The sequence below is a fragment of the Rhynchophorus ferrugineus genome, unplaced genomic scaffold (genome assembly GCF_030347505.1).
Source record: "Rhynchophorus ferrugineus isolate W39M unplaced genomic scaffold, kcgeb_rfMv2 rfM4, whole genome shotgun sequence".
In the NCBI taxonomy this organism is placed as follows: Eukaryota; Metazoa; Arthropoda; class Insecta; order Coleoptera; family Curculionidae; genus Rhynchophorus; species Rhynchophorus ferrugineus.
Genome location: NW_027472583.1, coordinates 24,584,495 through 24,872,852, shown reverse-complemented (window position 1 = coordinate 24,872,852; position 288,358 = coordinate 24,584,495). Strand labels below are relative to the sequence as shown.

The 288,358-nt window shown below is 31.5% G+C and overlaps 13 protein-coding genes and 2 long non-coding RNA genes across 43 annotated transcripts in view; 8 read left to right on the top strand and 7 right to left on the bottom strand.

Moving 5' to 3' along the window:
• Positions 1-36,051, top strand: part of LOC143195704 (salivary peroxidase/catechol oxidase) — a 63,962-nt gene extending 27,911 nt beyond the window's left edge. The window contains exons 1-15 of one of the 13 annotated variants that reach the window (XM_076403115.1): positions 22,175-22,437; positions 30,297-30,427; positions 32,214-32,383; positions 32,443-32,573; positions 32,635-32,841; positions 32,896-33,104; positions 33,164-33,357; positions 33,419-33,643; positions 33,701-33,869; positions 33,933-34,074; positions 34,135-34,273; positions 34,342-34,509; positions 34,565-34,712; positions 35,503-35,659; positions 35,714-36,051. In XM_076403115.1, coding sequence (XP_076259230.1) covers positions 30,310-30,427; positions 32,214-32,383; positions 32,443-32,573; positions 32,635-32,841; positions 32,896-33,104; positions 33,164-33,357; positions 33,419-33,643; positions 33,701-33,869; positions 33,933-34,074; positions 34,135-34,273; positions 34,342-34,509; positions 34,565-34,712; positions 35,503-35,659; positions 35,714-35,807 — 2,271 coding nt within the window. In that variant the 5' untranslated portion in view covers positions 22,175-22,437; positions 30,297-30,309 and the 3' untranslated portion in view covers positions 35,808-36,051. Of the gene's footprint in view, positions 1-22,174; positions 22,438-27,241; positions 27,419-30,296; positions 30,428-32,213; positions 32,384-32,424; positions 32,574-32,631; positions 32,842-32,895; positions 33,105-33,163; positions 33,358-33,418; positions 33,644-33,700; positions 33,870-33,932; positions 34,075-34,134; positions 34,274-34,341; positions 34,510-34,564; positions 34,713-35,502; positions 35,660-35,713 lie in introns of those variants that run through there. The other 12 variants (XM_076403112.1, XM_076403110.1, XM_076403108.1 and 9 more) reach the window with 12 other exon arrangements.
• LOC143195713 (uncharacterized) lies at positions 22,330-25,223 on the bottom strand. Its single transcript, XR_013005585.1, has 2 exons — positions 24,735-25,223; positions 22,330-24,559 (listed from the first exon to the last, which is right to left on the bottom strand). It is a non-coding gene; the product is annotated as an uncharacterized LOC143195713 (long non-coding RNA).
• Positions 36,052-36,246: 195 nt separating the features above from the next.
• Positions 36,247-61,041, bottom strand: poe (E3 ubiquitin-protein ligase-like protein poe). The gene is made up of 78 exons (XM_076403101.1): positions 60,873-61,041; positions 60,656-60,753; positions 60,148-60,390; positions 58,715-58,899; positions 58,478-58,659; positions 58,215-58,413; positions 58,027-58,152; positions 57,818-57,976; positions 57,565-57,750; positions 57,267-57,507; positions 57,058-57,212; positions 56,823-57,000; positions 56,579-56,763; positions 56,401-56,524; positions 56,116-56,342; positions 55,879-56,040; positions 55,615-55,817; positions 55,394-55,553; positions 55,145-55,342; positions 54,891-55,061; positions 54,669-54,833; positions 53,839-54,158; positions 53,624-53,784; positions 53,322-53,565; positions 53,099-53,252; positions 52,854-53,039; positions 52,641-52,798; positions 52,423-52,590; positions 52,116-52,361; positions 51,908-52,050; positions 51,703-51,855; positions 50,544-50,813; positions 50,228-50,487; positions 50,009-50,164; positions 49,795-49,951; positions 49,507-49,712; positions 49,276-49,453; positions 47,812-47,977; positions 47,613-47,757; positions 47,280-47,558; positions 47,082-47,223; positions 46,862-47,023; positions 46,508-46,805; positions 46,292-46,445; positions 45,624-45,983; positions 45,398-45,566; positions 45,236-45,340; positions 45,022-45,114; positions 44,769-44,959; positions 44,535-44,709; positions 44,267-44,452; positions 43,915-44,137; positions 43,419-43,863; positions 43,042-43,351; positions 42,442-42,989; positions 42,148-42,372; positions 41,781-42,086; positions 41,640-41,732; positions 41,438-41,578; positions 41,209-41,380; positions 40,801-41,151; positions 40,387-40,748; positions 40,067-40,280; positions 39,906-40,016; positions 39,420-39,852; positions 39,185-39,368; positions 38,995-39,128; positions 38,797-38,938; positions 38,611-38,744; positions 38,289-38,534; positions 38,052-38,232; positions 37,894-37,992; positions 37,658-37,835; positions 37,221-37,602; positions 36,997-37,164; positions 36,796-36,943; positions 36,580-36,736; positions 36,247-36,479 (listed from the first exon to the last, which is right to left on the bottom strand). The coding sequence occupies exons 1-78, from the start codon at positions 61,001-61,003 to the stop codon at positions 36,415-36,417; spliced, it is 15,615 nt and encodes a 5,204-aa protein (XP_076259216.1). The 5' UTR covers positions 61,004-61,041; the 3' UTR covers positions 36,247-36,414.
• A 199-nt stretch (positions 61,042-61,240) lies between these two features.
• Positions 61,241-70,531, top strand: Vav (Vav guanine nucleotide exchange factor). 11 transcript variants are annotated; one of them, XM_076403122.1, is made up of 16 exons: positions 61,241-61,399; positions 61,608-61,871; positions 61,930-62,099; positions 62,549-62,614; positions 63,038-63,176; positions 63,711-63,869; positions 63,969-64,169; positions 66,486-66,605; positions 66,660-66,814; positions 66,872-66,998; positions 67,061-67,263; positions 67,319-67,519; positions 67,588-67,767; positions 67,823-67,978; positions 68,032-68,209; positions 69,353-70,531. In XM_076403122.1, the coding sequence occupies exons 2-16, from the start codon at positions 61,638-61,640 to the stop codon at positions 69,407-69,409; spliced, it is 2,346 nt and encodes a 781-aa protein (XP_076259237.1). In that variant the 5' UTR covers positions 61,241-61,399; positions 61,608-61,637; the 3' UTR covers positions 69,410-70,531. The 11 variants fall into 11 exon arrangements, with proteins under 11 accessions (XP_076259237.1, XP_076259235.1, XP_076259236.1 ...); XM_076403120.1 differs by having other exon boundaries at positions 61,242-61,399; positions 68,026-68,209; XM_076403121.1 differs by having other exon boundaries at positions 61,242-61,399; positions 63,708-63,869.
• A 176-nt stretch (positions 70,532-70,707) lies between these two features.
• On the top strand, positions 70,708-73,969 carry Pak3 (p21 (RAC1) activated kinase 3). Its single transcript, XM_076403099.1, has 8 exons — positions 70,708-70,949; positions 71,367-71,703; positions 71,758-72,002; positions 72,060-72,212; positions 72,281-72,417; positions 72,476-72,618; positions 72,672-72,841; positions 73,161-73,969. The coding sequence occupies exons 1-8, from the start codon at positions 70,892-70,894 to the stop codon at positions 73,361-73,363; spliced, it is 1,446 nt and encodes a 481-aa protein (XP_076259214.1). The 5' UTR covers positions 70,708-70,891; the 3' UTR covers positions 73,364-73,969.
• A 641-nt stretch (positions 73,970-74,610) lies between these two features.
• On the bottom strand, positions 74,611-87,206 carry Nrx-IV (neurexin-4). 3 transcript variants are annotated; one of them, XM_076403095.1, is made up of 21 exons: positions 87,053-87,155; positions 86,801-86,908; positions 84,740-84,936; positions 83,985-84,184; positions 82,795-83,140; positions 82,575-82,741; positions 82,341-82,517; positions 82,127-82,288; positions 80,161-80,422; positions 79,950-80,076; positions 79,717-79,891; positions 79,448-79,644; positions 79,145-79,392; positions 78,873-79,092; positions 78,639-78,808; positions 76,867-77,005; positions 76,584-76,782; positions 76,228-76,520; positions 75,923-76,173; positions 75,573-75,710; positions 74,611-75,513 (listed from the first exon to the last, which is right to left on the bottom strand). In XM_076403095.1, exons 4-21 carry the CDS (start codon positions 84,078-84,080, stop codon positions 75,323-75,325), a joined length of 3,558 nt encoding a protein of 1,185 aa, XP_076259210.1. In that variant the 5' UTR covers positions 84,081-84,184; positions 84,740-84,936; positions 86,801-86,908; positions 87,053-87,155; the 3' UTR covers positions 74,611-75,322. The 3 variants fall into 3 exon arrangements, with proteins under 3 accessions (XP_076259210.1, XP_076259209.1, XP_076259208.1); XM_076403094.1 differs by lacking the exon at positions 83,985-84,184 and having other exon boundaries at positions 87,053-87,206; XM_076403093.1 differs by lacking the exon at positions 84,740-84,936 and having other exon boundaries at positions 87,053-87,206.
• A 92-nt stretch (positions 87,207-87,298) lies between these two features.
• Positions 87,299-88,868, bottom strand: LOC143195700 (methionine synthase reductase). The gene is made up of 4 exons (XM_076403100.1): positions 88,747-88,868; positions 88,556-88,687; positions 88,228-88,470; positions 87,299-88,173 (listed from the first exon to the last, which is right to left on the bottom strand). The coding sequence occupies exons 1-4, from the start codon at positions 88,798-88,800 to the stop codon at positions 87,319-87,321; spliced, it is 1,284 nt and encodes a 427-aa protein (XP_076259215.1). The 5' UTR covers positions 88,801-88,868; the 3' UTR covers positions 87,299-87,318.
• On the top strand, positions 88,043-100,216 carry nsl1 (non-specific lethal 1). 4 transcript variants are annotated; one of them, XR_013005582.1, is made up of 12 exons: positions 88,043-91,578; positions 93,400-93,602; positions 93,669-93,835; positions 93,958-94,162; positions 95,195-95,392; positions 95,594-95,820; positions 95,879-96,015; positions 96,725-96,809; positions 96,869-97,213; positions 97,792-97,981; positions 98,187-98,434; positions 98,501-98,685. XR_013005582.1 is itself a non-coding variant. In XM_076403098.1 (12 exons), exons 1-11 carry the CDS (start codon positions 90,347-90,349, stop codon positions 98,425-98,427), a joined length of 3,123 nt encoding a protein of 1,040 aa, XP_076259213.1. In that variant the 5' UTR covers positions 88,043-90,346; the 3' UTR covers positions 98,428-98,434; positions 98,501-100,216. The 4 variants fall into 4 exon arrangements, 2 of the variants coding, with proteins under 2 accessions (XP_076259213.1, XP_076259212.1); XR_013005581.1 differs by having other exon boundaries at positions 98,496-98,685; XM_076403098.1 differs by having other exon boundaries at positions 98,294-98,434; positions 98,501-100,216.
• A 12,722-nt stretch (positions 100,217-112,938) lies between these two features.
• LOC143195695 (aminopeptidase N-like) lies at positions 112,939-133,813 on the top strand. Its single transcript, XM_076403092.1, has 15 exons — positions 112,939-113,510; positions 113,570-113,774; positions 116,042-116,136; positions 116,630-116,834; positions 118,557-118,740; positions 120,625-120,781; positions 123,601-123,685; positions 126,010-126,187; positions 126,247-126,433; positions 127,805-128,085; positions 128,146-128,327; positions 131,265-131,435; positions 133,115-133,267; positions 133,321-133,399; positions 133,457-133,813. The coding sequence occupies exons 1-15, from the start codon at positions 113,075-113,077 to the stop codon at positions 133,715-133,717; spliced, it is 2,859 nt and encodes a 952-aa protein (XP_076259207.1). The 5' UTR covers positions 112,939-113,074; the 3' UTR covers positions 133,718-133,813.
• Positions 133,814-139,729: 5,916 nt separating this feature from the next.
• LOC143196670 (trypsin-1) lies at positions 139,730-145,627 on the top strand. The gene is made up of 4 exons (XM_076404554.1): positions 139,730-139,870; positions 143,210-143,417; positions 143,474-143,640; positions 143,708-145,627. The coding sequence occupies exons 1-4, from the start codon at positions 139,822-139,824 to the stop codon at positions 144,052-144,054; spliced, it is 771 nt and encodes a 256-aa protein (XP_076260669.1). The 5' UTR covers positions 139,730-139,821; the 3' UTR covers positions 144,055-145,627.
• Positions 145,628-148,626: 2,999 nt separating this feature from the next.
• LOC143194951 (trypsin alpha-like) lies at positions 148,627-158,141 on the bottom strand. Its single transcript, XM_076401763.1, has 6 exons — positions 157,990-158,141; positions 155,928-156,123; positions 153,534-153,742; positions 153,405-153,484; positions 151,234-151,312; positions 148,627-148,903 (listed from the first exon to the last, which is right to left on the bottom strand). Exons 1-6 carry the CDS (start codon positions 158,042-158,044, stop codon positions 148,719-148,721), a joined length of 804 nt encoding a protein of 267 aa, XP_076257878.1. The 5' UTR covers positions 158,045-158,141; the 3' UTR covers positions 148,627-148,718.
• A 6,823-nt stretch (positions 158,142-164,964) lies between these two features.
• Positions 164,965-182,586, top strand: LOC143196384 (uncharacterized). 2 transcript variants are annotated; one of them, XM_076404045.1, is made up of 6 exons: positions 164,965-165,146; positions 169,611-169,789; positions 177,441-177,833; positions 181,691-181,906; positions 181,965-182,156; positions 182,213-182,586. In XM_076404045.1, exons 2-6 carry the CDS (start codon positions 169,726-169,728, stop codon positions 182,428-182,430), a joined length of 1,083 nt encoding a protein of 360 aa, XP_076260160.1. In that variant the 5' UTR covers positions 164,965-165,146; positions 169,611-169,725; the 3' UTR covers positions 182,431-182,586. The 2 variants fall into 2 exon arrangements, with proteins under 2 accessions (XP_076260160.1, XP_076260159.1); XM_076404044.1 differs by lacking the exons at positions 164,965-165,146; positions 169,611-169,789 and having other exon boundaries at positions 177,217-177,833.
• A 4,182-nt stretch (positions 182,587-186,768) lies between these two features.
• LOC143195006 (arylalkylamine N-acetyltransferase 1) lies at positions 186,769-188,836 on the bottom strand. Its single transcript, XM_076401840.1, has 5 exons — positions 188,709-188,836; positions 188,471-188,654; positions 187,309-187,505; positions 187,122-187,252; positions 186,769-187,070 (listed from the first exon to the last, which is right to left on the bottom strand). Exons 1-5 carry the CDS (start codon positions 188,817-188,819, stop codon positions 186,857-186,859), a joined length of 837 nt encoding a protein of 278 aa, XP_076257955.1. The 5' UTR covers positions 188,820-188,836; the 3' UTR covers positions 186,769-186,856.
• A 1,605-nt stretch (positions 188,837-190,441) lies between these two features.
• On the bottom strand, positions 190,442-272,252 carry LOC143196383 (uncharacterized). The gene is made up of 18 exons (XM_076404043.1): positions 272,114-272,252; positions 255,094-255,427; positions 243,384-243,554; positions 243,154-243,322; positions 240,797-240,975; positions 240,592-240,735; positions 234,892-235,066; positions 231,023-231,112; positions 230,839-230,968; positions 230,123-230,150; positions 227,738-227,767; positions 201,143-201,308; positions 200,795-201,091; positions 194,709-194,950; positions 194,458-194,608; positions 192,575-192,749; positions 192,361-192,514; positions 190,442-190,732 (listed from the first exon to the last, which is right to left on the bottom strand). Exons 2-18 carry the CDS (start codon positions 255,370-255,372, stop codon positions 190,529-190,531), a joined length of 2,784 nt encoding a protein of 927 aa, XP_076260158.1. The 5' UTR covers positions 255,373-255,427; positions 272,114-272,252; the 3' UTR covers positions 190,442-190,528.
• On the top strand, positions 254,216-254,786 carry LOC143196385 (uncharacterized). The gene is made up of 3 exons (XR_013005736.1): positions 254,216-254,356; positions 254,510-254,599; positions 254,659-254,786. It is a non-coding gene; the product is annotated as an uncharacterized LOC143196385 (long non-coding RNA).
• Positions 272,253-288,358: the final 16,106 nt, after the last annotated feature.

Genomic DNA, 288,358 nt, shown 5'->3' with positions numbered 1-288,358 from the left:
AGAAAAAACTTATGGTACATTTCTCCAAGTCGCTTGTAGGAAAACACTAACTCTACTCAAGGAATAAAACCATTTCTGTTTCTAGCACGACGAACAGTATATCTGCAATGAATTACTAAACAAATATTATGATTAACAAAACCTAATCAAATATTATTCTAACTTTTATTTTTGTCCATCAACTTTTGTTGTCTTTACACTATTTTTATTAGCGTCTTGTCATTGGTGGCCTAATATTCCATTTTGAAATATCTATCTATACACAAATTGAAATAAGAAATCTTTCTTAATTTATTTCATTTTAAAACAATGTCTGGAACTTCTGTTAGACTATTTATGGGTAATCTTTACATTATTGAAATCCTGTTTTCTAACAGTGTATGAAGGGACTGTGTATTTTATGGATATTTTCTAGAGTAACAGTTATCTCTGAAATAGTTGTAGTAAATTATATTTATATTGATAAAATACTCCTTTTTTACATTTCACAAATTTAATCTCGAGTAGATCTAACATATCATGTAGATACTTTTTTCCGGTGAATCCAACATTATATTGTTTTCCTTTTTTAAGAGATTTGTAATCTGTAATTATTATTACTAATGTTTTGAAGAATTTTACAAACATTTGATATCTGGACGATTTTCGTGCGTAGATTCGGCGACTTGTTCCCACGACTTTTTAATTAAAATAAAACAACAAGGAATATACTGTCTGGTATTAAAACGCATTTACAAATTACAACGAGATGAATATTCAGATTTGATATAGGATAGCTGGCGAATTACTAGCTAATCTGATGTTACCATCTGTTCACCAGAATTTTTAAATTTGTTAAAATTGTGCAGATTATGACCTCACACATATTTGTAATAGTACCGGACTTGGAAGAAGACTTGAGAAGAAATTTGAAAGAGAAATATAAAGACGAAGACGTTTTGACTCGGAACTACATGTCATTCACCTTTAAAACTGTAAAAGAACACAAAATTAACAATGTCGTACATCAAAAATCATCATTACAATAAACATTATGTTTTTGAAATAATTAATTTTTTTTTATTTATTCCAACTGGAATTGAATATTCATAGCTGAGGTAGGACAACGTCTGTCCAGTCAACTAGTATAATATAATTCTGTCGCATAAAATATTGATTCAAGTAATTCTTATATTTTGTAGTTGTTACGATTTTAAAATAGTAACTGTAACAATAAAATAATGTGTCGTATTTTATCCAAAAACTGGAAATATTCAGAAAACTACTGCGCAATTTTAGTTACTAATTAATAGTCCACATTACTTTCAGAACAAACCAACAATTAGGATTAATAGCCAATATTAACAATAGTGTGTACCATTTTAATTAGCCCAAAAAATGCAGTAGGTTCTATTGTTTACCATTAATATGCCAACAGATCATTTCTCAGTACAATGACTAATAACTTTTGAATAAATTGGAATGATTTTCACGTGCACAACGTTTCGCTGGTAAAAAGTACATATTGTCATGAACATTTGCAATTTCGATATAATTTTACGTCTCATTTGAATATTAAAATGGGGTTATAGTTTTATTATTTGTTTTATTGTTTTACAAACATTGGCTCATTGTTTATTGATGTAAATTTATTTGTGGTAATTTAACTAATTTTTTATTATCAGAAATTACAATTTATGTTCAAAAGTATATCCTTTTGAATTTTCTTATATATTTTGGAGTCTCGTTTATGACCACTACAGTTTATATAGACTCGACCCACTTATTAATGAAATACGGTCCGTGCTAAACACTCAAACCTTTATCAAGCTGCCCGCGTCGCAGCAACCATCCACCAGGCACTAAGAAAAGGTCGCAAAGCTGGAGCCATCTTTCTAGATGTTTCTAAAGCTTCCGATCAAGTATGGCATAACAGAGCGCAGGTGTGGTACAGGTACGTCTCTGAGCTCGCACTAGTCCAAGTGTTCCAGTCCAAAAAAGTCCGCGCGTTACTTAGTGCTCCATGGTTTATGAAGATCCAGGGTCCCAGGGTCTCTGTCGCTCACAAAACTTCTCTATCCTAAGCTCGAAGCAACATCAGCAAAATACCATTTGGTTCTAGCTGGTTAACCTAAAATAACAAAAAAAAAGGACTGTTGTAGGTAAATGACTTTATTCAGTCTGATTAATGACGTGACTGAGATTGTTAGACGGTTTTAACACATTTATTGACATGTATTGTATTGAGATAAATAGGAGTAAGGTGGCTTCGGCATTAAAGCTATGAAGTAATTTTTAATTATTAGTCCCATAAGTTAGTTTTAAAGCTTTTTTATATTTGAAGCATTATTGTGAAAAATCGGTACAATATATTTTTTAAGCCGCTATATTTTTCCATCTTTCAGACAATTTGCGGATTCCATCTCGAAAGAACGATGCATATTTTGAAGCTATGTATCTACCGATTTTGCAACATGTAGTCGAGCGTTGTCTTTGCTCTTATTCCGACCGTTTTTCATATAATACTCGGTTCAAACTTGTACTGTACTGTCTTTAATTTTTTTTGGCTGTCCAGAAGTCTCTTTGACTTCGGTCTCGTTGTATCAATGGAGCATAGCTTCTATAAGCTTCACACATCAGTGAAAAAATTTCATGGGCGAACAAAATGACACATACTGAAGAGTGAAGCCCGTCAATGAGGTTTTAACATTGAGACGGGTACAAATGTACCCGCAGCGATTAACTACACAGGCACTAACACCATCTGTTGTATATCCTTTAAATTTAATTTATAGACCTGATACTTTTGATTAATTGTCATGGTTATAACATATCTACTTTTAAAATATCTGTTAGTATCTGTTATTTTAAAACGGATTGGTGTATTTCCTGCTAGGCAGCAATTTCATGGCAATACACTTCAAGTGCATTTTCATACATACTTCATACACTTTAGTACATTTCAAGCCTGATCCATCTTTTTATGTTTTTAATATTAGTTCGTCGACCGATTTTAACCATTTTTTTTATAATTTGTACAATAACTCTTCAAGTAGCGAAAATTGAGTTGCATACAGCTTAAGTGGCATGTCATTTCTTCGTTTTACTAATTACTCTAAAACTATATTTTTTCATTCTCGACTACTGTCCGGAAAATTTGGGAAATGTGAGTGACGAGCAAGGTGAATGATTTCACGCAGATATTAAAGAGTTGGAGAAAAGATATCTCAATTATATCAGACTACCCTTGGACGCTCCAGGGACCCTTTCAGACCCTTCCCACAGCGAAAAATATATCCGAGCCTCATTGGAAAAAAGAAAATGTTTTAGTGTATGCAAAGATATGGATTGAAAAATTCCGGGCCTAACGCATTTCAGTTAGAACTAACCTTCGAATGAAACAGGTTAAAATTTCATGATTATTCTACTCATAAGTTTCTGAGTTATTGTGCTAACAGTGACACTATTTTTATTATTTTCAAAACAATGGTTCAAAAACAATTTCGTCTTTTAATTTTACACTGCTTCGTGATGGAAAAAATTACCGTTCGAGCTAAGCAATGGCTTGAAAAGTGTTATAAAGACTCCGCTCCATTAGAAACAACAATAAAACGTTAGATTGCTGACTTCAAACATGGTCGTAGAGACACCGATGATGAAGAACGCAGTGGACGTCCAAATGAGATGGTAACAACAAAAAACATCAAAAAAAATCCACAAAATTGTTTTGAATGATCGAAAAGTGAAGTTGCGCGAGTTAGCTAACATAGTAAAGTTATCAAAAGGACGCGTTTATATTGCATAAGTATTTGATTATGAGTAAGCTCTATTCAATGTGGGTGCCGCGTTTACTCTGCTTGGCTGTTGACTGTTGACCACAAACAAAAATTTGTTAATGATTCTGAGCAGGCATGTTTGGACATGTTTAAACGTAAAAAACCGAAAAAGTCGATATGTGAAAATGGATGAAACATGAGTGCACAGCAACTGGTATCAGAGCTATTTTGACGCAAGAGATAAATGGTTCTACAAAAGTGGTACTGAAATATTAGAGCGGCAGTGGAATGATTGTGTGGCTCTTGATGGAGATTACGTTGATAAATAAAGCCAATTCTGAACAAAAGCAAACGCGTTTTCTTTGTTACGGCCGGGACTTTTCATCCCTGCTAGTAAACGTATAAAAGATATTTTTCATGACTATTCTCTTTTATTTTAATGCATTAACTTAGTTTAACATAGTTACCCAAATTGTCAAGAGACGTCATATGACTTTCATTAAACGGCTCTTGTTTTTTTTTGCAGACCTGTATATTTGAGCCAATGGAACTTATTTATAATTTATGAACCTTCAACAATAAATTTCTATAGACATTCTAGTATAATGTTAATTCTACTATTGCACAACGTCTTTCATCATTTGAGATTATGAAATTTTACCATTACAACCGTCTAAATTGAAATGATGTTTGATAAACTATTATCGTCATTGTGGTCGTTTTCGACATTTTTTACATGATTCTTTGGATGCTTTTCTTGTTAAACTTCTGAGTAACTGTGATAAAAGTATTAATAATTTACTGCTCATTAATGTGTTACTTGTTTCGCAGTAAAATTATTACTTCAGAAAAAGAGTGATATTCACGTGTATAGCTGGTGATAATTTTATAATAATGCAATATGTTCCAGGGAAAGATTGTAATATGAGATTATTGGAATTTGTTTTTTTTTTTTATTTTTTCAAAATTCCTAAGAAGAGAAATAATCTGGAAAGGAGGAGAATTTTTCTGGTTAAATCTAAAATATTTCTGGTAAAATTTAAAATTTTTCTGGTTTTAAGATAAACACATAATTCAGTCTGTAAAACAAGTAGGTAAGAAGCTGAAGCAATTTTCACAAACCTCTTTTAGTATTGTTTGTTGACATTGTACCATTAATTGAACAAAAGGTAGTTTGGGATCCCGAACAAAGTCTGTGTTTCCCCGTGCTAGTAAAAATGTGCGTGGTCTAGTATTGCCGTAATGGAAGACAACGCTTTCATAAATTATGCTCTTTTTTTCTTAAATCTCCTGCTTCACCCGCATTAGTTGTAGCATCATGATGAACAATTTTTTCCAATCCCGTCAAACATCCTTGTTGTTGTCAGTTCCTTGAGCTGTTGGTGAAGCTTCCCTTGGATTCCCCATGACCTTTTTCCCTCATTATCTTCATATGTTATGGGTTTTTCTTCGCTCGTAATCTTGCATTTCAAAAATGGCTCGATTTTATTTTTCATTTCAACAGCGATTTACAAATAAATTGTGTAATTTTTTATTGTTAATTTAAGTGAATTCCAAGTATCGAGCTTCTTTTCTTATCCAGTCTTATACATATGGTGCAAATCTGTTTATAATCGTTATGTTTAGAGATGCCACGAGATGAAATAGGTTAATCTACCGACTTTTTCAGTCATTGGTCGGCCAGGGAGAGGTTCATCTTAAGTATGTAGATTTATGGAGTAAAATGGACATTGACGCTCATCGTCATAAACACTACATAATGTTCGATCAATACAAATTGAATATTGCTTTTTTTGGAAATAAAGAAGCAAATTATTATGAAAATACATTACTTCATTGAATAATTAGTACCAAAGACTAAGACGAAATAGCAAAATAATTATTTTTATTTCTTAAATATTTCCATATTCGACTTCTTCAAAACAATCTTTAAAGGAGCGAAATAGTTGTTGAATTTGAATGTCTGGAAGGCATCTAAAACTGTTCGAACTATTTCAACCCAAAGGAGCTCTACCAGGTGATAAAGCATCAACAAAAATTTGTTGTTTCCTACTTTTATTAATAATACTAAAACATAAATAAAACAATTAAACAAAAATAATGATATCAAATATAGTTTATTTAACATTATTATACATCATATGTTAATATATTATCGAAGGAATTAAACTACATTTAATTATACAGCCATAATAGTTTTTAGCGTAGGGTTGTTTTATTATATTTGCATTTCTACACCACCTGTTAAGCAGAGTTCTGGCCACGTTTTTTATGTAGTGGTATCTCTTGGACATCTAATCCATCTAATTAGCAATTGTATATTCAAGTAATGTATTTTAATTTCATTAGAGAGCAATTTACCTTTTTACGTGTAGTTCTTATTTCCTTCATTTCTGTGTATCCATTTTACGTTTCGCTGTCAAGTCATTTTGATATCACTGTATTTCGTAAACATCATGTTAAAAAATAAACAATATAAAACACAATTAAGCATTCAAAACGATATCTTCAAAACGTTTTCAATTAAATTGTGTTTTGCAAGACATTATTTATTTACATGTTTTATCAATCAATTTGTTGGGATCTTTCCACCCGTGTGCTATGATATGGTCAATTGTCCAATAACTAATAGTTCTTCGAGTTCTAAAAAATATGTTCTAATAAACACTAACTCTGCTCCAGGAATAAAACGATTCCTGTTTTCCAGCTTGAAGAATGATAGATCTGCAAGAAGTTATAAAAAAATAGTATAACTTACATCCCCAATAAATTTTTATTCTAAATTTTACCATCTAAACATTCCATCAACATTAGTTGTATTTATACTCTTTTTATTAGCATCCTGCTATAAGTGACCAAATATTCCATTTTTGAATACGCATGTTTCGTCTAGATACACAAATTAATTATTTTGAAACAATGTCTGGGAATTCCATTAACCATCTTCTGGGGTTGTCTTTACACCATTATTAAAAATTTCAACAACTTGGCATTGGACTATATTGGACAAGGAATTGCCACTATATTCTTTATATTATATCAGTCAATCTATATGTTATATTTCGTACATAATAGCATAGATTACTGAGATAAAAAATAATGTAGTAATACTTTTCAACATTAACAAGCCTTATATTTTTATTATATTAGTAATCCTATTTATAATAACATGTTTATACATCTCTATCATAGAGTAATTAGGAATGTATATTTTAAGATGTTTTCATTGTATTTCACAAATAAGTTATGTAGGATGTTAATATCAACCCGTGTTATGTTTGCATCGTATTCACTCAAATAACATGCATATTATTACATTTTATTTCAAAACCAGAATGGAAATAATATGTTTTTTATTACATTTTACATATGGCATATCACCATTTAAATAGCTAGGTAGTTACTTGTTGAGGTGTTATTGATATTTGAACAAAATATATAATTAACGGTGGAAATAGGTTTTAGTGCATTTTAAAGATAATCTTAAGTACAGTTCTAAGCGAGTGTTTTATGTAGTTGTTTCCCCTGGAGGTCTTATCCACCTAATGAACAATTATATATCCAAGTAATATATTTTACTTTCATTAGAAAGAATACAATTTGATATCACTGTATTTCCTCTTAGTTTGATCTGTCAATACCTGTATACATCTTTATTGATAAAACTAGATTTAATCACTGCATTCTCCTTAATGCATTTGCCATATCTGCAAATAGTTACTATTCTTTCTCTCGTGGCACATTTTGATCAAATGCTATGTATATTCTGAACAATTAGACACATATCTGTGCACATAAATTATTTACACTCTACAACATTTCCTACAGTTATCATATATTAATTTATATTATATATTATTATATTAATTTAGAAATTGGCAGCATTTAATCATATCATATTAAGAAAGGTTCATTCAAGTGAAGAACTAAGCTGTTGATTTCCAATCTGTCTAACCTTTGTTCACAATTCCATCATTTGTCAATTTCTTCTTCAATGTGTCTGATCAAATGTTCATCCAAACCGAAGGCGTTATTAACCATTTCTTTTTCCTAGTATGGAGTACAATATATCTGCAATGAATTATTAATAAATGTTATAACTAATAAAACCTTATAAATTGTTATTTCAACGTTTACCTTTTTCCATCAACTTTTGCTGTCATAACATTATTTTCCTTGCCATATCATCTTGCCATGAGTGACCATTGGGTATATTGGTCCCATTCTGAAATATCCATGTCTCATCTAAATACATAAATTGAAATAATAAGTCTTCCTTCATTTTATTATATGCTTTTAAAAATTGTATTCTTTTAAAAGTATTATCCGAAAGTTCCATTAGACCTCTTCCATACTTTTCAGACTAACAGTTTCCTTTGAAATAATAGTATTAAATTATGTTTGTATTGAAAAACGACTCATTTTTTTATATATTTCATATATTTAATTTCTGATAGAGCTAACATCTCACTGATCTTGATTCGTCACCCGCTTCGTATGAAGACGGTTTTTTTTCATTTATTTTTTGAGATATCTCAGTGACCGTGTCCATACTAATATTCAGTGGAGCTGCAACACGCTAAAAATATTTTCAATAAAGATCGAAGAAAACTAATATTTAACAGTAAAAGTCTTGTGCTTAAAAAGTGCTTATCTCGGGAACTAATTTTACTGGCAAGGGGGGGCCTCCATTATCTCGTTCCTGTTCCAAGTAACTGATTAGACAGGCAATCTGTTCTGTCTGGCTTCGGACTGTTCAATCAGAGTAATAATAAGCAACGATTTGAAATTTATCAAAACAAGCAAATCATTAAAATAACTTTTGCCGGTTTATAACCTCTTTTACTATTTTTTTGAGGAATTTTGCATACGTTTGACAACCGGACGACTTTGGCAAGTTAGTTCAGTTACACGTTCAAACGTATCAAACAGCGTCGTGTCTATTTTTGATTATAATAAAATGGGAAAGAGAATATTGTCTCATTCTAAAACGAATTTAAAAATTGCGGCAGGAGATACATTAAACATCTTGATGACGTATGTACAACACTTATTTGGATACACTATAAATCTGCTCTACTGCCGATATCTCAACAACAACAAAAGAAACAGAATTAGAACATAATAACGACTCATCTACCTAGACCTATAGAAAAAATACAAGCCCAATAATAATTAATTGCGTTAAAAAGACATAAAGCTAATGGCATTCCTCTCGAAGGTAGATTATCGATTGAAAACATCATGTTAGACAAAAAGCTGGTCAGGTTAAAGATATAGATTCATCAGTCAATAATGGTGTTCAACTACCAAAGCCTGTCATCACATAACCAACGAAAAGTAACACGATGATCACGAAATAAAATTGATGCTCGAAGCTATCCAATAAGTTATCCAATCCGATTAAGTTATCTAAATCGCCGTACAAAATGGAAAACGGTTACTAACTCATGAAATTATCGAATTGGAGCGATATGGAACGGCACGAACTTATAAAAAGTGCAGAGTTCTATTATTAAGTTTAGCTTAAGTTAGTCTAATTTTAATTTGAGACATACATACTGATGTATTTATGTATTTGGATTAGTCTTGGTTTCTTGAATTCTAGAATTCTTGAATGTTCTAAGTATAAAACAAAGGTGGTAATAAATTAATTTATAAATTAAGTTTGTATTAAACATATCTAATAAAACACGAACAGTACAACAATATAATAAACAATATATAAAAAATATCAAACAATAAGTCCTAAATAAGACTATGGCTAAAGCCTAAAGACAAACAATTAATTAGAAAAAAATACTTTGACAAAATGTGGAACGTGGACATGGAATGTGGAAAATCATGAGTACTTCAGGTATTGAGCCAAATATTTGTTAAAATTATTTTAAAACAGCATTTAATGCGTATTAGTATATTTCATGCCTAAATATATATACCTAATTTTTATTTTTAATCTACATTATGTAAGAAACATCACGTTAGACAAAAAGCAGAGCAGATTAGACTCAAAATCAAGCATATCTGTACTGGTTAGTCGGAAGATACTATCAACTTGACCTAAAATCAAAAAGATTGGCTTATCAGTCAATCATAAGGCGAATTTGGACTTATGGGGTGCAAATATGGGGTTACACAAAGAAATCAAACCAACTAGTAATCCAACGTACCCAAAACAAAGTTCTACGATTAATTCCCAATGCTTATTGACCTCGAAATCAAATAGATACACGAAGTAATACAATATTTCGCATTAAGACATGAAATAAGGTTGCTAGATCACAGTAACGTGCAAGCTACCGGACAACACACAGGAAATCAGAAAATTGAAGCGAACCAAACCACACAAACTTGTTTAGTGTATAAGTGTATTTTTAACTTTAGCTGAAGTCGTTTTACTATATTAGTTTTATTTTAATTTGGGAAATACATACTGATGTATTAACCACGTACTCGCTTTGCTTGTGTAGTAATAAATTAATTGTAAATTAAGATTGTACTAAGCATATCTAATGTGCAACAACAAACAATATATATTATACGCAAGTTAAAAAATATTAACAATTTCCTCAAAAATTATGAATAAAGATAAATCACCCCCTCTATATAAAAATAGAAACATTTGCCACCTAATGATTTAAAAAAAAGATATACAACTAAAATAAAAGTATATAACTTCTAACGGTGAAATATTTTAGGAGAAATCTACATATCCATTCAATAGAAACATTCTGTGATAAAATTGTCAACCTGCAAGAAAACAAAAGAAAATTTAACAACAGTAAAAGAGCTGAAAAAATTAGTCAAAAGTGATTTCTGAAATTTTCATCTACCCATGAAAAATTGACTATAAATAATAGAAAGAATTGAATAATAGTAAATTCGTTTTAGAATCAGACAATATTTTCCTTCTCATTTTATTCTAGTAAAAAATAAACACAATACTGTCTGATTAGTTCGAACACGTAAACGAATGAGCCTGTCAAAGTCGTCGGGTTGTCACACGTATGCAAAATTCTTGAAAGCGATAGTGATAAAGTGTTATAACTCTAACCTATAAACTATTGTGGCTGTATAATTAACGGTAGTTTTTAGCTGTACTATAATGTTAAAATAAATTATATTTGATAACAGACTTTTTGAGAAATTATTCTATCTAGTTTATCTCTAATAGTGGCCAGTTAGTTCTATTGCTATCTATCAGAGAAATAACTTATCTTCGATGATAATTTTTAGAAAAACTGTTATTATTACTTATGAATAATCATTCTCTGCTTTTGTTATTATCAATTCTGAGCCTCATATTAGATGTTTAGTATTGTAATATATATTTTTTACTAAATGTATTAAAGAAAACTAGGAAATAGTGATCAGTTAGCTGTATTGCTATTAGAAAGACAGCTTATTTTATATTATAATTTTTTAAAAGAACTGTAATTTTTACTCGTGAATAATCAAATAATAAATTAAAGCATGATTCAGTTCTTTTGTATCGTTAGTTTCCGTAAAATGTCTATAGTACGGGGGTTTTGTTTCTATTTGATGGCCACTATGTTGGGTCGTCAATAGAGATATGTTTTAGGTATCTGTCTTCAATGCTTTAACTAATTCTCTGCTTTTGTTATTATCAATTCTGACCCTCATATTAGATGTTTAGTATTGTAATATATATTTTTTACTAAATGTATTAAAGAAAGCTAGGAAATAGTGATCAGTTAGCTGTATTGCTATTAGAAAGACAGCTTATTTTATATTATAATTTTTGAAAAAAACTGTAATTTTTACTCGTGAATAATCAAATAATAAATTAAAGCATGATTCAGTTCTTTTGTATCGTTAGTTTCCGTAAAATGTCTATAGTATGGGGGTTTTGTTTCTATTTGATGGCCACTATGTTGGGTCGTCAATAGAGATATGTTTTAGGTATCTGTCTTCAATGCTTTAACTAATTCTCCGCTTTTGTTATTATCAATTCTGACCCTCATATTAGATGTTTAGTATTGTAATATATATTTTTTACTAAATGTATTAAAGAAAGCTAGGAAACAGTGGTCAGTTAGCTGTATTGCTATTAGAAAGACAGCTTATTTTATATTATAATTTTTGAAAAGAACTGTAATTTTTACTCGTGAATAATCAAATAATAAATTAAAGCATGATTCAGTTCTTTTGTATCGTTAGTTTCCGTAAAATGTCTATAGTATGGGGGTTTTATTTCTATTTGATGGCCACTATGTTGGGTCGTCAATAGAGATATGTTTTAGGTATCTGTCTTCAATGCTTTAACTAATTCTCTGCTTTTGTTATTATCAATTCTGACCCTCATATTAGATGTTTAGTATTGTAATATATATTTTTTACTAAATGTATTAAAGAAAGCTAGGAAATAGTGATCAGTTAGCTGTATTGCTATTAGAAAGACAGCTTATTTTATATTATAATTTTTTAAAAGAACTGTAATTTTTACTCGTGAATAATCAAATAATAAATTAAAGCATGATTCAGTTCTTTTGTATCGTTAGTTTCCGTAAAATGTCTATAGTATGGGGGTTTTGTTTCTATTTGATGGCCACTATGTTGGGTCGTCAATAGAGATATGTTTTAGGTATCTGTCTTCAATGCTTTAACTAATTCTCTGCTTTTGTTATTATCAATTCTGACCCTCATATTAGATGTTTAGTATTGTAATATATATTTTTTACTAAATGTATTAAAGAAAGCTAGGAAACAGTGGTCAGTTAGCTGTATTGCTATTAGAAAGACAGCTTATTTTATATTATAATTTTTGAAAAGAACTGTAATTTTTACTCGTGAATAATCAAATAATAAATTAAAGCATGATTCAGTTCTTTTGTATCGTTATTTTCCGTAAAATGTCTATAGTATGGGGGTTTTGTTTCTATTTGATGGCCACTATGTTGGGTCGTCAATATAGATATGTTTTAGGTATCTGTCTTCAATGCTTTAACTAATTCTCTGCTTTTGATGTTATCAATGTTGACCCTCACATTAGATGTTTTGCATTATAATCTCATCCGTTAATATATATTCTTTAGTAAATGTATTAAAGCTAAGAAATGTCCTTCCTTGTTGTTATGTCTAGATGTACAATAAATTACAGGTTGTTATTGTCTCATAAACTTCCTGGTGAGTTACAATGCTTACTTAAAAACAGCCTTTAGTAAATGTATGTATTTTGTAATGTTTTATGCCTTCACGTATAATTATGGTTGTGCCGTCAAGTGCTTGTCATATGGTTGTTTTTATGATATGACTTCAACTGGCAGATAGAACTATCTGTAAAATATGTTTCAGAAACCATCATTATGTCAATATTTTATTGAACTACAGTGTTTTTAGTATTCTGGCATGACGCTAAAATTCATTAGCAGTACATACGGTGATTTTTAGTTTTTAAGCATCCAATTATTTTGTTATAGAAGTTTTCTAACGCCGGTAGTGAATTATACATTATGCTAATTTGTTCTATTAGTTTATTTATCATCATTTCTTCAAGTTTGCTGATGTTGCGGGCAGGCCCAGTAAGTGCTGGTGTGCACCTTTGGTATATGGATTTTGTCGACCATTTTTTCACATGATATTTCTTGTTGAATTCTTTTATTGGTTCGGCTGCATTCGCCCACAAGGAATGAATGTTTAGTTGCATCAGCTCAAATTATTGTCACAATCTATGATATGGTTTTGAATGATGTTCAAATCAAAAGGGAATTTCTTATTTCAACAAGATAAATGTCGCATTTCTTCCCACGGGTAAATAACTATATTGACTAACCAAAAAATAGCACACTAGAATTCACCACATCTGAGGCAATTTGGAATTTTGGTTTTTGTGATTATTGTTATCTTTTTTTGATTTACGCGAGATTATTGCTGTTGTCACCCGTCTAATGAAGAAGTTTCAAAACCGCATTTACGAAATTTATATATATTTAGAGAGACATCAATATCTTCAAAAATATCTACGAATTACATAGTATTCCAATAACAAACGCATTAATTTATTTTGTATATACTCAGACTCCAAGAGAAGAGTCCAAATGTCCTCGATTGTATGCAGCATACTAATAAAAATGTTATTCTACGCGATATATTGCTTAATGTTGACTTGCTCATATGATATTCGATGAATAATTTATTAAGTTAATCTGTTTATGCGCTCGATTATGTCTACTACATCATTTAAGAATATTATTTATTAGTGTCTTTTTTTTATGTATCTGTATATGTATCATTGTATTTTTTGTGGATGTTAGATAATTCATATTATTAAAGCAACATTGTGATAATAACAAACGGCCTAAAAAACACAAAAAGATTTATTAAACATTTTTTAAAAAACTAAAAGTTTTATCCTGTTAAAAGACCTGGTTTAATATAATACAATGAAATATTTTTAACCAAAAAATGGAACCGACTTCAGAAAATAAATAAGAAAGTCAGTAATGTAGCGACCTTGAGGCATGTTGAATTTTACATCGTCGAATAATGGTCAACAAAGTACCCAGAAATATAATCCCAGATGTTGAACACGGTCGGGGTGCCAGCAGCAACAACTAGAACACGATAACGAATAGCTGGCAACCCCGAGACATTTATCGGGGATGTTATTGAAGGTTATTTCGATCATTCAGTAACCGACCATCGTTTGTTTTAGACGTGCTACCATCGACTGCTCAAGCTTCATCTCCAGGTAACACCACTGCCATCCGTTTTACCTATTTTGCATTTTCTATATATTGTTATCTTGCCAATAAATAACGGCCATGTAACGTAAACACCACTGTTTCATTTAGTTTTACCTCCATTCACCGAGCCATCTAATTTACCCTAAACTAAAAAGTAAAAAATAATCAAACTTAACTATATAATAATCTAACTTAATATTTTTAACACAAAAAAGACGTTTTAAAGTAAAATATGTACATAATAATCCTTATAACTAAATAAAAATAAATAAAAACCTTATTTAAACTATCTACTACACGTTATTTTATATTCTACTATATATACACACAATTTATCTTAATGCCCACTTAAATCTATTTATCTATATACAATATTGTTTTAACTACCACCAACTAATCACTTTGAAGTCGGTGCCGAACCCAAACAGTTATATTAATTTAGATTTGTTTTGTTCGTAATTTAATTTTGTATATATGTCACAAAATTATATTATTATTTTTGTATTGTTTCACCTCAAACTGTTTTCAATAAAAAAACATTCGTTCGGTGACTAACCATTTAGGTCATCTTCTAAGCAGATGTGTAGTTTGGAGAACTATAGAAATTCTATTTTTAAATAATTTTAAAAAGAATTTGTAAAAAGTAAAAGCAATAGAGGAAAATGAAAAAATCAGAAGAAAAAATTAGATTATGTTTTTTATACCAAATATAATTTGTATCTCTAATAACATATTTTTTGTAATATAATATCCTTTTCAAAGGACTTACTGAACTTTACTAGTATGTATTAATCTAGTCATTATTAATAGTAATATTTTATCAAATCAAGTGACTTATATTAATTTGTTAGAGGAGTTCGAGGGCATTTCATTTTCGAAAAAAAGACTGCACGTGAAAGTAATACTGATTATTTTGTTGTTTTTAAAGGTTTCGAATAATATTAAAAATATATTGCATAACAACTTCGTCTTGATTATAATGACTGTCCTTTATTTAGAATCAGTGGAAGTTGTTCATAGATCTCCTTTTAAATTTGTGAATATTTTCAAGTCCATTTGCATTTCGTGCGCCAGCCTTTAGAAATAGCTAGTAGGCTTAATTTCAACTTAACTGTTGGTAAGAGCTTACTGCTTTGTAATTTGTGTACAAATAAGTTGTAAGTTGTTGTCAGATTGTACCTCCGAAACGTTTTTAACGAATATTCTATAATATATAGTTGAGCTTTGTCGTGAGTATTGAGCTGGGCTTCTAACTAATCCCACCAGGTACTAGCTTCTCGTTATAAATATTAAGTGTGGCCGTTGAAGATGGTGCATGATCGGGCTAACCCTACAATTTTCTGCGCGTTTGGTTATCTGATTGGATCAAATATCAAAAAATCAAACCAAAAACTTTGTTTTTAAGTTTATTTATTTTGATTTTTAATCTCGGCGTTTCTAGACATTACATGATATCGTTTGAAATCACTCACTGAGTCACTCCTAAAATTTCAGCGAGCCTTTTGAGTTTGACATAATCCTCGCCCAATAACGCTTCCAACTCAGCGTCTTCAAAGATTACTGACCTCCCATCCTGTTCTTTGGCACCGATGTCAAAATTGCCATGATTATCAACATAAAGGTCAACATAGTTAGACCACAAAGATACTATGTTTGTACTTTAATTGTAATAACATATACTGATTTTTAGCGAGAAATGATAACGCTTTAACTTGAATATAGTTGAGAAAATATAATGATAATATTTTTTTTATTAATCTCTTAGATTTCTAACAATCTGTCCGTGGGCAATAAATATTATTATATGATTTCCGTTATATAATATACAGCCAATTTTTTTAGCTGAACTAAGTGTTTATATCCTGAGAAATCTTGTGAATCTATACATCTGGTTGCTGTGGTTTCACAGAAGTTTGTTGACAATGTTATATGTTGCGTGGATTTATCGATTGCCATTTTCCCATTAATCAAAATGTTTGCCATCATTTTTTACAAATTTCTTTTCATCTTTACTAAATTTCGATACCGTGTAGAAAAAAACGATGATGATTTTATAACGATCCAATCATGGTTCTGTTTTCGTATTTCTTCAGTATTTCGAAACAGTATGCCAGTGAATGTCTGTCTGGTCTGGTCTATGTCTGGTGAGTACAGCACGTGTGGCAAAACTTCGAATTACAACAGTGTATCCTTCACAACTTTTGCAACGTATAACCGGACATTGTCATACAAGAATATGATATTGCCTCTGTTACTCGCTATTGCTGTTTTCTTTTTGTAATAATACATTATTCAATTTGATCAATTGACGTTGGTAGATATCTGCAGTAACACCTTAACTCAGTTTTAATAACTCGTAATACACTACACCTTGCTGATCCTACCATATACACAGCAAGATAAAGTATTAGTATGTTATAAAATGATAAACATATGAATATTCTGCTTTGATGTGGATGGCTCTCCTGGATAAACCCATAACTTTTTGTACTTGAGATTGTTGTAGTTGCTTTTCTATATATATCTCAGGCTTTTGGCAGAGTATGGCATACGGGCTTGCAGGTTAAACTAAAGAAACTTCTCCCTCATCCGGACTATCAGTTACTAAAATCATATCTCACTGATAGGCATTTTATTGTAAATCAAGGCGATGAACATACCGAATTAAATCCCATATATTCAGGAGTTCCGCAAGGTAGTGTACTGGGTCCAGTACTGTATCTTCTGTATACGGCCGATCTGCCAACCACAAAAATAACTACTGCGTCAACATACGCAGACGACACAGCAATCTTGGCATCCCATGAAGATCCAGTCAGACCATCAATAATAAACCTACAAACTCACCTGGATCAAATACAATTATGGTTGAAGACATGGCGCATTAAAGTCAATGAAACAAAATCCACCCATGTAACGATTACCCTGCGCAGCAGAACATGTCCACCAGTGTCCAATCATCGTCAACTCCCCCACGCAGAGCAAGTTAACTATCTTGGTATGCACTTAGATCGACGCCTAACCTGGAAGAAGCACATACTCTCTAAACGAAAACAACTTCGACTGAAATTATATCAAATGTATTGGCTCATCGAGCGCAAATCCAAGTTATCATTAGATAACAAGTTGTTGCTGTATGAGTCTATACTCAAGCCTATTTGGTCATATGGAATCCAACTATGAGGTACCGCTAGCAAATCTAATATATCCAACGGTTCCAAAATAAAGTGATACAACGCGATATTCCTCTAGAACCTATAACGAGTGTAATTCAAGTGTTTGTGTGAAGTACTTCGAAAGAGTGTCAGTACATCCTAATGTACTCGCTAATCAGCTAAATATGCGACGTGATAGTGAAGTGCGTAGACTAAAACGTTTAACACCACCTGATCTGACATATGTAAACTTTAGAATAAGACTAATTAAGATAATATTTTATACAGAAGATCGCTTAATGAAGTGATTTTCTGGATGCCATGTAAATATAATATAGACATAAGAAATACTTATTGCCTATAGGGCAAATTGTGGAATCACAAAGAGAAAAAAAAAAGATTGTTGTAGTAGATGCAAATTTCGTCGCCAGTCAGAATTCGCCACAGAAAATTGTTTTTGAAACATAGATACTTTTTGGCCTATCCAGTAACGAAACCGCGAATTTGAAACAGTTGGAAGTGGCATTTTTATTACCTTTTTGATCTTTCCCTTCGCACATAAACGCCCGGAAACAGCTGATTTATCAACTGCTAAGCTGAAAACTATTTGAGAGTTGAATTTATTATCATCAAACTTTTTTGGTCCTTCAGTCTGCTTTCCATTGATGTTAAAACCGCCACTTCTAAATCGTTGAAGTTAAAACCGACAATTGATATATAATGGAAAAGCTTCACCATGCTTTTTCCAAAGTTCTTGATATGTTTTGGCAGCAGATTTATTCAAATCAAACAACAAAAACTGTATATATTGAATAATTCAATAATACTAAATGGAAAACTATCTTTTTACGTAGATAAATGTCAAAACCATCGAATTTAACAGTTTGGTTAGTTTGGTTACATTGTTATTTCACATTCTCGCCATATTGCTTGTGTATTTATGTTTTTAATACTTAATTATTATGTAACCACTTACCGTTTTTTACAAAGAACTAACAAGGTTTATAGATTGCTAATTTGGAATGATAAATGAATAAACAATTGGAATGTTTCGACAAAAGTTTAAAATAGAAATATATCCACTTTTAAGTCGATACAAACAAATACAGCGTGACAACTCAATGAGATAATTTGTAACCATTGGATGATATGGGTATTTACGGCGGTATATTTTCAACTTGGTCTGACATCAAAAGAAAAAGCTTTGTTTGCTTTTGCATGTTTAATGTGAAATAATCAAGAATGTTATTGCTGTTTTAATTATTTTCATATTCTAATAGGATATTTACATGTATATAATTAGTAATGAATTGGAGAAATTTCTAATTGATCAGCATATGTATACATAATATACAATAAGAAATATACATAGACCTGCAGCAAAATCAGGAAGTTGGCAACTGTGAAGTGACCAGAGAGAAATTGTAAATAAAATAACAGGGTGGATACCAGGGGACTAGTATGAAAAATGATGATGATGAAAAGTATAATCGGATGAAGTGAATCATTTCTTCGAGAGGCTGGCCACAGCAAATTTGTTTTTCTATTTTGATAATAGTCATATTCGTCCGATGCAAATAAATAAATATCAATAGTTTAATTCAAGATTAGCCACATGATGACTAAGATACTTCTGCTATGGGATTAAACCCCTGAACCTCTACTATATATTAGGTATCCAATTGTATTTGTCTAAACAATGATAACCTTCGTATAATCACCTATTAAATATCATGTAGATCTATTAAACTACTGCATTAACAAAATTCTTATTTCTGGTCATTACCGGTAATAAGTTTGTTCAGCACTACATTTAAAATTATTCGCGCCTACTGCTGAAAACACCTCCTTCTGAAATTTGCTGTGACGTTGATTGAAGGTCCTTCCTCCTCCTACTTAGTCTCTTCTTGTACTCATTCTCCTACCCCCGATCGCCATCCCTCTTTCTGTTTCTCCAGTACCTTCTCGACAATATCAGATTTATCTCTCTTCATTTATTCGCTATTTAATTCCCCAAATTCCTCCCCACCTGGATTTTCACTGCTTCCTTTCTTGATAATTCCCTCAATCTGTGCTCTAGAAAAGACCATCCTCCGTCTTTCAAAAGAGCAAAATTTGAAGTACTTTCCCTCTGTCCGAATATATATACCAAAGGCTCCAATTCCAGTACAGGACTTGGTCGTCTTTTTGTCACTGCAAAGGCAAACTTTCCTTTTCAAGCTCGATATGTAAGGAACAGCGAACAGAACTACCAGGCCCTAATATATGTCTCCATCCAACCGCGCAGAAAATGGCCCATCCTCTCTGACTCCTATACCTTACTGGATTACTTCCGTGTACGGAAATACACTCATCCACTAGCCTCTAAGTCCCTAATTCTTCTGCGATTTCTCTTCTGTAAAGTTTATCAGGTTGTCACCCCTGTTGAGAGCCGCACACTCTCAACTCGCTATCAATAATGTATGCATCCACACTGACCTATCTATAATATCATCAAAATATTGTCAAATGGATCTTTACATAGATAGATGGTATAAACTTTTTGGAATTAAAAGTGACTTTTTAAGTTTATTCTAGAGACTAGATTTTTAACTATTATTTTAAAGTCTATTCTAGATACTAGAGACTCTTCCCATGATCACATGATGTCTTCGAACACTCCAGAAAGCTGTGAATTCTGTGGCCCTTCCCCTGTATCTGTCCTTTATTTCTGGAGCAACTACCTACGCCTCTTTTCCACTCAGATAAGATTCGTGCTGAATAACTGCAGAAACGCCCTAGTTAGCGTTAATAATGATTGTTTTTTTTAATGAATCATTCCCTTAACCTATAATAATTACCGTTTTTTCTAATAATGTATTCTTCAACTGTTTTACCCCTAACCCCTTAATCACTCATTTTATCTATAATCCTTATAATTTTCTCTATTTGTCATATACTTTACCTTAATTTATTATATACATTTGCAATATTTAGACATATACACATTTATGTTTGTACATATGGTCACATGTTAAAAAATCTTATTTTTGAATGTAACAGGTCAATTGAAAAGAACCCGTAGACCCGCGACATATAGATGGCGCTACTAGAATTAAATCCATATCTGTTTTAGTTAACCATAACCTTCAAAAGATGCCTGTATAAATTTGACAGCTGTCGGGTCATTAGTGAATTATGGCACTTTGAGTTAAGCAACTTTTGTTATTGTAAAAAAATGGATTAAAAAGAATTCCGCGTGTTGATAAAATATTGCTTTTTGAAGCAAAAACTTGGCTTGATGCCGAGTTTCCGGACACTACCCCAGGAAAATCAACCATTAAGGATTGGTATGCTAAGTTTAGACGTGATGAAATGAGCACCGAAGACGGTGAACGCAGTGGTTGTTACCGCCCAAAAGAGGTTGTTACCGACGAAAACATAAAAAAACCACAAAATGATTTTGAATGGCCCTAAATTGAAATTGAATGAAATAGCAGACACTCTAAAGATATCAACTGAACGTGTACATCATATAATTCACGAATATTTGGATTTGAGAAAACTCTGTGCAAAGTGCGAGCCCACTTTTGACCAACGACGAGTTGATGATTCGAAACAGTATTTGAAGATGATCAAGCGTAATAAACCCGCGTTTTTGCGTCGATATGTGACAATGGATGACGTTCCATGTGGATGGAAACATGGCTCCATCATTTCACTCCGAAGTTCAATCGACAGTCATGGACTGCACTCGATGAACCCGATCCAAAGCGTGGGAACGCAACAGTCGGCTGGTAAGGTTATGGCGTCTGTATTTTGCGATACGCATTGAATAATTTTCACTGACTTCCTTGAAAAAGGAAGAACCATTAACAGCGACTATTACATAGGATCGTTGGAAGGACGAAATCGCCGGAAAACGGCCGCATTTGAAGAAAAACAAAGTGCTGCTTCACCAAGACAATGCACCGTGTCACAAGTCAGTGAAAACGATAGCAAAAATCCATGAATTGAGCTTCGAATTACTTCCTCATCCACCGTATTCTCCAGATCTGGCCCCCAGCGACTATTTCCTGTTATCAGATCTCAAAAGAATACTCGCTGGGAAGAAATTTTCGTCGAATACAGAGGTGATCGCCGAAACTGAGGTCTATTTTGAAGCAAAGGACAAATCGTACTACTAAAATGGTATCGAAAAGTTGGAGGGTCGCTATAATCAGTGTATCACCCTTGAAGGGAATTATGTTAAATAAAAAAAACTAATTTTGCCAAAAAAAATTGTTTTACTATGGTAGGCCGGGGACTTTTCAATTGACCTGTTACAGTGTTGAAAATAGATTAAAAAGAAATTAAAATGATCTCTCAAAATAGTCAAAATAAATTTTGGAAATGTTCAAATGGATTAAACCCCACACACCCACTGATGCGTAAAAATAGTATCTGGAAACAGACAATGTCCTAAACAATACATTTTGTCAATATGATTTCAAATAAAATTCATTGTTTTATTACAAAATCAATTTCAACGCCTAATGATTTATTTCCAGATAAGCGAAAATACATCTGAAAATATAATTAATCAGAAACATATTAGCCCAAACGAATGTTCCAACACTAATCGGATTTTTGTCCACGTGACTTGCGAGCCATAAAACCATATTCCCGGCCGAGACCGTTTCAGTATTTAAGTAATCGTTGCGCTAGTGTGGTTCGAGTTTTTCTAAGAGACAGTGTATCTCTACAGTGCGTATTGAATTATAACATTTTCGTTCATTTGGTGCTTCTTCATATTTCACACGACAGCAGTGTTATTTCACCTTTCTTTCATATTGTTTAACAGTGAGTTTATTAGTTTCTTATACTTAATTTTAATTAAGATAAATTTGTTAGGACGTATTTTTTTTGTTCCTTATATAATCAGTTTATTTTCAATTCAAGAAAAAATTACGATTTTAAATCTGCTAATTTATTAATAGCAACCAATTATTTTTTAAAACCTTATAATTTAAAGCCTCACACACTTATTTTCGGCTATTTTCCAACAGCTGAAATAAATGCTTTAAAATATCAATGATGATTTATTTAATAAAAATACTAAATTTTTACTGGATCTTTTAAATCAATCGAATGGATTTGATTGAAGTTTATAAGTACCTAATTAATTATATCAAACTTATTTAATTTTTTTGGGATAATTGCTGAAATAACCGTGTTTATTTCGGATTCCCTGTATGTATAATATTTTTTCGTTTGCTTGTATTTTTTCTGAGTGATTCTTTTGATACACAAGATGAAGATGCTTTGAGTGCTCTATTTTGTATTATTTAACAGCGAGTTTATAGTTTTGTTTATTTTATTTCAGTTAAATTCGTTAGGACGTAAACCTTTTTTCTTTATATTATCGATTTTATTTCAATTAAAAAACAATAACTATGATATAAAACTAGCAAATTTATCATTTAACAAAAAGCGCAATTTGTGCACGTGACTAACGAGAATTAAAACTATATTTCAGAAAGAGGCCGTTTAGTAGGGGTGTCGGTCACCGAGAAAAATATCAATATTTCGAGATATAGATATTTTAGAAATTATATCGATATTTTTTCGACATTCCTACCGTTTATTATTTAAGTAATCGTTGCGCCAGTGTGGTTCGAGTTTTTCTAAAAGATATAGGGAGATATGTCTGTAAAGTGCGTATTTAATTATTACATTTTCATTCATTTCACCAGTGGTGGCGCCTCTTCATATTTCACACGACAACAGAAAGCTGTTATTTCAAATTTCTTCCGTCTTGTTTAAGAGTGAGGGTATCGTTTATTTTACTTTATTTTAATTAAGATAAATTTGTTAGGAAGTAATTTTATTGTTCCTTCTATAATCGGTTTATTTTCAATTAAAAAAAACTGCCATATAAAATATGCAAATTTTTTAATAGTAACCTATAACTTTTTAAAACTATATCAATTTCTCTAAGTCTCATACACTATATTCACACGCTGTTTTTCAACAGCTGAAACAAATACGTAACGATGACTTATTTAATAAAAATACTAATTTTATTGTATCTTTTAAATCAGTCGAATGGATTTGATTGAAGGTAATAACTATATAATTAATTATATCATACTTATTTGATTTGTTTGCGTTAATTGCTAAAATAATTGTGTTTATTTCTGATTCTGTGTTTATATACAAATTTGTTATTAAAAAGAAATTATATTTCTTTAAACTATATCAATATCATTTTCACACACTGATCTGTTTTTTTTTGACAACAGCTGATATAAATAATGACTTCAATTAATTTAACATTCATTAATAAAGAATTAGATATTTTAAATGACTGGAATGGATTTCATTGAAGTTGATATCTATTTAATTAATTATATCAGTCTTATTTGATTTTGACACCGACTCTAACAAGGGACCATACATTTCATCAAATGAAATTAAAACAGAAAAACCGAAACTTTTGCGAACTAGCATCTGGCCACACTTTAATATTGTTAGCAACAGCAATATGGGCGCAGCAATCCTTAAAGAAATAAAAAAAAATCAAATTTTACCAACAAATATAGATAGGGGAAATATAACAAATAGATGGCGCTACTAGAATTAAATCCATATGTTTTTAGTTAGCCTTAAGCCTCGAAAGATACGTATATAAATTTGATAGCTGTCGGATCATTAGTTTGTGAATTATAGCATTTTGAGTGAAGCAACTTTTGTTATTGTGAAAAAAATGGGTGAAAAGGAATTTCGCGTGTTGATAAAATATTGCTTTTTGAAGGGAAAAAATACAGTTGAAGCAAAAACTTGTCTTAATGCCGAGTTTACGGACACTGTCCCAAGAAAATCAACCATCAAGGATTGGTATGCTAACTTTAAACGTGGTAAAATGAGAACCGAAAACGGTGAACGCAGTGAACGCCCAAAAGAGGTTGTTACCGACGTAAACCTTAAAAAAATCCACAAAATAATTTTGAATAACCGTAAATTGAAATTGTATGAAATAGCAGACACTCTAAGGATATCAACTGAACGTGTACATCATATCATTCACGAATATTTGGGTATGAGAAAGATTTGTGCAAAGTGGATGCCGCGCGAGTTCACTTTTGGCCAAAAACAACGATGAGTTGATGATTCGGAGCCGTGTTTGAAGATGATTAAGCATAATAAACCCGAGTTTTGCGTCGATATGTGACAATGGATGAAATATGGCTCCATCATTTCACTCCGAAGTTCAATCGACAGACATCCGAGTGGACTGCACACGATGAACCCGCTCCAAAGCGTGGGAAAACGCAACAATCGACTGGCAGCACCAAGAACGGCCGCATTTGAAGAAAAAGAAAGTGCTGCTTCACCAAGACAATTCACCTTATCAAAAATCCATGAATTGGGCTTCGAATTGCTTCCTTATCCTCCGTATTCTCCAGATCTGGCCCCCACCGACTATTTCCTGTTCGCTGAATGCTCGCTGGGAAGAAATTTTCGTCGAATGAAGAGGCGATCGCCGAAACTAAGGCCTATTTTGAAGCAAAGGACAAATCGTACTACAAAAATGGTATCGAAAAGTTGGAGGGTCGCTATAATCAGTGTATTCTTGAACCAAAAAAGGGAATTACCATTGAAGGGAATTATGTTGAATAAAAAAACCAATTTTACTAAAAAAAATTGTTTTACTATGGTAGGCCGGGGACTTTTCAATTGTCCTGTTAGATAATGGACTGGTACAAGTTCAGGTTAATATAGAAAGAATAAATCAGTTCAAATGTTACACACAAAACTGTAGACTGTACCCCAATAACAATAGATACATCAGATTACATAGTAAGTTACATCATCGAAACTAGCGATAAAATAAAGAAGAAAAGCTAGAATAATATGGCACAAGACCTGTGGACAAAATAATTTAACTTAAATTCTATTTTAATTTTAAACGGCGATTATTCCAATTATTCGATTAAAATTGATTGAAATGAATGAAGTAGGCAAGACGAACGACGTAAAAACATGAATTATTCCCACATCTGACTAATGTATTTCAACTGAACGATATAATATAATCAACAATGGTGCAACACCTGTTTATTCGTCCGAAATGGCTTCTCCGGTGGCAATTGACAACATTCTCAATCATTTGCGTTTAAAATATTTGTAATAAGATAAGTTTAAATATAAATATTATTAATCACTTATTCAGCTTGCTTCTATTTTAGTACTATGATCATGAAATAGTGGAAAACACCACGATAACACTGCCTTCACATAAAGCATTGATTTTTTTTCAGCAAAAATGTTACTCAGCAATTCACAATCATCCTATCGCCCAGATTTATCTCCGTCCAAACTTCTTACCGGTCCCTAAATCAAAAAAAAAGCCCGATTCGATACATTTAAAAAATTAGCCGAATCCTTTTAATTTCTTGTTTCTAAAGCGTCACTAAATTTTAGACAGCATAGAAAGATAAAGTGAATAAAGATAAATATACTTTAATAACTAATTGACACAAATAAATATATACATGTTGAATATTCGTCTTTATTTAACGATTTAAGTAAATATAATCTAAGGTATAGTTCTTCAAATAGAACAGCCAATGCACATCATAAAATACCTCGAATATACTGCAGAGTGCAGTTTGTAAAAGCATACATTCGTTTTAAGCTTGAAGCTGATTTTCCCTTCTCATTTTACCCTATTTAAAGAGAGACAGAATGCTATCTGATGTGTCAGAACATATAACGAACCTTATTGGATTTGTGTCGGTACAGGTCGACCCTGTTGTCAAATGCCCTCAAAATACTTCAAAACGTTAGTAATAATAATTAGAGCCGGCTTGGTTCGAATCCTGCTGGGGCCTGGTCGTAAATTTATGTTTGTGATTATTTTACTACGGAATGGTTGAAAATTGATTCAAGGTGATACAGTACGTTTTTTGTGTTTTTGGGGCAAAACTTATTGTTTCTAGAAAACCTTTTTATTTACAATGCGGAAGCAGAGGCAATCATAAAAATTGTGAGTTACATAATAATAATACTGTTTCATTTGTCATTTTTTCACTTAAAAAAGCATTTATTGAGAAAAATTAGTACAACATATTTTTTTTAATTAATTACATCTTACATTAAATATCCTTAGTACAATATTAATTTACAAATTAATGTACTACTAATGTTCTTGCTTGTTGTACTTGTCTTAATACACAAGCAAGGCGAGTACGGGATTAATACATCACTATGTATTTACCAAATTAAAATAAAACTGAACTACTTAATCTAAAGTTAAGAATACACTTCACTAAACAAGTTCTTGTGGGTCGGTTCGCTTCAATCTTCTGATTTCCTGCGTGCTGTCCAGTAGCTGTATTACTTCCACGTTGCTGTGATTTAGCGACCTTACTTCGTGTTTTAAGACGAAATCTTGGATCACTTTGTGCATCCATTTGATTTCGAGGTTATCGTGCTTCGTTAGTTACGTAGCGATAAGCATCGGTAATTAGTCGTAGAACTTTGAGTACAACCTATGTCGATCAAAATATTTTTCATCACTTCTTACAACTTTTTCCCACCTTTCTGGCAACATGGCAATACGGCGTCGAAATACCGATGTTGGTTTGGCAACGATCGAATCATTTTAAACAATGTGTTTACCAAACCAAACCTAGATCGATTTGAATAAATGGCAGTCAGAAGGCACAATGTGTGGTGAATATGATGGGTGCTATTTAAGCTGAAACAGTGTATTCTTAAAAACTCTTGCAACGCGTGGCAGAGCGTTATCATATGCAAGAGGATGCCTTTACGTCTGGTACTCGTTATTTTTAGTTTATTTTGCATGAATACATCGTTCAATTGACATCCGTAGATACATTTCGTCTTGCGTAGACATCAGTGTGCATTAAGAGATTCATTTTTAGCAGCTCATAATACAGTACAACTTGACAGATCCCACAATATGCACCGTTTCAATGTCGATGTAGATGACTTTCCTGGACTAACTCATAACTTTTTGCGCTTGGGATTGACGTCGTAGATCTGCTTTTCATCGCCAGTCACAATAAGCCACTTTGTTTTGCCTGGCAAGCAATGAAACGGCGATATTGAAACAGTTCGACAAGACATTTTCAATGAATTCGTGTGTTTACCATTTTTTCCTCCTTTTGGATATTTCTAATCGCAAGTAAACAGTTGATGATTCACCAATTGCTAATATGGCCGAAAGTTCTTTAAGATATTGTGCTAGGTTTTCATCCAATAAGTCTTGCATTTTATCGTCATTGGTCTTATTTTGTTATCAAAGCCCTTTGCTCCTTATACACTTAGTATACATTAGGGTAGGTTGTTTAACAGTTATGTACATTGATACTTAATATTTTCATCAATAGATATCGCTGATGAATATACATGCAAGCACTTAAGATTAATACATACCAGTAATATTATATTTCAACATCTAAATGGCAGCATCAAAAGTATTTATGTGTTGTTGATATATGTCTTTTGCACTGGGTTGGGTTCTTCATAATTCCCATGTAACTTCATATTTTTCATCAGAAACTGCAACCTGTTAATACATCGTCTATTCTTGTCGAACATACGAACTTACAGAACAATCTTTTTAACACACTCTATGAACAATAACACTAACATTGATTTATATATTGATATATATCTATTCATTGATATATATATATATTCAATGATATATATATATATATATATATATATATATATATATATATATATATATTATGCAAATGCAATTTATAATTTTATGCAAATTTACGCACACTAATTTTGTAATTTTTGGTATATTCAGCATTCATATTTTACTTTCTTTACCACCTCTTGAGCTATGATTTGCAAAGGGTACTTTTAACCTGTCTTGGCAATTTTGTTGAAAATTATCTGTCATTCAACACTTTAGCTGTAATTGCCATTTTTTGTGACTAATTTTATTTTAAAAGAATACAATAGCTCTATTGTTTCAAAAATGTTTTTAACTTAATTTATGTTAATAAAACTACAAAACTTAAAAACGTAATTTTATTCCAAAATATATGTTTACTCAAAGTTACAATTTTTGCCTAGAAAATGATAAACAATTCAAAAATGTAGAAAAAAACTAGATGTCTGCTTAATCTCTAGATGCTTCTAATATCTAATAGTACTTACCCGGTATACCGGAAAGTTATTACCGGTTTCTCTAACACATGATCAAACTTCCAAGTTATATATATTATATTTTGTGAAAGTAACACCGTCACAGATTTAGTTATACGTCTGAAAATGTTAAATGTGACCCAAGAAACGATTAGCGACCGATTACGAGCAATGGGGAAAATACAAAAAATGGGAAGATGGAAAAATAGTCTGTGAAATACTGCTTCAAAGATATACGGAGATGTGTCGAATAGTGACGGGTGATGAAAAGTGGATTTATTTTGAAAACCCTAGGCATAAAAATCATGGTTATCACCTGGCCAAGACCAAGTTAGCTCCAAGGCCAAATCGTTTTTGGTGGGTTCTGAGTGGCGTGGTGTATTACGAAATGTTGAAATCTGGCGAAACAGTTGATAGCGACCACTACCGGCAATAAATGATCAATTGAAACCATGCATTGATCGAAAAACTTCTAGACTGGATCCGAAGGCACAGTGAAATTATTTTACAGCACGATAAAACCGGTCAAGGAAGCGTTGATATTACTTGGTTGGAACATATTATCACACTCGCCATACACAGAGGACAGTTTTTTTGGGATGGCATCCATAAATTGCCTTAAAAATAGATAACAATAGAGAATCAAATGGCCAATACTTTAAATAAATATATTTTTCCATTTTCCTGAAAATTATATAGTTTTTTTTTAGAAAAAAAAACGGTAATAACTTTCCAGTACCTCTGGTATATTTCAGCAATTCGGCAAATTGAATAGATGGATTAAGGCGACAACCGATCGGTTTACTCGATATCACTGGTAAAATAAATTTAATTATATTACAAGTTCGATGTATCAAGCGTTGTCATTGTCCTTCGTCAACATTATGCCGTTATTATTTTTAAGAAACAAGTAAAATATGAGGGAAATGTATTAAATATGTTTTTATATTCGATAATTCCTTATAGTCAAGGCTTAGCTGTAGCGTATTTAGGACATTTTCTATAAATAACAGCTATGTGTTCATTTTAAAATATCTTCAATTCTCCTAGAAGGTTTATTTATCGGAAACAATAATAATAACACGTCGTCACTAAGTTAATTGATGTAACAACATTAATTAATAATGTTAAACGATTAGCTAAAAGTAGGCTATGAATGCATAAAGTGTAATTACCGACAAATCTCTTATCAGTTTTTGTTTGTGATAACAAAAACAAAATAATTATTTTTTAGTGTTTATTAGTACTGTGCCTTATTTATTTTGTAATTATAAATTGTCTGAATATTATACTAAATAATGATTTTCCTTTTTTTAAAGGCTTTATAATATGTAATACGTGTTATTCATGTTAATATTTCAATGTTAACGTTTGCTCTTATGTGTATGCAATATCATATACATAGTTTGGTAACAAGAACATGTTTAGATTAGTTAGTGACTTAAAGAGTCGGTTGTTTTTCAGTAAATAAATATGACAAAATTGTCAAAATTATTTCTAAAATTGTTTGTATTTTTTTGCAGATATACGTTAACCATGAAGCCTCAAAGTTTTAAATTGGCAATGCCCTTATTAGGAATGTTGCTTTGGGTTCTGTCCATTCACGCCGGCATTTTTTCCGACGCTAACAGGCAGCGTTTACCCTTTCTCGAAGGTAAGAGACATTGTTATCAGACAGACAGGTACGCTGAGCCGATCGTATTTATTAAAAAATTTCGGTCGTTTTCACTTAAAACTGATGTTCACCGAATTCACAGAATTATTTTGTTGTCAGTATACACGAAAATTACTATTACTACTGACCGCTCAGCTCAGTCTTTCAATGGGAACGCTTTTTCCTTTATTTTTGCCTTCTTTTTTTTCTGTGTGTTCGCTTCACGGGAATCAAAGAACAACTAGCAACGATCACGATTTCGTTATGGTTCTTCTTTGTGTTCTTATATTTACAAGCTTGGTAGGTTTGGTATCGAAACAAAGGTACCAACCAGAAAATTTATTTAGTCCTATTATTGGGATTACTAAAATTCATTTGGCAGAAATAAACCCACAAATAAGTTTTATTTTTCGAATCGTGTTACAAATTAATTCACATAGTAAGTAATTGATTCATCACCATCTATTTTAAAATATATTAGTGCTTCTACCAAAATTTAATTCTCTCATAAAACTTATTTGTGTATCAAATAATATTCAGAACCATTCGTTTTATTATGCTAGCGGCCTACCAAGTAGGAAAAACAAAACATTAACATTTTAATTACACTTATTATCGTTTAATGCGAAACAACGAAATGTATTCGATGAGTTCTACAACCGTTCTCTTTTAGGCTATATAAGAAAAAATAATAGACCATTTTTTAATTGATGATAATATAATTAATCCATCCTAAAATGGATAAAAAAATAATCCTAATACTACCTAATATCGAGGTAAGACGTTTTCTTTGTCAAAGAACAGTACATTTACAGAAAATTAGGTGACACAGCAAGGCACATTTTTATACGCTTGATGACGGGTGTTTCATTTATTACCCCAGATTTAGTTGCTAATTTTAACAAGAATAAATAGAAAAAAAATTCACAAATAGTAATACAATAATAATATATTATAAAACAAAATAAATGAAACATCTTGTTTGTAGGTATACATACAGCTCGTAGAAGGTGTGCTAATTCGATATTTTTTTACTGATGATTTGGTGACTGGAATTGTGTCTTTGCTATTTTTAATATTTCATCCAATAGTTCCATCTACAAAAGTTTCCGAAATAATTTAAGGCTTAAGACTACTCAAAGTAATCCGCTTAGACGTCGTATACTTCTAGTACCATTCCGTTTTAACTTCTTCAAAGTGTTAATATGGCGTTAAGTCGGGACTAAGACTTGTAAGACGAAACAGCATAGTAATATTATTTCGGAAATTTTTAAAATGGGACCTTTATATCTTCGATTCAAAAAATCATAAAATCTTGAAGCTAATGTCAATTAGATACAAAATCCTTTGTAACAAATGTTTGGTTTATTCTTGCAAATTATAACGATCTAAAAATAACAAAGACTATATAAATAACTGATTAGGGTTCGGATGTAAATATTCTGTCTGGTTTGGGATGAAATTTTCGTAGGTAGATTATTTAAAATGTTACTGTTTAATTACAATAAACATATCGCGCATTTTGAATTGCTAATAGATCTATTTTAAGTATACGCAAATAGCTTTGAAAGGCAAATTTTTCATTAAAATGAAATATTTCTAATCATTTAAAAATTCACATACTGCCATAGTTTTTATCATTTTTTTTAATGTTTGTCAATATTTTATTTCATAATGGATCTATTAGCAATCACACCAATACCTCGGTATTGGACGTGTCCTGAACTGTGTGCTGGACCCTTTTTGGCCGGTCGAGATTTGCTTGACTTGCCAAGTCTGTTCGCAGATTTCCGCCATCCTGCTGGTGAAATCATCCACGCTAAGAGAGAAACTAATATGGAAAAACTCCTAGGACGTATTACTCAGAAAGATTTAAATAATACTGTTGATTTCGCTACAAACGTGATAGGATTTATGGAAAGATTAGAGAACAACCTTAGGTGGTCCGATATCAAGGTAATGATGAAATTGAACCAGCCATTAGTTATTTGTAATAGTATGAGTCTGATTTGCAGGTAAATGATGGAACTCCATCTCATGGGATGCTAATTTCATTTGGGCCAGATGAAGAGGCTGTTAAACGTGGAAAAGATGGATTTATTTCTCTACAGGCTGCGAGTCAGTTAGTGAACGAATACTGTAATAGGTATAGTATATTTTGAATTTAAAAAGCTTTAAATCCCTTTGAACAATTAACTTCTTAGCAGAATATTTAAAGAGAATCTAGGGGCGGTAAGCTATAGAGAATGTGCAAAAATATTGTCCCGTTTCAAATTCCATGGTACTGCCCTTGATCAAACCTGTAAGGCACTCAGCAGACCTTGTCAGGATGAAGAATACAATTCGCCATATCGTTCAATAAACGGTAGTTGTAATAACGTAGAAAAGGCACACATCGGAGAATCATTTACTGGGTACATTCACCGAAAACTTATTGATGCAATAAAGTTATACCGTTGAAATTGTAGGTTCGGTAGGTTATTGGATGCGGATTACTCAGACGGCATACAGGCGCAGCGACGATCTGTTACTAAAAGACCATTACCAAATTCGAGAGAAATCGTGAACAAGTTGGTCAAGTATGACGCCGTCCCCTCCAATAAACATACTATGGCTTTGATGCAGTGGTCTCAGTTTATGGAACATGACTTAAGTAGACCGGCAACAGCGGTTGCCAGTGAGTAATAATATTCTCCCAAAATAAAAACAATTGACAAATATTTTGCTCTATTGCAGTTCATACTGACAGTCCTATCGAATGCTGTAGTCGTGATGGTCAAAACCTTTCTCCTAGATATGTTCATCCATTCTGCTTACCAATTTATGTATCTCAGGATAAAAGTTATTCGAAGCAAGGGGTGCATTGTTTGAATTTTGTTAGATCAATCCCGGCTGTGCGATCCGATTGCAGTTTTGGAGCCTCCGATCAGGTTAGCCTTTACCTACTACGATATTTGACCTCGTTACGCGTGTGTTCTAAATTTGCTTCAGGTCAATCAGGCTACTCATTTCCTGGACGGATCCCAAATTTATGGTTCAACCAATAAAAAATTAAAGGAGTTGCGTTCCTTCACGGGTGGAAAACTGGCGACTACCTTCTATGAAGGTCACGAATATTTACCATTATCCACTGATCCTACCCGTGATTGCCAAATTTTTTCTAAAAGTTCAGTGTGTTTTAATAGTGGCGATGCCAGAGTTAATTTTCAACCTCAGGTAAGTAAAGAATTTCAACTATATTATCATCACACAAACATGATTAATATATTTTAGCTTGCTTTGATGCATACGATTTGGTATAGAGAACATAACAGGATTGCAGACGACTTGGCAAAGTTAAATCCCACATGGGACGATGAAACTTTATTTCAAGAAACCAAAAGAATCGTCATCGCCGAAATGCAAAAAATTACTTATTTCGAATGGGTGCCAGCAGTTTTAGGTAATAAAAATAAACATAGCACTACCTCAGACATTTTAACAAAATATTTTATTCATTAAATAGGCAATATTGAACAAACCAGGATTTTATCTCATTCTTATAGTAAATCCACTAAAGCTACAGTATCCAATTCTTTCGCAACAGCAGCTATGAGATCCATAAAATCTCTTTCAGATGGAAAACCAAAATTTTATGACGAAGACAGGTAATGAAAATTAAATCTAATTAAAATAGCGATCAGTTTTAATTCAATTTATTCTTGCAGAAATGCTAACGAATCAATATTTATGAGAAATTATTTTAATAATCCAGCAATTATTAAACAAAATGGTGTCGTTGATGCTTTAATTAGAGGCCTTACGACCCAACCCAGTCAAAAGTTGGATATTTGTTATGCTGAAGATGTAAATATAAATTTAATAAACCATATTTTTCAATTTAGATTATTTGATTTATATTATATATTTTGTAGTTAATAAATAAGCTCTACACTAATGGCCATTATGGATTTGATGTATTGAGTTTTGATATTCAAAGAGGTCGAGATCATGGTCTTCCAAGCTATAATAAATTCAGAGCTTTATGTGGACTAAAAAAAGCGAGAAGTTTTGCAGACCTTAGGGATGTTATGTCATTAGAGGTTTGCTACATATTTACTCAACTGGTGTTAACAACTAAATTTGAAATATTTATAGGACATTGTTGCTTTGTCGAAAGTATATGCTCACCCAGAAGACATAGATTTAATTATAGGTGGACTTCTAGAAAAGCCAAAAAAGAATGCATTGTTTGGGCATACATTTTCGTGTATAGTTGCTGATCAAATGATACGCACTCGAAAAGGTAATATTTTATAAAAATTTTTTTAACATTCCCCATTTAATTTCTGTGACGGATACCAGAGGGGATAGCCCTACAATCTCAGAGTTCTCCCGTGACAAGTATTTTTCTTTAATATCCATCCAGAGAAAGTTTACTATGAGCTAGTGGATTAATCAAAATCCTGAATACAGAAATCACTTTTATTATAACAATGTGTATAAGCATTATCATGAATTAGCTCAAATCTATCATAACCAATAAAGTAACAATTTGCTATTTTGAGAATTCTCTTCAAAAAAGGACTACTATCGCATTAATTAACCTTTCATAACTCTGTTCATGACTAATAAAGGAACATTATTTTTCTCCTTCCAGATTTTGTCCAATGAATATCTCATGCAAATTATTGCAAGAAAAAAGTAGGAGATTCATATAATATTTTGGGCTAAAATCAACTTACATTAACTTGCTTTGTATTTGTAGTTGAATTTTTAATTTCGGAACTATGTGTGCGATTCATAATGACTGAAGTTGTTTAAAATATTACTATATACATCCATCATGCTTTTCATTGCACTTCCTTTATTTTTAATCAGTGTGTGTCTTAATCGGTACACCACCACATCTTTTTATTCTTTTACTACACGTTTTCGTCATGGTATTTTCCCAGTTCAATATTTTTTGACTGTAACCCTTATTATCAAAACATTGTTATTCTACGACAAAATTAGTTAGATACAGTAATGCTTATATTAGATAAAATATTAAAAATAGCATAGTTAAGTTAATATCGATAAATTGTATCTTGTAGGGGATAGATATTTCTACGACAATAAAGATCAACCAAAGCCATTTACAGAAGAACAGATAGGCCAGATTGAAAAAGTCACTTTAGCCAGGATAATGTGCGATAATGGTGATGATATAAAACGCATGCAACCCAAAGTTTTTGAGAGCATTTCTTCCAGGTATTGGTATTCATTAATATTAAATCATCACATATAATATAAATATGGTTACAGCAATGAGTTGATAGACTGTTCGTCAAACAAGATACCTAAGATAGATCTTAGATATTGGTCTAGTCCCATACAACCAGAAACTACACTTGTTTAAAGGTTATTTAATATTTATAAAGACTGATAGGCCTGTTTAATTTATGTACAAAATCATCTCAACATTATGTTAAAAATGATATGATGTAAGATTTGTGAAAACATTGTCACTATGTATCATTAGTTTTTTAATTAGCCACCATATTTAATGTATGGTTCATTTAGTATCTAAATATATTATTTATATATTGACTTCCTTTTGTACTTAACCTACTTTCATTTCAAGTATAGATGTAATGTAAAAATCTTGTGTTTTTTTGTTGATTTATCATAGTCTGCCCAATCAGGTAGAATGTCTGTATGCTGTTGACGGTACTACGTAAATTTATCAGCTTTCATCAAATTTCGTTTTTGCGGACAATCAGCTGCAGCTTCGAAAATATACCTTATCCCGGTTTTATCTAATCCATAACTTATTAATATTGCAAATAAAATGCAAATTTTGATATCATTTTTTTATTAATTAAAATCAAATGTAAGTTAAAATGTATATACTGTAATCATTAAATAATTTAGTTCAACGACATTTTTCGGCTACATATAAATTCAGCAAGCGGAAATATTCGAAACAGCCTCGGAACTCAATCTATGTTCAACCCGTGAAACCTTTATTTGAGGCTAGATAGCACTGAGCTGATATAATTATCAGTATCTTGAATAACATCAAGCAAACCTACAAAAAATATATAGGTATATACAAAAAAAATGAAAGCATAAATACAATAAAATTGATATTTAAACTCTTAGCGGCACCCCGGTATTCTTAAACTTACCGACGACGTCGCAAAATTCTCCAAATGATGTACATGGCAACAATTCGTCAGTATAATAATTTAAGAGTTTTTCGGAATTCTTCATAAGTGCCTCGTCATTGTGGCGAATATAGTCCGCTAGATTGTTGGGCCATTGTTCAAATTCCCCTTCTACATCCTAATTAAGAATAATAAAATTAAAATTAAATTAAACAGTTGCTTGGTTTAAATGAATACCTTAAAGAAGTATTTATATATTCCATCCACCAAACCATAAAATATTAAATACGGCTTGTATACAGTATAATTTTTGACGGATTTATCGCCGAGACCACTACTAGCTCCTCCAGGTTGAACATGGCGTGCTTGGGCAATTGCAATCAATCTAATGAGAATTAAACCCAATATTAACTGATTTACAAATTTATTATCAAGTACCTTGATAAATGAGCTAATCTCTCTTTTTCCCATTCGCCTCTGCTCTTCAAATATAAAGCCATTGCTGCCATATATTGTGGTCCTTCAGATTGGTAAGCTAAATCAGCGGAAATATCGGTAGTAGTATATGAGGTGAGAGTAGAAAATTCCCTCGAATAAACTCTGGTACTACAATTTTAGAATGATAGTTTTGTTTAAAAACCTGCAAAGAGACTATTACTTACGTGTTGATAACATAGAGCCCCACGTGGATCAAGTATGGTACCATATGCATGTTACTCTGTGGTCCTCCACCACCAGTGTCTTCGTGGAAAGATTTTTCATGCGCGAATCTCGATAACAATAATTTGAGGTCGTGAATGGTTGAACTATGGCCTATATCTCTGTGATTGGTACTTTCTTGTAGGTAAGTATTGTGCCTAGCTAGACAACTCGCGAAAGCTGACTCTGGAACTTGCGGTCCCCAAAGGGGTAGCAACCCATTGCATTTAGTGTTAGCATTTTGAAGGGCAGCCGATTCCCACTCGTCTCGGGCTCTGGCTAACCGAACAGCAGACATGTGACAATCAATGTGCACAACGTTAAAATGAGTCACAGTGGAGTAACCTGCAATATACAAAATAATTTTATTATATGGTATATAATGGTACTGTATTCATACCAATAGTTTTACGTTGTTTTGTTTCGAATTCTTCCACGTTGCACCTTTTCGTAAAAGTATATATTCCTAGAACCTTAACAGGTTGATATTTATAACCTTCTCGACATATACAACACACAAGACCAGATTCCTCGCCCAATTCTTCAATTTGTTGTAAAATGGTTGACTTGGCAGTCACCTGAATAAATTAAAATATTCAGTTTAAATATGTAACCAAACAAATTCAAGCTACTCACTTGTCCTTTATCATTTGTTCTCATTCCAAGTTGTCCTAGTTGTTTTTCTCTCATTGCCATAGCCAAGCGTTTCTTTTCAGACCGGGTAAATTCTCTAACCTATTAGAGAATATACAGTATTAAAACTGACATTTATATAAAGAAATATCCATTAGTACCTCTTCAATTTGTTTAGCAACAACGGGATTGGTGCACAAAGCCTCTAATAAATTCTCAGCCAGCGATCCAACATGTTCATCTGAACTAACTTGTTCCAAACGGTGTATAATGGGAATTGTGTCTGCTTTGGATATTTCTAACTGAGTATTCTCGTGACTATACGCTAACCCAGTTAGGAATCTAAGAAGATATAAGAAGTAAGATTATTTAGCAATGAGCAAATTGAATTTGGTTACCTTAAAATGTACTTTAGTGCCGGTTTTGAAATAAAATCTTTTAATTCATCGCTATCGGTACGTAACAAAGTGGGTTTAACACAAGGTGCGTGCATGGTTATATATTCTAAAGCATCCTTAACTATATTTAGAGACAATACATAGTCCTTTACAGTATTTCCTATAGCGTTTTTCTCAATGCTATTAGTTAACATACAAAATAGTTCCAGTTTTTGTTGATCCTCTGTAGTGTGTTCAAAATCATATCTAAAAATGTATACATGTTTATTTAGTGTGTATTTGTTTTTTTTTTCTTGATAGTTAAATTTAAAATATTACCTACCTGTTAAACTCTAAAATGTTCTTGAAATGGTTAAGTAAAATTTCCATTTTATCTTTATTTCCATATACTAAAGCTGCTAAAATTCTCGTCAAATGACTAAGAACTGAAGAGTTATTTTTAACAGATGGGTGGACCTAAATAATCAAAATACATTATACATTGGCAACTCTTTACTTTATTACTTACAGTGAAAGCTAATAGAGACTTGACATATTCAGGTCCACCAAAAGTAATAGACAACTTTTCAAAAGTACTAAATGGTTTACTTGTAGCTTTTGACATTAATGTTTCCATTATGTCTAAAAGCTGTTCTGTTACTGTCGATTGACTAAAATAAATATTGTTAGAGGATTCAATTCCAAACTAGTACAAGATATACTTTACCTAGAATCGGTATCACTTTCAAGACATAATTTTAATATTTTCAAAAATACCTCCATTGCTCTTAATTCCGGATCAATCAAGACCTCCTGGCACTTGTTGACTTTAATACTCAATCGGAATAGTTTTAATAAAACCTGAAAACATATTAATTTTAGAATACAATATACTGAAGTCATGGAGTAGGTTATACCTGAAGTAGAGGTTTTGCCCTCCAAACATTTTGTATAGCTCCTAGTCTTGTTACCATGACTTTTAGCCCTCCACAATCGGCCAGAACGTTGGCCATTTTGTAAACTTCTTCATTATCTACAGCATTTTGACCTTTATTATCAAGTGTTTCTATAAACTCCTCAGTAGCATCACCCAACAAACCACTAAAAAAAAGTTTTTAAAACCCAGATAAAAAATATCATATAGCTATATACCGCATTCTATAAACAACACGCATGGCATCATGATCACCTTCGGCTAGCCATATTTTTTTGTAAACATCCTTTACAGGTAGATCCAAACTCATTATTTTATTATTCACCAATAATTCCATGCCATTATCATCTTCTAATAAGGCTACAAGTTCGCAATCTTGACATATTTTATTTTTAACATCTCTCATCAGTGGGCCAAGACCAGCCTCATTGCTGGAATATGGATTGCCCAACATTCGACCTTGCAAGAAATCTTCTTGTTGTGGATCTTTCTCCAATGTAAGGAAAAATTCGCCAATATCATTTTCCTCAGGATAAATAATAGAACACAGTCTTTCAAAAATAAAGACGGGAGTCAAGATATCCTGAAGACTATATCTTTCAACAGTTTTAATACATACAGACATAAATGCTTTTGTTTCTTCTTCAGTTCCTGCAATTTACACATTACAAATCAATGTAAGCATGGAAAACAATTTGTTTTACCTGTAGTCATTTCTTCTAGCAGCTCCAGGAGTTTTTCTTGGGTCTCATCTATAAGTCTAGTTCTCTGAACAACTAATCTTCTCAGAGATAAATAGCCATTAAGTATCGCTCCTAGAGAAAAAGTGATACAAAAACTCCTTTTTAATACCAATATAACATACCAACAAGTCTAGATTTATATTGCCCTCGGATTGAACTGTCGTCTAAAAATCCAGCCAACAATTCAGTTAATTGATTTAAGGCATAACCTTGAGCTAAATCCGATGTTAAAGTTGTAGCTTCCAAACGATGCAACTGATCAATTTCATGAGTCATTAGATTCGCAAGAACTAATGGAAGTCCTTTTATAGTTAAGTATTGTTTCCAAGGGGTTTCCTATTAATAAAAAAATATGTAGTACAATCCTAGCGATTTTCCTAGCCTCTCATTAATTATCTGCTGTACTTGTTAACTTTCGGAAATGTCGGAATTTTAAACTTACTTGAATAAGGCTTTGATAAAGATTCAAAAATTCGGCGGATGATTCGCCAGCTTCGCTTAGTTTGGATAAGAAACAAGTCAGAAGACTGATAATTTCCTTCTTATTTTCATATGTGGTACACATGGCTTCAATAATACTACAAGCAACAGTTCTCGCTTGTCTGGAACTGGAATTAAATAGAACAGTTTCCATCCAAGAAGTAGCATTCAAGACCAATCCTTTATTTGAGTTTAGTTTCTTCACATGTCTTCTCCATTTTCTCACATATTTTTCAGTTAGATATAAATTATGAATATCCTCTTTAGTTGCTGAGGAAGAAGGACTAGTTGTTTCTGTACGACGTACCAATCGTGTTTTCCAACCTATATTGATAATTTTTTATGAATCATAATTTAAAACAACGTTATAACTTACCTGAGAATGAGTGAATGATATCCTTGTTTAAAAATTTTCGAACTTCAACTGGTGCTTGTAATGAAGTTAGTTTTGCAAGAACAACGTTTTTAGGTGTATTAGATTTATCTTTGGATTTTTTACTACCGGTACTGGCGGTTGGTTGATCTCTAGCGGGATCGGGAATCTTCATGAGACTTTGAATGATTTTCAAACAAGGTAATATAACACTTTCCATTACTATAGGGCTTTTAGCGTCTTCGCAAGCCTTAAGGAACAAAGACATCATGCAACTTAGTTTCAATTCCCAACACTCATCCTCTTTTTGCACCATTGCAGCCAACAAAGCTATTTCATGTCTTATACTGGCTCCTACAATACAGAATTTGATGTTAAGTACTTGACAAAATACAACAAATCCAAGATTACCTAAATCAGTGCTGTTTAAATTGCCATTGAGACAATTTGTAATACGTTTCATTAATAAGTTACACAAGTCCTCAGTTGCTTCTGGATTATCTCTCGTTAGAGTACAAAGTAGTAATCGTACATCTTCTTGGTTACTAACATTACCTTTTCTAAGATTATTCCAAACCAGTTCCTATAATGATTATGAAAAAATTATTGATAAAATATTGATACAATATCAATTACCAACCTGTACCAATCCATATGAACAGAGAGTTTGACGTGTGGTTTTATTCAGGGCTAGTGCTCGTAACAAAGTTAAACAGTGTTCAGTTGCTGCAGTAGCACAACCATAACATTTGTTTGTGACACATGGGGCTTTAGACGAAATCTATAAAATAAAGATATCTTATATACTTTGTGTCTTACAGCTAGCGAAATTTGCTTTATACCTGTAAATCATTAAACACGGATACACTTTCTGATAAATCAGTGTCGTGATGTTTCCTTTCATATGTAACCAATTCTTTTCTAGATGCAAGAACCTGTAAATGTAGCGGTTATTTAAGAACAAATCTAGAAAGCACTCAAACCTTTTGAATGATTTTACTGAGCTCTTCAAATGAAGTCTTGCACTCTGTACAGTATTGTTGTGCCAACATCTGAATAGTTTTATTAACTTTAACTTGGGCCATCTGAACAGTACTAACTGAATTCTGAGTGCTGTTACTAGAATTGGTAGGTTGCTCATCTGGTTTCTTATCACTTATATGTTCAGTTATTTTTAAAACTAGAGATTCTAATGTAGGTTTGTTCGCAATAAGCTGCTTATAGATCCTATCTGCCTTTTCCAACAAAGTGTTGATACTGGACACTGTTTTCTTTCGATCTTCATCATTCTGAAATGAGGCATTATAATTTAGCTAATAGCTTTAAGATTATCAATCCTAATTTATTTACCTCAATTGGTTCCACAGCACAGCAGGGTTTTGCTTGCAATGAAAAATCAAATTTAGCATATTTGCAAAAGCCACAGGCGTGACACAAAAATGGATCTTTTTCGTCATAATTGATGGCTCTACATTTATGACATTGGAATACGTTTTCACCACAATTTGCGCACACCCCCGGATTAGCAGGAACAGATGCGCTACATCTTGGACACTGAAGTGTTTCACTACTTGCCTAAAAATATATTATATTAATGACTTAGATCTAAAAACAGGGATAATATGAAGTTATTGATAAAAGTACCTGCAAATTTTCATAAAAATCGGCATATTCAATCATCAAGTTGCAGGCAACAATTGGTAATGGAAATTCAATTTTCACTTCAGTTTGTCCAGATTGCAATGTAACTTTTTTTGCTTTATGCCAGAGAGCTGGTTTATTTTTAATTTCCACCACTGCCTGTACAGATCTATTATTATAGGAAATATTGATAGTACGAACCATCTTTGTTTTCTTTAGATCTCCGATTCTAACTGTAATCTTACTTATAATGTGACTACTCAGAAGTTTCACAATTTGAGTTGTAGTTGTATATTTAGAATCAACTTTTATCGAAGAAAGTTTTATCGTAGTAAACGGTACTTCCGGATTATTACATACTAAACAAGGTTCCGACTCTAGATAATAGCCATCTAATTCCACAAACTGAGACATGTGAGCATACAAGTTGGCATTAGGATGATGAGCTAGCATCTCGTTCTGTGTACGTAGTACAGATACGGCTTTTTGTACATATTCATCGATTTTCTGTTCACCTTCTTTCTTTTCAGTATATTTTAATGAGAAATATCCTGTAAAATTAGCGATAAATAATAAATCAGACACTCTTTTTAATACTCTTACCAAGTAAATCAACAAATTGTGCTGCTTTTTTACCATAAGCTGGTAATAGTGGCCAAAGATGCCACAAAAGTTCAAGCAATGCCTCCTGCTCTTTAGGTTTGGAATTTTTGTAAATGGCTAATACCAAACCGTGTGCTTGCCAACGAACTGTGGTGGTATTATTTTCTAGGGTAAATGTCTTTATGAACCTGGCAAGCACTTCTCTTGATACCTGCTTGTTGATTTGCTCTACTAGAGCGACACAGTTTGATTCTTCAAATAAGGCTTCCACTGCTGAATCATCAGATTTTTCACGATCTTTTCGGCTTGTCTATAATAAAACAAATATAATATCAAATATATGCTATATAAAATAAATAGCATGTAACTTCACTAACCTTGCTACTACTTTCACTTTTCTTGCTCTGCTGATTTGAATTAATGACTAGAGCACTTGTAAGGAGTTGTAATATGGTAGGAGCAACGCCATCATCCAAAAGAAAGCTAACTCTCAACAAAAAGGGCAAAATATCTTCTGTATGCAGACAAAACTTCTGCCAATTTCCAGTCCTGAACAAAGCAATATCCAAACAGGCCTTCAAATGTTCTACCAATTCTACTAAACTATCATAAGGAAGACTCAAACTATGTTGTAGATCAGTGTTTGTTTGGTATCCCCCTTTTACACAACACTGCCTTACACCTTTTGTGTGAGTGCTAAGAGCGTGCAAATCTCTTAATTGTCTATATTTTTCTTTATTTCCACAAATATACAGTAATAATTTCCTCGCATTTCTTCTAGACGCCGGAGGTAAGGAGGTCATCATGTATTCACACAAATACCTGCAACCAAATTATTAATAACGTGTATGTTGAAAATAATCATAAACGTACTTGTACCACTGGCCATCGAATGTTACGGTGATATTATCACTGTTGTCAGAAAGCCGTTGTACTTGGTAAGGTAATCTCAATATGATTTCCGTGATCAGATGGGGATAATTTGCAAATACATCAGTTGAATTTTCCTTCAAATGATTCTTTAGAAAGAATGGCGTCATGTCGGGTAGAGGATAGTTTAAGTGTGGTTTCAATAAATTACCATTGGAAGAACCTACTAAATAAATCTAGCATTAAATTGTATATTAAATAAAGTAAGCGAATAACAAACAACGAAGAAATTGTGATATAATAAAAATTACTAAGCTTAAAAGATAGTGAAGACACAGTGACATATTTTATTTACCTGCATTGGTATCTTCTTCCGTTTGATTTTTCCAATATTCGGTAAGCAGATTTTGGCATATTTTAAGGCAAAAAGTGATTATGCCAGCTTTTTGGAAATAACTGGCCCCTGTCCTTGCCACATAATTAGATGTTTCAGAACTGCTACCAGATTTGGAGGTCGATTTATTTCTTTGGAGTAAATTTGCTAGAAATAGAGATAATTAATGGCGCCCTGAATTATTGAGAAATGCTCATTTAAAAGCGCTCTAGCATTAAGAGCAACTTACAAATCAACTTCAACAGTAGTAAATGTACTTCTCCTGTTTTACTTCTGGTACATATACTTTGTATGTCTTCTCCCTTAAATTGAAGTTCTTCATTTATTGCGCTTAATAAAGATGCTAGACACACTCTGTCTCTTTCACATGTACCATCTAAATCAGCTGTAAGTTGAGATATAACCTAACGAAAATCAAAATAGATATATAAAGATCACAATTATATAAACATATAATATATACCTGTAGTAATGGTAAAGTTCTAACACCATTGGCATTTTTAAGTCTGGGAAGGTATTCTATCAGCTTTTCAAGTAATTGCAATCTTAGGCTGTGTAATTTAGTACTGTTTTCGTTCTCACACTCCAAATCTTCTTGAACTTGAGCTAAGGTGTCACTACCTTGAGATGGTCTTTGAACAACTCCAGAATTAGCTATGAATCAATAAAGTTTAATTTCTAATATTATCCTTTTTGATATTATTTTTTTTATTAACCTTGAGTTGGAATTCCTGAAGAACTTTCTGCTGTTCTAATAGCAATTCCATCATCGCCATAAGCAGAAGATCTGCCTGATACATTATGCTCGCCTATTAATTAAATATAGGAAGTAATAATATAAAGTTTAACTTAAAATATTCCTTTGAGGTAAGGATCATGGTAGGAATACTGGGGTTGCATGGGACAGGAATGTTATTTATTAACAATTACCTGTAATACTGTCTACACCACTGCCACCACTTTCAGAACCTGCACTGCCGCCTTGTTCGGCAGGAGAAGTGCGTAAAGTTGATCCATCGGTGGCTGCAGTGGATCCTAAATAATAATCCGATTTACCCATGAACCACCTTCATGTACTGTGTATACACCTACCTTCATCATCAGATCCGGCGGCTGATGCTGTTGTATCACTAAAATTTGCCGCTTCTTGTTGGGCTGCAACAGCAGCAACTTGGCCTTGAGCGGCCCCTCTAAGTTGGGCCTGAAGATTTTGTAAAACCTGATGTTGATCGTGCCCTGCGGCGCCACCCATTTCGTGATCCTACAAAATTTAAATTAAAATATTTTCCTGGAGCTATTCTTAGAATATATTGAATACTTGTAAACTAAGAGCAATTGCCAACTCGACAATCGTTTCGTCATCTGCGTCGGCAGGAATATCGAGAAGTGGAGGGAATCCCACTCCACCACCTAATAAAGCTTCCAAAGGATTAATTCCACCTCCTTCTTGGTGAGCACCTTGTTCTAATAGCCCTATCGCTTCCACCATATCGACGTCAAATTGTCCTGTAGGGAGTGCTACCTGCTGACTAGACGGTTCATTATGATTGGTTGCAGATGATGTCGACGGTTGAGTTTGATCGGAAGATGTTGACTTTACCGTCGACGGTTGAGGACTCTCACAGCGTGCGGGTGACGGTATATAAACACGACGGCGCTTTACACGCGGCTTCAAAACCTTAGGAAATAATTATACAATATCTTTAAAATTAAACTTGCAATGCTATAATAGGTACTACTACTAAGTATTTCTTTCGCAATTTTCTAAACATTTAAGTAGATAAGGTCTTTTTTATTCCCAACAATACTAACTTATTTAAAATCTTAATTTTATTTGCTGTATACTTTTAAAATAGTGATCAAAATGAGTAAAAAATGAAATATAAGAATATTTTGTGTATGCATCAATTGTATGCCTTTAGATCTGAATACTTTGTCAATTCATAAAAATAAATATAATTTTTCTCTACTAATCAGGGCACTAACCTTGCACAATGCTTGTTTAGAACTGAATGCGATAACAGGATCCGGACATAATAGTAGTTGTAAATAGAGAGACAAAGTAATATTGCTGTAGTTCTCTGAACTGTGAAAAGCATGTATAATTTCAACCAGAGAATGAATAACTTGTTCGGTATATCTACAAAAGAAAATAACATGTAAGATCTACATGTAAGCTTTCAACATTTAATATTCATATACTTTAATCCTGGTACAACTACAGGAGCTAAAGCGGGTATTTCAGGATTCAGTTTGTGAAGCATCCATAAAACATCCATAAGTTGAATAAGTAAATGTTTGCTTTTTTTGGATTCCATTGTCGCCGCAGTTTCCTTGGACTCCTCGGGATTGTCAAGAGGATCCTCCACAATTATGTCTTGTATAGAAGCGTGACTATCGGCAAACTTTACTAAATTTTGGGGTCTTGATACTGCTATACCCCTGACTATTAAAACTAAACGGTAATAGCTTTCTGCGTCCAAATCTACCGATTCAGCGCCTAAAAATATCCATTAATAAATTTCACATTCCCATATTTCAAATAACTTATTTCACCTTTCTTCTCTGCCATCGCAGTCAAGTCTACTAGAACATGTTCCAATAAGGCCTGATCTTTGTAACTATGGTACTGTTGTTTTGTTGGATGCAAAGTTAGCATCAAGGCTTTAGAATGAACTTGTATCGAAGGTGGTGTTGGAAGTGTTAATAGCTTCGTAGCTATAACAGAAAAATGTGTTTGAATAGACATTGCACTTTCTACTTCTAAAATACCTACCTATCTGTAACGCTGGTGCTTTAAGTTTGGTAAATCTTTCTTCTGAAGAATAAATATATAATGACGCGTCTAAGCTTTTAAATATGTCCATTGCTAATCGCTCTAACTTTGAAAGTGAATGTGTAGAACCAGATTGTTGATCCTAGATTACATGTATTTGAATTATTGATGTAAATTGATTTTCTATTTGGGTATTACCTCATTATTAGTACTAGTTCCTTGATTATTATTAGAACTGCCAGCTGTATTACCTGCTGCTGAAGCTGCATTGTCATCATTATCTTCAGGCCATCCGAATAAATCTTTGGTTTTGCCATAAACTTTTATGCTATCAATCATAGTCATTAGCTCAGGATCTTGACAAGGTCCAAAAACTATGGTTAACTTTTTATCAGCTTGCAAACTTTCTTCTCGAGAGAAAGGCACATCGTACCAGCGACTTCTCGTTACAGAAAATGATATTACTCTTCCAAAGACCTTAAATTAAATAATCTCATTTATGTATTAGACAAATATTATCAACTTTTTTACTTCGACATAAGTTGGGGCTTTTTGTGGATCTTGAGTTCCTACTAATACTCTAATACCACAAATGACCATATTGGGATCATTATTGGTAACTTCTATTTGAAATTGTGGTTTATTGCATACTACGTAAAGGCTATTTGTATTTAATCTAGAAGAAATAATGAATACCTACTGATTACGACAAAAAGTTATATCTTGATACCTGTGTTTAAGCTGAGCCGCATTATATATTTGCAACAAATCATTACCGCCAAATTCAACATCATTCATAGCAGTACAATATTCAAAAAAGTCAACTGGAAAAATAGGTGTACTGGACGTTTTACCAGATTTAAGGGGTTTCTTTTTCTTAGACTTCAATGAGTTACCTAAAATTAATTCAGGCAAATAAAATTGGAAACATTGATACTGAACGAATACTGAACTAATTAACATTAGGTTAGAAATAAGCTAATACTGATTTTGTTGTGTACCTATTTTGAAAACCATGTATGAAAGGGCTGCTGTCAAATTGATAGAATTTGCTGAAATTGATGAACTTTTCCTTTTGACATTTGATATTAGACATTTTTAGGTTATGTTACAATCTTGATTTAGGTTATGTTACAATCTTAGGTTTTATGTGCAACTGTTGAAATGTAAAAATATGGCGAGATTTCCTTATATTTTTGACATCGGTAAGCGAAACAAAAATAGTAATGAATTATATTTTTATGAACGAATTTTCATTGATTACAGTTTATTTACAATCAAGTGGAAAGTGCAAGGCAAACCGTATATATATAAGAACAAATTATACTGAAATATGAATGGAAAACAAAGTGCAGTATTTGAGCTGTTTAATGGTATTATGAATTTTGTACCACCCTTACATTCAGCTACAAGGTAAGATAATATATTTATTACCGACTAAATTTTCATTAACTGCATAGAGAGTGAGATTAAAAATTGAGATATGGGCGGCATGCGGCAGCCATGTTATTTTGGCGGCATGCGGCAGCCATGTTGTTTTGGCGGCATTTGTTTAACCTGTTGCCTGCTATTCAGTTGAGCGATTAAGTAGCACATCCAAACTTTCTTATCAATAAAATGGCAGTACAAAATGTGCCAAATATTCTCCAAAATTTTCTGACTAAATTGAGGACGACAGATCTAGTGAATAATCAATGTTAAGGAAACGCCCGGTCGGCCGAAGATACAGCTTATATCCGTCAGTGTTTACAAACAGTGTTACAATTCATCGCCGTGTCCTAACTCGTCCTTTCTCGAATTTTCCATCGGGACTTAACCAACCCAATATAACATCATTGAATAATAGAACCCAAGATTTCATTCAAATTCAGTCGGATCTGCGCAACAGTCACTGAAAGCTAAATTATTCGGATTTGTTCAACGGTAATAAGCCGCAATGTTTCTTTGAACGATAATACAAAATAGCATACATGAACCTTTTAAATAAAAAGATTTCGTTAACCTGTTCCTATTGAAAAACTCTAACCTATAGACTTTTTTGTAAATTATTTAAAACTTGTATTGTTCTTTTGCTAAAGTTATAGCACGTAATTATAACGTTTTCAGAATAAAATGATATGAAAAAATGATATTCAACAATAAAAATAAAAATTTAGGTTAATTTTTACAATAAGGTTAATATTAATAAACTTACCCATAGGGACAGTTGGTTGTATACTGCCGGACATCCAAAACCCTGTATGTTCCATATTCGCAATAAACATCTTCAAACTTCCATCTTCACATAACAGAATTAGAGTAGTCCTTAATTCACTACCTGAACTATGCCTAATTGCTACCATATCCATAATTTTTGATTTTGCTGGTACCACCTATTTATTAAATTATTATTATTTCATACTTATAGTGAAATTGTTTCTATTACTTTTATTTCTTGGATCATTATAGAGTCGGGTTTAAGCATAAGTACGACCGGTTGATTACTTGATTGCATAGCACAACAGATTAGACCTGGATGATTTGGAATTTCAGTCCACTGGCATAATGGTTGAGGTGTTGGACTTCGAGTGCTATTACTCTTTGAATTGGAACCATTTGTTGGAGCAGTTGTTGGGAGATTTATCGGAAATACTACAAATTAAGCATAAAAATAAATTATCAGATTCATCATGCATAGAAACTGAACAGTAATTTTGTAAATCTAAATTTGTACCTAAAGAGAGACAATTGCTCTTTGGAATAATGGGCGAAATAAAGCTCTTTCCTTGAGCATAACTGTAAAATAGCAACATTAAGGTGTGCGAATAATAAATTGACACACCACCTCCAGCTATTTGTCCATTTAAATCTGTTATATCCAAATGAAATACCTAAAAATAAATTAAATTTAATTATAAAACATGTGCTTCGTCAACAATAATAATTACCTCCAGAGTATTTGTCACATAAAAACTGCCAAATTTGGTGGAGCTATCATCATTAAGAACTTCCGTGTAAATATGACCAGGAGATGACATAAGTAACATGTGATATATACCCTCCTCATACATAAAAGTACAATCACGAATTTTTCCACTTGGGACCTATAATATAGAGTCAAATATTAAAGATGAACAGGAGAATTAAACACTAGAATTATTTAATACCAAAAAATGATATTGAGGATTGGCGGCATCTTGGCTAAGATCGAAGATTTTAACGAAATCAGCTGTAACTAAAGCTAATCGAGTTTGAGAACCGGGTAACCATAAAGCCTTGATAATAAAATTGCCTGTCTCCAATTGCGGATGTAACACTAAGTGATCGGTTACTTGTCCGTTTGAGTTGAACGTCAACACATGGCAATCCTTAAGGCCACAGACGGCCAGAAAGTCTTCATTGCAGAGATTTGATGTCATTGATAGTACTATAATAAAGAATATGTGTTTTAATTTGTTATTGCCCTAGAGAATATTAACTGACCTGTGAAGGGTATAGGCGCAGAACTAAGCCTAGTTAATGTTAATTTTCTCGTAGCTGAATCGGCTTGTTTGAGAAGCGCCGATAACTGCAGCACAGTTATCTTTCCTTTTTCATGGGAAACTGCTAGATGTTGCCTTTTCCCTTGAGTACTGGTCATGCAGCACATTGCTACTCTGCGTATAATATGGGCAGAAAACAGTTGTCTTATAGTTTGACCTTGGTCACCCGCATAAGACATTCTGACATTTTCAAACGCACCTTCCTGAGAACCTTAATATCAAAAAACAAACTTAAGGTTGGAAAAACAGTAATTTTAGATGTTCTACAAAACTATACTATAGGGATTGAAAAGTTTCGTTTATTTAAACAAAAATCGCTACGTTTTGAAAATTGTGGTTTTTATGGCAATGAGAACTTAAGTCAATGCCAGTGTCAAAATTGGTTTGCTTAATTTAATTCGGGAAATTTTGATGTTAAAAATGAACCTCCGGTTTGCCCGGTCAATCATTGAAGTGAGTGAAATTCTTAAAAATATCAAGCTATGGACATAGTTCATTTCGGAACATCGTTACGGAACTAAACATCGACCATGAACCAGTTACATAAAACTGGAAAATAAGCTCTATGCTTTAATTAATTGATAGTGAAAAATTTAACGCACCTATTTTCTATTTATGAATCGCCGGTAAAAAAACAAACAAAATCGGGCCATTTGTGAAACGAATGATTCACGACTATGAAAAGTAAGTCAGGTACAATACGTTGTTGTAGTTAATAATCTTCACAAACGATTGCGAAGTTCCACTGATACAAATGAAAGCTAAGTGATTCGCTGAATTGGAAAGAAACTGTTTATCATGAGCTGATCGAATCTAGCAGTGCTAGACCACATACATCTTTAGTAACTCGGCAAAAATTGAAAAAGGAGGAAGTATGCTTTTGAAGTTTATATGCTCCGTTTGTCTTAATGATGCATCAGTTTTTTTCTGAAAAATCCCAGCAGTTCTACAGTGATGTAATTATGGTTTTACCAGAAAAATGCAAAAGGGCATCGTGTTTGTATAAATGTAAATGTATATTTAAATATATCTATTATTATATATAAAATTCACGAGTCATTATTAAAGTAATAAATGAGGTTTTATAACCAAAATCTTACCTAGTGTTGGTACCATTAAATGATCAGTATGAATGTATTTCTTTTCTGACTTATGTAATTGTTCTAATGCTTTAACACCTCTAACGTGGCATCCTACGGGACTATTCTGATTACAGGTAGCTTCAATTGCGGGTATTAGGCATTGCAAAAATTCTAAAATAAAATTTCATTATTTAGTCAATTCAAATTATTGGATTATTTTTACCTAAAAGTGACGAGCCCATATTATTAGAGCTTAAGTTGTTAAGCAAAAACTCCTTAGACTCTTCAAGTTTTTTCCTTTCACGTTCTCCTCTTTTTTCATCAAACAGAATTTTGTCCATAGGTATTGGAGAACTAGTTCTTCTTCTAAAAAGTTTTTTAAGATTTATAATTATTCTGTTTTTTTTGCGATATTTTCTCAAAACCCATACCTTAATGAACTGGCTAAAACATGTTCTCCATTATCCTCTTTCTTTTGACTGTTGCTGCCACTGTCAGTGTTTGATGTAGGACTTCTTTTGACTAAAGCTTGACATGAACCATCTTCTTTGGCACCACAGTCGCAAAAGAAATTGCCGTATTTGGCGTAACTGATGTCATGGCCTTTATGACAAACTCGAGCGCATATGGAACATACTCCTACGCCATCAAGCATTTTGCAAGTATGACAGTGATACCTAAAAATCGATTAAGTATTATATTGAGTACATTAGAGAAAAAAATACATTTATCCTATACCAATGTTGATTCATGAACTCTTTTTGAGTTACAGTAAATGTACAAAGTTTGTTACACAAGGAATCCTCATCAGAATCTTCTCCACTATCATCATCATCATTAACATCTTCTTGCCAGTCTATCTCAAGATCCAACGGGCTTTCATGCTCCCATTGAGGAGATACAGATCTAGTAAAAAAAAAGCATTATAGAGAATAACAATGTATCTGTATATTTACCTAGGAGGTTGTTCGGTGATAGATAATACAACATCGCTTAAGTAATCTAAAATGCAAGAAGCGGCCTGCAACATGTTGCTATTTCTCAGGGTATCTGGGGAATTTATAATTTTCTCGCTAATATCCTTATTTTGGATATACTTTACACATTGCTCAATCTAAAATATATCAATTATAAATTTAACCGACAAATATCAATAAGATTTCTTTTACCCATTCAGCAACGGCAGGAAATAGGTAGGTATGACCTCTTCCTAATCCTGCATCAGCTAGCATTGTCATAACATCCATAAGCTCAGTAAATCCGACACCTTCCAATGAAGGCCCAAGGATATGACTGCCCAATGGAATTATCGCTTTTAAAATAGTAATTGAGACATTTTCGGCTACATTGCTTGTCTATAATTTATTTTAATTGAATATCATATTTCCTCTATTTTCAAGATAGTTGAACTAACCTGTTTTACTATATAGCTGGTTAAAGCCTTCAAAAGTTGGCTATTTTCTTGTACTAGCGATTTTTTGTCATCGTGAGTTCCCATAGTTACATATAATTCTTTTCCGTCTGCGCTAGAGTTTGCCGATTGTTTTTTAAGATCAAGGACCGGACCGCTAAAGTAATAATAATTATAATATATAATTTAAATACACATAATTTTGATTTGTGATATAGTTACAGACCTTTGTACTTGATCGGTTTCACTCGGACCCAAAATTATTTGTCTCAACCACATTTGAAGTTTTTCACTCTCTACTTCAGCTAATTTACTCATACTTGAACAGAGATAATTTAGACTAGGGTCAGTTGAACTTTTTTCAGCGGCTTGAAACAATTTATTAAAAAAGTGTAATACACGCGTACTATATTGTTGGGACATTCGAGGATTCGAAACAGACATTAAGACCTTTACTAAGTGTTTTTCTCCTAAAAGGGATAATTGGTGTTAATTTAATGTGCTTTCATTTTCATGGTATATACAAACCAGTGAAGAATGTTTCCAAGGCTTGTCTTCCAGAACTTTTTTCAATAATTTTTTCATAGAATTTTAAGCAACAATGTAAAATGTTTTCGTCTACCATAGTTTTCTGATCAGCTGTCATACTAGTATATTGCATCAGAATATTATATGAATGATGCAGTACTCTATAAAATATAATTTTATTTCGGTTTTAAGTTCAACAAAATTATATCTACTACCTGATATAGAAACGCTTTAATCTTTCATCAGTTTCATTATCGCCAATCATCTTGTCTAAAGCTTTAATTGCAGTGTTATAAAGAAATTCTGTGCGTGCATCTGTAGTAACAGACATTAGAACATCTATTGCTTTGTTTTTCGTGTCGGTATTTTCAATTTTAGGAGCGTGTTGTACTATAAACTTGGTCAAGTTTTCCAGAGTACGTTTTAGAGACAAATCAATGCTAAAGGCTGCATTTTTAGAGAGGGACGATAAATGCACGTCTACTATCCTTATGATGTAGCTATCGGAAGGTATGATGTCATTGCAAAATTGAGACTAAAAATATTTTAAATTTGAGATACAATGTTTTAAATATTGTCATCCCTTTATAACACAGTAGCTATAGTGTGATAGATGAAATATTACATGAATGATGAATGAAGAATTAAAGATGAAATTAAAACAAAAGGTCATATAGACAGCAGTAGTACTTGCAGTACATACAAATTAAATTTCCTCTTTAGTAAAGTTATTATATCAAATTATCATCCTGTAGATTTAATGAAAATTGTGGGATGAAATGGCATAGATAGTTCTGGAACTACATGAACAAGATAGAATTAAAAGAAAAAATGTAGTATGCTAAGAATCTTTGTCTTAGTTATAATGTACTTCAATAGTTGTAATATGAGATCTGAATTAGAAAAGTTGCTATAAAATATTTACTAACTGAAATATAGTTTTATTTTTGTATCAGCCCATTTTGGACGAATAATCTAAATAAGATGATCTTAAAAATGTAATAGCTGTGTTATTTGGGATAAATGTATATTTAATGTATATTACATAAAAGGCATCATCCAAGTAACCATTTCTCCAATCATGAACTGTAGAATTAAGATGCGCCGGTAAATATGTTTCTATTTCAGTTGATATTGTATTCAATAAATTGTTGTCGGCAGAACAAATTGCCAGTACATCGTCCATTGGTTCCAAATCTTTAAGCTCTATCTGCAATAGAAATAAACTTATTTTGCACTAAATCGGAAGAAGTACTGATATCTTTACTTTCTCTAGGCTTTCATTCAAATCAACTTCGAGATGGAATAACGACCATTTCACACAATGTAACAGCTCTTGTGTAAGTTTTAGCACATGAGGAAACAGTTCTTGAACACATGAATGTTCTGATGCACTGATGGATGGTGTTTCTCCATCTAAAATATCTTCAAGTGATACCTAAAATATTTTTTACTGATCAGTAGATAAAGGCTATTATTGAAAAATATGCTTTATTACTTTATCAATATATATAAAATTACCTCTAACTTAGCTATTAAACTGTCCAATAACATCAACTGCCACACTGGTGGCATAGCATCTTTTGTTAACATCCCTCTGCCCACGTCAGGTGTTAGACTGATAATGCAAGACTTCGTAATGTTTGCCACATATTCTAAATTATGAACAGCATCTGTTACTGATTTCAAGAGTTTATCAGTATTTTGGGTGAACATGCCCTGAAGTATAAACATTAGATATTCCCCAAATCATTTAAGTTACCATATTACTTGTTTCACTAAACAGTCCTTTAGCCATCTATTAAACGTTTTATGACCTGCTCTTGCACCCCATATTAATGAGTGTAGCATTAAAGAGCCAGGAGGCAACACTTCGCCTGTAGCTAGTCGTTCTAGGTATGGAATTGATGGAGGTAGTAATAGAAGTAACCTAGAATAAATGTACAAAAATTACTAAAGAAAGTCGTATTAAAGAATGGGCGAAACTTTACTTCCAGCAAATTGTGAAACAATATTGTGTAGCACAAAGTCCTAAAATTGACATCTTCGGAATTCCAGAAGAACTTATCCCTTGTGTAATGTTTAATATTTCGATTAAAGCATCAAGAAGCAATGGGTATCTCAATTTATCCGGTGTGCCCAAAATAAAATTACAGGCCAAACCATCTAACTTTGGGGACTCCTGGTTGCTTGTCTAAAATTCATGTTATGCATTAAGTATCTAGTCACTAGTCCTACGTATTTTATTTTTTTACCTCCATAATTGATAACATATAAAACTTAGGTGATGGATGATTCTCATTTGAGAATTTTCTATATGGATCCTCTATATCCCTCCAGAAAGCATCAGGCTTGGGAGAACCAAGGTCTTTGAAATCATTGGCTAAATTGGTAAGACCAAATAGGCTTTTTTGGATCTATTAAAAAGAAATATAGGGATGAGTCATAACTATGTCATTTGGCATTTTTATAAAACTTGATTTGTAGCTAACCTTTTCGAGAAGGGGAAGTGGTACATCGTATAAATGCTTCATGATATAATCAAATAAAAGCAATAAACGTGATAAATTCAGCAATTGGGAATCTTTCAAATTATTACGCGCTACTTCAGAACATCGGAGGACTCCTCCAGCCATTAGTAATACAACAGACTTCTTCTGCATAAGATTCAGAGAGTGAAACAGATACAACAATACTTCGGCGTGCTCAACATTCAAATCTATAACACAAAAATGCATTTTCATTGAAAACTAGACTTATATAATGTTTAAAGTAACCTTCGATTTCCATTTCAGAACCCTGAGGTGCATTTAGTACGTTTTCTATTAAAGTGTTCACTAAACGGTGCCATATACTTATAACAGATGCTTCTTTTTCATTTTGTGACCTTAATAACAGTACCTAAAAAAAGGGGGCGTCAAAGAACAGCGATGACCGTGTATTAGCAAAATATACCTGAGTCAACACAGTTAAAGTTCTTGGGAATACTTGTAAGGGCCACCCATGAGGTGTATCAGCATTCCAAGGAGAAACACCCAAATGATTCAGCAAACAAGCTTGTAGAGGTGTCAAGTTATTGCTCGTTATTAAATTATGAGTAAACTTCATTAAAGAATTTGAAAATTCACCATATGGTTCGCCTAAATCGAATTTTTATAATTATCCTAATGTTCTTTAGTTATAATAATTAAATGCTTACTAAAATCTGATTTGGACCACTCCCTATCCAGATCCCTTATGATTGCCGCTAAAATTATCATTTGTTGTTCGGTTAATCCATTCTTTATGTACCTTCCAATTAGAGTGGACTTAGAACATAGAAAATGTTTATTCATGAATACAAATATGTTGGTAGCTAAAGAAATGTATCCATCAACCTATAACAAGTAATTCTTTTAGTATTAGACGATTAACCACAAGACATCTGAAACTACCTCTCCTTTCTCTGGGACAACCGAACGACCGCGATTGGATTGGTTTGATTTTAAGTCACTGTTGTCAGAAGCTGATGGAGATTTAGCCTCAGATGGTTCAGGTGGCACTAGAGTTTCCTCAAACCACTGACCCAACAAAGGCTCGCTGTCATCATCTAAAATTAAACTTATATTAAATTAAGAAAGCTCAGAAAACTTTGAATATATGCCTTCATCTGTTTCTGAATTTTCGTCACTGCACAGAATCATGTCTTCAAAATATGCAGTTGAATCTGACTGACTAAAGTTGTCTCCTTCAGGAGGTATGAATCTTTTCAGTGAACACGCTTTCCTATAACTTACTATGGACAGGTAGAATAGTAAATGGTTTAATGGAGCAGCACTTAAGACTCTTGCCACTCTTTGTAAAGCCGTGAACTGGCCCATCATGGCAAGAGGAGCAGGTTCAACCTTTTAGTAGAAAAAGTATTAACTTGAATTCGTTTATCTGTTATGGGTTCATCTTACTGTCGCCAAACTTCCAGCAGGGCCAACGCAAACTTCTAGATTCAAATCGTCAAATAATTCCGACAAAAGAGCTAATGCTCTTGTAGCTAACGCAACACTTAATATTCCAAAACTTTGTTGAAATTTTTGCAGTCCTGACCTAGCTGGTCCGCCACTTCCCATTGAACTTCCAACAGCTTCTCTATTCTAGTACCACAAAACACAAAAAATATCAGTTATGCTTGTTTAATTTTACAATCATTATAACATATACTTGACTTTGTTTGCTTGGACTAGGTCTTCCTTTTTCCGTTTGCTCTCGGTCCCTGGATGATGACTTATCGGCAGAAAACCCGCTAGTAGTTTGAGTTAGATGAGTTTGTAATCCCGAAATTAATACCCACGCGCCAGCAAGAATGTAATTTTGGTAGACCTTTAATAACACACGGTAAGCATATATTAATATTAACAATAACGACATACATGACCGCCAGCTCTTGAGGACGTTTTGATAACGCTTCCAATATATGAATACATATTCAATGCCTCTTCAACCAACTTCACCGCATTGGAATCCAAATCCTCCTCTTTCAAGTTTGCAGTCTGCCCCTAAAGTGTATATGTATTTATCAATATATGGTAACATTCCAAAAATGTATTGACAGAATTACCTGTTGACCACCGCATTTTGGAGATACCACACTTGGAGTAGCTAAACAGGCACTAGCAGAAGACTGTGCCATAGCACAGTAAAGTGCTGCCATAGCAAGACTGCACAACTTTTCTAATTTAGTAGGATTTAACGGTTCTAGTACAGGAAGATGTATAGCCGAAATAGCTAGTGTTAATTCTGACACTGTCTGAGGAAGACTATAAGAAATTTAACAAAATTAGTTAAAAGAATAATTGATTCAGGATTACAGTGCGGCCTGACCTGTTTCTGAAAGCTAAAGCTTCTGCGTGGTTTGATGGTATGCTAAAAGGTCTACCTGCTAGTGCTTCTTCGACTTTTAACTTCGATTTTTTTATCGTGGGTAAATTGAGACATAAATCAATAAGAGTATCGCCAGCTTTCAATGATTGAAGATTTTCTGTATTAGTTCTCAGAAACAATCTCTGAAAAATGACGTAATTGTTTGGCGGAAAATTAAAAATAGCTGTAGCAATTTACATGTATCTCTGATATAGGATCGGTTTCACCCGTTTCAGCTAATAACTGTAAACTAATAGCCTGATCAGCTGCGTTGGCGTGCGGTCCCTCCCGAATCGGTAAAGTGAGTCTTTCAAAGATGGCCGCTGATAAGTCAGGACGATTCTTTGAGGACTCTTGTTTAATACTCACATCCTTATCATTTCCTATATATGAAATCATAATACTACATTTTATACCACATACCACATGCATTTCATAAAAAGAGGAAGATCTTTAAACGTATGTAAAATAATTTAATGACACTAATACAAATATAATAAGTATATAAATATAATAATTTTTAATAATTTGATAATATTTAAATTTCTTCCATTTAGTTAGATAATAATAACATTACATTATAAAGTAAGTATGATAGCATGTTAATACAAAAAATGTTCAAATTCTAATTAACAATTGACTGGAATATTGATAAGCATATTATATTAAAAAACATATCAATTGACAGGATACAAATTACAGTGTTTTCGATAAGACCGGGACTATATTGCCTGCCATTTTGTTTTGCGGTGTCTAACCAGTTCTTGTTCTTGTCCAAAAGTTGTGGGCGTTGTGCCCATTTTATAGCAGACAAAATGGCCCAAAGTTAGGGAACATTGAGTGGCCAAAATCCAAATGATCGATTCGGTAGACAATCAGCTAAAGAAACACCTAATCGAGCGAGAACATTGCATTGTTCTTGAAAGTTTACTGGATACTCTATCTTTTGAATCCCCACAACAGCGAGCGCTCCAGAAGTTTGATAACCAATTGATTTCTGACTAAATTTAATTACGTCGGTCGGCGGCATGTAGTTTCAACAAGATGGCGCTATATACTACACAGAGACATTATGGTGGACATTCTGCATGAATGATTTGGCACCCCTTGGTGATATGCAATCATCCTGGTGTGATTTGACCACTTAGATCCAGGCCAACAGTGAAAAGTCGCGGCCGATATTTAAAGAGCTTTCAAATAAAAAATAATTTCATTAATACCCCACACACAGCTTGTTCCATTTCAACACCGACCTGCCTTTATTTAAAAACATATTAGGTAATAAAATTAGGTAAGAAAATGAATATTTTATTAATTAATATTTAACTTATTCACAGGAAAAACATAAAGAAATGTGTACACCAATAATTTTTAACATTAATGACACTTCTTCATATTAAGTCATCTATCTCACAATGATAAATAAAACACTATTACCTTTTGATATCCATCCATGTCAAGAAATTTCAAATCGAGATTTTTAAAAAATATTTATATTCAAACAATGTTATTAAACAAGTTAATTATAAAGATATCCTAATTAAATAATACAGGGGTTTGCATGCTATCAATTCTAAGAATGAATAATTTAATACCTATATAAAAAATTTCACAATATAATGTTGGCTTACCACTATGTGATACATTTGGTTGTTGAGGCAGATTTTCACCTTTCATTGTATCAACTAAACTAGAAACTTCAGTAGTGCTCAATAATCCTGTACCAACACAGAGAACTCTTATAGCATTGAGGTAACGCTCTATAGCAGCACTATCTTGGTATTGTTCACTGCCAGCATTTTGTAATGCATTAAGGAGATATTGTAAAAGAACCCTACATGCTGCACTTGCAGTTACCAGTTGAGTACCAGATACTGTAATAATAAATAATTTTAGTCACTGCCTATATAAATAACTCAACTAATATATAGATGTTGACATTCTGACCCTATTGCAAACATTTGATTTTTCTAACCTAAAATACCTTATTGTTTGTATATATTTTTATACAAAGACGTAGTTGAATAAAATAAAATGCATGAAATTTTGGCATCTACCCACAAATAAAAAGGATCAATCGTCAAAAAGAGTCGATTGATGTCAGTACTTATAGATATAATTTCATAATAAATAACTTACGTTTTGATATACTACTACTTATATAGTCAGCAGCTAATACCGTAAATGTATTATAAAAGTTTTTGTAAGTCTCTTTATGCCTCCAAATTTCAGATTCACTAAAATAAAAGAAAAAAAGGTCAATAATTCCACAAAAAAGAATAAATCCGCTGTCAAAACTAGATAATCTAATTTTAAACATCTACGCACATTAACAGTCGGGAATTAAAACAAATACCTTTTTACAATGGTAGAGCACAGCTCTACGAGCTCTGTTGTGTTAGAACTTTCATAATTAGGAGACAAAAAGGGCTTTAAAACAAGAGACCAATCAACTCCGCCACTGCTCGCTGCCATAACTTCAACCATTTGTAAAGTTTGTGGTAAAATGACAAACGATTTTATCAATGACTATTCCGATATGCTATTTCAATTGAAACTCAATGTTGCCAATGACGTCATATGCTTAAGGGTTGAATACATTACTAAATATAATTTCGTAGTGATTATATTTGCTAATTACTTGTATAGTAATATTTATATTATATTTTATTTTCTTTATAGTAACTGTATGTAATAAAATTTAAAATAAAAATCATGTTTGACATTTGACATTTAATTTGACACAATAATAGGGTAATTTTTTATTCTGTTAAAAAGTGTTTATCGACATGAATTAATAAATGCAAACAGATTATTTTAGTATAATAATGCTCTCTGTTCAAGTTGTCATATCTATTCAAATTATTTAATTGCTTATAAAAAGTATGTAAAACAATATTAGTCCAATTTGTAATTAGCTGTTATTCTAAACCTCATATTATTAGTATATACAACATATATCTATATTTGTGTGCATTACTGATTACTCTGCCTGTAAATTAAAGTGAAATTATTATTTTTTATTTCTTAATGTAATATTAGCATAATAATAAAAGTATACTTAGTTCTTTAGTCATTTTCTAATTTTTAGAGATACATAAATAAGTCCAAACTTTACAGAATGGCGACAGCTTATATATCTGAAATTAATGATGAGTTGTGGAGAGAATGTGCCTCTTGGCTCACCAAATGGGAAATGCTTAGACATGATCACAAAGCAAACTGGCCAGATAGCAAAATTGTGGATCTGGCGAGTATACTTCGGGATGGTGTTCTTTTGTGTAAGTTAGTAAATAAAATTGATCCAGGATGCATTGATATGAAGGATGTTAATTTAAAGCCTACAATGGCTCAAGTAAGTTATCATTACATAGTATGCTTGTTTGTTTGTAAAATATAATTTTTATTTTCAGTTCTTATGCTTACGTAATATAAACTTATTTATAAAAACATGTAATGACAACTTTGGAATCACAGATGTATTTGAAGCTACAATGCTATTTGATCTTACTGATTTTCACAAAGTGTTATGTACATTATCAAAATTGTCTACTTCACCAAAAGCTTTAAGAAGTGGAATACAGTAAGTAATACTAAATGTTATTAACAATGAACATTTTTTAATGAATGTGCATTTTGGTTTTGTAATGTTCAATTAATTTGTTACTTAATTTAATATTCAATACTTGTTTTTTTTTATTTATTAATTGTTAATTTAAGTACTTTCATATTATTTGTAACTTGAATTAATATTTTTGTAGAAAAAATTCTGCTTGAGCAAATGTTGGTATAAATAATGTATCTTATAAAACCTATTTTACATAATTATTAGAGCATTGAGATCTTTGCTAGGATGACTATCAAATAGTATTCTGATATGTTTGATAGAAAGAGATATATTTTTTAGTTTTAGTTGTAATATTGTGAAAAAATGTGTTCCATTATTTAAAATAGATATAAATTTTTAAATATGTTGAGCAGTACTAGAGTTTTGGATGGTTTTAAGGAACAACAATCTTGTTTGTATTGCAGAGGATTTTCAGCACAGAAATTGAAGACAAGAGAGGAAGATGTGATATATCAAAGTCTGAAAACAGTGTAAGTATTTTTTTATATAATATATTGGTGATGATCATGAATAATCATATTTGATCTAATTGAATTCTTTTAAAATTCCTTTAGGTTTATTATATTTAGATGTTAATAGGTTTATTTTAACAGCTTTAACCTGTTAATATCTGATATTATTTTTTCTTAATAAATGCATATCAATTGCCAGTCTGTAATGGTCCACTTTTTAAAAACTTAATTAACAATGTATTAATATTATTTTTAGAAACTCTATATTTTTAATTCAATGCATTAATAGAATACAATAAAATCATTATTTTGATATATGTAGTTTACAAGAAATTCCAATTTGAGTATTTAAAAAGTACTGGTATAGCTATTTATGATTATATAAACTCATTGCGCTTTCTAACATGATGTGCTTCATATATTCATTACTGTATTTAACAGCACACTAACACCTACAAATACAAATGGCAATACCGAAACACAGTGGCAAATGTTTACCATTCCATGTCCTCGAATAGAGAGCAAAGAAGAAATTTATGACGATTTATGTTATGTGACTTTTCAATCAAGTTTGCCAGAGGTTAGACTTTCATTAACATAAAAATATTGTTCTTTTATGTTTTTGGCTAGTAATGATTTGATGCAATTTTCTTTCTTTTGCATATTAATACCTAGACTTTGCGTCACTGAGTCACCAATATAATACTCATATTATTTGTTTCTTTGATATTTCAAAATGTATTTGTTATTTGCTTCAGAAATAAACCAGTTCAGATCAAAATGTGTAAATTTTTAAAATAAAAAATTTCGGTACTGGCCTAATGATTTGCGTCTATTTTATCCGGTAATTATATTTAATTGATGTAAATAGTATGAGTATTATTGATTTAGATTAACGTTTCATTTTAATTTTTGCATGATGTTTTTTTTTGTTTTGCTAGTCAACCAACGACTCATAGAAGCTTAGAAATAATAGACACAGACAGTGGCATTACTCACGAGGAGATTTATCAGGATTTGCTTGTAGTTCGCTCTAATATTGAGGTATTTTTTTCATTTCACGATATCTTCGCGTGTATTTAAACATTGACATACCGCACCTATTTTCCAGCAGCCTCAACCGTTAGAGAAGCGAGATTTCGTTATAAAAGAGTTGTTAGATACCGAAAATAATTACGTTGACGTTTTAAACAAACTGAAATACAGTTTCATGATCCAGCTAGTCAAATATATGAAATCTGAAGATCATAGTACTGTGTTTCATAAAATAAAGGTGAGTCGTATGTTTAATGCAATTTATCAACTGATTATTTAAATAAGTATGAAGTAAGTTGTTTGAATAAGTTCTAAGTAATATTATTTTCTGTTTTAGGAACTCTATGATATACATTCGTCATTTTTATCAGAATTGTTGAAAACAAAAACGAATCCTAATATAAAGATATCTAACGTTTTCCTGCAGTTCCGGGAGAGATTTTTAATTTATGGTAATTACTGTGCAAATCTGACGAAAGCTACAACAGTTTTGCAAGAATTATGCGATCAGGATGAAATATTTAACCAAACGATAATAGTGAGTATATAATAATGGTTTCATGATTATTAAATCATCTTACTTATATCAAACTTACTTATATCTTACATTAAATCATCTTACTTATAAGGATTGGGCTATGCTATATCGATCGAGGTGACGCGACGGGTACCAACTGATGTGTGCCCTGGGTACGCGACAACGCACACCTCTTGTAACATATGACCATTTGTTATTATACAAGAAATTGTATCAGTTTTTTATTCATATTGTGAGTTAGCAATGGTATTTATCTACTTTTCAACCAATATGTTGCTGTTTATGGCACAGGACTTCGAATATTGTTCTCGAAAACTCAACGCTCTTGACGATCGACCACAACTGTTTTAGCTTCAATCAATGTTAGTCTCTCTATCATTCAGATCAGTCTGTATGATTGGGATCTGTCTTTTTTGTAGCTAATAAAACTTGATTGATGATTTCGCCACAGAAGTGTGTGAGGAATTCATTCACCGTTCAATCGACAGACATGTCCACAGCATTGCAATTAATTCCTGGATTTGTCCCTCAACTGTGTGCTGATTGTCAGATCTTAAGATCTTGGGATACATGTTTCTCCCATCTGAACATTGCATTTATAAGACAGAAAGACTGACAAAATAAATGTTCGAAAGAGGCATATTTTAGTCATAATAGTTTTCATATTTCCTTTCTTCTATGTGTACCATATTAAAAAAGCGAAGCTATAGTTCAATTTACGTTACATGTTACAATACAAATATTATTCAAAACTTGCTTGGCAAACAAAAAATCCATAGCAAACCATCTTTTGATGGCATTTTCAACCAATTTCTATTTACTCACTATTCAATTCACTAGTTAAAGCAATTCATTTAATAACTGTTAGTTCGCCTGCAATTTTTTTTTTGTTCATAGAATTACTTTTCTTATTCAAACCATACTCGGCGATTCTAATATAATGAAGCAGTAGATGTATAAAAGTAAGTGAGAGATAAGAATTAACTGCTGGTTATGATATTTTCTTGGTGTCTTGTATTACAGTGTGTTCAAGTTTTAAACTATTCATAATTTGACCGGCTTTTTATTTTTTGTATAAAACCTCCAAATATTATCTGCCTATTCTCTTTTCCGCGCCACAAAATATACCATCGCCGCATCGACTTTTTGTCGGCGAAAAATTTGTCGCCAGTTGATATAAAATGATAAGATTTTTTGTTGCTATTTACTGCAACTGTGCTACTTACTGCATTGTAGGTTCGAGACACACATGACGTTTTATTTCCGCCACGGTTTTTTACTGTTGACGCCGTATTCACAGTGGCGCGAGCAAACGTAAGTAAGAGCAAACGCGGCAATAAATAAACGCCATATGTGTCTCGGGACTTACTTTTTGAATCGCATTGACTTCTAATTTTTCGCCTCCTTTTCAATCAACAACGAAACAACGCAAAAATGCACTTTCTGTTCTCAGTTTTCTGACAACTGTATTGTCCTGTGTGGCGTTTACACGTCAACACATATTTTATTATCCTGTGGAGCGACATACACGCCGTTTTTTTTTTGTCTGGCTATAGGCTACTGTCATCGTTGAAAGATTATATCAGTTTTCTCAGTTTTTTCTATCGATAATTATTCTAGAGGCAGAAATCGTTGCTAGCTAGCTTGCTTAGTATTTCAGTTTTTGCTGACGTTTTCTGATTCTTAATAATAATCCACTTAACAAATATACTGACATGCGTAATGTTTAGATAGTATCCATTCCTTAATGAACCAAAAAATCCTCAATATTTTATTAGATTACATCTACAACAACCGCGATAAAAAAACGGCGGATGTGTCTCCTGCCTTACAGATCCGTTATGTAAATCTCAAGTTTAACTTTTATTGTACAAGAGCATCGTGATCCCAGGCTGTTTCAAAATGGCAACAAAAATCGGAGATCAGAATGATATTTCGGAGAGCCACAAGGAAAAATATTTAAAGCGCAGCTCGTGGTTTATTAAATGCAATACCTGTTTCGGAGAACCCGTTTATCTACTTTTAAAATTAATGCTGGGGCATCTTGTGGTTACGAATATTGTACCGAGTACAAAACTCGAAAGACTTGAAAAGAACACTGCGCATCAATCACTATCAGAATATGTTTCTATTGACATCCCGTATTTTATATAAAAATAAATGTCATTTATGAGAGAATATTTAAATACCTATAAAAACATTCACTACGTACTGGCGCCAAATAATTCGTCATTCAAATCTAAATATATGATTTATTAACAATTATATGAGGTTCTTATATATCTTATTAGTTTACATAGATTTATTTTCTTATAGAAATTTGAAAAAGATGTCAATAATGGTCGTTTTAAATTAAGGGATGTTTTATCAGTTCCAATGCAAAGGATATTAAAGTATCATTTATTGTTGGAAAAGCTTATTGAAAACACCGATATTGTAAGTAGAATCACTTTAGTATAGATAGAAAATTATATTTATAAAAATGTTTAGAACCATGATGAGTATGCTGACTTGAGAAAGGCTAGGGAAGCGATGTTAGATGTTGCTGGATATATTAATGAGGCTGCTAGAGATGTGGAACATTTAAATGTGATCAATAATCTGCAAGAGACCATAGTTGAGTGGGATCATAATCCAGATATGAAGTAGACAGACGGTTTTATTTGATTAATAAATTGGAGTACTAGAAAAAATATTTTTAGGTTATCAGATTATGGAAAACTCATTAAAGATGCTGAACTGAAAATAAAGGCCCATGATGATCAGAAGACCAGGAACAGATATGTCTTCATTTTTGACAAGTCAATATTGATCTGCAAACAATTGAGGGTAATATCATATGCAAATAAAAATTCATAATAGATGGAATTAATGGAGTGTCATAATTTCAGGGTAATCAATTTGCATTCCGAGCAATATTGAATATTGTGGATTATCATGTCGAGGAGCTTCATAATCGCAATATTGTAAATAAAGATACGAGATGGACATACAACTTCCTGTTGGTTAAAAACGGGGCCCAGATGGCCTATACAATATGTGTACGATCGTTAGAGTTAAAAGTGCAAATTATGAAAGCCATAAATGACGCATTGTAAGTTTAATGGGCTATTTACTGATAACATTAAATTCATTCACTTGTGTTTCAGGGATAATATTAAACCTAAGGCGCTCACCCATACCACTCATCATTTTCAACTGAATACCTTTCAAACGCCAGTTCAATGCGGCTTTTGTTGCAAATATTTGAAGGGTTTAATATTTCAAGGTTATTTATGTAATACATGCAAATACTCCGTCCACAAAAATTGCATACAGTTTAGTGGGAAATGTATTGCGACATCTACAAGGTAAATATTTATATGTTTGCAAACCCAGCTGTTTGTTTATTAAACTAAAATAACATTTATACTTTAAGGTTGTTGACTAGTGTACCCAATGGAATAAACGAGAATGATCCATTAAGAGAAAAGTTGTGGTATGTAGGTGAAATGAAACGTGATAACGCTGAAGTGAGATTAAAAAAACGAGAAGATGGAACCTTCTTGGTTAGAATAAGGCCGAACGCAGAGAAGGATGCTTATGCTCTGACTTTAAAGTAAGCATTTATTTGGTTTGTTCTTTTGTTTTGTTTAATAGGTAATAAATTTTAGGACTGATGGATCTGTGAAGCATATGAAGATTTGTTCAAGGATTGAGGGTCAAGGAGACTCAAAGAAATATTATTTGTCCGTATCGAAATTCTTTAGCAGCGTAGAAGAACTAATATTAAATTATCAAACTTGCAGTTTAAAGGAAATTTTCGCCAGGTATTGGATTGTGAGTATATATTTTTCGTTAAGAAATAAAATGGTAGTTTTAGGTTAGGGGAGGATGCGATGCTTCTTTATCCTTATCATCAATTGAAAGCTGTAGTTTTAAGGGATCACAATGCTCAAGATAGGTGCCAGTTAAGTATACAAGAGGGGCAAGTTCTTCATGTAATTGGAAAAGATGGTTATAGGGATGGTTGGTGGAAAGGTCGTACATTGGACAATGAGGTATGATACAATAATAACCAGTTAGTTTTAACCGTTATATATGGAGATTTTGAATAAATTTTCGCTGTTTTTAAGCTGTGTGCCTTTGATAAACGATATATAGGGGTTTATAAGCCAGCTTGAAATTTTATAAATTGTATCATTTAATATTATAATCTAGAATTCTCAAGGTTAAAAAATCAAAATAGTCATCAATGGAAGCACATATTTAAGCAATACTATAAAAATATTTTCTTAACCTAGTGTCAGTCACTTACCCCACTAATCTTGCACTATGCAATAGCAGCATCAAACATTCTGTTTGATCAGGGTAAAACTTCTAATGAACTTTGTTCTAATAGTTCTAATAGGAATATAGAATTAATTTTAATAACAACTAACAACTAAACTAATCTTAAACAAAACAGTTTTTTTTAATGATTACATATTTGTTTCTCTCATAATATGATAAATGAAAACTAAAATTATAAGAAAATCTTGACAGTTAATGTTAAGTTAATATGTTAGGTATGATATTCATTCAATTTCTTGTTGAGCGGATTTGTGAAAGTTTGTAAAAGCAACAATATGGATAAACTCTTGGCACTTGATTTTGTGTGCAAATGATTCCATAGGAATCTGATAACTCTTAAATTGTTGTAGGCCAAATCAGGATATTTTCCTATAAACCACCACCATTTTCATAAAGAGCTAAAAGTTCCCTTCAATAGAAACAGAATCAATCCCGAATCATCACAGATCTTGACAACACTCAAAATTAATTTTCTTATTGTTATTTTCTATAAACTTAAGAAAACGTCACTAACTATTTTACGTACACTTATTTATTTACACATCCAAAATTCTAAGAATCCACTCTTTTATGAAATGAATACCAGTATTTTTAATTCTTTCAATTGGTTTGGCTTTCAGTCAATTAAAGTTGATTAATATATTATACAGCTTTATGACGTTTTAGCTAGTATAGTGTAATTCAAATGTTATCAGAAAAGTCATCAAAGTGTACATTGCCAGCCAGGTAAATGTAATACTCCACCATACGTTTTAAAATATTAAAATTAAACATTTAATTAAACCCCGGCTTAATAAGAACAGCGAGTACTTGTTCAACAACAGGTTAATTTAATTTTTTCTGGATTTTAGGTTGGATATTTCCCAGTTAGTATAATAAGATTGGATGGCGAAGTCAAGTTTGATTAATTCTTGTGTAATGATAAAGGAGATGAATATCAAAATGTTTGGACTGTTTTTTTTTATATTTGATGCAGACTAGTATGTTCCCCAAAGTTGCCACAGCCTACATTAATGGTTTGGAGTTTAAAACAAAAAAAATGCACAATGACAGTATTTATCGACATAAGTGTTCTTTTTTATAATTGTATGACGAAAGTTAGGTTATGATAATTTATGGACGGTGAAGTAACAGGATCTTTTGCTATATGGAAATCGGACCGTATGTGGACGTTAATTATTTTCTTTAATGCGTTTAGAAAGATGTGTAAAGACATGTTACTTTATCAGTGTTGCCAGTTTATGTATATCAATGTGATGTATCCAGTTAATATTAAATTTTATTGCTCATGTACGCGGGCCTAACAAATAAGTTTATTGGTGGGATTCACTTAATACAGCGAACGGTGTCATTGGTGTCTCGATGTTCCCAACATAATAAAAGCAATGTTTAAAAGGCTTTAGTTCCATTATATTTAATATTCTGTTTATATAAACCATCCACTTTGTGGGCAGATAGGAGACACCGGTACAGATAAAAATTGTCGTTAATTTTGAAATGGTGCCATTTTTAGTTTTAAATGTATGTTGATAAAGATGATTTTTAAAAAGTTCCCAAGTTTGTGAGGTTTTGACTAATGTAAAAATATTGTATTTCACCTTTTTTTGTTAACTTCTTTCTTTGCAGATGTTTTGTGGGAATTTTAGTGTATATTTTATAGTAATCTCATTTTATATATTTTTATAGCACTCTTGGAAAATTTTAAAAATATGTTGTTATTATATGTTAGTTTTTAATATATACTTTTACATTTTGTTGTAACATATGTGGATCTGAAAAAAATATATTTGGACTGATATTTTTCGTATAATGAGTGTAAAACCTATCAGGATTTGTTATTGAAATGGTGCCAAATTTATTAATATTTTTCAATAGTGATTTGGCATGGGTCTTAGATAATCAATTTATCACAAATTAGCTGTAAATCTATTTGATGCAGTATTTCAAATTTTTAATAGTTTATTCTCTGCAGTCTAGTAAGATATGTGTAGTCTTTTATTTTTGTGATAAAATACACTTTTATTTAAATATTGCTTGTTTTTTTATTGTTAGATTAGAAGTACATTCTATTTTTTTAAAAACTATTTAGATATATAGTTAATGCTCTACGAGGTTATACAACATATTATACCCCGTAAAATGCTATACAGTTTTCTATTTGCACGCAAACTTATGTCATTGATTAAAAGAGAGAGGACACTTTGTTAAACCAGTTTGACAAATGACATCTAGGGTGTGTGTCATCTTATTCTTTTTCTTGTGATGTATTTTTCTTAGAAAATTTTAAGCAGTAATGTAGTGAAAATATACCGGTTTTTTTGTATATAGTATTTTTAGTTTAAGCCTTTTTTGTGATTAAATTAATACGTGTTATTCAAAAGTGTTTCAAGATGAACTTTTTGTTTAAAAGGAAGAAGGCTAGGGATGAGCCGACTGCTGCAGTAATAGGTGAATACACAATTGTTTAGAGTATACTATCGAAGTTATTTATATCGGATAGTTAAAATATAAATTCCAGGGATGCCTACTGTTATTTATCAGTTATTTTATTTTGTATAAAATTCAATTAAATCAAAAAACAATTTTCAGCAAAAATATTGTGACAAATTTATGTTATCATCTGTATAATTATATTAAAATTAATAGGCCATTAGCAATAAATATAGTAATATAACTAATGATAGAACACGAATAACTCAATATATGTAACATTTTTAAAATCTGTGAAGGAGCAATAGGCTATATTTTTTATCAGTCTTATCTATCATTAACTTGAAAATCTAAATATAAATTATTAATTTTTTATGATTGAATTATTGTATTGATATTGTTACTATTTAAGTGTCAGTTTTTTTTTTGTTATAGGAAATCCAACTAATGTAAATCATGATATCCATGTAATAGTTGATTCAGATGGTCTCCTGAAAGGGTTACCATCATCATGGGTTCGGCAGATTGGTACTCAGATCACCAAAGCTGAACAAAATGAAAATCCAGAGGTTGTGAAAAAAGTTTTACAGTATTACAACTATTCAGTTAAAAAACAAGGAGCACAAGGGCCCGATATTAAACATATATATACTCAAAAAGATATTGATGAAGAGTCCAAAGAGATTGACATGTATCTAAAATCTAAAGATGCCCATAAAAGTAAAGATTCAAACCTCTCAGATGATTCAGATAAATCACTCAATTTTAACAGGTATGTTTTCAAATATTTATGTTATGTGTTATTTAGTATCGAATATATTTGCAGAGCATCATTATCTGATGGTGATCCTAGTGAAACAAATTCAAATAATCTACTTCAATCAAGAGATTTAGCTCAAAGTTTAGATAATTTGACTTTAGAAGCAGATGAAATTGAGTACCGTAGGCCTAGTGTTAAGGAAGAAGATAGAAGATCAAGGATGACAGATGCTGACTATATGGCTGAAATTAGAAAGATTTGTAATCCCGGGAATCCCTTGGACTATTATGAAAAGACGTTAAAAGATTTAGGTAATTTAAGTACTTCATATGGTAGTATTTTTAATTTGATTTATTTAATTCTTATAGGTTCTGGGGCATCTGGAATGGTATTTGCAGCAACAAACAGAAGAACTGGAGAACTAGTGGCTATTAAAGATATAGACATGTCAAAACAGGGCAAAAAGGATCTGTTATTGAGTGAAATTAAAATTATGAAAAATTTTCAACATGGAAACTTGGGTAGGTCAAATACTGCTTATTTTTTATAAAACTAATAATCATATTTAATAATTGATATGGGTTTTTAGTAAATTTTTTGGATGCTTTTGTGGTGGATTATGATCATCTTTGGGTTGTTATGGAACTTCTGGATGGTGGACCATTAACTGATGTTGTTACTGAAACCATAATGAAAGAAGGACAAATAGCTGCAGTTTGTCATGAGGTGTATATTTCAAAATATTAAAATTATGTGTGATCTCATAAATTGTAAATTTTGTAAGGTTTTGCAAGCTATAAGTTATTTACACAACAGAGGAACCATACATAGAGATATTAAATCTGATAATGTTCTGCTTGGAATGGATGGAATTGTAAAAGTTACAGATTTTGGATTCTGTGCAAATGTAACTGGAAATGAACAAAGGTATCAAGTTGACTTTGTAAGTTTGTGTACATTATCTTATTCTGAGATTATAGAGAAACCATGGTCGGTACCCCATATTGGATGGCCCCAGAAGTAGTTACAAGACAAAAGTATGGCAAAAAAGTTGACATTTGGAGTTTGGGTATTATGATCGTTGAAATGCTTGAAGGAGAACCGCCTTATTTAAAAGAACCGCCACTAAGGGCGTTATATCTAATAACAGGTATGTGTTTATTTACATTTAAATTTTATACTGATTCCTTAAAGATTTTTTGTAAGCAATATTTATAACAGTTATTGGAATTTTAAATTTGTTTACCTCATTTTATGGTCAGTTTCATAAACATATTCAGGAATTCCTGAAGTGTTTATAATTTTGGTTGCTTCTGTTGTTAAATGTTAATATAACAATCTTGTAGAGTAATTATTTATTATGTGATAATGGGTGTAATCCCAAACACAAACTTTTTCTGATGATTAATATGTTAGTCACTTCACCCCTCCTGTTTGAATTTCATTAGAGTTTTTATTTTTTGTTATAGCTAATGGCAGGCCCAATATACCGAGATGGAACCAGTGCTCAGAAAAATTGCAAAGTTTTATCGATGCGTGTCTTCAGGTCGATGTAGATAAACGGAGTACCGCCGATGAGCTTTTGTTGCACGAATTTCTAAGGGAAAGAGCCGAACTTCGGACTCTTACACCTTTAATAAGAGCCGCCAAAAAAATATTGCATAAAACTTGAATTTTAACAGTTTTCCTTCCCTATTTTGTGCCTTTTGAGATACATATTAATTGTTGAGTGATTGGGATTATCTGTGCTCCGTGCCATCTTAATCTTACTAGACTAAAAGAGTAAATCTTGTGAATGTTTTTTGTTAATTATTTTATTCAATTTTTTTGATACAGTATATATTTTATGTCAGTTTTTTAAAGACGCATTCGTCTCAAAGACACCCGCATATGTTTCCCACCCTAATACGTTTAGTTGTATCGTACCCTAAATCTTTAATGAGATATTTGCTGAGTGATTGTTTTATCAACGGAACCAAAAAAAAAGTGCTATAGGTACCATTACACTTTAAGTTAGAATAGTGACATCAGAATTAATATTTAGGGACCAAGAATAAAGTTTTTATTATTACTTAATTCAAGACTGAATTAAAAATGTTTTGTATATTTTTACATGATTGCAAATTTTTATGAAAGTATATTTACATGAAAAACACTTGGTGTATTTATAGTGAATTTTACATCTTAATGTTAAAACACAACCTTATATGTTTTATTGTCCATGAAAATGTGCATTATTTTACTCAAAAATTTACATTTAATATAGATCTTATATATACATCTTTTTTTTGTGTACATCAAGATACCTAGTTCAGAGATTCGGATATATAAAGAGAGAAACACTACTTTAATATAATAAGCATTGAAATAAAAGAATGTAAGTTAAATATATTCATTAACAAACTGGTTTCAAATACATTTTACGATAAAATTGTTTTACGGAAATATAATAAATTCGTACTTTATTTGCCATGTCAATAATCAAGTCATACGTGATGAATAACAATTAAAAAACAACGCAATATATCCAAAAACACAACTTAATGTTCAATGACTTAGTTTTTTACCGATTTTTTTTTAAATTACCAACTCTATGTAAAATATCTTGGCCTGACATGATGACTAAGCTCTTAATCATTTTATAATTTTTGGAGTAGCTCAAATGGTTAATCATGGTAGTTTAAATTTGTAATCACGGTTATTTCTAATTGATAGTAAATATTATATTTGCCTCCTGCTTTCATAAATATTTAACGTGCCTTGCATTTTAAGTATTTGCTTTTTTTATTGACGTAGAACATATATATAGAAGATTTTTAATTTCTCTCAGGTGGATCTATACATATTAATCGATTTTTGTAGATGGTAGAAACAATTTTTTCATTTGTTTACTGGTATAATATGAAAAAAAAAACGGTATTTGTTACTGGTATATTTTGTTTTATTTATAAAAAGAGCTGTTTTATAACTAAACTAACTTATAATCAGTGCATTATGTTTAACAGTTTGCCATAGAAAAAAATGCCAAAGGCACTTTTAAGAATTAATTTTTTTGTGTTCTTATACTAACGAAGTATATTAAATCGAAGTGGGCGTTCAACGATTCTGCTTCTAGTGAAAAATGCTTAAATTAAAAACCGTTAATAAACACCGTTTTCTTAAAACGAACATTGGAGAAATTACATTACTTAAGCCACTTTATACAAGTTATTTTCAAAATATAAGTACATACTGTTACTGCGTGCCCACTTCGGCTTTAAAAATACACAATATGAAACTAATAATTCATACATATTACGAAGTAAAAATATACATATAAATTATATACAATCTTAATTTGTAAAGAAGCTCTGGTAAAAAAAATAATTCATACATACTACACAAAATAAAATGGACGGAAAAATAAAATATACTTGTACTCTATAGGCCTTAAAAATAATCTCAAACAAAACTAAATATGCCGGAAATTATCAAAAAGTTTTACCTACTATGACAACAGGCAGAGCAAACTGAAATTAAATTGAAGTGTAATATCAACTGAATTGCACTAAGGATAGCTTTCCCAGAAAAAGTATACAAGTAGTCAAAAATATAAAGGCAGTGTTTAGCCTTGTCTCGTTAGAATGAATTATTAAATAAACCATTCTTTTTTCTTTTGTACATGATGACCTGTGGTACCATGGACAACGGCTTCATCTGGATCTAGAGCTGCGTCAGCTCCTGCATCTTCTTGCGTCAGATATTCGCCCTTGTGTCTATGTAAATACCTCCCGATAATTATGCATAACACAACCAAACAAAGGAAAATAATAGCCAACACGCCTAAAATGATTGAATACATAGTGAACAAATTCTCGAAAATTAAATATTATTAAACATACTTCCTAGAATGGCTGAATCAGTTTGATTGTAAGCTTTTCTCAATTTATCCTCATCCAATATGGGTGGTGGCCTTGTCTCAATAATGTCAGGTGGATGTGTAATTGGTTCTACGCCACAAAAATCTTCATTTAGTGGTTCTGTGGGGAAAATTAATATTTAATTACATGATACTTTAACAATTAATTCTAAATATCTTAGTTAAATACACTGCAAGAAAATATAATAAGTACATTTAAGTTACAGTATTACCATATACAAAATTTTTCTAATACATTTTGCCATAGAAATTACACAAATATACTGACAAATTTTAAACTTTATGCTAAAACTTAAAAATAGAAACACGTACCTCCAAGGACGCGTACGTTGCCAGGGCCTTTTTGTTGGAACAACAATTTCAATGGGTAAATATCGTCGAATTCCACTCTGGAGACACAGCCGATGAATCCCTCACTCATAGATTCATTTTTACCTATGTACATATACTGGATATTGTTAAATTGCGCATCTGCCGATTCTTTGATGTTAAAGTGGAATTCTTTAGGTTCATAGCTATCTACTTTCATAATAAGTGTTGATCCACCATTTTTCCTTGACAGCCTAGTATTTATATAAAGACGTAAAATCAATACGGGCAAATTAAAAATAACTTACGTCAAATCGTGATATTGTCCAAGGCCAAAATGCTTGTCAGGATATATAACTTCTTGTCGTTCGAAACCAAAGTCAAATACTACTCTTAAATGACCTGAATTAGAAACCATAATATTAAGGTATTCCTTGCTGATGTTAGATGTGAATCCTAACAGGAAGCCCTTGGGATTGGTTGTGGTGAATCCGACTCGAATATGTTCAGCTATTGTTGAACGCCAAGACCCATCAAATTCATACTTAACAGCCGAACTGGCTTTCATGTTAACGCCGATTTCATCGGCACAAATAGGACCCTTAAATGAACGAAAAAGCTCTTGTAATTATTTTATAAGAAAAATGATGAATATGAATATTACCTTAAATGCAGTCCATCTACAATCACATATATAGCTGTCATATTTTTCATGGCAGGTTCCATTGTTCAAACATGGACTGCTTTCGCATTTACCAATACATCCTTCAGATACTCCATAAAGTCCTCTACGTGCGTAACTTCTCAAGTCAATATGTTGTCCATTAATCAGGAGAGCTCTCATACATCCAGTAAAACCATCTCTGAAAAAGCAAGTCCTAGTTTTATCAAGTTTTTAAGCGTTAAATATTAATAAAACGACAATGAATTTAATTCAACTGGTATACCGGTAATCTGTAGACGCTCCTATAACCAAATCGGACGTTATATGAATAGCTCTTACTGGACCAGGGGGTTCCCGTACCTCCGCCTTCTGAGATCCATCAACCACAATCATTGCTTCTTTTCTATTTCTTTCTAGTGAAACTAAAACAAAAAATGTACGATTCAACAGTAAATACATTACGTGTAAGACGGTCCGTTAAGTATTTAGCCTCTCCACCCGACGGCGCTAATATCACAAGATAAATTTACTGTAGTGCAGTACATTCTCCTAGACGGCTACTGTCAAAATTTCGGCCGATTCGGACTCCCTTTGTTTTGGCGCGTGTAAGAGCGCTGTGTCAGCGGATTTTAGAAAAATGGAAAGAGAGCAATATCGGTTGGTGGTGATTCGATTCTTGTTTTTGAAAGGGAAATTGCGCAGCGAAATCAAAGCTTGCATGATGTGTATGACGACCATCAAAAATTGGTTTAACGAGTTTCAACGTTCACATATCGGTTTTTGATGAGCCACGCCCAGGTGCTTCGAAAACGGCTACCATGGAGGATAACATGGCGTATGGCATACCGCGGATTGAAGATGCGTGAGATAGCTGAGACAGACATGACAAAAGACCGCGTTTGCTCACTCTGGACAACAAGCGCAGCCGTGTAAGTACTAGTAGGGTTTGTCGCTGTTTAAGCGTAATCCGAAGGAGTTTCACAGGGTTCTGTTTCAAGGAAGAGTCAAAACACTGGACCTCACCCGGCAAACGCGCTCCGAAGAAAGTGAAGACTGTCCTATCGACCAGAAAGGAGAGGGCCATTTTCAGAGGTTCACAAGGTGTGACATCGATTGCCTGGAGAAGGACAAAACAGTCACAGGGTTGTGCTATGCCGAATTTCAGAAAAAACCTCATTTTGCGAAGAAAAAAGTACCCTTCCACCTTGACAACGCACCGGCTCACATTTCCGCACTTGCAATGGCCAAGTTGGTCAAATTAGGCTACAAACTGTAGCCCCATCCACCGATTCTCTAGATTTGGCCCCGTGCGACTTCTTTTTTTGTTTCCTAACTTAAACAAATCAGCCAGCGGGCAGAAATTTCAACGAGAGTTTATCTGCACTGGATCTACAATTTAACTTGGACGTCGAACCACGGTCCTCGACATTAAGCCTACCGACTGGCGAGTGATTAACTTAGAAATCATCCGCGACTTCGTGTATCATGGCGTGCCTGGGATCATTTTCCTTGTCAGATTTTGCACTCTTGCCTAGGACAATCACAAACATAAATTTACGAATATGCCCCAGCAGGACTCGAAACCGCGACTATCGCAACAATAGGAGGACCGTCTTGTTGTCTTTACCACTGCGCCAAACTTAAACCAAAATTTGATGAAATTTTAATTTGTCCTAAATACAACTTTATAAAAATAACTATCGCACTTTGTATCGCTATATATTATAACCCACGCTGCCGTCTGTCTGTTCGCGATAAACCCAAAAAATATTGACTCACATAAAAAGTAAAAGTGTCTAATCTCCTTTTGAGATAGAACAAAACAATATATGGTGGTATAGGTCTATACAGAAAATAATAAAAAATAACGCGGCAAGAATAAATTCAAGCAGCATACTCGACCCTATCATAGCATACTTTCCTAGACAGGAAAAAACATGTATATAGGCATAAAATGCTGCACTGCCACTACCGAAGTTGAGGCGGGTCGCTTACGTATTTACAATCATTTATGTAAATAAAAAAACTTTATTTTTTCATTATATATTAACTAACCTGTATGCCACTGATCGTCGGATAATTTGTAAGATACTTCGGCTGTCACTGCTATGGGTCCAGCGCCTGCTTGATACTGAAATTGTAACTGATTGCCGTTTACGATTGTTAACTTGATATAATCTGTTGGTCCTTTTGCATGAAGAAGCACAGCATTTTCAGTGGCAGTTCTAAACGAATTAACAATAAAGAATACTTAATATAAAATTTATCAATATCAATAAAGCATTTTACCTAAATTCGAAATAAATGTCTCCATTATGACCCATATCATAATTAGGTAAATTAATTGTGGCATCTGAAATGCGGAATGTTACTACGTTCTTAAATAAACTATCTCCTTCACACATCAAAGGGCCCAGAGTGTACCGCCCTTCCTTTTCATCTAGAGCACTACCAGTATCACCGAAACGTAGCTGTTTAACAGGAAGATCTTCTTTTTCAGTTAGCTCACCTAAAACGAAAAATTCAGTAAAAGTTAAGTACTAAGGCTCCTTAATATTCACCTGAATCAACAAGCCAAACTTCAGAGTTTCCATCACAGTTGCACCATTTGGTTGGGTCAACACATGTACCTAATAAACCACATTCACATTTTCTGGATCCTGGCAATCCTCCACCCCAGTAGTCCATTTTCTGGTTTTTCCTCGAAACCCACCAAGAATATGGATTGAATAAGTGTTCCTCAGATGGAGAATTGAATAGCCTTGCATTCTTGCACGTGTATTGTATTTTTTGATTACATGTTGATGATCTGAATTAAATAGTTTATTAACTTAAGCAAATTTAGTGCAATTTGGAAAATCAACCTATTAATGAGAGCTGCTATTTGATCATCATTTGCTTCATATATGATATCCTGTATGAAACTTCCTGGTTCTTGGAATCCATCAACTGTTGTCGTTTCTTCGTTGCTATGATGAAGCACGGTTACGACACGTCCGTCAGAGAGAAACTGGCATGTTACTGGGAATGGTGCTAGAGGTCCACTACCATCTACATCAATCTATTCAATTTGTTAATAACAAATGAAAAGCTTTTATTGGTCTAATTAATAATTTTTTATGTCAATATATACCTTTACTTCAGCTTTTTGACCAACAGCTTGGACATTTTTATAAGCTAGACAGGACAATGGATTTATGGAAGAATGACATACTGCGCCACTGTAGCCAGTCCCCTTACAATCGCAAAAGAATTCTGCTGCATTTTGTTTACATATACCTCCATGTTGGCAAGGGTTTGGATAACATCTACTCAAAATTATACGCAAATAATTAGATGAAATACCTAAAGTATAAAACCTATTACCTATCAGTCATTCGACAGGTATCAAAAATAACTTCGTCATCGCAACAATACTCTTTGCCCTTTTTCCAGTCAGTAGGTAATTTGCTGTTTCCGTCGATACGTATAGTTTTCATACAACCAATAAAACCTGTAATAAATAACATGAAATAAAATTTAAATAACCTTATATATATTGCATAATATATATTACAAATTTTATATATATACATACCAGACATCGGAGTATTGGAATATCCTACATTAATGTTTATACCACCGGCAAATAAGTAAGTTAAACCAGTAACAATTTTCAATAATCTAGTAGTTTTCATTGGCCTGTAGTCAACGCTAAAGGTCAAGTCGTTCGTTTTGATCGTAAGTACTATTACGTGCCATCGGCCATCGTTAAAAGTTTCTTGGTAATTGTCCAACACAATCTTATGAGTGTTAGCTGTTTGTATGTCGATTTTCAGCTTTCCTTGTTCAAGATATACCTAAAATAAGTTTTTATTTCTCTAGAAAAGCGAGTCGTAGAGAGGGTTCCGTGGAATTACCAGTTTCTCGAAATTATTTTTGAGTGTTAAATAATTCTGCTGGTAAGTTCAAAACCTTCTCCTTTGAAATAGCGTAAAATATTTGATGAGTAAGTAGATAATTAACATGAAAGGGCTCTTATTTGTCCTTTGGATTTATACCTTGAGAGTACCCAAGAAAGATTATTTGCAAAAACAAAGCGACACTGATCGATACAGACCATGAAAATAATGGATATGTTTAAGTAAATTACAGTTTTGATAAACTGTAGAGGTAACTGGTATATCTATATTACATGTAATCGTGTGACTACAGGGAAGTGTAAAAGATGTATATAGTACGTGATTGGTTCGTTTTGCGCATGTTTATTACGATAATCTATATCTGGTTATGTTTATTATTTGCTAATTCTATGGTTATGTCTTCATATTTGTTAATTTCATATATATGGTTGTGAAAATTTAATAAAATTCAGAAAAAAAAACAAAACACTGGTTTTTTAGAGCAAGATTAATTTGAAAACGTAACTAAAATTACACTATGGATATAAAAATACCAGGATAGGATCATTTTCAAACCTTACATAGTGTCAGTTATTGTAAAGTACAACTATAACTCAAAGCATCTGAAACAGTTACATGAGACATCATATCAAAAATTAAATCCGAGGGTCAGAAAAACAGCATCCTGCATTATTGCATTTTACGTGCGCCCTCGCAGTAATAAAATGGCGTTTGATTTAAAGAACGTCCTCGGTAAAGCAGTAAATGAGGTCATTTGTGAAAATTGAAAATGAAAAGGACTTACCACCCAGTGAAAATTGTTCAAAAAAGTGTGTGAACAAATGGGTAACCAAGACGCATTCCATTCTCATTCCAGAGGCTAAGTTCTAGCCAAGTTATATGAATATTCAGCAAAGTTAGCTGAATATTTTCCAAATGTAACGAAACAAAGTTAACGAAACCACCATGTTTTGGTAGGGAAAATAAATGAAAAACCATATTTATGGCGAGACAAGTTATCTGCCTTAAACAAATTGTCACCGTAGAAAAGTATAACATTTAATCTAGTTTTATAAAACTTTCTACAGTAAAACAAGTTAAAATTACCAAATAAAAAGAAAATAATCATTCAAATGAAAATTTTGTTCCCAGTTCTCAGCTTACGCTTATATAAAAAAAAATCAGGTCGAAAATAGATTCTATGGTGGGTACTTAATTTGAGCATTCGGCTCGAGCTGATTAGGCGCGTTAGCAGAAAACATGTTGGCGCATCGAATTCGGCTACGTTTTGCCTTTTTTTCATCAACGCTCTGAATCCGCTCAAACCGAATATTCAGATCTGTACTCATCATTAACGTAACTCGCCGTGCAAATGGTACACCGCTGGTAATTCCATCGTACCCATATCGCGTATTCTTTAAATAAAACTGTTTATGTAAAACAAAGTTTTTTCATCCCTACATAAACAATGTTATAAATAACGAACATTAAAACAATTACTAATAAGACAGTGAAACAGTTATTCTTCACTTTAATAGTTAAAGTCAAGAATGAAAGTATGCCACTTTTATTATGTTATATCATTTTCTTGCTCTTTATTTAAATTGGAGTCTAATTATTTGATGAATATAAAAGGGGTTTAGTGTGATACAAGGGACTTACGGCAACATATCCAGAGGATGAAAAAGCATGATACATTAAAAGTCCGTTAATTTCATACGTTCTGAAGGAAAATGAAGTATTCATTGCTGTCATCCCTTCATAACCCTTTAGTTTGGCATGTGCTCGGTTTGTGGTGAAGGTAACCGGAATAATTGGCGGTTCCTTAAACATAAACCTTATAGTAGCTATAAAAATATAGTATATGTTTACTTACAGGACAATTATAAACAGTATTGATTTTTTCATATTTATATGTGTCTCCATACTCATAAGCCTGCTTTAAGTCTTGAATTACATTACTTGAATTTAAGTACAAATTTTCAATACACCCTGTATAATTTTGGACAACAACTAAGCCTTCTTGTATATTTGGAACTCCTCCTACATATAGCTGAAAGTAACATGTTTGGTATGAATTAATGGGCTAATTGGTTTAATAACAAATTACCTCTCTATTTAGATTTAACCGCTGAAAATCCCCTTTGATTCTTTCCTGTACAACAACTCGATCAACTGAGAACAAAATATCTCTACGATTTCTCGAAATAACAACGTCATGCCAGATATTGTCATCCAAAAGGCTTCCTACGCTTAAACTAGTCACCATGTTGGATCCTACGAATGAATCAAATTATTCAAAAGCAATAACAAAATTAGCTATGTCGTACCTAAATCGATATTGAACAGCATTCTGTTTTCCCTTAGTTGTAAAGCAATGTAATCACCCTGGGTTCCTCTACTGTAAAGCAGGACACCGTTAGGTGTAGCTGTTTTGAACCGAAATTTAATTGTTTCTCGTAAGGCAGCTATTGGGTCCCTGAGGAGATCCAGTCTCAGTAAGGCGGTACCGTTGAAGTACATATCTTCGGCAACATATTCACAACCAAATAGTTCGACTCTCATCGATATTCGATCTCTCCAGCGAGAGGGATTTATACGAATCCACTGTGCGATGATGGGTACTTCGAATTCGTTTTTATGCACAGTGTTTCCATCGGTATTACCTCGGAACATCTAGAACAGATGTCGTTTAAATAGTTTTAAAACAAATGTATTAGAAATGTAACTAAAAGAAAAATAACTTGAAAACAAACCTTTGTGTTAAAAGCTGTGCAGGTTATATTTATGTTAATATAGGCTAGTGTTAAGAGATTATTTTTTCAATATAAAAATAACATAATTTCAACCATTTTAAAAATTCATATAAACTATTAATATATTTTAAAATATAAAATTTTTGAATATCACCAAAGTAATTGTTAATTAATGGGAAAAGCAAACTAAGAAGAAAGTTATTTTAAACGTTAGCATGCAAAACCATTATTATTGGAGGTAATAGCAAGGGATGGCTATATTTATATAAAACAAAAATGCATAATCTATTATTCAAAAATTCTTAAAAAATTTGTTTCTAAAAAGTAAATAGTTCATAAATTTGTATACTACTGAGTAACCTATACTTAAATCAATACGTTCTTAATGGTTGTGATTTTTAATTTAACATTTATTATAAAAGAAACTGAAATTTATGGAAGTACTTAAAAAACAAAAAATTAGAGTTACAGGCGGTGAGACCTGTTTGCATTAGTAAGAAATCGTAATACATTGATTTAAAAACACAAATAGTAGACACATTTTAGTTGTAAATATTATATGCAGGTTAATTGTCGACATATGAATTCATTATTCAAATTAAATGGAGACCTGATTATGCTATGAATGCTCGCTCTAAAATGTATACCACCAAAAATTAACAATTTAATTATTTGTTTTGTAATATTTTGATTTGAATATAACCCTATGATATGTTAAAGTAAATGATTACTACAGCACTAAACACCAAAAACATTGACCACACCTCGATTTCACCCTGCGAATCGTGGAAAGCCTTCCATCCCTCGTTCCCATTATCCGAATACTCGACGATGTATTCAGTGACGTATTCGCGGGTCATAAATCTGCCCTGGGTAGCGATCGACCTAATCTCATATTTCCCACCAAGATCGATGATCAGCTTCTCGAAGTAAGTGCTTTCTTTCGGCGTCCACGCTGAACTACCTAGGAAAAAGGGTTAGATGAAAGGAAAGACGAAAATGTTAGTAAACTTTTATAGGAGAAATAGTACTGGTTGTGAGATTAATAACTAACGATTAATGAAGATTCTACGCCCCTATACCTAATCATCTAGCTACTGACATTTTGGCAAAGCTAATATTTACATAATCAACTATCAAAGCAAAAGGTTTGTTTTGCAGTACCAACGTATTATATGATATTTATTAGCATTGTGTATTGTTGATTAAATGAATACAAAAGCTGATAGATATATTTCGCTAATTATCCATATTGCTGAACCATCGTTTATCCAAAGATCACACAAAATATTTTGTTAAATAACAACAACTACTTTTGAAGTCATTAATAACAATGCACAAAACTTTTATATTTTATACCACACCAACTAAAATAAAAATAAGCAACATAGAAAAATATTTCAATCAGTTGTATTTTACAATTATACTCTTAGTAATTTAACAGAATTAAATAATTGTTTTTGTCTTTTGCGACTTTATTGATCCCTCTTATTTTGGTCCAAAATTTTCCTGTACCTACCCTTATGTCACCTGATGAATCTCGATAATAAGCATAATCTAAGCCATTAGTACCATAACTGATTTGGTACTCTGTAACATGTTCGTTGCTGTGAGGCCTGCCCTGGGTCCATATCCTGGTTACATTCATGACCTGACCCAAGTCAATGGTGAGGAATTGTTCTAAATCATTACCTTGGGCACTCCAAGCACTACCACCTTTTTTCAGAATTTGTACATTAATGATATATAAAATCAATATTTTACAATTATAGGAGTATCTTTAGTACTATTAATGAGAAATTTATGAGGAACATTTAATTTATAAGGAACTATATTAATACCACTAATGAATTTCATTATTTCATATTTATTTTAAAGTTGTATTCAGATTGTTAACATATTAATTAATATAAAAAACGAGAACTCAATTAAAACTACATGTCAAAATAGATTTAAGAAATGACGTAATACATTTTGATTACAATGTAGAAATATTTCTAAATAGTTTTTCTATTTCTATATTTATAGAAATGTATAGTACTTCTTAAAGTTTTGGATTATTGACATATACTGTTATATGTTTTTTAAAATAATATTTCAAAAGCCAAATTATTTAAAAACAAATAAAAAATGCTCTATGAATAAAGCACATCTATTCTACTGAAACTGATATCAGCACAGCAGTATTATTAGCACAAATCAATATATCAAGTCATAGAAACTACTAAACATGCAAATATATATCTGAAATAGTTGTAACACAAAAGGCATGCAAACTAAAATTACAGTGACACTACGTGACTGGCACATAGTTAGAACACAAGTAAAAAGAATAGAAGATATATAATCAATTATATAAATCCTATAAATACTAATTTTAATAACTATATAACTAATGACCCAAATTTTGCTTTTTATATTATACTTCTCCAATAACATATATAGATACTACTTGATTCATCGTTTATAAATCTACATTAAACATATTTATTTAGGTTTGTTTTCTTTTTTAAAGTACTCCAAACAGAAGTTTTCATCCATGGACATTAATGGTATTGTAGTTTCCATTAAATTACTAAAAGATATCTCCTCAAAAATAATGTTCCCAACTTTTTTGTTTGTGGCAACTGTAACACAGTGAGAATCTTCAATAAGCATTTCCTGGAAATGCCATTGTTGTAATTTATTTCCTTTTATATATAACACTGTATCGGTCACTACATCCCCTCTTATTAAAGGGCTATTTAATGTAAAACTTATTTCATCCAATTTAATTGTTATTCCTAACCCTATAGCTTTAGTATAACTCTCTTTTAATGCCCATAATCTACAAAATGTATTCAATTGGTTCCCCTCATTTGAATGTGAATAAATTTGTTTCCATTCAATAGCAGAAAAGTTTCTGTTCATTATTCGAAAAAATTCCTTTAGTGGTTTTCCTCCAGTGTACTCAAATTTCATTACATCAACACCCAGGAGCATTTCAATATCTGATTCACCTGCTAAAACAGTAAAATCTCCCTGATGTGATACATTAAATGAAATATTTTCAGATTTAACGAAAGGTCGACCTTTTTCATCTCTTTCAAATACTAAACTATTATATGGTTTAGAACAAGCTTCAGATACAAATTTTCTCATCATTAAACGTCCAATTAATGATGCTTTAAAGTCTTTTTGGAACACAAATTTGCCCAGGCGGATTTTTTCTTCAGCCTGAATGCATGATGTGGCTAACAGTAAGTCTGTATGATTGGGGGTCCATTTGGAAAAATTAAAATACCATCTAGCTCTAGATCTTGACATTTTAACCAAAACTGTAGACACAATTTATTTGAATTTTCGTTAAACTACTTCAGTTTCTCAGTCCAAAAGAACCGATGTTCAGTAAGCAAAACCTAATAAAGAGAAACTGGCTTCAGAGAGGAGTACCTTTAAAAGTAGAAATGTATTTTGTATTGTTTAATGATGATCAATCTTGAAACAATTTAATTTTAAGACTTTTTATTATAAAGTGCTATGTATTTTATCAATGTTGTGACTGTAATGAGATTTATGTTTAACTAATTTTCATAATTACCATACAAAATTGCATTTTGTGGGCCTCTGTCACTCATGGAAGATGTGGCGTCGAGTTTTGAATTGACTAGTAGAGGTGTGTTGCACTCATATTCGTTATAATAAGAACCTATAAGATGTATATTCTTTTTAAGTCCTAATATACCAAATAGTTAAATTATATTTAATACAAATTTCCATAACCTCTAAATGAATATTTGGCGAAGCATACAATATCAAAGACCATCAGTAAATATATAATAAATACACTAACCTTTAACTATAAAAGCAGATATAATAAATAAAAATAAACAAATATTTAACAAAAACATTGCTACATGACACGATAAGAAAACTTGGTATAACTGACAAATACGTTAACTATTGACAAGTTACGCCTAATCGAAGCTACCAACCGATAGCATAATTTTGTTTATGGGTGGAGTAACTTACGGAAATTGCTCGTGATTTGTTGGTTGTCTATAAATTGGATTAATTGCGGGAATATTCAAATAAAAAGTTATTTCAAACATTGATATATTACATCCAACTATCAACAAGGTATTTTTTATCTTTGATTAAGTTTGCTAAAGTTTCTTCTGCTTGTGTTTTATCCATATTTTTATTGTTGATTAAACAATGAATAATAGTTTCTTTAACACTCTTCACAGTAGTTGTTGCATCACCACATACATAGATAGTTGCATCTTTATTTAATAATAAATCAAGAATCTCTTTTCCATGTTCCATAATTCTATACTGAATATAAACTTTTTCACTTGACTCTCTTGAAAATGCACTATATATTTTTTCCAGAGTCCCATCTAGTACATAATTATTTATTTCATCCTTATTCAAAAAATCTCTATTTTCATATCTGCAACCATAAAATAACAATATTTTGCCAATATTTACATTTTTTGATAGTTTCTTGTGCTGCAAAAATGCAAAAAATGGGGCAATTCCTGTTCCTGTGGCTATTAAAATGCTTGGATTTGGTAACACATCAAAACGAAAATCAGAAGATTTTCTGAAATAAAATGGTATTTGTGATTGTTTAATGTTGTTTTCAGTAATTATTTTTTCTAGCCATCCTGTACAAACACCTTTTAGTCCATTTTCATGCTGCAAAACATAAAATATAATTGAAATAACACTTTCATCTAATGGTGATGACGCTATGGAATAATATCGTGGTTGGAGTGGTAGAGAATATTCTAGAATTAATTCAATTGGTGGTATACAAGAGGGAAATGCTTTAAATAAACTTAACAAAGATGTATGAGTAGTTATTAGTTTTAAATATTCTTTAGAACCAGATGGGGAACATATTTTCTCCAATAATTCTTTTTCATTCTTGTCTTTTGTATACTGAATTAATTGCTTTAAAAATAGCTATAAATAAACAAATAAATTAAAACATTATATTAAAATTAAATAATAAATTACCTTTTTAGGTGGAGTTCTAATGTCAATATTATTTATAAATGTGCTATACAATGTTCCTTTTATAGGTATGTGTTTAGGTATTGCTGGATTTTTTTTAGTTGTATTATTTATTATTTTCAGTTCGTAACATTTTAAAGAATCAGCTTGACAATTTAATTTTAATAACAATTCTTTAACTTCATCTTCATTATTTTTAGGAAGAATTGCTATTGTATCACCTGGTAAAAAGTTATAGTTAATGTTCTGAAATATAAAAAATTAGAATAATTTAAAATTTATATTTATAAAAAAATTTAATATAACAATTTATTTGTAAATAATAGATCACCTTTCTAGATATTTTAAGTTGGTATACGGTTTTTACATCTTTTCCTAATGTTAGTAGTTTTCCACTTTCTATTGTTGTTAGAAAGAGCTCACTATTTATGAATGGTTTATTTCTGTAAGTTATGCTGTTTACCTAAAATTACCAATTTTAAATACTGGCGTTTAAATTAAAAATCAGAGAATAGTATTTACAGCCTCCTTATTTTCTAGATTGTTAAAACTTATATTCAAGAAACCAGAACTCATTTTTAAAAAATATGAATTAGAATGAAGACATAACCTATAATTAGTTATAGTGATGATGGAGTAAAGAGATTCGGTGCTACTTAAAGTAAATCGTTTTTGATATGGTTATCAATATTTTAGAAAAACATGCGTTCATGTGTTTCTAAAATTGTGAAATGTTATTGTGAATCATATATATAAATTTATTTCCGTGTTCCTTATTTAAAGTCGTCGTATTTTGAAATTGTGATATATTAGTTTGTAAAAATTACAGGTAATTATTATGTTATTACTGCAGCATTGTAGTCAATAAGATATTAGTTTCTATGTCACATTTATATTTTAAATATATTTCAACATATTCAACATAAAAATCAGTTTTCAGTGAATTAATTGAACAATGGTTTATAATTATGCAGGTTATTAGTCCTTCACTTTAACTTATATATATATATATATATATATATATATATATATATATATATATATATATATATATATATATATATATATGTAATATATTTATATATATGTTATATATTAACTACTAGTTGCAAATTATTGTCAGAAAGCATAACTGCATTCTTTGAGGCTTAAAAACGTTTATTCTAATGCTGGTTATATAATATTTTACTGTATAAATATTGTGTTAATAATATAAAGCTCTGATATTAAATACGTTTCCATTAAATCTCTTTTAAAAAAACCGCTTTTATTTACTTTAATTCAGAATATATCTCAAGATGGCGCTTCGGTTAGAATAAAATATGAAATTTTCAATATTACATTTGAAAATTACTATAATATTTCTATTGATTAAGATTTATTGTGGAATAAAACATCTTTCTAATAAAGTTGGTGTGATAGGTCATTGACAATAAATACTATCCACTGTACTCAATGTATTAAATCAGCGATCACAGCATTTCCTCTACGCAAAGCGTCGCGCGCCGCTCGTTGGCTGAACGTATAAGCAAATGGCGTTGTTCGGATGTTTTTGGGGACGTCGCCATTGTTGTTTAATAAAATACAGGAGAAAAAGTGGTGTAATTATCGTGCTAATATCTATTTGTGAAAACTAAGAATTTATCTTGATAAGTGCAGTTTCTAGTATTCATTGATCGCATACGAAAGTGAAGAATTAGCGGTGTGATAGTGAAAAAAAATGGTGCAATGTTTGTTGTATGCGTACTTGTAATCGGTCCCGCTTACTCGTTTAACGTTTCGTAAGCATCATTTAGACTCGTCACGTGGGAGTGTTCCGTTTAAAATACCTTCAAGTATCGCGGCATCAAAGTGTAAGGAAGTGCCGAAAATCAATTTTGTTGAATTTTCCTTTGGCGCGATGAGTAATGATTTCAGTGACGATGTATAAGTTGTTATGCTTCCGTTATTTAACTTGTATGTTTTTTTCGCGCGTTTTACCGGCAAATTGTAATAACAAATAACTTATGAACTAGGTGTTATTTATGGGATTTGCTGATAACATTTTGATCAAGTATACTTTTTTGAATCTTTTTTTATTGTTTATAACGACATGATAAGTTACGCGCCAAGAACTGAATGAATGGGACTTCGCACGGCCTCGGTGAGGCACTCCGATGCGGAGGTCATGGCCCCCGCTTTAACAGATTCGGTTCAAACTCAAAACTTTAATATAAGCTCAAAAAGTCACTTAGAACCAGCATCCCCTATAAACAGCTTTGAGACCGGCAAGTATTCTCCTACGCTTGCTAAGACGTGCAGTGTTCCAAGTAGCCCCCTAAACACAGATGATTTAAGTATATCTTTAGAAGATCTTGATGCCGACAACTTGGATTCCAAAAGACATTTGTTAGAAGGTTTTTTGGGCAAGGTAAACAGTGCCTCGGACAGTACTTTTTCTCAGAATATGAGTGTTAGCTCGCCACCTATGGGTGACCGAGAAGACAAAATGGGCCTCCAGAAAACAGGGTTAAATATTAGCAACGTAAACAAATCTAAAAACAGCAATGATGTTGATCAGTTATTTAAAAATGCCTTAGAGCCAAATGTAGATGAAATTATGCAGGTTATTAAATCTATTGAGAATAATGAACAACTTAATAATTCTACTGATCTAAATGATGTATTGGATTTAAATATTGATAAGGATTTATTGGATCATGTAGATAATATGATGAATATGTCCATAGATGAAAATCAAGATGATTTGGAAACTGCTCAAAAAATTAAAGAAAATCAGGCAGGTTTACTCTTGGCAGATTTACAAAAGAAACATGCAAGGCTTGAACGTAGATTAAATGTTTTTAGAAGAAAGTGTTACAAGTTGGAATCAAAACTTGTAGGCCAGCATGTTAGTGGTGAAATAGCAGGTGTTTTTGAGCAAGTTTACAGATCAGTTAAAAAATTTAAAGATAACAATGACAATTCTAAATGCATGGGGCCTTTTTCAAGAGACTTTTCTGAAAAGCCAAAACCAATATCTGGAAACTCTGCAAAACTGCTGGTTAAAAAATTAGATATGGCTAGTGTTCTTCAAGCAAGTAATGCTGCCAGACATAAAAATATTACTAAATATTTTGGATCGGGATCTATCGAAACTTCATTGTTTAAACATACGGCTAGTGGACAAGCAAATATTCCTCCATGGAGTCGGGAACATCAACAAGAACTTCAAAAACTTTCTGAACAGTTACATACTCAGCTTGGTTTAATTCAAGATGAGTTGGATTCAGAAGCTACAGAAAGCAGTTCTGGCGGTGAGAGCTGCGATGAGTCACAGGTTTATAATAATCCTCATCAACAATACCTTAGTATGTAAGTAAATATATCCAGTATATTTTATTTATATGTTAAGGCACCTGTTCTGATTAACAATTTTTACATACTGTAGTTTTTTCATTATTTCCTTTTCATCTATTTCAACTATACTTTTATTTATTAATTTTGTGAGAATTTATTTTTAAATAACAGTATGTTATATTGAGATTATAATTTGTTTCTCTTGATTAGAAATATTCTGGTAGTCTTGATGGGACAATATAATAATTTATTTAGACTTTTCTCTTACTTTTTAATTTCCCTTATACATATAATTTATTACATTAGAATATACAAATATCGTTTATTTAAAATATATTTCTTTTTACAATGGTCGATTTGTTTTTTACATGTTTTTGATATTAGTATTGGCTAGAAATTGAAAATTTTTGACGGGACCCTGGTAAATAAAATTTTATTGCATTTGCTGATTTTACTTTTTTGCTGACATTATGCCTACACTAAGAAAAAAATTGTTTAGAATGGAACAATTTTTATGGATTTAGCTGATACATAAGGACCAAGAGATACGCCCAACAATGTTGCGCAATATAAAATGAAATGAGACTCCCTCATAAAAAATGTTATAAGGGTAGTGAAACAGGCGTTTTAATGATGAAAATATTATGAAGTTTAACTGTTCTGAATAATCACATTGATCAAAACACTATTACGGAAATATTAAAAAAGAAATCAGTATTTTAATGTTTCTATAATTGACATTGAATTCATTCTAGTGTAATTCATTTGGCCCCTTGTTATGATAAATACATCAATGTAAAATTAATTGTTTTAAATCCCATATAATATGTTACTGCGAGAATTTAACCATTTTAAGAATACATAAAGATATTCTACATTACTTTCCACATGTTACGTTGAATGTGTGAATTATCCCTAAAATTTAAAAATCAAGTTGTTTGGAAGCTCCGCATTTTTCAAAAGTTTTGCATTATGTCTACAACTTATATTTTTAATTTGGGTTGACTGTTTTCAGGTATCGAAGGTCGACTAGTTTAAAAGTTTTTCAAGGTCTGAAAAATAATTTCCTAATACTGCACTAAAAAAACTTCAAAAATGTGATAACCATTTCCCATTAACTAAGTCTAATAAATTTGAATTTTTTAAATCTGAATCTGTGTAATTTCTTACCCCATCCGTTTCATGTAGTTGATCTTCGTGGTCAATGAAAGTGTTCAGATAATCTTTATTGATTTGTGACCACTAATTCAAATTGATATTATTTAAATACGTGTGAATTGTATAGTGTTATCATAATCATTGTTAATATACATGATAGTTATTAATTAATGTTTGTTTTTCAATATATTTAATACATTTAAAGTTGCGTCAATAACCCAATTTGGGTTTTCGCAGTATATGACTAATGCCGACTTTATTGTTTACTTCTTCCCTGTTATTGAACAAAAATATGGCGTAATTTATAAACATACTAAGTTATAACACATAAGTTAAATAATTAATAAATAATGATACTAAGTACTTTTCTAAACTCCATCCTTAATAATTTCATAAAAATATTATTACGTTACGTTCATTATAGCAGTTATTTTTACACGTCTTACAAAGTTGATTTAAAGTTACACAAATTTAATTTCATAAACAGCGATGCTAATTAGGCATGAAGGTTAATAACTGTTTTGGTTTTGAATATTCTTTTATGAGATGATATATATCTTAATATATTTGTAATAAATGCATTCCGTAATTTCTAGTATTTCTTTTTTGACCTAGTAATGACCTAGTTCATGAATTGGCACAATATTAAGAAAGTCATCTTAATATTTTGGCTTTCAGACAAAAGAGAGCTTTATGGAAATATTCTACTGATCGCGCGGCGATTGCGTCTCGATGGACATGGCTCCAGTCTCAAATATCTGATCTCGAATACAGAATTCGTCAGCATACAGATATCCATAAACAGATCAGAAATGAAAAAGGATCGGTTCAACTTGGAGATGGACAAAGCGGTGCAACGACTGAAACCTATTTGGGAACAGGTACATATACAGTACAGTACAGTAAGGGTGCAAAAATTGATTTTGACTGTTTTAATGAATTTTTAGAGGGTGAGAGTAAAATAGGATCCACAGATAATGTATCGACGGTTAACGGATACTTGGGGCAGTTGCCCGGTGCAGTGGGAATGCGAACGGAAAATGATAAAGAGGATTGTCAGCAGTGTGCCAGGACCCGACCACTGGTTAATTTCAAGAAAAGAAGGTTATTGCAAGTATGTTATAAATTATTAATAAATAAATATTTTCACTGCTTTAACGTTTTCCCTCATTTTTAATTTATGACAGTGTATACGGGCTCTATTTATTGGTTTTGTCATAATTTACAATATTTCAGGTTGCGGGATTACATGCAGTATCAAAGAAAGCGGCCCGTCCTAGCACGGTTCGTTGTAGTTGTGTACCGTCTCAAGAACCTTGTGCTCTCTGTACAGGTAGAATTGATCCAACAAATCCTCGAGATCCACCGGAAACTCTTGGCAAGGCGGAAAAAATTGCCTTGTTGGATCCAGGTTTCCATCCAGTCCTTTCCTTGCCCGAAGGTAATAATAATTTTAATATAATGTAATAATTTTTTCAATGTATTAACTTATAAAACGTGTAGGATTAAAAAACAAAAACTTTTTCTTGGAAAAACAACTATTTAACAGAAAGTATAAATGACGCTACCAGTTCAGTACTATTTTAATGTAAATGGGATCCTTCACGTTACGTCACCAGGCAGCAGACCAATATCTTAGAATATTCAGTGTCGTGTTAATCTCAATATTCCTTCCTGAAGAAATGAAACGGATGTACGTGATCGTTATCCCGTCTGGGCAGACTATTTGTGACGATTGCGTGTACCTTTCGTCCGACAGTTTACCTTTAATGATCTTCTGAATTGCAGTGTTTTTACCAAAGTTTTGGTTTAGCGTTTTGGCATTCCAAGCTTGTGTCAAGAATCCATTGTACTAACGGTGTTTTTCAAAGCATGAATGTTTCCTAATTGTAGTAATTTATGGTTAGGACGCTTTGAGCATCTTTGGTGACCTTACAGCTCGAACTGTGAAACGATTGCCAATCCAACGCCAACATATCTTATTTTCTTGAAAATCTGTTTATATTGGATAAGAAAGTTGATCCTGGTTAATAGAATGAATTCAAAAGAGAACAGCCTGATGTTCTCCTGGAATTCTACCGAGTGCGCCATTTATGAAACGTGTATGCATCCTGTTGTAATATCATATTATATATCTTTATATTCTTGTTTCTTAAAACATCTGATGCATATTCTTACATATTATAGTTCAGAAATATTACATGACAGTATGTTGTCATTTTGGTCGACATTTACTAACATACATTAACTAACTACATTTAAGAAAATATAAATATAACCTAATATACAGTACTATTTTCTTAGGCATATCAACAAAAGGCTCTTTTTAGACTAATAACAATCCACTTGGTCAAATGTTTGTGTTGTCTTTATAATGTAAACATCATGTACCAGACGACACCTTTGAATGAATATTTTCAGTGCGGTATTATTTGCGATATATAAAATTCAAACATGTTTGGTTTTGTTCTAGATTGTTCTGAGACATTACATTTAGAGGCTATTATGAAACATCACGAATGGCAACAAAGAAGTGCTCGTGTGAAGACTATGAAAATTCATAAGCGGGAACAAACGGAACAAAAAGCTCTAGAACATCGGACAAAGAAACTAGAACATCGGAAAAAATATGCTCGTCTAAAATCTAGTACCGTGGCGGCACTTTCTGAAAGTAAGAACCTCGTTGTTTTTTGACTGATTATAATTAGTTGAAAAAATAATTTCTACCGCCTTAACTGGCTTTAAAGTTGGCCCGATTCTTTGGATTGTGCTTTTGCATTGTGTTCTATTTTAAGTTTATTGATGGCGATTTAATAGGATCTATATATAAATAATTTAGAATGAGGCTTTTTTGAATTCTTTTTTATTTCAGAAATAAAAAATAAGTTAAAACGCCGTAAAGTTGGTCGTCCAGCAGGAATTGGTAAGTTTAAAAAGCGACAAAGCCAGTCAACGATAACTTTTAGCCAACATCCAAATTACGATTTGGGAACCGAAGATGTGGATGTGGAGGCGACGGTAGGGTCCAGTTCTGGATCATTTGCTCAGGGACGATCTCAGTTTGATTCGCCCGATGGATCCCCTTTGCTTCAAATGCAGGTAGATTTGTTCATTTTAGATATTTTATTTATAATTTATATATGTCATTTTTTTTCAGCCAATATCAAGTTATAAACAGCATAATCGCAACAGTCGCTCCGATTCATATGACATTGACAATATTGTGATACCCTATAGCGTGGCGGCATCAACACGCGTGGAAAAACTCCAGTATAAGGAAATATTGACTCCAAAGTAAGCAATGAATAATTTCGTTTGGTTACGTCATTATCATTTTGTAATTTTTTAAAAATCTCTAGTACTTAAAATTATTTTATTATATACTTGAAGTTTTCGCCGTTTTTATAATGTTTCTGTTCTTCCTATATTTTGGAATGTCTGCTTAAAAATGTTGCTTAACTAGACCATGTGGAATTGAATTAAATAATCAGATAGAGTAATATTTGGAAAATACCGCGCTAGTTTCATAGCATAAAGCTGTGTGTTTTACAACATGTACGTCTAATTCTTATCATATTACAAAACCACACATCAGGTTGGGAAAAGGTCATTTCCTAATAGATGCCTTTAAAGACACCTATCTCTGGTAATACATATTTATTGAAGCCATACTATAAAGTTTTTGAAAAGTAAAAGTCTGTAGAATATTCATTGGCACACCAAAAGTTCCAGAAAAAAGAAATTCCAGAAAAATGCAGGACAACCTTATCAAAAATTGTGTGGTGTTTAAGATGATCAGTACTTAGGTGGATATTACAAAAACATTAAAAAATTAAATTACATTTTCACCAAATTAATATATTGTTCACAATCAAGTAGTAGTGTAGTTTAGCATTCAAATGATATCTGGAAAAATCGGTGAGAACTTACTCAAGGTTTCCAAATATTGTTTATTTTTGTATAGTGTTTATAAGATATTTATGTTAGATGTTATGCTTTACAGGTGGAGAATTGCTGATATTGAACCGTTATCTAGAAGCGCTGTTAAAAACAACGGCAGCGTATCTGATTTTGGAGAGGATAGTGATGTGAGTGTAGTGCTCTTCTCTGATGACATAATTTTAAAGTTTTATATCGTGTTTTATAGGTTGAAGATCTTAGCGAAGAGGCCGTTGTTGCTCGACATGATCGCAGCGAGATTGATGAGAAAAAACGGTTTTTAAGCTATCTAAAGTTGCCTTCGGGATATGGTAGACCGAGGTCTCACAAGCGACAGGATAGTGTTGCCGAGAGCTCCAGAGCGAATACTCCAGATCCAGTGAGCCCTTATCCAGACGGAGCTAAGTCTTCGGATGGAACATTGCTGTCGTCACCGCCACCCACGCCGGGTATAGGTGTAGTCGTTGACGAATCTCTGCCATCAAATACACGGAAGCGAACTGTATCACAATCGCGCTTGAAAGACGATTTGCATTCAGCTGATTTTGTGGAGGTATTATGAATTAATGTTATATACAGTGTCAATGTGTTGTGATTAAGATTCTTACTATTTTCGTTATAAGAATATCAAGTTGGCGAGATACTGATTTTGATTTTGTGTAAACAAATTCAGTAAAAACTGCTTGTTTTAGTACATATTGTGAAGTTTTCCTGTTTGCATCAACCTAAGTTGACACAAATTATGGGTTATTTTATTTAACAGCTTTAGGATTCTGTATTTTTTGGTTGCTTGTAAAAATATCCTGTCAATGAATAATGTAGAAATTTTGTTCTGGACATTTATATATAGGTTCTCTGGTGAGAATAAATTATCAAATCAGTGTCTAGTCATAATTTGAAGCTTTGCCACATTGTTGTCCAAATGTTATAACAATTGCTTTAGTTTTTGCTTTTTGGCAGATCATAATTTAAATTGGAAACTATAATTGGTTAAATTTTATTCTTTCAAGACATGAATTACTTCACATTGCAAAACTGAAATTACTTATTGCCTAGTTAACATTAACTTGAGGTTTTATACTGTTAATATTTCATATTGTCATAATGTTACAAATATACTATTAATTTCAGCAACTTCCATATGAAAATCGCGCTTTCCCTTTAACGGATGTTGAGTATGATCATATGCTTCATGAAATGCCAGATGCTCATCGAGAAATCAAGACAAATTTTAGAGCCCAGGATACTGGGGAAGATCTTCCGGCTAAAGATAAGTGTGTTGGTGACTCGGCGGATAGCGAGACAACAGAATCAGCTATCGGTGAGCTTAATTAACAGTTTTTATACTTCCATATTATTTCCCAGTTATTTTTTTTATTGTACTTTCTACCCAAAATAATCATTTGATCAATATTGAAGAATGTCAAATATTTTTTGTTTATTAATTATATTTTTTTTTCTTTATATAAGTTTTTGATTATGTTTTTGATATAAATAAATCGCTATAGCTGTGTTTCAATTAACAGTAATACCAAACACTGAGAGTGAGGTTTGCTGTTAATGTTTTGGGTGGATGGTTGTAATGGTTGGATATATTGAAAAATCATTACTTTGACCATACCATCTGTTTAAGGAGACGATTCCATATTGGGAGAGGAAGAGGATGCTCTTATGGATGAAGAAGAAGACGAGGATGAGGAGGATCCTAATGACCCTGAATGGACAGATGCCGAAAAATCTGGTCATAGGGATCGGCATAGGAGATAGACAAAACGTGAGAAGCCACAAAATTTCACTTTAGTTAGAATTTTAATTGAACCATTGTTTTGTTTCAGATTAGAACCCCGTTGATCTTGTACAGACCTTATAAATGAATTAATGGTCGGCTAGGATATAGATTTTTTAAAATTCAGTTAGTTTTGCATACTATTACCTAATAAATATTATCTTTTGTTAATATAAAGAAAACTTTTTGTACTATTTTGATGCCATCAATAAAAGTAACTTAAACCAAAATAAAAAAAATCCAATGAGTGTATACAGTAAATCTTTAGTTTAGTAGTTTTTAATTTTTTAACTAGATATTTAAAAACAATTTGGTATTAAGGTTTCTTAATTGATGGCTTGTCTCGCAGGCAGAATAATTTTGTTTTTTTTTATTTAGCCCTGTTGTAACCACTAAAATCTGTGATCGTTAATTTTGTTTCGAGGTAGTATAGTTTAAAGTCTTAAGTCTTCAGAAGCTGAAATTAGAATCTAAAAATGTCCAAGAAATGTTATTTCTTAAAACCGGAAATTTATGATGTTAGTAATTTCAGCTTGATACTCAACCCTAGTTGTTATTAACGTGTTTTGTTCCAAAAGTTCAATTACAGAAAATATTTTAAAATATTTGTTATCTTTTTGGTTAAATGCGTGTTGATTGTTTATCAGAGTATTTATTGGCATGAACGATCTTTTATCATATACGAGTGATCGTAAATCTTTTGATCCCTTTCCTTGTCTATAGTTCTACATAACTGATTATAAGGTTTGTGCAAAAAAAGGCGAAGGAGTTTTCATTTTCGGCTTTGGTACCCTTTTATTAATAGTTTTGGGTACAGTACAAAAAACATTAAAACCTGTTTTCGTTTTGATTCCAAGCAGAGTTCATCAGAAGAGTTTATCTGAAAAATTGAAATGTCTAACCAATATGTGATACATTATTTTTGGTTGTTCGCTGAATTTTGGTGTCGAATTTCTATACAGATTATTAGTTATTTTAATCATAAATGCTTTTAGTAGACACTCATTCGCAAAACTTTCTTATTTTTAGTAATAAACATATGAATGGAAATCCATAAAATTTACAATTTATTATCGTCATTGTATAAAAATTAAGTAAGTGATTTTGACAAAATTCATGGTAAAGTATAAATATATAGTAACAGATAAAGCAAAGGTGATATTATTTTGCTTCTGGCTTGGTATCTAATTTTTTTATATACGAAGTATATTTTAAAATAGGCATAATATGAATTTAACGTGGGTTTTTGACCAGTTGTCACATTTTGGTTAAAAACAGTACTGTGTAATCGAGAAAATTGGGCGTGATGACCTCAATAACCTAGTTTTAGTGTTGCACAGTTATTATTTTTTAAAGTTTCCCTAGTGTATAAATGACATTTTTCTTTGAAAACTTGTGATTTTGAACAGACCTGAGAATTTATGTTTTTTTTTTAAATTCATTCAAAACCAATTGCGTTGTATTATTTTTTTTATGAAATCTTTACAGATGATGTACTCTTCATAAGAGTTTAATGTGTAATATATAATTGACAAAATGAAAGTTGGTTACTGCTATTCATTTTTGTTCTGTACAAAAATTATTTCAACTATGTTGTGAATATTACAGATTTTACCTGTATAAATAAAGAAAATTTAAAAAGAAAAAGGAAAAACAACATATTTCATAAGATATATTTATTTTCCAAACGCTTATGTAGCCAAAAGATGGTTTATTTATAGTGGTACATTTTTATAAGCAAGTATGATTAATATAACATTATCACAGCAATTTTCTTGTTTTATTTAGAAGATCATCTAACTATATTTAAAAAGAGCTGCTTCCAGTGTTGTTGCTTTTCAACCCAAATCAAATATATATATATATATATATATATATATATATATATATATATATATATATATATATATATATATATATATATATTTGGTAAGGAACTTTTAAAAAACTATTAAGGCTAAGAAATTAATGATATCATTTTGTGGTGGGTAATACAGTATTAGAGAAGCTCCAAAGCACCAACTAATAGTCAAGAGGAATTGCTCCACTTCGCCTTTACAAGAGGGATTGTTCTGATTAACTCCTATTTTTCTCAACATTCAACGATGGTGCGAGGGTTTTACTGTTGGTCAGTCCACTACCACGTTCGTACAATATATGTACAAATAAAATCGGCTGGGGCTATTTACGGAATACAAACACGGACCAAGTGACCGTACAAATTATCAAGATTGCTGGCTAAATATTTAAATGGCAGTCTGAAAAATTATTGTCAGCATTGAAAAGAGCGAAAAGTTGTTTAGGGATTGAGAAAAGGGAATTCCATGAAACTAAGTTTTGTACGAGCGTAAAAGGATTTGTCGAATTCATTCGAGATGTGACGCAGTGTTCACTAATATCACCTTCTTAGTGAACACTGCCTCATCTCGAATGAATTCGGCAAACCTTTTCAAGAGCTTTTACTTCTTTAAGATATTTCATATCGAAATATTGCAATTTAGACTAAAATTTGGCTTTACAAAATCCTTATATTGCAAATTTTGCCTCTATGGCTCCGAGAAAATTAACTCTAACACACACTGTATCGGAGACAGTGTGTGTTAGAGTTAATTAGAGTTAGTTAATCGTTAGAGAGTATCATCTAATATCTGATTGCAGAATGATTGCGGACGATCGGAGTGCTGAGATTCGGAGAAGAATATTCGAAGAACTTGTGGCACTAATTGATTAGATATGAAAGAAATTGACGGATCATTAAATTTGATAATGTTTTTATCAAAATCGAGTATTAATGGCGTAATATACATACATATATATATATATATATATATATATATATATATATTATGGATTTTTATAAGAACATTATCAAATTTGATGATATATATAATTTTTCTGTTCATGTGTACATAATTTAATTCAGACTTTAAACAAGAGTCTAGTAATATGAATCTTTTACAAACATCTTCCATTTTAAAATAATTTTGAAAATAAAAAAGAGAAAATAAAACAATATATCATTATTTATCAATATATAGACATTACAATAACAAACGTATACAAAACCGTAACTACGGGTTAAATAGAATTACGGAAGAACACTTGGCTTCGAATATGATCCCGAATAGATTATTCGTCACATGCACAATCTTCATCGAGAATATCGATAAAATTACAAAATTTGCCATGGATTTTTTAAATACAAAAATCAATCGGTCAGTCTTTGTTACGCATCAGAAAAAGTTTCACTTCCATTATTAAATATGTCACCAGACCAATTTAAAACACTATTAGCTGGGAAAATATCTTAATCGAAATTGTTTGCTTTCTTGCCTCCAAATGACATCATTTCCCCATATTTAAGACGCTGGGCCAAGTTCACTGTCAAATTGGTTCTTCGCTTTCAGTATTTGATGCCGATCCAAAATTTTTGCAAATCTATTGTATGGGTGACGAGGACCACATATTAACATACGCTATCTAAATGACCACGTCGAGCAGATGAAGAGAGATATTGTAGCAACTTTGGGGACGCTTTTACAAAATAAATCAATTGATCCAATTGTTCAATACCGTCTCCAATACATTCCAAAACGACAACTATCTTATCATTAAACCAGTCGAAATACCATAAAGAAAGAATGTAGGAAGATGACTTGCAACCCATTTAAACGTCCATATAAACGTATAGCAGATGATCCAGGGCAATGATCGTTATGATGCTTTGACTTTTTAGAAAGAAGAAGATGGATGTCATTTAAACATTAATCAAAGAAATCCAGAATAATAACATTATCTTATTTTATTTTTTTACAAGTAACTTTTTTTGTACCTTATTTATCTTTCTATTGTTCAGGCGCAGAAAATAAGAAGAAAGTTAATGCGATGAACGTATGCCGTGATGTTGTTGATCCGTGTCATTCAACATAATAACTAGCGTTGGGAACTTTCAATTGAAAACAGTCTATAGTCAAAAAACTAGCGGTTTCGACTGTTTCTTTATTCATTCGTGATGTCAGACGAAGATGTACGAATCCTTTCCTATACAAATTGTGAGAGAGGAAAGGACGGAGATAATTGCATGAATCACTTAATTTTTTTTAGCTTTTATTTTCCAACGGTAGTATAAGCGAGAAGGAGATGTACATATTCCTTCACGTACTAACTTTAAAAAATAAAAGGAAAATAAATAAAAGGAATTACTGAATACGATTAACATGCAATTAATAATTTCATTTTAAAGGAAGAATTACTTTTCTATTTGAATGTTGATCTGTAAAAAGGAATTGTATTTATCTATAGAATGGAATAATACTCAAATGTTTTATCGTATTTTAATATGTTAATTGCTATTTTTAAATAATATATCATAATAAATATAGACAATACAACAGAATTTAAACAATAAAAATCTAAAAACTAAAGATGTACAATAACCATAAACACTAAATAAAAATTTATCATATACCTAATCATAGAAAAAAAAAACTAGTCCATGACAAAATTAAAAATGATGGCACAATAACTAGTATAGCTTTTTTAAATAAAGTAAATGATTTATTTGTTATCGAACGGGAATATTTTTTATCAAAAATCGAGAGAGTAATCGAAATATTACCTATTATTGTTATAAAATCAGTCAAAAGTATTTTACTATGTATAATTCACAATTTTGATCTTTTTACCCTATTACATTAACAACCTTGAATAATATCATTCCAAAATGCTGCTATATTAATATGCAATATATTGTTATTTACAAACAAATTACCAAAAAAATCATAAAACTATATATATTACATATAAATCTATGTAAGTATAAGTTGGGTGCATTTTGTCAAGGTCGCGTCTAGGACGACAGAGCCAGAACGTTAAAAATCAGTCAAATGAAACTAGAAACTAGAACCAAAAGTAGTAACTAAAAGTACACGACTGAAACAGTCGATAGTAAAAGTAATAAAATCAGTCGGGTCGAAAATAGCGATTGAAAACTGTCGACTGAAACAGTCACTAGTAAAAAGTAGTAAAATCAGCTGAACCAAAAATAGCGACTGGAACATTCGATAGTAAAAATTAGTGAATTATTCGATAGTTCCCAATGCTAATAATAACATTCTCCCATGCCGGCAAATTAGTGTTGCCGAAAAAATATCGATAAATTAATTTTTTTTTCAGTCAATATTAAAAAAAATTAAAGTTATTTCTTAAACATACAATTTTGAAGGCTCAGTATTTTTTGGTACTTAGTTTTAAATGAATTTTAAAAATATCGCAATTCATTCAAAAAAAAACACGATATTTCTGTTTTTTTCCGCTATATCGATATATCGATATATTTTTTTAACTATTGAAAAGGATACATCGATATTTTAAAAATATTCGTATATCGAAATATCAATATTTTTCTCGTCGGCCGAGACCCCGACCCAGATCAATATATTGTTTTTTTTTATATATTTTAAAGTCTCCTTTTACCAACTATGGGTTTATCTGGACTGGGCCTAAAGTTTATCGTGGGCTCCAAACCACGGTCCTCAGCATAAAGCCTACCGACTGGCGAGTGATCAACTTTAGAAATCATCCCAGAAGACATACGGTCTTAGCCAGCTTGGTTACTGGCGTGAGTGGGATCATTTTCCTTGTCGGATTTTATACTCTTGCCTAGAAAATTCACAAATTTTAAACAACCACAACATAAATTTACGACCATGCCTCAGGAGGATCGAACTCACGGCTACCGCAACAGTAGGAGGACCGTCCCATCACCTTTACCACTGCGTCACCAAGCCGGCTCAATACGTTGCTGACTGTGTGCGAAAATTGAAAGTCAGCGATTACAGTACTTTAAAGTTAATCAAAAGAAGCTCCGTTCTGATGATTACATAGATTTGCGTGATGCTATACTAGTAGTCCTTCAACTTGACCTAAAATCAAAGACATTGATTTATCAGTCGATCATAAAGTTAATTTGAACCTATGGTGTGTAAATTTGCACAAAAATGGTTGCACTAAAATATCAAACCAATTAGTAATCAACGCTGCTAAAACAATGTTCTCGATTAATTATTAATGCATATCGCTCCGTAACCAATAAAGAGCTGCACGATGACCTCGAAATCAAATGGATTTACGAAGTGATTAATTTTTAAGATACATACTGATGTATTAATCCCGTACTCGCCTTGCTTGTGTATTAATTCAAACATTACAGAATAGTAGTAAGAAATTAATTTGAAAATTAAGATTCTACTAAGTATATCTAATGTAAGACGTAATTAATAAAAAGAGACCACATATATTTGCCAGATTATCAGTTACGTAGATAGAACAACTGATATAGGTAGCGTCGGTATCATAATTATTCTTCCATCATCATATACTGGTACTCCTTCAACTTAATTTACAATCAAGATTTAATTAATATATATATATATATATATATATATATATATATATATATATATATATATATATATATATATATATATATATTAATTAAATCTTAAAAAGTAGTAAATTAAAATTTACTACTTTTTCAAATAGTACTAGCCTGCAAAAGAGACCTGTTAAAATTTCATCATATTCTACTCATAACTTTGTAAGTTATTGTGCTAAGAGTGTCACTACTTTTGTTATTTAAAAAAAATGGATCAAAAACAATTTCGTGTTTTAATTTTACACTGCTTCTGGATGTAAAAAGACCGTTCAAGCGAAGCAATGGCTTGAAAAATGTTATATGGACCCCGCTTCATCAGAAATAACAATAAAAGGTTGGTTTGCTGACTTTAAATGTGGTCGTAGAGACACCGATGAGACAGTGGATGTCCAAATGAGGTGGTAACACCAGAAATAGTCAATATGTTCAACACATCTTTGGATCGTTGGCCATTGTTACTGTCGTGGAAGATAGTTATAGGTGATTTGATATGATATGAAGTTTATCAGGTCGTCTATAATTAACGAAGCTCAAATTATAAAAGTACCCCTTGTATAAAAAAGGCTGAATCATCTGAATTTGATATATCTAAACTTTTTTAGAAGGCCACGGATTAAGCTACGCAACCTTTGACTAAGAACTCTAAGATCAACATAAGATTAAGATAAGCATAAGTACTTTCCGCGTAACAAAAATTGTCGCGTTCTCTAAATAAAATAGTCATAATTACTTTAGGATTTCAATGTTACATTCAAGGAGAAATCAAAAATGTTTTTGTTATTAATACTGGCGTGTTGCTATTGATATTTCCAGCGTAATAATAAAAAACAACTCACGAACTCAACAAGTAATCTCAAGAACTAACACTCATTAACCTTTTTTAAATGGCATTTAACAAAATTAGATTTTCATTAAGTTTAAAAAGTTTGCAGGTTTGGGTTGTGTTTGATTATATTTACATGGAACTCCTTTCCATACCACCTACGAGATAGAGTTCTAGGCCCGTTTGTAATTGCATGCCCTGGACGCCTAATCCACTTAATCAACAATTATATATCCAAGTAATATAACGGGTCAGTTGAAAAGTTCCCAGCCTGCCACATAGATGGCGCTACTGGAATTAAGTCCATATGTATTTTTGTTAGCCCTAAGCCTCAAATGATGCCTGTATAAATTTGACAGCTGTCGGATCATGAGTTTGTGAATTATAGCATTTTGAGTGAAGCAACTTTTGTTATTGTGAAAAAAATGGATAAAAAGGAATTTCGGGTGTTGATAAAATATTGCTTTTTGAAGGGAAAAATGCAGTTGAAGCAAAAATTTGGCCTGATGCCGAGTTTCCGGACACTGCCCCGGGAAAATCAACCATCAAGGATTGGTATGCTAAGTTTCAAGGTAAGTAATTGAAACTGAATGAAATAGCACACTCTTAGACACTCCAAAGATATCAACTATATAACGTGTACATCATATCATTCACGAATATTTGGGTATGAGAAAGCTCTGTGCGAAGTGGGTACCGCGAGAGCTCACTTTTGACCAAAAACAACGACGAGTTGATGATTCGGAGCAGTGTTGGAAGATGATCAAGCGTAATAAACCCGAGTTTTTCAGTCGATATGTGACAATGAAGGGAATTATGTTGATTAAAAAAAAACTATTAAAAACGCGAGTATATATACTTTTTACGCTTAGTTTTAAACATTTAAATTTCAAAGTACAAAGTTTTCACATATTTTTATATCTAAAATAATCAGATATTTGTGTATAATGTTACCGCCGAACTGATGTAACGAAGACCGAAAGTCGTTCAGTACAGTCGTTTAGTTTGCTTTTTAAGCACTAACCATGTCATATGGGAAGCCATAAAAATATTGTAAGGAACTACTTATATGGTGTAGAGGTTAGAGCGTTCAGCTCACACGCGGAGGTCACTGGTCACTGGGTCGATTCCCAGCGCAGGCAAGGACTTTTTGTTGTTGTTCTAGTTTGGTTAGAACATTTGTCAAATCACCTAGTCTAGATAGGACCCTGGGGCCTGAAGCGTTCCTTATTTTCATTAATTGTTTGTTTATTCCTATTTTTCCTTAGATGGGCTGCACCTTTACTTGGCCTACCCATTGTAATAATTAATAAAAAAAACCTGCGTAATTTATTGAGTGAATATCTAACAGTAAAATGAATAACAAAAAAAATTGAACCAACTTGAAAAAAAAAAGAAAAATAAGAAAAAATGAATAATAAGATACTTAGCCGAGCCCAAACAATACAACAATAATTTTGTAACATATACACAAAATTAAATTAGGAACAATACAAATCTAATTTAATATAACTGTTTGGGTTCAAAGTGATGAGTAGGCAGTAGTTAAAATAATATTGCAAATAGATAAATATAGTCTATCCAAAGTTGGTGTGAACATACGTCATCTCAATTTATGCCGTTAAAACGATGCAATGTTGCCGCATCAACCCTGAGTTTTAGTTTATATTGTTTTTAACCTATAAAAAAATTCTAATCTAAATAAAATTATAAAACAAAAATGTTATCAAATATAATTTATTTTAACATTATAATTAATCCATAATTCATAATCTAGTTATATTACAGCCGCAATAGTTTATAGGTTAGTTATAATTTCTTATTACTATTGTTTTCAAGAATTTTGCTCACGTTCAATGTTCACAGCAACAGCAACAGCTAAATTGTGTGTATATAGTACAATATAAAATAAGGTTTTTGTTTATTTTTATTTAGTTATTGCAACGATCATTATGTACATATTTCATTTTAGAACGTTTTTTGTGTTAAAATTCTAAGTTTGATTATTTTTTACTTTTTAGTGAGTTCCTCATTTATTTTTTGAAGTCGGTTCAATTATTTTGTTAAAAATATTTTATCTAATTTATAATTTACATTTATCACGAAACATATTTTTAAGGTCTCTTGGGATTTTTAAAATATAACATGGTGTCAGGATAATCAGACTGATTTATTAGCGTCCTGTCATAGCTATGATCCTTAAAAAGCTATTGTATGACACAACAAATCAATCAAATATATTTCATTAAAGACGTGACAATTAGTTGTTTCAGATGTCACACATCGACGTTATCTTTAATTTGATTTTAAATATCTGTATGTTAAACATTAGATACGTAGTTTAAAAATGAAAGATGAATGAATTATTATTGTTTGCTATAACATTAGTTATTACAAACAAAAATATATAAATCGAATACTTAATTCCATTGATGATTTCTAACGATCTGTAATAGTTTTATCAGGATTTAGCAGTTCATAGAACAATATGCCGCTCGAATTCCAATCAATTTTAGTCAATTATAATGATTCATAGTGTCCAATGGAAGTTGTTTTTTTCTCGTATTTATTTTATTATTTTATTACCTTTTTATTTATTACGTAAGACGATTTTAGTTGTTAGTTTTGAACCTCTCCTCTCTATGTAAGAAAAAATAAAAGTAGGTCGATCCTCTTCTGCTGCTTAATTGCTGCTAGTTTGTTTTTGTTGCGCGTCTTTTTCGTTCTGATTATAAGGGAAAAACTGGCATAGTTAAAACGACTTTATTTACCATAAAACTTAAATCACAATAATTAAACGGGTATAAATGGTTATAGTCGACCACCCTCACACTGTCAAAGTGACACGAACTGTAAACTCCCTTCGCCAGGTATTTATTTTCGTGAAGGCTCGTGAAGACTTGCGTATAGACTGTTTTGAAGAGATGACTGATTTTTTTTGTTCTGGCCTAAAAACCAGGCGGTGGAATGCATGACGCATACCTGGTCGCGGAGACTTGACCTGGAGTGACAAGTTGAACCGGGTTATGTGGGACTGCCTCTGGGCTTACCAATACACTAAACCGAAACCGCCTCACAGTTGACCCCTGTGGATCGCTACTGCTACTGCATTAAATTTAGGGATATGGCATCCGCTGATCGGGCAGCCATTATTGGCACGAGGGCCCGGCGATTCTATTGACTCGCGAACCTGAGTTAACACACAACTGGTTACTGTTGTATGGAGGCAAAAGTTATGCCTGTAGCGATGAATGAGGTTGTTTCAGCCTGGAAAAGGGGGGGGGGAGCTTGGCGGTGACGCGGTGCTAACAGAAGAACTTGAGCTGAGTTGTTGTTTGTGGAATGATTGAGATATGAAGTGCTTGATTTCTGGAGTGTCAGTTTCCCTATGAATTTGATTATTTCTGACAAACCATGGAGCGTTTAATATTCTCCTGAGGAGCTTATTTTGGAAAACTTGAAGCCGTTTAACCTGGTTGGGTGTAACAAACTTGAAGTAGACATTAGATCCGTAGAGGAGTAGGGACCGAATTAATATCTTGTAAAATAAGCATTTGGGAAGAATTAAGATGGGAAGTCTGCTAGAAGGGCAGATCAGAGAAGATAGCAGGTTTGCTATCCCCGAACCTTTTTGGATTGCTTTCTGGATTTGCGAATGCCTACCGAACCGCCGGTCGAAGTGAAGACCTAGGTACGTGGCGTTATCCAGCCATGGAATTATTGCGGTGTCGATCTTAAGTTGCGAGACGCGCAGTGCGTAACGCTTCTTATGGAAAATGATGACTTGGGTTTTCAGGGGGTTGATTTGTATCCTCCAGAATTTGAACCACTTGACCGCATGATCGAGCTGCTTCTGTAAACGTTCATGAACTGTAATTTCGAACCTGGCGGCCGTGAAGTTCGCCAGCGAACGCGACGTCAATGTGCTCTTTTCTCGGCAGATCTGAAATAAGGAGGTTAAATAAGGCCAACGGGGAACCTTGAGGTACACCAGTATCGATTTGTTTACGACTGGAAAGTGCCCTGCTCTTGACTTGGAAAGATCTGTCCGAGAGATAGGACTTGATGAGCGCGGTTAGGTCTTCTGGGAGGTCTAACCGCACGCATTTTGCGATCAATCCGTCGTGCCAGACCTTGTCGAAGGCTTCGGTTAGGTCCAGAAGAACTGCTCCAAGCTTTCTACGTTGGTCAAGAGCATGATGGATGTGTGCGGCCAGACGGGTACCTGATGGACGGATAAGTGGTGAGCCCGAAAGCCGAATTGTTCATCTGGAATGATGTTGTTTTCCTTTGTGAAAGAGGTGAGAGCGTAGAGTATTACCCTCTCGGCAAGCTTCGAAATGGCACTGAGAAGGCTGATAGGCCTGTAATCAGATGGAGATAAGAGACGACAGTAAAAGCCGGGTGGCCAGCGGGCTGTTCATGCATACTAATTTGGAACTACTCGTAGCTTGACAAATTTCATGCGTTGTTTACAGACGAGAATTGTTATGTTTACAAAAGTTTGTTGAGGTGATACAATTATTTATTATTTGAAAGAGTTGCGATGACACGAAAACAAGTATATGTTACAGCGTTCAGGAAAATTTGAAGTAAAACATCAAAATAAAATATACAATATAAATGTAAATCAAATTTGTGAGAATAGTTGTAAAACATTATATTGTAGAGTGTGTGAGATTTGTGTACATAGATATGTCTGTAGGTGGTTAGAGTATACGATTAAGAATACTATATGTGAACATGTGTATTTAGTATATATGCACGAGGAGATAATGGATACTAATTCTTTTGTAGATGCTCTACGGGAAAATGCGGTGATTGAATAGCAAGATATACAGGGAGTAGCAGAAGAAGCAAGTGACGACAATGGATAAATGGAGAATGATCTTGGTAGTAGAATATACAATATGTGTAACCTATTATAGTGTATAAAAGGATTAACATTCTCAAAACGAAATAATTAAGACTACCGAATACAGCACATAGTAATACTTTCCAACAACCAAATGTAGAAACCTAAATATATTTTACCAAAAGCCCAATATATTACCAGATTGTTTTTCAAATTATTAGTTAATCAATCACTATATGAGTTTAGTCTTCTCCTTTTATAAAAATGTGTTAGATATAGATATAATGTCAAAATAATATGTATTTATTCAAAATGTTGTTTTAATATTTAATTTATATTGTGTGTTTGTTTAATTGTGCCTTACTTAGAATACATTTGTTTATTTTGTTATTTTTGTTCCTTTTATTGCAATAAAAATTTGTTATGCGATATATAAATTAAATTTTTCTGCATTATTTATCTGCTCCGGAGAGTTATATAAACCAAAAGAAATAATTAATCACAACGCTTGAAATCTTATATCACATTTTCTGCTAACTACATCTTATAATTACTCTATCCTAAGAATTCATGACATTTTATTTAAACGTCCACTTTTTGGTAATGTTTTGAAATATCTGCAAAATCAAAAAATATAAAGTATACAACTATGATCATTTTTCATTCTTACCTTTACTATAGTCTTCAAACAAATCCTTTTTTCAGGTTATTTAACATAAATATCCCGTTGTACAGTTGTTGTATCTATATAATTGGTGCTACAAAATTAGAATAATTTATTAATAATTCATACCTTCTATATTTATTTACTGTCGTCTCTGTAATACCTTAGACCCCTAAACTAATTTTTATAGGTTTATTTTGATCTTTGTTTTTTAAAGAAGCAATATTTAGGGACGTTTGATTGTACTTACAACTGAACTAGTAATTTTATTTTTGGGTATGTTCGCCTTTTAAAAGTATAATTTTAACGTTGTGCATTTTTGCGATCTTACGTACGAATTAGAGAAGATAAGACATGGTCAACAAATCGTCTTACGTAATAAATGAATGGCCCCCTAACATTTGATAGATTTTATTTATATTAGAATAAGATTCAGTCGGAAATATCGTTTTTCACCATTCAATTAAGTCGTCGCTTTCGCAAAATAAAATTATTTAAAAATGAGTTAAAACTTAAAATGGATGGCGGTAAACGTTTTAGTCTACGCACTTTTTGTTATCACTCACATTTAGCTGCTTACTTAACACTTATTAATAATACTTGTTGTGTGTTTTAGTGAGATATCATCAGCACATGGAATACATGGGTAAGTTCGTGCGGTGTACAACGGCACCAAAGCGTGAAAGACGCTGTCAAGTTAAATTTAAAGGTTTTCTTGAAACTTTACTACAAGTCTACATAACACCAAAGGCCATGAAAAGTATAAAACAATATTCTTATGACAAGTGAAGATTAATCATTTGAAACCCATAATTACAACATAGAGTGAATTGTTTCTTTGCGGTGTGTGAGTCTTTCATTCGTTAATGAAACATTTTAGCTATTGACACATTATTCTGATGTTTTTGAGGTTTTGTGGAATATTGAGGATTTTGGCCAAGACCAATTTAATTTTTGTAGAAATGAAGAAATGAACAAGTCTGAAGTGTTCTTTTTTGTAACGATTATCTACGTTCAAGGTTATATTTTTACATCATTATTTAGATAATTAACGGGCTAACAATTAAAAAGCTTTAAGGTAATCATACTTTTGGCACAATAAAAGTGCTTCAGCTGTTCAATCAGCTGTTTGGTGCAAACTTTTAGAAATACCTGTTTGGAAATTACAAGTTAAGTTGTAACGCCTTGTTATATTTCAGTTGAGTATACATTAATGAGAGTTTGTAATTCCGCATTTTTACAGTCTGAGGAAATTTAAAGAGGTTAGATTAACCATAAGTTCATTCTTTCATTCGAAAATTAAGCACTAAAAGCGAGATATGAAAAAGTAGTAACTAGTTGATTAGCGATATTTAGTGGTAAAAATCATTATCAATGTTAGTTAATTATTTTCTAAAACCCGACCAGAATGGATGCAAGCAACTAACACTATATAACTAAATATAAAAACGCATCAAAATCTCGATATTGTTACTTTTAATCCACCGATATACCTAAAAATCCTGATAAGTATGGTATTTCCAATATTTTTATATTGACAGCATCCTGAAGTTAATCAATCAATTATATTATATTGAAAATCAGTAAACTCAATAGGTAATGTTATTGTCCTTTATGTTAATCCTCATCACTGAATCCGATTTTTAATTCCGATAACGGAAGATTAGATTAGAGGAACGCTGCATTAAACCAAGAGAAATGTTATAAATATAGTTTCACCTTTGTCTATATTTTATATTGTATAATATTTTAGTGTTACATTACTTCGAAAAGTATCTTGGGTCTGTTACAAGAAGTAGTGAAGTAACAAAGATAACATTCTGTGATAATTGTTTTAAAACATATCAATAATGTATTTTAAGTGTCTCTTATTAGTGGTATCATATTTTTTACACGTTGATTCAGTGCCTTTGAAGGCTATTCAAGACGAACCAACTAGTAATAGCTACAGACTGACCAAAAATGTTGGAGAAATAAAATACACACTAACATTAACGTTCCCTGAAGAAACTCTTACGGGAACTGGTGATTCATTTTCGGGAACTGTTTCTATTTCGTTTAAAGTTACTGAAGATATACAAGAGCTAAATTTGCACGTAAACACGGATTACATCGAAATTACCAGTCTGAAGTTTCAAAATTATTTAAATATTGCATATACCGTCGATGATACCACAAATATTCTATCATTGTTAGACCTGGACAAAATTGGAGGCATAAAGAAAGGTTTCACTTACACACTAATTATTGAATATAGTGGAAAAGTTAGTACGTCTGATGCGTATGGTAAGTAAATATTCCGTACGTCGTTATGATTGTAATGGAAATGTGCATTCGATTTTAAGGTATATACAAGAGAAGTTTCAAAAACGCATCGAACCAAACAGAATACGTCATCGCAACGCAATTCGAACCTTATCATGCTCGAAGAGCCTTTCCCTGCTTTGACGAACCTTCATTCAAAGGCACTTTTGATGTCACTTTCAACATACCATCCGACTTGAATTTAAATATATTAATGAATACCCAGGTTTCCTCCACAGAAAATGGGTAAGTATAATGTTTTACCACAACATAATGGTTATGGAATTATGTTGAATAAAAAAAACTAATTTTGCCAAAAAAAGTGTTTTACTATGATAGGCCGGGGACTTTTCAATTGACTTGTTACATATACATCATATAATTAAAAAAAGTGGAGTATTTGCGCTCTTTCTAATAATATTCAAACAAAACTAATCACGAATATTGGGCTTGCCTTTTAGAGGATACATTAAAAATCATCGTGGTCCGGTAGATTGATTATAGTGCGCCAGTGCGCGTGTCCCCACTGTTAAAGATATTTGAATTTTCTCAGTATTGCTTGGGACCTTACGAGTAGGGCTATATCTTATCTATAACCAAACTTCTGATATCGGCATAGTGTTAGTCTTCGAGGCGTAAAATAACTCCGAATTAGTTATTAAAATGTTCATAAGTTTTATATTAAGCTATATATACCATACATATATGTAGAAATGACTATTAAAAAAACAGTAAGAACATGACATTAATTTACGAACCATTTTAGAGGAGGTAAAAAGAAATATATAGCATATTACCAAATTTTTATATTATATTCATTTATATATTTTAAAAGTTGTGAACAACGTGAACCTTAATTATGCCATAAACTATTTACTAAATTACCATATATTTGAATAAACAATACTATAAATGTATTATATATATATATATATATATATATATATATATATATATATATATATATATATATATAAAATTTTATAACAACTTTCTTGAAGATACAGTCCTTTATACTTGTCCCACTACTTACTAATTAATTACAATATGATAAAAGTTGCAATAAAAGTAAAGAAAAATTTTCCAAATAAAGACAAGGTTCATATATTTGATTGAAAAAGGGCTCACCATTTAAAAAACACTACCCTAACTAATTAAATCAAAGACAAAGAATGAATCAAAGTACCTAAAAACGCAATGATGTTAATCTTTTGTGTTTTATTTTAGTATATATACCTTTCAACTATTTTCTGTTATTTCTGGTTTTTTCTTTGGCATATTAGTTTTTCTTATCATCAAATACAGTCCTAGCAAGTATGATTCTTTTCTAAATAGCTACCATTTCAGGATTAATAGTATGTGATATTTTCCAGCACTTACGCAATGCCTATAAACTGGGCGATTAATTAAAATAACGTAACTCTCTTGTTCCCTACTCCTGTACACCCCTAAAATTCATTCGTAAGATAATAATCATTTCGATAGTTTTATGGAAAATACTAGCTTAATAATTACTCCTTATACAGTGGTATATAAGCTTCTTGACTTCTTATTTCTGAGAAATTCTTTAAGCAATACTTTTTCTCATCGTCCTGTGGCTTCCAACTTTCAAAGCCTTACAAATTCTTAAAATATAGATTAGATTAACATCTATATTATAGATCCGACAAAGATTCTGCCTAAATTCAGTATGTATGGATACTAAAATCATTAAATTGGAGACAAAGAGAATGCAGATGATCCTTCTTATTATCGGCTTTAGTTGTGCAGCAAGCTCGTGGTGAAAACTTTCTTTCTCTTGCTACTAAGTATATCATACTACAAACTTGACATATTAATTTACTTTCACTGCAAAATTTAAGTCATTTAATTAATTTATCCTATTTGTAACAACTGAAACTAAACCTACCTTTGACTCTCCATATTTGTAAACCAGTTAAAACGCTGAAACGTTAAACTAAAAGGCCTTCTTTTTAAGTAAAAAGGAATATCGCAATATAATTTTAAAAATGCTATATCAAACACTTTAGTAGTTAAACAAATAAATGCCCAAAATTAAATCAGACCAATACCATTTATTGCCATTTCTTATGAGGAACGCTTAGCTTGCAGCAGCCTGCAGTGTTGCCAAATATAAAGCAAGAACTTGTGTTGTACTAAATAGTAAAAAAACGTATTTAATCTATTATTATTTTTTGTTTTAAGACAACATATAAAAGTTAATGTCAGAAAATCTTGTTAAAAGTATTATTTTTCTAAAATAAAATACATCCATAAAGAAAGTAACCTAGCTGTAAATTTGACAACATCGACTTTTGGCATTTCGGCTTGCGGCAAGTAGATTGCGCTGACGAATATACGGATAGTTCCGAAAGTAGCCGGATCTCCGGACCACGATGATTTTTAATGTATACTGTCTTTTAATTAGAATATGAAAAATATCACAGTTGTAATACTGATGTAGGTCGGTACAACAAAAAATTATAATCATTGCGTCATTCTTAAATTTTCAGCGTAATCAAATTTGAGCCTACCCCAGAGATGTCCTCTTATCTGTTGGCCTTTGTTATATCCAGTTTCACATCCACAAGCGGCGGAAATATCGAAGGTAAGACTCATTTAATAAGTTGAATACATATTAGTTAACCAAAAATAAAAATCGTTCGTTAATTGAAAAATATTTGCAGAACTTGTTGTTGTTGAAGAGAATTGCTTTTTCGGCCTATATTGGCTTTTTATTTGACGCTTGTATGTGCTTTTTTCTCTTTAAAAAGGGTACAATATATATTAATTAAAATATTTTCCATAATTTTTTACACATTTACCGTCATTCTGACAACATGGCAATGCAGTGTTCTAACTATCCAATCACCGTTTTTTTTCACATTTCTTGAGAGTACGTCAGTCAAGAAAAAGTTGTAATCAGATGGCGCTACCTCTGGAGATTATTAAGAAATTGAGATTTATTATTATTATTGAGATTTGAGAAAAATTGAGGCTATCGATGGACAATACTTTGAATAAAATAATATATGAAAAAAATCGAAATCGAATATAAATCGAAATTTTGAGAAAATGTAAAAAAGTTTCTATTTTTTAAGGTTCAAATATACCATATAATGTATGGTCGCGCTCAGGTACTGAATCACATAGAACTTATGCAGTGGAAAAGGGACTGGATATTTTTAAGAAACTGATCGATTACATGGATTACCAATACAGTAACGACATGACCAAAATGGATCAAGTCGCTATCCCCGATTTCAGCGCGGGAGCAATGGAAAATTGGGGTTTAATTATTTACAGGTAATGTCCATAATTTATTTTCATTTAAAAGCTTTTGATTATCAAAATTAAAATATAGTCCTTTCAATAAAACAGCCAATGCACGTCATAGATGAAGTCGAATATACTGCCAAATACAGTTTGGCCTTCGTTTTACCCTGTTCTCATTTTACCCTAGTTAGAAATAGACGTAATGCCGTCAAAACGTGTAACCGAAGCAGTCTATACAATTAGATTTGTGTTTATAACATTTTTGAGAACATTAGTGATACTATTTAGAGGTGATACAACGGAAAATGTTGTAAACCAAAATTCTAAGCTAATGCGGCAACATTACAACGTGCTGACGTCATAAATTTGGATGATGTGCATTGGCTATTTTGTTGGACAGAGTTTATACATAAAACTACACTGCAATCTTGAACTTTTCTTGCACAATTTTTAACGTTCGAACTTTTGGGTAAAATTTTTTGGGTTTCATGCATGTCTTTTCTTATCACGTGTATCCATCTTTGTGGTGGTCCTATTTGCACCGATCCTTTTACCTTTAGGATATATCAATAAATGCCAGTAATTCCACTGCAACTCATTATTTTCGTAAACAGGATTACACTAAAATGCTTTGGGTTTATTATATCATTTGTTATTTGAGGATCACTTGAATGTATCGACCCGTTTTTAAATATGTGTGCGTCTTCGGTAGTGGTTTCTCATTGACTTGGACAGTATTCAAATACTTTTTTCTAGCGAAAAAGACAATCGACGTTGTGCTACGGCTCTGTTTGTTCTAAAAGTGTTTCTTCTCTGACATTACGTCATCCTCATATACACTAATGCCAATAATAATGATGAACATAACGGTGAGAGTGTAAATTCTTAATACCCCACCACATTGAGAGGGAAATTTCTTGAGTTTGAGCCGTTGGGTCTGCTCTTCTGAAGCTTTTTGGGGGACTCAGTGAGTCCAACATCTCTAGATATACTCATACGACATGTAACGGCTTTTGCCTGTTCATCTCTGCGCCCTTGAAAGAGTATTATGGTGGAATGAATATCATCAATTGTCTTGCAATTTCGTTCAAAGTCGACTTATTTGTTATTCATATTAACTATTGACGAATTGGTCTATAATTCTTAATACCTTAATGACACGTCTGCGAGTGAGTTACTAGAATTTACTTTTTTAAATAATTTTACGTAGTTTCGATCTTTTTTTTGATCCCTGTTCTTTTATCTTCTTCTTAATCGTTCTTTTTATAATTTTTCGTAGAGAAGTGGAAATTTCACTAACTTGGGCGATTTGACTTCAGATATTTGTGTCGCTTTCTTCTCTTGTATTAATTTATTAATGAAAAAATTATTGAGGCTAATGGATATTATTTTAAGGTATTTTTGTCTATGGTGTGATGTCATTGGTATAATTGTCACACTGTATTATGTTTCTTAGAAGTTACAGTTATAATAACTACCTATAGTTATAATCAGTATTAGTTAATCAGTTATAATTAGTATTAGTAACCTTTTTCTATATGGATTCTCTTTGAAATACTATCCATTACTGCGCGTGTAGCATTCTGGTTGAAAGCTATTCCAATATTTCAGAGGTATCCGATAATTATAAAGACAAAAAGTTTTTCGGACATTTTGATGTGACTGAAACTGAATTATATATTTTTGTGATATTAATATGTATATTTGGATGTACATAGTATCTATATTTAACTAGCTTATTATTGTTTTCAGTGAAAGAGCCTTACTTTGGAACAGCGAGCAGTCATCACTTCAAGACAAACAGCGTGTAGCAACTACTATCGCTCACGAATTAGCTCATCAATGGTTCGGTAACCTAATTACATGTGATTGGTGGTCAGTTACATTCCTGAATGAAGGATTTGCCACTTATTTTGAATATTTCATCTTAAACGAGGTAAGAAGACAATATAAAATATATATTATACAAATCGAATGAAATAAGTTAGATGATGTTTAAACTCAAAATGTTTAAACTCTTTTCAAATAATGATTATCACTTTATATATAGTTACTGATGTTAAATTACAATGGCATGTTATGTGATTTAGTCTCACGCCTAAGTAATAACACTTTATTATTAAGGTGTTCGTTATTTTAAGCAGGCAAAGTACTAGGCGATAAAACTGGGCTAAGTAAACCTGGGTCTTAAACAGAAATATCGCATTGTGAAAATAGAAATATTTTCTTATGATCAAGAGACTGATTATTCTCTTTGTAAGGCGGTTATGAAAACAAATCGATTAAAATACCAAAACTCACCGATTGGAAGATACGATTACAAACATAACAACTTCAAAGAGAAAAATTTCAGTATCGAAAAGGCGTTAAACAATATTTTTGTATGAAGCCTATTTAGATGGATATATCACAAAGTCACATTTTACTTGTGATATATCGTTGCCATATTATTGCAAAAAAAGCAAACAAATAAATATGAAGCAATAAGGTTACATTTGTTGATGTTTAAACGGTTCAAGAGGAAACTAAACAGTTTTTAAAAAAATACCAAGAGTATTACAACTACACGACAATGGTGGACTTAAGAGGAGTTTAAAGAGACAACTCTTTGAACTGGTATATTTAAGCTATGTTTGAAGGGCACCTGTTGGAGTATATCTATCAAAGGCTATTTAAGTTTAAATTATCATGTGTTTTTAAAATAAAAAAAAATCGTTCAAACCCGACTCTTGGGCCGACGTTTGGTGGACAAATCATCATGTCAATCATCACATGTTCGATAAACAATCAGCTAACCACACGTCAAAAAAATGCCAACTTAGCCGAGAGAACCCGAGCAAATACACATAAGATTTAACTTATCATGAGCTTAAAAACAATGACTATTAACGACGTTTGTATGTTCACTGACCTTTGGAGAGTTTGGAAGATTCGGAATGTTGGCTGAACAATCATCTTTAGCCAGGAGGGGCATTTTTGGATGAATATCCTTCTTAATGTGACAATTATGAGATATGGAGTGATGCTTACACACGAGGCTTACCAGGTGGAAAAACCTAATCTGAAAGAATGTTGAAAGTTTACTTAGAAATAACGTAATCTTTAGTTCAGAAGCACATTTTTATTTAGAATATATATAAACAAGTATTAAGTCCTAAAAAACTAGAAAAGAGACACGAAAGTTTGTTACACAGTCTAATTGTAATTGTTATATCTGCTGGATATAAAAAATTGATTGTTATTTGTTTCACTCCTATTATAGAGTTTATAGAGTTGTTTTAATAGGGGAACATGCTTTATCGGCCCATTTTAAAGTTTCCAAGTATGTTTTCATCGTTTTTCAACATGCGTTCGAGCGTTGTCAGGCTGAATAGTAATATTGTTTGTCTTTGCTCGTATCCTGGCTATTTTCCGCCCAGTGGTTGGCTCAAACACATCAGTTTCAGTCGATAGTGATCGACATTAATAGTTTCATCGAGTAATACCTTCAAATCCCCGTTTTCAAACTTTTTTGGCTGTCCAGAACGTTCTTTGTTCTCGGTGTCAAAATCACCATTTTTAAAAGCAGAATTCACATGTTGAAATTCATTAACGCAGTATTCAATGACCTTAAGCCACCTTTTTTTATAAATTGAATTAAAAAAGTTAAACTCCTCGCAAATGCGATTTACTCGGTATACTTTGACGAAATGACATACTAAAAAGTGAAGGCTTTAAAATTAATTTATATGTTTGATATGTTTAGCTCTTTAGATACATTGCAAAATTAAAATTAAAAGTTGTTACACTGCTCCTTAAAAATAATCTTTAAAATTTTAAGGTGGAAACGGCATGGGAACTGGACAAACAGTTTGTGGTAAGCATCATACAACCAGTGATGGAGCTTGATTCATGGGAGTATTCAAAAGCTTTGCAATCAGAGACGAATACTCAATCAGAAATTAGTGATAAATTTGGTCAAATATCTTATTATAAAGGTAAGTATTTTAAATTAAGACGCCGTATTAAATTTTATAATATTTTGAAAGTGTTTTAACGTTTTTGAGGCTTAATGATAAATAACATTTTGAATTACATTTAATTCACCGTGAATATATTGTTATTTATTATTTGGCATGCACTAGAAATGACATTTTATATAATAATTATTCAAAATTCACTTGTTTAATTTAAAAATACTGTTCATGTCACCATATCGTAACTTATATTGCTCTAAGAATGCTTTGGTTGTCAAAAAGGTTGGGGATAAAAGGTATTATAGGACATGAGTGCAGCTCAAGTGTTTAAATAACTTATGGACAAGTTAAGAATTGGTTCACCATCAGTAGGAAATCTTTGTTATAGCTTAGGCATTTTTTAAACAGAAGGAATATTGCCATTAAATGAAATTACTGAATATTACGATACAAAAAGAAATAATTACAACCACAAGCTTATTATCTAAATTTAGCGGGATCAACAGGGATTAGTTTATTGGGAGATATTAAAATTGAATACAACACACTAATGCCTGTCAACATCAAACGTTGGAAAATAGCTACAACTTATATACAAATATATAAATGATAATAATTAACATATAAATACAAAATAACATATGTTAATTAATTGCTCTTGCAAACCAGGGAAGAGTGAACAAAAGGATAAGTAACATTTGAGAAATACGAAAATGGGTACATTTCAGTCCTTAATCTATAAGTTGATACTCTAAAAATCGACATGGTCGATGAATGATGAACCTCTATTGACTGAAATGTCTTTCCTTGTCCTAATCAATTTTTGTCAATAATATCTATTTAAACAAAAAACTGATACGAACTGATTTGTGGACTCAATATGATTAATTAAAATAAATCTGGCAATATATATAATCAAACACTTCTAAATTATGTCTAAGTTGTCAGTTAATCTATTGTGATTAATCGTATTTTTTAGATAAATCCAAGCTTGATTGTTTTGTATTATTCTAGTAATCTATGTGCGAGTATTGTTTATCACTATCTTTAGATTATGCTTTGTCTAATATATTTGGTTTTTTTTAATACTAAAGGGATATGCAAGATGTATTCCAAAATAAAATATTTTCTATTTATAAAATAATAATGTATACTTGCTACTCCTACAAAAATTATGTACTTTTTATTTTTTTAATTTTATTTTATTGCACTGTTGCTTTAGTTTGATTGATTAGGGGCCATTAATGTATTGCGTAAGACGATTTTGGGGGAGGAGGTCACAAATGTCGTAACATTTCTTACCTAAATATATATTATAAAATTATAAAATAATAATAAATATTAAACAGCCAGCTTGATTGGGTAGTGATGAAGGCTCTAAGAGGATCCTAATAGTGCAGGTTCGAATCCTGACGGGGTATGGCCGTAAACTTGTGTTTGTGATTCAAGAAGGAAAATGAGTGACGTTAGTAAATTGGCTGGGTAAGAATGGATGTTATCAGGGGTTCGGACGATCTCCAAATTGGTCAATCGCCAATGGGTACGTTTAGTGTCTACATTTGGTAAAAAGGAGACTGTAAAATGAAAAAAAAAATTAAACATGAGGTCGCGGCCTATTCTTATATTTTCTTACGTAGGCGAAAGAGAGGGTCAAAACTGCCAAAAATCGTCTTACGCTTATAACTGGTCAATTGAAAAGTCCCCGGCTTACCATAGTAAAACACTTTTTTTGGCAAAATTAGTTTTTTTTATTCAACATAATTCCCTTCAAGGGTGATACACTGATTTTAGCAACTGTCCAACTTTTCGATACTATTTTTGTAGTACGATTATGTCTAAGAAGAGGCCATCACCTATTCATTCGATGAAAATTTCTTCAAAGAAAGCAGGAAAGAGTCGCTATGACCAGATCTGGAGAACTGTGTGTATGAGGAAGCAATTCGAAGCCCAATTCATGGATTTTTTCAATCGGTTTCACTGACTTGTGACAGGGTGATGGGGTGACAATGTCTTGGTGAAACAGCACTTGCTTTTTCTTCAAATGTGACCGTTTTTCGCCGATTTCGTCCTTCAAACGGTTCAATAACGCTATGTAATAGTCGGTGTTGATAGCCCTTCCTTTTTCAAGGAAGTCAATGAAAATTATTCCATGCGCATTCCAAAATACAGACGCCATAACCTTGCCAGCCGACTGTTGCGTTTTCCCGGGTTCGGATTTGTTTTTGCTTCAATTATATTTTTTCCCTTCAAAAAGCAATATTTGACCAACACGCCAAATTCCTTTTTATCCATTTTTTTCACAGTAACAAAAGGTACTTCACTCGAAATGCTATAATTCACAAACTAATGATCCGACAGCTGTCAAATTTATACACGCATATTTTGAGGGTTAGGGCTAACTAAAAAAGTCTAGATTTAATTCTAGTGACGCCATCTATGTGTCAGACCGGGGACTTTTCAATTGGCCTGTTAAATACGTTAAAAGGCACCGTCGATGCAACAAATACACTACAGGAATCTGTACGCAGGATGAACTTTTAATAGAGACTAGAACGGTTAATTTATCGTCAATTAGTGAAATAACATAATCTAGATCTGTTTGTTATAATATCTTAATAAGAGGTTTCGAATTTCAGGGATATTTGTTGCAAAGCGATAATTGTTGCCGTGGAAATTTCATTTTGGATTTACGGTGACTTTTTAAGAAAGTATATTTTCATGCACTACGCTAATGTTGGATGCCCTTATTTTATTTTATAATGTATCTCTTAGGATGCATCATATAGGATTAATTAAAATTATTTTATGTTTCATTAATTCGATTTTAAAAATTATTTCAGGTGGTAGTATAATCAGAATGGTATCACATATTATGGGATTGAGTGATTTTAAAAGCGGTATTCAGTCTTATGTTAATTCTGAAGGGTAAGTGTATATAAGAGCTTCACTTTATGTTAACTCAATAGCTGATACAAGTCATTAACAACTCTAACAATATCGGATTAAAATAAATCAATTTGTTTTAAAGGGATATATTTTATATAACAGGCTTATGTTTAAATCAATTTACGTTTTTTTTTGTATAGTTTTTAGAGCTAATTTTGAATTGAGATATATGTTCAGGTTTTTCAACCAAAGCAACTTTCTTATAGATTTGAAAAACTAATCATTCATATATGAGTCGTTTTGATCGATGACTAATTTGCCTTTTGCTGTTAATAACATACTCCCGGCATTATAAAATTCCTGCCCTTTCAGGGCGAAAAATCGAAACAAATGCTTTTAACTGAACCAACCACTCAGTGTCATAAAAGGTGCCTTTTATGTTGATACTTATTTAATGCCATTATTATTGATTCATTTTGATCGTTTTTGTGGTTATTGACTTTACAGAATCGAATTAATTGACTACGATCTTTTTCACTCATTATTATTGTATGTGATTATGATTCATAAATGGAATCCACTCCTTTAAATACTCCACTCTTAATTTATGTGCAAGTCTTTTGGTATTCAGTGTTATGTAAATAGTTTAAAACTTTGTGATCAATGTTTAATTTGATTAATAAAAATTTCATTAATATTCATTTTAAAATATTGACTGCTCAGGTTCATCAGTTCAGTCATTACTTCATCTTTAACATTGCACTTTCTATGATGAAAGCATTTTCCCATTTTCGCAAGTAAAAAAATCAAGATATGACAAAAATTAATTTCTGGTATCTCCATTTTCAAAGCACAATAACTTTTGGCTGAGTAAACAAATCACACTACCCTTATATATAAAATATAATATGGATTCATTGAATAAATATAACTAAAGACTTGCGACTTTAAAGCTATATATTGGAAAAAGCGAAATATACACTATATACGATATACGTATTAGGATTACTATTTATATATACGTACTATACACCAATATATTTCCGAACATATGTTTTAACAAATTTTCATCATGTTTTTAGTGATAATTTAGTGATAATCAATAATGAAATTGAGTGACATCCGTTACAAATAAATATTGTTAATATTGAATTTAAAATAATATTATTAGTTCTCAACATCATTTTTATGATTATCATGAACAATACTTATTGATATTAGATAGGTGCTTGCTTGTATTCTAATGTTTTTCACTTTACTTACTCATTTATTAAGAAAAAATGGCATAATATATATTAATCAAAATATCGTCCATAATTTTGTACAACTTTTTCCCATCTTTTTGGCAATATGGCCTTGTCTAAAGAACGAAGAACTTTCTATTCGAGTTGTAGCAGTGCAACCTTCCCAATTCTTTCAACGTGTGGGCTAGCATTGTTATGTAATAAGATGATGTTGCATCTGTTACTCGTTACTGCTGGTACTTTTTACAACAATACGTTACTCATTTGGTTTAATTGGCATTGGCAGACATGCCACAGTTGCATGAAATGGTTGCAGTACCAGTTTCATTCGGTTTGAGTAACTTGTAATATACTTCATCTTGCTGATCCCATATCTAGAGAATGACTTTATGGTCATGAATATTCCGCTTCGGTGTCGATATGGATAGCTCTCCTGGACGAACGCGTAACTTTTTTAAATTAGACTTGTTGCAGTAGATTTATTTTTCATTGCCAGTTGCAATATGTTACAGAAAGCTCTTCTTTTTGCCTGACAGGCACTGAAACCATAATGTCGAAAGGGTTCGTAAACTTCAATTAATTTCTTGTGGTATAGCGGTTTTCCTTTGTTTTCAATCTTTTCCATTGCATTTAAAGCTTTAGAAATACTTAACACGTCAATTTCAAATCTGTCTGAAGAATCTTTGAGCTTTTGAGCTGGTTTTTTTGTCCAATAAGTATTGTAATTAATTATCTTTGGATTTTTTATACTCTAATCCGTTATTTGTCACTACCATCAAATTTTTCACTTTTAACTGAATTGAATTGACTCCAAAACTGATAATTGGAATATGGTAAAGCAGCATCACCATAAGTTTCTAAAAGTGTTTGAGCGTGGGGTTCGACGGCAGATTCTTGCAAATTAATCAACAAAGTTAATGAATCTTGAAAATTCTTGTTGCATATAGAATGATTTGGACGTTTGTATACACTGAATGGTTCAATAATACTAAATGGAAGACTGTTATTTTATATTACCGATAAAAGTACATGCATGCACTTAGTAGTTAATTGATGCACTGTTCTTGAGAATGTGTTAAATTCTTGACAGTGTTCATGCTTTTATTACATTTTTGCTAGGCTACAACATTCCACGGCAATACCGTCACAGTTATGGACAATACTCGGTGAAAAAGTTGATACCTCTTATTCCCAATTACCTGGAACCTTTTCGGAGGTCATGCAAAACTGGATAGAGAAACCTGGATATCCTCTGTTGACCGTCACTCTTTCCAACAATGAACTCACTGTAAAACAAGTAAATATATATAGTATTTTAAAACGGCAACTATTTGGTTTTAACTATTTGAATTCCAGCAAAATTTCCATTACGACAACAGCAGTAATGATGCTAAATGGAACGTTCCGATATTTTTGGTGGATTCAACCACGTCGAGCAATCCCTCGACTCAACCACATACATGGTTGAAAACATCCGATACTGATGTCAAAATAACACTGGCGGAGAATGCTGATTGGGTCATATTAAATACTGATCAAGCAGGTAATTATGATTAATTTTTTATTATATGCACCTAACTACACAACACTACACAAGATCAGATGGTTTGATTCTGGTGTGTTGGTATTAGGTTTTTTTCTCTCAATGACAATTATGTATTGAATATAATATTTTTCAAATATCTGCTACGGCTTCTCAAGTGCTAGGGATTCTAACAATTCAATTTCAATTTAATTTGAAATATATATGCGGCTGAATTTGATCAACAGCTTGTGTTTTAAGGGTATTAATTGAATTCGATTTATAGTTGTAGATTTGTGAGTTCGGAGAACTCGACAAGAACTATTGTAGTGAGTTTTGAGTTGTATGATCTTGGTAGCTAAGCATCCGCATCTGCCGGTTCAAAATCTACGCCAAAACTGTAACTTTTTGGGGATGCTTTGCTACCAGGTCTACCCCGTGTGGGGTTGTGTCATTCAACATATTACAATTATGTTTGTTAACATATTCATTTCTATTCCATTTGGCTATTTTTCCTTATTTTATCTTCTCCTGTTCTTGTCTCCAACAAATCTTGTTTCACTTCATCCAAATGTCTGAATCTTGGTCTTAATCAATATTTGCAAACACTTTACCGCTCTGTTGTCTTATTTGTCTTATGTTATCTATTTAATAAAATGTATATTAATATTTGATCTGTCATTCTTATTCTGAACTCAGTTATTTTTGTTAGTATCAGTATGCATCTTAACATTTCTTTCTACTTCTGTAATTATTTTGTGGGTTATTTCTGTCCCTCTGTGCTTGTCTCTATTGACGATTGACGTACAAGACGTTTTCCTCTCTGAATAATCTTGAAGGTTAAACGCTTCGAAACTCAGTGAATGATATGTTACTGTTGCTGTTTATTATTATTGTTATTGTGAGCAGATTTACAAACATATTTTCTTCCAATCTGCCGCATCTTTAGCTGATTATTCATGGAACTGACTGTTTCTATTTTGTCTATCAAATATTGGACAGCTGACTGGACTACCGCGTCTGTTATAAACGTGGTCGTTTTACTGAACTGTGTAACTGGCTACGGTTATTTGAAAGAGAATGAAAGAGCATCAGTAACTGAATAAAAAAACAATAGGGTAAAGATACCCCGTTAAAACGTTCCCGTTTCCCGTCGCGGACTATAAATGATCTCCTGTTCGCACCTAGTAGAGCTCCTGGTAAAGCTTGAAATTGCGCTTGCAATCTTTAAACTCACCTTTTTGCACAATATCGTAATAGTCATGATGGGCACTTAACAGCTTGGTAATGTTAGAGTGAAAGCGTTACCTTTTTTATTTTCTGGTTACTTTTAATTAAGGATTCCTTTAAATTAAATATTACCACTTATATATTCTTTAAATTTAATTTTAGGTTATTATCGCGTATCGTACGATGACGATTTATGGACCAAAATAACCAACGCTTTAACAAAAGACGATTTCGGTGGTATATCCGCTTTGAGTAGATCAGGGCTCGTGGACGATCTATTTAACTTAGCCAGGGCCAAGAAAATACCCTACTCAACTGTGTTCTCGCGCTTGGACTTCTTGAAGAAGGATGTTTCGTATTATTCATGGGTACCGGCTTTCAAGGGTTTTAATTATATCAACCAGAAAGTAGAGGACGGAACTGATTTAAAAGAAGCTCTAAAGGTTTGTTCACATTATCTGTTTGTAGCAAACCTATTTTATTTCAAGGTAATTGTTTTTTAGAATCACATATTGTCTTTGCTGGACGCTTTATATAAAGATTCGCCTTTAAGTCTGAGTGAAGCGAACAGTCATATTAAGGCTTTCACAAAAGTTCTGGCAAGTAGTTGGGCTTGTGGATTAGGCCACGAAGGTTGTTTACAGGAAGCCAACAGTTTATTCAAGGAATATAAAAACAATCAAGTGTAAGTTAATAAAATATTATTACTAGTAGAAAATTGATAGATGATTTGATCACTTCTTTCGACTCGAAATACGCGAGAAGTTGAAGAAAATGATAAATAATATTTTTATTAATATTTATTATACCAACTATTCACTATAAATTAATTTTTAAAAGTGATAAATCATCTGAATATGTGCAAACGCCTAATAAGCTTTTGCAAGTTATAAGTCTGGAATCGGACAATGTGTTTTTTAATATTTTAGTTATACATATGTCAGCTTTACTTTTTTTCGGGGCGAATGCTCAGACGACAATATTACAATAGAAATAAGTAGCTATATATTGTAAATGAAAGTAAATTTTGATATAATATCACGGATGAAGTACAATATTTGACATTGGAATCCAATCGAACATACACGATCAAAGAGTGAAATATTTAATTAGCTCATTTTCTGTTACTATAATACCTTATTTAGTCTTTGTTCCTGTTGACAATTCCAGAAGTTGTGAATTTAATACATATTTTATACATACTAGTAATTGTCATAATAATGTTTGAAATATTTTCAAATGTTCAGCTTGGCTGGAAACCCATTATTCTGTTTAGACAATGAAGAGGCAAAACTGAGGATGAAACAAATGAGACAAAGTGACGAAACAAAGTTATTAAATAATAATGGTAATTGATCAATAATAATCATTAATTTTTTTAATTAATTACATTTTACATTAGGTATGCTTAGTACAATCTTAATTTACAAATTAATTTATTACTACTGTTCTGTTGTACTTGCATTATTATTACACAAGTAATGTGAGGACGGGATTCATACATCAGTCATCATTTCCCAAATTAAAATAAAATAATCCAATTAAGCTAAAGTTAAAAGTAGACTTATACACTAAACAAGTTCGTGTGGTTTGCTTCGCTTCAATCTTCTGATTTCCTGCGCGTTGTCCAGTAGCTGTATTGCTTCCACTTTGCTGTGATTTAGCAACCTTATTTCATGGCTTAAGGCGAAATCTTCGATCACTTCGTGAAGCTCTTCGTTGGTTACGTAGTGATAAGCATTGGCAATAAATCGTAGAACTTTGTTTTGTGTACGTTGGAGTACTAATTGATTTGATGTCTTGGTATAACCTTATGTTTGCACGCTATAGGCCCAAAGTGGTTTTATGATTGAGTGATAAACCAATATCTTTGATTTTAGGTCAAGTTGAAAGTGTCTTCCGATTAACCAGCACAATTGCTTGACTCTGAGTCTAGTTTGCTCTGCTTTTTGTCTAACATGGGGAACTTGTGGGACCTCCAGGAATATGGCAGGGCAGTATTTATTTTCTTCGAATGCCTTTTCAGCAACCGTTGTTACTCTGTGGATTTGGTCGATTGTCAAGTGGTGATGTCGAAATAAAAACTAGAAATCTGGTATTTTTATAATTGGTTTAATACGTTTTAACAGCAGTTTCTCAATTAATTTTGATATCGCAGATAGCAACGAAATAGGCTTGTAAGATCCGGTTTGTTAATCTCTTAATAACCCATGTGAAATATCATAAATTCAAGGAGCCTTTTTAGGATTGAGGTTATTGCCAATTTCTGCGGTAACTTCGTTTTGAGAAATCAGATTTACAGCTACATCGGGCTGGTAAACATAATTTATATCTATTGTAGATTCTATATAATTTTAATTCTCAGTTTGCTAAATGTTCTGCGAATAATTCAGCCTTTTCATAGTTGCATTGGACCTATTCATTTTGATCATTTTTAACAGGCGGTAATAATTCTTTTGAATCTCTGAGTTGCTTTCCATAGCGAGTTATCTTTGTCTCTTTCCAGGATTAATTCACTTACATATTTTATGAAGCAACTCTGTTTATATTCTTTAATCTGTGATTTGTCTGATTATTAATTCTTATTAATTAATTCTACAACATTTATGCTTTTGTGCCGTACTCTTCTAGCTTTTCTAGCTCATATTCTGATTTTTCTCTTGTTGTCGGGGTAATAATATTCATTAATAGGTAATAATCAATAATGGGCGAATTGGACAATGAAGAGAGGCTGAAGAAAAAAGGCAGCACCTAAAATTTTAGGAAAACTGCTTTCATAGCAGTGCAAGGTCAGCACTATATGAACGTGTGAGCACAAAATGAACACCCCAGCAACGGAAAATACTCCAGTAAAAGGGATAGCACTTATGAGAACGAAAGGCACTACCAATTAAATCAAGCTGAAAATAGCTTGTAGCTAAACAACTTAATCCTACAGAAAAACTTGTCAAAGGAAGCATTCTGGAAAAGGATTTAGAATCACACTCAAGTTCGAGAAGGTCCAAAATTAATTAAGCCAACTATGGCCTTGACTTTCAATATGAAAATTGACAAACAACAGTGTATTTGAAAACACAAATGACATTATCATGAATGTACGAGCTGTATGAATACTTATTGTGGAAATATTATAGAAGGCTAATGTGTAACATCTTTTTTCGTAACTATAAAATAACTGAAAATAGACGTTAAAGATATAACATCAGTGTCTTATCGACCAAAACCATTGATAAAACTCAATCATTGGCAACAGTTATTGATATACAAGTAAGACAAGCAAAGAGAATGATAAGAAAGATTATTAGTATATAGAGAGTCATATTCAATGAACACAATGAGAGAAGATGGACAGAACAATTTGAAAAAGTAGAGCATAATATGGACATTTTTTAGAGAGAAAAAGGACCAATAACGAAAGATAGACTAATCAAAAGAATGACAATAAATCTAACATATAATAATATACTTTAATACTATATTTTTAATTCGCGTTATATTGTCGGATGTTTCATTGTTTAATCGATTTTTACTAATTGCATTTTATCAATTAGATTTTGGATATAAATTCTAAATACATTTTATTTTTCTATAACTATATTAACATATAACATTTTTATTTCAGAATAGATCAAGATATTCGTAGTGTCGTGTTTTGTAATGCTCTCAGATACAGTAAAGACAGCACGGACTACGACTTTATGTGGACTGCTTATAACAACGCTAATTCTGCTAATGAGCAATCAACTATATTGACGGCACTAGGCTGTATAACCGACAAAAGCATATTAAAAGAGTAAGTATTATTGATTCCATAGATTGATTAATGAAATAACAAAATATAACTATTGATTATAATTTTAATTAGAATAAAAAGGACTCTTAAATGACTTTTGATTATTGAATTTCTGAATTGAATTTTGATGTTAAAATTTTTATATGTGGTACTCTATAATGGACGCAAAAAATTCTTGAATAAATAAGATAGTTCTGTTTGTGCATCGAACATCGTTTATCCTCGGGAAATGTACCGCAACACTTGACAAAATCGAAAAGAAAAGTAATGTAATTGTTAGATACTGTTCAATATGAAATCGACCTCTTGCATTTGGCCGTGTTTTAACATATTTTCATATTGTACATTTATCCAATAACCAGAATTTAATTAAGTTAATAACAATAAGTTAAGTCAGAATGTTAGTTGACTTCGTTCTTTTTATGTCCTTTAATCTTCAAAGTCAAGCGCTTTAGATGGGTTACCCCTATTTCTTTTAATCTAAATATTCTATTTTGTGTGTTAGGACGTGTGCATGGTCTTTAGTTTTTTTAAACGAAACTGACATCAAAGCTGTTTTAAGTTACTTGCTGTCTTACTACATGTACAGTTCTATTATAACACACATATTTGTTTAAACTAAGTTATATGCAAGAATTGTATCGTATTACGTATCAAGTACTATGATATGATAATGAACGTGATGGTATCTGATAAAGATGTAGTGATTATAATGATGAATGAAAAATAACGAGCTTCTCCAAGTTAATATACTCCTCACTAACATATTCTAACAAGACACATATGCGCGAGCACCTAAATAAGGAAGAAAAATTCTAATTAATTCCTTCCTAATTGATAAGATTAGATCACAAATTAGATTATTGAATTTATAGATCTTGAAATTAACGCACATTTCCTAACATATTTGGGTCAATGTTTTCTTTCTTTTATGCCATAGTTAAAATGAAGGTTTGTTATATTTTACATATCAGTTACATATAATTAACATTATAAAAGACTTTTTTTTGTACACTATGCCTTCCTATTTTTTAAAATAGGCTTCTGAAAGCAGAAAGTGTCAAATTTCAGTTTTGCTACAAAATTTATACCTCGAGCCACCTGGTGGCATATTAAATAACTAAAACACTGTATCGCATGCGCTCATTTAAGATACCCTTCTAAATTTTCAATATTTTGTGGCTTGAATGGAAGGTTCTGCTTAGCAGGCACACAATGTCGAAATGCTGAAGAAGTGTGGAGAAGTATTATTAGAATTTTGCTACACCAGCATCCAAAAACATGTGAAAAAGTTGTATAAAATGATCAAAAATATTTTAGTTGATATATATTCTATCAATCTTTCTCAATAAATAGAAGAAAATTATCAGAGTACTTCAAAATCCCGAATTTGCATCATTTCTGAACCCATTTGTCCTATTCTTTTTGACTGTGTTTGTAATTGTTAACATAAGGTTTGCAAGAAAGGAAATTTTTGAAATCATACGGAAAAGCTAACAATTTTATTTAAAACAACTGAGTTAGCGAGTGGATGTGACAGTAGAGAGTTTTCAAAAATATTGACAAAATTGACAGATCGAAGGCGCTTTTAATAAGCACACTACTTGATTTTTTGGGTCTTTTATATAAACATTTATTTTTGTATCAAATGTTCATTACTGATATCGTTGGTGTTTTAGCTATTTACAGGAAACTATTAAGAACACTGATGAGTCGAGGATCCAGTATCAAGACGTTTTTACCGTGTTTTCGGCGGTCTATAGTGGATCGTTAATTGGTGTTGATGTAGCTTTAGACTTTTTCCGAGACAATTACGATGCCATCGTTGAAAAGTATGAACATCTTAAATTAAACACATCAGAAATTAATTGGTTGATTATTTCAGATACACGCCAGTGAATTATCAAAGTAAATTGTTAAAAGGAATAGCTGAGAAACTAACCACTCAAGAGCAAATTAATAAGGTAAGCATAACGATGGTATCACACAATGTTATATATGCAACGAGACTTTTATTTTAGCTTAATAACATTATATCAACTCACTCGATATATTCCGAAGAATTGAAGGATGCTGCCCAGGAAGCTTTGACGTCAGCTAATTCTAATTTGCAGTGGATTAAAGAGCACGAAACTGATCTGTTGAATTACTATGGTATTAATGATGACGATGACGGAGGTGATAATAATGGGGGAAAACCTAACAATGCTGTTATATCAACCATTAATATGTTTATTCTTTTGCTAACTTCGAGTATTTTGACGTTACAATATGTAATATAAATCTTGTTATATAGGAGTTAATTTATGTCAGATTAATTATTGAGTTTTAAATATTTTGATTATTGGTAATAATAAGCTACTTTGATATAATATAAATGTGTTTTTATTTTATTTGTGTGTGTTTACTTTACTCACTTAAGCAATACTTAGAACAAATATTTAATTTTTTTAAATCTTCCCTAATATATATTTAAATAGTTGAATAATAAACTATAGTCTATCCAAAGTAGCAGTGAACTCACATCATCAAGATGTATAATGTATTGCCTATTGCAGTTTGTACATATTGTTTTATTATTCTAGTTAAAAATATATACAATGACAATGATGTCTTGATTGTTTGACTTATCAGACATACAATGATGTCTGATAAGTAACCGAATGACCCCGCAGAAGTCATTCGATTGTCAAATGTCTGCAAAATTATTCAATACATTAGTATTAAGAGGTTATAAACCGGCAGACGTTGTTTTGGTGTTTTAGTTGTTCCGATAAATTTCAAATTTCTGCTTAATATTTTTGATTATTCTGTCAGAAACAGATTAAGTCTCTAGTGAAGTTTGGATTCATCGAATAGAAAGTATCTACATACCTTAATTTAATTCTTTTCAGGGTTAAATTTATGAAATGTATAAAACGGTAAGTAGTTTCTTAACACAAATATAATATAATATAATTAATTTCGGAGGAAAGTGTTAATTTTGAAAATATCCATAGAAAACTTAGGGATATGCAGCTCTTCGAGGGGTATAAGTCATTACTTTAAATACTGTTAGGAAACATAGGATTTAAATATTATAAAGGTAACCGATGAAGAGGTCCAATGCACCTTTTAATCATTGCCTTTTAAAAAATTTGTGTTTAGACATAGGTATTTCAAAATGGAGCACTAAGCCACCCTTGGCAAGATGTTAACAATAAGAGTGTAAAGAAAACAAAAGTTGATGGTAAAAGGCAAAAATTAGATATATCGTTGTTCATGTCTGAAAGAGGAATTTAACAAAAAGCTTCCAATAAGTGGTCAGCAAAAGCTGTAATTAAGGAGTGTCTTACAAAACAAACCACACCCTTTGGTTTCGGTGAACTGCTTCAGACACACAGAAGAGTTGACAAATGGTGGAATTGTGAACTACTGTTAGATTGAAAGTTAACAATTCAGTTTTTGACTTGAATACTGGCTCCGAGTGAATAAAACTTTCTGGATGTGGGATTATAATTCAATGCTGACGATACCAAAATAAGAGTGGAATTAACTAAAGGTGGGCATATAATTAATATGGGATAACCATAGAAATTCGTATGGTAGAGCGTGAATTGCGTGATTTACGTGCATAGATAAGTGTGTAATTTTTCAGAATATATATGAGCATTTAGTTAAAATGTACGAGAAGAGAATGTAAGCTGTTCTGCAGATATGGCAAATGCATTAGGGAGAATGCAACGATTATTCTAATATTATCTAGATAAATATACATAGCGTGCACAGAAAAAATTAAAGAGAAATACACAGATACTAAAATGATTTGACAAGAAAACACATCAATAAATGAAACAAGAACTAAAAATAAAATGGCTAAATATGTTCTCTAGTGAAAATAAGATATATTACTTGGATATACAATTATTACTTAGGTGGATTAAGCCTCCTGGGTAACTGTAGTTTCAATCCTTCGGTAATCTAAGCATTAGATGTTAAAATAAATTATATTTTATAAAATTTTCGTTTCATTATTTAATTGGTATTAGAATGTTGATATATAAACTAAAATGGGAGCATGTCAACGTTAAATGCGGCAACATTGCAGCGTTTTGTCGTGATATATTGAGATGAAGTGAGTTCACTCCTACTGTCGATAGATTATAGTTAATTATTTGTCGAATGGAGACATACAATTTGAGCAAAATAAGGATATTGTTGAATAAAAGAATAGCCTGATTGTTTGTTATATAGTGGTTAAATAGAGCAGAAGTATATACACGTGCCATTAAGAAATACAAGTGTAATTTCTCTCAATAAATGAAGAGACAGCAAGTGGTCTCTCCATAATAAAGCTGTAACCAAGTTTTGCGCATACGATACACTAGAGAATATTTATAGCTGATAATCATAGAATAAAAAAAACAGATTTTACGAGAAAATAATAATTTGTTAATTAAGTAGTAATTTTATTAGAGAGAGAGAATATATATAGAGAGATTATTATGAGATACAAGCCTCTGAAATGCATTATATGACTGTACTGGGCATTCTTCCGCTCCACAATTATTAAATTTGGATTGGATTTGGGCTTTCCGTGTCGTTCTATACAGCCACTCAGGAAGTTATGTTTCATATTTCATAATTTCATATATATATATATATATATATATATATATATATATATATATATTTATATATTTATTTATTAAATATTATTTAACTTAAGCAGATCTTTTTTATATGACCTTTTAAATAAAATATCTTCTTGATCTAAAGTCTTTAAATCTAGATAATGATCTAGACCTTTAAAATAGTCTGAAGACGTTAAGTTTGAAAGGTTCATCATTTGATGGTATTTGGTATTTACCAGAAAATAAATATGTTGTGTCGGTTATCAAAATGAAAGAGAAAAATGGGTTATGCTATGGGTTGGTCCTGACGAACTACTCACAATGCGGCAAAGAGGAATGTTCAAGGTCATGTTACGGTGTTCCGCATTTGGTGGGATCAGCAAGGTGTGTCCTGTTATCATCTATTGTGACCGAATCAAACAAATACCGTAAAGCGTAACCAATGATTGTTTCAATAGTAATTTCTCTCGGGGCGAGAAATATATTTGGAAACAAAAAGAATCGTGCCGACAGGTTGCGATAAAAGGTGTAGTAAAAACACATTTTTTAAAAATGTTTCATTTTATATATTGTAAAAAATGTAGGCGTACATCAATATAAAATGCTAAGCAACTCAAATTCTCCATTTTCGACATACTGAGTTATAAACAAGCCGACAGAAGATGAACAAAATAATATAAGCACTTGACATACACATAATATTTAATTATTAATAAAGCCGCTATTTTCTTTAATATAGCTGCAATTCTTCATAGAATAGATTCGTAGAGTGTCTGAATACTTTTCAACGAAATATTGTCTCATTCTTGCACCAAAATATCCGCCAATTGCTTCAATGATGTTGGAGATGGAAATTTACTCCTTACCACTTCTTCCAAAAAAATCCTCTCAAAATAGAAGTTCAGTTATGTTGAGGTCGGGCGATTGTGCTGGCCAGTGAAGAAGTTTAATGGTATTCTGATGCTCCGATAACCACGATTCAGTCTCATTGGCTGTGTATATGGGAGCATTATCACCTTAGAATATGCCATTGCTTGGTCATAATAACAACTTCATCATTGAAAATGTCGATATATTCATTCGCAGTGATCTGGCCAGTGATGTGAATGACAGGACCAGCTGAATAGCGGAACCTTCCCTGTACTACACTGTAAGAAGCAGATAGTTCGAATAGTAAGCTTCTTTGGGCTCCCCACAAATAAATCCAACCGTTTGTAGGAAACAATGTAAATGATGATTCATCGGAGCACACTACATTCTTTCAATCATCAAGCATCTAAACTTTATGATTGTTGCACCATTTCTTTTGTAGCTTAGGGTGAGTTTCCGGTTTTGTACTTTCAGCCCTCCCATTCGTGTTAACTTTATGAGGCTCCCGCTGTACTGTTTTAAATAAAACTGTATTACTCAGGTGAGTGATTAGTTCTGTTGTCACTTTTGCCATGGTGTTGTCTGGCCACAATATGTTTAATCGCATTAGATAATTATTATGTTCATCTCTGTGTTAACTAAACCATCCTGCATCGATCTGAATAAATGAGAACCAGGAAGCGCTAGGTCTTGGTAGCTTCTTAGATAGCATCCCAAGCTGCAACAGTGTATTCTTCACAACTATAGCAAGTATGACCGATCAATGTCATGTAAGAGAATGTTTTTGCGCTTGAGATTGTCCTAGTATATCGACTTTTCATTGCCAGTCATAATATGCCATGGATAATAACTTTTATTTGTTTTTCAATAGTACAAAATGTCATCATCTTTATCATCGATTTTTTTTTATTCTCCAGGTAGTATTTTGTGAATTATATTAATATACCAACATTTAAATTGTTGAAAACAATGCCGATAATTGAGAAGCATTACCATACGTTTCTAAAAGTGTTTGATGTGATTTTTTGAGACTAGCTTGTAGGATCATAAAGTGACACACCTTTTTAGGTTTAAGTCAAATGAAATGACATCTGTAGCGTATTCAAATAATTTTGTTTTTACTGGTTGATATTGTGATTTAATCTATTTGTTGAAATTATTTATTTTTAAATTCAAAAAAAGTGTTAGGTATTGTTAATACTATAATATTAGGGTAATTTACATCGTACCATAAAACATAACGATGAACACAATAAATTACATTAAATGTATTCAAAAGTTCAACAAGTAAGGCTTCGATTTTGTATCTCCCATATATAGCTAATATACGGACAGAAGCCACTGCTGTGGGAACAAACGCATTACTAGCATCACAGAACTTTCAAGCATACCTAAATAAAATACAATTATGGCGGAAAATATAGCCAATTAAAGCAAACGAAATAAAATTTACCCATCTAACTTTTACCCAGCATATAGGAACATGCCCACCGGTGGATATAAATAATTGTCAACTCCACCAGATAAAGGATACTAAATGTTTTGGCATGAATTTATCCGATGCCTATTTTGAAAACAGCAAGCAATACTTGCATACATAAAAGATATGATACAAGCACGTCTCAATGTTAACGCATCAACTTTGAATTTTGGTTTATTTTGACTCTAACATGTAACAAAATACTAACGTAAATAAAATAATGAGACAAAAATAATCCTAACTAAATACAATTTATTTCAACATTTTAGTACATCTATTACATATATTATCGGAGCACTTAAACTACAGTTAATTATACAGCCACAATTGTTTGTAGATTAGGATTGTTTCATTATATTTACCTCTTTTCTACAACACCTATGAGGTAGGGTTCTAAGCGCCTTTTTGATGTTATTTTAATTAGAGAGCTTATTTGTACGTTTATACGTTTAATTCCTGTTTCATTCGTTATTGTGGTTAATAAAGTTCTTTAACAGCTGATTTTCAATCCAGAGCAAACACATGTTATTCTTTACTTGTCTATAGTCTATAGTTGTCCTTGGATTTGGAAGAAAATATTAATTTTACGCCAGGAATAAAAGCATTTCTGTTTTCAGCATGAAAAACATTATATCTACAACGAATTAAAAAAATATTAACAAACTAAACTTAATCAATTCTTTCAATCAATTTTTTTTTATCAACTTTTGTTATCTTTACACTCTTGTTCTAGCGTTTTGCCAAGAGTGGCTCATTGTTCCATTTTGAAGTATTCATTTCTCATTTAGATACACAAATTGAAACAATAAATGTTCCATAAATGCTTCTAAAAATTGTATTCTTTTAAAAACATTATTTTTATTATACCTCTTCGTGAGTTATCTTGAAAATAGTATGAAGAAGAATCCTATGTTAGGAACAGTGTATGGACGGATGACTTATAATTTCAAAGAGTTGGAAGTTCCGAAGTTTTTTATAGATACTTCCTAGACTAACAGTTCTCTCTATGATAATTGTATTAAATTGTGTTTATACCAAAGTAAACTACTCACTGTTTTTATTTTTATATATCTAAATAATAATAATAATAAATTTGATCTCGAATAGACATACATCAATATATATATATATATATACATATACTGTATGTATGCCTAATATCCACCTGTAAGAAAGTCACGCAACAAACATTCTGAGCGTCAAGTGATTGGTTGTAAGTGCATTTCCTGCAATAATGCACCGTATGTTACAGTTAAATCGAATACATTAAATCATATTTACAACGCAAATCGTTTTATATAAACGAATAATTCCTCGACGCAAAGGTAACATTAAGATAAAAAGAACAGGACAGACATAATTGTATGTCTGACCTATTATTTGATCTAGTTAGTTCGCGGCTGTCTTTTGTCTCCAACTGATTATGGCATTCAAACAGTTTATAATATTTTGTGCGTTCTATGTTTTGCCATGTAAGTAGGTAACCGGTGTGGTCTCTTCATTTCTAAATATTGGTTTTAATCGTTTGATAATGTCGATTTGGTCTTTAGGTTAATGTTAAATTGGCGTTATGTAAGTTAGTAATTCTCTGGATTTTGGTTGTGGCTATTGATAGTGCATTTTATGTTAAAAACGTATAAATAATGGTAATGTTTGTTTTAGAATAAGATGGTATTTCAAATATTCCTAATAATTTATAATTTTTGAATCATCATATAATACGAACTAATATATAATATATAAATATATAATGGTATAAGTGATAAATGTATGAATAATAAACTAACATTTTACGTAACCAAAAAAGGAAATTAAGAAGTATTTTTCAGTTTTGTTATATTTTTTTCTTTATAATAATTATTAATATATATGTAGAGATTTGATTATGTAATAATATGTGTAATGTTAATTTGATTCATTATTACAACACTGTTTTTTCTCTATTTAATCCCGTTCTTGCTTGATATGACAGAAATAGTAATTTCTTATAGTTCAAGTTGTTTTCCTGTTTGTTATTAAAATTATTTAGTATTAAATCCGATTTTGTTTTTTCATGTTTGGCTTTCATATTTTATGAAAATATAATTAAATTTTTCTTATTTCTATTTTATGAAGTTGATTTAATTTAGTAGTTAAAAATAAAGTGAATTATTCAGTTACTTGAAAGCCTATTTTATTAAATTTTTGCGGTTCTGGATGTATAATTGCTTATTTAGTAAGTTAGATATATTACAGATTTTATACTAGATTAATTTGAAATAATTATTATGAATTGTAATAAGAATTGTGAATAAATTATGATAAGTGTGCCGAGCAATAGGGACAAATTAAAAACAATTCAAAAGGAGAAACGTTTGGTGGGTAGGGCGGTGCAGAAGGACTTCTATTTAAGTATTTTCCAATATTTCTTTGTATCGTCTTACTGTCATAATGGTCGTGAGTTCCAATACTCCTAGGCTATACCTTATTTTTGTTACTGCTTTTACTGGCAATTGTGGATAGCGATCAACTATCTACTATTTGTTTGTTGACAACGGCAACTTAGGCCATTTTTAGACTTTTTAGTTCATAACAATTTGTTTTGTCTTATTCCAAAGCTATTTTTATAGAGAAAAGTTTGTCGATTGAAAAGTGTTCGAAAATATTGAAAATTGAATATCTTACATGTTTCGGTTCTTACATTTAATATTTTGTTAAGAAGAAGGTACGGAAAATTTATATTTTTTAAAAATTTTTTGAACTATCGTGATTTAAAAGTTTAAATATAATTTCTTTATTAAATAAATTATTAAATATTGCCAGCCCGGCGCCAAAATCATCAAAAACCGATTTTAAGTGGCCATTGTCATAAATAAAATATGTTTTGGAGCAATACGTGTCTCTTCATTGAGCTGCTAGGACCATCAATGTGTCATTATTTGTCATTTTATACCAATTGTTGAAAACTTCACAACTTTCTGATTTCTGATTTTGAGCCAGATACACAGTAGCCGCTACCAAAGGCACTAACATCACATTATATATATGTGTAGAGAAGTATGCATGTGTATTGAAATATCTTATGTAACAAACCAATACATTATATTAGGCTCATGTAATTACCAAACTGTTCGAATATATCGTAACAGCCGTTATCCAGCCACTTTAATATTTTAAAAATTACTTTACCAACATATGCTATATACATTTTGCGAGTTTTCAACATATAACAACATATATTAATGTTTTGATATAATTTTGAAACATTTCAGCCTTTATAAATATTGTGAAACATATGCATTGTTTAAAAATAAAATATTTATTTTATGTCGCTAGTTGTGATTGAGTTTGGAATTAATCTCTATAGATGCTACTTTAAAAACATCATTAAGAGGTTTTTATGTCTTTTGAATTTGAGTTGAATTATTTAACTTTTATAAATTAATTAATGAATTTTTTTACGTTTTACTTTTCCGTCTGTAATAAAATAATACAGTTTAGTTTTCTGCAAAGGATGCATTGTTTAGATATGTGTGACTATGGTAACAATAGACAAAACAAATACAAACTGCAGCGTTTGCTACGTTAATTTTGAAAACGCCTTATTTCCGAAAACGCGAAGTATAAATGTAAACAACTGATAAATTTGGTTTTAACATTTCTCTACATAACATAATAGTTTTTCATCTGGCATTATTGAGTTTTTCAATGTACGTAGACGTTAATCATTGAACATTAAAAATTGCATTTCCGACACTCCTTACTTCTGTTCTTCCATTTGATGGAATCTGCTCCGTTATATACTTATTGTCGGTTTTGATTTTTTGACCAGACCAAAACATTTTAAAGGACAATCGATTGTCATATCTTTTGAACAAAAAATCAGCTCAAGCTCTCAAAGGACTTTAGACGGCTTACTAGTTGATTCAATTAATCTGTTTGTAGATGCTGAGTGATGAGAAAGATTCACTTAAGGATGAAACATAGCTTCCACTCGAATTGACTAAAAATGCCATTTTAAACAGTTTTAACGAGGTTTTATTTTATGTAACAAAAAAAGCTTATGTGGCGGGTTGTGATAGACGATGAAAAGTGGGTCTACTACGACAATTCCAAACCGAAGACATATATGGTGGGATCAGTGTGATGTAGTGTATTATGAGCTTCTTGAACATATTGACAACTGTTATTGCAAATATTTTGAACAAATAGAACAGCAACGACAACGTATTATTACAAAACAAACCAGTAATAGTGAGTAACAGGTGCAAATTCATTTCCTTGCATCACAACACTCGGCTATACACTACAAGCGTTGTGGAGAACTGTTTCAGTTCGAATGAGAAGTTTCGTCGCACCCAGCATACTTACCAGACATAACTCCTTCTGCTTATCACTTACTTACATCGATGCAAAAATCAGATACTTGATTAGCTACATGTAATAGCGAGTAACAGACACTAAGTCATCCTTTTGCATGACAATATTTGGCTACGTTTTAAGGGCTGTAAATACTGTGAATGTTGCTACAACACGAATAGGAAATTCTGGTGGGTTGGTACATAATTAAAAAATGTTGAAGAAGTACGAAAATGGATAATTTCATCACTACCAAACCAACAATGTTCTTTGGGCAAGTCATGTTTTCAGAAAGATGAGAAAAAGTTGTAGAAAACGACAAAGTAACAAATGTTCAAAACTCATTCAAGCACCTGATAACATAAGTTCACGTCACCAATTAAAACATTTCTGAGAATCAGTTCTGCCATTAAATTAATCCTAATTGAATTGTTATTTGTTCAATTCCGACAGATAATTTAAGATTATTTCAGGCATTTCGATATCTTTTAAGACCAAAAATCCCATACCAGATGGTCGAATTATTGGAGGACAACGAGCCAACATCAAAGATTACCCGTATCATTTATCCTTATTATTTAGAGGCAACCACATCTGCGGAGCGGCCCTTGTAGATAAGAAATGGGCGATAACAGCTGCTCATTGTGTTCACGGTTTCGAGAAAAGTTTGTTATCAATAAGGTAGGACAATTATGGATAACTGCTGGTAATTCACTCAATGGTTGACATATTTCAAGGGCTGGTACATCCCAGAGGAACTCCGGAGGTGAAGTATACCGAATTAAGTATATGTACGCTCATCCTCGGTATGCTTCCTCTATTGTTGACTTTGACATAGCTCTGTTGGAGCTAGCAGAACCTGTTACAACTGAGCTAGTTAGACCGATTGAGTTACCAAAAGAAGGTAAATATAGTATATTAATTAAATTAATACCCTTGTTTTATGTTGTCTTCGCATTTCTTTCTTAAAGGAAGTCAAGTACCTCATGGAGTACTGGCAACAATCACTGGCTGGGGGAAACAAGGAGAAGATGAAGATGATCTTCAAGTGATGCGTCTACCCACTCTTTCCAGGGAAGCTTGCATGAGGTCTTACGGAGTCTTAACACAACGAATGTTCTGCGCGGGATATCAAGACTCTGGCAAAATGAACTCTTGCCAGGGCGACTCTGGCGGACCATTGGTGATTAATGGAATATTGTACGGGATAGTTTCATGGGGTTATGGATGCGAACGTCCTGGTTATCCCGGTGTCTATTCCAATATACCAGTACTGGGGAGATTCATTCGAAAAGTGGCGAATTTTTCGGAGAAATGAACTTTAAAACTCGTGTATACGTTTTTTTTATTTAACCCGCCTATAATATTATTTAAATTTTTAACACTTCACCTATACTTTGTATCATTATATTTATTTATTTATATTGTTATGATAGCTGCAGGAACAGGTCGTATGTACATTTTCTTATAGGCGAGGTAATTGACATTTTACAGCTATTAATTACCATTCGGTTGCATATACTTATGTCTCAAGGAAATTCGTAATCCTTTTTTTTGTTTACGTGTTGAAGGTTGTTTCATAACAGTACTCCGGATGTTTGTTGAATTTTTTTTAGGAAGGATGTACAAAAACTCAGTAGTGTTGTAAACAATTAGGATGACTAAATTTAGTTCTTAGATAAAGATATTTTGTAAAAATTAATGACTGCATCACGTGTAAAGAATTAATATATGTATAATTTATTTTTATAATTTACTATTGACGTTGATAGTTCAGATTTTTTATTTATAAAAATAACATCAAATTTTACCAGGTATACTAGAAAGTCATTATCAGTTTTTTCGAAAAAAATAACTACACAATTTTCAATAAAATGGAAAAATCTATATATTAAATTCATCGGCCATTTTATTTTATACATCTTGTCCAAATTTCAAGCAATTTATGGGTGCTATTACAAAAAAAAAACGTTTGTCGCCAGAGCAAAACCATTCTTTGAGCCATTTTCTAACTTCTTCAAAATTGGAAAAGTGTTGCTATGCAAGCGTGTGTTCCATTGATGCGAAAAGTTGATAGTCGGACGGGACAAGGTCTGGAAAGTATTTCTGGTGCGATAATATGTTCCTTTCAAGTGCTTTCAACGCTCTCTTGATCGGTTTAGCTTTATGAGACGGCGCGTTATCGGGCTGTAAAATGACCGTGTCTTCAAGCCCATTCTGGGCATTTTTCGATCAATGCATGGTTGAAATTGATTATTTGTTTTCGGTAGTAATCAGTATTAAATTTTTCATCGGATCTCAACAGTTCGTAACACAACATGCCACTCTGGCATCGCCAAATACAGAGCATAGTCTTGCGACCGAAACGATTGGAGTCGGCTTCGCCAAGTGATGCCAAGAAATGATCTCTGAACATACCTTTGAAGCAACATTTGACTAGACTATTTTTCGGTTTAGCATTTGCCTGTCATTTAACTATCTTCCCATCTTGTTGATTTTCCCCGTTATTCGTAATCGGTCGCTAATCGTTTAAAATGTTTCGGTGTATCAGAATGCCTTTTTCTTACATATTGAGGTTTAAGGTTTCAGAGCATGCTCACGAAACTTGTACTAAATACTAAATAGTAGAATATAATGACATATGTATCAAATCATAACATGCATTAACATCATCATAACATAATTAAACCTACCGACATCTGTTAAACAACAATGACTTTCCTGTACATCTGGTATTCAGAAGAATAAGCGCCAATATTCTTTAGAAATTGTTAGGGTTCTTGATTGTATTAGGTTCTTCACGATTTTTAACTCACTCATTCTGTAACTACTTTATTCGCTGAATTTATCTACATTGGTTAAGAAAACCATAAATAAATATTAAAAATAAACCCGTTTGTTTTTTTATTTAAAGTCCATTTTAGATTACTATAGTATCAATTTTGCTAAGCTCTTTTGATGAAAATAAATTGAATTAATATGTTTAAGAATAAAAATATATATGGCCATAATCTGGCCATGTCTTTGACTAAAATTAGTGTTAGGAACAATCGACTGAAATCGACTATCGACTGTTTACTAATTGACTATTTTTACTATCGACTGTTTCAGTGGTTATTTTTGGTTCGACTTTTTTTACTAGTGACTGTTTTCAGTCGACTGATTTCAGTCCCTATTTTCGGTCCGACTGATTTTATTGCTATTTACTATCGACTATTACAGTCGTTTACTTTTAGTTACTATTTTCGGTTCTACTAGTTTATTCGACTGATTGTTAATGTTCTGACCTTGTCGTCCTAGCCGCGACCTTCAAAGTAATGTGCCGAATTTATGCTTATATAGATTAATATGTAATATATGTTTTTTTTCTTTTTTGTAGCCTGCTTGTGTATAACTATATATTGTAAATTAATATAGCACAATTTTGGAACGCTACTAATTTTGGAACGGAAATTATTTGAACGATTGAAAATAGTTAATATAAACTAAAACATTCAGTTAGGAAACTAATAGATTATTGTTATGTTGGAAACAAGTAAATATATGTCAGTGGTCAGTGGCAATAAGAGGCATATGTCGAGTGGTACTTATTAAATTAAAACATTAAACTGGTAACAGTCATTCGTTTACTCAATCAAAAGTTATTATTCTTTAAAAATGGTCGTATCACCTCATGTCCTCATGGAAAAATAAAAAATATAATCTTGGATTCACTGAAAAAAAACTGTCCTCATACAAAGCGGGTGACGAATCAAAATTAGCTTGATTTTAGCTCTATCAGAGATCAAAGATATGGAATGAATAAAAAAAGCGAATAGTTTTTTCATTATAAATATAATTTAATACAATTATTACAGAGAATAATGTTAGTCTGAAAAGTATCAAAGGCGTCTAATGAAACTTACAGACATTGCTTTTAATATGATACATTTTATAAAAACCTTTAATAAAATCAAGGAAGATTTATTTTCAATTTGTGTATTTAGATGAGACATATATATTTCAGAATGGGATAAATATACTCGATGATCACTCATGGCTAGAAGATAATCAAAAATAGTGTCGATAATCAGAAATTGATGGAAAAAGGTAAACGTTGAAATAAAAATTGATTAGGTTTTATTAGTTATAATATTTATTAATAATTCATAGCAGATATATTGCTTTTCATACTAAAAGAAAAAGAAATTAACTTGATTGTTAGATAGAATTCGGAATATGGGATTATGAGTCAAAGCCAACAATTTTCAAGACAGGCTGATGAGAGTGGAAACAACTAAAGGTGAGTATATAACTAAAATACAATAGCTGCAGGAAATCTCCATTAGATCTCCAGAGATTAGACTCTAACTCATAGGTGGCATGGAAGAGTTCAATGTAAATATAATAAAACACCACCCTAATCTACAAATTATTATAACTGTTTAATTAATTGAATTTTTAAATCCTTCGATAATATATGCATTACATCACTACATAGTATAAAACAAAGTCGCCTTTTCTCTCCCTATATCCCTATGTGCGCTTAAATCTTTAAAACTACGCAACGGATTTTGATGCGGTTTTTTTCAATAGATAGAGTGATTCAAGAGGAAGGTTTATATGTATAATACATGCATAATATACTAAGGCAACATTGCTAATTTTAGAGGTTTCTAACGTGATGTCGTAAATTAACCTATTTTTTTAGGATTATTTAGCAATTAGCAAAAACGCTGCCTAACCCTACAAGTTAGATCAAATTAATGTACTACAGTATTGTACACCATAAAAAGGTCTACAAAAAAGTCCCCGATGGTATATGTTTATCTTTTAGGGATAACCCACATTAACCATTTTTATTGTTTACTTTTTACGTGAGAAAATGGCTTATTTACGAAGCTATTTTAAGCAATACGGCATTAATCCTTATCGAATTAAGTACCTTAAACACAGTGTGCAATTAATATAGATCAATATGGTTCCTTACAGCATGTAAATTAAACAAATATTTTCGGAGATATTACAAATTTAAAATTTGCGTTTAAAAATGTGTAATGTAATAAAAATTGTATGAATTTAGATATTCCAAAGATAGCAGGAAATCTTCATACTAAGTATAGGGGAAGAGGAATTGTTTTACTCCAAATTTAATGCGTGCAGGCCAAGGGCAGTAATGAATGAATACTGGATCGATTTTAATCATGTTTTCATTGAGTGACATAGGCATATATATTTTATGCCCGTGCAAAGTCGGAGCGGGCCGCTATGTTTTTATATACAACGTTCATATTTTTTCTGTAGTGTATTTAATTTAGTATCAGCATTGCACCCGTGCGAAGCCGGGGCAGGTCGCTAGTGTACTATAATGTTAAAATAAATTACTTTTGATAATAGGATTTTTGTTTAATTATTTTATTCAGATTAGAATTTTGTTGCATGTCAAAGCCAAAATGAGCTAAAACTAAAAGTTGATACGGCAACATTTTGACGTTTTGACCTCATCAATTCAGATGACGTGAGTTCACTCTTCTATTGAGTATATATAGTCTATAGGTATCTTAGTGCCTAAGGGAGTAATGAAAATCTATAAGTAGAAGAGGAAATGTTATTATTTCTGTGAAAATCGTCTATTTTAAATTTTTTGGTTAGATTCTATCTTTATTTTCTATTTTTATTTCGCATCACTTGTGGACATATACTAATCACTAATCGGATCCACTGTATAATATGTGCATGAGCTAAACGTATAGTATCAAATACTATACAGATATGCTAATTTTATGTCATTCATGTTACTATAAATATTTTGTTAAATCGTGCAAAACAATACCGCGGATGTAGTTTCAAAATGCGGTTTTAAATTATGCCAACCCAATAAAAAATAACTTGTTTGATGAAACGGATACTTTTAATTACAAGGCAATATTATTTATCTAGTATTAAACAGTTTTAAATCAACACCTTCTAGAAACATAATATACAGTATTGAAAATGAGCGGTTTATACATTAGCAACTGATCGAATAAAATTCCTGATTTCGCTGTTGATTAGGTCGGTGTACACGCCCGGGGATCGAGGCCTGCCACATCCGAAACCCCAGGAAACAATGCCCACTTGTTTTCCATCGACGGTGAGAGGTCCTCCCGAATCTCCCTGACAGGAATCTTTACCGCCTTTTACCAAACCTGAAATTGTCGTGTGTCATAATATAAAAAAATCACAAAATATAAAGATATAGAATGGTAATTTAAAGGGGCACACCTGTAGCCATGTTATCATTCTACATCTTCACCACTAGAGGGCTGGTATAAAAGCAAAAACTGGTAGATTTTTCTTATTTTTTATTTTTAAATTTTGTTCTTCTTTGACTTCTGTCTGCTTTGTCTTTGACCAAAAGATAGACATTTGTTGTTACGACGTAATTTTTGTAGCATTCAAGCTAAATATTAATTGTTTAAATGCAAAAAAATATAACAAGAGTGTCGTTTTACAGGATGTGAAGCTTCCAATTAGTATTGGGAACTATCGACTGAAATTAACTATCGACTGTTTAGTAATTGACTATTTTTTACCAGTGACTGTTTCAGTCGCTATCTTCGGTCAGACTGATTTTGTCACTATTTACTATCGACTGTTTCAGTCTTATTTTTGGTTACTATTTTTGGTTCTACTTGTTTTATTCGACCGAATTTTAATGTTCGGGCTCTGTCGTCCTAGACGCGACCTTGACAAAAATGTACCCAATTTATGCTTACATCGATTTATATATAATATATGTAGTTTTATGATTTTTTTGGTAGTCTTGCTTGTAAATAACAATATATTGTATATTGATATTATAGCATTTTGGTACGATATTTTTCAAGATTGTTAATGTAATAGGGTAAAAAGATTAAAATTGGGAATGATAAGTAGTAAAATATTTTGACTGTTTTTATAGCAATAATAGGTAATATTTCGATTACTCTCTCGATCTCGAAGTAATTCTACTACGTTAAAAAATTAAATTATAAATTGCATGTTACGTATTATTATAATAGTATTCAGTAATTATTTTTTTCCTTTTCTTTTTTAAAGTTAGTTCGATAGGGAATTTATACATCTCAGTCTCGCTTATACTACCGTTGGAAAATATAAGCACATATAAAATTAACTGCCCCAAGCAATTATCTTCGTCCTTTCCTCTCTCACAATTTATACAGGAAAGGATTCGTACATCTTCGCCTGACATCACGAATTGAAAAAAAAACAGTCAAACCGTGTATTTGACTGAAAATAGTAACTTAATATAATAATTCATTAATAATATGTGATAATATTTTAGAATAATTACTATTTTCAGTCGGTAGTTTCTTGACTAACGACTGTTTCGACTGTTTTCAGTCGATAGTTCCCAAAGCTAGTTCTAATAAAATTACTTATTTTCCTGCCCTAGCACAGAAGCGGATTTTAAAAGTAAACAACAATAAACCTCAGGGAACCTTTTATAATTTCCTACATCAAGTTTTCGAACAGGAAGGTTTGCCTTTGTATTTCAGACCAATTGATTTTGGATCAAAATGTGAAAGGGCATTATTTAATCATGAGGAAATTCCTAATTGTAATTTTAAAAGTAAGTCTTTCATTAAAATTTACATCGATAACCGAATTGAAATATATAATGTGTGAATATTCACAGAATTTTCCCCTTATCCTATCGAAAAGGAAAACATGTCTAAAAGTTAAACAAGGGAATCAACAGTTGCTCAGTCCATATTAGAATATTCAAAAGGAATTAGAAGAAAATACAAACACAATCTTTTTGTCAAATGTGAATGTTATTTGAAGGTATCAGGATCATATTTTAATTCGTTTGCGTTAGAACTAATCATTACATGTTTTTACTTATTGGAAAAACCAAATTTAACGAAAATTTCACATAATCATCAGCAATGACGCTGTTTTTTTAAAACGATAATTTAATAATATACGACATCTTAAGTAGGCAATCCAATAAGAAAAATAATGCTTGTAATTGCTTGGTTGATAAAAAATAAACAGGTATGTAAAGGGCAAAAATGAAAAATTTTGCATACCTATATATAAAATAGACGCGTATAATTATATATATATATAAAAAAGAAATGATGTTTATGTAATCAAAACTAAAATATGTATATTCCCATATTCAATAAAACTTATATTTTAAAATATATATTGGACAAATTACGCTTTTAGTTTATAATAATTAAACTAAACAGAAAAATAACTATATACAATTAAAACACAAGTTATCATTTGTTAGATGTTAGATAGATTTAGATAATGTTAGATTAGATTTTTGGTGTATTTTTCAAATATTTTATATTTTATTAAAATCCAATTGTTTTATTTTTCCCTGGAATAAATATTCTCGCTTGGTGCGCCCTCATGTGGTTAAAACGATCAAAATTTGACTAAAACTTTATACATCGGAAGATAGCATTCTATGTATCTTTATTTTTTGTAAAAAGTGATATAAATAAAATTGGGTTACCTGCGCATAGCATTCTAGTCGTTATTAGACCACGGAATTTATATATTTTAAGACATTTGGATCTGCTTATAATAGGCACCTAAAAAAGTTAAGAGGTTAGATGGGTTTCATAGTATTAAACTATATTTTATTTTTGACTATAATAATATTCTAAATCTAATAGTTTTAGGTGAGTTGAAGTAAACGTTCTGGATTACCGAGCGGATTTTTGGAAATTCGGGTGCAAATTTCTATCCTTAGATTAGATCCAGCGGCAAACTTTTTTCATATATTCTTTGAAGCGAATATTCACCCAGCGAATATATAACTTTGTCTATAATTAACTTTAATCTTCTGGGTTAAAATTTGCCAAATAAGTTCAATAAATTGTTTGATTTAGTGTTTTTTTGACGCGTAGGTGTGAATGCGAATGAATTTGGCGACCAAACTAAGGAGAGTTGACTTTTGGTTGTATTAACGATCGTTCGCTTAATAGGATAAATAGACGCCGTCAAAATAATGTGGCTGTTATATGACACAACCCTATTTTTGAAGACCCTTTTTTTCTAACAACTTCTGCAATCTCTTTGCAATGTTTCTCAGAAACATTGTTCAAATTCTTTATATAACTTTCAGTGATTCAAAATAAGCTAGTGATTTGTTGCAAATCCCCATGGGCATATAATAATTATTACACTTTCCTATATATTTCTTGAAATTATGGTATGCGCAATATCATATTGCATCCAAAATTATTTTTCTTATTTGCTTCAAGTTTGCAGATTAAACCGATGAAACAAAAGAATGACCATTTGTTTTACATATTTAATTAGACTTGCTGTTGTGAATCATTGTTTTCGATACACGCATTTATTTCTTAGTAGAAATAAAAGTATTTCTTACATTAAAGATATTACTGTATGTTAGGTCGTATAATAAATATAAAATAAAATAGTGGAACCATAACAAATATGCGAATTACCTGACGTGCGAACCGCACTAATGACTAGCGAGAGGCAGAAAATGATAATAGTCATATTGGTATGTGACATTGCATTCGAGAGTGACTGGAAATAAAGTGGATAGACAATGGTACACGACACAATTAAATTTAGCGATTTTGTAGACGCTGTGTTCCTGGAATCCAAGAACGAGCAGCATTCCAACATGGTCCAGAAATAGATAATGGAGCAACAATTCAGGGGAATCGATATCGATAGTTAAAATGACAATCGTTTAGCAATATTGTAAGGTATTAAAATACAGCGGTGAATCTACAGTGTTATGTGTTATGTAACAGGGAAAAAATTGGCGCAAATTATCATATTACTAGATCCATTACGCTCATAGGTTTCTGGAATGGGATAATGTTCTAACTACTTCTTGGCCAAAATAATAGTTGTTTACCAATGACGTCTGGCGCAACGCATATTATGAAGGAGAATTTCATTACATTGCTAACAACTTCAGCTACAAGGAACCGTTTATCACTTACTAGGAGTCCTGTTACTACTAGATCTAGATCTTCGGAAAGCATATATTAATAGACGTTATGCTCACGATCTAACAGGGAAGTGAATTATTATCCAAGAAGTACATACATTTCTTTATTAGAACAACGATTTAGTCTTTTATCTAATTAACATTTTATTGGGTGTAATCTGACAGCCATAATATCGTCAATAGAGGATACATAGCTCACTGAGTCATGTAATAATAAAGCTTTATAGAAATACTTGTTTAAAATAAATGCCTAGAACTGTAACAACTCTTGGCGATTAGTCCGATCAGGTAGACAACCATACATTCATTAACAAGGAACCAGCGGTTGGCAATATACGAAGACTAGTACCATGCGGTCAGAGGGTATAAAAGACCAAAATTACTTCATCTCTGTCTCTTCCCTGATTTCGAAATATATAAATTAAATTCTAACCTTCATACTGCCGTCTCGTGGAGCATATAGAAGTTAATATTAAATAAATGACCGTAAAAATTGTTTCCTTTATCGACCATCTAGTAAACGCTCTTAAAACTACTAATATATTTTCATGTTTCTATTAACAAAATTATTCTTTGGATGGCAGCACATAGTTTTATTTTTATTATATTATGTAATTTTATTTGTATTATGAAAATTATTAATACTGTGGTTTAGTTTTCAAAAAATGTTATGCATTATTTATGATCACCTGGACTGTTTGTAATTCAGTTGGCAAATAGTTTGCGTTTTCTTTTAAAGTGCCCCATCCAGTTGCTGTCGCTGCAGCGCCTAAAATTAACAATTACTACTAAATTCAAAATAAAGTATTGCTATTTACCGTCAGCTGGTTCAACGCTTGATATAGAGATACACTTGATGGAACTATTGTAAGCAAACTGGGGAGAGACCTCCAACACGGAAACATCGTAATCAATGGTATTGCTGTTATATTTGGGATGTTGATGAATTCGTTTCACACGCACTTTTTGCCCTCCGCTGTCTTTGTATGTGGAGCCAGCTCTCAGTTCTGTTTTGCTTGCGTCTAATCTAGTAATAATAAATATTATCAGAGTCGGGAACAACTGTCAGTTATTAATATTTATCGATATTGATTAAAACTGTATTTTCGACATTCATTACATTTCCGGTTTGATTTGCAGAAGTCCGGTGTTTAATGATGAAGGGTATGATGTTCAATCATATCTGAGTTGGCGTATTTGATTTCAATGGTTTAATATCGGTAAATTTAGACATACTCCGATAACAGTACCACACAGAACTCGTGTACGATATAGAAGTAGATGAATCAACAGTTGGAGTATGTCAGCATAGCTTGATAATGATTTAAAAGTCAGGAAAATTTGTCCGCTAATAAAGAAATTTGATTACATATTGTAACGCATGGGCTGAAAAATCCTGCATGTAACAAAGAAAACGTGTTTTTTTTTTCTAAAATTGGCTTTATTGATCAACGTAATCACCATCAAGAACCACACAATCATTCCAGTGCCGCTCTAATATTTGAATACCACTTTTGTAGAGTGATTCTGCCTCAGAATAAGCCTGCCGCCAGCTACTGCCGACTCAGATGACGATCGTTTTGATTCCGGAGTGAAGTGATGGATCCATCTTTCATCCATTATCACATATTTATGCAAAAATTCCGGTTTTATGTTTAAACAAGCCCAAACACTGCTCAGAATCATCAACACGTTAGTGTTTTTGGTCTACAGCGCAAATGCGACAACAATATAAAATAACGGAACAAATATAAAACCAAGACATTATTTTAATATCTTTACGATGTTAGCAAACTCACACAACTTCACTTTTCGATCATTTAAAACGATTTTGTGGATTTTCTTGGTGTTTTCTGGTGTTACAACCTCATTTGGATGTCCACTGCGTTCTGCACCATCGGCGTCTCTACAACCACGTTTGAAGTTAGCGAATCAACGATTTATTGTTGTTTCTGATGGAGCAGAGTCCCTATGTCATTTTTCAAGCCATCGCTTCGCTTGAACGGTATTTTTTTCCATCAAGAAACAGTGTAAAATTAAAATACGAAATTGTTTTTAATATCAAAAGTAGTGTCACTCTTAGCACAATAACTAACAAAATTATGAGTAGAATATCACGAAATTGTAACAGTTTCCTTTTGAAGGTTAATACTAACTAAAAAAATAAGGGTTAGGCCTGGGAACTTTCAGCTCATGTGTTGAATAGCGATGACTATTGAGTTTCTCAGCAAAAACAGTACATAAGGGACTACATAAACTCCACATGTATTACTACATGAGATGGATGAGAGATCCATTAGAGTTCCTTTGCCCGCTAGTCAAAAAGTAAAGTATTCAGTAGTATATTGTAACTGAGGTTTAAAATTGAGTTTACCATGATAATTTCAGTAGAAAATTTTCGAAATCTCAAACACAAAGTATTGCAAGCTGCTAGAAATACATTAAGCTGCGTCATTGCTAAGGTAATTTAAATGTGACATTTAAAAGAGTGAAGCAGTCACTATTGCTATTTTACAGTCAAAAGTCAAACCAAAGAAGGAACATTTTAAATCTTAACATTTTCAAATTGTGCAACTAAGTAATCTTGTTTTTATGCAAATGTTTTATGATTATTAAAATTTATTTTATATGCAAATATTGTTATTTGAAGTTGTTAAATGCAACAATAACTTCACTTTGGAGGCAATCTGACACAACTAAACTAAAACAAATATATAGATCAATTGAGGTTAATTCAATTTCTTTTTCGAACTGAGTCATAAGAAAGCAGCACAAATTTCGGAAAGTAGTTTTGATGACCCAAAAGAAACAACGGATTTTTCAAAGAAATTTAATTATCCTAAATTATAATTTTTCCAGTTCATAAGCGCCTTAGCAAATAAACACTGTTTCGTTGCCTCACCAACTTTATTAACTATATCAATCGATTTCATGCATTAGTTTAACTTTTTGTTTAACGTTGAATGTCTTGACAAAAAGATCATTTTACACACTTTTGATTACGATTATTTTTTAACGTTTGATTGATTCAAGGTATTTATAATATTTTATGAAGGCCAAAATATCTATATACAATTCTGTATAGTATATTATTAATATTTCGGAATTATTATTTTGATGTTGTAAAATTAAACACTATTTTCTGTGATTTTTTTCAAGCTTGATTTATAGTATATCAAATTTTTAATAAAAAAAAACCACCCAAAACTTACTTTATTGTACAATGGGCAGCAGTCAGGGCAAAATTGGGACTTATTATTGAGGCCCCACATATGTGGCGTCCGTTATATAATAATGATAGTTGGTAAGGATAGCTTTTTATGTCTGCTCTATCTCCACCAACAATTTTGATCCTGTTTGGTCTTTTTGATAATTTTTTCGACCTACGAGCGCCATCCGTAAATGTATCTAAAATTTAAGGCATTTATTGAAATTAATTTTGTATTACTTGTAATTGTGTTGTTCTCTGCAACAATCCTCCAAAACAACCGTTGTTAAGTATCTTTTTCAGAATCGTTTATAGAGTTAAAGAGTAACTAATAATTTATAAAACACGTCGGAGTTCGAATTTAATAAATTAAGTCTGTATAAAGTATCATTGAAATAAAATAGGAATAGAGGCTATTTTTGATGTTTGTATTTGTTTGAAAACAAATGCATCATGCGCTAAATATATTCATGCCTAGAAATATAATCTGAAGCAATTCAAAAGCAAATAATCTCGGTTCTATATGAATCTGAGAAATATTGTATCATCGTTAAAGAGGTATATTTACATTACATTCTTGCAGGTGGTGCAAGGTGGCATCATGAGGTGTTAATGTCGAACGATATAACTCATGGGTAATATTACTAACCATAGTTCATTAAATATAACAGTCTCAACAGGATAGGAGATTGAGAGACCAAACATGAGATAATAGTAACCACGCAAAAATCTTATAAAGGCAACCTGATGTTAGACCACCATTTAAATTATTTGTAGGATAGCGGATAGGATACATTACCATTAGCAGTGATATCTAAGTTATTCAAGAAGTTATTTTTAAAAGACCTCAAACTAATTACAGAAAGAAGGCAACATATTCCGCCTCACCAGTTTGGATTTTGAAATAAACATTGAGCAGTTAATTAGGTACATCGTGTTGCGTATGTATTTGAGAATATATCGTATTGTTCAGCCATATTTCTAGACGTGAGCTAAGCCTTTTTTAAAGTATGACTGAGGACTTCGAATACACGTTGGCAAAAAATTACATAGGACAATTGTTATTTCAGAATAAGATACAGTAACTAATACTCAGTATTTACCAGCTATTAATATGTCTAAATAAGTAACAATGGCCAAATTTACTGGTGATATTGCACTACTCGCTACTAGTAACAATATTGAGACTACTGTAAATAGAATACAAACAGCTGCCAATACATTACTGAGTGGACGAAGAAATTGCGAATAAAATTGAATACAAAGTCTACACTATATGGATTTCACATAAAAAACATAGACTACCTGCTAGTGATAATCGGTAAAGCGAACAGGCATGAGACTGGATGCCAAGCTCAACTGGAAATTGCACGTTAAAAAGAAACGAGCACAACTTTGTATGAGGATTAATGCGGCTATTATTTGTCCTAATAAACACCACTAAATTAGTTGTTAATATAACGAAAAAAACTGGAAGGACTTACGGTGAATAATTATAGGGTTGCTTAAATAATTTTAATATTAGCATGATCCAAAGTTATCAAACAAAGTTTTTAGCAGCATTCTTAATACCCCATTTTACATTATAAATGAGGTTATAAGGGTCGGCGAAGAACTTGCGAAAAAAAACATGAACAGAGCGTGATCATAAAAACGTCGAAATACTACAATTGCTCAAACAGTGGACTTGAACAGACAAACATTTTTTGAACTAATATATTTATGTGCGAAAACTGTGCCGTGTTTTTAAATTATGTGGTGTGCACCAAATATCAATTAGGTTTAGGTCTGAAATTTTAGATCTGCACCTGTATCTGGGATCTTTTTAAGTAAAAAAGTGGATACGGTGTTTTACTCTACTAGCGTTATTACCTAGATTTGGTCCTTTCTATATTCTATTCATTGATTTGATAGAAAAAGCTTCTTGTAAAGATATTCATAACCTAAACAAAACCTAAATAGTGAAAACTTTAATATGCATCTGATAGAAATGATAAAAGACAATTACAGTGAAAATAGTTAATAATAGACAATAATAATAATTAAAAAATAAATTTAATACATACTGAACACCAAACACAGCATTAAAACTTTGAAACAATAAACAGAGGATAGCTGCATTGCTGCAAAATGAACTGATATTCATATTAAAACATAAAATACGTATTTCAGTGTATAGTATGGAATAACGTTGAAATGCGTATAGCGATAATCTCAACGAGGTTGTTCCGGCATAATCGTTGTATCCTCGAAAACTTATAGTGATTGACGTAATTATTTAGAAAAATTGTTGACTATTATGAATTATTAAATGCATTTCTATAGATGAACATCAATAGCTATTTAAATGTGTTATTTTTGGGGAAAGATAATATTATATTGTTCTATTTGCTGCTCTTGATTATATGAGTCTGAATGATGATTTCTAAAATTTTTACGTCCATAAATTAGGATTAAATCGCTTTTGGTACCTTTGTAACCAAATTCATGTTAAAACCTTACTTGGAGGCTTCAATTTTCGGTATCTGTAATTCGTCGAAGCTTGAGCATTTAGTGTACATTCAGTGCGTTGAAAATATCTGAATTTGTACCCAGTAAAGTGCATTTGTGTGACGTTTTATTTTTTTACTTGAATTTGAAGACAAAGGCGGTTGAAGGTCATCGAATGCTGTGTGAAGCTTACGGAAACTATGCTCCGTCGATTTCAACATATGAATATTGGCTTCTACGTTTTGAAAATGATGATTTTGGCACCGAAGATTACATTATCTAATGAAAACATCAATGGGGATATACTGCACGAAAACGGACCGAATATGAGCAAATATATAACAATATTATTCTCCAACATGACTCCAACATTCGACTACATATTGATAACATTATGTTGGTATTGTTTATATTGGTAAAACCGATAAAACATACTTGAAAATATTAAAATAGAAAGTGCTACCCCACTGACTGTATTTTCCAGATCTTGCCCTTTCTGACTACTACTTTTTCAGTTATATGGGTTGTCCGACTAGTGCTTCACTTTTTATGAAGGTACCAAAAAATGGGTCGATTTGTGGGTAGCCTCGTTCGTTCTTTCGAAGTAGAATCCGTAAATTGCGTGCAAGTGAAAAATTGTAGCTATCGATATATTGTAGTAGCGACAATATTTGGATTAAAATAATTTTTCTGTCTTTTAAATGAAAAAAATAAAACTAATTTAGAGGACCAATACAATTCTGTCAAAACATATCGGGATTAAACGGAATTATTATTCTCGCTAAGTTGACACAGCTGTTTTCTATACTGATGCTGAATTGTTGTTTTCATCATATTGCTATAAATTTGAAATTGATTCAAAAAATTAAATGCATTTTTAATTGGTACAATTGAATTGTTTATGAGACATTGACATATAAGGATTTTTAAAAATATTTTGGAGTCTCCTCTTACCAGCTAGTGTTTATATGGACTAAATCAATCACTTAATAGTTCTCGGCACAAAGTCTCTCGAAATAACATCTGTTCTTATTGGCGTATTTGGGATCATTGTTTCTTGTCGAATTTTACTATTGCTTTGAGGACAAATATAATTATGTAATAAATAATACGTCTATACGGGATTTGAATTTGATGGATTTGATTTTGATCTTTATTACCATAATCTATCTGTTTTTGCAGCAGAAAATAATTAAGATTGCTTTAAATAGTTTCTGGTCTTCACAATATTTAATTATTAATGTTTTTATATATCCTGACAGGGAATTTAAACTGAAAAAAAATTGACATAATGATGGTTTGAAAACACATTCCTTTCATAAGCACTATCTGAGAATATCTCAAAACATGACTAGATGGTAAAGCATGTCGTGGTGTGGTATCTACAAGTAACCAGTATAACGTTCGACAAGAGATTTATAGACGGAGGAGACAAATATCTATTGTGGGGCTTAAATGATAACGCCAAAGATCAGGGAAATCGTTAAAACAATTAAGACAGAAAATCTTCAACATAACTCTAATGGTGGATCAACGTATTGGGTATCAGATCAGAGAAACAAAAAGCCTGACACTTTAAATTTTTGTATTAAGAAAATATTGATATGAAAAAGCATATGATCAAAGCGTGAAAAATAAGCTCTCTTATCTGTTTTACAATAAAAGTAACTAGTTACTATTTGAAGAACTTTAATAGAATAATTTATCTAAATTTGATTTTAAAACTGAGATAGATCTAGAGCAAGCAGTAATAACGGTGAAAGAAAAAAGCTATGAAAGAATTGGTAACAAATAAGAATGGAAGAGCATATAAAGATAAAATATATATCGTCGATAGTCGTCTATATTACTTCTCTGATAAACTAATACAGCGCTATACCGTTGTAGAACTCATGATGAGTATTATTCAACATGTGCTTGCTAATCAGTTAAACGTGTATTATTGCAGTGAGGTACCCAGTCTAAAAGGTTTAGGTTATGATTAATATTTTTTATCATAAAATACTTATTGACTAACGGGCAGATTGTTGAACTACTAACAGTAATCAAAATATGTATATTGAATGTTTGCATATTATACACACCCTATAATTTACTAGTAAGCTATAAAATATAACTACAATATGTAATAAAACATAAAGCACAATATAACAATATAGCATTGTTTCTATAAAAATCAATTTATATTTTTCAAATTCTAAGAAAGAAAAAACAGTTAGGACTATAAAGGGTTTGATAAAGGATATAGTATATAGGATACGAGTGGAAACAGCTAAATATGTGTATATAATTTACATAGGATAATTGTAGAAAATCATATTATTCTTGTTTCATTATTTTATTAGATTGAATTTTGTTATATGTCAAAGCCAAAAGTAAAAATCAAAATAATGCCAAAACGTCATAAAAGTCATGAATTTGGATGACTGAGTTGACTATTATTTTGAATGGGCTATATATAGATTTAATATCCTATGTACTTTATGTTAATATATGATTTATGTCGATACAAGAGCCAGTGTAGAATAGAAGAATAAGAAGAATTAGTAGAGGGCGCTTTAATTTATGTCGATGCTGGTCAAAATTGTATCAAAGACTAGCGATGTAAATAAGGTTTCTCTTTTGCTCCAAAGCTATAAGTGGTATTATTAATTCCGTCCCGTCCCGAATCATAAGTGCTTCGTAAAAGGTTATGGGCCTAGAATTCTCGGTATAAATGGGAAGAAGCAGTGGGTTAACGACGAAGAGTGCAGGGGAATTGAGGTTACGTAACGTTCGAGTTCGGTAAAGTGCATATATAAATATATAAATACACGAAAGAAAGTGGAAATAAGACCGCTGTATGCAATAGATGGTTAATTAAGTTATGGAGCACTATATCATCAAGGATCAATGAAACACCAGAGAACTAGAAACATGTGATTTTGAGTTATAGGTAAGATAGAAAAAAAACATTGTAATCAATGGAGTAATCAAGAGTGTAGTAACGTAGCCATGTATAATTTACAAGGTTTAGCGAAGCAGTAAAAAATAGAAACATGGGAAGCAACATAATTATCAGTAGAATAAACAGAGGCATTGTAATCAATTGAGAAATTTTATTAACTCAGCTTTGTATAATTTACAAAGATCAGAGAAAATCATAAAATTAGAAAGAGGGAGTCTGATAGAGGTACAGATAGGAAAAAAAATATTGAAATCATAGACTGATTTTATATGAATATCAATTCAACACAACTGGATCTAAAGTGGAAGATCTATCAGATTGACGATCGATCATTTTATAAATGGAATAATAAATCTAGATATCTATATCAGCAAATTGGAGGATTTAATTACTGAAACAAGATACTGAATTGAGAAATGCACCTAAACGTTGGAACACGAAATGAGGTAATGAGCTAGCTGAATTTTAAAAGATGAAGAACAAGTTACACTTGGAGAGATTGGATTATGGTTATTCTTTATTTACAGAAGGTAGTAATTATTCAGTAATATTAAACGCTCAAGCATTAATAAAACGAACAAGTTATGAAGACTGGGGTGATGACCAATTAGTATACCTCAGTGATACCAAAAGACTATGGACTAATGTATAGCTATAGTGGACTTGAAGGAGCACGTTATGAAGACTGGGATGGTAAGCTACTAGGAAATGTTTTAATGGATTCATACCATTTATAAAGGCAACCCAGTGGCATGGAATAAATTCATTTGAAGGCAAAAACATACGTATGTTTGGCAGCCCAAGAACAAACTAAGTAATTGATATTATTAGTGGACAGTGTCTTGGCGGCTATTTCTATGATTTTTAAAAGTTTTTTTAAGAGTGTCGAGATAAAATTATATCTAAAGAAGAAAATTAATCGTTACATTTGTTTACCACATAATTCTGCAGACTTCTTCAATTATATGATTTTTGTCTATGTAAGCTACTAGGAAATGTTTTAATGGATTCATACCATTTATAAAGCCAACCCAGTGGTATGGAATAAATTAATTTGAAGGCAAAAACATACGTATGTTTGGCAGCCCAAGAACAAACTAAGTAATTGATATTACAAGTGGACAGTGTCTTGGCGGCTATTTCTATGATTGTTAAAAGTTCTTTTAAGAGTGTTCAGATAGAATTATATCTAAAAAAGAAAATTAATCGTTACATTTGTTTACCACATAATTCTGCAGACTTCTTCAATTAAAGCATTAATTAAAATTAAATTCTCTCCACGTAGAAATAGAATAGTTCGAAGATCAAACAAACTTGTATGTAGAATGTAATAGTTTTGTTCGATCACTTTCAATGTATTTTGCAATCTTTGTTGATAATGTTAATTGTTAGATACATTTAAATTGAGATGGGGTGTTAAATATATGATTTATATCGATTCAAGAGCCAGTGTAGAAAAGAAGAAGACTTAGTAGAGGGTGTAGCGACCTTGAGCATGTCGAATTTTACATCGTGGAATAACTGTCTACAAAATACCCAGAAATATAATCCCAGATGTTGAACACGGGCGGGGTGCCAACTGGAACCCGAAACGAATAGCTGGCGGCAACCCCGAGACGTTTATCTGGGATATTATTGAAGGGTATTTCGGTCATTCAGTGCTCAACCCTCGTTCGGTTAAGACGTGCCACCATCGACTGCCCAAGCCTCGTCAACAGGTAACTCCGCTGCCATCCGTTTCATTATTTGTATTTTTTATATTGCTTTTATATTGTCAATAAATAACGGTCACATCATGTAAACACCACTGTTTCATTTCGATTTACCTCCATTCACCGAGCCACATCATTTACCCTAAAGTGGTGACACCGACGTGATCTTTCGGAAAATTGGGTTTTGGACTCGTGAATGGAGGGTACGTAGAAAATGGTGTATTTTACGTGACCGTTATATTTTTTTTGTTTCAAAATTTTAAATATTTTTAATTCGATTCCTTTTCAATTTTACCTTCAAGATTCATTTTCATTTTATTCCGATTAATTTCATTATTTCCAATTAATTTTTAAAAATTTTTTTTTGTCAAAATTTTTATTTCACAATCTTTTGGAATATTTTTATATCACTGCTTAATCATCAGCGTCTCGGCTAAACATTTCTTTCGGCGCTATGTTTAAATCATAATGTCTTCCTTCGCTCGCCGTCTCCGTCATAATGGCAGATATTTTGATTTAAAAGGCTTTGGGCAGCTTCGGTCGGATACCGTCGTTATTTGTTTTTTTCTGAATTAACCTAACGTATGTGACTACGGATTAGTCACAGAGCAGCTCCAGAAGCTAGGTACCGATTGCAGTCACCGTAGACTCGTTATGTCTTCGCCGAAGTACCAGAATTGCTAACGTCTCGTCGTCGAAGAAAATAAGCTACCACGTCGTCGAACAGTCGATCCTCCCACAGCGTCAATTACGGGAGCCCTGTCTGAAGAATAGCTTGTTTTCAACGTCGTCGATGGACCACATTCAAGTGCCAAAGCGACGATGATGCAACGGTATCTGTAGGACCGGAAGATATCAACAGCCGTACCAGATCGCAACCGTACCAACCACAACCGTTTCGAACCATCATATTCTTCAAAGCCCATTTTACACAGCACATTTTGTTTGGTATATATTTTTTTGTATTGATATTTTTTTTCAAACATTTTTGTATTTTTGTTGCTTGAAATAATTTTATGTAAAATTCTGACAGGGGAGTATTGTAACGACCTTGAGCATGTCGAATTTTACATCGTGGAATAACTGTCTACAAAATACCCAGATGTTGAACACGGGCGGGGTGCCAACTGGAACCCGAAACGAATAGCTGGCGGCAACCCCGAGACGTTTATCTGGGATATTATTGAAGGGTATTTCGGTCATTCAGTGCTCAACCCTCGTTCGGTTAAGACGTGCCACCATCGACTGCCCAAGCCTCGTCAACAGGTAACTCCGCTGCCATCCTTTTTATCTTTGTATTTTTCTCATTTTTTATTTTGCCAATAAATAACGGTCACATTATGTAAACACCACTGTTTCATTTCGATTTACCTCCATTCACCGAGCCACATCATTTTTACCCTAAAAGGGCACCTTAATTTGTATCGATGTTATTCAAAATTGCATACAGTATTAGCGATGTAAATAAAGTTTCTATTAATTCCGTCCCGTCCCGAATCATAAGTGATTCGTAACATTTAATGTATAATGGGATGGCGTTTATATACGTGAGTTAAGATTTAATTATTTTATGACATGTTACATCCGGTTTAATTATGGATATGTGAAATAAAATCACTGAAATGCTGACCTAGCGATTTCAGACACTCTTGTAAAACGAGGAGGTTTTTCACTAATTACTACGCGTACCGAGATAATTAATTTGATATAGCCATACCGCGTGTTAACTATAAAAAATAGCGGTGAAAATCTACAATGGATATAAGAGTGTTACTCAGAATGTGACACCGAAAGTAGATTGCGCCATCTATGTTTTTATTCCGCGAACAACCAAAGGCCAGTAGAAACTATTTATATGTGCGCTGATTTCGGTGGAACTAAACTGCTGTGAAGTTTGGTGTGTTGGAATTCGTTCGGCCTAATGGAGTTGATCGCTGGACAATTGTGTCAGTGCGGAATTAATTTCACGGTTCTTGTTGCTTGCTGATTTTCTTTATGTGAACAAATTCGGATAATTGTCGGATAGTGGATATTTGTGCGAGATAAACAAAAAAGTGGCTAAAAATTAAACGAGGTCTTAAGTTTCCCTTTTAAAAGCAACACCTTATTTTCGTAATATTTTTTCAGAATACTTCATTCGGTGCATGACAATTTGTGTAGTAATTAATTACAATTTAACATTGACTAATTAAAAAATCTTTTTAATTTGTAGCGTGTTTTGATTTACATCATCATCAAGTCGTACAGCAGCATGAACCACTTTTGTCAATAAATTCAATATACACGGATCAAGCTTCAATCATTAAAAATATAAAAATCTAGTTAATAACGTAAAACAAACTGGTATTTATTTAATATAGAAGTCTTCCGTCTCCTAATATAGCTCTATTTACCTCTGCTAAAACATCGAAAGCATGATCCTAATAGACTTTTTTGATTTCTTAGGAACCATTCTTTATTTCCCGTCACAAGTTCGGTTTGCATCCCTGTCGATCCTCACTCCTAGATTTCTAAAAGTATATTAGCATGTGGAGCATATTTAGTCTTAGGCTTACAAAATTGACTCAGTTAAGTGCACAGAAATCTATTTATCAATACTTTTACACTTTTTCGGCCTTGTAACATCTTGCACGTCATCAGCAGTTATGACGCGATAGTTCAACGATAGATCTTTTTGCGTGGTTCATTCTCTTCCATCTACCCACTACGAAATATTTTTCAGGGTTCAGTTCTTAGCTTTAATTTATATATATATATATATATATATATATATATATATATATATATATATATATATATATATATATAAATGAATCGTTGTTCGTTAGTATCGCTAAAACTCGAGAATGACTGGACCGATTTGGATAATTTTGGTCTTGAATTATTTGTGGAAGTCGAGGGAAGGTTTAAAAGGAATAAATATGAAAATGCTCGAAATTAAACAAAAAGAACAATTTTTTTCTTTGATGTCGAGGATCGATTCCGACAATCCACGTGCGCGAGAACTTTCTTAACTTCGGTAATCCTTTGTGATAGTGACATTTCAAGTTATCTGTTCTTTTTTGTTGTCGATTTTTTGTGACAGTGACACTTTATTGCTAAGTGTGCGAGAACTTTCCTCACTTGGATTAAATACAATTTACGATGCCGATGAAAAGACGACGTGACTTAGGTCGTTGGATCTAATCAAATGTGCGAAGAGCTACCTCACGTGCTAACCGCACTGATGACTAGAGAGAGACAGATCAAGAAAAAAGTCGTATTGCTATGTCAGAATTGCGTTCTTTAGAGAGTGACAATGGAGTAAATTTTATATTTATTTACCATATATACAATATTCGTAATTACCTATTGGATAGTTGTTGATGACACTCTTGTGTACTACTCTGTTAATTCAGCTAACTTCCAGGAAAAGTTTGTTTAAATAGCTCTTAATAGTTCTCATCTCATTTTGGTCCTTATCTACCGGATTATTGTATTTCATCCTGTAGGTCCTCAGTCATCAACTTCTATCGTTGGACGGTTGATTATATCAAGAATTTCAGTCACTTATTACATTGGTTACTGCATTTTCGCATAGTTGCTATTAACAAACAATTATTATTCGTCTAAGCTATAAGTCTACTCAATGATCATTCTTCCCAAGCTATAATGTTCTATCCTATTTAATTCTACTGCATATACCAACCCTCAGTCCCTTAAAGTCATTCAAATCTCAGCTCAGATTCGGTGTGGAAGTACCATCCGCTTCACCCCTGCCAGCGGCCTCAACCATAACTGTCGGTTACCGCCGAAAATATTTTTATTTAAAGTCCTCTCACACCTCCTCTATCGTAGCAAAACTCCTTTCAGCTCCTTCCATTCCCATCTATATCTTTTCAATCTTTATTCCCCCCTTTTCGCTCCCATTTTTTCTTACTTTTTCGCCAACCTTACTGGTATTACTTCTTTCATTCGTCAATTCTTATCGTCATTCTAAAGAAATTATAGACGCTACCTTATAAGAGCTAAATTGAAAATTGTTCTTTAGCAAATAACAAGCTTTCCTTTTCAAGCATTCGGGGCATGGATCATCATGGAAATGATGATATAAGGGTCAAAAGCTAGAGGATTTTTGCACTATTTTTCTGTTTGTCGGTTTTATTGTTACTAGTGATCGCCATGTGGTCGGAATTCGACTAGAATGTACAAAATTACTCATTTTAATCTAATAATAGTTTAAAAGGACTAATTTAACTAAAACTTGTTTTCACAGTATCTCAATAATTCAATTGCAATCATTACAACAATCATAATTCAATACATTCAATTAAATCTAATTTCTATTAAGTCTCAATAATCAACAATGTGTTAATAAGTATAAATTATTACGCCACGAATATTACAAGAATCATAAGCAAGGTTATATGATCTATACATGATCTTTCTTTACGTTTATGCTATAAACATAATATATAACGTACATTAAAACAACAGATCAAAATTAATTAATTTTTTACAATTTGGAATGTACATTAAAGGAACGTATTTACAATCATTAAATTAACTATTGATTTTCCAAAACATAGGTCTAAAATGTAAATAATCAAAATAATTAATAAAAGCTTCAAAGAATAAAATGTTATATAGTCACATATCCTGTGACATTAATCATTAAACGCCTTAATATTTATCTTTAAAATGTTTACAAATGTACCGTTAATAATTCAAAATTTCTTCAATTTGTCAAATTTTCAAATTATGTACTTAGTTTCATTTTAGCTCTTACATATTTTCATTTTATCATTTATGTATTCATACATTTCTTATTTTTTATTCATATTTGTTACCCAAAATATCTTTTACAGAAAAAAGAAATACAACGTGAGGCAAAAGTGCAGCTACTATTTCCGATAACTTTGCTCAAAGAAAATGTAAGTAAGTTAGGTTTTCATAAAAAAAAATTGATCTTTGCATTTTTTTGCGTTATGATTGAAAAATTCGATCGGCTAAATGATGAGCGCGATTCGCTATGCAACTTTCAGTTTTTTTACGTCATTTTTCATGACATTCTGCAACATCTGAGGCTGAATTTCTTCAATTTCATGACGAATTTTGTCCTTAAGATGTTCAATCGTTTGACCATATCTATACCCGTTTGATCCTATAAGAAAAAGTCTGGTGCTGTTAAATCCGGAGATCTGATCTGGAAAAACGTCATTCAATAATTGAATTATTGAACGAGCTGTGTGTGCTGTGGCACCATCTTGCTGAAACTACATGTCCTCTAGTTTTTGCTCTTCCATTTCAGGAAAAAATGTTCGATATTTCGAATCATCACCGAATGGTACCGTTCAGCAGTAACAGTAACTGCAATATCTTGGCCATTTTCAATAAATAGGGACCAATGATATTTCCATCATGAATACCACACTATACAGTTGTTTTTAATGGCTTCAGTGATGTTTCATGAATTAATTGAGGATTCTGTGTTCCCCATAACCGATTGTTCTGTTTATTGACGTGGCCACTGAGAAGAAAATGTGCTTCATCGCTCATTACTAATTTTGACGAAAAATCTTCACTTTCAACAGACAGCCTTAGGATTGCATTACAGTGCTCAACTCGTTGATCAGGATCTCTCGGTAGCAATTTTTGGACTAACTGAATTTTGTACAGGAACATTTTCAAATCAGTTTTCAAAATTCGCCTTGAACTCCATTAAGAAATGTATAATTGAGAACCACGTCTCCGAACTGATGTTTCTGGAGACTCTGCAACACTAACGCGTACCAGAGGCACATTTTCAGCCTTACGAGACGTCCGTTGTCTTCTAGATCGTCTGTACTGTCGAAAATTTGCACGTAAACGATAAACTCTGGTTTTGTGAGGCACTGCGTGATTAGGATATTTTTGACGCAATTTCCGCTGAGTGGCAATAATGGAACAATTATTTTCAATAAATATTGTTACTATTTATGCTCGTTCTTGTAGCGTATATTTATCCATAATAAATAGAAACGGTTAGAGCGAAACTCAGCTAAACTTCGCAAAACCAAGAAGGCGAACAAACAAAATGGTAGTAGGACTTTTGCCCCACCTGTTACGCTAATTTTAACTCTTGATGCACAAATTAACGTATTTATTACGTGTAATATTCAGTTAGTGCTTTTGTTAATGAATTTTCATCAAAAGGGAAGCAAACTTTTTTCGAAAAAAATATAGATGTTATTTTTATTATTATTTTATGTCGTATGTGTTACGTTGTTTATTTTTGTTATCCAATTTATTTCTAAAATATAATCAAATATCATCTAATCTAGTAAAAGCTTTTATAAAAATCTTACTTCTTCGATAAATGAAGTGTAAAAATAATTATTACATTGTTAATAAAAAAATAAGCCAAATAAATACTTTTTTGTATCAAATATTTATTTTTTTACTATTTAAACAGTTTCGTTATATACATGTTTGTTTGTTATATATGGTGTTTAGAATAATTTTTTTTAAATAGAAATTTTAATTCCAATCTTATTATCTTATAACTGTTTGTAAATAGTTCTTGTATACATTGCGTAAAAACTATAGGAAACAATACCTGAAAAAATCGAATTAAATTTGATTCGGTGTAGGCAATGAGTTGATATGTTATACACAGGGTTGTGTAAAACAAAATGTTGTGTAATAACGCAACGTTAAATAGTGCAGAAGAAAGATTAAGAGTGGTAGGATATCTCGGTAAGAACAAGACAAATAATTCTTACATTCAACTAAGAACAGTATTTTATATACAAAAAAGGTTATATAATTCTAGGTTCGACCGCATTGTATTACACTTCAGTCGTTTCATGAAATGTTATTTTTCAAAAACATAGTCACGAACCAGATTTCAAATATTTTCTTTCTTTTTGTGTTTATTTGTTAAAATAATTTTGAAATAAATGAGCCTTTTGTATTTGCGAAATACTTAGTGCCATTTTAAAGCGAAACATTTCTTCTCGTATATATATATATATATATATATATATATATATATATATATATATATATATATATATATATATATATATATATATATATATATATATTTAGAACAACTTTTATTGGATTTGGTTCATCTTGGATCTCCCATATCTAGTTCGAAGCACCGCGATTGAATTTTTTAAGCATTTGTTTGCACCAATCGACACAAGCCTTTTTTGAGCGAATGTCAAATTGTGTGAGATCCAACGCGAACATAACTTTCGCACAGCTAAGTGTTCGTGTAAAATCGCTTATATGATGGTGGAACTAATGCTTAGGGATGCCTCAATCTCACAAGAGGTGATATGACGATCTTGCTTAATCGTTTGGCACACAGTATTAATGTTTTCTGGTACAACAGCTGATTTTGGACGACCTTCACGAAACTCGTCGGACAGCGAACTACGACCACGATTGAATTCACTAAACCAGCGATACACGGTGGTTTTTGATGGAGCTTCAACGCCAAAAGTCAAATTAAGTTGATTGATGCACTCTTGTTGTGATGATCCATGTCGAAAATCTTAAAAAATCATCGCACGAAAATGTTCACGATTCAGTTCCATTTTTTTCCGAGACAAAACTTTCAAGTAAATATAAAATAAACAAATAGCGTCCGTGCGACAAAATATTCTGAGTACGTATATCCTCAGAAATGTCAAACTTTACTATGGAACTGTCAGATGGACTCACATGACAACAGTGTTGCCAATTCCGGAAATATAAATACTTAAGTTAAAAAATGTTAAAGGCTTAGTAAATAAAACACTATTATTTTACTCTAAAACTCTGTTTTATTTTACCGAAAGACGACTTGTTAAAAGGCAATACAAAACTACACTGAAGGTTCTTATGTATTAGAAAACAGACTAAACTATCTCACTCGTTCATCATTCAGGTAGATTTCAAATAGGTGGCCGGATATTCAGAGCGGTATTACATAACATCTCCCTTCTAATAAAAGTTCCACAGAGATGTACGTGCTCGTTATTCCGTCTGGACAGTTTATAGTTATAAAACATATTCTTCGAAACGACATTGTTTCTGCTCAAATTTTCATGGTATCCTTCTACGAAATGGTTTTCCAAATTTTAGTGATTTCAGATTCCAATGGTCTACGGCTAAGAAACAAAAAGCATATGTCCAAATTACAGCAGACTATGTTAATTCACAGCAACTTCAGTCAGCTTTTGGTAGCCTTACATCTTGAACTGTGATGCGTGTGCTGGGAATCTACTACGGATTAAGGTATTTTTCAAAGATTGAAGGTTTCTTGCTTGAATAGTATATGCTTATGGGTCGTTGAACCACCCTTTGTGACCTTACAGCTTCAGCTGCGATAATTTTGCTAGAACTCCACTTAACTGCACCAAGAAACGCTTCGAGTAACTGCGGAATGATTGCCAAAATTTTACGCCAAACTGTTTTCTTTTCTTGATAATTAATTTGATTCCGATTAATTGAACGAATTCAGCTCAGAAAAAGAACAACGTTATGCTCTCCCCAGAATATTACCGACTGAGCCAATTATAAGATGTAAAAGAGTTTCCGAAAACGAACACATACTTTAAAAAACTATATTTATTTATTTATTTTTTCTTTTCAAAGTAATCCTTTTGAATACAATGTATTTATGCTAATGTTTTTTCTAGTTCAAAACAGTTGTTGCAATGGACTGTCCTTTAAAGCCTATTAAATTCATATTTTTATTCGATTCAAAACGGTTTCAGTTTAGTAAATAGTTGATATAACAAACCTGATATTGTTATATCAAATAAAGCACGGCCTAATAAAAAAATCAAATGTTTTCTTCGTTTCATGAGTTTCATACTAATTTTGGTTTAAGAAAAACGAATGATTTTTTTTTGTTTCAGTACTTGAAGAACTTGACATTCAGTAAAAATTCCGTTGCTGTAACTTTTAATGTAGACATTATGCCTGTAGGAAATCATGATCCTGAATCCGAATTGTTATTCTGCTTCTTCAACACTGTCTATATTTTATACTTTCAATTAATTCAATTAAATCAATAACTGCATTTGATGTGGAGAAAGAACTTGTAAACTATCTAAATGTGGAAAAGGTCGAATATCAGATGGAATATTCTGGTATTCTCTAATATTTTTTATCTTTAGCTTTTGCTGCCTACCTTGAGATTGAAATAATATCAGTAGACGTTCTTCACAAAAGGAATTAAGTTGCGTTTATATGAATAAAACGTTATTTGACCCTAACGATTATGTACACATTTTTCTAGGATGTTGATGTAACTATCTATAATACTTCAATACAAGCCTTTATGCACCAGTTATAACAAAAATATTATTGACTGTTATAGCAATAGAATCACGGTTTATATATCAAATAACTAAAATATCAGTAATTTTACAGTCAATATAATCGAGAAATTAATTTCTCACAAGGTGATAATGTAGAATATAGAAAATATCTATTATAAAATCAAAACTACCTATTATATTATATATCAAAAAGTTTGTATTGCTGGGTAGTGTTATGGTTAGATAATATTCCTTGACCTTTACTTTAACTATTTTTTGGTGGTGCATTTAGAATCAGAAGTAGATGGTAATCAGAATCATGTAAGCATAATTAAGAAGAGATATGATTCGATATCTATTCATCTCCAATATAATTTGTAGTTTTGTTATTTTTTAAATATATGGAACAAAATAGCAGTGTTCGATTCCCCAATCTTATATAAAAATATGATATTTCTGTACACCAATAATATCACTGAAACGATGCGATGTCCAAAAATATTAGGTAACATTTTTTATTTATTTAAACTATGAACTCAGCCAGTGTGTTAGTGTTCTCAGCATTACATTAACACAAAAAATTATTAATATGAATTTTTATTCTTGTTAGAAGACATTTAACCCGATATTATAATCGCCAATTTAAATTTCTATGATATAATTATTTTGTTATGGTTTCTCGAAATCTAGTCGTCGGCTAAATTGATGTTGAGGAAAGTAGGTTTGTTTTCGATGAAAAGAACCGATTCGAAAACACGAAGAAAAAAAAAGGTTTCGAGAATTCTCAGCGGTTAGCGTTACGAGCGGGTCTTTTTTTAACACAGAAAGTGTACGAGAGGAAAAAAGGCAGACCTCAATGAAATTTTAATCAGTTTTCATTTTTTCCGTAATTGCGACAGACGGTCTTCGTGCAAATTTTATTTGTTTTGTCTCGTTTTTGCTGTGATATAAGTATAACTGTAATGGAAACTATTTTTGGGTGATATTATTTAAATAATATTGCGTTACCGGGTTTATTATTACTTTAATATTCATCTTTAAAGTCTTAACTAATGTTTAAAGAATATTCAAATTCACTATTCTATTGTTGTTGACTTAAATAGGTTGGTACAATGATTCTATCTGTATAAATAGAAATATAACAATTCCTTGGTCCAAATTAAGATATTTTTGAATTAATGTTACATTTGCAAAGTAAAAACAGAATTTTTTTTTTTTTAACATATCAACAAATTCGTGGTATACAATCTTTCAATTTCTTAAAGCCGAAACGAAAACTACTAAAGCGTGTTAAATTATCGATATAAATGAATATCAAAAGTTCACTGATTTCTTGTTTTAGCGCTTCGAAAAATTGCATAATACACAATTTTAGAAAAAAAAATTAGTGGGTTTTTAGGCAGCTTTTGTGGTGTTTTAGAATGAGTTGTGTAGTTTTAAAATAACATAAATAAATACAATAAATATATACCACCGCAGGTAGTTTTAATTTACCAAGAGTTTCTGTTCAGAGGAATTTAGAAATATTATAACTTCATCAATATAAATTAATTTTTAAAGGCATTTATTTATAAGCTAATATTAGGGAACTGATTTCACTATTTTAAGGCCACTAGGCTATAGGTCTAATAATGAAGATGACGAGCAGCGTACATTTAAAATTATAAGAAAGTTTCCTTAGAAATACAATATATAACTAATAACAAAGGGCATTTTAATGAGTTAATAGAATATAGTTTATTTAAATAGTTTAATTTTGTCAATAAATCTTGCAAGTTTACTAACCACAAGCCATTTAAAATTATCAGGTACGTTGACATACATGGGCTTTCATCATTAACAATTTTCATCTTGTAATAATAATTATTTTTCCTAAATTTTGTTACATTTGTCAATTAAACCCTTTTTGTTTCTTAAGGATATTTAATTGTAATGTAGAGCTAGATGTTAGATATTGAGCTAATCAAATGATATGACCATATCACTTGGCAACATTACATTAGTGTAGACGATTTATTTAGTTTGTTTTCTTTTTAAGTAATGTCTCGTTCACGTTCGGAGACATTGCTCATATTTTCGGCAAACATTTTTTTAAAGTAATTTACAAGTATGCACTTTGTGTAACTTTATTTCAACGAACGATTTTCTCATAGGTAAAAGTTTAAATATAATCTTTACACTAGCTTCACAGTAAAAAACAATTTAGAAGAAAAAACGTATTAAAACTAAGATATTAAATCCAACACGTGTTCTCTTAATAAATCTATGTTCGAGTTTTTTATTTACTCATATAATGACTATTATCAGATTACACTATATCGCGATGTATTGAATTTAGGTGGCATCTAATAAACAAGAAAAAATTCGGTAAAAATTATAAAAGAGTAATTTAACTTATATTAGTTTTGTCACAGTTGATTTCAACAAATATTTTACAGCATTTTGATACGCTGAGACTGTTTTGTTATATCTATAGAAAACGCAAGATAATGAAAAAGGTTTTAGAGTTCTTGGTATTGGTGAATGACACAAGATGGATCTTATATTTATGTTATTCGGACAGAGTGAAAGGGTAAAAGAATATTTGTTATATCGTTAGATTTTTCTTAGTATGTTACTCTAATGAAAAGAGAGCAAGTTTTTATTTTGACTCTTTTAAAGTATTTCTTCTTAAATGAAATATATTTATGAAAAGTTTTTGTATTTGAAAAAGTGAATATTTTTTATTTGTGTTGTTGTTGAAAGGTTTGAAGTCTTCTCAATGGATTGAAAGCGATGTCCTCGTGTCTATTTTTGGAGATTTGGGAATAACTTTAGTAGATATGTTGTGCGATAAGACTTGTTGTCTCAGACTATCGAAATAAATAACTGGTCGCGAATAACGTACGCTGAAATAATTTTAGCTGTTGACAGTTTTGCTCAACGACAGGGTTATAAACAAATAAAATGATTATTGTTATGTCGATTATTTCAATTTTTTAAAACTTTTTGACCTTCTGGACTTTCTAAAATTAGTACTAAAGATAAAAAATCCATACTTACGGATGCAGAGGAATTTACAAAGATTTCCATTAAATATTAAGTGAGTTGTGTAAGTAGCAGAATGTTGGGACGATGAAAGCAATTCCTAGAAAGAAAAATCATTTAAAGTTTATGACAAAGTTTTGTACAGCGGAACTCAGATAATGGGGCAATTGGATATTCTTCTAATTTAAAATTAATATTAGTTGAAATTATTTAATCTAATTAATCATATAGCTCTTCCAGTGCAATGCGGCCAACTTCTCGATGCTATTTTCGTAGTACGATTTGTGCTTTGCTTCAAAAGAGGCCTAAATTTCGGCGATCATCTTTTCATTCGACGAAAATTTCTTTTTAGCGAGCATTCTTTTGAGACCTGAGAACAGGAAATAGTCGATCTGGAGAATACGGTGAATGAGGAAGTAATTCGAAGCCCAATTCATGGATTTTTGCCATTGTTTTCATTGACTTGTGACACGGTGCATTGTCTTGGTGAAGCAGCACTTTGTTTTTCTTCAAATTCGGCCGTTTTCGGCGAATTCGTCCTTCAAGCGGTCCAATAACGCTATGTAATAGTCGCTGTTGATAGTCCTTCCTTTTTAAAGGTAATCAATGAAAATTATTCCATGCCCATCCCAAAATACAGACGCCATAATCTCACCAGCCGACTGTTGCGTTTTCCCACTCTTTGGAGCGGGTTCATCATGTGCAGTCCACTCGGATGACTGTTGATTGGACTTCGGAGTGAAATGATAGAGCTATGTTTCATCCATTTTCACATATCGACGCAAATACTCGGGTTTATTATGCTTGATCATTTTTAAACACTACTCCGAATCATCAACTCGTCGTTGTTTTTGGTCAAAAGAGAGCTCGCGCGGCACCCACTTTGTACAGAGCTTTCTCATACCCAAATATTTTGGAAATGGGTGAATGGTATGATTACACGTTCAGTTGATATGTTTAGAGTGTCTGCTATTTCATTCAACCTCAATTTACGGTAATTCAAAATAATTCTGTGGATTCTGTTTTCGTCGGTAACAACCTCTTTTGGGCGTCCACTGTGTTCACCGTCTTCGGTGCTCATTTCACCACCTCTGAACTTAGCATACCGATGTTTGATGGTTGATTTTCATGTGGCAGTGTCCTCAAACTCGGCCTCAAGTCAAGTTTTTGCTTCAACTGTATTTTTTCCCTTCAAAAAGCTGTATTTGATCAACACACGAAATTCCTTTTTATCCATTTTTCACAATAACAAAAGTTACTTCACTCAAAATGCTATAATTCACAACTAATGCTCTGTGTAATGCAACAACTTTTTTTCTAGCGATTTTTCTACGACATGTGAATTGCATGACGAGATTCTGTGAACCTTATCAATCGTGGAAATTTATTTCCTGAAATTGTGTTGATGATCCTGAATAAGATGCTTTTCGTCAATGATGGCATAAAACCATGCTGATCCATAGATTTAAAAGAAAATAATTTGGACATTTTCAGCAATAGTGGTATTGGCCCGTATGTTGCTATTTCATGAGGTGGCTTTTGATTTCTGGAATTAATATAAATATATTCGCTAAAAAAATAAAAAATATAATTACCGTTTTCACATCCTATTGATTTTAATCTATGAAATTATATTAACCAAAAACGATATTCTGAATATTGGTTTCTTTTTGTAGAAATCTTAAATAAAAATCTAATAAAAAACTCCACTCTCTACGAAGGTGTACTCAATTTGTGGCTTCTACTTTTCCATCTTACTTGATGATTTTCAAATTCAGTTCAGCTATAGCTACCATCAGCAGCGCCTTTCATTTCTTCCTCCGCGGTACGCGCGAGACTCTATTTAAGAAACGACCACCAGCGAAATTCATTTTCTGTTACTTCCGTTCAGTTTACGTAAAAGCCTGCTCGTTTACGGTCTCGAGCTACAGTTGCATTTATCACGACGAAGAAGCACATGCCTTGTTCGTAATAAATGGCCGAACCGGTTGCAATTATGTTGCGAGTGACGGTTTTCTCGTTGTTTGTTGTTTTGTGTCACAGTTTTAACCCTTTTGCAGTACAAAGATCTGCGGCTAGTTATTATAGAGTATCACCGCAACAACATGCTCCTCAAGTAGTCAGCGGGGCTTTCGATCCTTTTCAAACTTCATCTACTGTTGTAATCGCCCAGCCTCTGTTGAGACAGTCTAGCTTGCCAATAGTACCATTTGATCCCTTCAAAGACGAACTAAGATCCATCACTGAACCTAGACAAAATCCGCATCCAGCTAGGTTCACTCAGGCTCCTTTAGCCACTAGTGTTCGACCGAAAATCGTACCGTTATATCCAGTACATCAAGATTATCCACAAAAACGTCCTGGAACAGCAGATGTTGCCAGAAGTGGGAGTCATATAGTTCCTCAAGCTACGGTGGTGTATCCTTATAGTCATCATGGAGATGATCATAGTGGTAAGTCATAGAATTTTCATTACTACAAATGTAGTTTTATTTTTGAAAACCAAAATGGACTAATTAATATTAGGTTGAATTTTATGTATATGGGTGTTTGAATTAATATTTTTTTAGTACTGTGTGCTTAAGTTTAGTGTTCATGTTTAATATTAGAATTAAAGGAATACATTTTGTTTCTCTATCACAAAGAATCAAATTATAGAAGTCATTTTATATATATTTGTGTGTGTGTGTGTGAATTAATAATAATAATTACTAATTATATATTGTTTCACCTTTTAAGATTTTAGATATTCAGATGTCTTTCTTGTAAAACGATTTGCTCATTGTATAGGCCTCGGTTTCCACTTCACTCAAAGTCATTTCTTCAGGACATCTTTTTCTACATCTACACTAGTCCTGAGAATACGATGCGTAGCGAAGCAATTTCAAAAATAATTCATAAAATATAATCATTGTTTTGGTGGAACAGCATTTTTATATTGTATGGACTCATTTTCTATTAATTTTCTTTCGATGACAAAATGTGCAAAACAAAATATGTTTTATTAATTATATTTTAGCTCTATAAATTTCAGCATATTTTTCATTTGTAGCAGTACTTTGTAGCCTACTCGGTAGTCCTTTTAGAATATCGTACTTACCGAAACCACGTTATATTGTTCAGTGTTTTCTTAATATTTGGCATAAATAAACTTTTGTTTCTTTTCAATCTACAAAATTTGTGTTACTGAATAATAACATTTTGCGTATAATTCATATTTTAACCGCATGTTGTCTGCCGCTAATTTTCTCTATTAAGTAATAAATCATTATATAAACTAATCCAGGTATAATGTAAACATAAAATTAACAAAAGAATACCACGTAACCACTATTCTCATGAACAACAACTCGTGGACACTGTGCACTGAAATTATAGGCACGAATACTGTTAAGATTACTGTATTCCTAGTTGCCATAATATAATACTTGGATACGTATTTGATGTTTTTGGATTACTATTAATTATCATCAACAATCCATAGCCGGCGTTCTGAAGTTGATCCTCGCATGACTTATAATTCAGAACTAATATTCTTCACGTAATCTCCCAACAGATAGCCGCAGCTTTGGTGTCGGATATTGTATATCTTCTATTTTTCAGGTTCCTTTCTATGATCTTGATCCATGTCTTTTTTGGAGCTATTTATTGTTTTCAGCCAAATGGTTGATTTTACCGTAGAAGTCTGTTATTTATTTGTTCATATTTCATCCAACAGACAAGCCCAAATCACTGTAATCTACGTCTCCGAAAATGTCCCTCAACTGTACGGATCTTAAACGAAGTATATCATTTCTAATACGGCTGTTATGGCCTATGGTCATTGGTATAAAGGCATATAATTTATATATACACTAAACATCTTTTTCCATATATATTTTTATTTTTAGGATTGTCAATAATTGGTTTTCCACGGCTTCCTTTTTTATTCTCATATAAAATCGTTCTTTATTACTATAATATGAAATATAATTTTATAATTTTTCTGCTGACATTAGATGCTGCTGCAGCTTGTATTAGTGTTTTTGTTGAATTCTTACTAAAAAATTCATTTAAGAACACTATTTATTTTCTATTTGAAATCAGTATTGCCTGGCAGTTTGTTACTTAAGCATGCGTGAAGGACTTTCAACGTTTTTATTAGGTTAGAATCTAGAGAAGGAAAATAATTCCTTAAGTCTCTTTATTTGAGTGAAAATGTAAATTTTGTATGTGTTAAAAATCATATTTGTAGTTATTGTAATTATTACTTAATGTAACTTTATATTATACGGCAATTAATTAAAGCCTGAGATTCGATATTTTATTAACATCAAATTTTAACAAGAAAAGGCAGATCCAACAAACTGGACTAAATTTTAATTATAGAAAAGCCGTTTTTGATTTGAAATAATTCAATAACACACTCAGTAACTTTTACTCAAACGACCTTTCATTGGCGGAATGGTGTCATTTCTAGAGCAAGCTGTTATTTGCCATTTTTTTGTTCTGCCTTTTGTACTGTGAACCAGAACGGGGCTGAAATTCGTACTGCAACGCCGGACGGATTTTTTCCGATGATTGTTTCTCAAGACATAATTTTGAATTGCGTCGGGTCCGATCGGTTATGCGGTTTTCATTATCAAAAAACCCAATACGTTTCATTTAAATATTTTTCATTTTTGTAGATATTATTTTTTCCTCTCCAAAAATAATGGAGCAGAACTTTATGTTTAATTAACGTAAATTCTCTAAATATGTTTTTTTGGTTGGTATGAAAATAACCAGTATATATAAAGTGGCCTTCGTTTTACTCGCTTGATCTAAACATCTGCATAATTTAAAGAAGATCATTGCTTCTTTTTTATCAACAACTTGGTGATGATTTATTGCAGAATATGTGACTGATCTGGTTAATACTCTTACTGACATATTCACAGATTTATTAAGGAAATATATCCTGAAATTATGACTATACTATGTATTCCTGAATTTCATTTGTTTATTTATTTAATATAATACCAACTGCTAGGATGAGAATATTTGCATAAATAGTTTTGGTATAACAATAGGTGATTAACAAACAAGTTATAAGAGAGACATTTTTTTAGTTACCCAAATATGATAAAATATTAATAAAGCTGTGATTTTGAAAAGTTTCATAACAATAATATATTATATTAAGTAATGATGAAATCTAAGCCTAACTAATAATTGTATATATGAAATAATTTTATATATTATATTAGTAACCTATTTTAAATTCTGTATATAGATATTTAATTAAAAATTGGGCGTAGGTTCGGTATATTATTTATTATATTGTTATTTTGCATATTTAATTGTAAGTATTTTAAGAAGGGATGTCGTTGGTTATAAAGAAGCTTTCTAGATCTTTGGATGTGGATATGTTTTCAACAGGTTCCTGTTTTATTTGAAAAACCCTATTTCTTTGATGTCCTTTTATTTCTCACTTAATTTTGTTGTTAAGATTTTTATTGAAACTATATATGTAGGTAACTACAACTTTCCATTTTTTTATATGAAAAGATTTAGTTATATAGCTGCAACGGTTTAGTATTAATACAAGTTTGCGGCATATCGTCGGTTATTTGGAATATATAGTATTTCATTCGTAATAATAGATAATTTGTTCTAAATACTATTATTTATTTATTACTTTCAATTTTAAAAATGAAATTAAAAAAATATATTATAAAAATCACGGGCAAAAGTTTGTTGGGCCCTGGCATTTCTTCAACAACTATTTTCGGTTTTCTTTACCTTTCAGTCTACAACTTTGTACTCTTCGTACTTTAACCTCAAAATATCTAAACTTGGCTATATTTTAAATCTAACTATTATATCTAGGTCATCTGCATATTCTAAATTGTCGGCTAGTTACTCTATTGTTAATTATTAGAAAGAACAAGGAAGTTGTTATGTTATTCTTCTATTGTCTGTGTTATTGTTCTATTCTTATTGCAAGCTTCTGTTTATATTCAACGCAAATATTGAAAATAAATGAAATACTGAGATGAAAGAACATCTCAGTATTTTATTTATTTATATTAAATGATTTTCTGTCTCTGATATTTAAATTGGTTTTCTAAATTTTTTGCTGTTAATAAAGTCTGTCACTTCTATATTATTTATATATGACTAGATATTACATTTGTTGTTGATGTTCCTTTTAGAAATCCACATTAATATTATTTCATCTATTTTCTTACCTTGGACAGGTTTCTTTATTTAACTTATCTGAAATATTGGAGTAAGATTGGTAGTTAGTGACCTTTGAATATCCAAATAATTGATTTATATTTTTCAGTATCAAAAGTGTCTGGTGGTGGTCAGAAATCGGCGAAAGGTTTCGAAAAATCTCACGGTAGCGAGGAGAAAGAAGGTTACGGATCAGATCATCATCATGACATTGCTGACCATGGAAAGCATAACGATGAACATAAGGCGTCTCATTATGACGAGAATGGCGGTCATGTAGACAAGCATCATGATGAAGCCGGACACTACAAGAACCACCAGGAAGGTACGGTAATCCTTGTTAATATATCGATAATTAAAACAATTTTCTTAATACATTTCAGCTGAAAAATCTCATAAATCCGCAAAATTCGGTGAAAAGAAAGGACACAAAAGGGGCCATAAAACCAAGGGTTACCATAATAAATTTCACAGAGATGAATATCACAGAGAACATAGATTTTATGACGATGCCCATAAGGAAGGTTATCATGAGAAATATGGTAAAGGTCATGCCAAATATAGCAAAGATGAAGGTTGGTTGAGTCTAATAATATTCTTAAGGGATTTTGATATTTTACACTCTCCTTAGGAGCTCATAAGAATGGGGGATCACGCAAATCCGGTAACAGCGAAGAACATCATGGGAAAGAGGGGGTCGATGATAAGGGACATATTGAAGATGAACATAAGGGATATACCAAGGAAGACGGCAAAAAGAAATACCACAAACATTATAGTGATTACGGAACGACGAATGGTAATACCAAAGGACAGGAACATGGTTATTCTCATGCCAATAAGGAATGAGGCTGCTGTTAAATTCTAAATTAACCGATGTTATAATCTTATTAATAATTTTATTTTTATTAAATTAACGCTTCTGTTATTGTTAGGTATGATTAATTAATTATTAATTAATGTTGGTAATTTTATTTTTTACTGTTTTCCAATATACTCTTAAAAATATGTTGTTTTTGTTGTTTTGATTAAGAGATTACACGATAATCTCAACTCATTATACATAATATTAGTCTTAACATCAGTGTGAAAAGTCAAAAAGTTTTTGAGAAACGAAAACTTGGTTTGAAATTAATCATGTATGATCCAAGTGGCATTTCGTAGCAGTCATGGTGTCCTAGTTTAATAAAAATTAATTTAATTAATTTGATATTTCTAAAGATTATAAATAATTGACTGGGGAGACAGTAATTTTGGTATATACATTTCAGGTACGTTCAGTCGTTTTTATAGCCATCGATCAATTCTTATCATTTAAGATCGATGATTTTGTCATATTTTTATAAAATGATGAAATTTTGAGATTTTTGGATACAAATGATTACAAATGGTAGTGAGGAAAGCTCCGTATTATACCGACCGTAGATGCATCAAAACTTTGTATAGTCTAACCAATATTGGTGTGAACATACGCTATCTAAATTTATGACGTCAAAATGTCGCAATGTTGCTGTCTGAGTCGCAACTCTGAGTTTTAGTTCAGTTAGGTTTTGATATATGACAAAATTCTAGTTTAAATAAAATAATGAAACAACAATGTTATCAAAGATACATAATTTATTTTAACATTATAATGCTTCTAATGCGTATATCATCGAATAATTTAAACTACAGTTAATTATACAGCTCCGATAAGTTATAGGTTAGAGTTGTTTTATTATATTTACATTGAACTCTTTTCCATCCATGAGGTAGAGTTCTAGGCGTGTTTTTTATGTATTGGTGGTGTTCCCCTGGATGCTTAATCTATCTTACAATTAACAATTGTATATCCAAGTAGTGTATTTTACTTTCCTTAAAGAGCATATTTACCTTTTTACGTTTAGTTCTTGTCTCCTTAGATGGTGTGTTTCCTTGTCAAGTCATTTTGATATTACTGTATTTTTTATTTCTTCTGCTACTACCTGTGTACACTATTCTTGATAAAATTAATCAGCGAATTCTCCCTAATGCATTTGCCTGAAAAACAATTGGTATTTTTTCTGTTCTCACATATGTTAACTATGTGTAACATATGTGGTGAAAATAATCTATTGCAATCAGTATTTTCAATGCAATTCTTGACTCAGTAATTGAATGACTCCAGTTCTTATATTTAGTGTTGTATATACCGTTACTTTTAAAATGCATTACAGTATGACTTTATTGAAGGATGTATTAGAGATGTGCGATTTTAAAGGCATCTATTGGGATAACCCAAACATTTTTTTGTCCTAATAATTGTTATAACTTCCTATATTACTTTGCTCATTATTCCAGGTAGTGGGTAAGGGTGAAAATAATTTCAAAAGAAATGAACCATTACTGATCTATATATATATATATATATATATATATATATATATATATATATATATATATATATATATACAGAAACTCTTTGAAATTCATGTTCATTCGAAATTCATGTTGTTTGTTTAAATTTATGGTATCGTCTGAACATCTCTCATTTAGTTTGGTTCCAACGTTTGATTTTTCCAGCTGAAGAAATAATTTGTAAAATAATATTTATGTTGCATTGTAAGTGGAATTTTGAGTTTTCAGTCAACAAAAATATTGCAGAAAATCAGTTTTATTAAAAAGGCGTGTGTATGGTTTCTACAAGTGATACACATTTAAAAGTAGGTAAAATGTAGTAGAAGATTTACTGTAATTATTGAAAAGTAGATTCACCAAAATAATCCGATTTAAAAAGTATATTATGAGTTTCGGGACTACTTTCAAAGCTATACAATAAATTTGTATAAATAAACAGTATATACACATAAACATAAACATAATTTTATCGATAATTTCCTAGTGTAATTTAATATATAGTATGGCAGGGTAAAAATTGTAGATATAGGACAGGAAACACTCTTACTAGTGAGTAGATCCTCCTCAATTCAGTATAATTAAAAGATCAATTATAACCAAATATTCTGGAGATATTTTAATTTTTAGAGGTATCGATTTTTTTATAAAATGAAAATTTAAGTATACTTTTACTGTCTGAAAAAAAGGTTATCAAACTATTGTCCATTTTTATAAGGAACAACGTAATCCGAAAAAGTCAAATATATAGTAAGAAGGTTAGAAATATCTTTTATGAAGAGTGATGCTACGGAGATAATTTAGTATTTAGTGCTTCATGTGTATACGGATCTAATATGGTGGCATGTTTCATGTGGGCTCCGTGGGGTTTTATTACTTGGGTATGAGCATCATAACAACTTTTAATGAATTTTTAGTGATGTCATACGATCTTTATAACATATTTTAATGAGAGTAATTTTTTCTCCTTTATCAACAACTTGGTGATATTCCTTAGTGATTTACGTTTTCCTGAATTTAATTAGTTTATTTCTTTGATATAATACCGAGGGATTGTAAACATTTTTGCTTGTAAATTTTATATAAATTAATTTATTATCGTTCAATTTCATTGGACATATTTTGTTCAACTTATTAACTACTAAAATAAGAATGTTTGCTCAAATATTGTTTTGGTACAATAATAGGTAATAAACACACAAGCTATAACAGAGATGTTCCTAAAGTGCTCCTGTTGTGACATTTTGTTAGATACCCAAATGTGATAACTATCAATACTGTGATTAAATATATGTTTTATAAATATTAAACTAATTTTATAATAGTGTTGAATGTAATCAAAACAGTCGTAGTCTTGTACATAGAATTTCATAACAATAAATTATAACAAAATCTAAATCAAATTACTAATTCTGTAGATGAAATAATTTTATATATTTTGTTTATAACATACGGAAATAATTTAGTATTTAGTGCTGCATGTGGACACGAATTTAACATGGTGGCGTGGCTCATGTCGGCACGGTGTGCCCTTCTTCTTCTGGGGTATGGCAACACAACAACTTATAATTTTTTTTTAGTGATGTTATACGAACTTTTGACCATGTACTGGCCTATAAATTAGTTTTAAAGAATTTAAAGCAGATTCGTGTTACTTGTATAAAATCATATTGGATAGATTTGTACCCAACTTCGTGTTGAAGGCCTACTGACAGGTTTCACTTTTGTGTATGTGTCATTCGTCGAAATGTGAAAAAAATATTTTCGTTGCGTTGATTGAAAATGTGGCAAGTTTTACTTCAATTTGGAGCTGATCATGTGAATATAGGTTTCGGCGTTTTAAAACTTGTGGTTTTGACACCGAACACAAAAAGCGTTTTGGGCCAAAAACACCAAAAGATTCTGAAGATGAGGATTTGAAGGCATTATTCGATGAAACTTATAGATAACCACAAAAGCGATGAAAACGTACTTCAAGAAACATCTCCAAGATCTTGCTTCTTCTAATTGCTAACTATTCAGACTTATCAGTCGTGATCTGTTTGAGCTATAAGGATACCAAAAAAATGGTCGGTTTGTGGAGAGCCTCAAAAGATACATCATGTTTTAAAGATGGAATCCGCAAATTTCCTGAAAAATTGGAAAAAGAGGCTCCTATCGATGGACAATACTTCTACCAATAATTCACATTAAAGCTTTAAATTAAAAAACAACCCTTTAAAACTAATTTATAAGCCTACATAAATGTTGGGCTACGGCGAAAAGAATGAAACCTAATCATATTATTTGATCACAATTCTTCATGTCAGATCAGCGAAATATTTGGTATCCATCTTTATGATAGATTATATTAGACTCAAAATTAAACAAATATACTGGTTAATCAGAAAAGTCCTAACTTGAGCTAAGATCGAAGAGAGTGCTACAATAAAAATTGGATCGATGAGATAAAATCAACTAATAGTCCGACCCTGTCGAAACAAATATTTTGGATTAATTGCCAATAATAATAGAAAATGTCCGCGAAAGCAAATGAATCCATTAGGTTATCCAAGATTTCGCGTAAAGTAACATATTCTTTGTGAATGTGTTAATATGTTTTTATTATATGCAGCTAAATATATAAATATTTGAGACTCTTCATAGCATTGATCTATATATTCGATATATTTATTGAATCTGGCTAGCGGTATAAATGAAGTGTGATTGAGTATGTTGAAAATAAAAGTGGAAGACCTACTAAGTTATCGGTTTATGTTTCTTTTAAATAATATATTCTTTGTAAAAGTATTAATAATATTTTATTATATGCAGCTAAATATACAGATATTTGAGACTTTATTTTGGATACGCCACAGAAAATACATCATAAGTTTACTGGATTATCGTTTTGGTTCGCGTTTTAGGTTTCGATGTTCTTTTTTCGACGTTTCGGTTCCGTACTTGCTTTCAGTTTTTTGTTAAGTTCATGAAATTGCGGAGAACAGTCGCAGTATATTTTCACGCCTTCCTGCGGCCAAGGCGGTTTGAATATGGGTTCCAGATTTTGATCCAGGTAGGTGCAGTACGGGATTTCGGCTACTTTTTGCATGCCCAGTTTTTCGCATATTTTCGCCCTAAATGATTGGTTTAATTAAGAAGGGTAAAGTGAGATGTAATTGTCGTACGTATATATGCTGGTTGCATCACATCGGACAACGGCAAAACCTGCGTCGGCACCAAGAGATTTAGATTCTTCCATTAGTTTGAGGGCTAGACCTTTCTTTCTGTGGGTTCTGTTAACGAAAACATAACCCATCTAAAAAAAGACATGTTAATCAGCAAAATATGTAGAAGGAAAGTCATGAGAATTACTTCGTAGACCTTCTGGATGCCCAGACATCTCCACAAGTCAGGAGCTCTGGTCAGGTAGGCATAGAACATGAGGAGTTTCTTTGTTTTTTCGCATTTGACGGTACATGCCAGTTTTTCTTCCATGTCCGGATCCCATGGACTTGTGGATTCGTTTATACAAGCTCCGACAATACAGCCGTTATATTTACATTTTGCCACTGAACAAATATATTATCAAAATATTATTTAGGTGGGTTTTAAGCATTTCAATGTATCGTCATGTAGTTTTTTATTATCAGGATTCGATCTTTGGAGCCCATTAAAATGTATTTTGGAATTGAAAAGTAAATGCCTTGTATATATTTAGACTAAATGGTTTCTTTGAACTAACAGGTCAATTGAGGCCTATTTTGAAGCAAAGGACAAAAATGGTACTACAAAAATGGTATCGAAAAGTTGGAGGGTCGCTATAGTCAGTGTATCACCCTTGAAGGGATTTATGTTGAATAAAAAAACTAAACAAACTATCCACATCAAACAATAGAATTTGTAGTTCTACTGATCGTGAAGCACATACTGTTCATTACCGCAGCAAAATACTAAAAAGCCGGCATGGTTCGCGCAGTGGTAAAGGCGACAAGACGATTCTCCTGCTGTAGCGATAGTCGCGGGTTCGAATCCTGTTGGGGCATGGTCGTAAACTTATGTTTATGATTGTTTAATATTTGCAATTGTTCTAGGCAAGAGTGCAACATTCAACAAGGAAAATGATGCCAGTCACACCAGTAACCAGGCTGGGTAAGACTGGATGTCTTACTTATGTGGTTGATTTTTAAGTTGGTCACTAGCTAGTCGGTAGAACTAATGCCGAAGACCGTGGTTCGGAGACAATGTTAAACAGTGCAGTCCAGATATACCCTAGTTAATAAAAAAGGAGACTATAAAATATAAAAATAACTAAGTAGAAAAAATTACAATAATGATAGAAATGTTGTAATTGCCAAACTTAGTTATATTTTCTATTAAAGCACTAAAATCTCAATCACATATAATCTACATACAAAAATTGTAATTCTTATTTCTAAGTCTTTACTACATTACGCAATTAGTCTAAATAATTATTTTATTAAAGAACAAGTAAACATTCTAAAAAAAATATTTACTATATCGGGGTTAACATTACCTAAAGTAAGTCCTTCTTCCATGGCTTTTATAGCTCGTTGATCTAAGACCGCATTTGGGGTTATATTCAAGGAAGAACATGTCGGTTCTTCCGGGTAATAAGACTCGTGCATAATCCTGATAATATCATTGTATTCTTCCTTGCTTGCTCTTACGACAATATATGGACTAGCTTCTTTGACTTTCTGCAATCGCAAATTGATGCGGAGAGTGCGATTATAGGTAAAAAAAGTACTTACTTCCTTCTTTTTAAATATGGAAAATGATCTTTTAAATTCATTCAATAGAGTGCGATTTGGTTTGGGTATACTGAGAATTTTGATAATGCTATGGCCTAAAATTGGTGACATGTTTACTGGAATTTAGAAAACTGACTTTGACAGTGTCATGTTATTGCTTGATTGTAACAATATGTCTCCATATGACTTGAAATAATTACATTTTAAGAATTTATACCATCTGCATTTAAGAGGGCATTACCAAAATATTAAATTATTTAAAAATCATAGTACCATAAATATTTCATAGTATTATTTCAATGTATATTTTAACACATTTTTATATATTATAATATTTTATTGTAACCTGTATATACAGAAATTTAATATTTTATTAAATACGTAGCAATGCTATATTATGCACCCATATATACTTAATACTATTATATTCTACTAAGGTATTTGTAAATATGGGATATTATATTTTCTTGTGCCGTTTTGATCGATGGCTTTTTTTTGGATTTTTGGTCGAAAAACCCGATTAAAGGGGACAAATTCGGGGTCTTCAGTAAGGTCCGGACTTTATGGTGGACGTAATAACATTGCTCAGATAATCTTTCTGAATTTTTCCCAAGTTAAGATATATTAGCTTTAGTATTGTCATGATGGAACCAAAAACATCTTTGCTATAAATGAATTCTAGCAGACAGACAGTCAAATAAGCATCACTTCATCATTTCTTAGGTATAAAAAGAAGTAATATGGACTTTAGAACTGTTAGTAAATTGTTGGTTTCGACAAATATCTTTTTCACATATTATGTGTTGTACATAATCCGCTTTTCATCTTGATTATTTGATTGCTGTATAGAATTGTTTGCCGTAAAGAACGCTTAGAATCCTTAAATTCCTACAAAACTTGAAAGTCTGCATACCCCTGCTATGTTATATTATTTATGAGGGTCTATATTCCATTAGGGCCAGAAGCGGGCTGGTGTCTTTTTTATATGTCCCTCTCCATGCGGGTACAAATGGTAACCAACGCGCTGTCTAACGTACTTTTCCTTCTGGAATAAAGATACCCAAACTTATATCATCCAGATATCCAGTAAATTAAACCATATCAATTTGTACCTTCTGGAGAAGAAGCACCTTTCACCATCATAAATATATATCTCTATCTCTTTTTGCCTCTTTAATTGTCAACTAATGTGGAATCCAAGCATCTAAACTTCTTTTGGTATTAGGTCTTATGTAATTAGTTCCAAACTATGTTATGGATGATGGTTAGTTTCGTAGTGATGTCGAGAGATGGCCTACCTCGATTTATAAGTGAATATCGTCGACTTTTTCAATGAATAGACGAAAATGATTGAAAATGAAAATGGTTTTACTGATTATACACTTCTATTACGAAAATTAGAAAACTTGACAATAACATTCTTTTGATGATAAGGATTACTTAATCATCAAAAAGATCGCAGCATTTTCGATGAGACTATGCCCCATTTTTACTTTTTCAGATGTAAAAAACAACAAAATATGATTAAAATTACCTTGAATCTCAATTTTCGAATCAGAACAACTTTTGACAAAATAAACGAATGACCCTAACTTCATATATCGCATATATTATGGACTATTATCTTTCAAATGCAATATAAATGCCTTCATTGAGTACGCAAGCCATCTATTAGGAAAAGCCGTCTTTTTATCTAAACTATTATTTACTTTTATACGTTAAAAATACCAAAGTAAAAATTAAATTTTTATTCGTTCACTTCAGGAACAGTACAAAAACAACGAAATCTAACGAACAGGCCGTTTCTTTCTTCTCTCCATTTACTTCGGAGACATCATGTTCAGGGGGTCTTTGTTGTACCGCGCGAAGATTTCCTTCTTGAAACCGTCGAACTGTTTCCGATTCTGGTTGTTCTGGTGCTCCCTCCAGGGCGGACGTGTACGTTTTATTTGCAAACCCCAGTGGCAGGTGAAGATGGGTGAGAGGACGAAAAATTCATAGCCAGCTACGTACATTTCGTAGACCTATAAAATCAATTAATTACAACTTATTGATGATAATTAATAATTGTATAAATGTGTAAGTTTTTGTCTATATTGTTTTTGTCTGTATTGCCCATCGATAGTCGCTATGTTTCCCCATCTTTCAGGTAATTTATGGATTCTGTCTCGAAAAAACGATGTATGTTTTGTGGTTATCCACGAATCGATCTTTATCGTCCCTTATAAGATAGGTCAACGCTCACATGTCGGAACAAGTAGTAATCAAAAGGAGCAAGGCCCGGGGAATGCAGCCGTGGGATACCATATACTATTTTACTATTTTCACCGATAGTGCAACATGTGAACAAGACTAACAAGACTAACATTTTTGTTATTATTTTGCTCGTATTCCAGTCGTTTTTTTGCACAGGCTCAAATACATCAATTGTAGTCGATAGCGATCCCCATTGATGTTTTGATGATTGAATTTTTTGACCGTCGAAATGGTTTTTGAAATGTCTAAACTAGTATTCACATGATGAAATCGACGGAGCCTAAGATTCACACAGCATTCGATGACCTTAAGTCACCTTTTTCTTCCAACTGATGTAGAAAAATAATACTTCTTGCAACTGCAATACGGTACAAAATCAGATATTTTCAATGAACTGAAAAACGTTTTAGTTCACACTTTGACGAAATGATATATACTGAAAAGTGAAGAAAAGATCAGTTGCAGTTGGTTACAAATATAACCGAGGCAATGTAAATCCTTTAAAATTAATTTACAGGACTGATATATAAAATATATCACATTAAATTAACAGGAAATATTTCGGCTTAACATGTCTGTTCTATTTATTAATTTAAGTTATTCAAAAGGATACAATCTAAAGGTTATACCAATACAAACCATATAATATGGAATGTTGTATAAACAAGGATTAAAGAAATCCGTTTTGAACTAAATATTTTTTGTACTTGAATCTATTCGAATTATAAATATCAGCTAAGTAGTAGGCCTAGCAATTAATTCAAGTTTGTCACCGAAATCAATAATGTGCGGCGTAATAAAATATTTCAGAAAAAGAAAAGTTTTTCAAAAGTAAAAAGTTTTGTTTTTCTTTGAACTTTGTATTTACCAGAACGAGAAATCTTAGTTAACAGAAAAAGTCAGTATTTTTTAACATTAAATAAGTTACAATATCTGTACATAAATGTATGTTTGAAATCTGGACAATTATTTGAATCTTGGTTCTTTCGACATGCAATGAGGAAGGCGTAGTGAACGTATTAATGTTTTATGGTTTAACTCTAAGTTGCATTATGATCTTCAAATTTTGGACTAAATAACCATACATTTCTATGAACAGAATGTTTTAATTAGACCGTAAAAAATCGAGTTTTATGAGAGTAGTTTTCATTGCCAGACGACAGCACTAATTTAATACAATCCTGTAAAAGTGTATTAATATTCGAACTAAATTTATGATATGATGGCCGTATTGGCTAAAATTATCGCTATTTTTTCGGCATCCCTACTGTCGCTTTGACCACTGCCCCAAGGAAGGCGGCTCAAGCTATATTTGTTTTGTGTAATATTGAGATATAAATTATGATTTATTTACTATACTACATTTTGCTGCAAAAGCAGTATAGTTTATGGTTACCTGACTGTTTCTAGTATATCCATAGCCGACGAAACGTTCGTCATGAGGGGGTGCTGTGTCTACAGCTATATAAAAAGGTTCGTACAGAAATTCGAAATTGGTCACTGGATGACTAATCCTAATTTGTTCGTCTGGGTCCTTGTAATTCTGCCACCTAAAAATATAAATCACTTGCGATACCATCGAGGGTCACGTGGGCTATAAAATTGGATACCTTGTAAAATTGGTCGCATATTGATTGTAAATAAATACTTTATGATGAAAAGGCCTAGCCAGGCCTTTGTTGGCCATCCGGATCAGATCAGTCTTATTGGGGGGAAACATTACTCTCTCGTCGAGCTCGTAAGTTGGCACTACGTAGGCGCATTTTCCATTACATCTTTGCTTATCTAAAGTACAAAAATAACCAATTATTTTTTATCTTTGATAACACGGATTTCTAAAAGAATTTGCTGTAAGTAATACTTTCATTGTATTGTCTAAAAAAGTGGAATTTATTTATGAAATTCATTATAAATTGAATTGTTTATTTAATAATGGAATTAAGATTCTAACAATCTTTCACTTGACTTTGAATTATGTCGAAGACGCGTAAAAAGGATTATGTCAATACGTGTTAAAATTTAAATATACGAGATTATAATAAATATATAATAGATTAATAATATTTATTAATGTCTCAAGCACATGTATGCGCTTTGGTCAGTAATATTTATTGACAAAAAATGGTGTATTAATATAAACAACTATTAAACAAACTAACTGTTAAATATTATGATTTTGATATTTTTATACATAAAATAACAGATTTTTATTGGGAATAGCTAGCCATGGAATGGACAAAATTTCTTAATTGATTAAAGATTGATTGATTTCTGTGGTCTGATCTGATAAAACCTGGTGTCGAAAGCCATCAAACACTTTTAGAGAGTTATGGTGATGCTGCTGAGTCATATTCCAACTGTTGGTTTTGATTTTAATTTTTTGAGCTCTTTTTGATTTTGATTCCAGTGGCGGAGGACAGTAGTCCATAGTTGTAGCAGCAGTAGTGCCTATTAGAGTAGTACCCATTTAGTGTTCAGTTTTGGAAGGAAACAAAGTGGTACTGAGTATTCGTAGAGTAAGTAAATTAGAGTACATCAGGAAAAATTAAAGTTAGGAATTAATAAAGAAAAAAATAAGTAGAAGAGCAAGAGTAATTAATTAAAAAAGAAAAACGAGACAATGTTTAGATAGATATAAAGCCAATAAGTAAAGTATGTTCTAAATATAAAAAAGACATTACAGTAACAAACATTTAAAAATAATTGAAAAAATGACACAAGATACCTTACAGAATAATAATTCGCAACAGGAAAACAGAACAATAAAACAGAACAAATGAAGCATGAAATAAATCATGACAGAGATACAAGAAGAAAAAAGTTTAGGAGAGGAACAGGAATTGGAAAAAACAAATCACTAAGACGCAAAATCATAAAATGTATAAAACAAATGCGAAGTGACGGTTAACATAACAAACTAACTGCATATATGGCAAAAAAGATTGACAAACACGATGCTGGAAAAGAATAATTCACTTGTTTTAATATACATAATCATTTAATATATAATAAACAGGAATAATATTAATGAAAATTTATAATATTTATATAAACAAATTAAAGAGGTTAGATAATTACTAAATTCATAGAAAATGGAAGAAATAAGAAAAGGAAATACAGCAAATTGACAATTGACAACAAACTGATGAACTTGACAACTAATTGAGCATTGAGATTGTGGATAGGAGAGGGATCCCTCTTTTTAAAGAAGAAAAAGAATTATTGACAAAAATATATAGAAATGGACAGAAACGTAATAAATAAAAAGGAAGATATGGTAAAGGAAAAATAGATGAACAAATCAAAAGAATAGAGCTGAGGTGATATAGGACAAGATAACTAACAATTGTGGATGAAAGTGTGTTAAAATATAACATAAAAATTGAACGGAGATTAATCTATTCAATATAATCTGAAAATCTTATTATTTATGAATTTATATAATAATTAAATGCTCTTTAAAATATTTAGTTGTATGTTTCAAATTATTTACCTAAAAATTGGTTCAACTTCTCTGCCATTGCTCTGCTGGGAATTATATCAACATCTGTAAGGAACACGTATTTCCCATGACAGTTCTTCCTCGCTAAGTTTCTCACTAAGTTTTGAGGATATGGTAATTTATATCTCCAATGATTGACATGCTAAAAAACATAAAACAAAAATAATTACCCACGAACTCGGTTAAACCACATAACAATTTCAGTAAAACCTGAACGGTAAGTATGAGCGAAAGAAACGTACTTGCTTATTGAGATCTCTAAGTAGGTCGTGTAGCACTCCCATAGGATTACCGCACTCCATTTTTTCCAGTTTTTCCTCATCGATCTGGAACTTTTTCGGTCCTTTATCGCGAATTACCGCCAAATGGAAGGTGACCTTTTCCCTAATCCGTAAATTGCACTTCCTCAAGTACAAAATGTAAAGCAGTAGCCGGTTCAGTTCCTTTTCGTTGGCGGCAAAGGTCGCTAATGAAATTGGACCTCCTTTGTAGAAGCGAACATTGAAAAGAAAAAGAAAATAATAAAAGTAGAAAGAGCTTAATCAACGCGGTTCCGTTGTCAGAGGGATAAAAGGAAATTTCCCATTATTATGGTGACTTGCAGAGCGATTAAATTAGAATTGTATGCCTCAGAACATTTTAAAAATGAAAACATGAATGAATTATCTAAATTATTTTTGACGCTACATTAGTTATTGCGTAAAATGTTATGTTAAGTTTTATTAAAATGTGCTAGGAAATAAATAACAATATTAGGCTATTTTAATATTTTGATATATAGACAACGTGAGGCAAAAAGTCCCGCTACCATTTTGATTGCCAATAACTTTGCTCAAAGAAAATATAAGTAAGTTTGGTTTTCATAAAAAGTTTACTCAGTCCTTACGTTTTTTTTTGTTATGATTGAAAAATTATATGAGCTAAATGGTGACCTCGCTATGCAACTTTCGGCTCTATAGGCATTTTTCATGATATCCTGCAACATCTGAGGCTGAATTTCTTCAATTTCGTGACGGATATTGTCTTTAAGATGTTGAATCGTTTGGGGATTATTCGCGAAATTAGTCTTTGTGGAAAAACGTCGTTCAATAATTGAATTGTCGGCCACTGAGAAGAAAATGGGCTTCATCGCTGATTATGAATTTTGACGAAAAATCTTCAATTTCACCAGAGAGCCTTAGGATTGCATTAGTTTACTCAACTCGTTGATTAGGATCTCTCGGTAGCAATTTTCGGTAACATTTTCAAATCAAAGTCGCCTTAAACTACATGCAGAAATGTGTAACTGGGAACACGTCTCCGAATTGATGTTTCTGGAGACTCCGCAACACTATCGCGCACCATAGCTACATTTTCAGCGTTACGAGGCGTCTGTTGTCGAACCGTACTGTCTAAAATTCGCATATAAACGATAAATTTTGTTTTTGTGAGGCACTGGACGATTAAGATATTTTTGTCGCAATTTCCGAGTGGCAATAATGGAACGATTATTTTCAATAAACATTGTCGCTATTTTTGCTCGCTCTTGTAGCGTATATTTTAAAATTAAATTCAACGTCTACACTACAAAATGGTTAAAGCGAAACTGAGCTAAACGTCACATAATCAAGATGGTGCGCAATCAAACTGGTAGCGGGATTTTTGCCCCACCTATGACAACTTAGTGAGTGAATGGAAACTTCACAGTGAGTGAATGAAATTTTCTGGGTGTGGTATTATGATTTAACGCTGATAATATCAAGACAGGGCGATGAGAGTGAAACAACTACAGGTTAACTGCAGAAAATTGCACTATAAAGTGTGAAAGATTTGTGTGAACAGATATGTGTTTAATTGTTCAGAAAATATATGAGTATTTGGTTGAAATGCACCAGGAGAGAATGAATATCAACTCTTTTGCAGATACGGCAAATGTATTAGGGAGAATACAATGATTAAATCTAATTTTTTCAAGAGAAACATACACAGGTAGTAACAGAAGAGACTAAGGAGAAATACAGCGATATCAGAATGAATAAATAACAAGGACACAAAAACTAAACTTACAAGGGTAAACATATTCTCTAATGAAAATGAAATATATTGCTGCAGTCTTGATCTATTGAAATTAGGAAATATCTATACTTTGAAAACTCTTATAGTATCTGGATTCCTACCACAAGCTTAGTAGCTCTAGATGTAAGGTCACCAAAGGCTGATTGCATAAACTCACTTGCTCAGCCGTGAGAAATTATTTCATACAGGTTATATTATGGACATTTGGGTAATATTTAAAGGCAAACTGATGGATTGAGGTATGACCAATACTCACAAATAACTTTATTACAACTATAAGCTACCTAAATGAGACGGCGACCCTGACATCACACCTTTCATCATTTTAATTCTGTTTAAAAGTTTCTTTCATATCAAAATAGGATGGCTTCAGCAGTATATTTTTTAAAGTCGTTCCGACATACCATCAATTATAACGGTTTCCTAGGAATTTAAAAGTTTTTGTTTTACATCCCAAATGTAGTTACATATCAGAATATATATGAGCATTTGGTAAAAATGCACCAGTGAGAAATAATATTAACTCTTTTGCTGATATGGCAAAAGCATTAGGGAGAATACAATGATTAAATCTAATTTTTTCAAGAGAAACATACACAGGTAGTAACAGAAGAGACTAAGAAGAAATACAGCGATATCAGAATGAATCAAGAACAAGAGGGACACTAGAACTAAACTTAAAAGGGTAAACATATTCTCTAATGAAAATGAAATACATTACTGGAATGTACAATTATTAATTAGGTTCATTACCTCTAAGAGTATGATGGTTTAGAAAAGAGTTTAATGTAAGTATATGATAACTCTAACCTACAAATTATTGTGGCTGTTTAATTAACTGTAGTTTAAGGCCTTCGATAATATATGCATTAGATACACTACAATGTTAAAATAAATTAATTTAATAATATGTTTGTTTCATTATTCTATTTATATTAGACTATTGTTGATACATATCGAAGATAAAGTTAACTAATAAGGGTAATATATTAACGTTAACCCTAATACATTATGAAACACAATTATCCCAATCTAATATAATATTTAATTAGGTAGTTGTTACATTTAATGGACTTAACCCAGTGTAATTGTTTTATATTCTATTATTAATATTTTTTATGAGTTTTTAGTAAATAAATATAATGTTATTATTTTATATCTGTTTAGAAAAATATTCTTAAAAACAATTGGTAGGTGCTGATTATTAATATTAACTAGATTTTTATTTAAGTGAAAATTTTCCTGATTCATCAGTTTTCATTAATTCTAAGTTAAGAGAGAGAATTGAACGAAAAATGAATTGAATAGTCCGAAAGTCGGATCTAAAATCATTTTTCGTTTCATTAGCGCTTATCCATATGTCTCAAAATTGGTAAAACGTTTTAGAAACACTCTCGGGAAGTGTTACCACAACTACCACTTAAAATAAAATTTAATGAAACTAATCAACTCCTTAATTTGTTTAAAACGGTCTTCAAAACAGAGATGTTAATTGAATTATTAATAGCTAATTAATAATATTCTAATGTATATTATACGATCGCTTTCATAAATTGATTGAATTTACATATTTCTTTAAAACAGTTAATTTTAGGAATGACCGAAAGACAGCAAATACAAACAAATTAATGTAATCTACGAATAAGTAAAGGGTTATTGATTTTAGTTAGGTTTACTTTCAAGCAAAAAATATAATACGATTTTTCCTGTCTCATAAAAACTTCATTAAATTGTAGAGTAAATATATGGGTCATTCAACAGGTGTAATTTATTACTAATATTGATCGTGAACAATAAAGCGAAAACCCATTAGCGTGTCGGGATTCACGATCTAATTTATAACCACTAATTACAAAAAGATAACTTTAGTGCTGTAATAAATATTTACTATTTATTTTCAAAAATAATACGCATAAGATGATCATATTGTTTCATAAATATTTCTATAATTAATAAAAGATAATGCCGCTTATGATGTAATACTGGCTTCACAAATACCCAAATATTGAAGACTCAAAAATTAAAACGTATTTTTACGAATATAGCGAATAATACTTTTCAACTATTTAAGTAATGATTAGTGGGAATTAAGTGTGGTGAAAATTCAAAATCAACAAATAATAGCACTATATATATTTAATAACATAACTATATATATATATATATATATATATATATATATATATATATATATATATATATATATATATATATATATATATATATACTGTGTAGATTTTCATAAATGAAGTAAAATCGTTGTGGTTTCACTATAAGCCACTGTACTGTATGTATAAAATGTTTTAAATTATAGTACGTGACTTGCCTTTTATAATTTGAAAATTTTTATGATTACATTTTTGTTAACGTGCATGTATTAAGATCCGAAATATTCTCAGCGAAAATCCATGCACATAAGCATATATTTCTGGTTAAGATGTCTCGAGAATATATATCTTTAATTGAAGAACCACTTCGTTGAGTATTAAAACACGCGTTTACACGATATTATTCTGTGACAAATCACGACGATAATCCACAAGTCAAAGCTCATGTCAAGCCAATTTTTGTGCATTGTCGAGGCAGCGGATGTAAATTTTAACACTCATATGTTCTCGCTACAGTGAATATATGTGTCATTGATACCCAAAGATCAGTTCCATTTTACTGCATATTTTTGATAACTAAAAGAAAAATCTTGCGGTATTGGTTTAGGTACGGTATCATAGTTTATTGGAGTCGTAGTTACCAAATTTCTCAATAACTCTTAAATAGGAATTATAATAAAAAATTACGATTTTTTCTTTATTGTATATATTTGTTTCGGTTATTAAAAATAACACGTACAAATTACTTTATTGTAATTAACACAAAAAGTCTGATTGTTCGGAAACAGCTGTATCTTTATATTAGTCCAACTGCAATATGTGATGTGTTTGGAATTACGAGTTTCGTTTATATTAAAATGAAATTGGTTCAGGAGCTTTGTCTGTACAGTGATTCAATGAGTCGCCATTTCTTTCCATTAACGTTTTATAACTGTCGCAATCTGCAGGATTCCGTGGAGAGCCTGGAACTCAGCCGGATGAGTTCAATTAATATGATTTAATTTGCTTATTAAGAACATAAAACAAGATGCCGTTGGATTTCGCAATCGTCTTGCAGGTATTCGATGCATTACTTCTCATAGTTTGGATTGAAAGTCCTCAAGATCCCTTAGTCGTGATCTATTGAAATGAGGAAATACCTATACTTTGAAAATACCCATAGTCCCTGGATTCCTACCACAAGCTTAGTAATTCTGGATGTAAGGCCACCAAAGGCTGATTGCATAAACTCAGTTGCTCAGCCATGAGAAATTATTTCATACGGGTTATATTATGGACATTTGGGTAATATTTAAAGGCAAACTGATGGATTGAGGTATGGCCAATACTCACAAATTACTTTACTACAACTATAAGCTACCTAAATGAGACAGCGACCCTGACAATATTTTAATTCTGTTTAAAAGTTTCTTTCATATCAAAATAGGATGGGTTCAGCAGTATATTTTGTACAGTCGTTCCGACATACAATCAATTATAACGGTTTCCTAGGAATTTAAAAGTTTTTGTTTTACATTCCACATGTAGTTACATATATAGTCATAACATTGATAACTTTAATAACTTAGATGGGGTGGCCTATTTGATGTTATTTTTAAATCATTTGTTGGCGAAAGAATGGATATGGTGCTCTATACCTCTAAATCATCAAGATGATGTATTATTTTTGAGGGTTTGTTATTTCTACAGTTGAATTACTACAGTAATGTGACAGGCATTGATCTTGACTGATCTTATCTGGTTATGTAAAAATCATAGTTATACCATTCTAAATAAAACGAGGCTAATACAGAACTATGTATATAAGTTATGAAATATTAAAGGGATCAAAAGACAACAAATTTTATTTGACTTTTAAAACTGTTTCATTTTATGGAAAGCAATACTAAGGACAAAAATCCTATTAGATTACCGACCTCTATATTAGCAAATCAACTAAATTCATCTTACTCATTACACCATTATGCCTTAAAACACACATTGCGTGACATAACATATATATAGTAACATATCATATCATAGCTTATCCTATATATTTAATATTTAGAATATACAATGATAATCATTATCACTATATTTAAATATATTCATTTCCATTATTAATTGAAAATAAATAAAATTCATTAAAATAACTTGATAATTTATTGGAAGAGGAAAATTCTTACCCCAATATAAACTGCTTTCAATTATAGACGCAATTTTCTCTAAAGACGATTGGGTAGCCAGGCATGTCTTGTAATCCTTCGTGAGCTGAACGTATTTATCACCAACAATGATATTATCAAACAATTTATAACTTAATCGATTATCAGAACGTCCCAGGTCCAGATTCAGATTCAGCGAGTATTTCTGGTTAGTCTGCAACTCTTTGTATATTACCTCGATATTTTGACGTAGTGTTTTGTTAAGAATCTTTTCGCTTCTCTTGTTTGAGGCATCGTCCAAGTGATTCGGTAAGTTTCCTGAAAAATCGGTGTATTATATAGAGTTTAATTTCTCGGCGGCTAACTTACTGTTATCGCAGTTTGATGTTTGGACAAGTTTATGTTCCAATTTCAAAGGTATATCTCCGTTTTGGGTGCAGGAAGTTGAATACATCAATCGTATTGTTAAGAAAATGTTGTAGATAGTGAGGAGGACAAGAACAAATATACTCATGTTCCAAATTCGCCATTTTCCCTAAAAATATATTGATGTCAATAAATTTAATCTATTGATAAAATTGATACAACAAACGTTACTAATCATTTGTTTTACATTTACCATTATACCTTTACATTTATTGAATTGAACATTGATTATTATCTGTATATTGGTCGGCTTAGCGAAAATGTTTCCTTCCTTTTTAAAGAAAACGGCGGCACTTGGAAACTTATATCGAAGAAGGCACATTTTTAGGCCTAATATTTTTTTAATATGCGCTACAAATAAATATATTCCAATAAAACGAAAATCGCCCAAATTAAGCAGCTTGGAGTAGCCGTCAGATTAGTGACACAAAATATATAAACAAAACCAGAGGGTAGCCGTTCGGTTAAGAGTTTAGATCACCGACAATAACGTAGTAGGATCGAATATTGATGGAGATAAAAGTTTCTTTTAAATTTATAAAATAAAATAAAGGTTAGTGTTCATTGAAATTGAGTGAATATTGATTTCTTACATTTGAAACGATATTAAGTTAGTATAAGTATTTAAGAAACGATGATATAAGTTTGGATAAAAAACAATTAAGAATAGTAATGGTCACGTAAAATTATATTTTATAATTATTCAGAGAAAACAAATTAATGTGCCCGCTTTATTGGAGCGTATATACAACTGTGAAAGAAAAACCCGATACAATTCGAGAATAACAAGAATCGTCTGCTTTATTTGATTAAACGATATATAGATTTTAGAAAATATGTGACTATGTGACATTTTATTCTTTGAAGCTTGTATCAATAATTTTGATTATTTACTTTATAGGTCTAACATAAATTTAGGAAAAACAGTAGTTAATTTAATAACCGTAACTGCATTCCTTTCTAAATTGTAAAAAATAAATTACATAATTTTGTTCGTTATTGTTTTAATATAGATGCTATAAGTCAAATTGTTTTCTATATCTATATAACATAAAAGTAAAGAAGGACCAACTATACTTAGAATTCATGCTCTGAAGTTATTACAGTTCTGAAAATAATCTTACTTATGATACTTTGTTATGATGTTCAGTGGCATAGTAATTTACATTTAATAAATTTTGTTAATTATTGGAAGTTAATGGAAATTATATTTATTTAAATGTTATTGAAAAATGTTAGTGAGTGTTAGTTACTGAGACAGTTTGCATATATTTTAATATATAGATATTTATTATTTTAATTAATGTAATATATCAAATACTTTTCTGATCTTATATTGAAAATGCTGTAAAAACGAGTTTGAGTAACATATCATTTCAAAATTAGCCCTTTTACTCAATTATGAGAAAAATATGATTATTTTAATATATTTTTGTCGAATTTTGACCACAGGATCACTAGTTTTTATTATGATTAATTAAATAATTTGTAAAAAGCAAATATATTTGCGGAACATCTGGAAGAAGGATTTCATCCAAAGGAAGGAGAAAATGTTGTAGCATTACTTAATCCCAGTAACTGTTCTGAGAGGATTACAATGATTGCTGCTGGAGAAGTTTCCGAAGAAATTAAGCACCACTTTAATTTCAAAAGGCACAAAAAAGCAAGACTATAAAGAAAGCTTTTGGTTAAATTAACCATGTTGTTTAATGCTTGCGTTCGGTTAATTAGTTTTATTATCAGTTACGGTTAAATTATTTGATAAACTAATTGTGAAATGCCTCAACCCTATTCTTGAATAAAAAGTTGATACCAATGTGGCGCTATAGAATTCAGCTGTGGGGCTGCACCAGTTGCTCTATTATCCAAGTTATTCAGAGCTTCAAAAATAAGGTGCTGAGGTGTATTGTGAATCCGCCTTGGTATGTTTTAACCTGACCTAAAAATTGATATGGTTACGGACACCATTAGGAGATTTTCCGATTTCCATTAAAGAAGACCGCAGAACCACGTCAACACTGAAGAGTCCAGACTTTTAAATTTAACGAATAATGTCATTAGACGTCTCAAACGTAAAAAAAGACCTTCTGATGATGTTTGAATACTATGTAATTTAGTGGAAAATAGCTTAGTTGCAGTTGTTTATTAGTAGGTTGTGTCAGATTAAAATTAATTATTGGTTGCATACTAGTTTTAATAAACAAATTTAAAAAAAGTTAATTTAAATTATTAATGAAATAATTTTCTTAAAAATGTTATATACATTAGTTATAAAAATATTAACTTCTCTTAATGTAATGACGTGTTCATAATCAACCACTGACAACAATTTTTTTTTGTGGTTTTGGGTTGGACTTTATTATATTGGGTGTTTTATTGCAACGCAATGTTACTATTAATATCTATGGTAAGGGATTGATGACTTAACTACTTCCAGACGTATATTATACATGCGATGAGGATGACTCAAAAGGAAAGAGAATGGCTACTACATAATTTTTTTCAACATAGCGGTTTAATTGTTAGCAAGATAAAAAAGACGAGCAAGCGCAAAAAGTTAGGGGTTAGTCCAAGAGAGCCATCTACATTGACGACATCCAAGCAGGATATTCATGATTATAAAATCTTGCTGTGTATATGGTGAGATCCTCAAAATTCGAATGAAATAAATTGAATGATGGGTTGTAGAAATTTTCAGCAAAAGCAATTAAGATAGATAAAGTCAACCTTTTACATGATAATATTCGGCCAGATATTGTAAAAGTTGTGAAGGATACCCGGTTGAAGCTCAAATAGGGAATTCCGCTACGCCCAGTTTACTCGCCAAACCTAGTTACTTCTAATTACCATTTGTTTATTACATTTGATGTGGAATGCTTGGATAGCATCAGGCCTTGAAATGCTGAAGAAACTGTTTTTTTTGGCTAAAACTTATATATGTTGGAATGACATGGCATATTGACACTAATTATTTGAAAATTATTAATATCCATAAATCATATTCATATTAAACCGTTGACTTGTTGAGTTATATTTATGATTAAATGTCTAATCCCTATGTGATATAATAAAGTTCTATAAGTTAATATAAATATTAAGTTGATTTGACTAGTTTAGGTTCTTTACGTAGCATTTATAAGATTTGCTTGTTAATTTATAGCTGTTATAAATGTTTGTTTTTTTATTTTTTGCTTGTTTTATTGCTATTCTTTATAGCTAATTAGTTTCTTAATCGTTTTATTCAGAACGTAGCAGAACCTTCTGTATTTTCTACTCCCTTTTAGCTACTTAAAACAATGAATCGACCCTTTGTGGAAGTTATGGCTTCAGACTTTCGGGAATTTAAATAGACCTTTTAAGGCTTTAACGAGTACAATTTACCACGTTTGATTCTTTATGTTTACTGTTTCCTAAACTGGAGGCTCAGCAGATATTTTATTGGGGGTTCAAAATATCTCTTCCGTTATTTTCGCTTTTATATCTTAATCAAAAGAAATATATGACTGAAAGTTATCACTTGTTTACTTAAAAGGAACTTTGTTGACTATAAATTATGAATGCGGGTTTAGGGGAATTGGACACAGTGAATCTTTTAAAAATTTCTGAATGAAAATAAAAGGTAAGTATTATAGTTTATTATAGTATTAAGCGTAGGTCTAGAAGTTTTGGGAATTATTAATAAAGAAACATAGTTGACACCACATGATTTAGGACAAGGAATTATCGAAATAACTATGGTGACTCGTGTTTTCAATTTCAATTCAAAGGTATATTTTAACAATGAGAAAAAAAAGATATAATTAAGAAAATAAAACAAAAAAGTTTCAGAGACTTTTGAAATAAAACGTAAATATAATCTACTTCTAAGCAACCCCTTCTAAGATCGAACACAATTAGACTAATTTATTATTCGGTCTTTGAAGCAATTGTTGGGATCGTTAGTTTTCTGGATTAAGTTTTCCTTGATTTTGTATTAATATATTCAAATGATTCAAAACATCTTCAAAAATCTCCAAAAAGTAATGTTGTGCGAGAAGGCATATAGTGATTGAATAAATCACGAGCTATTAAATAATATTTTTCCTTCACAGCTTGAACCCGTGGAAGTAATAAACAAAACCGCTATTTTTACGTCCTATTATAGTTCAGAAACATATTTTCTATAATTCCTGATAATACTAAAAGTTTACTGTTGTTTAACGGTTCAAACACCAACTAATTGTTAATCAAAAATTACCAGCAAGTTTACATAATAGTGTGGACAGTAATCAATTATAATACCTTTATCCTTGAGTAAAAATTAAATTATTATTGGGTTTTTAAAAAATAGTTATTTGTAAATTCGGATAGAGAGGACTAAATGGTTTAATGCCTATTAAATATTTATTAATGGAAAACAAACCAAGGCGCACTGTCAATGTTTGTGTTTTTTTATTTTTGGGGGGTGGACTAGCAATATTGAAAGCGAATTGTAATTATTATTGATGATGGCATTCTGAGAAACAAAGTACCTCAATCATTACTGTAGTTAAAATAAAGTAAATTATATAATTTCAAGTTTTTTATAGCAGCTTTATTTCAAAATATGATGTATGTTAAAACAAAACTAAAAATCCTTTTTTTGCTGATTTAATTATATATGCTACTCTTAAACTATTAACACTAATATTAAATATAAATAATACTAATAATATTGAATTAAATAATACGTTATAATTATAATAACTAAATACAAATGGAGCTAAAATTATTAAAATAAGTTGCAGTTAATTTTAAATAATATTTAAAAACTTATGTTAACCGCTTGAAAAACATTATATTGCGGAAAAAAATAAGGTTAGGATGAACCACCCTTTTACTAATAACATGGCAAGAAACAATTAAATGTACAAGCAATATTATTTAGATTATGTTTACCTGAAACATCAGTGAGCCTACGCCGATATTTGAAAAAAAAAACACTCGCGTCAGAATTAAATTTCCTTCATTCGTAAACACTTTTCACCCAACGGCATTTTTCCAATAGATCTACCCTTGGAATGATATTAATATATCGTGTTTTTAATGTATAATAAGACAGACAAACAAAAGGTCTACAATATTTACGGAATCGAGTTTCAGTTTAATGATATCGCAGGATTCTGTTCTTTTCATTCGACGAACTGATCTGGTTGAGAGGGTCTGCCGCTCTTCGTTCACTTAGTATTTCATTACATAGTGGAGCGGAAAACGGTGAAATATCCAATATGTTAGCAGACCCGACAGACGTATCAAACTTTTAATTCTGAACATTTGATTTTTAAAAAGTAGATTGTGATCTGACCGTTTTGACTTGATGAAAATAAAATAGTAAAATTATAATAATTTTGTACCTGCCACTGGAATTCCTTGTTTACTGTTTAAATGATGATATAAATCTTATGTCCGAAACAGCCATGGATATTGCAAAATATCATAAAAACGATTATTGTTTTCAATCATTTTTACCATGTTATCTTTGCGTTGTTTATATTCTTGACGTTCAAACGGGTCGTCATAGCAACTGCAACATTATTAACAGTTGGTACATGGTACATCTTCCTACATGTTCTTCATATGGTACGTTGTTTAGTTTAAATATAATAAGATAGCTGTTGTTTTACAATCTATTGAAAACGGTGTTTAACAACTGGAACAGTTGGTTATTATTTTGAAGAAAGATCCCCAAACTTGTCACATTTGATCATGACGATGTGATTGTATAGACAGCGTGTGTTAATTTGTTGCTCCTCGTCACACAAAACCAGGCATTGAAAGCAAAAAACCATTTTGATGGTACACTTGGCCCTGAGTCTTGAATGTTGATCCAAAATTATGACCACCCTCATTGTGTTGAATTTACGAATTTTACGAAAAAATATTTGTTAGAGATATAACTTCAGCTAATACTATTTTCAATGGTTCTGGTCACACTTAAGGATCAATGTAAAAATTTTCCTGATGCGTAGCAATCACCTACCGATTTGCCTTTATACTTAAGTGCATTTTTGATCATATTGCCAAGGATGACTGGTGCATGTGACGAATAATCTATTTCGGCGTTGAGTTCGAAAGCAAGATAAAAAAATATCCTGGAAACTTATCGTACACATTTACAGAGTTTAAATGTAATTTTGGACCAATCTAGAATTTACCAAAGGACATACAAACATTACAAAATTCCATTACAATAGGTCCGACTGTTTGGGAGGACTGCAGTTACATATATACCGACAGAAGAGTTATTGTGTTCAGTATATATAAAGATGTGTTGTGTTACAAATGGCAACATTCTTGGAAGATACATTATGCTTTTAGGGTGGTCGTGATACACTCGCCATCTTAAATAATGCGCTAAAACTAAATGATATCAACTTGGTGAATCAGTTATATCCTGCAGAATAATTTAATAAATTATTAATTAACCCAGTTGATCCAGCATTCCAATTATTGGTTAATACATTATAAGAATTTTAACAATATTAGTTTTTACGAAATGATAAATTTTTATGTTATTTTTGCTGGCTATGAGCGGACTATGTACATCGAATTATTTGTACTGTGAATTGGTGTTGATATAATCTCAACGTATGGGCATTGTGTGTTGAATGAGACAACAGTGCAAAGTATGGTCATTCGGAGTACATTTGATAGCAGAAATATATAAATTATAATAACAACAGTAATATTCTAGTCAAATTAGAATCTACAGGTAGCAGTCTTACAGTATGCCATCTGAGGATTTTGTATTCCCATTTTTTGCAGAATATTAATGTTTTTATAACAAATGATCTTAAAATACATGACTTTGATCGTGTCATTATTATGTCATTCACGATTCATGTCACATTAATCACAATTAATACTATTAATATTCTATTTTCAGAACGCCCTATATGATATTGAAATGACTTGATCATACCTTTTTGGACAGTTTGTTATAGCTTTAAAACGTTCAAACTTTTTTCTGAGTAAAAAGTCAACTTAACAGCAGAAGTCCGAAAGAAATCAACTCTTCATTGAACAAGTCCAAACCATTATAATCTGAATTTTTGTATGATTGTGCATTAACTAAATATCACATATAATAAAATATTAAATTATTTCGTAGAGATCCCCAAAAAATACCAGGCTAGATCGATACTATAAATGGTAATTTACATCTAAAACACGAAATATTGACTGCAATTAAACCATTATATGAAAAATTTTCATCATATGACCTGTTACATCGACCTTTCGATTCAGAAACTCAATGAAGATGTCTATAATGAATAATTAAGCCATTAATTTAGACCTTTGCTCTATTATTTAATTCTACTATTATAATATTTTGTTAGTAATAGGCCAATTGAAGTATCCCCGGCCTATCATAGAAAAAACAAATTTTTTTGGTTAAATTAGTTTTCCTTATTGAACATAATTCCTTTCAAGGGTATAAATTTTCAAGGTCATAAACTGATAATAGCGACCCTTCAACTTTTCGATACCATTTTTGTAGTACGATTTGCCCTTTGCTTCAAAATAGGCCTCAGTTTCGCTTCTTCATTCGATGAAAATTTCTTCCCAGCGAGCATTCTTTTGAGATCTGAGAACAGGAAATAGTCGCTAAGGGCCAGATCTGGAGAATACAGTGGTTGAGCAAGCAATTCGAAGCTCAATTCATGGATTTTTGCCACCGTTTTCACCAATACGGTCCATTGTTTTGGTGAAGCAGCACTTTCTCTTTCTTCAAATGCGGCCGTTTTCTGCGATTTCGTCCTTCAAACAGTCAAATAACACTATATAATAATCGCTGTTGATGGTACTTCCTTTTTTAAGGTAGTTAATGAAAATTATTTAAAAATTTTCCCACTCTATGGAGCGGGTTCATCGTGGACTGTATGTCGATTGGACTTCGGAATGAAATTATGGAGCCACGTTTCATCCATTGTCACATATTGATGGAAAAACTCGGGTTTATTAAGCAGGATCATCTTCAAAGACTGCTCCGAATCATCAACTCGTTGGTTTTTTTTAGTCAAAAGTGAGCTCGCGCGGCACCCACTTTGGACAGAGCTCGCTTTGCACGTTCATTTGATATCTTTATCATCTGATATTTCACTCAATTTCAATTTGCGGTTTAAATTCAATTTCAAAATCATTTTGTGGTTTTCTAAAATGTTTTCGTCGGTAGCAACCTCTTTTGGAGTCTACTGCTTTTACCGTCTTCGGTGCTCGTTTCATCATGTCTAAACTTAACATACCAATCTTTGACAGTTGATTTTCCTTGAACAAAAGTTGCTTCACTTAAAATGCTGAAATCCACAAACTAATGATCCGACAGCTGTCAAATTTATACACGCATCTTTTGAGGGTTAGCGCTAACTAAAAAACATATTGATCCTAAAAACCATCTATGTGTCAGGCCGGTGACTTTTTATTGACCTGTTATCTGTAGTTATTTAGCTGTTATCATTTTCAATAAAGACTTTTATTAATTTTGAAAATTACAAACTGTCAATGACCGTCAGCATCGGTACATCAATAGATCTTATATTTGAACAAATTAAAGAGAATGTTCAGTGTATAAATCAGGGATTCTTGAACCAAAAGTGAGTATTAATTACGACCTGAAACTTTATCTCCAACTATAATCTTAATTTTTCCAAAACAATAAAATTTGTCGAACTACTTTTCGGTCTAATTAATATGATGTTTGTAATTTTATTTAATTGTAGTTCTTTATTTCAAAATTTTGTGAAAACATTCTTTGTTTATAACTTTGTGGCCTAAATTGTGGATTCTTTTACAAATTCTGAGTCTAAAAGTAGAGATCATATGATTAAATGTTACCATTTTACAATTCATTTAATATTTATTTGCCAAGATCCGGACTATAAGCATTTATTTATTAACCTAATAATTCTTGTTCTTATTTGTTTGTTCACAAAATCATTAGGTTTGAAAAACATGTCGAGCAGGACCCTTTTTTGTGTTCTTAAAACGTTAATTAACATATTGCCAGAACTATTTTAAATTTTGCTTTATCTTGTTCAGAATACGCTTGGAATATTGAACATCCATACTAGATCTGACATATACAAAATACGAATATACTCCGCTCCACTAACACCACTTTTCAAAAGGGGGGGGGTGTACGAATCAGGACCAACAGAATTAGGGGACCGTCGATTCTGCGCTTTGGAAACACGTGCGTGGGTAATGTTTATATCGATTGGTGGGTTTCTATTCGACGAGTAGGAAACGAAAGCGAGAGATTCCCGTGGGATGGCACTTGTGTTGCATGCCTGATATAGCTAAGTGCTATATTATTATATTCCTCGACATCTACACGCACTCCCTTCTTAACTGTCGGCAATTAAAACATACCAAATAGAATTAGTTTAGAACAAAAAATTCAACTGTTTTTCCACTACGATTAAATCATTTTTTGTATTATCGTTGAATTTATGCAAACTAATTATCATTTTTGCGATCATGTTTTTGTTCATAATTATTTTAAAAAATATTCGTTCTCCCAATGAATTTAGAATGAGATACTGTGATAAGTTTAAATCGGAAAATCCTGGAATAGTTTACGTAGCGACGTTAACAGGCACATATTTTTATTTACTAGAGAACTTAAAAAACTTTAACTTAAAAACTTGAAAACTTTAGCAATCAATACTGTAAGGCAACATATTTCAAATAAAATTAGATGGTTGAAATAATTTTACGTAATGCACTCACATTTTCTCCGCAATAAATTCGAAATTGAACGATTTTTTTGCTATTATGTTTAAACAACTAATAAGGTACATATTTTAGTATACTTACCTCTTTTGCGATATTTTGCTCCACTGTTTTGGTATTCATCATCTAATTTAATATTGTTTTATGATATTGCGTTAACTAAATAAAAATCGTTTCTCTCGCAACAAACTTTATCTGTTTATATCCTATATTGATGGATAATTCAGAGAAAACAGTAAACGACTATACAATTTACACCGGCACTGTGTGGATATTTACCTAAAGTTATTTATACGTGTACCTCCTGGGTTAACCGCAGGAATTGCACGAGCTTATCATGCTAATTAATTTAAGGGAATGGGTTTCCATATTATTTGGTTAAAACTTATATTCTATTTTTATTATTACCATTATATATAGGTATATTGATAAATAGTATTTGTTATGGAAAACTAGATAATAAATAGAAATAATAATTTACAAGCTGGTGGAAAATTGACACTGAAAAAGATTATTTATTTTATAAACTGCTTTAGATTTTCTATCATGTTTGAATTATCCAATTAATTTGAGATAATTTTGCTTGGCCGTATATTATTAACATAAAACAGTTTAATTTTTAGTTTAATATAGTGGCTTACAATTATTTTGCTTTAAAAATTGTGTTATTGTCGTTAATATACGTAATAAATTATTATGCTATCTTACGGGTTTCTCTTTTATAATATTTCATAGAAATCTGCGTTTTATTGATTTTTGTTGTTATAGTGAAATGAATATATAGATGGAGCTAGTTATCGATAAAATAGTCCTGCGGTTGTGTATTGAATATCAGAATATAACATTTGTTAACATAGGGTATTTAACTGGGTTTAACAAGTTCATGAAGGGATTTATAATTGTAAACGCGTTTATTCTATAATACATTTTCCATCACCTTTATTGTGTACTTATTCCAACAATCTTCAACAGTGTGTTCCACTGTCAGTGAATACCCATTTAGCACAAGTCATATCCTAATTATGATATTTTGGTTTGGTTTATATGAAATATGAGGCCGACTTTTTAGCGGGAGAGGACCAAGCAGAGCGCAGAGAGCGGCAAGTTGGTGATTAAATGGCGATTCTAGAACTCATTGAACAAGAAATTGAAAAAAAAATAACAAAATAATTTTAAACTTAAACGTTGGTATTGTTGAAAGGAAGATAAATTAGAAATAGATAAAATAGAATAAAGAGATAAGAGGCTAAAAATATATTCAATGGTGTTCATGAAAATACAGATTTTTTATTGGTAACGTTGTATATTTCTTCTATATAAAACAAATCCATTTTTGACAATAAATATGCTGCGATTTATAGGTAGTTTGAATAGTACTCAAAAAATTAGAGGATATTAATCAGTAGTAAAGGTACTGTATAAAACAAGAATACGCAGTGGAGAGATCTGTCAATATTCTGTAATAAATATATAACAAGAGAAAGTAAATACTAGGGTAACAGTTTTTGTTCTAATATTAAGTTTTAATCAAAGTATCGCATTAGTATTATTATTCTATAGAAGTTCCGTAAACAAAAAGTGATTTATGTCTCTGATATGTAATTGCTGGCTTACATTATTATAAATTGGTTATAAAATATATGAAATACTCAAAAAGTTTGGGTATTATAATTTAGTTTTTAGTTATTTTGTTTATATTACAATTTATTCCTTTTATTTTTATTTATTAGAAAATTTACAGAAATAGAAAGGGATATTCATATAGTGATAAATTATGATATTATTTATATGATATAATACAAGGAATAGCTTTCCATATCATTGTTATTTATTGATAATGTCTTTATTTATATTATAAAAGTGTTCTTTTCTGTAATAGTTATTGAAAAAGAATTTCTCCGTGTTTATGCATGACATAACAAAAACATAATAACTGAAGGAGATAATTATATATTTGTAAATTATGATGTATATAATATTATTTACCTTATAAAATTATATAAATTATTTTTATAAGAGTGTTGTGAACATTGAATATTAGAGAAAATTGATCTTTTTTTTACAATGTATATATATATATATATATATATATATATATATATATATATATATATATATATAGTAGTTTTTATTATATATAAATTAAATATTAAATTTTTTGTATATTTGTAAGTTCTTCTTTATATCAAGGTATATAAGATATGTTTTTTAAAATCTGTTAATATCCCCTAATTTTTGATAATGGCCTTAAAAATTACGATTTAGGAATTGAGGAACCTTACATTTTCAATATTAATAAATTGTAATGCACTTTTAGCTACAACAAATGTGTCTTTATACACTATACATCTACATTAAATTGTTGAATTTTTTAAATATTGAAAACTGTATATTTGGCACGATACGACTCGATTAATTTCTTCAGTTGTGATTGTGACTTTTCATTAATTAAGGCATTTTATTACTCATTATTCGTTACAAGTGTAACCATTTAACATTTTCCCATTATAAATTGTGTGAAAAATTTTGAATTATCTACTATAATATCACAGGTTATATATACATTAACATCAAAATCGAATGTTGTTTTACAGAATATTTATGATCTACTTAACACTGTACTAATGTTTGTTTTCTTTAGCACATAAGCAGTACGAACTAGAACTAGTAACCGGTAGTTAACAGTTTATAAGTAATCCACGTAATAGCCGATCAAGTTCTCTGGTAGGCTCGAACGACCAGTAGTCTCCGGTATGGTCAACGAATTCTTTTTCTCCCTCATAGTGGGGCTATGGCTGGATCATCTAACTCTCCCTGACGGTGACCTCAAGTGGGAACGGATGTATCCTGTACGGTAATCCATGACGTCACGGCGCGGTAGTTGTACACCGTGTCTTGTACGTCGATTCCATCTAGAAACGGACACAATGTAGATAAATTATAAAAGCAATATCTAGTCATCCAGTTGATGATGTCGGTCAAAACCATATGAGAAGTGAATTTGTACAGATGGTGATTATAAGCAGTAAATTTGTTTCTGCCCATTTGTGATAAATATACATATTTGACTGTATTATATTGCCATTAATATTATTTCGACATATAATAATTATAGCCTATCCAACGAAGTAGTGTATGGCCTATTACAATTTGTAAATTCGTTCTAATACCAGATAATATTTTCCTTATCATTTTATTTCAGTTGAAAAGAGATACAATGCGGTCTGATACGTTTAAATATGTAATCAGCCTGCCAAAGTCGCTCGGTTGTCAAATGTCTGTAAAATTCTTCAAAATATTAGTAATAAGAGGTTATAAATCAGCAAATGTTATTTTGGCGCTTTGTTCGTTTATATAGATTTCAAGTCGCTGCTTAATATTTTGGATTAATCTGGATGGAAATGCCGATGCCAAATAAATAGTCAGTCAGAAACAGGTTGCGTCTCCAATCCGTATCTTCAACCAAGAACGGGGTAATGGGAACCAGTTATTACCAGTAAAATGCGTTAGAGAGGTAAGTAGTGACACTATTAAACCTTAGGCTACTGGGGTTTTATTGGAAATATTTTTATTGTATTACAGCTACCCTAAATATTAGTGTGATACTAACTAATATAACTGAAATCTCCCAAGAAAACCATATAATTTTGGGTTCACCAAAAATATAAATATAATGTAATACTTTATCTCTTAATACTATATTTTTATAATTTAATAATCTTTTTAATAATCTTAGAAGAAACTTTTACATTTATTAAATGCTATTTAACGCTTTTAGAGGAATACAATTTTTAAGAGCATATAACAAAACCAAGAGTGACTTGTTAGTTAAATTTTCGTACAAACATAAATATTTCGAAATGGAATATTAGGCCATCCTTGGCAAGACGCTAATAAAAAGAGTGTAAAGAAAACAATAATTTATGTATAAAAGTAAAGGTTGGAATAGCATTGTAAATATTTGTTCTTCATGCTGGAATCAAGAATCCAACAAGTGGATCGACAAAGTCTTAATTAAGGATTGGCTTGCAAAACATAAATTAACTTTTTAAAATACCATATTGAAAAGTGAAGTAGCTCACTTGGTAAATATACGATTAATGAAATATTTAATTGTTTTATATGTAATTTATATTTTAGTAGTAGTAGTAGTATATCAGATGGCTGAATAATATGGTCACAGTGTTCAATCAAATCGAATTGTTATGGGACGTGGAAAGTAATTACTACAGTCAAAAAAGATATGCAGGCAAGAAGTGTTTGGATTTGTGGAAAGGATTTTCTAAAATAACACGCTTCGATTTTGATAAACTCTCTTAAACACACAGAAAAAGAAATTGACATACAGTGGAATCTTAAACAAGTGTTAGATAGATTGAAAATTAACAGCTTAGTTATTGACTTCAATACTAGCTCATAATGTGACTGTAAGTGAATGAATTTTTCTGGATGTGGGATTATGATTCAAAGGTGACAATGCCAAGATAGGGTGATGAGAGTGGAAAGAACTAAATGTGAGTATATAATGAATATAGCTTAGATAACTTTAGAAAATCATATTGTAGAACGTGAAAGATTTATGTGGATAGATATATGTGTATATATTCAGAATATGTTATATATGAGCATTTGGCTGAGTACGAGGAGAGAATAAACTATAATTGTTTTGCAAATATAGCACATGTATTAGAGAGAATACAGTAATTCAGTATCAAGAAAAGTATACAAAAGTATTAACAGAAGGAACTAAGGAGAAATACAGTGATATCAGAATGATTTTACAAGAAAACTCAGCAACGAGATAAGCTAAACCCAAAAAATGTAAATAGCTATCTGATGAAAATGAAATACAATACTTGGATGTACAATTGTTAATTAGGTAGATTAAGATTCCAAAGTATACCATAGGTAGTTTAGAAAAGAATTCAATAACTAATCTAAAACGTATTGTGGCTGTTTAATTAACTGTAGCTTAAATCCTTCGACAATATATGCTTTAGTAAATCCATCTATGTATAATGGTATATATTGAAACTAAAATCCGTTAATCGTTTTGACGTCATAAATTGATATGGCATGAGTTCACTGTTACTTTGGATAGACTGTAGGTTATAGTGTAAATGGAAATCATTAAATATTTTATGCAACGTTTATTGTATAATTTTTAAACAAGATTTGTGGAGCTTTAAAATTCTATTACATACATTTTATATAATTGATCTGACAAACACGTTTCCATTACTCGAGAAATGATTCGTATTTGCGTCAAATGAAATAGGTTGGAGGGTGGTTTTGATAGGCCAATAATAAAAATTTTATGTAACGCCTTAACGGAAATATGACCAGGTTTGTCCATATGTTTAAAAATGTGAGGAAATATATGTGTAACGGAAAAAGGCGCATTTTATAGTCTGCCTACCTTCCTCGCCGGAAACAACACCTTCTAATTTTTTGTTTGAGCGGGAATACTGAATTGCTATGGAATGCCAAAGGTTGAGTTTATTTATACATGTTTTGAAAATATATGGAACTAATTCGAACTGGTAAGTAGATATGAATAAACAACCTTTTTTATGTCACCAGTATACCGGTGATGCCAATAGATCAGTTAAGCGAAGTACCAGTGCGTTAGACAAGGTTAACCGTGATCAAGACATTGCTTCTTCCTTTTTTGTATCAATAAGTGGAGTATAAAAATTAGACACTGATTTTTTTAATTATTTTAATGTTTTGGTTATTTTGATCTGTTTAATCATCCCAAATCGTCTCGATATTTTCTTTCGATTTTATGAACATGGAGAAAACGAGATGGTAATAAGTACATGAATTAAAGAACGTTAACGATGTGTGAGATCCGGCTGAATACTGAATGAATACTGACCGCAACACTCAGTTTAATAAAGCCAAGGTTTTAGTCATTTTACAATGTTATTTTGGGTGGAAACGCCAAAATATTCTAAATTATCAGCTACTGCCTTAAGATGCAACCTGTAATAGTTATAGTTCAGATGATCAATTTTGTATAAAAAATCACTTGGATGATTCATTTTACCACTTCTATTCCAATAGTAATATTTTGGTAAATGCAGTTAATGTAAAGTGTCTGTTATAACCTACTTATTAATATTTTAATAACCCTTAAATTATTTCATTTAAAAAGATGTGTGCTGCTGACAATTCTTACAACCAACGAATGAGAATGATATATATATGGCACAGGTTTAGTTGGAGGATCAGGGATTTATCCTATTAGAGCAATGTGAATATAAATAAATTATTACTCAGAATGATCAATAAGCGTTAAGTATCCTTATCTCAGTTTAAAAATATAAAATCAATTGAAGTAAATTTGTTAGTGTATACATTATCAAAATGTAGAATCATTAAAAAGTAGTTTGTAGCGGGAAACAAATATATAATATCGACCAAAATATTTTGTATGCTTGTACAATATTCTCCACTAACATAGTTTGTCCTAGAAACAGAAATAAATATCATTATTGGGATTAATTCCATTATATTCTAAAGCATGGATATGCACAATATATAGACAAGTCGTATACATCAATATTCTAGGATTATAAATATTTTACACTGGAGCATCTCTTTAATTTATTTATTATTCAGTCGAATGTTTTCAGTATTTTTTTAGTGAATAGATTGGTAGCTTTGTAGCATAATTGATGCTAATCCAGACTAGGTTCACCATTTGTTATGCATCTATAAAAATTAGTGTTTGGTGTTTATTTTAGGTCGTAATTTTGTTGATTTTAAAATCACGTTGGCCATCATTGTTAAAAGTCAGCGTCATTTAAGAATGAAAATCAGTTCCTTTTGGTTTAAGATGAACAACATGGATGTGGATCATAAATGATTCTAGCGGGACAGAGCTCCACCTAGTGAATGCTACGTAGTTTTTGCGGTCGTCTAATTAAGTTATAATTTTATTATATTACTCTTCGCCATTTTTCTACACTACCTTCATAGTTTTTTAAATTAAATAGTTTTATTCTGTATTATAATTTAATTTATTCTGCATATGTAGTTAAAATAATATGGATCCATGCAATATAATATAACTTATTGTATGTTGGCAACACTCAGTTTAGATGCCGAGACTGGTGGGTTATATTTCAGTGTATTATAAGTATAAAACCTCCTCCATAGTTAAAACAAACAATCGGTGAAATTTATGATCTATAGTCTATTCAAAATAACACTGAGCTCAGGTCATCAAAATGTTTAATGTATTGCCTGTCTCAATTTGTAAATTCGTTTCAGAATCATCATTTATTCATTATTTTATTGAGTGGACTGCACGTATATATGATGATGACAGTGTACAGAAAACATGATAAAACATCATCGGTGAAGAGAAACACTGGGCGAAATGCAAAATTAACTCACAGAAACCGACGTACCTTAAAAAGGACTATGCCCAGACAATATAAAGCAATCACGGGCAAAGTTGAAAGAATATGGCGGGATATCCACAAAACTGGCATTCATGGAAGGGTTATGATAGTGAAACCCTTTAAGCCAAGATGTGAAACCCCCAAAAGCCAATGATAAGCTCTGAAAGAAGTGGTGTTTCATTAACCTGGCCGCTTGATGATTGGTAGAATATGGTATGGTTCGATGAATCATCGCTTATATTATTTCCTTCAAACGGGTTTATGTACGGGGAACCAAAAACGAAACAATAATTGTGGAATTAGGCAATATTGTGGTATTCAGCTGGCCCTCTTATTCATATCACTGGTCTGATTACTCCGAATTAATATCTTGACATCCGCAATGACGAAGTTCTTACTATAACTAGCATATTGCTGCCAAAAATATCATATTTCTATATGATAATGCGCCCATACGCGCAATCAAAAAGATAAGTCCTGGCTTGAGGGGCATCAGAATTACATCAAACATTTTCTCTGGCCATATCAGCATTTTACTATTGCTCATCCCCTATATGATTTGATGTGATATATTTGCACCCAATAGGAATTATTTATTATTAGGTACCATAATTAACATATGATCAAGATTTTTAAAAAGTAACTATTTTAAATTGTTAATTCTCGGCATTTATTAATAATTAGAGTGAACTCATGTTTTTATCGAGTTAGAATAAACCAGGAATTGAATAATATGATAACATCTCAACTCAGATTTAAAACGATCTCACGGCTTAGACAATGGATGGTTTTAAAGCCTGAATATAACATTAAATCGGTTATAATGAAATACGGTCTTCTGGTCTGTTGGCAACGCGAAAAGAGAAAAAATAAACCCTAATTGAAGACGAAACGAGACCGTTTTATGGAATTAGCGTTAAATTTTTTATTGCGGCCCCGGTTATGAAGTTGTTGAGGCTGGCGGAAGTTTCATTTTTATACTCCAATTTCGCGATGGTAAACGTCCCCTGGGCTTTTCGCGTTTTATCCTTGAGGTCGGCGGAGGAGGCAGCGAGATTTGAAGAGTTAAAGGTGCTCTCGAGATGGTAAAAAGTAAAATGGGTGGCCTTAAACGTAACTGCGATGATGGTGATGCTACAAATGTCGATCAACGTTTTTTGGTATGACTATTCGTATAACACTAGTTAGAACTATCATGCATATTAAAGAAAACGACAAACAAATCATTCACAATAAGAAGAAAATCTAAGCTCACTTAATACATATTTCATCTCTTTCTATTTGTTTTCTTTTATGTTTGTGGCCTTTCAATAGGCAATATACAGTTTTAATCTATAGTTTTATAAACTATAGTTTTAATATAATGTTAATATGATGTTAAATATAATGTTGAATATAATAATATAAAGTTGTTTTCTGAAAATGAAAGAATTAGTGAAAATGGTTTAAATGTTCAAGGGTGAAACAATTTGTTAATTTTTTTGAAAAAATCAATATTAATTAAAATATGTCAATGTTTTTTATTGCAAAAATTAGAACCATAAACATTTTCAAAAGTTTTTAATAATCAGGCATATTGGTATAACAAAACATTTGGAAATTATGTGCAATTTAAATATATCTGGGTCTAAAAGTGGATATTTTGAGACAAAAATAATTTTATTTGAAATTCTCACCAAAATAACAGTGATGTTAAATATTTGGATATTTTTGTTTTGGTATATTTTAGTCTTCTTTTTACCAATAAGGGTTTATCTCGACTGGATCTACTACTTAATGCACTCTCCGAATTACGGTCCTGGGCATTGAGCCTAACTGCGAGTGATTAACTTAGAGATCATTCCAGGATACATCCGGTCTTACCCAGCCTGGTTATTGGCGTGACTAGGATAATATTCCTTGTCGGATTTTGCATTCTTGCCTAATATACAACCATTCCCCGGCAGAATTCCACCCCGCGACTGTTGCAACAGTAGGTCGCATTTGACCACTGCACCAGCCAAGTTGGTTATTTGGAGTTGTAGTTGGCTGGTTGAGAATTAAGCGAAAGACTTAAAGGAGAAATTAGAAGTGACGACAATATCAAAGAGCACAGATATGTGTTGGTTTTTGTAGATTATTAGAAATATGATAATTTTTTTTCTGAGTAAAGTTACTATGAATAAAATTGAAGAAGCATTATAATTCATAATATAGGTCATAGTTAAATACAGTTACTAGCTGGATGACCAAAGGATTATTAATAACCCCACGTATTTCATAGAGAGTATTTGCAGGAAATAGTAGTCTTAATTAGTACTCAAACCTAACTATCAACCTTCAAGAGTAAAATGGTTACTCTAGGCCTCCTCTTAATTTTTTTATTTCTTTTTAGTAGAATTATTTGCCTTTTTTTTAAATAGATTTTAATTTTGATCGTTTAGAGATCAGAGGGATAAATTATAGACTATATGATGTGTGGCAAAGTAATTCGTAGCCCAATCCCACTAAGTTAATTATCGTTTTCATTTGTGATTTGATTGTTTGGTATATTGTTTTGTGTTGTCCTGTGCAATTGTTTCGATACCTGATATTTGAAGATTAGGGTGATTAGGTAAGGTTTCAGAGGCTAGTTGTTGGAATCATCTACATATCCCGAGGCTTATTAAGTTATTTATTAATAATAGTATTCAATTGCTTCCTAAAATATAGGAATTATCTTAGTCATTGATGAGATAGGGTTTCCGTTAGGACAAATGTAGGGTTGCAAATAGGTTTGGTTTTGGGACATAATTGTGACATGTTACCGGGTTATACTATATGTAGAGTGGCTATTTTGATAGTGGTTGCTCTAGCGGGCTTTGAATTGATTATTATGTTATATGACCACTAGATTGTTCCGATTTTGGTTGCAAAATTAGGATGTTAAGTTGATCAACAAGATTGTTGGATGCCTCAATCTGCTAGCTCAAATGTTGTCATTGAACAGGTATAATATAAGACATTAAGTCTTATTAAATTATGTTACAGAATGTGATTTAACGTTGACTATTCAGCATGATCGATGATGTGTTTTCTCTTAAATTTCAATCCAGTCTTTTAAAAAGCAGTTTGAAATAAGAAATTTAAGCAGACAATTATAAAAAAGAAATGTATAGCATCAAAATATGTAGGAATTAGATATATTATATTAATATTTTATATTCTACTTAAAATGACTAACGTTTGTAATTGGTAGTTGAAATTTGGGAGTCACGGAATTGGACTTTACAATAATGTTGATATGGAAAATTTTATGGTTGCTTTTTATGGTCAAATATGTGGCTATTATTGAATGCATTCTAGCCTCATTAAAGATAGTGCTTAAGGATGCGTTAATGATATAAATCACATAAATATTTTGGAGGAAACCCACTTTAAATAATTATAAAAATTGTCAAGTCATCACTAAGGAGTTGACAGTGCATTATTATGCATGCACTGTTAAATTAACTAGCATTGAAATTTGTAAAATAATTTTATTTTAGGTTGTAATAAATCTTTTAGTTTAAATTACTGTAAACAACTGATAATCCTATTGATACTCGTGCCTTGTCATACATTTCTTAAATTAATGTTGGAAGCTTGTTAACTATAACGTAATATAAAAACCTTTATGTTTAAGAAAGAGATGAAATAAACATCTAAAGCTCTTACGTCTATCACAAAAAGCGGTTCTAAACACATACTAAGACAAAATCACTCACATTTACAATACGTTAGTGTTTTTAAGGGTGATGATGATGATGATGGTTGACGTCGCCACGCAGCTGCTCAACCTCACTGGGCAGGTTGTTGGGTGCTGGATGTCCTCGTTTGGTAAAGGACGGTCTTCGGTGTAACACGTCACCACACACATAGAAGCACAGTCACACGCGCGAACGAGAGAGACAAAGAATAGAATGTACGTTAGAGGGACTAAGACAGAGTGATTCTTATGTGGATATTTTGCATCGTTTTCTCGATCACAACACAGTCACCGTTCTACGTTCGTTTTACTGTTATTTCTTTAAACTTATTCTTGGAATTATTTAGAAAGTATTAGTAAATATCTCTAAAGTGGTTTTGAATATTTATTGGTAACTCTATATTACTCGTTGAAGTCTTAATTCGGATTTTGACACTGAAATTTTGTTGACTGTTTAACTGTTGTAGGATGAAAATGTCAATTCAATTTGAAATTTCTGAATTTAATAGTTGATTTTTTAATCTTTATAGTAAAACAATATCGAACAACTGGTTATTATTTTCTGATATTCATTTTAATATACTACTAAAAAAATACTAAGAGTCTCCATACAGGTATATAATATAAAACACATAGCATAAACATGAACAAATTGAAGAGTTTAAGTTATTTTTGGTAGTCTGCTGGTATTATTTAACTCTGAATCTTAATTGTCACTATCATGATCTTTATATGTGAGCAGTTAAAATGTGTATTTTTAATATATTACTTAATTATAATTTATCATATATTACTCAAGTAGAATATTGCTTATATCGACTGCATTTTTTTTTCATCTAAGATATGGAAAGACCGTATCACGTTTGACTGAACTCAAATTGTATTTTCATTATGGGTTCTCAGCTGTTATTTACGATTTCGATGATTTACCATTTTGTGTCAGAAATTGATAGAACTATTTGAATCAGCTTGGTGAAAATTGGTGGTTTGGATTTATAAGTGCAATTTTGATTATAAAGTAAAGAAATCGTTGAATAAGTTGATCATAGACAGCTTAATACAGAAAAATGTCGTTCTATTTCGAAAAATATGTGTGCTATTCGTTGTAATTTTCAATATTTAGCTTTAACGCCATTTTTAGTAGACACAATCAAGTTCATCAATAGAGCTAACTATTGCTATTTTTTTACTATCAGGTAATGTTTATGAAAAGCTTGATTTTAGACAAAGGTATAATGGATAAGTTAATTTTAGTTTGTGGTGATGAAATAATACTTTTTGTTGAATTTTTCTTTATTTGATATCACATTTACTATTGATAACTGATAAATAAATGATAAACAATGCGCATCATTCTTTAAAATTCAAGATCGGTTGTTTTATAAGATCGGTATACCACATTATATTAATACTTCTCACTATTTTTGTTAGTTAGGTATACAAATAAGTTTTTTCCAATCATCAAAAGATGACATGTCCAGTTAAGTAATGTGAAATTGTGTAATTTCAATCATCAGATTGCCAGATTGGTCATCTATTAATAATATGATCCTAGCAATTAGTTAGTTTGATAGAATTATTTTGAACAACTATTAATTGTACTTTTATAAAATGACTGCCAGATCCACTGCGCCGCGATTTTCCTTTTCCGGAAAGTACTTTGTTATTAACTTAGTAACTTATTAGTATTATTATTACTGTAATAGTAACTTATAAGAAAAGAAATTTTGCAAAAATTAAAATTTTTATGAAATTTTATAAAATTTAAAACAAATATTTGTTTTTGTATGTTTGGCTCTTTCTTTATCATTTTCGGAGAATTTTAACTATTTTTTTTTCAATTTTAATAACTCTAAAGATGGCACATATTAATTGTCTTTAAAAGTACATGGTAGTGCTGACTTAACTGTTGTTGACAACAAAATATGTGTTGAAAATATAAAGGTGTAAAAATTATGTAATAGTTGAAGTTGAATTAAAGTATTTTAGTCGTAATAAGTTAGAATTTATATATTTGATTTAAATATTGAAAGGTGCGTTATAGTAGTAAAAATGCGGTCCTTACTTAATGGCATGAGAATGTCTAGTCACATGGTGCAAAAACCTGGTGTATTTGCCAAACATTGCTTCCAGTGACTACGACTTATGGTTAAAGGGATTAGAAGTTACAAAGAAGCTAATAATTAGACCGATTCTTGTTCCATGTTGAAATACAAGGAATTTTTAATTGCTAAATTGCTATACTGAGTGTATGATGGATAAACATCTTAGTAGTAGATAGAAAATACTTTAAATCAAATATAGTGTACCATTTTCTCTGAATAAGAATCGTATTTACGGTTATACACTCTATATATTCTATTTATTTGTATAATCTGTATATAGTGATATAAAACTCGTATAACTAACATAATTTGTGTCTCATCTCTATGCTATTAAACCTGGTGCGAATTACATTTATTGTAGTTATATATCAAAAATTCGTTGAGTGCTTGTCAGATCTCATTACATATAAAAAGCGAATTTTAGAAATACGTTTCGAATTAATTAAATATTAACGTGATCAAATATCTAGAGATATTTACTAATTTATTACTAGTAAACTTTTGTATTAAATATATACAATTTTATTGATTGTGTTATAATCGCTAAAAAGTCGTGACATGGTTTGGCAATAAAATTGGGTCGTGTTGGTGCTAAATGGAACCAAATAAAATAAAAACGATATATTTTGGGTATCTTTATATTTTCAGACTAGTACAAACATTCAAAAATATAAAACAATTTCGAACACAGGCAATTCGAAAATTATTGTCAGGATAGGGTTGAAAAGAATTCGGAATTAATGTGTTTTTTATCATTACTCTACAATATATCTACATTGGATTTTATACATTTATTGTCATTTTTCTTGGGTGATTCGTACACGGTATAACATTTTTCGTAAACTCTAGATGTGCGAGCTCGACGGTCTGTCACACCGACGAGTGCATTGATAGAGTTGCATAATTAAAATCGTACTATATTAAATTAGGACGGCGCCAGTAACGTGATTAATGTCAGTTCGAAAGTTTTCCATAATGAATGCTGCTAATAATTGACAGTCGTTGTAATCAGCGTCACCCAAGAAAATCCCCTAAGTATAAACTTCTAAATGATGTCTACAAAAGAATGTCTCTATCTTATTTTGTACAACATCAACAAGACAACGCAGCTGACTACGCATACATACATTAGTTCACGTTTTTTACCCCTGTTTGGGGTAGGCATACTAAAAAATGGAAAAAAAGAAGAAATTTAGCTAATAAGTCTGGTCTAATTTGGATTTAATACGGGTGAATGTATTGTATTTATTGGTGATGGTGTTTTGTATTGTTATAGTGATGAGCTATCCAAATATATTGTTACATCATCAGTTTTTTTATTCAAGTCGAGTTTGACAATTGGTTTTGCTTAATGTTATGTAATTTTATGTTAATATTTAAATGTTATAAATTAATATTTCGATCAATATTGTCAGAGGTTTAAAAATATCCACATTTTTAACGTGTTCATATAAAACATTGCATGTTTGTAAATAACTCTTATGCGACAATTACCACTAAAATATTTTTTCTTAATATTATATAAGTAATAATATTCCATAAGAAACATTCTAGTAAGCAAGAAATGTGTGTATTATACAACAGAAAATGGTAAAATTCAATATTTCTGACAGACCTCTAAAACTTTAATTTTTCGTGTAGGAAACAACTCTCCAACCAACCAAATCAAACTCTTTAAATTTTTTTTCGTTTGTAGTATATTTTTATGTATCTAGAGGAATATACAGAAACAGTCTTGCTTTACTTACTAGCTAGATTTGCCAACAACATGTAAAATTCGTTCAATGATTGTGTCCATTTTTTTCTTACTAATCAAATAATTGTAAATGCATTGTTTTGCTTAGGTGAATCATTGCAATTAGTTATCCAATTTGTCGTCGTTTCATTTGATCGTCAACATATCTTATTAGAGGGCTTTATCATCAATTTTAAAATGATGAAACCAAAATCAGGTTTGCGTTGTTAATGCTATTTTTATCCTCTAAACAATGCTAGCTTGAGCGATTTACGTAAATAAGTTAACATAAGAAACCAATGTCAAAAAGTAAAATTTATTACGAGATATATTTTGATTTTAATACATTTTTCCCATATTATTTCCATTGTCAGGTTATCATCTTCAGTCGCTTTTGACATCAGAAAAATTCTACTATTTCCGTTGGATATACTTCGAAAAAAATAAGTTTATAGTTGTTTGAGAGTGTTACCGTGGATAACTTATGGCTGACGTCAAATTATATTATTTGGAAAACATTATGTGAAGATTTAGACAAAATCTATTATTGTATCTATTTCTTGATCATTGCTGTTGCAAATTGCCTTTAATAATTCACTTATTTTTCATAACGAAATTGTTATGAAAAACGACAGTTGTAAATGATGTTTCTTAAATTGTGAGAGATGTAACATTGTATTTAGATAATTTAATGTTACTTTGGATAAAGAGTTAATGTTAGTTATGTGTTATGTGTTATGTTATATTTCTTGAAGCAATAAAATGTGATATAGGTATACATTTTAATAGGTTCCTTAAATGAGTGCTAAAAGTATAGTAAGACAATAATAAATATTTAAAATTTACTCTAAAGAAAGTTATTTTGATTGGCTATTTAGTAATTGAGATACAGCCCATCTTATTTTGAAAATAGCATAATATTAAATTCTAAAAAAAACTTTAAAACTTTAAAAGAATATAGATCATAAAAATAAATAGAGTATAAACACCATGAACTGTTCTTTGATTTTAGTGTAACGGTTTTAATGGATTTATAAATATTCAAAAATTAAATGTTGCTAATGATATTGTTAACATATTACATTAACATTATATAAATAATATAGGATTTTTAATAAGGGTGTGTCGATACTGTTATGTTATTTTGACGCTATATATTTTTGTGTTATTCATTCATCAGTATATATTCCATTGAAGATCACGTCCAAATGGTATCATTTGATACATTAATATAAATATTCATTTGGAATGCAATTTTGATCGAAACATTCCATTCAAATCATGAGAGAAAGGTAGAAAGGTCGGATATTCTGAAATTACAACAAGCCATAATGGACAGATATCATTAAAAGCTAAATGCAACTGGACCTATTCCTTGAATAATTAATAACATTAATTTAAATATTTTTCGTTTCATATATAATGTATATGGACAACACTTCCCTATTTAAAAATTCTATATTGTATTTAATATAAAGAAAATAATTTTTAGGTTTCTTGAAAATTTTGCTATGATTGAAGCTCAGTAGTGATGCCTTGATATGTGTTATTGTTTTAATAGTTCTAGACCTTTCTGTATCAATTAAAATCAGGATATGAGTGCAGCAATGTACATTGGTTGATGTGATGCGTGTGTCTATCAGTGTAGATAATAAATTGTAGAGGGATATATTGAAACAGCCTACTGTCGTAGCAAATAACATAGATATGTAACCACTCGAAACAAAGAAAGTCGAAATAAAATTGAATCGACGCATACAAAACATCCTGAATCATGCAAACAGTTTACAATAAACATTTATAGGGAAATTATATTTTACTCACCTCGCACTGTGTGTCAACATGATGATATTTCTGTAACAAATTAATATTGTAGCCTAATTTACTTCTAGCTACTTATTCAGTCAGTTATTGATACTGTTTTAGATAATATATATTATATATTACTTAAAAGTAATATATACTGATATATATATATATTACTTAAAATTATCAACATAATTGCTGATATAAGTTTCGGTAAATTACCAGAATTGTAAAAAATACCGATACAATTTTTTAATTTCGACATTATTTATTGATAACAAGAAAAAGGTAAATTTCTCTCTGTAGTATCGCTGTCTTACATGGTCAATATTGCTGTAACAATGTTAAAAAATATTATGGAGGACAGTAAAACTGATTAAACTGACATGACATGAGTTATTCTCGGAGTTACAGAATTTAGGACTTTTATGATAGCCTACATTAAGACGTACCTCACAGTGATGCCGATTTGTTCTTTGCACATACTGCAATTTTCGATATGAACAGTCATTACTACTCTCCCAGAGATAGATTACAAGTATTGTTTACAAGTAAAGGTTAAGTTCAATATTTTAGGTGAATTTAAGTTAATATTATTCTAATAGTAGCTTTGTTAAAACATCAAAATTATTATTAATTTAATAATAAAAGAAATTAACTGTAACATCTTTTTCTTATTAGTCTCTAGCTGGTCAATAAAATTTGCGACGCAACATCGAAGGCAATCTGTAAATTATATCAGTTATCCGAGCTACTAGGATTTATTCAGAATGCAGAATCTTAGACTTTAACATACTCGAAGAAAATGACGGTCTCATAGCGCAAAACGGAAAGATCAATCCTTTGATTGGGTTTGAAAAATCGTGTTAGCAATCAGGAATATCGAACTTGGAGACACCACTCAGAAAACAATTATATTAATGCAAAAATGAAGAAAGATGATGGACAAAAATATTGTTGAAATTAACGCCAAGCAACGCAGGTAGAGTGGAGGGAAATGGAGAGTACAATATATGTGTAGAGTCATGAGAGAGGCGTGTGTCAGGTCTCTGAAAAGCTGTTTTGACCCAGGGACAATCTAACAAGTTTTTGGGCCATTTAAACTACTGTGAGTCCACTATTTTTTTAACCTTGGAACACATGGGATAAGAAGTTACGGGCCTAACAGGGTTTTTTTTTTGTTTAAAATTGGCTTTATTCATCAACCTAATCTCCTTCAAGAGCCACATAATAATTCCATTGTCGATGCAACATTTCAATACCACATTTGAAGAATGATTTATCTTTTGCTTAAAAATAGGCTTGTCACTAGTTACAGTTTACTTAAATGACGATCGTCTTGATTCCGGTGTGAAGGATGGATGAACCATCTAGACGTTTTTGTGTTTGGTCAAAAGTGAGCAAACGCGGCACCCACATTTAAATATAGCTTTCTCATAGTCAAATACTTATGCAGAATGAAACCAACACGTTCTTTTAATATCCTTACGATGTTAGCTAACTCACGCAATTTCATTTTTCGATCAATTAAAACGATTTTGTTGGTTTTTTGACGTTTTCTGGTGTTTGCATCATCGGTGTCTCTATAACCACGTTTGAAGTCAGCAAACCAGCGTTTTATTGTTGTTTGTGATTGAGTTTTTATAATACATTTAAAACCATTGCTTCGCTGGAACGGTATTTTTTCTATCAAGAATCAGTGTAAATTATAACACAAAATTGTTTTTGATCCATTGTTTTGAAAATAGCGAAAGTAGTGTCACTCTCAGCGCAGTAATTCAGAAACTAGACTATCATAAAATTATAAAAGCTATTTTTGAAATTTAGTACTAGTACTTTTCAGTCCATGTGTTAAAAATATTATTCTTTGGTTTTCTCTCGCTAATGTGTAATCAGTAACTTTTTTAATATAAAACTCTCTCGAAAATAATGGTAGAAAAGGACTGTTACTGTTACATTAGATTTTGACTATGTAGGACAGAGATAATGCGGTATTTATTACAGAATAATGTATATGTAAGTTTTTATTGTGCTATTTGGTGCAAGATAAAGCTGATGCAATTTCGTGAGATTGAAGCGTATCTTATTAGCATATTAGAAAAAGGCAATTTCATATAAGTGACCTACGTTATACCTACGTTTATATTTTCTTTTTTCGGATACCTTTGTCTTAAACTGCCGATTAAATATAATATAAACTATTTAACATTTTAAAATTATAAAGTACCCATTTCAAAACACAACAAATGAATGTGTTTCATATTATTGTAAATTATTATACCGTTAGGTTACAGTTAGATACAAGATTAATTAATAAGATTGACCGAAGTGTGCTCTAGCAAACAATTATAAAAAAGGCGAAAAAAAATTCTAAGACAAAAAATCTGGCTTACAAAAACTGACCTTGCCATTGACGATACGAGTGGACTTTCTGTAAACAAGATGTTCAGATGGAGACAAAGTATCCAGTGAAAACAGGCTATCTATTTACTGGTGTTATTTATATAAAAGTAAAGTGTATCCAACAAAAGAACACACACGTCTATGGAGGAAGAGACGTCCTATAGATTTCGTAAAATAATAGAGTGATCATATGACATCTAATTATGAGGTAAACTAATGGAGAAAAATATGGAATATGTACTTATATCCAGTTAAATATAGGTTAATTTCATATAGAATTTTATTATCTACATAAATTTTGTGTACTGTATATTTTGTCCGATTTCCCGTCAATACTAGCCTTATAAATATGCATGGTTTTAATGATCGTTTTGACTTTTAAACACCTCCAGTAGATTAAATGAACTGCAACCTTATTGACAACGTAAAACGATAGTTAAAGCAAATATATTGCTGCCGAATAAATACAGGATATTGCTGGTTGGTGTTTATATTTAAATTTGCCTATACTAGTGTTTTACCAATTCAAATATAACTGTCATAAAGAAATTATTTTTGGGTTTTATATTCCATATTTTCCGTATACGAATTGTTTATATCTAATTAAAAAGAAACTACTGAAGAAGAAAATGTGTATTAGTATTATGAAAATATCTACTATAATACAAAAGTACTAATTTACAAATTTAGACAATTATTGGCGATATATATCTTACCGTAAAAGTCTGGTAATGTAGTCGGGCCAGTTATCAGGAAACATCACCAAGAAAAATCCGACAGCTATGAGGATCATGCCGGCCAACTTCATGCCTTCGAACTGAGCACCGTACAGAACAACGTCCAATGCTGGAATATCACTTTATAATATCAAGTTGTTAGTATACATTTAACAAAGCTTACCTGCAGAAACTGGCACTGCTGTGATCAAACCCAAGGTGATGAACATGTCGTATGTTAAGGCAACGCTAAAGTTGCCTAATAGGTTGGCAACTGAAAAATGTCCTTGTTTTGAGTATCATTATTATTATTAATCTTTTCAGAAATATTCAAATAAATTATTGATAATAATCTTATCCTATTATATTTTTACTGGTTCTACCACTACTTTTAAATTGCTTCTTCGCAGATGCTGTTAGTTTGACATGGCACATACTATTGACCATGACTAAAACTTACTTCTAGATTTAAACTTTAAATACTTAAAGATTGGCCTTGTGAGTTGTTATTCATCATGGCGAATGAAAGACGAATAGGAAATTGAATTTTTTAAAACTCAAATAACTCAGCCATATAAGCCAAAAAAATGGTCAACCACCGACTTAGAGGTGATAAGTAAGTCCGTATAAACCTTTACCTTGACATTCTAAAAATTATCTCAATAGTCTCATAAAATCTCGTTTCTGCGTTTTAAGATATCAGAGGTCAAAGATGATAAAAGCGTTTTTTTGTAAATATCTCTTGCTATGCTGCCTATGATGGGTTCAATGTTATTTGTATTTATTTTTAATAAATAGGAAATAAAATTCTCTACAACTACTGTTTCAAATATTGTTAATATACTCAACCGTTTTTGATATAGAAGGAGCATATGGGCGTCATTTAGAGTATAACGTTAATCGTTGGTCCCGATAAATAATAAAACGTAGATAGTTTATAAATCGTTAAAAATACATTGTTAGATATTTAGAATGGAAAGAAAATACTCGAGTGAGCTTAACGCATACATTAAAACTCTTTTGTAAATAATTACATCAAATCAGATGTGAACGTAAATAAATATCTCAATATTAAGAGGGATATGTTTATTAGAAGAGAGATATGAACTGTATGGCTGTACGAGGTGGTACCAAGAAATGTGTCTTAGAGGTCTTAAAAGCTTCTTTAAATAATTGTATTAAGGGTGGAATGAGTAGGCGGTTTCGGTCAAAGGGCATAGATCCAATGATGTCTTGATAACAATATAATTATAAATAATTTTCATTGTTTATGAATTATTACAGTATACTGTTTTATACATTTATTTTAGCATAAATTCAAACATGGGCAGTTTTCACAAAAAATTAATAACAGCATCATCATTTCAGATTTCTTCTTCTTCTTCATCGTCTTCCGATCGCTCAAAAATGCCTATTTTATTATCATCATCGTCGTTGGTATCATTCATCTAGATCGCTGTGATACGATAATATATTGAAGTACGCTTGTCCATTACACTGGCTACAAGCGAATGCACCTTGAAATTCCGATTTTCTGCATCTACAACGTGATCCACGACCATTCTTAAAGTTGTAAAATATTATGTTTAGTAATTCATCTGAAGTTGGCGATACAATAGTTATAATCAGTTCTAAGAATTAATTACCTAATACTCAACCCCATTCTCTAAAATCATTTCCTAGCCAAGTTCGAATAAGATAATATACGCGGCTAATATGCTGTTGTTATTAAACAAAACTGCTTTATTAAGCTTTGTTGACAAATTGTGCACAACAAAAATGATATACTGTCTTCGGATTTCGGAGCATTATGTATTGGCAACAACATGTGTACTCCATTTTCATATAATATTTGTAGGGGGCTGTTTTCTTGTTGAATGCTTGAGCTAGTTTTTCTAAATTTCGAATTTTCTCTAGCGTTTATCTAAGTTTTCTTCACTCTTTTAAATAACACAGTATACTCAGACATCACAACAAACGGTAAACCTTGCATTCTGTTGTTAATAATAGAGCTGTCTCAAATACGGTTTAATGTTTACAAAAATGTTTGAAACAAGAGCTGTAGCGAATTTAATTTAGCGAATTGAATATTCATAATTAGTACAGATATAATAAAGTACATAAGGAATAGGATATTCGCAAAAAAAATTATGTCAAAATAAATGTTTATACAGACTTGCAGCTCATTTTTTGTCATTCTGAGGGGAATCCCCTAATAATAACGACTGAACTAAAGGGGCTTTTTGGTTGGGATCATCCGAATCAGCGGAATGAGAACGTCGTCACCCTTAAATTTTCCTTTCAGTATCGTTGGGTGCATCATTTTGCTCATTAGTTTTCTTATCACCAAGCGCAATCTATTTCATAATTTTTGTGGGTTTAGATTTCGATGCGTTGTGACTGTCGACCTGGTCTTCAGTTGTAAATTGTGCTCTAATAAGTCAGGAACATTCGAGGAGTTTTAACCTCACTTGGATAGTTGGAAGCTTCATATTCGTCTGTTAATGGATTTGAATAGATGCAGAGCAATAACGATTTAATTCTAAATTATGACGTATAAGTCGACAAAATTTCTCTCTCCCTCGGAAATTAAAATTAAATTCCGATTGCAATATTTTTTATATATTTCAATATACTTCTAGATTTAGATATGTTATTTCATACTATTTTCCATTAAATTTCCATTCTGTAATGCGTAATGTATCACGGATTTACAATGCAATTATTATAAATAATCTATAGGCGTGCGTGATATGAGCTGTCACAAATTATAAATTAATTTTTAATATTAATTAAATTTGCCTTTAATTTGAAGTTTTATTGCGAAAAATCGGTGCAATGTATTTTAATCAAGGTATTGTCCATTGCTACGTGCTGCTTTTTCCCATTTTCTTCAGGCAATTTATACATTCAATTTCCAAAGAAAGAACGATATATCTTTTGAGGCTATCCACAACTCGATCTCAATCATATTTCTGATATCTCATATGTCTACTCAAGGTATGGAGAATATTCCAATTTTAATATTTTCATGTATGTTTTCACCTATTTTGCAATATGTAATTGAGCCTTGTCATCCTGAGGAATAACATTGTTGGGCCTTTGAACAAACGCATTAATTGTAATCGATAGCGATCCCCATTAGTTATTTGTTAGGTTTTACAAGTTCATAGTATACAATAAAAACCTAGTCTCCATAATTTTGTTCGCTTTAGACAATCGTAATTGGTAATGTTTTCGTCAATAATCTTACAAGTAATAACAAGATACAAAGAGCAATTGAAGCAGCATTTAACACGACTAAACGCCGCCTTTCAATGTCAACTGGTTTTAATTCATACGACCCAAAATATCCCAGCTTTTGGATCATTTTCATGTTCATCAAGCGATTGGAATTGATTTATCGTGTTACTTTCAACATTTATGCATATTCTTCTTAAGTTTTACACGGATTATCTTCGAGTAATGACTTTAAATCCTCGCTTTCATTTATTTTTTTTGGTTGTCCGGAATTCTCTTTATCTTCGGTGTCAAAAGTTGGTGAAGCTTCAATATGAAGGTGGTGACAGATATACCCGATGTGATTTAATACACAGTAACATATTGTTGTAAATCGGTTACCTTTATATCCAACCTCATCTTGAAGCCTCACTGATTTTTGACACTATATATATACATTATTTTGACACTAAAAAAAAATATATATATATATATATATATATATATATATATATATATATATATATATATATAATGTTTGCAGCAGGAAATATTTTAATATCATATAATAAACAACATAAAATAGCATCGCACGCAAAATAAAATTACTCCATTTTTTCCTTGTTTAATATTCTACGTGATGCTGTCCGTGTTTGGAACTAGTCTTATTATTTATCATTTTTACGGGACAAACTTTCTGTCATCTCATCAATATTAATGAACCTTTTCGGGGAATGATTTATATGCGCTTGACAATCGTTAAAAGAGACGAATAAGAGAGAGAACCTATGGAACACAGCTCCGTTTTCCGGTTTATTTCGTTTAATAACTTACCTAAAGAAAGACAGCTGGCGCTTAATAATGCAGGCCATGGTAGACGGTCCCAATGGAGAGTCTCCACTCCGGTGAGGAACAGACCCAGGCTGAGTGGCCAGAGCAGAGCGGCGTTGAGCATACCGATGAGCGAGAAAAAGAGGGCAACCTGCCCGTAAGTTGCTTCTCCAATAATCTGAAATATATTGTTTTGATTTAATATTTAGAAATATCGAGTGGTAGCGTAGACCTAGGTGCAGCATCAATTTGAAATGTTTTTAATGCAGAAGTTTAATCGTGAAATGCAAGTAGTTTTTAGTGTTTAGCGAAACTAAAGGCGAGATTTAGTGTGTTTTTGGTAGAAATTACTTTTTTTTGTTCTGTATGATAAAAAGTAATAGTTAAACTACATTAAGATATTTTAAATTTTTAAGCAATTGTGATAAAAAAAATTAATTATGACAAAGATGAAAGAAATTATATTTGCATATAAATAAGTTATGTGTAATGTTAATCAATAAATGTTCATAAATATGCTTGGGATTAGTTTTAATATTTGATTTCATTTGTGTATTTTGGTAAATATTCCATCGATTTTATTTTCGAACTGAAAAAATAATTCTGTACGTACATAACTTCTAAACTAAAAAATTCAGTAAAGGTAATAAATGCAGATTATTGGACTCTTTGGAACGCATTTTTTTCATCGTTTCACACAACTCTAAGAACCATAATGAAAAATCTACACTATCTTAATATGTATCGGTCAAATAAAAAAGTAATGAAGTAGTGAAATTTGCATATATTTCGAACAGTGAAATTTATTGGTGGAAATATACAGTATCAATATAAATAACTGTTAAACAATCTAATTTAAATCTTAAATTCGATGGTTCTGACACATCTAAATATAAAAGAACAGTTTTCTATTTAATATCATGAAGTTATTTAGTGTATACTGACTCTAATCACAGAATGCTCAAAATTCCATTTTTAACATTCATTATTTTTATTTTTTGATATGAAGAAATACATCAAACACCTTCCAAAACAGACGGTGGTGTTTACTGTATGGTATTATTGTATTGGTTTCAATGATTTACATGTATTGATTTTGATGTCAATGATCTTTGAATTCAAAAAAGTTGAAAGAAAATTGAAAGGCAGGACTTATTGAATTAAAATTTAGTTTAAGTTCACTAAGAACCTTCAGACAGCCTTGCAATTGAGAAATCAATTATATTTAAGCGATTATATGAGTCGGAAGGAATCGCTTAGTTTCATTACATGATAAACATAAAGGAAGCTCAAAAAGTCATGATTTAATTCAGGAAAGCTATTCGCATCGACTGAGGTGCATATGGTGACACCAGCAAGGTGTAGTGTGTTATGAGATTCTATAACAGAAATATTTAAATTGTTACTGTACGTATGTACCGACGTTAATTGAACAAATTGAACAACTTATTTTTGCAAAAAAAGGCCAGCAGTAGTGAGCAACCGATGCGAGATAGTGCTGGATATAGTGCTTTGTGCTTATCATTTGTTTTGGTAGTTGCAGCATGACTTTGTTTATGCGAGTATGGATCGATAATTGTACGAGTATCACTACCAAGCCAACACTATTTCCACGCGATATTGCTAGAAGTATGAGAATATTTTGAATAATATATATATTACCAAATCACTTTTTCCCATCTTCCTGTCAACATTTCAGTTTTACATAGAAGAAAATATCTAGTGATCAACTCATTTGTAATTAATTCTTCATGAGAATGTAACTGCTAATGATGCCAATACCTAGTGAATACAGTGAGTGGACCTATTTATTACATGACAGACAGGCCTTAGGATTTGTTTTATTGGTCACGGCATTCTTTTTCAGATTAAATAGATCATTGTCAGGCTAATAAGACAGTTGCTATATACTAAAATATCCTAGTTACTTTTTGGGACTTTTGCGCTCTGATGCCCAGTGTTATTATGTTTGTACTTTGTTATATTTTCTTTATTTTTTAAAAATATAATTTAACTTTTAATTTAACAAATATCTCAGATTATAACCCATTTTACTTCCAGATACATAACATGATTTTCGCACGATAAGTGTCAAACTTTGGTGTTAATGACGAAATTGATGGCGATAATGACCGGTTGTAGCATATATGCTTTCTCAAAGTCTTCGTATGATATAAATTTTTAAAACATGGTCACAATTTTAATTTTTAAATGAGTTGGCTGCTTGCATTACTTAGATGATTTGTCAGATCGAACATTGTCAGCATGAAGTGTTATGCGATTCTGATGCTCCCAAAACTTCTCATAAGATAGTTAAATAATCATATAGCCATATAATCATTTCGGAAGTACAAAAAAATCAGCTTCCACTGTGATATTCAAAATTTACAACAGACAAAAGTGTGTTTTGAAAACGAACTAACTACACTAATTTGTAGTCTAAGTATTTAAATTTTAACCTAATTTATCGGTTTTACGTATAGTGAGATTAACAGTGTTGATATTTACATAATTAGTACATTCTAGTGCACAAAAACTCCAATGTTCAAACTAAACATGCCTATTTATCCACTTAATAAGTAAAAGAAATGTCTTAAAATCTTTAAAATATGAGTTGGGGTTGAATTAAGTTATAAGATGTAAATCAGTTTTTCGACATTAATAGATAATTTTAATATAATTTCCTTGCTAATCTTGTTTCCTTGCTAGATTGTCCTGAATACATACCAAATGTTAAACAACAATCACAATAACATTATTATGATACATTATTCCACAGAAATAACCTTCAGCTAACAAACCTGCGAAAGTTCAAGTATTATTATTAATAATAGCGAAAAATCAGCTTTCTTCCGCGCTTATTTTGCATTATAGACGAGCGAATCTTGTAGGGCAGATAAAAAGCTCGTTACCTCGCCAAACGCCGCGTTTATTCAGGCCTTGTTTGTTCATGAAATTGGAGGATTATGAACATCGAGGACTGCTGAAAGAGATAAATTGACGAAATGTAGAATCGTTTTCACTCTCGCGTGCTGGTCCTGCTGTTTTCGAACGGAAAAAATACGTTTTACATATGCTAAAACGTCTGGAGTTCAATCCCTCATCAGGCGATCGATAGTACTCACGCCATTTCAAAAGCGCGATAAGAACCAACGTTAACTTTAAATAAATGACTTTTTTTGTATAACTGTATAAATTTTAAACATTAATGAATCGGTGGGTTTTTCATAACTAATATGTTTTATAAATGTGTAAAAATAATGCTGTAACAATAAATAATTAATTAATTATTTCAACAGGATTGATGTTTGCATAATAATAATTAGTGGAATTGGAACACACACTCTAAAAGTCTAAAACTATTAATTACTATAATAATAGGTGCTTGAATGTATTCTGATCATGTTTGAACTTTAACAAGGTTTTTATTAAGAATAATTGGTATCATATATATTTATCAAAATATGTTTCATAATTTTCTATTTTTCCTAACTTATATAGCTATACTATGTCGAAAGATCTACGTTGATTTAACAGAGATTAAGGATGTCGAAAAAATATTTTTAAAATATTTTTTGCCGATATTTTTCTTATCGATATATCGATATATTTGTCGATACTTAAAAAATATATTAAAAATATTTCTTAAACATTTATAAAACATTTAATTATTTATAATAAACTTTTAAAATTAGTACTATATTATTATTATTATATTATATTATATTATATTTTTTTATTACTATTGCTTTATTATATTATTAGTATTATATTATTTCCTTTAAAACATGGAAAACGAAAACATATTTAAAAATTATCGATATATGGATATAGCAGTATTTTCTGGGCGGCCAACACCCTTAGCAAAGATCCAGTCAGTGATCCATTTTTTACATTTCTTCATTATTTAGAAACTGTGTGGCCCGCCAAATTATTCTGCATCAATCTAACTGGTAATTAGAAGGCTGGTGATTACAGTATAAACATTCCTCTTCGAGATGCAATAGTGTATCCCTGAGAGTTTGAGCCGAGATTTCGTCTAATTAGTATTGTAATCGATTTTTGTCGAAAATTTTTAGTCCTTTAGGTCACTGATATCAAAATCGTCACTTTTAAATCGTTGAATCTAAAATCGATAATTGCAATATGTCCAAGCGGCATCATCGCAAGCTTCTATAATAAAAGTGTTTAATGGACTTCATAATAGGCGGTATATTTATTGAATATCTCAATAATACTAAATGGAAACTATTATTTTATGTAGAGAAATGTCAAAACCATGTCAAATTTAATAGGTTAGACTGTTTAACAGTTGAATACATTAATATTTCGCGTTTTCACCATTGATATCGCTGATCAAAGTACATGCAAGCATTTAATAGTTATTATATACATAATTGCAAATGCTATTAAAAACTAATAACAAGCGAATTATTAGTATTTCGATTTGGTGTTTTATAATATAAAATAACACGATACAACAAATCGCAAGACCTTCGATATAGAACGCAAACAGGTTATTTATTTTTCCAAATTTATTTCGTATCTTTCAGATTAGGTTTCTAATACAATGGAGTTATATCAATCCATTTTCCAGTTTTCCAGAGTCTTTTCTCGACTCAAAGTGATGACTTCTTAAACAGTCGAGTAGCGGCTGATAGTGGATTGATATGATTTGTTAAATAATCACTAGTACTGTTGTATAATATTCTGCTGTATAGGTTTACGAATATTCTTACTCTTCGAATATTAAATTAGTTTTTGACAATTTAGCCGGACAAGATCACTAATTTAATGTCTTCTTAAGGTCTATAAATTTGTTTTAAATGATTTTTTAATTTGAAACTTTGTATAGTCCATCTACAGCCGCTACTTCTTCCCATCTTTCAGGCAATTTATGGATTCCATCTCGAAAGAAAGATGTATTTTTTGTGGCTATACACAAATCGACCCACTTTTCCATCTTCATAAAGCGTTGTTTAAACAGATTACGACCCTTTTGTCGGAATAAGTAATAATCAAATGTAGCAAGGCATGGAGAATACAAGAGATGGGGTAGCGTTGTCCATTTTAATGTTTTCAACTATATTTTCAACGGTTGGTATTGGAACATGTAGTACGACGTTGTCTTTCTGAAGAATTCCATTTTTGCGTATCATCACAAAGTGCTCAATCAATGGTAGTTGCTAAAGTTCCATGCTATTCAATAGCTTGGTAACGGTTTATTGTGTTACTCCCATCAGTCCCTGTATAGTATTCTTGCATTTTGTACAAATCATCATCGAGTAATGCTATCAAATCCTCGCCATCAAATTTTTCCCTTCGGTGTCAAAATCACCACATTTAAAACGTCAAAACTAGTATTCACATGTTGAAATGATCTTCAGTCCATTTTTTCTTCATATTGAATTATAAAAGTAAAACTTGCAGCAAATGCGATTTACTTGGTACAAGTTCAGATATTTTTTATGTACTGAAATTTTTAATAAATGAAGGCTCTCAGGGTTGATGCTTTAACATGAAGTTGGTTACTAATGTACCCGATGCGATTTAATAAACAGTAACATAATCTGTTGTAAATCCCTTAAAATTAATTATATAGGCCTAATAATATTCTTCGATAACAGTATATACCACCAACAATTGAATTTGTTACATTTTGTATTAAGTTAACATGCATATAAATTAAGACAGTTCTCTCACCTTTTTAAAAAGTACTTTGTACACTCCAGATCCAGCTGCGGCTGACGTAGCCAATACCACGCCTCCTAACGTCGGACTTCCGGTAATACCATCCATGTAGGCGAGCAACGCAACTCCTGTGTCGCATATTATCACAGCCATTATCTAACACAAGCAAATTCATTTTTTATTACGGCCGTATACGGGCTCGAAACGATCTACTTACACGTATTCCAACAAATTGTTCATGTAATATCACCCAACTTAACAGATAAACAAAGGACACATTGGTGGCGAACAGAGCCATCACGTCCGTGGCATATAAGATTTTTAATGATAATATGTACATGTAGTTTGTGCCCACCCATAGTAGACAGAACAAACTGCACCGGGTCATGAAACGGACTGAAAATAAATAGTCGGATAATCTCATTTCCGTTTATCATGCTTTTTTATATTATTAGAGTGTAAACGTGCTTGGGTTTTATGATAGGTTTTACAACCTGAGGGTAGCAGGAGAGAGCTTATAAAATGATATTGAGGATAAATAAGATGCCACGTAAGGGGGAGTAGTTCGTAGTTTTAATTTGTGATGTTTCCTTGAGTAAAGAAGATATTAATTATTATTAATATTTAAACTAAATCGATTACTTGTGATTAAAAATTATAGATATAACTAGTTTATTATTATAACTTAGGGTTTTCCAATAAGGGCAGGTGGATGTTGGAGCCTCTTATATTAGTGAAGTCTGTTGAAGCTCTTTTTTTCTTAAGTGAAAAGTCCCCAGCCCCCCATAGGAAAATATATTTTTTGGCAAAATTAGTTTTCTTTATTCAACATAATTCCCTTCAAGGGTGATATAGTGATTATAGCGACGCTCCAACTCTTCGATACCAATTTTGTAGTACGATTTGTTCTTTGCTTCAAAATACGTCTCAGTGTCGGCGATCAACTCTTCATTCGAGGAAAATTTCTTCCCAGCGAGGATTCTTTTGAGATCTGAGAACAGGAAATAGTCGCTGGGGGCCAGATCTAGAGAATACGGTAGATGAGGAGGAAAGGATACGGAATTGGAGGCCCAATTCATGGATTTTTGCCATCGTTTTTACTGACTTGTGACACGGTGCATTATCTTGGTAAAGCAGCACTTTCTTTTTCTTCAAATTCGGCCGTTTTTCGGCGATTTCGTCTTCCATGCGCATCCCAAAATACAGACACCATAACCTTGCCAGCCGACTATTGCGTTTTCCCATGCTTTGGAGCGGGTTCATCGTGTGCAGTCCACTCGGATGACTGTTAATTGGACTTGTGAAAATGGTGGAGCCATGTTTAATCCATTGTTACATATCGATGCAAAAACTCGGGTTTATTACGCTTGATCATCTTCAAACACTGCTCCGAATCATCAACTCGTCGTTGTTTTTGGTCAAAAGTGAGCTCGCGCAGCAACCACTTTGCACAGAGCTTTCTCATATCCAAATATTCGTGAATGATATGATGTACACGTTCAAATAATATTTTTAGAGTGTCTGCTATATCATTCAATTTCAATTTACGGTCATTCAAAATCATTTTGTGGATTTTTTTAATGTTTTCCTCTGGGCGTCTACTGCGTTCACCGTCTTCGGTGCTCATTTCACCACGTCTAAACTTACCATACCAATCCTTGATGGCTGATTTTCCTAGGGCAGTGTCCGGAAACTCGGCATCAAGCCAAGTTTTTGCTTCAATTCTATTTTTTCACTTCAAATGGCAATAATTTTTCAACACGCGAAATTCCTTTTTATCCATTTTTTTTACAATAACAAAAGTTGCTTCACTCAAAATGCTATAATTCACAAATTTATGATCCGACAGCTGTCAAATTTACACACGCATCTTTTGAGGGTTAGGGCTTAAACTTAATAATATATGGATTTAATTATAGTAGCGCCATTTATCTATCAGGCCGGGGACTTTTCAATTGAACTGTTATTAGTTAGCGATGAGGCACATTTTTTAGACGAGTTCCTATGTACATCATCATCAGTCCATAGCTGGATCCATGTCTTTTCGATACTGCTTATATTTAAAATATCAGTTCATAATAATTAGATAACCGACAAACGTTATAAATCAAAATTTGTTATATTACAGATATATTCTAGTTAGGTCTTTCATCCGAAAGTAAGTAATAAGTTAATACTTTACACACTGCTTGTCTCATTATATTTCGACATCAACATCAACAATTATTCGTAAATAGTGAGCTAATGTATTGTACCTTAAGGTACTTTCCTACGGAAGTAAGTGAAAATATTATTGATTATTTTGTTATTATGGTTTAGTCTGTAGTTATTTAGTTAGTTCAATATCGTAAGGAAGGAATTGTCGTCCAATATTAATGTCATGATTTTGCACATCGCGACTCTTCCATATATATATATATATATATATATATATATATATATATATATATATATATAATCTTTAACTAATTTAAAGAACATTATATTTAAGTTAATTAATATATTTCCCTAAATCTCTTCACAGTACCCTTTTGCCCGAAATTAATGAACATAACCAATCTTAATCAACCTGACCTGCCGTAAATCCTTTATCTCGAAAGTCCCTAATGCTTTCTGACAAAATATCCGACATAGATTCGCATCTTTTCGTGCTTAGTCTACTCAAAAAGTACAATGGAAAGAAGAACATCGTCCAGTTGGTCACGAACCATGTTGTAAAAAATGGTGCTTGATAAGATACTGCCTGTGAATTAAAAAAAGAGGAAATTAAATAAACATGCACTATACGTAAAATGAGAACTTACATATTTACTACGTACTAAGGTCATATTTACATCGGAAGTGTCGTGAGGTACCAAGATGGCATCGTCTATGTCATCATCTTTGGATCTCTGTAGATACAGATATTTGATGCTGTGTGTGGCCCCTACCCATGATGCTGTTACACAGACAGTTACCCAGATACCAAAATAAATCTGAAAAAAAATTGTTTATATAGAGTTTTTAATTATCTATTAAATTTTAATTTAATTGACTAGATTTTATACGATATATTGAAATCAAGAGAATTTGCTTAACATAAGCTCCAACAATGAAGCTAGAACTTCCAGTATTATTTTTATTATTTTCATTGGATTATAAAAATTGTGGATTTAAATAATTTAGTTTTTTTAATGTAATTAAATATTTTTGACAAAAATTAAATTATTTTCTTTTTGTTTTAATTTAAAGTAATTATTGAGAGTACACATTAGTTAATGACGCCTTAATTATTAAATATCCCTTTTAGTTAAATTGCATCTTACAAAGCATAATTTATATATGTAAGGTAGCAAAATAATATACATATATGTATTCTCCAATTTCATTGAAAAAGGAAAGATGTGTGTTGATTTTGTAGTGTCTCCATGTATAATTCATATAATGCTTATATTTTAACCAAAATTATTTGGTTCTGTTTTACTAAATATGTATTTTGGTATATTAGTATTTCATTTAATAAATATATAAATCACTAGCATCACCCCAAGTATTGTATATCCTTTAAATGTATAGGCCTGTGTATTATATATTGTGGATAAGATATTTATATTAAGTCTGTCAAATAATTAAAAATATATTTCGATTTAAAATGAGGTTATATGTTTAACGAAATATTTTTCATAAAAAATTTGTCAGGTATGTATTGCTTATGTGATTTGAAAATATTTAATTCCATATAATTCAGCTCCAAAATTGAAAATGGCGATTGTGTATGAATACAGGGCAAAAAAGAATAGCATATAGTAGCTAAAAAAAGAGAACACTAAACTGCAGATGCACGGAACCAAATAAATTGCTTCCATCTAATATAGAATGCTTTAAGTGCATCTGGTTACTACATCAGAACGTTGAGTACGACAATCAAGATACATCCTCATTAAATCACGTTAACAGTTGTCTCGCAATAGGTTAGATGACAAAAAGAATCACAAAAATATTGATTTATAATAATAATGTACTATAGAGAGATTATTAAAAATGCATTCATTTTAAAATTAAACCGGGATTACTAAGATTTTGCCAGAACTAAAAACACAAACTTTCAAAATTAGCCAGGTTAACACCAATCAGAAATGCTACAAAACAGTGAGGTCACTTACCATTTCCTACTGAAATAATACTAGAACGAAAAAAAATACTACTTTTGTAAAATGGAAGTGAATAACTATTCCAGACTAATAAGAATAAGTATAATTCCTAAGAAGTAGTTTTCTAAATATAGTCATCGTCAGCCCTTGTTATATTCTCTTCAAAAATTAGTATTCTTATAATAAAAGCACAATGTGGGTTAGGGTTGTTGACTTTTATAGACATTTTGTCTAGGAAGTCATGCTTTTGTGAGCTTAATTTTATTTCAAATGTGTGGTAGGTTGCCGGCATGCCTACGGGCGAAATTTAATCACACACAGACTAGAGAATCAACGGAATTGAACGTCAGTTCCCTTCAAATCGTTCGTGAGAATAATTAAACTAAATTCGCGTGTTGAGAAACCCAAATTGCAACGATTTAGTCGCGAAAGTCGTTCAGACATCGGAACACGAGTCTTGTGGTGCGTGATGGCGCGTCGCCTTTTAATAGTCGTGCATTGCTCGAACACGTGAATCTATTTTGCAATCCTTGTCGGCATATATAGCTCGGAAATTCTACAAGCTGTTGCTTGTTTGCTATTTTGCGATTTCTCGCCCAATTTTCGGTTAGCAATTCGCAAACGAAACCTCGTGATTTACTGCGCGTCGGTGGGTTTTGCGAATGGTGTGTGCAAAATTGATTTAGAGAAACACTGTTCGTTGATCGTTATTAATTTCGTGCTAGTTTATATGGATCCGATAAGATTTTGAAGGCTATATATTCTGAACTAAATGTTTATGGCGCTGATTTTACTAATATGACATAACATATTATATACAAGGACGTTGAATTAATTTTGAATGTTTGTACTAGAGCCGAAGCTTATATTTTATCCCATACCTTTATACCTTTACATACTTATATAATTATCACAATTTTATTATTAAGTTCTATTATTTGTATATGCGTCTTTTTAAAAATATATACAACATATTTTTCATTGATTTTGTTTCTTATGTAATTTATTAAAGTTTGTTTATAGTTTAAGTAAAAAAGAAATGTTACATTTTTATATTTGTATTTGAATTTTTTCAATGAGGTTTAGTTCAAGGTTCAAGTTATGATACGCTTTAGAAATTCTATTAAAATGAGTTAATTTAAATATTTAAAGGGCGCTTTCTTTGCTCATTAACAGTTATTATATTGTAGTTCTTCGCAATTTTTTCGTTAAGAGTTTGCATTATGATAAAATTGTTCAGAAGAAATAAATTTATATATGCTAGTAAATGACCTGGTGAACTTATTACCTGCGCCTATCTTACAAATTTTCTCCGACAATAACAATAGCCATTTCGTCGATTGTCAGTGGAATAAATCTCCTCGCTTGCTCGCAAGCAAAAGGCATTTTACCATCACAATCTATTTCCGAATCGTGGTGAAATGCTGGTTGTTTCTGGATCATAGTAGCAGTACGTCTGCAGAATCAGTCAGTTTCATTGTGCCATGCTCACTGTTCTTGTGTTGCCATTCGCATAAATTCGTGGCATTTTAAGCCTATCTACTTTATTTCCAGTCACTCTTCAACCCTACTATTATCAGGTTGCAGTTTTTTATATGTGCATTTAATAATTTTTTATTCACATTAATTATATATATATATATATATATATATATATATATATATAATTAATGTGATATGAATATATATATATATATATATATATATATATGTTACTGATATGCTTTTCTAATAATATTTTCTTTACACGTATCTGCAGTAGTAATTTGAACTAAACAATTAAATGCAGCGAAACGGTCTTCTCAACGCTTTCATGCTGAGACCACCCAAAACAATTCTGAAATTATGTGTATTAAGTTAACACTCTATATATTATAGTATGAAATGTACTTCCTTTATGACAGTGAAACTAATGATGACAGTGATATCATGTACGGGAAAACAAAATATTTGCTTTTACTACTTTCATCGCAATTATTCCATATTTCTTGATCACAAAACCTTTGACAAATATTGCAAAACAAATATTAGCCAAATTGGTAGAGCCATTCTAAAGTTTTAGCGAGACTAATGAATAGTAATTCACTGATTTGATCAATGAGGGTGTATTACAAATATATATTTTATTCGTCCATATAATTAATGAAAATAATTACTATTTACATGGCTACGAACACATTTCTGTGGGAACTTTAAAGCACCACAATGAATATATACGTTTTCAAACGATCCCTAGGTTTAATGCAGGTCTGTGCCTTTATTAAATTTTCTACCTTTTTAAAACTTTGCTGTATTTGACATTACCTTGTCCTTGTCATTGTTGTTCTTTCAAGCAATACCTTCATAGATCATACCTTCCATTTCATATTTTCATTAACTTTTCGCTCCTAACTATGTCTACAAAATATGTGAATTAAGATAAAAAGAAAAGAATATGTTATTGTCTTCTTATTATCGCGCTTTTCGGTTATATTTTCTAAATTGAGAAAGAAAAAAGACACAAATAAAAATAATTTTTTCAGAGATAAGGCATTTTCAGATCAATTTCGATACTCGATTTGATTTTTGTTCATCATTAATAACAAAAAACTTTTGGTTGAAAATACGTTTTTTCTCGAAATGGTTCTAACACGATATTCAGAGAACTTCAAGGGACTGATCTTTTTTTAACTAGATATTCAAATACTAACAAAAAGATAATGGTAGTTAGCATTGTGTAACTTTCATAGATTAATTAAAGTTATTGAACACTAATTTCTATAGTCCGCCTCTCCATAGAAATAAGATTTTAATTAATATTGATATTCTATTGACCGTATCTAGTAAAGTAGTTTCTGAACCTTCGATTTTTAAAATACAATTGTGTAACTTCGTCACCAATAACCCTTTCTATAAACCGATATGTATTGTCGACTCTGAAAGGTATTCAGAATAAATATTTTGAATGGTCTGTTTTGATGAGAGAAGATGTATTTGCATATAGTGAGCCTATTAACAATATTATACGATATAATGCTTCCAAAGAAATTGACATATTTGCTAATTATTTGCGAGCCTTTTCTACCCATTCGATTTTATAGACTGCTTTTAATATATATATATTAATTATAGATAATAATTAATATAGATATGAAACTCAAAATTATATACTTGATATAGCCTGATTATAGTGACCATATGCATATATGGATGACTAGCTTAACGAGAATAATTCACTTAATGTCGACGTTTCTCATACGATATTCACCAGGCGGCAATACTTCAATAACAAGTCAATAGCAACGAAAGATATCAAATGATTCTTTTTATTTGTAGTGTGTATGTAGGAATAATACTTTGCCAATTATAATGATTTAATTATTATATATAGGGTGTCCCAAAATTTAGGTAAGATTTAAATGAAATAAAAACGGTGTTATTTTTAAAAAAATATTTTTAATCTTTATTAAATTATGAAATTATAATATTTTCAACACATTTTCCCCATAAATGAAGCTGAATTTGATTGATGCAATATTACAGTGTCAGTTTAGGGTGATCATATGATCCTTCTGAATTATTTTCTTAATTGCATGAAATTGATACGATTAAATTAATATTCCGACTATGTTTTGCATGATATTTCCCATACTTCCCCACACTTTCATTGTATTTGAAATATTGTTCAATAATGAAAGCATATCACCCTCTCGTTAATACTCTAATTTTTACGGACCCTAAACCGTTGGCTACTTACGTTATAAAAATAACCACAATTTCACAATAAATCCGTCATTTCTGTGATGTTTTATAGAGTAGTTTCGAAATCAGATTTTTTTCGAAATATCACTATTTGATTAAAATTTTTGGAAATTGCAGCTCTATTGTTTGCTTATATGTATGTAAATACAAATCAAGTTAAGTATGTAAATGTATTGATGCTAATTCGTTTATTATATAAGTTCCAGAAAACGGTTATTTTGATTTTTTTCTATTGCTGCTTATTATTGGTTTCTAGATACCATATTTCTAGTAATACTTATTTCATGAGGCCATACTATAAGGCCTTCAAAAGCTAACCACTCATAGAATGTTCTAGATGTGAAGGTAGTGTTATTATTCAACACTATATTTAGTTACTGAGCTACGAAAATTTTATATCTTATTTATGAGGAGGACTAAGGGGAAAATGCAGCGAGGGCTCATCGAAAATGCTGTTGTGTTTGTGATGATGAACGTTTAAGTGAACGATTGGTTTGCTCATTCTTATCCGAAATTTTTGATGCTGAAGATGAACCTCGGCCAATAAACCGAAACATAAACCAGTTTTGAAGTATTTACAAAGGATTGGATACTAAAAATCTGGAAACATGGAATCTACATTAATTAAGTGTCATTAAGGTTAGAAGAACTTTCAAGATATTATGCTAAAGTTTTTCGGTAACGTTCAAATCTTTATCTAATATGTAATTCGTTTTAAGAGCGTTGATATGACCACCAGATTCAGATCATCAATTCTTACAAATGTATTTTATGGACCATCCAAAGAGCAAATAAATACTTATTATGCACACAGTCCAATGGTGAAGTTCAAGAACTACAAACGTTTCTTCATTAGAACAACTATTTTTTTAAAATATTGAAAATAGTATTTGACCGAATGCCATATGACAGCCATCTGATATCGTCACCATACCGTCGGATTATATGGTTGGTGATAAATTTATCAAATAATAAAGTTTCCGGCTTGGTGGCGCAGTACTAAAGGCGACAGAACGGTCCTTCTACTGTGTGTACTACTGATTGTCCTAGGCAACAGTGTAAAATCCGACAAGAAAAATGATCCCAGCCACGCCGGTAACCAGGCCGGGTAGGACCGGATGTCTTCTGGGATGATTTCTAAAGTACGTCACTCGCCAGTCGGTAGGCTTAATGCCGAGGACCGTGTTTCGGAGCCAACGTTAAACTGTACGTCCAGTCCAGATATAAATATGTAATTAATAAAAGCGACTTATTTTTATTTTTTAAGTTACTTATTATTTCTATTGAATAAAAATTAGTTAATAAAAAAAGTCACGAGAGTTAAGTTACAATAAAAGCTCAACGCATAACGGGGATTAATTTAAAATTTTATTAATGGATTTCTAAATGATCAACGACACCGGCTCATTATTAATCGAAGAAGTTGCCATTATTAAACGACCCAGTATTCATTTCCAATCTCCCTTCCAACGCCCGTAAATCCAAATTACATTATTAATTTCGCAAATACCGAAAATATATGAACAATCAAGTGGGCCCTTTGAGCGAACGAGACGAAAACAAAACATATCCATTCATGCCCATTCTATCACGTGACCTTACCGTCCTTAAACGGCTTGAATAGAGCGATTTTCATCAACCAACCGTCACCCTTGACCCAATTAGTTATTCTCGTTGAGATTCGATGCGAGTCTACCCTTTTGGTTGACCATTTTAAAGATATTACACGAATCAATATCTCAATTTGTGCAGTGTCGCCATCGATATTCGGGTAATTGAATTGGATAGATTCGGCCAGGTGACATCTCTTTCTCTCCCGTTTTTATTTTATTGGGATTAGAGGAGTTATGTCGCCGCGGATAGTTTTTCGATAAAACTTTTTCGCTATTGAAAAGAATACGAGAGAGCTGTGCTGTACGGTACACCTGGCGAAGATTTTCCTTTCTTTTATGAAAATTTAATGGCGTCGATAAATATATTTATGAATCCTTTTTATATCAGATATTTTTACTGATGTTTTTTTTTCAATCTGATTTGCTTGAAATTTATTTTGGGTTAGTAAGAACGAAATTTGGGTTTATTGTGTGAAATAAAATGTATTTTTATTTGTGCAATAATTCTAGATCCATTATTGACTTCGTACGGTACGGGCTAGTGGATACATAATTTAAAAGCACTGCGCTAATGATATAAATCAGCTCTATCTCTCAATTAATTTTTTATGTGACCGTATTTTTATCGTGTTTTTAGGTGTCGGTAATTATTTTCCAGGTTATCGCTAAAGAAAATGGAAAATATTTTCATAGTTAAAATTTATTTATTCAATAGGTCATTTGATTTTATATATTTTGTTCATCTCTCGGGCAATTGATGGATGGTATTCCCAAAAAACAATTTCTATTGGTCATGTCTTTGCATGTATTGTGGATATTTTTCGATCAATGCACAGTCTAAACTGATCATTTGTTTCTGATGATCAAGATCAAGTATAACTACTAACTATCTATTCAAAACAGCAGCGATCTCACGTGATGTCACAATGGTGCCATATCAACTCTTAATTTTAGTACATATTAACTCTGGCATATAACAAAATTTTAATCTAAATAAAATAATGGCACAAAAATATTATCTAATATAATTAATTTCAACATTATAGTACATCAAATGCATATATTATTGATGAACTCAAAACTATAATTAATTATATATCCACAATAATTTATAGATTAGAGTTGTTTTATTATATTTATGTCGAACTTTTTTCCACTCTAGTATAGATAGAGTTCTAGGCGCGTTTTTTATGTTGTGGTATTCCCCGAGGCCTAATCCAACTAATTAACAATTGTATGTCTGAGTAAAGTGTTTTAAACTCATTAGAGAGCATAAAAGGTACATTTTTATGCTTAGAACATTGTTTTTGAGTTTGTGTTGAATTTTCATCCAATAACTCCTGCAGTTCCTCATCTGGAAACATTTTCAGCAACGTTTTCAATGGCCTACCGGGGTTTTCCGGTTCTTAAACATCGCCACAGTTGAATTTTAGAAACCAGGTTTCACATGTTATTATGGTTGCAGCATGCTTATCGTAAATCTTTACCAACAAACATTTTTAGGCTGTTGTTTTGACGGAGTGTAACTCATGTAGTTTTGAGGTTTAAGACAGTACAATAAAATGAAATATGTATCGAATCATGAGATCTGTTACCAAAATCGGAAAATAACTACTGATACACCTAGTGAATATCTTTTTACAAATTATTGAATAATTATTTCGTCGCTCCGATATTCATAAATATTTTTGAAAAAGAGCTTAATAGTAAATTAAACAATCCAAGAAAAATATTTTGAATAGATAGTAGCTCACATAACATATTCAGAAAAGTAGGTAGCAAATGTTCTGAAGGAATTAACACAAAAAATTTCACATTTCACATCATTCAAAAATACATCATTTTTAGAGTAATTTTTTACAAATGAAACAGTTGTAGAAATTCAGTTTTGCAGTAATTTTATTAACTAGGTTTACAAACATAAAATATATATCCCATTGTATATAGTATGCTGACAAAGGTTTAGGTATTAACTGATATAATTAACGAAATCTAAATAAATATTATCTCTTATATGACGTCAACATTAAAATGAAGAACGTTAAGAAGTATGGAGCATAGTTACCTATATTAATGATGAGGCATAGTTAGCAAGTCATTGAATATGAATAATGGCAAGCAAGCAAATACCTATTTCGAATGTAGTAGAAACCATTCATAAACGATGAATACATTACATTACAATAGGTTAATGGATTTTAACAATGCATAATAAATTGATAACTCTAGCGCCTTATAGAATTCTTGCTATGATGTATGATGTTCTGGTGTTGGGTGTCACATATTTTATAATTCCTGGAGGTGTGAAAAACAGTAACTGAGGTAACAAAAGTAGCTAGATTGTCATAACAATAAATCAAATATAATATATAATATATAAATATAAAATATTATATATGTTTTTTAGAATGTTTTTGTTGTAATCTATACACATTTCAAAACATATATCAATGAATTTTAAACCATTTCTATACTCTAAACTAAATAAATAAAACTAAATTAAATAAAAAAGTAAACTTTAGCTAAATATTCGGCTCAAGTCCGAACATAGTAACTTATATTAACTCCAAGTACTTCCTGCGTATTTTAATGTTGTCTCAAATTCTGTATCTTTATTTTATTTTATTGTAAAATACTTTTTTGTATAATTTTATTCAAAATAAGTAAGTTAATTATCAATTAGTTACCATTTCATTAATATAACAATTATGTTTTTACTAATTTTAAAATTATTTTATTCAATAACATTAGTTAGGCATGTCTGTTTTCTGTTATATCTAATTATCGTTTCAACTTAATTATTTTACATTTTTAAGTATGTTTTTAATTAATTAGATATCTGCTATTATGTATTTGAAGACATTTTTATTTAGTAGTTCATTTATTTTTGAGTATCAGTATATATGGAACAACTTTTAGCTATATCCAGAAACACTGGTACAATGTATTTTGTTCAAGTATTGTACAAGTGCTAGAAGTATTTTCTATCTTTAGCTACGACTATTTCCGAACTTTCAAGCTATGTTCCTATCCAACTCAACTAAGAATTAAGTTAATGATGATAATTTATTCCGATCTGAGCTTTCAGTGCCGCGTCTTCATATACTTTCAGCTCTTCAATACGTTTTTCATTTCCAAGCCAAATTGACCATCCTTAAATTTTGAAAGTACTCATGATAACTTCTTTCACCCGCATCCAGATTGGTTGATATAGCTGGTTTTCGTTCTACTGGAATAAATTTTTTTGTAGCGCATATTACACAACAATTTTAAGCCCAAAAATTTTTTCCTCGATATAAGTTTTAACCATGCCAAATCTCATATCTCCAGTATGCCCCCGTTTTCACCAAAAAGTGAGCCAAACTTTTTGCTAAGCCGATTAATAAATAAAGTTGATTCTTATACCTCCCCATCCCTGCCCTGTACATATAGTCTCGCCCATGTATTGAGTATACTCTCTGATACCTTTTCCAGTAAATTTAATAAATTGATTGGTTACCTTAGAGATATGCATTTCAATAAAAAATTAATATATAATTAGATTATAATTCCAATATATATGTTGTGCCGCTTTCTTAACAAGCGAGTAACTCTTAACTTAGAATGATCCATATAAATAGTATTGGAAACTATCGATGAAAATAGTAAAAACAGTCGATAGTCGCAAAACAGTCGAAATAGTTGCTAGTAAAAAACTAGCTACTGAAAATAGTAATTATTATGTCAGTCAAAGGTGCACTTCTATTTTTCTATTCGTGATAACAGATGGAGCTATACAAAGAATTCGTACTAATTTTGATCCCGTGTCAATTTTGAGTGACGAAAGGATAGAAATAATTGTTTGATTCTCCGTCCTGCATAGATCAGTATATTTTAAATAATTTTAAATTGGTAATTGCCAGTGTAAAGAAGGAATGGAATAGCGATCCCAAATATAGCTAATCATATTTTAATATTCTGAAAGTAAAAATGACATAATGTAATAAAAGTAATTGGTTGGTTTCAGTTTCATTACAACATGTACTTACTAAATAGTTTTTCAACAGTGGAAAACTATTAACAACAAAGCAAGGATGATAAACTATTTGAATCTGTGTATCTTGATGAAACTTAAATATTTCAAAATGGTTCATTGTTGCACTCTTGACAAGAGAGTAATAAACAGTTTAGTGATTGAATTGGACAGTGAGTCGGAAAGCGAAAGTGACTGAAGGAAACTTTCAGGATATGTGATAATGCTGTGCAATGCTGGAAATTCCTGAGACAGAGCGATTAGAGTGGAAACAACTAAAGGTATGCACATAATTAATTGAATATAACTATACGAACTGGTATTGTATGACATGAAAGATTTGTGTGCATAGATATGATTGCAGTTGTTCAAAATTAAACATGAGCATTAGGTTAGAACGTATGAGGAGAGAATGAATACTAACTCTTTTGTAGATATGGTAAATGGATTAGACATATTTCAGTGATAAGATGACTTGACAAGTAAACACACCATCGAAGGAACCAAGAACTAAACGTAAAAAAGTAAATGTGCTTTCAAATGAAAGTAAAATATGTTTCTCAGATATACAATTGTTAATTAGGTGGATTAAGCCTCCAGGGGGATACCACCACCTATAAAAACGCGCCTAGAAATTCTACCTCATGGGTGGTCTGGAAAAGAGTTCAGTGTAAACAAAACCAATCTAACCTACAAGCTATTATACCTGTGTTCTTAATTGTAGTTTTAAGTCCTTCGATAATATATGTATTAGATGTACTATAATGTTAAAATAAATTATATTTAATGACATTTTTGTTCAATTATTTTATTCTGATTAGAATTATCTTGTATGTCAAAGCCAAACTGAACTAAAACTCAGAATTGATGCGGCAACATTGCAATGTTTTGACGTCACAAATATACATGACGGATTATTAAAAAAACTTTGAATGGACTATATAATAGTTTTGACAAATGATGTGTATACTAAAACCCATATTGTTTTCCCATAAAATTTTTGCTTTTTTCTACTTACCTTTCTAGCGGACTTTGAACAAAACGACGCCGAGCAACTCTTGATCTTGCCTCTGATTCCTCCAGACTGACTGTTTCCGTTCGTCCCGCTATTGTTGTTACCTTGGGGTGTAGCTGGCGAAAGAGGTTCAGCGGAATCAGGCTGACTTCCGACACTGTCCGAATGTCCAAACGACGGACCATTGGCCACTCCTTCATCGGTAACCAAAACGCTCGGAGCTCTGTTTCTGTTCGAACCTCGTGGATTGAATATGGTGGTGATGTCGCTGTCCTTTGTCATCGTGAAACTAGTTCAGCTAAGCGCAGCCATTTTCCACATAAATCATCGTATAATTCTGAAAAAAGCGAACAACCATTGTAAGAGGCTTTGGCCGGGGGAAAGATATATATTAGAAGGATAAATAGTTTTCTTTATGTAAAGGAATGTTTAATATCCGGTAAAACTTGGTCTGAATAGTCTATAAGAAAACCTCTTTTTTGTCTGGTTATATAGATGTTTCTGATAGAAAGTCGATAATATTATTATTTAGATTCAAAAATGCCTATTAAATATTTGGTGTGTAAAAATAACATTTCTACATTTTTCTAAGAGTTAATTAGGGAGTAAAGCAATTAAGTTTGTTCTTATACGCATTAAAATAACACCGCGTATGGGTTTTACTTAATATACTCTTATATGTATTCTGTCGGATTATTAGTTTGTGAATTATAGCATTTTGAGTGAAACAACTTTTGTTACTCTGGTAAAAATGGATAAAAAGAAATTTCGGGTGCTGATAAAATATTGCTTTTTGAAGGGAAAAAATATAGTTGAAGTAAAAACTTGGCTTGATGCCGTGTTTGCCGATACTGCCCCAGGAAAATCAACCATGAAGGAGTGGTATGCTAAGTTTAGACGTGGTAAAATTTTTAAAGGGTTTGTTAGCAATGAAAACATTAAAAAAATTCACAAAATGATTTTGAATGGCCGTAAGTTGAAATTTAATGAAATAGCAGATATTCTAAAGATATCAACTGAACGTGTATATCATATAATTCACGAATATTTGGGTATGAGAAAGCTCTGCGTAGAGTGGATGCCGCGCGAGCTCACTTTTGACGTAGCAGTATTTGAAGATGTTCAAACGTAATAAACCCGACTTTTTACGTCGATAAGTGACAATGGGTGAAACATGGCTCCATCATTTCACTTCAAATATTCCAATCCAAGTCCAATCCGCTCCTAAGCGTGGGAAAAGGCAACAGTCGGCTGGCAAGGTTGTGGCGTCTGTATTTAGGGATGCGCATGGAATAACTTTCATTGACTAGCTTTAGAAAGGAAGTACCATCAACAGCGACTATTACATAGTGTTATTGGACCGTTTGAATTACGAAATCGCCGAAAAACGGCCGCATTTGAAGAAAAATAAAGTGCTGCTTCACCAAGACAATGCACCGTGTTAAAAGTCAGTGACAATGGTGGCAAAAATCCATGAAATGGATGTATCTACCGCATTTTCCAGATCTGGCCCCCAACGACTATTTTCTGTTCTTAGATCTTAAAAGAAGGCTCTCTGGGAAAAATGTTCATCGAATCAAGTGGTTATCGCCGAAACTGAGGCCTATTTCGAAGCAAAGGACAAATCGTTCTACAAAAATGGTATCGACAAGTTGGAAGGTGGCTATAATTAGTTTATCACCCTTGAAGGAAATTATGTTAAATAAAAAAACTAATTTTGCCAAAAAATGTGTTTTACTATGGTTCTTTGGGGGAGTTTTCAATTGACCTGTTCCACATATGTTATATAACACTTGCAGATGTATTCAAGATGATGATTTTATTTGCATAAATGCATAAAATAGAATACAGAACTATTTTTGTTCTTATTTTTATTTCTAGGTATAAAAGCAACACAAAACATAAAAATACAAAAACAAAAATAGGTACACATGTCCAATGCGCAAAAATGCTGAATACCGGTGTAATAGGATTATAATAAGTTAAGGTCATGTTAGTATAACATTTTTAATGTTATGTGGTTTTTCTGCATCAATATATCTAAGGAATTAAAATTAGATTTTTTTTCCAGGATGCTTTAAGGTGGCATAAATAATTAGGCTCAAAAAACCTGACAAACCTGCAGAACAAGTCGAATCTTATAGACCTATTTCGCTATTACCTGCAATATTAAAGCTATTTGGGAAAATAATATTTAAACGTATTAAAAATGTTGTAATAATAACAGATTTCTAGTTTGGTTTTCGAAATCACCATTCAACAATCGATCAGGTGCATAGAGTAACTGCGAAAGAGCGTTCGAGGAAAATAAATACTGCCATGCAATATTCCTGGATGTCTCACAAGCTTTTGATTGGGTTTGGCATTTGGGATTAATCTGTAAGATGAGCAAATTGTTACCGCGTAACTATTGTCAATGGCTGGAGTCATATCTCTTCGGAAGAAAATTTAGAGTATCGCACGAAATGGCGTTCACGACATTTAAAACTATTTTGGCTGGAGTTCCACAAGGTAGCGTCTTAGGACCTCTCCTATATCTGCTCTACACTGCTGACATTCCAACAACAAAAAAACACTACTTGGAACACAGTTATTATGGCAAAAGATATATCTCTGCCTAGGGCAATAGAAAAAGTACAAGTGGCAGTCAACAAAATCTACAAATGGACGTAAGATTAGAAAATTCAACTTAATTACTCCAAATCTGTCCACGTTAATTTTGCACTGCGGCGAAATAATAAAAACATAATTATATCACTTAATGGATGGCGGATTCCTCAAGGAGAATCAGCTAAATACCTTAGAATCCATCTTGACGGTAGATTAAATTGGAAACATCACTTTAGACAAAGGGCAAAACACATTAGATCCAAAATAAAACAACTATACTGGTTACTCGGAAGATAATCTCAACTTGATCTAAAATCAAGGGGCTTGATCTATAATATAATAATAAAGCCAATTTGGACCTATGGAGTGCAAATAGGGTTGCAATAAAAATTTAAATCAACTAGTCATACAACGCTGTCAAAACAAGGTTCTTCGATTGATTACCAATGTCTATCGCTATTTAACCAACGAAGAAGGATGTCAGGAGATTGAAGCGAACAAAACCATACGAACTTATATAAAGTGTATACCTTTAGTGTAAACTATAGCTATGAGTTATTATAATTTTATAATTCAGGAATACATATTGATGTATTTTCTAGCACTCGCCTTGCATGTGAATTAATCCCAGTACAAATGAAAAATAGTATTAAATTAATTGTAAATTAAGATTATACTAAGCGTATCTAATAAAGATGTTATAAAAAAAGAAGATTTTTTAAAATGTATTTAGTATATTGTTACAAGTCGTTGCCGACTAACCTACAGTTTATCTTTACAATAACCAACGAACCATCCAGGTATATATCTAGAAGGATCCATCGGATCTACCTCAGTCTTTGGTGAAGTCATATTTATGTATTAACACTGCTGTTTCTCTATTCAATATACCTCACTAAACTTTGCTACACAAGATCAAATAGTTTGATTCTTTTGAGTTTGTGTTCTCTTCTGGTGTTATCCATTATTATTATTACTATTACTTCGATATTGACATGAGAATGAAGTGTGTCCTCAAGTTTCGTTGCAGTCCTTTTGTTTTCCTGAGTGACAGTCGGTATCAGGAATTATTGGTGTAAGTAATCATTCCTCTATTATTTGGGTGCACCTATAATTGTTCTCAGGATACTTTCTGTTCTGAAAATCTCATATTAATATTATTTTTCGCAGAACGCCGTATACTAGCAATTAATTGTGTATTAATAATTGTGATTTTCTTCTAATTAGCTGATAGATTTTCCTATATTTCAACTCCATTTCTTTCCTTTCGTTTTTACATATTAGATAATGATAACCACAATAAGCAACTATTACTGGTTTAAGGAAATAATTGTTTAGAACGTTTAAATCCTTTCATCGACATTGTCTTTCAACATATTCTGATACGTTAATTCTAGCCTCTTTTATAGAAAAAATTATTTTAGATTTTTATCAGCTGCTGTTTAGTTAGCCGATGATTTGATTTATGTGCAAAGGAATGGCTTTTGTTTGAGGTCTACTGACGACTATCTGAACAAACAAGACTAAAATCCGGCATCTTCAAACTAATTCTTCTATATAGCTTCGAAACTTAAAGAAAGGCACAGTTACAGTCTGACATCTGTAAGCTTGAGACCTCAAAGACCTTTTAAAAGTAATGATTAAGGAAAATTCTATATGTTTTTTCTTGATGACATATTGGAAGTCTTGCGGATCCAACAGCAGCATATTGGACTGGAATTAGACACATTTATCAAGTGCAAGCTATACATTGTTATCTATAGTTCTGTGACTTTACTCAAATTCAGGATAACGTGAATTAAGTAATTTTTTACTTTAACTCTATTTTTGCTCATTAAATTACTATGTTTAAAAAAGAATAACAAAAAGTATTTCCTTAGTACTATGTTAACCAATAGTTGGAATGACATCAGTTGAGCAGTAATATAGTACATTTTCTTATCTTTCTAATTCCACTAAATATAGAGTACAACAAGTGTGTACCTCTTAAATGTAGAAAAGTTTGTACTCTATTTTGTAGTAATTTAGAATTGCATAATATTACTTATTGAATAATATACTGTAGATTTTATAAAGTAATTTCACTGGGATAAATATATAGAAAATAATGGTCATTATCAATCGGAAAATTGATATTTTTAATTCGCTTTCCGTCGAACTATTTATCAATACTTAATACTAATATTAATACACTAATATATATTATGGCAAAATTTGGTAATACATTTGAAATTAAATTCAAACACAATTTTTTTTGTTAAAATAGAAGAATTCCTCACTCTTTTTTACTCAGTTTTGTTTCTTCTTACTATATATAGCAATTGTAATAATATTGTTATAAATTATTTGATTATCTATAATACTTCAATTAATATATTTTTCTTTTCATTATTTATACGGTCATCAAAGCTGTTCCAACAAAGAAAATTTGTCCAAATATTTAGAAGAATCGCCAATATCTCTATGATATATTTCGACATTAATAGCAACGGAAACAGATCATGGAGATCGATGGTTAGAATGACCTTTAAGAAAATGTCTTATGTTGATGTATTGGCATTGCTTACAGAGGATCGATACTATTTACGATCTTTATCCACTTAAAATATTTAACATGTTCAACAATGCTTTAACTTACTGTTATCGATAAACTTCTATAACTATAACAAAATATTATGTAACTTTAACAAAACCTACATTTTATTAATGAAAAGTTTATTATACTTAAGACAAATTTATTTTTATTTTCTAAATTAAAATAATAGATACATAAATACACATATTTTTGTTTTAAACTGCAAAAGATGCAAAGTGAGTGCAAAATCACTTCATATATTAAAAATTAAAGAAACATTTTGGCGATTTTTTATTGTTTAGATGAATTGGAAATTTATTAGTGACCTAGTTTCCTAACAGCCCGGCGTTAGGATCTCAGTCAATATTTACTTTTAATGACCTAGAACTCTATCATCTCGTTGCCTTTTTACAATACTGATTGTATTTGGAATACATCGATGAGTCTTCTACCTATTTGCTACCTATCATACTGTGATGCAGATAAAGTAAAATATTTTAAATAAAACTTAAATCGGCTCTTTATTTCTCCAAAATTATTCTGACTCTTATTATATGCCAACATTTTTTACACTTTTTGTTTTATTCAATATAGTTGTTGAATTCAATCTCTGGAATGTCTTAAGAAGGTTTTAATTCTCCTAGATACTGTTTTAAACTCGATTTACAACTATACCGTAGAAGCATTTTAGTAGTAGAATTATCGATTTAGGTTCAGATATAAATTGTGTTTTGTTTCTACGTGATGCTCATGGAAAACCTTTAAAGAATTGCAGTGGAGATGGTGAAATATAGTTTTCTGAGAAAGTACAGTTAAAGGAAGAATTACGACGAATACTTTTTAAAATTCTTCCTTTTTCTTTAGGGGAACTTAATATTTATTGTCAGTAAGATCGAATATTCCTATACAGCATTGTTTTTTTTTTTAATTTTAATGTCCAGTGACTTGGAACTTGATTAAAACTTAATTCCATTATTTTTATAAGAAGATAATGAGTGCTGTGCTGGATTCAGATTTCAATAAAAATATTTAGAAACATTTTCCATGACAAATTATCGATATATCAAAAAAACTATGAAAACTACAATTTAAATTTCTTGATAAATATTATAATTTTTTTATAACTAATATAATGGTTTCTCGTCACTGGTCAGTCTGTTTGATTGACGCAGTGGTAAAGGCGACAGGACCTTCCTCCTGCTGTTGTGATAGTCGCGGGTTCCAATCTCGGGTATGGTCGTAAATTTATGTTTCTGATTGTTCAAAATTTGTGATTGTCCTTAGGCAAGAGTGTAAAATCCAAGAAGGAAAATGATCCCAGTCATCCCAGTAGCCAGGCTGGATAAGACCGGATGTCTTCTGACGGGAGAAACGTGATTTGGAACCCACGTTAAACAGTAGGTGACTCTAAAATATAACAAAAAAATGGTTTTCCACAAAATAGCTGTTTTTAAGTATCCATTTCGGTACATTTTGTTTAGTTAAAAAGTAATTAATAATAACTGATAGTTTAAAATAAAAAGTGATGCAGAAAGTCATCCTGTTTTAGATGCAGTGGTGACAAAACAGGCGATATTGATTTTCAAGAACGGAGATTAGTTAATAGCCATACGAGAAAAAGCATTATATGATGAAGGCTCTTGTTAACTTACCTTTAACATTGATAGATAAGTCATTAATGGTAGGCAAAACTTTAAAAGCATTGAGAATGACAAATAAAAACCAAAATTGACTCTAACGAATTGAAATCCAGATATATTCAGATGCGTTTATTAATTCGTGACTTGCTGCATCGCATGCAGTCAAAATGGAATGGATTTATCAGAGATTATGCTCCACTGTCAAGCATGCAATAAAAATGAAACCATATGTATGGATCGACACTGATTTCAGGCGATGCTTCTGAGAATTGCATTGGGCGAAAATAGGTCAGATAGAAATCTCTCTATGGATAAAATCATTTTTACCAATCATTTACATTTTTTACAGTGATGAGGAATAGTTTTAGTTAGATATATTTTTTAAATGGTTTAAAATGTTTTAATCGACATTACTATTGCAAATTTATAAAAATTTAAGCGTTTACATATATATTTTGTTCAGGCGCGTTGAGCGTAGTTAGAAAACATTGGTTAAATCCATGAATTTTCCTATAGAAGAGCCAGTTTAAGGAAGATAAATAACTTTTCTAGTTTGTGTCTTTGACTTACAAAGTGTGCCTATCTTTGAATAAACTTATATGACATAATATTGATGTTTATTTGTGTTTTATAAAAAGAGTTCAGATAATGTTATCTATAAAAATATCGAAAATAAATATATTCATTAGGTTAATATCACTAATTGATGATGTTTATTAGAAGTCAGTCTGAATATTAGTGACAGTCTCAAAATATAATTAAATATTATCTTGAACATTCATTGTTATAATATCCAATGTAAAAAAGTATATATTAATGGCCTAATATATTGCAATTGTTATTAGATATATTCAAGAAGACTGTTAAACCTTTAGAGAGCTCTAACTATTTATGTCCATCTTAACGAATCTAAAGTTCTACATATTTAGAGTGTTTATATAAAATTTTTCATTTCAGGAAACTCGCTTTCGTCAGTGTTATCTTGTTTTTGTTCTACTACTTACCAGTATAAAATGTATATTTTAACCAGTTAATAAATATATATTTAATGTAGTAATAATATAAAACTATGGGGTATAATAATTATATCTTGAATGGTATATTTCGTCTTTATTTTATCCTCAAAAAATAATGGTCAATCATTTGCTTTAGTGAATATTGCGTACTCGTTGATCTCTAGTATTTTTTTCTTATATTTTAGTATCTCGTTTTTACCAACGAGGGTTTATCTGGACTCGAGCTATCGCTTAACCTGGGCTCCGAACCACAGACCTCGGCATTAAGCCTCCCGACTGGCCAGTGACCAACTTAGAGGCCATTCCAGAAGACATTTGGTCTTACCCAGCTTAGTCACTGGCGTGACTGGGATGGTTATTCCTTTTAGGATTTTCCACTGATGTCTATAAAGACATTTACAATCACAATCACAAACAGAAAGCATATCAGTGCCCCAACAGAATTTGTACCTGCCATTATGGTAACAGTATTAGAACCGTCCAGTCATCTTCACCCCTGCACCTACCAAGCCGGTTCTACTAACTAGTTATTTACGTGTGAATTTAAATGAAAGTGAGAGCCATCTGAAAACAAAATGTTTAGTTAGCCCAATTAATCAGGGCACCAATTTCTTCAGCATTTTTGACTTATTTTCGAACTTTTGTAATTTTTGTTCAACAAATATAAGTAAAAAAATGATGATGCTTATGACCTTATATTTTACTGGAAGAAAAAATCTATACATATAAAGAAACAAATACGAAACTTCTATTAAGATGAAAATTGAGATTCATCCGAAATCATTTTGACAATGCTCAGTATATCAATTAGTGCGCCAATTTAATTTAGTGGGATTTCAACACTTACAATAACAACCTAGAATTCACCTAAAGTTTCGGAATGTCAAAAATTGAGTGTCTGAATGTTCTTTGTGTTTGCTATTATTCTGGAATATCATCAATACTACTGCCCCGACTTTCATTTTTCTAGTATTATTTAGACAAGTTTCTTCAAGATTTCTAACTCATTTTCGAGTGTTTGGGAGGGTTTATTCCATTATTTTAAGTGAAAATATGAAAACTCTTAACCTTCGATGCTTGACGTTGGAATATTAAAAGACTTTATATTATTTTCAAGGAATAAAAATTTCAGAAACTAAAGAAACTACGAACCTTCTATTTGACGTTTTACTTAAACTATGAATCTATTGATCATAACCATTGATTATATGGTATTAGTTATATTAATATTTTGTAAAAATTAATGAATAATGTTATCTTGTTGTCTTAGTTATTAATTTATGTAGTGTTTCTGGTTTTTATTATTGGTTTAAGATTTATGTTCTGCTGCCTCACATTATAACTATTGCTCAATTATTATTATTTAGGATTAACGTTTTCATAAAATCGTAAATATTATGAATATTCCGTTATTTTAAAGAGAATTTGGAGGATACATATACTGATACTATTTATATAATTAAGAAAACACATTAAAATTTGATGTAGGATAGAGATAATTTTGTTGCCGGACATTATACCAATATTTATATTGTAACTGTAATCAATAAAATAACATTTTTAATGGCATGCAGTTTATAACATAAAATAGCTTAAATACGTGTAGAACTGAAAATATTAACGCTTTGGAATGATTTTATTCACGAACGGAGATTTATTGGACGATAAATATATTCAGACGTGGTCCGCAATGTAAACTATAGACACGCACAACCGTGAACAATCTTACGAAAATTCAGTAATAAATATGAAAATGTAGTGTTATTGGAACTTGGCATTGGCCACCATGATTCTGATGTAAATGTGTTTCGTTTTTATTTTAAATAAACTGTACATATGGGATGGATTATTATACGATCGTCACTATTTATATTTCGGAAATTGGCAACACTGTTGTTATATGAGTCCATCTGACAGTTCCGTCGTAAAGTTTGACATTTTTGACGATATACATACTCCAAATGTTTTGTCGTATTATTTGTTTATTTTATATTTAGGTAAAAGTTTCGTCTCGACAATAAATGGAACTGAATCGTGAACATTTTCGTGCGATGATTTTTTACGACCAATCCAAACCAGAACATATTTCATTACTCTATAAGACTGAGTTGTGACTTTGTTCAAATTATTTACAACACCTATAAATCGTAGCTAATGGTACGGGACCCTTAAGCCAATTTAAAACTTTCCTCGCATTCATAGACACTCATGCCTTTCTTGAATTCTTAGTAAACCAATATCCTAAAATTATTTCGTGACAATTCAGTATTTTTCAAACACCTCCTCCTTCAATTTTTTTTTCTCCTCCAAAAATTAAATAATTACTAGGAGGATTACTATTTATATTTTGGGAATATGAAAAAAAAAACGAATCTTTAAGCTGCGAATATATTTTTATTGTTTTTCAAAGTACTCGCCAGGATGATCGTTATACTTTTGCAAACGCTTAAACCAATTTTCAAAGCATTTATTCCATACCGAATGAGATATCTTCAAAACAGGATTTTTACATAAATTCAATAGCTGCTTCGGACGATGTAAGTCGTTGACCACGCTGTTTATTCTTCACGGATGGGAACAAAAAGAAATCATTGGGTACCAGATCGGGGCTGTACGGCGGATGAACTATTAATTTGATGTTTTGAGTGCGCAAATAGTATTGTTTTAGCCGACTTATGAGAGATCGGATTGTCATGATGAAGAACAATCCGGAATCTCTTGTTTGTTTTCTTTATTTCACCGAAGACTTCTGGCAAACAAATTGTTGCATATCAATCAGAATTTACTGTTCTACGATCCTCTAGGGGCACTGTTGCAATATGATCAGTTTTCCTGAAGAAACAGGCCACCATTTTGTTTGAAGTGCTTGGAACACCCATACAGTGGACTGCTGCATACTTTCGGGCTCATACGAATATATCCATGATTCGTCACCTGTCACGACTTTATAAACGTCTTTCAAAGCACCGCGATTGAATTTCTTAAGCATTTCTTTGCACCAATCGACACGAGCTTTTTTTTGTTAAATTGTGTGGAATTTCAGTTGCATTTGTGTTAAGGACCAGAAGGTATATGAGTTCTGAATAATAGGGCTCGCTAATTTTCGTTATTTCTTTATTGCTTAATATTTGAAATGTGCAACTTTAATGATACTAAATATGAAAATCTTCAAAACACATAATTATATATATATATATATATATATATATATATATATATATATCTTTATTTTATCTCTATAGTAATAATATTTACGTGTTAACACTGTCGTTTTTTTCTATTAAGTGCATCTCACAGCACAACAAGATCAATTGATTAATTTTAAATGTGTACCCTGTGCGAGTGTTATCCAACAGTTGAATACTTCTAATTATACTTCTTCATTAATATTGGAGTGAAATCTCCTCTCAAGTCTCTTTGCGATTCTCTGAATTTCCTTAGCAACAGTAGGTATCTGAAGGTCCCGGTGTATGTAATAATTTTTAGAGTATTTGGGTACATCTGTGATACACTTTCTGTTCTTGTCTCTAATAGCAAGTATCATGAGCTAATATATGATAGTGATATTTTCAATTTGTGATATGTAATATGTGTAAAGATAGTAAATTATGAAGAAATTAAGCTCTGGAAAAGAACATTTGACTCAACGTTACTAAATCAAATATTCCTAATTCAAAATGCGGCCAAGAAGAGCATCAATGGTTAATATTACAGTATTATATATCTCTATATCTCTGTTTTTAAGTTGTTTCAAATTAATTTGCTTAAAAAAACAGATAAAGTGCACTTTTATGTATACCCTCAAATATACATGATTGCTAAAAATGTTATAAAATTTGCATAATTTGTGGAAAATGATTTTGTAGTATATGAACTCGTTTGAAAGTTTTTTTTAGATATTTCCTCAGGCAATTTTTAGTATTTTGAAGCAATCTATTAATCAACCCAATGCTTGGCTTCTTCTTAGGAGATTGCTGCTCGTCTAGGAAATTAGTGTCAGTAAGAAAAAGGAATGTCCGTTGAGTGTGGCTTTCCATACATATTTCCATAAATATTTGGCACGTTGCAAAACTACTGATCTCAATTTTTACTTTTATAGTAACAGTAATTATATGTTCAATACTTAACTTAAACCCATACATTTCTTCTTATGAGTAAGTGCCATCATAGTTTAGTTCAGTTCGAATTCACCAAACCTTGACCCAAATGACCGTAAGCTTTTGAATTCTTTTTATTAATGACGCGTACTTGGCTCAAATCTTAAATAGAGAAGTATAAGTAAATCTGATATATATAGCACTTAGCTATGTTATTATTTAGTTTTTTATTATTCTAGCCTTGATATACATCAGTTTATTCACTGGCTTAACATTATCCTTTATCATAAAATATGATAATTAAAAATAAATATACGGCGTTAGGCACGTTATTGTACTGAATTATTTATTGTTGTGGCTACCTATCCTTGAACCTTTGGAATCTATTAATAGGATCTCTTGCATTTGCCTACATCATTGACGCCGTAAATAAATAAACGGATAAAGGAAAATCAATTTTGTTATATTTATGGATCTTTTACGGATACACGTTGTTCCTAGAATGGACACATTACAAGCGAGAAAAAATACTCTCGCCTATTGTACAGGTGAAGGTGATCCCTGCTCTAAATTATGGTTGAATGAACTTGAGCTTTTATGACGAAGAAAGCTCAAGGTGAACGTTGTTACTATGGAAAGGGAACATGCAAACTTGTAGATAATTTAATTGTAAATATAATTGTTAATTCTAAATAATCATAACAATTGAGAGCATTTTATTTTATTTTACCCGTCAAGAATATTGATGTATAAATTTTATATCGAATACATTCTTTATTAAGAATGTATTTATTATATATAGAGTCTTTTTATTTTTTTTTAATATATTTTAAGGTCTCCTTTTTACCAACGAGGGTTTTTCTGGACTGGACCTACAGTTTAATGTGGGTTACGAACCACGGTCCTCGACATTAAGCCTACCGACTGGCGAGTGACCAACTTAGAAATCATCCCAGAAGACATCCGGTCATACCTGGTCACTAGCGTTACTGCGTTCATTTTTCTTGTCGGATTTTGCCCAAAGACAATCACACATTTTAAACAATCACAAACATGAAATTACAAATATGACCCAGGAGGATTCGAACCCGAGACTATCGCAACAGTAGGAGGACCCTCCTGTCGCCTTTATCACTGCACCAATCAAGCCAGCAGAGCTAGTCTTGTTTTGTAAATAGTTTCAGATATTTGTTGTGGATATTACTCATGAACGCTTGAAAGAAAGTACATGTTCATATATTTCATATAAATAGTGCCGGTTATATATAGAAAAACTTTAAGCAGTTATTACTCGTTCGCATAGTTATCCGATTTTAGTCTGGATTTGGTATTTTGTTCGATTCTTATTATTGGGGATTTCAAGTATTCTGATCAGCGATATATATTGTTAAAAACGCGAATAGCTGTACAATGTAAATATCCGTTAAATTATTTTCATAGCTGTTCTATATATAAATATAGTTACGACATTTCTCAACATAAAACCATTGTTTTCAGAGTATATAGACGCCGATAATGGAAAATTCAAAATTGAGTTTGCAACACATCTTATTTTGGTTGTTTGTTTTTAAGAAATCTGCTATCAAATCTCAATAAGCTCTTTCATAGAATTAAAATTTTGCTGCCTTGTCATATTCCAATATTTGGCTTTGGTTTCGGCAATTTAAGAGAACTTATTTTGATGTAAACGTGAAAGAATAACCTGGAATATGCTGAAAGTTTTATCAGAAAGTGTTCGAAAACAATCGAGAACAATAAATTGCAAGGTTTTTTGGACGTAAATTCAGCTCATATTCTGAATTAGACAATTTCAGACAGTTTAGCAGTTGACGAATAAACGAACCGTTGCAACAATTGCTCGACTGCCAAGAAAAAAAGAAGAGTTTGGTAGTGTATTATGATTAGCGATGAAAAATAAATCTACCTCGACAATACCAACCTCAGAAAGTTATGGGTTAGTCCAGGTGATCCACAGACATCGATATTGAAATGGCCGTACTATCTTGCTGTGAAATATGGTGGCTGCTACTGAATAAAACTGCTATTATATACTGGAGTCAATCGAACAAATTAGATGACGTATATTCAATAAATACCAGCGCTATCAAGTAACAGACTCAGACCTCGTCTTGCTTGTCAACGCTCGAGTAAAAGTTGCAAAAATTGTGGTGGATACACTGTTGCAGCTCAAATGGAAAGTATTTCTACATCCAGCATACTCATCAGACATAGAGTCGTTACCACTTCTTAAGATAGATGCAGCATAGAATCGAAATGCTGAAGAGCTGCCATCATTGATCTAATTGCTAAACCAACATTGAGTTCTTTACACAATATATTTATTCAAATTTTAATTTATAATTCTAATTTCACATCTATAATTAAAATATGTCGGTTTCTATTCTAAAATATTATTTTTGCCATCAAATTTTCGGATACTTTCTCAAGTTGGGAATTCACCCTGTTTTTGCTGGATGGGATGTGAATGTTCTAGTGGAGCGTTGATATTATTTCGTTGCGTCTTGTTCTAAATTTTTTCTCTTTTATTTCGAGGGCTTTAGCAGCGGCTTCAGCAATTCTGGACTTTGGTCAATTATAATTACTAATTTGAATACATTTTAATAATGCCCTTTTAATATTTTGACTATTTGGTAAACCTAAAACAGACTTATCCTACCATTCTTGAGAGTTCAAATGTGCCCCCATAAAAAAGATTAGGATTTATCCAAAAGTTTCAGCATTTATTGAAATAACCATAGTCTGAAGGTAGAGTATCTGGTGGCTATAGTATGTACGTCTTCTCGTTTAAGCATTTTTTCTGATTGTTTAGTGCAGTTGGAGCCACTCATAAAGTACATTGATCATATTAAGTATTGCTGATGGTCGTGTTGTTTTGGTACCGTCTGTTTACAATATATTATTTATTATTCAATCCCAGAATAAAGTGTTGGGAGTCATTGGCGATCCCCATATGACGTCTCCAACAAACTGATTCAGCGTGATATCCCCTTAGAATCCATAACGAGTGTGATTCGGAGTGTTAGTGCGAAGTACTCTGAAAGACTATTAGTACATCCCAATGCACTCGCCAAACAGTTAAATGCGTAGGATCAAATGCAAACTGCCATACGAACTGATTAATAGTCACATAGACTGAATGATACTTATTGCCCACGGGTAGATTGTTGACGTTCTAGGAGATAAGTTATACTAATGAGCTGTGCGTCTAAATGTTATCAAAATAAGTTTTTCCAAGAGTATCGTGTGTTATGTTCATTTTTGCAGATGTAGTGGTCCTCCAAAGTCGACTTTCTATCGTTTGGTGGTTAATTTCGAAATGCCAGATCGACCGCGATACACTCTGTTCTTCATGAGAGTGTTCACGAAAACCCGAGGTATTCAATTCTTGCCTTGTACAATAATTCAATGTTCGTGGAACACATACGAGAATAAACTAACTCATGATGTCAAAGTTAATAACTATAAACAAACACCGTTCGTTCATTGTCTGTGCTTTGAAGCTTTTGGAAGATACTTCTTCATGATGAGATACTTCTCATTCTGGAATCAAAATTGGCCTTTAGCGTCAAGGAGCATTTTTAAACAAATGCGTTAGTTAACAACACCTCATACTAATTTTGTGTAGTGTATAGGATTCCATCCAAATACTGTTTAGAGCCTTGTGAATTTTAATGTGACGGCGGCATCTCTATTTTTTTTAAATCACCGATAAAGCAATCCCTACAGAACGATGGTAACTGATTTCTTTTAGCGCAAATTGGATACATAAATGATGCACATTCTGCATACATTACAAACATATAAGGCTTTGGTGGTCTATCTTAGAGATGACCTGAAATGATTTGTCCACAAGTTTGTACGATTTGACCACGCTGTACTTCGCATTAAAATGATTTAGTGAACAAGTTTATACTAACTTTTTAAACTGAACTCCCAGGGTAATATTCATATCAACAAACAGTAACAGCAGAAGACCGAAGTTGGATATCTTCATTCTACTAGTTAGGAAAATGGTAAGAATATTGTTGAGGTGAATATATGAACATGAACTAATGCATTAAAAATGTTGTTGAGAAACATTCTTTGCTCTGTGAAAGTTTTACTTGAAACGCCATTTGAAATACGTGTAGTTATAAGCATATGTTAGCAAAACGTACTGCAATGCTTTACATATATACGTGTGATATGCTTTAGGTTAATTTATGAGTTGTTCTGTTAGAATAGTCATCGAAATAGTGTAGCTCGAATTCACATACGAAGTCAAAATTTGTTTGTTTGTCTGATTTCACATTAAGGATCGAAATTACGGTTTCTCTAAACAAATCAATAAATATCAAATTTACTAGCCAAAGACTAATATATTATCTTTGATGTCTTGATCAAGTTCAAAACTAAAATGTATGCATATTAGCTATAGAAGCACGTTATTACTCTTGTTTATTTTTCAATTCTTTAGTGTTGTTATTATAATAATTCGAGGGGTCGCTCTTAGCATTGTTTTATGTAAAGAAAACTTGATTATCGCGCACAGTACAAATGTTAGTTAAGCAAAAGTATTCAAATATACATTAGTTATGGTATTTAATTTTCAACAATTTTTAATCAAAATTTCTCTCCCTAATCGAACCAGGTTTTTTAACTAAATTATCGCCCCATTATATGATATATAATAAGAATTATATTATATTTTGAAATATTTACATGAATTTTTTTTTCTATGAATATGATTTTTTATTTTAACAAAAATTTTATTTAAAAATTTGGTTATGTGCTTATGGCTGCTTTATAAAACAATATAGTAATCTATCTATCAGGCCTATTTAATTGCTAAATATTAAAGTTGACGTTTTTATAGCCGGGTCATGGAGCGTTATTAAGAAATCCATAAACCCTTTCCTATTGTGCTTATCTAGCTATTGATCTAAAACCCTCATTAGTTGTGAATGTTAATGGTTTTATCCAACTAAACAAGTACGTATTCACTTAACCTCTTAATTTACTAAAGCGTTCCGCGGCCGGTTACGTCGAATCATCGTCTCTAGCAAGAATCCGATAAGAACTCACCTTTTTACTGTAAGTTTCTTTCAAGTCGTTGCTCGATAAGGTCGGTCGCATGCCTTTGAGAGGGTCCTGCACGTTAGCGGTAGCCACGAAACCGTCGTCGGAGCGGGCACAGTACGTCGCCACGGACCCAATTCCGTCGGCAGCGGACTGAATGGAACGTACGAAGCCGGATCGGCCCGCTTGGATCCATCGATTTTCCAGAGAGAGAAGGAACGACGTCGGTGTTGGGAACGCGCATTATACGATCCTCCGTCAAAAATGAAAGCGTGTGTTTTCTCTAACATCTTCCATGTTCGATTCCCTACAACGCTCTATTTTTCTTGTTCTTGTGTGTGTGTATTTTTTTTTTTCGGTGGCTGGCGAATCAAGCTGGATTTTCCGACATTATCTGATTAGGACGTCGTTTTACTCTACGATGTTTCAAAATCATCATGTTCTTTCCATATATACTTTTCCTATTTAATATAAAATAAGTTATATAGTTAATGCTATTATTTAATGATATTAGAAGTTTTTGTTTCAATATATCGGCAAAGTTCTTTTTATTTTTTTGGCAAAAATAGAACTAATAAATTGACGCCGTTTTAATATTCCCTTTTCCGTAAATACCAAAATTTTATAACCATCTATTAATTAATTATTTGTTTACAGGTTAATTAAAATTGAATTGGCTAAACGAATGTAATAATATAGATACTACTATATAATACTATAGAAACATTATTAAGATTTACCTTAAAATTAGTAAAATTTTAACACAAATAAAAAAAACAAAATTTAAAAATTTGCCATTTTAAGCCAAGAACCAATCAGAAGCAGTGACGTCACTTCCCGTTTCCTTACAATCATATCCGCATTCAAGCTTTTGAATCTTTTAACGCGCTTCGATTTTATTTGGATTATTTATCATATATTTCACAGTTAAAAAATTGGTTTTATGCAACCAACGGAAAAAAAAGTTAAATGAAAAAATTTCATTGGGATTTATCAAGGCAAATAACCTAAATTTGTCTAAATCGATTCGTCGATAAAGACTGTATTGTGTGACAGTAACTGAATTTTTTTTATAATTTAATTAATATATTGTTACTAGTCGTTTCCGTCTAACCTACAAGTTGTCTTTATGCTAACTTAAATATAGGTATATAACTAGTAGGACCCATCGGCAGTAACTCAGTCTCTGGTGAAATAATGTTTATACATGTCACTGCTGAATTTTTTAGTATGTGCACCTCACTACACAACACTACACAAGATCAGATGGTTTGATTCTTTTGAGTCTGTGTCCTCTTCTGGTGTTATCCAAAAGTTGCAATATTTCAATATTAGTATGAGAATGGAGTCTTTCCTCATGCCCCCTTGCAATTCTCTTGATTTCTTGACTGACTGTGGGTATCTGAAGATCTCGAAGTAGGTAATCAGTCCTATAGTATTTAGGTGCACCCACAATACCTCTCAGGACTTTGTTCTGAAAAATTTGTATTTTATTTATGTTACTCTTTACAGAACATCCCCATAATTGAACTCCATATGTCCATATAGGTTTCAATATTTGCTTATATAATAGCAATTTATTATGTACTGATAATTGTGATTTTCTCCCAATTAGCCAGTACATTTTCCTATATTTCAATTCCAGTTCTTTTCTTTTCTTCTTTATATGTTCCTTCCAGCGAAGTTTTGCATCAAAATTAAATTCCGAATGATAAATGATAGTGTTATTTAATGTTATTGGTGCTTGTACGCTCTGCTTATAGGTGAACTGCCCATGTGCACATGCACTTTCATTAATTCTTATTTTCCAAGCTTGTGTCCTATTATTTATATTGTCACTTGCCTGTTGTAATTTTTGTGCGGCTTTTTCACTATTTTCTCCGACAGCTATAATCGCAGTATCATCAGCAAATGTAGCCATCGTGATATTTTTCATTTGTGGTATATCACAAGTGTAATGTAGATAAAGCATTGGTCCCAGTACACTTCCTTGTGGTACACCTGCTTTAACTTCTTTTATTGTAGAGTAAGCTTCTTCTTGCTTGACTTGAACATTCTGGTTGTAATGTATGATTTTAATAGTTCGGTGTTTTGGTAGCATTTTCTTTAGTTTATGAACAAGGCCTTCATGCCAAACCTTATCGAAGGCTTGTGCTACATCTAAGATTATAGCTGAGCATACTTTTTAACTTTCGTAGGCTTTTTCAATAACATCTGTTATTCTGTGGACCTGGTCAATTGTTGAGTGCTTGTTAATAAACCCAAACTGGTGTGTTGGTATTAGGTTCTTTCTCTCTATGATCTGTTTTATTGTTTTCAACAGGAGTTTTTCAAAAACCTTAGATATTACTGGCAGCAGTGATATAGGTTTATAGGATTTTATTTCGTTTGGTGAGTCCACGTTTTGGGATCATTATAATTTCCGCCATCTTTTAAATGTCTGGGACATGTTTTAATCTAAATGCTGTATTGATCAAGTTGGTGAGTTTTATATTTCCCTTTCTTGGAAATTTTTGCAGTAATTATCCTGTTATTAAATTGTAGCCTGGTGATTTCCTGGGGTTAATGTCAGTTTTAATAACTTTGGTTAACTCTTTCGGCGTGACTAATCCAATCATCGAATTTTCAGCTTCTATGTCCGGTAAGTTATGTTCAATATTAGCTTCATTTGGTTTGAAAGTTTTTTCTAGATATTCAGCAAATGCTTCTGCTTTTTGGTGATTGTCACGTGCCCAATTCCCACATAGGTCTCTTATAGGTGGACTGTGTAGACATGAGCGCTTTATATATTTTGTGGCTTTCCAGAGGGAGTAATCATCATCTGTTAAATTTCTGAGATAGTCATGTATGGTTTTGTTTTTTATTTACAGTATTTCTCTTTTCAATCTTTGGGTTATATTGTTTAAACTATTTTTATTTTCAGGTGTTCTGTTTTGTTGCCATTTTTTTCGTAACTTCTTTTGGATAATTAATTCCTTTAGTTGTACTCTTAATTATTATTCCAAGCAGCTTGTTGAATATCTACTACGAATATTTCTGCTTCAAGATTTAATTGTTCAGTTATCTTGAGGGGTACATTTAGTTGAATTTAGTTGAATTCGTTTGTTCAATAACTCAAAAAATAATTTTAAAAAGAATACTAGAACTCTTACATAATTGAGGGAGTATTCCAGACAAGCTAACCATAAAATGTGATAGATTATTGAAGTTCATCACTTGGGAACTGTGGGAATGGTATTGTTTACATTAAATGCTCCATATTTGCTAAAAAATTAATTAAATCGATGACTGACGTACTAAAAACTTTTATGACGATAATTTGAAGACAAATATTCAAATGTAATTGACATAGCTACCAAAATAATCATTTTGCAGAGTTGACAGTAACTACATCAAAAAATTAAGTTTAAATTATATATATTTAATGATGGATGATTGATTTTCTTTAAACTTTTAGCAGCTTCGTAGAACGAGAAGACGTTAGTGTATGGAATTACCTTGTAATATTTGGGTAAATAGAATGCACAAATTGTGATTTTGAAGTTTATTTTAATAAGAGACTTACAGCCTTTTACGCATGTGCAATTATAATATCATCAAGTACTTTACAAAATCTATGTTTAGATATGCTTTAACATATTAGGTTCTCCTATGAATGCTTAAACTGATCTCTTAGTTAACTTCAAATTTGGATTCATAAATTGTCTAAGTATTGTTCGAAATGTTTGACATTTATGTTTGTCATAACATATATAGAAGGTTTTTGATAAAATATATTGGATAAAATCACATTGTTCAATCAATGTGTCACTTATCTTTAAGCTGGTGAAGTATAGCTCATTGAACTATTTGATGTACAAGAAACTAAATATTTGATAATGGCTTTTCATTATCTAACCATGATGGGATTTGATTGACACTTATTGAAGATTTATATTTAATTAATATTTTTCTATGTATTTTGAGAAAACATGGTCATTCAGTGGAGTGAATATCCAGTGAGTTTATTTAAAAGCTCAGTTTCTTGCGTCTAATTGACATACGAATCTTGTAGAAGCATATTGATTGATTCTGACTTCATACACATTTTATTACTACTCCCAGTCACATCATATTAAATATAATTTTATTATTTGGTGACTGAAAAATTAACAATATTATTAGGGACTCATATCCACAATAAATAAAAAGAATTAGGCCTAACCCTAAATGTTACCAACAGTGTAAATTTACCTCGATATCACTTTAATTAAACTTAAGACTACGGGCGCTTAAAACAGTGAATACTTACATTAGAAATATTTTATTGATGTGAATAAATAGCTGTTGTTTAAATTATTCTGTTTGGTTATCGCCTTATAAGATTTTATCACATTTTTTCGCCTTGGAACGAATACACACAATTTGTTTTTTTGAGATTTTACGGATGTGTAATTATATTAGAGCCCTCACACCATTGCTACACTCAAAAAAGTCTAATTTTAACACAATATTCTTAAACTAATGTATAAATAAGACCTGTACCTGTATAAAACCTGCAGTGTGAGCAAAACACCCACGTCACGTGCGATTTTGAGCGACTTAACATGCATTTAGGATCCATTCTATGGAGAAATAACTTTTATGGGGGTAAAGTAAAAACGTAGAGGTTTCACAAAAGTTATTTAATAATAGTGATCTTGTTTATTGTGTGCGTTATTTTGTGTTTAAAATGGAAAACATTGTGAGCAATAACTAATGAGTTTGTAAATAATTTATAACAGAAGATTCAGGGGAATTTCTATTTAATAACCAAAACACAGATATTGATGCTGCAGGACTGCGCGACAGGTTTCGGAAAAGCGACAAGAGAAGCCATAGCTTTTCTGTCCTCGAACAATATTAGTCCCCTATTTTCAGACCGTTTTCTATGATCTTCACTGCGTCTTCTGGCTAAAAAGTCGATTTGGCCACAGAAATCTGCTAAGAATTCGTTCATCTTTCATTCGACAACCGTGCCAAAACATATGCTTCTGTGAATTTTTAACCATCTCTTTTCTGACACCATCTTGGAGAGAAATATATAGAACATGGCTTAAGCATCGCATTTGAAAGACGTCAAGGTTCAAATTTAAAGCACAGGATCCGTCGCTGGCAATAACTTGGCGTTTTTTCATTAATTCTGAAGCGATGTGGCGCTGTAATGTGAATCACATCATGAAGAATGCCAGCCTCAACATTTGCATTGGCGAGTATAGCGCTATCATCAACGAATATCAGAACGGTTAAGGAGTGTATTGAACGTTATATCAATTTTTTAAACCTGTTTACTTAACTTTGTCCACTACTATGTTGAAAAGGAGTGGAGAGAAAACATATTATTAAGACAGGCTCTGATCTCAAATCGAGTTTACAAATCATTTCGCAATCCCATGCTGCTGATGGATAGATTGCATGAAGCCTGAAGAAGTTTAACATTACATTCGGGAGTATGTTCAGCTACTAAAGCTGTCCATATTGAGGGTGATTGAGTGTATATTGACGAAAGCAGATATTTTATAATGTTCATTATCTTTTTTTCTAATTTTCAATATAGATAGGACAATAGAAATTGAAGCCGCTGAAACAATATTTGTTTGCCGACCTTGATCATTGTTACCGTCACCTGGCCGACGTCAGCGGTATTACCAAACTAATGATTCTATTACCGTTTACCGTTTATTATTGGCTCGTCATAACAATAGTTTCTGGAGTGTCAATTCCTGGATGAGTTTCATAACTTTGTGCTTGGTTGTAATTGGTTGTGGCATGAAAAATCCCTGCTTTTAAAGAGCGCTTTTTGAAGGTTGTTTTCGTTAGTAGTTTTCCTTCTACCGCTTAATCTCATAAAGAGTTCGGTACAATATCTGATATTCACGTTTTGTTGGGCACTCTATTCCACTAGGCTTCTATTCTACTTTTAGGTTCTTTTAGTTATTGTTTTAATCTATTTAATTTTACTGTTTTTCGAGATAGATGATGTGATAAATGAGTTAGGCTCAATATACTCATGGAGTATTAGTTATTTCTTTCCCCAAACAGTCATTCAAGTTTTAACATATTTCCGGTCAATTGTTGTCTTAGTTATGTACCCTGTGATTAAATCATTATTGTTTTTTATAGGAGGTCACATTATATTTGCAACTATTTTATAAACTTATAGAAACTAAAATTGATGTTTTCGAGCAATCAGTATCACTAGTGTTAAAAAGTTTAAACTCAGAGTAAGGTTAACCTTGGTTTGTTTTCTAGGAGAGGCATTGTTTATATTAATAACCAACGTTCAGAGTAATATTTCTCATTCCCTTTGTTAATTCTTTTGTGGACATTAAGTATGGGGTATAGGGAAGGATGGGTTGATGTTGAAATGAAATGAAACAATCTCTGTGTGACTTTAACTTTACGTGTATTAATAAAAAAATATTTGAAAAGCTCATATATTTCTTTATGTATGAATTATTATATTGCTCGAATATCCGCCGTCATTTTCCATAGTGGCACCAATTCTCCATGATTCCACAGCGTTGATATGGATTAATCTGGGTAGTGTTATGGCTATGTAAACTGGTTGATATAATTTTTCTTATTTAAATGTTCATATAAAGTTGTTAAAATTTACACGTGTATGGGAGAATAGATATCAGGTTAAGGTTATGACGATGTGGTAAAGGGATAGGATAAAATAGTAAAGGGGAAAGAGAGATAGAGGGAGACAAATTTTATATAACAACAAACAACTATATTTAAACAATATATGGGTAAATTTTTCTATTTAAAAATTTATTATTGCAGTGAACTACAACTTTTCCTTTTTTTCTTATTAAGTTTTTAAAATAATTTTATTAAAGAAACCTTAAAAGAGTATATTAAGAATAAATCCAGATCTATAAAATGTATAGATGGAAAACTGTAATATTAAGTCTTTCATACTAATATGGTTTTCTAGAAAGCTTCAACTGTAACCTCGGAGTAAAACGATAACACCGGCAGATGTCGCGCAACGCCGGTCCGGTAAATTTAATATATTTAAAATATTGACATGTTGAATTTTTATTTTCCTCTTTTAACAATTGATGCTTTTAACATATTTGATTAATACATATTCGCTTTTAATAAGTATATATAATATATATAAGCCATATAAAATTTTTTGACACTTTTAATATATGTTAAATTCTTATTAATCATTTTATGGGAAGTGTAGTAAACTGTAAACTCTGACTAAAAATATAATAAACTGTGCTCTAGTATCAGAAGGTCTCTACTTCATTCAATTCATATACTAAATTCGATATAGATTCTTTTTTTGTTCCTAGTAGAAGAAATCTGTAAAGTTAGCATCGTGAAGATGAATTAGTTCAGCATTTACTACTTAGGTTTTGAAATATTGCTTGGTAGATAGCGGCACCAATGTTATCTAAGTGTATTTTAGGATGATAGGAATCTGAAAATAATAAGTAAATTCAATATTTATAATTTTTATATATATTTTAAAGTCTCCTTTTAAGAACTGTGGGTGTATCTGGACTGGACCTAAATTTTCAGGATCCGGAATTGAAGTCAATAATTGTGTTGAGAACTAGAAAAACTAGGCATAAATGCTGTGTCTGCAGGATATAATGTTATAAGTTATAAAAATAAATAGGCCATTTGTTTAATTCAAAAGTATTTAAAAATTCTGGATCGTTATGTCATATTTTTTAGTGAAATATATATGCGTCTACTTCTCCATTGTTCCTTATATCAAAATAAAATCCGATACGGCAGATTAAACCCAGCAAAACTAACGACCGAAAGAGCAAAATAAAAATGTGAGAAAATTTACAGCTTCCTGCGAAGTTATACTTGTAAAATATGATATTAGAAGATTTCAGGCGGTGGGTCGTAAGAAAACCATTTGCAACAAAAATGGCGCTCATAATTCCAGTTAATTTGATAAGTGCAACCGTAAAGTAAAAGTCTGGTAAATTGAACTGGCCAGACCCATTAGAAGCGGCAACAGATAAAAATGAAGAAGGAGACAAAAAGAAAGAGTGATTTTATTTTTCGCGAAATTGTTTAGATATTTGTATATACCTTAAAACATTTTTTTCTAAATCTTATTTAATTTTTAGTAATAACCATTCAGAAAATAATAATTGGTATTAAATTATATTGTCATTTGGATAAGATACAAGGCGTCTTAATTCTTAATCGGCAACTTGAGATAGTTTTAGCAATATTATACTAGAATAGGCTAAACGATACACCAAGTATTAATATTAGTGGGTAATTGAGGGAAAAAAGATTGAAGAGACAAAAAAAAAACAGTAAAAAATGCAAACTAAAGTCATCAGAGTAGTAGAAACCGTGAAGAGTGTTAATTAGCCTCTTCGTGACGATGTTAATATTTGATATAGGTGCATATATCATTATTTTACCGCATTTTGCACCCCTATAAAGTTAAATCGATGCAAGAAACAAAGCCAGTAAGAATTTACCAACACCCCATTACATTGAGTGACTCAATTTTTGTAACATAAATGAGGCAACGTGTTTTGATTTCCCTATTCTATTGCTAAAACCACTGTACCACTATTGATATGTTTGTTCAACACGTCATGTTATGTACTAATAGTGTGAATATTTTTTACACTTCAAAGCTGTATTACTCCATAATGACAGCCGATACCCTCCTGCATATCAGTAATTTTAAAAGAAACGTATGAAAACATGAAACTAGTTTTAGACTTAATCAAATACAAATAATACAGCTGGAAAGTTTGTGCTTTTTTAAAAGTTGTTGCTATATTACTTGGACTACAGGGAAGCTTGACGATATATTGTTGTTTTATATGTTTTTGGGACCAGTAGTAGAGACATCAAAACTAGCTTGAAGTGAAAAATTGGCCAAAAAGAACTGACTTTGTTGGTGTCAGATCAAATCTAATATATGAAACTCTTGTTTCACAACAAAATGTGATTCTTCCACCTTTACATATTAAACTTTGTTTAAGAAAAAATGTTGTCAAAGAGATGAATAAGGATGGTAAAGGATTTTTGTATTTGAAAACTGATTTTGAAAAAAAAACAAGATAACTTATAAAAAACAAGATTAACACACAGGTTAACAGGACGAACAAGGTTAACCCTTTCATTATGATATAAAATAGATAGAAGAGAGTTTTCAAGGAAGATTAAATGCTAAATTGTTAGCAAATTACTGCTGGTTCTTTATTTATTTATAGTAATCTAGTTTATTTCATTTTTAAATGATTGTTACAAAAAATCCGGTTAAGTGTTGAAAAAATATGCTACCGAAGTGAATCAAAAAGTTTTACTAACTTCGTTGTATTAAAGTTGTCGGTTTTGTTTCCATTAATGTAAAAGTGAAAATTTTGGTATCAATCCAGTTCAACCACTCAGTTTGTTTGAGCACATAAAAAGTTCAAACCAAATCAAACAGTTCAGAGACAATAAATTGACATTATTAGACTTATGGAAGGATAGTACGGCTTAACTGTAAAAAGAAACTCTTGCAGCTTAGTAGGTAATGAATCAACAGGTAACAGCGAAATGACTGAAAATTCTCGTAAAATATCGTGGGTTAGTCTAACATAGCAAAGTCATTCATATATACAGATAAGCGGAATGTTCATGAATGTTGGCATAAAAATCGGAAAATCTTATGGGAAATGAAAAAATATTTTGAAAATTATTTAAGAGAATGATCTTAATTAAACAAGTACATGATACTTAAGTTAGCACGAATTAAATAAAATATTTTCAAAATTATATTGTTGAAAAATCAGTTTTGAAACTTATATGAACATGTGATATTTAAATCTGTACATATAGCGGGAAATATAATATCAAAGTTATTTAGAAATGTTTAAATAATGTAATGCAAAATAATAAATACACACGAATAACATAAAATAATTATTTTGTTGAGAAAATATTGGATTTTAAATAAAAACTGAAATATATTATTTTTTTATATAAGAAAATATTTTTGATCATTTTTGATTTTTATTTTTTAATGGAAAGAAACGAGATCAACAATATTTCAATATGAAAGATAAAGAACGTAGAGAAATTGTAGAGCTACTATGTATTAAGAGTAAGAAAAGATGAAAAATACCTGTCTAAGGTGATCTGAATACCAGAAGTATCAAAATACATTTAGTGATTTTTGAAGTATTAGTTGAACGATGAAGAGTAGGTAATTTTTATGTAAAATTGAACAACTTTTGAAATACGGTTAATCTGATAATCCAATGTGAATGAAGATTTAAGTCAATACAAGAGATACGTAAAATATGATTAACTTATTAAAACTCAGTGAACATTACAAACGTGCCCTATATATTTAAAAGCATACAAAGATTATGTCTTGACTCTAAATTCTTACTTGAAATTTACTAAATAAAACTTGTCCTTAGTAATATATACTTGTTTTAACCTGCAGTACTTAATTTGTACATATAGTAATTTCAGTTTTTTTTAAATAATGAAATTGATATTATATAAAGGTACCGTAATTTAAGATAATTAGGAAATATATGTGTTACACAATGTATAGAAGGCGATATGAATTGAATTATAATTATTAAAAATAACTGAGGTAATAATGTTACATTTAATAAAAATACCATAAAAATTAAATACCGTGCCCCATAGCTGTAAAAGATAATGTTATTCGGTATCAAACTGGAGATAAATATTCGCGAATAAAAATATAAACGACCAAAGGGTACACCAAAGCAATTAGTGTAATTCTTAATAGTACATGGGTCGATGAAAAATATTTTCCCCAACATTTTGCGAGTCCTTGTTTATTGCAATTTTCTAGCATCTTCCCTCTGAGTTAGAATAATAGTATTACAAGGAGAAGTAGCTAGTAATTGAGGGATAGCAAATCCTCCTAAATTAATTCACATTCTAGCAACATTTTCGTAAATCAGCTTCGAGGTGGTTTTAACGTTTCATTGAGAATTTTGTAATAATTGGGAGTTATTGAAAGTATTAACAAAATTAAGCTATATTCACATCTAATTGTTAAAGTATTAAAGAGTAACAATCATTTTTTATAAATATATATTATTATCGACCGTTGGGTAAAAACCCAAATATGGCAAAAACATGAAGAAAATGTAATTAGTTTACAGTACAGAAAGCTTTATAAATAATAAACATAGGGGTTTGATTGAAGGTTTCAAATGAGATCTATAAATCCATAGGTTGGAATTTTATAGGCAAATATCGGCTATAATATTTGAGAATAATAACAATATTATTCTATGTTCGTCTAACATCCTCTATTTGTTTTTGGCTATCAGATTTTTATTTTATTCTGCATCGTAACAGTAAATATATTCTTTATGGTTTCGCAGATATTTCGCTATATTTGCGAAGTGAAATATTATATTTTTATACGAATTTTCCTCTACAATAAGATATATCTATATTTCTGTTATGGACATTTTTCTATTTCTACGAAATAAAACCGGAATTTTGAAATTTTATACCCATTTTATTTTTGGAACACTTTGCTTGCATGGTCTTGATTATTGATTTAAAAATAAAACATAAATTTATTTTTCTTTCACCTCTGATACATGCAGAATGAATGTTACTATAATATATTCTTGTGTGAGCAAATTTCCAATACACAGGGTTTTATTTATTAGGTTCTCGCTCTTTGAAATTAATAAAACCGATCATAGAGAGAAAAAACCTAAAACCAATACACCAGTTTGGGTTTATTACCGAGCACTCAACAATTGACCAAGTCCACAGAATAACAGATGTTATTGAAACAGCCTACGAAAGTAAAAAAGTATGCTGAGCTATATTAATAGATATCGCACAAGCCTTCGATAAGGTTTGGCATGAATGCCTTGTTGATAAACTACAGAAAATGTTACCAAAACAACACACCGAATTATTAAAATCATACATTACAACCACAATATTTAGAGTCAAACAAGCAAAAGCTTACTCCACAATAAAAGAAGATAAAGCAGGTGTACCACCAGGAAGTGTACTGGGACCAATGCTTTATCTACTGTACACTTGTGATATACGACAAACGGAATATATTACGATGGCTATATTTGCTGATGATACTGCGATTATAGCTGTCGGAGACAATAGTGAATAAGCATCACGAAAATTACAGGCATGTGACAATATAAATAATTGGACACAAGCTTGGAAAATAAGAATTAATGAAAGTAAATCTGTACATGTGCAGTTCACCTATAAATAGACTGTACAAGCACCAATAATATTAAATAATACAATCATTCCATATAGCAACAACGCTAAATATCTCGGAATGAATCTCGATGCAAAACTTCGCTGGAAGGAACATATAAAGAAGAAAATAAAATAACTGGAATTGAAATATAGGAAAATGTACTGGCCAATTGGAAGACAATCACAATTATCAGTACATAATAAATTGCTATGATATAAGCAAATACTGAAAGCTATATGGACATACGGAGTTCAATTATGGGTATGTTCTGCAAAGAGTAACATAAATAAAATACACATTTTTTATAAGAAAGTCCTGATAGGTATTGTGGGTGCATATACTATAGGACTGATTACCTACATCGAAGCCTTCAGTTGAAGGGGCATGAGGAAAGAGTCCATTCTTATAGGGATATGGAAATATTGCAATTGTTGGATACTACCAGAACAGGACACAAAAGAATCAAACCATCTGATTATTATTAAAAATTCAGCAGTGACATGTATAAACATTGTTTCACCAGAGACTGAGATAGGGTCGATGGGTCCTCCTAGTTATATACCTAGATATAAGTTATTATAAAGACAAAATGGAGGTTAGACGGCAACGACTAGTAACAATGTATTAATTAAATAATAAAAAAAATATTCTTGTGTGAGTAAATTTAACAATTTTCAAAGCAAATCAAACAATTTTACAAATGAATGGCGATGTTATTTTATCCTCTACAATCGGTGATTTTAACTAAGAAAAAAGAGGACTACAAAAGTTCGAAGACAGTTAATTGTAAAACTTATTGGATGAAAAGCCACTTTTAACTCTTAGATAACTTAAAATAATGTAGACTTATCAACTCATAATAAAACATATCAATTTTGAGGTTTTCATCCATTCTTGTAATTTTTTACTTTAGAAAGGCATTTATTGAAAAAATAATAAAATTGATCAAAATAGATATTAACATTATTGGCCCAAAATGCATCCAAGCATCTGATACTATTAATCGCATAATTAAGAAGATTAGCTCTGGATTTTTTTGGTAATAACATGCAAGTATTCTGTTGACTGTTACTCACTTCGTATACTTGTTCATTGTTGTCACTTGTTGATCTAAAATTATCCATTTAATAAAATATTTAATTTCTAACTGACGGCCATGTTATTACTCTATTTAGGATGCATATTTTTAGTGAAAGAGTTTCTTGGACTTATCCATTATGCGGAGTGGATGTTCCTGAATCTTCAATAATACTTTCAAGTGCCCTTTCGATATTAACAGTGGCTTTACCATCATCCACTTCCGCTAAATTTTTCAATTATTCATTTTATAGTTGACAAGGTTAATATTCCGACCAAATATTGCATGAAATTTGCGAACTGTCGCCTCCGACACAAATATTCTATTAATCTTGGTGCGTATAATGTTCCATTTTTACTAACCCTAAACTGTCAGCCCTCGAACGGTTTTTTTTGTCTGTCAACATTTTACCATACAAATTAGGATAGTTATAGTAAACTGGTTTCTTTTTTTTAATAATATTAAGCATGTAGAGTGTCAAGTTAATGCTAGGCTGGTATGTATTTTGATCGGCGATATTTATTGGGGAAAATGCGTTATTGAGTATCAATGTACTGTTAAACAAGCTTTCAATACCATTGGAAAGATCCAACGGGAGGATAAATGATCACCACATGAACTGATTGAAATATTCATTTATAACTATTTGAGCAAGCTTCATAGTCGAGTTAATTGCTAGATAGACAAAAGTATTGTTATTGTGACTGTTGGTGAAAAGTGAATTAATTACAGTCTATGCTATGGGCAAAAATTTATGGGTTAGTCACGATAGTGTCTATCGATCAAAATAAAATATATTGAAAGGTGTACTTTTGCAAAAATAGTTTCATTAATATATGTTATATACGAGGGTTGTCCGATTTAAGATTAATTGAAAATTAGTGATTTATTTCTCAACATAGTCTTCTATTAGCTCGATGTACTTGACCGAGAGATAGAATCTAACTTCTTTAACTCTACTTCTTACTTCTTAACAACGTCTGCACAGCGTGCCTCCGTGAGGGTGGTGACCTCCATATTCGACTCAAATTTCTGCGCGGCGAGTAGAGATTTTTTCAAGTTCGGAAACAAAAAGAAATCGCACGGGCCCAAATCTGGAAAATATTGCTATTTGACTAAATCAATTTGGCCGTGGTCACTACGGAGGTGTGAGCCCTTGCGTTGTTATGGTGTTGGAGTACTTTTTTCTTCGCTAAATGAGGCCGTTTCTTCTACAATTCGGCGTCGATCAATTCAATAATTCTGCATAATCCAGCCATGTGGCTGTTTTGTCCTTTTCCAGATAGTCGATGTATTACACACCTTGTGAACCCCAGAAATAGTCTTCGCCTTCTTCGGAGCACGTTCGCTGAGTGAAGTCCACTTTTTCGACTGTTCTTTGGGCTCTGGTGTGGACCAGTGGATTTACGTTTCGTCGACGGTAACAAAATTGTAGAGAAACTCTTTCGGATTGCGTTTATACAGCGTCAAATACTTCTCTTACTGTTGCGTTTATTGTAAAGGAGTGAGCAATCGCGGCACCCATAGCTCTTTAACAGTCAAGCGCAAATATCATACAGGATATGACCCACGCGTTCTATGAGATCGCATACCTTCAATCGGCGATCTGCCAATACGAGATCATAGTTCGTTGTCATGTTTTCCTACGTGGTAGCACTTTTCCGCACACCTTGGCGTTAAACCAATTATTGACGGTCGCCATCGAAGGAGAGAAGTCACCATACACAGCATCCAAGCGCTTTTTGCGCGATTTTCCTTCCAAAAACAAATATCGAATCACCGACCTATATTATCTTTTTTCCTTCTTTCTAAAATCTGTGGATGCGCTCACTTCGATACGTAGTCAAAGAAAACTACGAGGCTGATTCGAATGAAATTTCAACAGTAGCCATCTACGAAAATATACTGCACGATAGTAAATGTCTCTTGTGATAGGGCTGTGAGGATAAGTTCTTATCGGATCATCCTCGTAAATGTTTTCTAATAAGCACTTTTTTAATGTAAGAAAGCGTGTAAGGATTGATGCATCTACGAGGGTGGTTCAAATATGTTTAAGACAAATGCTCTAACAGGTTTATTTTCTATTGAAAAAAATTATAAAAATTTACCGTCACTATTTCCCTCACTAGTTACTCATTTCCGGATTTTTTTTGATACCGGTATCGAAGAATCCCTTAAACAAGTCGGACAGCCATATGAGTACAAACTCCTCTACCTCGTCGCCGGTGTTGAATCTTTAACCTTTGAGGGCTTCTTTCAGTGGTCTAAACATCTGGTGAGATCAAAGTGATAAATCCAGATGTACGGGGGATGTTTCAGTACTTCCCACCATAATTTCCATATTGTATCGAGCGTGAGACGCGCGTTATCCTGGAGAAGAATCGCGTTTCGTGCTGGAATGCTTCTCCATTTCGAGCGATAAGCGGGTTTCGCGTGTATTTTCAGAAGGTTAAAGTAGTATGAAGCATTAGTGGTACGTTGGATGCCCAATAAATTGATGTACAGCACGGCCCGCCGGTCCCAGAAAGCCTTACCCGCGGGCCTGGTTGTCTTGGTTTTGGCGCCCCTTCTTCGTCCACTCTTTAGACGATATATCGCTTTCGGGATTTTAATAGTGTACCCATGTCTCGTCCGTAGTGAAGATTCGCTTTGAAAAAGCGTCATCGCCACGTTATTTTACGATATTGAAGGTGTTCGTGGATGATGGACTATACACTACCAATAGTGATGCCGAGTTCAGCCGAAATCAGGTCCTCTAAAATGAGTTGTTTTACGCGGCGAATGTTGTCTGCTGTGATGCGGCTCATTCTCTACGGTTTCGCAACCATCCTTGAATGCTTTAGCCCATTTAAGCAAGGCAGCCCTTCTCAGGCAGTCACTACCGAACTGATTTCGCAAAAGCAAAAAAATT

What these genes read in the sequence shown, in the direction of transcription:
- poe (XM_076403101.1), bottom strand. Translation starts at nt 61,003, where the DNA reads ATGGTTGAAGTTATGGCAGCGAGCAGTGGCGGAGTTGATTGGTCTCTT. An exon ending in GCGGCTCAGCTTAAACACAG is followed by an intron (nt 47,758 to 47,811) that starts GTATCAAGATAT and finishes TATTTCTTCTAG; the next exon opens with ATTAAATACAAATAGCCTTT. An exon ending in TGCGATGGCAGAGAAGAAAG is followed by an intron (nt 46,806 to 46,861) that starts GTGAAATAAGTT and finishes GGATATTTTTAG; the next exon opens with GCGCTGAATCGGTAGATTTG.
- Vav (XM_076403118.1), top strand. Translation starts at nt 61,638, where the DNA reads ATGGCGACAGCTTATATATCTGAAATTAATGATGAGTTGTGGAGAGAA. An exon ending in TATTTAACCAAACGATAATA is followed by an intron (nt 64,170 to 66,485) that starts GTGAGTATATAA and finishes ATTTTCTTATAG; the next exon opens with AAATTTGAAAAAGATGTCAA. An exon ending in GATCATAATCCAGATATGAA is followed by an intron (nt 66,815 to 66,871) that starts GTAGACAGACGG and finishes AAATATTTTTAG; the next exon opens with GTTATCAGATTATGGAAAAC.
- Pak3 (XM_076403099.1), top strand. Translation starts at nt 70,892, where the DNA reads ATGAACTTTTTGTTTAAAAGGAAGAAGGCTAGGGATGAGCCGACTGCT. An exon ending in AAATCACTCAATTTTAACAG is followed by an intron (nt 71,704 to 71,757) that starts GTATGTTTTCAA and finishes ATATATTTGCAG; the next exon opens with AGCATCATTATCTGATGGTG. An exon ending in GGCGTTATATCTAATAACAG is followed by an intron (nt 72,842 to 73,160) that starts GTATGTGTTTAT and finishes TTTTTGTTATAG; the next exon opens with CTAATGGCAGGCCCAATATA.
- Nrx-IV (XM_076403093.1), bottom strand. Translation starts at nt 87,110, where the DNA reads ATGTTTTTGTTAAATATTTGTTTATTTTTATTTATTATATCTGCTTTT. An exon ending in GCTGTTCAATATCGATTTAG is followed by an intron (nt 82,742 to 82,794) that starts GTACGACATAGC and finishes ATTCATTCGTAG; the next exon opens with GATCCAACATGGTGACTAGT. An exon ending in AGTTTGGCTTGTTGATTCAG is followed by an intron (nt 79,093 to 79,144) that starts GTGAATATTAAG and finishes TTTTCGTTTTAG; the next exon opens with GTGAGCTAACTGAAAAAGAA.
- LOC143195700 (XM_076403100.1), bottom strand. Translation starts at nt 88,800, where the DNA reads ATGAGTTCTGGTTTCTTGAATATAAGTTTTAACAATCTAGAAAATAAG. An exon ending in ATCTAGAAAATAAGGAGGCT is followed by an intron (nt 88,688 to 88,746) that starts GTAAATACTATT and finishes TGGTAATTTTAG; the next exon opens with GTAAACAGCATAACTTACAG. An exon ending in TTAGAACTCCACCTAAAAAG is followed by an intron (nt 88,174 to 88,227) that starts GTAATTTATTAT and finishes GTTTATTTATAG; the next exon opens with CTATTTTTAAAGCAATTAAT.
- nsl1 (XM_076403098.1), top strand. Translation starts at nt 90,347, where the DNA reads ATGGGACTTCGCACGGCCTCGGTGAGGCACTCCGATGCGGAGGTCATG. An exon ending in ATTTTGGAGAGGATAGTGAT is followed by an intron (nt 96,810 to 96,868) that starts GTGAGTGTAGTG and finishes CGTGTTTTATAG; the next exon opens with GTTGAAGATCTTAGCGAAGA. An exon ending in ATTCAGCTGATTTTGTGGAG is followed by an intron (nt 97,214 to 97,791) that starts GTATTATGAATT and finishes TATTAATTTCAG; the next exon opens with CAACTTCCATATGAAAATCG.
- LOC143195695 (XM_076403092.1), top strand. Translation starts at nt 113,075, where the DNA reads ATGTATTTTAAGTGTCTCTTATTAGTGGTATCATATTTTTTACACGTT. An exon ending in TGGGGTTTAATTATTTACAG is followed by an intron (nt 116,835 to 118,556) that starts GTAATGTCCATA and finishes TATTGTTTTCAG; the next exon opens with TGAAAGAGCCTTACTTTGGA. An exon ending in TCTTATGTTAATTCTGAAGG is followed by an intron (nt 123,686 to 126,009) that starts GTAAGTGTATAT and finishes CATTTTTGCTAG; the next exon opens with GCTACAACATTCCACGGCAA.
- LOC143196670 (XM_076404554.1), top strand. Translation starts at nt 139,822, where the DNA reads ATGGCATTCAAACAGTTTATAATATTTTGTGCGTTCTATGTTTTGCCA. An exon ending in TGCGTTCTATGTTTTGCCAT is followed by an intron (nt 139,871 to 143,209) that starts GTAAGTAGGTAA and finishes AGATTATTTCAG; the next exon opens with GCATTTCGATATCTTTTAAG. An exon ending in GATTGAGTTACCAAAAGAAG is followed by an intron (nt 143,641 to 143,707) that starts GTAAATATAGTA and finishes TCTTTCTTAAAG; the next exon opens with GAAGTCAAGTACCTCATGGA.
- LOC143194951 (XM_076401763.1), bottom strand. Translation starts at nt 158,044, where the DNA reads ATGCAGCTATCCTCTGTTTATTGTTTCAAAGTTTTAATGCTGTGTTTG. An exon ending in AATGCTGTGTTTGGTGTTCA is followed by an intron (nt 156,124 to 157,989) that starts GTATGTATTAAA and finishes CTTAAATTTTAG; the next exon opens with ATACATTTACGGATGGCGCT. An exon ending in GCTGCCCATTGTACAATAAA is followed by an intron (nt 153,743 to 155,927) that starts GTAAGTTTTGGG and finishes TATTATTACTAG; the next exon opens with ATTAGACGCAAGCAAAACAG.
- LOC143196384 (XM_076404044.1), top strand. Translation starts at nt 177,356, where the DNA reads ATGGCCGAACCGGTTGCAATTATGTTGCGAGTGACGGTTTTCTCGTTG. An exon ending in CTACAAGAACCACCAGGAAG is followed by an intron (nt 181,907 to 181,964) that starts GTACGGTAATCC and finishes AATACATTTCAG; the next exon opens with CTGAAAAATCTCATAAATCC. An exon ending in CAAATATAGCAAAGATGAAG is followed by an intron (nt 182,157 to 182,212) that starts GTTGGTTGAGTC and finishes CACTCTCCTTAG; the next exon opens with GAGCTCATAAGAATGGGGGA.
- LOC143195006 (XM_076401840.1), bottom strand. Translation starts at nt 188,819, where the DNA reads ATGTCACCAATTTTAGGCCATAGCATTATCAAAATTCTCAGTATACCC. An exon ending in GGAAGAAGGACTTACTTTAG is followed by an intron (nt 187,506 to 188,470) that starts GTAATGTTAACC and finishes ATATTTGTTCAG; the next exon opens with TGGCAAAATGTAAATATAAC. An exon ending in GATGCAACCAGCATATATAC is followed by an intron (nt 187,071 to 187,121) that starts GTACGACAATTA and finishes CCAATCATTTAG; the next exon opens with GGCGAAAATATGCGAAAAAC.
- LOC143196383 (XM_076404043.1), bottom strand. Translation starts at nt 255,372, where the DNA reads ATGACAAAGGACAGCGACATCACCACCATATTCAATCCACGAGGTTCG. An exon ending in AACATCAAACTGCGATAACA is followed by an intron (nt 201,092 to 201,142) that starts GTAAGTTAGCCG and finishes CCGATTTTTCAG; the next exon opens with GAAACTTACCGAATCACTTG. An exon ending in TTAGAGATCTCAATAAGCAA is followed by an intron (nt 194,609 to 194,708) that starts GTACGTTTCTTT and finishes TATGTTTTTTAG; the next exon opens with CATGTCAATCATTGGAGATA.